The following is a 252,499-nucleotide window of genomic DNA, read 5'->3' as shown; positions in this document are numbered from 1 at the left end:
AGCTGGCCCAAGGATTTATACTAGGGAAAACAGGAAATATATCCAAGTGTGTTTGTGTCACTGGTGATGGATCTAAAGGAAGATGCTAGCCTCTTAATATGCTGCCCACTTCCCACATACGTGACCAATTGGCTGTATTTCCTGCTGACACCATCCTTTACCAAGACACCATCAGAGAATGATCTTTGATTCCTTGTGTGCAGTTATCAACTTACGCCAATTAAATACCTGCAGTGTATGCTGTCACCCCGTTTAGGAACACACCATTTTTCACATGGTCTAATGTAACACCCTTCTAAGTGGTACTTCTATATCTAGTTTCATCTCTCTTTAGTCTAGAGATTCTCACCTTGTGCTATGTAATAATACCATCTGGGAAACTTTATAAAAAATCTCATTCCCAAGGATCCTGATTTAATTGGTTTGGATTGGAGTCTGAAGATCAGCATTTTTAAAGCTTCCTAGGTAGCTCTAAAGTGCAGCCAGCTTTGAGAACCATTATTTCAGTCTGTCCTCCATATTTAGTATCAAATTATTTTATTATTATCGTGTGGCAGGCAAATCCAATAATGTCGGTCCACAACCCAAAATTCCTCAGCGGTTATCCTTATCAACCATGTATCCAACTGGCATGCTCCTGGTGCCTGGTCCATACCTCTCCAACTCCTGTTAATTCTTCTTCCTAACATTCTCACTGAACTGTAAACTTCTCACTTTATTTTCCAACAGCACTGAGCCAATTGCAATTTCTAACATGAGATATTCTTTCACTTATCCATGTATGTGCATAATTTATTCCCTACAGGAAAGGAACCTCATTCAAACCACAGCAAGTTTTAATCACATGGTTAAAAACACATAATGTAACTTTAATATTTTAAAGTATCCCTCAAAATAGATTACTTTCTGTGATGTCAATTATATGAAAAATTGTGAATGCATAGAAAAGGACTTGAACAAAAGTAATTAAAATGTTGAATATGATTGTCTCTAGATGGTAAGGTTATAGACTTTTCTTCCTTCGCTATAATTTTCCATAGTTTAGAAATTTTCTATGTTGGCATATAGTACACTGTTAAACAGAAAAAAAATTATCAGCAAAATCATTTATATATTTAAAAATACAAGATATATTTATTTATCTGAACATCTTTAACTCCTAAAGATAAAAGTGTTTGATTAATAAAAATGTGATAATGGGGAAATACTGATGTTTGTTTTAACAAGTTTTTACCCCCATCTTACACAAAAATAATATTTTTTCTTTAGCCACCAGATGGCAGTCCCTTCACACGTGTTGGCCCATTTATAACCTTGATGCGCCTTTGTAGGGATTGTGCGGGTTTACAAAAAGATTTTTATTTTTCAACTAACAAATTATACTTATATTTAGAAGATACTGCAATACATGCTAAGAAAATTGTGGGTTTTGTGATCTAAAATTTAAGTCTATTTCTTTTTAAACACCTCACATTTATTGGTATCCTCACAATCAATTGTAGTCTGATAACCCCATCTCACTACTTAAAAGAAGGCAGAAATTCCTTTCATGCTTGAATTTCCTTTTGCTTTTATTCTTGACTTAGACCTTTAGACTTAAGGATGATACCCACAGGAATTACTTAGTCTAGCTAATGCTACTCAGGGCTAGGAGACTATCAGCTCCTTGTGAGCAGAGACCTAAGAATCCAGTCAAGCTTCCCAAAGTCAGAGAGCAGTAGGAGAAAGGATATTCGGTGAAGAATGTCCTAATGACACATAACTACGGCAGAATGATTTAAAATCTTTCCTGAGATAATATAGTCAGGGGTATTGATAATATTTATTTCTAAGATGTTAGAGGATACCAGAACTTTAGGCATGATTTTAAAAATTAGGGACACCTGGATGGCTCAGTTGGTTGAGTGGCTGCCTTTGGCTCGGGTCGTGATCCCGGTGTCCTGTGATCGAGTCCCACATCCTGCTCCTTGCCCGGCGGGAAGCCTGCTTCTCCCTCTACCTCTGCCTGCCATTCTGTCTGCCTGTGCTTGCTCTCTCTCTCTCTCTCTCTCTCTGACAAATAAATAAATAAAATCTTTTAAAAAATTAATTATTGCCCATTTCTCACTGCTGTTTGCATATAGGAGACTGCAGGCATCAAAGAAACCCCAAGTTCTCTCCAGTTGTTTTCACTTACTCTGTCCCTTTCCTTCCATGTCCAGTTGCTTGTTCAAAAGGATTCCTGTCCATGCTTCACTTTAGTTAGATGGTGACTTATCTGCCTGGCATTCCATTTTTAATTTACAATAAACAGTATTCAGGGAATAAGTCAAATTTGGAAGACTTGGAACCAATTTTCAGATCGACTGAGAAGAAAAATTAAAATCACTCTTAATTTCCCTACCCAGGGAAAGTATCCCAAAATATAAACTCAATTATAAGGGCTTGTATTTTGAGAAGTAAATCTGTATCTCTGCATTCTCATCATTTTGCCCAGTGACATTTTTCCTATCTGGAGTTTCATTGCTGTTGTGAATGATTTTAAAGACCGTAGCAAAACATACAGTGCCTCTTGGTCTCAAAGTAGAGGTCAACCTATATTCAAGAACAAACCAGTTTTGTAAATTATTTACAGCTTATTTTCTTTGCATTAGGTGTGAGGTTCAATTTTTTTTCTCAGTTTATATTAACACTTGAGGCTACCAAGGAACTCTGTGACATGAACTGGAGCTATTGGATAGAATCTTTCCTAGGCTAACAGGAACTCTGCATGCTGTTCTTGCTATTCCATGATTTTCTGTGGGGCCTCAGCAAGTTAATTATCTTCTTTGTGTGTTTAATCCTCTTAGAGAGCAGCCCTCATCTCTTTTGCTTGCTGTACCACTCGATGAGGATGAATGTTTTTCTTTATCCTCTGCATATAGCAATGGGGAAAAGGAGAATTAAAATAAGAGAAACGGGGAGCCCAAGTTTTACATCAGCCTAAGAAATACGGCTTCAGTATCTAGAGAATTAAAAATGTCTGCTTCAGTCCTTCTGTGCGTGGCAGAGCATACTTTGAATTTTAAAATAAGAAGATGAGAAGTCAATATTCAAAATGAATATGGGTGGCTTTTCAGTTATTTTTCTCATCTTTTCAAACAGACAAACTTAAAAATAACACCATCTGTGCCTATTAATTGTGATTTGGTGTGAATGTAAAGAGATTTTTCGAAATCAGTGCAGTTCTTTTAAAAACCTTTCATATTAATTCATCCAAAGAACACTGTAGATCATAGAGATAGATGAATAAGACATAGCTTTACATAGAATCTAGTGAAGGAGTCAAGAAAAATGTAGAATTATAGTGTATGAAAAATACTGATTTACAGTGCTGCTGTGTTCCAGGCAATGTCTTTAAGACCAGGCTAGAGCAGTGAACAAAACACACAAATAATTCTGGGTTGTTTTGTTTGTTTGTTTGTTTGTTTGTTTAAGTAGTCTCTATGCCCAACGTGGGGCTTGAGCTCATGACCCTGAGATCAAGAGTTGCATGCTATACTGACCGAGCCAGTTGGGCACCCCATTCTGCTTTCATGGAACTTACATTTTAGTGGGGACAGAGAGAGTAGATACATAATCATGTAACATACACAGTGTGGCCCATGGTGATGAGAGCTGAGGCGAAAAATAATGGGCTACAGGGAGTATCATTGATAAAATCACATTTTGTCAAAGTCATTTCAAATCAAAGTCACATTTTATCAAAGGAAATAACCTGCATGAGAAAATTTCAGGGAAGAGAGGAGCAAGGAGGCCACCAAAGTTTGAGTGTAGTCATCGAGTTGGAGGTTGGTAGGAGATGAAGTAAGAGAGATGGAGGCGGCCAAAGGGAAGGTCATGCAGGTCTCTCAGAATGTTGCAAAGACTTTGGCTATTACTTAGAGTGAGGTAGGAAGCCAACTGGAAAGTTTTGAACAAAAGAGTGAGATGATCTGAGGTTAACAAAGGGACACAAATTAGGAGCATATTGCAATAATCCCCTGGAGAGATGATGGAAACTTCTATCACTGTGGTACAGTGGAGGTGGTAATACGGTGGTCAGGTTCGAGGGTGTTTTGAAGGAAAAGGAGACAAAATATGCTGATGGATTGGATGGAGGCTGTGAGAGAAAGAGTCAAGGTTTATTTTAGTGAAAACATTTACATTTATTAAGTGCTTATATTATGCTGTATCAAATACAGCTTCTCTTCTGCTTTGACTACTGTTTATTCCAGCAACTTCCTGAGGTTGGTTTTTATTTTTATTTTATTGTTTTATGTAGGTATGTTTTTGTCATCTATTTTATCATTTATTTGTCCAGCTAAGTCCTTATCCTACATCAAAATTTGCAATTCCAATAGAATGCAGTTGAGAATATGGAGATGTAGTTTTTGTCAGAAAAGGCAATATACTTTAAAATCCTGACTTGCTAGATTATCTCTGGAAAGCAATTAAACCAATTATATTCTCATCTTACATCCGATATTGCATAATAAACTTTGAAGGGCCTTCTTTTCATGTTTCTCTCTTTCTTTTTGACTGAAAAAAGTTAAAGCAGTTTTATTACGTGTTATAACAGAGCCTGTGATATTCTGATTCACACATGACAAAAGACCAGTACAATGTGTACATTTTCCACCACATACGTTTGCTCGTGGACTTCCCTTTTTTCCCCACAACCTTCTTGTAGAACTAATGTTTGCAAAACATACTTAGAAAAATTTTAATTTCTAGGAAGCCACCTGGTTCCCCAATTTCTAGTGTCATTTTCAATGTACTAACTCTGAAATTGTAATACATCATAACTACAGTGTTGGTTAAAAGTGCAAATGAAAGCAGAAACAAAATTGCAGTAAAGATATTTTTTCTTTTGTTATTAAAAATTCAAAGTAAAGTATAGTTAAATAGTTCACTTTGTTTTTAAAGTTTTTATTTAAATTTGAGTTAGTTAATATATAGTGTAATACTGATTTGGGGAGTAGAATTTAGTGATCCATTATTTACATATAACCCCCAGCACTCATCATAACAAGTGCTTTCCTTAATGCCTGTCACCCATCTAGCCCATCCCCCACCTACCTCCCTCTATCAACCCTCAGTTTGTTCTCTGTAGTTAAGTCTCATATGGTTGGCCTCCCTCTCTCTTTTTTTCCGCTTTCGCTATATTCAACTGTTTTGTTTCTTAAATTCCACGTATGAGTTAAATCATATGGTATTCATATTTCCCTGACTTATTTCACTTGGCATAATACACTCTAGCTCCACCCACATCATTGCAAATGGCAAGATTCCATGGTTATTTCTATAATGTTCACAGAAAAGAACATGCCCCAGTGCACCTTTCTTTAATCTTATCTCAGGAACCCATCACACCTACAAATGCACTGAATCCTTCAATAAGGGATAACCCCGCCACTACAATAAATTCTCCAAGAACCAAACCATCTTTATGCCTCTTTTACCATGAAGTGAATGCCGTGCTCGTAGGAAAATTTTGTTATGATGTGGTTGATTTACACATGGGGGCAGCAGCACGTAAAGGAACCAGTGTTCGTTTCTTTGGGCCGCCGTAGCAAAGTACCATACACTAAGTGGCTGAAAACAACAGAAATCTATTCCTGCATAGTTCTGGATGCTAGAAATACAAAGATCATGGTGTTGGCAGGGCTGTGCACTCTCTGAAGTTTCTAGAGAAGAATCTGTTTCATGCCTTTGTCTTCACTTCTGGTATTGCCAGCAATCCTTGGCATTCCTTGGCTGTAAATGCATCACTTCAGTCTGCCTCTGTCTTTGTGTGGTGTCCTCTCTGTGTTTAAAACCGCTGGTTTATTAAAAAGCAGGAACAGCCAGATAGAAGAGATGCTTAGGGCAAGGTATGTGAGAAAGGATGGTAGTTTCCACACCCTCTCTGGGTGTCCTACTCTCCCAGCTTCTCTACATCTTCACCACCCTGGGAATTCCAGAGTCAAGATTTGTGGTCCAAGTGATAACATTCTTAGTTGACGAGACTTGGCATTGATAATTTTATACTATGACATAGTCCATGTAATTTCTTTAACACTACGGTCATAGATTTCTGCCAAAAAGATTTATTTCTTTTCCATGCCCTAATAGACACCATATAATAACTGTATAATCGGTTAGGCGTCCTGTAATCTGCAGTCAGAAAAAAAATAAGAAAACCTTGTTCTGTAATGACTCTCAGGCTTCAACACTATTTCTACCAAAGATCCTGCCAGATCTTTTGGATCAGTTTTCACCAGGTTATTGACCAGACCCTGGGAATGAGCCAAGTGGAAGACACATCTCCATTCACTATCTTTAATAATAGTGACTCAAAACTTTGTTTTCATCATTCAAATGGTGTCACGTCCTTGCTCTTTTCTGGTGAACCAGACTCTTTCATTATCTATGGTAAGAGGCAGTACTTGCCTGGGGAGCATTATCTGGCTGGTCCTTCCGTATAAGGAAAGTTTGTCTAACCCATTCAGGTATAACCAAGGCCTTAGGAACTCTGTTCCAGTCATGGCTCCAACAGCTGCTTATGGCTCTCCTTCTTCATGCTAAGATTGGTTTGAGAATTCATTTGAGTTTAAACTTGCAGGTGGGGCTCTCTGTGAGCAGAAGCAACTGGCAATGACAAAGGCAAAGGAGGTGAGGCAGGGACTGACACAGTTGTTCCTGAGTATCGTCTTTTTCATGTTCAAAAGTCATCACCAACTTTACTAGTTATTTAAATAACGGTCCCCGGGACACATCACTTCTGGCTGCCATTGTCATACCTGGCCCCTAGAAGGTGTAATGATTCTTTTTTTTTTTTTTTAAGATTTTATTTATTTATTTGACAGAGAGAGAGATCACAAGTAGACAGAGAGACAGACAGGGTGGTGGTGGGGGGGGCAGAGAGGGAAAGCAGGCTCCCTGCTGAACAGAGATCCCAATGCAGGACTCGATCCCAGGACCCTGGGATTATGACCTGAGCTGAAAGCATTTAAAGTCTAAGATGTAGGGGTTCCTGGATGGCTCAGTCGGTTAAGCCTCCAACTCTTGACGATTTTGGTTCAGGCGAGCTCTGCATCAGGTTCTGTGCTCAGCAGGGAGTCTGATTAAGATTCCCTCTCTCTCCCTCCCTCTGCACTCCCCCCTCCATGCATTCTCACTGCATTCTCTCAAATAAATAAATAAATAAATAAATATATTTTAAAAGTCATATATATATATATATATATATGCCTGGTATCAGGTATTGGAAAAGGTGTACGGAGAGAAAAATGTAAAGGTGAAGACAACATAGCCCTTGCCCTTTGGAACCTGATATCTAATGAGGAAGATAAACATCTATGTTAATATACGCAGTGGAGAGGAGTATAAGAGAGATGTAAGCAAAATGCCGAAGGAGTACAGAAGGAGAGGGATAGTTCTCACTGGAGTATTTGGGAAGGTTCGAGAGATGAGCTTCACAGATGAGGTGACAGCTGAGCTTGGCAATGATCATAATGGCTCAGAGTCATCAAGTCCCATCTCTGTGTCAGCCACTATGCTAATGAGATTTACAGGGAATTTCTCATTTAATCCTGCTAACCCTAAAAGGCAAAGACTATTAATCATTCTCATTTCATAATAAATATATGAACCCAGCCTTGAACCCGGTTAATCTAAATATAAACTCATTCTGGTACAGATACTACACAACTAAATAGAATCAGTTGATTCACTATGTTTTTCTCTTTTTAGCTTATTCCTTTGGTGTTGTGTATCCTTTAAACAACTCTTACCACATAATTCTGACTCTTAGCATCATTCCCAAAATCTGTGTACGTAATAAAACATTTAAGACTATGAAGAAGATGTTATAGCTCCTGTACTTAAGAACACATAAGTTATTAAGATAAAGTGCATCCCATGTGTCTTGGTTTGTTGTTTCTTTTTTTTTTCTTTAATATTCTTAATTAATTTGTTTGACAGAGCTCACAAGTAGGCAGAGAGGCAGGCAGAGAGGGGGAAGCAGGCTCCCTGCTGAGCAGAAAGCCCAATGTGGAGCTTGATCCCAGGACCCTGAGATCATGACCTGAGCCAAAGACAGAGTTTTAACCCACTGAGCCACCCAGGCACCCCTTGGTTTGCTGTTTCTAAATAGAATTTTATTCATTTCACATGAAACTGATAAAGTAATTTTTCCCTAGACCGTCAGTCTAAGAACGGCAAGTCTGGAAACCCATAAAACCAATAAAAGATCCATACTCTGCATAGGGTTAATGAACAGAATCAAGACTTTTACTGAAAACCTAATAATATATGAGTTTTAGATTCAGGCAAGTGTTTTCTTTGGAAAACAAGATGTTAGCTTGCATAATCTGTATTTGGAAAGAAATAACAAAATAAAACATCTCTTCCTCCCTCACTTTTGTCTTTTATGAAAGAGTAATAGTTTGGTGACCCTGGAGATGTAGGAATGTCGCATGTTGGTTTATTTGTTATTTTCTGCCTGTGATAGATGATAGATGATCCTAAAAGTTACATTCTGCTGTGTGTTAAGCAGTGAAACTGAGTTAAATATAAGACTACATCAAATTTTTTAAATGAGACATTAAGTATTAATTCTGAAGTTCTCTAGTTTATGTTTGCAAAGGTGCCGACTACAATTTTTTCAGTCTTTTAAAAATTATGTTCCAGGAGAAATAAATTAAGGAGACAGTTCATATTCTAGGAAATTAATGCTTCTTCTAAAAATTGGCCATCTGGCAGAAAGGACATAAATTGAATTTGATTGTCTATTTGACTATCTCACTTTTGTAGGACTTATTCTTTGATGACATGTTCAAAGGGCTGTTTTTATTTGCTTGTTTTACTTTCTAACCTCCAAAAGTTGGGAAAAAGAAAGATGACACATGACGAGTATAGACTTATCAATCAGCATTTAACTTAGATGCTACTGTGCAATCTAATTTGATATTGTAATGCATGAAATTATTTACATGACCTGCATTACATAATGATTGCATTATACAATCATTATATAATCCATATGTATTATGTATAATACATATATGTAATACATATATAGTGTATGTTATATATTATATACATAGAATAGGTTAATAGATGATATTATAATGTGTAACAATTTGGTAACGTAATGTATGAAAGCAATTTCCTACTATCTTTAAACACTTGGGGGGAGCTAGACAAAAAGTTGTACTGATTAGAATTAGAGAAGCAGGGCGCCTGGGTGGCTCAGTGGGTTAAAGCCTCTGCCTTCGGCTCAGGTCATGGTCCCGGGGTCCTGGGATCGAGCCCCGCATGGGGCTCTCTCTGCTCTGCAGGGAGCCTGCTTCCCCCTCCTCTGCCTGCCTCTCTGCCTACTTGTGGTCTCTCTCTGTCAAATAAACAAATAAAATCTTAAAAAAAAAAGAATTAGAGAAGCATATGGGTTAGCATTTGAATTATGTGTATAATCCAGAAGTAACCTAAAGAGACTGACTTGGCACTTTAGTCAGTGTAGCAGACTGTAATTTTATCTTATCTTTTATTTATTTTTAATTTTTTAAAAAGATTTTGTTTATCTATTTGACAGACAGAGATCACAAGTAGGCAGAGAGGCAGGCAGAGAGCCGGGGGAAACAGGGTCCCCACTGAGCAGAGAGCCTGATGCGGGGCTCGATCTCAGGACCCTGAGATCACAACCCGAGCTGAAGGCAGAGTCTTAAACCACTGAGCCACCTAGGCACCCTTTATTTTATTTTTAAAATTTTTAAAATTTATTTACTTTTAAATTTTATTTTATTAAACTCAATTAATTAAAATATAGTGCATTTTGGTTTCAGAGGTAGCGTTCAGTGATTCATCAGTTGCATATAACGCCCAGTGCTCATGTTAACACATATATCATGTGCCCTCCGTAATGCCCATTGCCCCAGACTGTGATTTAAAAAAAAACAGTTGCAGTGTTTTCTCCTACCCATGTGCTCTTCAAGACCCATGTCCCCACCAAAAAACTGGAGTCTAGGTCCTTCACTTTGAGTTTGGGAAGGCCATTGTGACTGCTTCAAATAAAGCAAAGTCATGAAAATGTCACCCACATCCCCTTGTTTTCTTGGGATACTCACTATCAGAACAATCACCATGCTGTAAAGAAACACAAGAAATCCATGGAAGGACCCATGTAAAGGGAAACTGAGGCTCCCGGCCACAGCCACAGTTGACTCCCAGCTGACAGCCCTCTCCAACTTGCTAAGCATGTGACTGAGCCATACTGAAACTGGATCCTCCAGACCCCTAGTCAAGGCATTCCAGCTGACTGGCACTACAGAGAGCAGAGATGAACCACCCAGCCGAGCCCTTTGAATTTGTAAGCCAAATAATTGCCTTGGTTTTTTGTGTGTGTGTGTGTGTGTCTTCTATTTTCTTTATATTTTAATTTCAATTGTCTTGTTTTAAGCCACCATGTGGTGTGGTTTGCCATGAGGCAATAGACAACTGATACGTAATCTGAAAGTCACATGAGAAGATGAATCTGGAAAGGAGCTCTGTTTTAGTCCCTAAAAATGGTAGCCAGTGAGTAGCAAAGAATTAACTGTCTCCTGTGTAGATAATATTGTTTGGATCTTAATATTTTGGCAATGATAAATTGTTCAAGAATTTGCAGCCATATTTTAAAACCTTCACATCCATGGAGAAGACAAGGGAAGCTACTGAAAAAGAGAAATCACCTGAAGTGACAGGAATTTGTAAGAAAGGAATACCTAGAAAAAGTCACAAGCAGCTTGGGTTTTTGAGGGCTGGGTAGAGGAGAAGGAATCAGCAAAGTTGGCAGAAAAGAAACTGCCTGGGGAGTAGCAGGATGAGCAGACTCTGGGGTCATGAAGAAGCCAATGTGAGAGTGTTTTACAGTGAAACATCTGTCCGTGTTGATCATGTTTTATTTTTGTTAGAAGTGAGAATTAAAAATCAAGAGGTTGTGAAGAAAATGTTATATGTTACCAGGATCGAGGTAAAATCAAATGTTACCTATGAGAGATATTAAAAAAAAAGTAGTGTATAAGCATATGTAACTTTTGAACGTTTGCAAGCATAGTTGAGAGATGAAATATACAGATAATGGCGAACAAATAAGAGGAAAATATAATTAGATTTGGGGATATATGATAGTTCAAAGACCATTAAAAATTATCTTAGTAAGTTTGGTTAGAGGTGGGACTCGAGATGTAGTAGTTAGAATGGCAGAGAGCAAGATAGGGATAGGAGGATGGATGTGGGCAGGAAATGCATGTAGACAAATAGCAATTGGGGGCAAGGGAGTTAAATTATCACCAAAGACAAGTGTAAGAGTACAAGGAATAAAGATTTGCAGGGAATTGAAGAGCCTGTAGGATAACACCTAAGGGAAGACTTGAAGACAAGGTAGTCTACTGCATGGTAGTCTATTGAGTAATTAGAGAATGTAAAAACAAAAACAAAAACAAAACCCTAAAAAGAATTGAAACCTGAAATTTTACAGAGAGGTCGTCCACAATATCCAAAGGTAGTGTACACTAGTGAGAGATGCCTTATTTCCAAAAACAGTTATTTTAAGCATTTCAGTACCCAATACAATAATTCTGTTAATGAACCATCAAGTTTGAGCAGCACAAGACCAAATATTTGGGTTTTTTCATGGCAGTTTTATATGATCCAAATTTTCCATGAATCATTCAACCCTTTAATTGTGCATATATAAAACTTTACAGCCTTTTCTAGCAGGCGCTAATCTTAACTTTCCATTCATTTTAACTGTGAAAAAAATCAAAGGATATTAATTTTTCTAAGTCTAGCCTTTTCCCATGTGTTCCATTCCTTTTCTAGATGTCAGAACTAATCTTATTGTCCTTAAGTTTAGCTCAAGACTGGGCTGTGATCCCACAATTTGTCTGGCCGAGGAAACTCCAAATTCATTGGCTACTTTTCAAAAGATCAACAGATGTTCCTGCTAAGATTGTTTGTTAGTCTCCTGAGTCAAAAGGCATCCAATAGAGACAGAACTAACAACATACTAGATTTCTAAACCGCAACCTAATGCAAAAGAGAAAGTAAGCAATTCCTAAGAAAGTAAAGAAACCCAAGTCCTTTGAGTAAAGGCTTACCCATACACTGTTTTCCTTAAAGTTAAATTCTAACATCTGAAGAGATACACTACCCATATCTGTAGCAACCAAAGCAACAATTTTCAATTTACATTGGCCTTTGGAATTCTCACATAAATAATCCTGAAAATTATAATAGCTTAAATAATTCAGATACTAGCCTAATTATTATATTGACTAAGCCATTTGATTTTGATTGATTCTAAACCACATGTTTTTAGAGAACATGGATTTTAACATTGGTATAAGAGAACCCTTAAAATTATTTGCTGTCTACAGTCCAAAAAGCACTTCGGTGTCTGCTAAACTTATTGTAATATGCTATAGTGGTGATCAGTTAGATAATTTTTAAATGTATTTATTCATCTCATCTATCAAATACATATATTATCAGAATTTATTTTTTAGTATTAGAAGCAGTAATGTTGCTCAAAATCTTTAAAAAATAGCAGTAGAGTACTGAAGAACAACGTAAATGGATGTACATCTTTCTGAATACCTGGAAAACAATAAATATCAATTGCCTAAGGTTTTGCTTGCTAAAAAGTCACTCTTGGGGTATCTGGGTGGCTCAGTGGGTTAAGCCTCTGCCTTTGGCTCAGGTCATGATCTCAGGGTCCTGGGATCGAGCCCCGCATAAGGCTCTCTGCTCAGTAGGGAGCCTTCTTCCCCCTCTGGCTCTGCCTGCCTCTCTGCCTACTTGTGGTCGGTCTCTCTGTCAAATAAATAAATAAGTCTTTTACATAAACAAATAAATAAATCGTCACTCTTATTTATGATTCCAATTCCATGATTCATAACTGGGGATATTTGTTGAAGGTTAATACATCCAACAACTAGAAGGTTAATACATCCAACAACTAGAAGGTTAATACATCCAACAACCTTTCCATTTAAAGTAACCTCTTAAAATATAAAGAACATCCTCACCTAAAGCTATAAACTACTAAGCATAATTTTATGGTTTATGAGTTAAATTTAATAATTTAATATTGCTTTAATGATTCAGGAGTTTAGAAAATTTTAGCATCAGTATTTTGAACATTAATTCTAATTATGCAAAGTAACATATGGAATATTTATAATTTCTTTTCAAATAAAAATTGTGTTAATCTAGGTGCTTTAAGAAGCAGATACTGAGACAGCATTAAATGGGGAAAAAGTTTATGTGGGTGTGAAACGGGAAGAGTCCAGAGAGGCTGAGAGACAAGTGAAGGAGAGAGAAAGAGAAGATTGGGAAGAAGGAAGTTTGGGTAGGAGCCCTGTAGACTGTACCACAGCAGAAAGAAGGTTCAGTAAAGCCCTTGGTGAGTCCTTGAGCTCAAGTTGGTCAACAAAGAAATCCTTTGTTTTCTTAGGCTGATCTGCCTTGGTACTCTGCCGCACCTGCTCATTGGCTGGAGCCTCCGGTGACATGCATGCCCTCAGCTCAAACAGCGAGGGGAGTTTAAAGTCTAACAGCTGGAGCCTTCAGTTAACTACTTTCCCTGTAGTGGGAAGTTTGTCAGACACATTCACACCGCTGGCTGCCACAACCATGAAAGCAGCATCTCCAGACCTGGAGATTTTTGCCTCTAAATTGTGAACCGCCTACTGGAAAGCTCCTTGGAAATGATCTGGTGACATGTCAGATTCAGTGATTCAGTGCTTTCTAAAATGAGTGCATTCGTTCTGTCCCAACTCATACCACCATTCCCTCAAGTACCAAGGGCAACCTTTGTCTCTTCTCTCCTTTGCCTTCCAGATCCAAATAACTAATGAAATTTGTTGATTGACTCTCTACCCCATTTTTTTCTTTCTGCTCCTTCTATGGGCTCCCTATGTTACTGCTATAGTGTATATTCTCATTACTTTTATGCTACATTTTCAGTATTGTGATCCCCTCTGCAGGAGTCACCCATCTCCCTGCTCTCCTTTCTAATATTCTTAAAGCGCTGCTGCCAGGTTAATCTTTTCGGAAGGGCACCCTTCACTGTATTATCAACGTACATAAAATACCAACAAACAAGACACCTGGGTGGCTCAGTTAAGTGTCTGCTTTCACCTCAGGTCATGATAACAGGGTCCTGGGATCAAGTCCGATGTCAGACTCCTTGCTTAGCAGGGAGCCTGCTTCTCCCTCTGCCTGCCATTCCCCCTGCTTGTGCTCTCTCTCTTTCTGACAAATAAATAAAATAAATCTTTAAACAAACAACACCTCCAATGGCTCCCAGTTTCTCACAACATGAACATGTATATCTATAACCTGTCATTCAGGGGCTTTGGTGATCTGGCTCCAATCAGGCTTTTCAGTTTTACCTCCTAAAATTCCTTTTACACACACTGATTTAGTCTTCTTGAGTTACAGCAATACCACAATTATGCTCTCAACTTTCCTACCTTCATGAAATTTCCTCACAGAGTTGGTTTCATTTTCTGTCAGTCTTGCTTATCACAACAAACCATCACAACCCTGCTTAAATGTTATTTCATCTATAGATCTTTCCCCAAATCCCTTGACTGGAAGCACTCCATTTGCTGACATTTATTGGTAGGTAAAATATACTACCAGTTTATAATAAAATTTGTGTTATGGTAATGAGTGGATTTTAGCAAACATATATTAAAATTGGTTTTGTGAGGAAACATGTATTATTTGTTTTATGTAAATACCAATTACTATAATCCAACAGGAAGTCATAAATTCTGGGTAGGCAGAACTTTTAACCTTTAACCCTGAAAAACGGAAATCACTCATTTCAAAAGAAATGTTTTGATGTCATGGAATACTGGCGTGTGTCAGGCAGGTACACAGTAAATTTCCTGACAATTGGAAATCACACAATACAGGAAAGCAATGCTACTGCAGTATTTTAGTGAGTGTTTTAACTAAATATGAAGCCACAATGAACATAAACTGTGGCTGAATTACTGTATAGATAGCTTAAGTATATGTAGAAAAAGATATTTCGTTAAGAACCAGAACAAAATATAAAGCACAATAGCAAACTTGAACAAAGTTCAGTATCATGTTTATTTTTTTAACATCTTAATTTTACTTTTTTCAGTGTTCCAAGATTCATTGTTTATGCACCACACCCAGTGCTCCATGCAATACGTGCCCTCCTCAATACCCACCACCAGGCTCACCCATTTCCCCAACCCCCTCCCTTCAAAAACCCTCAGTTTGTTTCTCAGAGTCCACAGTCTCTCATGGTTCATCTTCCCCTCCAATTTCCTCCAGTTCACTTTCCCTTTCTCTCCTAATGTCCTCCGTGTTATTCCTTATGCTCCACAAATAAGTGAAACCATACGATAATTGATTCTCTCTGCTTGACTTATTTCACTCAGCATAATCTGCTCCAGTCCCTTCCATGTTGATACAAAAGTTGGGTATTCATCCTTTCTGATAGAGGCGTAATATTCCATTGTATGGACCATATCTTCTTTATCCATTCAAGTCCATTGAAGAGCATCTTGGCTCTTTCCACAGTTTGTTGATTTTGGCCATTGTTGCTATGAACACTGAGATATAGATGGCCCTTCTTTTCACTGCATCTGTAACTTTGGGGTAAATACCCAGTAGTCCAATTGCAGGGTCATAGGGAAGCTCTATTTTTAATTTCTTGAGGAATCTCCACACTGTTTTCCAAAGTGGCTGCACCAGCTTGCATTCCCACCAACAGTGTAAGTGGGTTTCCCTTTCTCCACATCCTCTCCAACACTTGTTGTTTACTGTCTTGTTAATTTCGTTTATTCTAACTGGTGTAAGGTGGTATCTCAGTGTGGTTTTGATTTGAATCTCCCTGATGTCTCTCAGTGATGATGAACATTTTTTTATGTGTCTGTTAATCATTTGAATGTCTTATTTGGAGAAGTGTCTTTTTATAATGAAGCTAGTATTTGTCGGGGCGCCTGGGTGGCTCAGTCAGTTGAGCATCAGGCTCCTGATTTCAGCTCAGGTCACAGTCTCAGGGGTTGTGAGATTCCCTGGAACTGCGCTCTGAGCTCAGTGGGGAGTCTGCCTGTCCCTCTCCCTCTGCCCCTCCCCTGGTTTATGCTCTCTATCTGGCTCACTCAAATAAATAAATAAATAAAATCTTTAAAAACAAATAAGTAAATGAAGCAAGTATTTGTTGAATATTAGCACCTAGCGAAAAGCAGTAAAGAGAACTAAGTAAATACATTAGTTTTTGTATGATGTTATAGTAATGCCTTTGCTGCATTTAGTAATGGTTTATGCTGGCAATAAATTTAAATATGAAATGTTTGGGGAATAAATGAAACTCTACATTGGATCAGTCTATGGTCTGTGGTTTTTATGTTTGCTAAGGAAGATGTCAAAAGGTTGCAAAAGCAAAAACTGCCATTTTATTTACTTTTTTTATAAAGATTTTATTTATTTATTTGACAGAGATCACAAGTAGGCAGAGAGGCAGGCAGAAAGAGAGGGGGAAGCAGGCTCCCCGCTGAGCAGAGAGCCCGATTCGGGGCTTGATCCCAGGACCCTGAGATCATGACCTGAGCCGAAGGCAGAGGCTTAACCCACTGAGCCACCCAGGTGCCCCAAAACTGCCATTTTATTTCCTTTTCTGAACACTCACTGTCCCAAACATCTTGCTACTTCTACCCACCTCACCCTATTATAGCTCCACTGAACTCCACTAGACTACAAGATTCTTATTTTTTTAAAGATTTTAAAAATTTATTTAGTTGACAGAGAAACACACAGCAAGAGAGGGAACAGAAGCAGGGGAGGAGCAGAGGGAGAAGCAGGCTTCCTACTGAGCAGGGAACCCTATGTGGGGCTCGATCCCAGGACCCTGGAATCGTGACCTGAGCCGAAGGCAAATGCTTAACAACTGAACCACTGGGGTGCCCCTAGATTATAAGATTCTTGAGAGGCTATATGTTGATTCAGCTTTACATCTTCATAATTACTTGCACATGGACAAATAAAGGAGCTGAGGTCTGCCGAAAAGACAATTGGGACAAATGGAAGGAAACGTAAAGGCTGATCATATGGACCAGGGGAAAAAGGGAACTGAGGGTAGGCTGAGACAAGAGCGTGTGAGAAAGGCATCAAGTGTGAGAAGCACATTCTGTCTATGGAGAAACTGTGAGGGAAAAAAGCTGAACTGTTCAAAGCCAAATCATGAAAAACCCATATATCATGCTGAAGAGTTTGGACTTTATTCTTTAGGTAATGGGAAATCATTCAAGGAAGTGAAAAGACAAGACTTGTATTTTAGGAAGATCGTTCTGGCGCTGTAGAAATTGGCTCCTGGTGTGAAGGGGGGTAGCCATGTGACAGTGGGGACAGGGAAACCAATTAGAAGGAGGAAGTTACAGTGTTTCAGACAAGAAGTGACTGGGGTTGGTCTTAAAGCCAAAACAATGGGAATGAAGCAAAGGGGAGGGATCTGAAAAATATCTGGAAATTTTAAGCAATAGAAGCTGGTGATTGTACACAGGCCGTGAAAGAGAGAGTCTAGGACAACTCTTAGATATTTGACTGGTGGTGCCATCCACGATGGCAGTGCTGTAGGAAAGATAATGAATTCTGTTGGGGGACTCAAGAAGTGGGAGAGTAATGGGGCTTGTAAACCAAATAGAAGAAATTCGATTCAAGAGGTAGCTGGAGAACTGAAAGAGTTGTTTATAATACTGTGCTTTCACTGGGCTTTATCTTTTCATAGCTAGGGCCATGATTCTTTCCTTCTCATCATTTGTTCAGGCTTTCAGAACCTCTCAATATACTGTGTGTGTGGAAGAGCCCTAACAGAATCCTCTCTTTTCCCTTATATATAAGGACCCCTTGATCTAGTGTATGTATGTTCCCTGTGTTTTACTGATCCTACTGTAGTACTCCAAGGGTAAAATTTAGGAAGAGGGCTAATAAGCCCCTAGGTCATTCTAATTGGAAATTACTTTACAACATATAATAAGAACGTCTTAGACATTCCAGAACCCTCAAAGAATGATACTTCCCTTATATTTTTTTGTATCAGATTGTGAGTAAGACTTTTTGGTGAGCAGCAGTATTAAATTTATAAAATTGAAGCAATAAATTCTTAAATACTAGTAGAATCCCTGAAGATAGTATTTTCATAGGCAAAAGACGTCACGTTCCTTTGAAAAAAAAATGAAATCTACTTTTCTACAGCAGTACATTGTCTTTCAAAACAAGCAGAGTGGGGTGCCTGGGTGGCTCAGCTGGTTAAGTGTCTGCCTTAGGTCATGATCTTGGGGTCCTGGGATGGAGCCCCAAATCAGGCTCCCTGCTCAGCAGGGACTTTGCTTCTCCCTCTTTCTCTACCCTTCCCTCCCTTACTTCCCTCTCCACTCGTGCTCTCTCTCTCTCTCTCAAATAAATAAATAAAATCTTTTTTAAAAAAATAGTTATTCCTAAGGGCAGGACTACAAAGGTAGCAAAGTTAGTTGATCTTTAAAAATTTAAAAAGGAGGGGAGCCTGAGTGGCTGGGTGGGTTGAGCCTCTGCCTTCCGCTTGGGTCATGATCTCAAAGTCCTGGGACCAAGCCCTGCATCAGGCTCTTCGCTCAGCGGGGAGCCTGCTTCTCCCTCTCTCTCTGCCTGCCTCTCTGCCTACTTGTGATCTTCTGTGTCAAATAAATAAATAAAATCTTTTAAAAAAAAGTTAAAGGGCACCTGGGTGGCTCAGTGTGTTAAGCCGCTGCCTTCGGCTCAGGTCATGATCTCGAGGTCCTGGGATGGAGTCCTGCATGGGGCTCTCCGCTCGGTGGCAAGCCTGCTTCCCTCTCTCTCTCTCTGCCTGCCTCTGTCTACTTGTGATCTCTCTCTGTCAAATAAATAAATAAAATCTTAAAAATAAATAAATAAATAAAAGTTAAAAAGGAGAGAGGAAAAAACATTCTTTTTTAACTGAGTATCGAACCATTTCTCCATTCAAAAGCAAAAGGGTCTGCTTTAAAAAATGAAATAAATATGATAAACTCACAACCAACATAGAACAGCTCATTGTCTTCAAATACTTTACTTTTTCTTATTGAGAATACATTTATATCCAAGTGGGCCATAAGTAAATTTTTTTACGTAAGTAAATATTTGGAGACATCTCATCCCATACTTCCCTTTATCAGCACAACCTTGAAAAGTAACTTTGTTCATTGTTCAAATGTGTTTCTAACAAAAAAGAGCTCTTTTCTTTATAAGGTACCTTCTTGTAGTGCTCAGATGTCGATTGTAACCTTCTGAAATCAGCATGTTAGATGCTGACTCTCTCTACACTGTCAGAGTGATTTTTAAAGGAACTCATTTCAATCATCGTTCTTGGAATCTTGAAACAGTCAGGATCACTTACAAATTTCAAAACCCAAGGGACTGAAATGGCTAATAGACACATACATGAGAATCATTTATTTTTAACAGTGATATGAAACCCCCCCTGGGGCCACACAAGTCATCTCAAATTGTACCAACTTGATGCATAACATCTCTTAAAGCAGAAAGTGCAAAGCTTTAAACTATAGGAGAACTGCTCAATTTCAGACAACACATATTTACCCTGGAATCGATCCCCGACCCCTGGAACTGATATTCAAGTTATCTATGACACACGGGCCAGAATTTAAGCATTTGAATTCTCAGCACGGAGATCTTCTTACATAGACAACAAACAAATTCACAGCTGCCAAGTTTTATGATTCAGTCAGAACATGATTTGTTGAAATTTTTTTCCATGATCTCAACATCTTCAGACTTTAGAGAGTGAGTGGCTGGAAGTTGGAGAAATAATAAGTAGTGTAATAACTAAAATATGAAATACTTCAAAGTCTACTTTCCAGAACCAGCCCAGTAACTTGGATTCTCTGTACTCGAGTTCTGAGATGTGCAGGTACAGTTTATGGACTTTTATTTTGTTTGTTTGTTTTGGTTCCTGAGAAATTGTAATGTCCACAGGATAGTTTGGCTGTGCTGTGTTTCCATAGACGGTTGTATAATATTTTTCACTTGTTCTTCATGGTGAGTCTTTTTTCTTGCAAACGTTACTGGGGATCACTGACAATGAAGGAAGAAATTCTGTATTTCAAAGGCTCACGAGGGAAAAAAAAAATCCTACATATATTTACTATTTTCTGTATTTCAGGCACTGTACTGGGTGTTTTCACTTTTATTTACTCAAAATGCCTCAATTTATGTCAGTTTCAAAATGTACAGTGTATTCGTTTTCTACTGGTATGTAAAAAATTAAACAAATTACCACAGATTAGCAGTTTAAGACACCTAGCATTTATTAGATCACTGTTCTGTAGGTGAAAAGTTTAGTCATGGTGTGACTGGATTTTCTGCTTAGATTCTTAAGTTGCTAAAATGAAGGTGTTGGTCAGGCTGCATTCTCGTCTGGACCTCAGGGTCCTCTTCCAAGCCGAATTCAGTTCCTGCGACTATAGGAATGAGGCATGCATGGCCTTGCTGGCTGTCAGCGAGGAGCTACTCTCAGTTCATGGAGACCTCCTGCATTCTTTGCCATATGACCCCCTCCATCTTCAGAGCCAGTGGTGGAGAATCTACTTTGGGTTGAGCACTCTCCACACTTCAGATCTCTCACGGAAGGTCCTAGTCCCTTTTATAGACTCACCTGATTAGATTAGGATGTCTGATTATCTAGGATAATCTCCCTGTTTTAAAGTTAACTGATTTGAGATCTTAGTCACATCTGCAACAACCCTTCACAGCAGCACTTAGGTTAATGTTTGAATAACTGGGAGAAGAGTGGGGAGGGAGAGTCTTGGGGACAATCTTAGAATCCAGCTTATCACTCTTATAAGAATGTAATCAGGGGTGCATTGGGGGGCTCAGTGGATCAAAGCCTCTGCCTTTGGCTCAGGTCATGATCCTGGAGTCCTGGGATCGAGCCCCACATCGGGCTCTCTGCTCAGCAGGGAGCCTGCTTCCCTTCCTCTCTCTCTGCCTGCCTTTCTGTCTACTTGTGGTCTCTGTCAAATAAAAAATAATAATAATAAAAATAAAGAATGTAATCAAAGCGTCCACTTGGCTGTATTCTCATCTGGAAGTTTGACTGGGGAAGAATGTGCTTCCAAGCTGATTCAGGTTGTTAGGATTCATTTCCTTGTGGCTGGCTGTATGATTGAGAACCTTGGATTTTTGTTGGCTGTTGGCTGTTGGCTGTTGGCTAGGTGACACTCACCAATATTAGAGGGTAACATTGCTCCCTGCCATGTAACCTCCACAGGCCGTTCACAACATAGATGTTTGCTTCTTGAACACCAGTAGAATACCTTTCTCCAGTCTGCTGAAACAGTCTTCTATGATGTAATCTAATCATGGGAGTGACATTACCTTTCCCATATGCTTAGCTTTTATCCAACACTCAAGGAAATTATGCAAAGGTGTGACTCACTGAGAGTCACATTATGGTGAGTCTGCCAGAAAAAGTACACTCAGAGTGACTGTGGAAGAAGTTCAAATCAAAGTGGTTTTCAGTTTTTTTGTTGTTGTTGTTGTTTTGTTTTGTTTTTGTGTGTGTGTTTTTTTTTTAGTTCAGTGAACAGGGCCTGGGTGGGGAGGGGGAGCAACTTTAGGTATGCTGAGTATGCAGTAGTTACCACTAGAATGTCAATCCAAGTGGATAAAAGGATGTCCTATCTTCAGACCCCAGATCTTATGTCAAACTGTGTGGGTTTGAATCCCAGCTCTGTCGTGGGTTAACTGTGCAACGTTACCTCTGTGCCTGTTTTCTTCTCTAAAAAATGAAGATGATAGTACCCCCACTTAAGTATCATTATGAGGATTAAGAAGACACCTTTTAAATGGAACCTGTCACAGAGTAAGTGCTTAGTAAATACTGGACATCATTTTATATTCTATATTCCCCTCTTTGTGATTTGTAGTACATCTGTCATTCATGAATTTATCTAAATCTAAATTCTTTTTTTTTTTTTTAGATTTTATTTATTTATTTGAAAGACAGAAATTACAAGTAGGCGGAGAGGCAGGCAGAGAGAGAGAGGAGGAAGCAGGCTCCCTGCTGAGCAGAGAGCCCGATGCGGGGCTCGATCCCAGGACCCTGGGATCATGACCTGTGCGGAAGGCAGAGGCTTTAACCCACTGAGCCACCCAGGTGCCCCTAAATCTAAATTCTTAATCCCATGTATTTTTGTGGAGGAATTTGGTATACCCTGTCCAGTCTCCTCAACTTTAAGAGCTCCTCCTTACTCCTTTTCATGGAGTTGATGAGGTCATCCACATTGATTCTCTGTTCACATATTATGGTGCTGATTATACTTTAACAAACATGTTTCATTTCCAAACTATTAGTAAGTCTCTAGAGAGAAGGAAATCTTAATGAAAAATTCATTTAACATATTTGGATTATATGTGTTGTGTTCTTCAGTTGAGGTTGAATGGTAGACTACAGGTAAGAGCTGATAAAATCTCGTGAGTGTTGATAGTTAAAAAAAGAGAAAAATATACACAGTTTGTTGTGGTGGGTAAAGAGCTGTGTGTGGAGATGCTCATACACATAGCCAAACATCCTGGGAATTTACACAGTCTGTATTTTGGGGGAAGCTGACTCGAATTTACTGAACTAAACTGAGTAGCATCAATTCTGTGCTCAGCTCTATACCAAACTCTCTACAGGAAAAAAAACGGGATAAGCCTCATTTCCTATTCTGGGGCTTATAGTGTTGCTAAGGAAACAAATCTCATACATATTAGACAGACATAATATAAGATTGCATGGGATTGCATTAAAATGAGATAAATGAATATATGGGTATGAGTGATAGAGGATCTCAAAGGAGGGGGGATGGATCGAGGAGGGTTTCCTACAGAGGCTTGAGATTGGTTTGGATTACAAGTAGAATTTGGATTATTGAAATGAGAGGTTATCATTGTTCTCATTTTGTCACAGCAGACCTTAAAGTAACAGGGATTAAAACACCCATTTGAAACATGGAAAATAAAATGCCAAAATATGAAGTGACATGACCCATGTCATCCTGCAGAGTGCTAACATAGGATCCTGTTGTCTAAGTTTTTTGTTTGTTTTAAACAGAAAACCCTATTAATTTTTTCAGTACCTCACAACTTGAAAAAACATGAGTAGCCTTACATGTAATTGCATATCGGATACAACAAAACAGGATATTAATTCCTCATCTAATTAAAAGATGTCATAAAGTATAAAATGCTCCATCTTGTCTTATAGTTATGTAAGTTGAAAAAGTACTTCCGGGTCCACACTTTCTTTAGATTCCCACAAATCTTTGACTAGAAAACATGGTTTATAGTTGTGTACATTCTGTGTAATAACCTATCTACAGAGTTATATTTCACTTATGTAATGGGACAATATATTTTAAATGGATATTTATAAATTGCATTAAATCATGCTAGGAACATTATTAGTTGAGAAAGCTAGTAATTGAATGTTATTATCCAATTGTTTATGACCTTATCATTTTTCAGAGTCTCTCAGAAACCAATTTTCTACAGTGAGCACTATTGGAGTAAGTAGAAAGATAGAAAATCTTATAAGCTGAAGTCTACTTCTCCCAGCCATAAATTCTTTGTCTAGTAAATACAAGTTCATCTTGTGCTCGTAAAGCAGGGCACTACACTTCTTTTCAGCTATTTTAGTACATCTTGAATGTGTTTCCTTTTTAACTGAACAAAGAATCGTGCTCGTAAATTCTCCCTGAACTCCTGAAAGTCACAGTGAGCACTGCCTACAGTGCTATCTACATTCAAGTAGATAGCCCTGGGATCAATATTGATAGTGACATTGAATAAATGGATTGGATCTTCCCTTTTAAACACACAAGGCTACAAGTAATGCAACCTCAAGGAAACAGATGAAGGAAAAATAGGCATGGGGGTGGGAAATCCAGGCTTATGTCTTACTGCACCAGAAAATAAATTGTCATTTGAAACCTCTATCTATTTTCAAGTCAAACAGGAGAGAGGGATAGGGACTCCCACATTCACTTTAAAATAGCGAGAGCCTGAGGATTTCCTATTTTGTTTGTTTGTTTTACTGCAGGGTGTGTGCTACCCAAGGGCATCTGGCTAAGGGGGCAAGTGGGATTAAATTCAGTTCTCACTTAGCTTGCCAATCTATGTGTCTACATGGGAATATATATGCTTGGATGAAGTTGGCATTCTTATAGTAGATGGCCCTACTGAAGGTCACCCTATTGGTACCCAAGCAAATGTATCAATTGTACCTGGAGAACTTGACTCTTCCTATTCAAGTTTAAAGTGTGTGCCTTCCTTTCTCTGTGTGAAGACCATGTGAAGAAAAAGAACATTTTCAACTCATAAAGACAGCTTTCAACTCTCTTCATTAGAGAAAGAGAGAAAAATATTCCAGCTTCGCTAGTTCTACTTTCCTGTCATGACAGCTCAAAGAAAATATTTAGCTCTGAGATAAAATATAATGTCACCAGTCCCTTATGTGAATTCTTATCACCTGCTAAACAGTTCTGCGGTGTGACTCAAACATACGTAATTCTGTAGGTGATATTTTACCTCAATCTCAGAAAACTCTTTATCTTCTCTGCCCTTCAAAATTCCCCTTCGTCCATGTTTCATAGCTCAGGACAAGGTCTACCTTTTCCAAGAACCATTTTACTTTTCTCTCTTCTATGCTAGAATATTCCTCTATTCTATCTGTTCATCTCCATAAAATACAGTTGGGTTGACACAGCCCAGACTCCAGGCTGTAGCAAAAGACCTCCTAACTCCTAAGCAGAATGGTTTGGGTTTATTGGGGTGGGGGGGGGGAAGCAGCAGCTACAGTGGGAAGACAGATTTGGAGGAAAGACAAAGTTGGTGGCAGTAATGGTACTGGGCGGTGCCATAGAACTGATGAGAGGAGGCATTCATCAAAAAGAACAGCACCGCTTCCATCTTTAGACTCCCAGCAGAGACTACTGTCATTAGCATACTCATGCGCCAACATGGAGAGCTCTTGATCCCTCTGATACTGCCTGGGAAAAGAAAGGAAATCTGGGTAGCTAGGATAGATTTCACCCAGTGAGTACTCATCCAGAGACTCTGTGGAGTATCTCCTATTTTATAATTCTGATACTCAAAATCCCTTGACTCTCTTCCCTTAGGCCAATGAATGGGAAATCCTAGTACGCACAAGCTCCAACAAGCCCAATTTGCCTTTGGGCAACTCTGCTACCCCCCTGAGCTATTTCCTGCTTTATTTTACTGTGCATTCTCTTCCTTTCCCATCTCCATATTGCCTTTTCTAGCATATTAGTTTTTTCCCTAATATAAGAATTAGTCTTTGAGTATTAGAATAATGTGGTCAAATAGTTCTTGTGAGCAGAGGAGTAAATAAGTAGCTCAGAACCTAATAGACAGAAGCACACCAAATTAACCTGTCCACATTTTCTGAAATGTGCCCTTATGTTTCTTCTGATGTCTTAGCTCATACCGTCTCTCAATCTTAATTTTCTCACTTTCTCGACCTATTAAAAATCAAATCCATCCTTTCATATTTAAGTCAACTAGCACTTCTTAAAGTATTTCCTGAAATACAATGGATATTACTTCCTCCTGATATATACCTTACAGATTTAGAAGCAACCTGAGGCAGGATGAGAGTCAGGATGCCAATGGTTCTGGACAGCAAGTAGGGGTTTAGGGTTGGAGAGGTAACATAAACCACTTCTAGCATGTTAATGATAAAAATGGGGAGCAAAGGGGAAAGCCGATCAGGATCCAAAAGTTGTAGCCAAAATTTTGGATGTCTTAGAGCATTGACACCAATGTGAAGAATCAGTGGATGATCTGGGGGTCAACATGGAGCAAAGAATGTTGGAAAATATTTTGAAGTTCATATATAGCTCTCAATTAATCTTTTTTTTCTTAAAGATTTTATTTAGTTAGTTATTATTATTATTTTCTAATGCAAGCAGGGGAGGGGCAAAGGGAGAGGGAGAGGATCTCAAGCAGACTCCGTGTTGAGTGCAGAGCCTGTCCTGGGGCTCGATCTCACATCGGTGAGATCATGACCTGATCCGAGACCTAAACCAAAATAAAGAGTGGGCCACTTAAACAACTGAGCCACCCAGGCACCACTCTAGATGAATCTTTCTTCCTTCCCGAAGGGTTAGTGCTTGTGAGGTAGTTCCAAAATTTTCAGTCCTTAGTTTTTACTTCTCTTATGCTATATTTTGAAATGCTCATCCCCCTTACTATCTTATAAGCTTCTTGAAGGCAGACACTGACTTACTCTAAAGCATCTCATCTGCAATGTCTAGTGCAATGCACTTTACACAGGCTGACAACAAATAACTTTTGAATTGTAATTTCGAAGATGAGTTGAATTAGTGGAAACTATTAAGAATTTAATACATGTTGAGATTACAGACTTCCAGGACATCCAATGGGAAATATCCTGCCATGATTTGGAGTTGAAAGACTCAAAGTTCAGAGGGAATGGATGGAGGAACAGATATATTTAGATGATTTCCGTATAAAGGTGAAAACCAAAGAAGTATGTGTAGAGATTAAAAAAACCTCTAAGTTGAGGACTAATTAGAGGGGATACAAATTCATTTATTCAGTCAATATTTATTAATTATTTAGAATGTTACAAACACTTAGCTGTGTTTAATTGTACAAATATACTTAAAGGAATAAGAAGTAGTCTCTCCAATCAAAGATTTTCAGTCCTCCAGTGGGGGTGACAGCCTGATAAGGAGATGGTTGTGATATACATTAAGCAGAGAAAGAGTATTCAAAAAGGTAGGTGTGACTAGCGATGGCTTCAAAAAAATGAAGACTAAAAAGTACACGTGGGTGGCTCAGTCAGTTAAGCATCTCCCTTGGCTTAGGTCATGATCGCAGAGCCTGGGATCAAGCTCCACATCAGGCTCCCTGATCAGTGGGGAGCATGCTTCTCCCTCTGCCCCTCTACCCACTCATGTGTTCACACTCACACACTCTTTCTCTCTCTCAAATAAATAAAATCTTTTTAAAAAGTGAAAACAATTTTATTTGCCCATAACGAGATCAACTGATCATTGCAAATTCTGTTTCTAGGCAGATGTGAAGCAAATCTGCTTCATGTTTGTCATACTGGTTATGTGATGACATAGAAAATACATATACATTTTATAAAGTCTTGCATTATTATTTCGTACAACACCTGGTAGAAAATTTACCTATCTCCACGTTTCTTTCTCTTTCAGTTTCTTCTTTTTCAGCCAGATGTGATGCTCTGAATAATTTAAATGTTTCCTTTGACATTCATTCTTAAAGATGGGATTTTAATGGTCATGTTACTCTAAATCTTATGGCTCCCGAATCCTATATAAGTGAATTGCTTAGAGAAAGAGTGGTGGCGAAAAAATATAATGAGGTTATCTTCAAAGTCCGATTTTATTCTCTCTACATAATAAAGTACTTTGCATCTTCAACATAATTTTAGGCATCTAGAGAAGATTACTCAGGAAGATCATTTCAAGGCAATCACCATATTTAAAGATTTGGATTAAATATTGATGATCCATTTTGCTCACTGAAGTTTTGTTCCAGTGTTATTTATGCCTCTGTTGGTGGCTTACAGTTTCACATTATTTGAAATGAAAAAGAAGTTCTTTTCAGCTAAAACAAATTCTACAACATCTCACCAGGAAAAAAAAAAAAAAAGTTGACTTTCCTGTAAATTACCAAGTACTTAGAGAGGTGTGGAGCCCACATGCAAAAAGGATTGCAACATAGTGAAGAAAATACAATGAACCTGTTATGGAGACTTAACACTGGCCCTGTGTTGCAAAGAGATTATGCATCACTGTGGATATGAAAGTACATAACACAGAGACCAGTACACAACACATGCGCCACAAATGTTAGTTCAATTCTAAACTGTTTTATTCTCTGGTATATCAGGGAATAAAGACTCAGTTGAAAGGTATCATTAATCAATGGTTATTCATTTTATTGACAAGTCAATTAAAGACACAAGTGAGAGGATTATCCCTGAGGTCTTAAATGGAAAATAGCCTCAGAGAATCTGAGAACAAAGCTTTCCTTGGGAGGGGAAAATGAAGTTGTTTATTTATCTAAAGCATCCTATTCTGGATTCTGGTCTGGATACAACGAAAAATTAGTGGTGAGAGGACTTTTTTCATTCCTTTATTAGTCATTACTCATGGTCTTCATAAAATGCATTTTTATATTAAATACATGAATTTAAAATGTGATACATAATTAAGATTTTGATACTTTTTCTCAAATATCTACAGTAACTAATTAACACATGATTTGACAAATATTCAGAAATTATTGGCAGCATTTCTTCTCTTTCTTCCGTTCTTTTGCTCTTTTGTTCTTTCTTTCTAATTCCAGTGTAGTTAACATACAAGGTTATATTAGTTTCAGGTGTACAATACAGTGATTCAAAATTCCATACATTACTCAGTGCTTATTAAGATAAGTGTACTCTTAATTCCCATCACCTTACTTCACCCATCTCCCTCCCTCCTTCCAGTAACCATGTTTGTTCTCTATGGTTAAGCATCTGTTTTTTGGTTTGTTTCCCACCCCCTCCCCTTTACTCACTGTTTTGTTTCTCAGATTCCACATATGAGTGAAAACGTATGGTATTTGTCTTTCTCTGACTGACTTATTTCACTTAGCATTAGACTCTATAGATCCATCTATATTCTTGCAAATGGCAAGATTTCATTCTTTTTTATGGCTGAATAATATTCTGTTGCATATATATATACCACCTCTTCTTTACCCGTTCATCTAACAGCACTCAGTTGGCTTCCAAAGTTTGGCTTTTGCAAATAGTGCTGCTTAAACATAGGGGTACATATATCTCTTCGAATTAGTGTTTTTGTATTCTTTGGGGAAACACCTAGTAGTGCATTAACTGGATCTTAGGGTAGTTCTATTTTTACCTTTTTGAGAAACTTCCATACTGCCTTCTACAGGGGCTGCACCAGTTTGCATTCCCATCAGCAGTGCATGAGGCTTCCTCTCTCTCCACTTCCTTGCCAGCACTTGTTTCTTGTGTTCTTGATTTTAGCCATACTGACAGGTGTGAGGTGATAGTTCATTGTGGGTTTGATTTGTATTTTCTTTTTTTAAGATTTTATTTATTTATTTGAGAGAGAGTGAGAGAGCTAAAGAGCACAAGCAGAGGGGAGGGGCAGAGGGAGAGGAAGAAGCAGACTTCCTACTGAAGGGAGCCCGACATGGGGCTCCATCCCAAGACCCTAAGATCAGGACCTGACCTGAAGGCAGATGCTTAACCAACTGAGCCATACAGTTACCCCTGATTTGTATTTTTTTGATGATGAGTGATGTTGAGCGTCTTTTCACATGTCTGGTGGCCATCTGAATGTCTTCCTTGGAAAAATGTCTGTTCATGTCTTCTGCCCATTTTTAAATTGTTTTTTTTTTTCAGGTATTGAGTTTTATAAGTTCTTAATACATTTTGAGTACTAACTATTTATGGGATATGTCATTTACAAATGCCTTTTCTCTTTCAGTAGGTTGTCTTTTAGTTTTGTTGGTTTTTCCTTTGCATTTGATGTAGTCCCAATAATTTGTTTTTGCTTTTATTTATCTTGCCTCAGGAGATATATCTAAAAAGATGTTGCAATGGCCAATGTCAGAGAAATTACTGCCTGCCCTCTCTTCTAGGATTTTTATGATTTCAGGTCTCACATTTAGGCCCTTAATCCATTTTGATTTTTTTGGTGTGTGTATTTGGAAAAGGAAAGTGAACCAGTTTCATTCTTTTGCATGTAGCTGTCCAGTGTTCCCAGCACCATTTGTCAAAGACATAGTGCCTATCCTTGCCTCCTTTATTGAAGGTTAATGGACTGTGTAATTATGGGTTTAATTCTGGGCTCTCTATTCTGTTCCATTGATCTATGTCTTGTGTGTGTGTGTGTGTGTGTGTGTGTGTGTGTGTGTGCGCGCGCGTGTGCACGCACCAATACCATGCTGTTTTGATTACTACAGCTTTGTAGTATAACTTGAAGTCTGGAATTGTGATGCCTCATTTTCTTTTTCTTTTCTTTTCTTTTTTAAATATTTACTTATTTATTTGACACAGAAAGAGAGAGCGATCACAAGTAGGCAGAGAGGCAGGAAGAGAGAGGGGGAGAGGCAGGCTCCCTGCTGAGCAGAGAGCCCGATGCGGGGCTTGATCCCAGGACCCTGAGATCATGACCTGAGCTGAAGGCAGAGGCTTAACCCACTGAGTCACCCTGACACCCCTCATTTTGTTTTTCTTTTTCAAGATTGTTTTGGGGGGCGCCTGGGTGGCTCAGTGGGTTAAGCTGCTGCCTTTGGCTCAGGTCGTGATCTCAGGGTCCTGGGATCGAGCCCCGCATCGGGCTCTCTGCTCCGCGGGGAGCCTGCTTCCTCCTCTCTCTCTCTGCCTGCCTCTCTGCCTACTTGTGATCTCTCTCTCTGTCAAATAAATAAATAAAATCTTAAAAAAAAAAAAAGATTGTTTTGGCTATTTGGGCTCTTTTGTAGTTCCATTCAAATTTTAGTATTGTTTGTTCTAGTTCTGTGAAAAATGGTGCTGGTATTTTGATATGGATTGCATTAAATCTGTAGATTGTCTTATGTAGCATAGACATTTTAACAATATTTGTTCTTCCAGTCCATGAGCATGGAATGTCTTTCCATTTCTTTGTGTCATCTTCAATTTCTTTTATCAAAGTTTTGTAGCTTTTGGGGTACATGTATTCCACCTTCTTGGTTATGTTTATTCCCAGGTATTTTATTGTTTTTGGTGCAGTTGTAAATAGAATTGTTTTCTCAATATCTTTTTCTGCTGCTTCATTATTGGTATATAGAAATTATTAGCAGCATTTCTTTTTCTTTTTTTTATTAATTTATTGATTTGACAGACAGAAATGATGAGTAGGCAGAGAGGCAGGCAGAGAGAGAGGGGGAAGCAGGCTCCCAGCCAAGCATGGGGCCTGATGTGGGGCTCGATCCCAGGACCCTGGGATCATGACCCGAGCTGAAGGCAGAGGCTTTAACCCACTGAGCCACCCAGGCGCCCCTAGCAGCATTTCTTAATAGAAGTTCCACTAGCTCCATTTGATTTGAATTTGAGCAGCAAACACCTAGCATGATCTTTTAACCAGGAATAAATTATACGCCATGGGATTTCACAAGAATTTATTGACTAACTTAGTGCTCATAAATGAGGTTAATAGTGAGATAAACCAAATTTAAATCTTCATTAAGTAAGGGACTCATTTAACAAATAGAATGACCCCTCTTTGCTGGGTATTATTCTGGGTGCTGGGACTAGAGCCATGAGGAACTGTGTGTGAAGGGTCTAGCATTTTACTCTACTGTCAAGCTAGTAAGCTAGCCTTTCACTGTGCTGTGTCATGATGCTGGCAAAAGAGAGGAGACTCTTGAGTCAGAGAAGCAGGACTTTATTGCTCATAGCACAGCAGGCAGAATAAGCTTCATGTTTACTTGTATCTATTTCTCACTCCCCCCAAATGCTACTGGGTGACACGGGGGAAATATGTAGGTGCCCACGCACCCATTGGATTACATGACATGTGAAGAACATTGCCCTTGGAGAATCTATCAATTTCAGAGTGAATGGTAACAAGCCTGCCTGTCCTTTGTCTGGGAGATGTTGCTTCTTCCCTTCCAAGGTGCCTGATACTAATGTAATCCTGAAAAATGGACCAGGTAAAGAGCACTGAGGGTCTTGTATTCTTGTCATATCTAGCCAGACTGTGCAGGGATTCTCAGGGCCCACAAACAGATTGCTCCTCCCCACAAAAGCCCTAGATCCTTGCCCTTATAGAGCTTACATTCTGAGGTTAGGATTCTTACCGGTTTAAGGGATTTCATCCTATGCGGTTTCACTCAAGAACTACTGTCAACATTACCTTAAGCTTGCACTGGTCTCTTCCTCATTTTCAGTTTTCACACTCCCCGTTGCTCCACTCTCTGTGGATATTTACGTCTTAAGTCTCACGCATTTGTCAGATTTTGCATGTGCCTATACCTCAGAAGCCACACTGCTGTCATCAAGACTGGATTGAGTTCCTCCAGGTATAACCCCAGGCGATCTCCTCAAAGCTTCACTACCCATTCAAAGTAATTTTTTTGCGTAAAGCAATTGTTCCTTTTAGGCCTGAAGACCAGGTCAGTCAGAGTTTTGCCCAGGCCAGTGCTGAATAGCCCTGAGCTGGGCCTCAAGACTGTGGGTCTATGTATCGGGTATGCTCAGCTAGCTGTTACACGTTTGTGGTAGGAGAGGGCTGCCTGTTCTTTGCCCCTTCTTCCTAGCCTCAGCTCTCATTCTTTATAACGTGATTGTGCACTGAAATTTTGTTTTGAATAAAGACCAGTATTAGAAAGAGAAGGATTTGTTTATGTTATAGTTGTTCTGCTCTGGAAAATCTAGAGAATCTGGAACACCTAAGTCCACTTTTTTTTTTTTTTAAGATTTTATTTAATTATTTATTTAGTGAGGGGAGGGGCAGAGAGCAAGGGAGAGAGAGAGAATCTCAAGCAGACTCTGTGTTGAGCACAGAGCCTGACACATGTTTCATTCTCCTACCTGAACTCCCAACTGATCATGGCCTGAGCTGAAATCAAGAGTTGGGCATTTAATCAACAGAGCCATCCAGGCATCCCCTAGGTCTACTTCCATAAGTCCTTCATAAAGGACTATACACAATCATAAATGCATCTTTGGTCTCCCAAGATAGAACCAGAGTTATGGAGTGACAACAACAATGCTGAGAAATAGAAAAGAAATGTGATTTCTTAGAAGAGATGGTAACTTGATGATGCCCACAGAAGGTTAATTGTGTGTTCTCAAATGAGATGATGTGATTCAAGTAAAGAAATATTTTGCACTACCCTGCAAAGTCTAATTGTGCTTATTCCAGTAAAGCACTTCATCTGAATGCTCTTCCAAATAGTTTTGGACACAGTAATTGGGTTACCTGTCAGTAGGCCATGGTCCTGGTGGTGACAAATAAGGTTAAGGAGAAAATGGAAGTGTTAGAGATTACAGCTGTATGGGTAGGCCCGTGTTGTATGTCTAGATCAGCAACAGTTAATGTAGATGTATGACATGTATGTCAATGAGTCTGTATATAATACATCGTTTAAATGTAGTTGTGTATTATAAGTGTATCTATATACACACACACTTATGTATGACTGAACTCTTATGTACGACTTATGAACTGAACTAACTAGCTCATAGCATGTTAGGTCCAAGATATTATCATAGTTTTAAAAGACCGAAGTAGTCATCTCCTTATGAGTTTCATTATGTCTTATGGAAATACATGTTCTGCATAAGAAAGAAATGTTGTATAGGTGAGGGAATTTGTATGAAAAAGATACAGAATGTTTGAAAAAGACTCAAAATCTGTGACTAAATGAGAGAAGGAAATGATATTTCAAATACAATGCCCTTGCCAGGATATATTAGAGAAAATTTATGTCGTTGACTAGCCAAAGAAAGAGGCATTTGGATTCTACTGACAGTTGATAAAATACGTATGTAGAAATGAATTTTAGTGTGGGGAAAAAAGGAAAGAGAAAACTGAAAGAGAACAGACTACAGGGAGAGAACACCAATACAAAAAATAAAATGCTTAGCCATATGTAATGATTTTAAATATCATCACATTAGATACGCAGTGATGGATCTGTGCTGACATGGTGTCTAAGATTTTCAACCTAGTACTCTGTTCTCTTTGGATTAAAATCATTACCCCAGACTTGAGCCAAGAGCTTCCTCTGTCATGGAGGCTCAGCTGTCAGTACGGTGGAGTATAGGAGTGTAAGTTGATCAGGCAGAAGTCCTTCTGGTTTCAGAATAAAATGAGAAAGTCACGGCACCCCCGTGAAGAAGATGCTGTGTTCAGAATTGCAAATATGGGCTTAGGATGCTTTCAACACAGAGTTTTAAGCAAAGAACCTAAGTGCTATTATGAGTTAAATAAATTAAGGAAATCTACAAATGTTTCATGAAGTTACAGGATGGGAATATATTTTTTTATATTACCCTCCACAGATGGCTTGTTTCTTAAGAAATTGTCCTCTTTTTGGAAAATGAGACACCTTTTGGATTCATTCAAGCCATTGCCTTGCCTGCTGGCTGCCCCTGAGTGCTCCGGGATATGGTTGTGACTGTATCTTGCCATGAAGTAGGCTTTGGACCATTGGTAGGAAGAACTCCCTCCCAGAAACCAGAGAAATTCCAGAGGGATCTAAGAACTATGAGTCATGTTTGGACATACCAAAAAGTGCTGCTAAAAAGGTAGACTCTGGAAGCCAAGAAATGAAGGAGATTAAGTGAGAGTCTGTATTGTCCAGCATTGGGGATTATTTGAATAAAATACACTGAGCTCAAGTGAGCTTTTGATATATACTTGATTGATGAACTCATTGATTAAATCTTCTCTAAGTATTTCCTATCCCTCATGAATTGTGGAGGCTAAAACCGGATTTGGTGTGTTGATATCATTATCATATACGTATTCCAATACTGAGCAAACAATTAAGTAACTTTTGTTGGTAAAACATAAAACTTTTTCTGGGTGGTGGGAATAAAAAGAAATATCAGAAATGACCCTGTGGGGCGCCTGGGTGGCTCAGTGGATTGGGCCGCTGCCTTCGGCTCGGGTCGTGATCTCAGGGTCCTGGGGTCAAGCCCCGCGTCGGGCTCTCTGCTCCGCGGGGAGCCTGCTTCCTCCTCTCTCTCTGCCTGCCTCTCTGCCTACTTGTGATCTCTCTCTCTGACAAATGAATAAAATAAAATCTTTAAAAAAAAAAAAAAAAGAAATGACCCTGTTATTAAGGGCTTATATCTTGGGAGACAAGAAGGATCCATAAAAAGAGAAATAATAATGCAAGATTGCACCAGATTAGTTTTGAACATATTTGTTTCCTCTCTCTCCAGAAACCTCAGAAGCATAGCTTTACTCCTTTGAACTAGTTTCTCTTTTCCTTTCTTCCTCTTCAATCATCCTTTCACCATCATCCTCCGTCGTGAGAAGCTGGAAGATTTAGATCATTTATAAGTTCTCATCCTAGCTTAATTTGAGAAGCAGTACAGGCAGTAATTGAGGAAGAGGAGTAAATGTGGCAGTAAGTGTGGGGCATGGTGGTTGCTGGGCCTCTTACAGAAGGAGCGGGGACTAGGAGATGTGGACTAGGTATCTCGGGAGGGAGAAGAGCTCAAGCAGCCCATGTTTGAGGAATAAGTGATTAGATATGTTTTGCTGAAATAGGTAGGATAAGTACTCTGGGAAAGAAAAAGATGTTGGAGAGATATGGGGCAGTATGCAAATTGTGACAGATCCTTTAAAAAAATTTTTTTATTTGCTTAAGAGAGAAAGCATGAGCAGGGGGAGGGAGCAAAGGAAGAGGGAGAAGCAGACTCCTCACTGAGCAGGGACCCTGATGAGAGACTCGATCCCAGGACCCTGAGATCATGACCTGAGCCAAAAGCAGACACTTAACCAACTGAGCCACCCCTGTGAAAAATCTTTAATAGGGACTTGTTTAACTTGGAAGCAATGAAAAGTCAACATAAACTGACATAAGTGTGTAATAAATTCAAAGCAGATTTTTAAGAATTCTGAATTGATATATCAGATAGATTAAAGATGTCAGGAGCTAAAATTTATACAGAATAACATAACAAGAGCTTGAAATGAATTAAATAATCACCTTACTCAACTCCCCCCTTTTCTGATAAGGGGAGTGTGTGTGTGTGTGTGTGTGTGTGTGTGTGTGTGTAAGGGTGGAGGATAAGAACGTTTGGAACAAAGGTTTTCTCAGGTCACAAGCTATGGTAAGAATCTGTCAAGAGACAGACTGGGACTTAGGTATCCTCACTCACAACTTAGGACTATTTCCCCTATATCATGATTAGGAATCTACTGCAACATCTGACGCTCACAGATGAAGGCCTGAACTAGATACTGCCGTTTGAAATTGAGATGAAAAAGACATTTGAGAGGAAGTGTAAAGTAAGAACTAATGAAGGCGTGAGTGGTGATTGGATAGCATCTTCATTTCTTATTCTGCACTAACAAATTATCACAAATTTGAGGGTTGGCCTAGACCAACACAAATTTATCATCTTACCATTCTGAAAGGTCAGAGGTCCAAAATGGGTTCCACCGGGCTAAAATCAAGGTGTTGGCAGGGCTGCATTCCTTCCAGGGGCTCTGGTGGGGGGGTCTGTTTCCTTGTCTTTTCCAGCTTCTAGAGGTTGCCAGCCTTTCTTGACTGGTGGCTCAACTTCTGTCTTCAAAGCCAAACTGGCCTGTTGAGTGTTTCTGAAGCCAAGTCACTCTAACACGGACTCCTCCATCTCCCTCGTCGCCACTTACAGCATTGTGATTACATTGGGGTTCACCCATACAAACAGGATGATTTCCTTATTTTAATGTCAGATTAGCATCTTTAATTCCATTTGCAATCTTAATTTCCCTTTGCGAAATGAACATAACATATTCACAAGTTCTAGGGATCCAGACACGAACATTTTTTTGAAGGGTCTTTTCTGCCTACTGTGTGTAGATTATATGGAGGTAAAATAAATCAAGGGTAGCTCCAAGATTTTGAATCTGGAAAAAAAGAAAATGTTACCAATGTCAGAAATAAGGCAGTTGAGAGTGGTGACTGGCATATGGGCAAATCATCTTAAGAAATGTTGAATTTTAAATAATGCTATTATTCAGATGAAATTTCCTAATAGGCTTTATCGAGGATTTTTTTTATCAGGATTAGAAAAGTTCCTGTTTGACACTGCTAATTACTACTATGGTAAGACTTTTTCCATGTTCTTAATTTTTCTACCTGTATGTTTAAGTATACTCCATAATTTTGCAGTAATACTTCAATATAAAGTATATACGGATATTTGTTATGCACCATAAAACTCATAATGATTACTATGTCTTACTATTCCAGAATCTGGTTCTTTTGCTTTTAAAATAATTTTCCCATCCACAGTTTTATATTATATATGAAAAATGGGTGGGGCGCCTGGGTGGCTCAGTGGGTTAAGTCTCTGCCTTCAGCTCATGTCATGATCTCAGGGTCCTGGGATCGAGCCCCGCATCAGGCTCTCTGATCAACAGGGAGCCTGCTTCCTCCTCTCTCTCTGCCTGCCTCTCTGCCTACTTGTGATCTCTCTCTCTCTCTGTGTCAAAGAAATAAAATCTTTAAAAAAAAAAAAAGAAAAATCGAAAACAAGTCTCTAATGTATTTCTCATAGATCCAGTGGTTTAACAGAGTTCTGTGCATCTTCAGATGAAAATCCTTTGCCATAGTAGATACAATATTCAAAGTCCAGAGGCAGCTGGCCATGAATCAAAACATGTTCCAACCGTTGCACATATCACTAACAGGTACGCCGTGAATTATTCCAAACAACATTCTAGAATCAATGCCAACATCTTATCATTTTGAGAAATTTATTTCCCCAGATATTTTGCTTTACAAGTTTATAAGTTTATTATGTAATTGGTCAAAGCAATGCTGACAAGGTACAAGAAAAAATAGCAAGACAGCAAGATTTAGGAGGTAGAATAATTAAAACGGCCTTGTATTAACACAAGAAAAGACAAATAGACCAAGGGGAAAGAATCAATAATCCAGAAATAGACAAAAATCTATATAGGGATCTTTGTGTATAACAGTTATTAATCAGAAAGAAAAGGGTTCTAGCATAAGTGGCCTTTAAAGAAAAAAGAAAGAGTATCTTTCTACTTCACACAATACAAAATAAAAATTTCAGGGGGATTAAGATTCATATATGAAAAGTGAAACCTTAAAACATTTAGAAGAACATATAACACAGTACATTCATGTCACTAAAAGCACCCGCCATAAGGAAATGGATTGTTAAATTTAATAACATAAAAATTTTAAAATTGCATTTGACAAAGACGTTATTTAAAAACTTAAAATGCAAGCCAACATTGAGAAAAATGTTTGAAATAGATCTAACGTACAAAGAATTACAGGCCAGAATACTTGAAGAGTCCCTGCAAGTCAGTAAGACTAAGACAAATAACCCAAGGGGAAAATAAGCAATGGATAGAGAAAAAATACAGAAACAACATCCAAAAAATAACAAAGACAGAGTTGTTCAATCACACCCAAATTCAAGAAAAGAATTAAAATGCGGGGTGCCTGGGTGGCTCAGTCGTTAAGCATCTGCCTTTGGCTCAGGTCATGATCCCAGGGTCCTGAGATCAAGCATTATATCGGGCTCCCTGCTTGGTGGGAAACCTGCTTCTCCTTCTCCCACTCCCCGTGCTTGTGTTCCCTCTCTTGCTGTCTCTGTCAAATAAATAAAATCTTTAAATAAAAATTAAAATACAATGATACATATTTTTTTAAAGACGTTATTTATTTGAGAGAGGGAGAGAGTACATGCAAATATGAGCCAGCAGTGAAGGAGGGAGGGGCAGAAGGAGAGAAGCTCCAGCAGACTCTCCACTGAACTTGGTGCCTGATGGAGCTCTCGGTCTCACAACCCCGTGATCATGACCCAAGCTGAAACCAAGAGTAGGATGCTCAACCAGCTGAGCCACCCAGGTGCCCCAAAATATAATGGTATATTATTTTAACACAATCACGCTGGCAATAATTTTTTTAAAGATTTTATCCATTTATTTGACAGACAGAGATCACAGTAGGCAGAAAGGCAGGCAGAGAGAGAGAGGGAGAAGCAGGCTCCCCACTGAGCAGAAAGCCCAATGTGGGGCTGGATCCCAGGACCCTGGGATCATGACCTGAGCTGAAGGCCGAGGCTTTAACCCACTGAGCCACCCAGGTGTCCCACGCTGGCAATAATTTGAAATGATGATAATACCAAGTAATGGCCAGGGTGGGAGGAATTCATATTCTCAAATTCTGTCAGCAAGGATGAAAACTGATACAAATGTTTTGGAAATTAGCCTAGACATTGTTTAAAGTGATCATAACCTTTAACCCAGAGACTTGTGACATTAAATATATACTTCTTGATAAATATTTGTAAACACGTCTATTAGAAGCATGTTCAAAGAATGTTTGTTCCAGTATTTTCTACAGTAGCAAATGTTTGGAAACAGCTTAAATTTGTATCGTTGAAACAATGGATAAATTAATTGTGCTATTTTAGCACAGTGGAAGATTATCTAGAATTTAAATGGATGAACTGTTTACATATGTATACATGGATACAGTTTTACATTTCAAACACCATGCTAATTGTAAAAATGCAGGCTTTGAACGCTATTTTTATTATACCATGCATGTAAAATGTCCCAGCATTCAAAACAGATACATATGTAATTTATGGATATACACATAAGTAGAAAAGGATCAAATATGCATGGGAATAATACACACCAACTTTATGAAACTGATTATTTTTCAGGTGACAAATGTGAAGGCCAGGGATTTCAACTTCTTTTGTAGCCTTCTGTTTCTTAAAAAAAATTTGGTACAGGGGTGCCTGGGTGGCTCAGTCGGTTGTGTCTCCCTTCAGCTCAGGTCATAATCTCAAGGTCCTGGGATCGAGTCCCGCATCAGGCAGCCTGTTTCTCCCTCTCCCTCTGCCTGCTGCTCCCCCTGCTTGTGCTCTCTCTCTCTCTCTCACAAACAAATAAATAAAATCTTTTTTAAAAAAATTGGTGCAAAAATGGCCAAACAACATATTTTGAAATCTTGAACATATGTTTATGGGTCTACTACGTATTATGTGTTTAATACACAGGGTTTTTTTTCATTCTATGTATTTTCTATCAGTTTTACTGAAATGTAATTTGCATACCATATATATTCACCCATTGAAATTATACAATTCAATGATTTTTAGTATAGTCACAGACTTGCGCAACAATCACTACAATAAATTCTAGAATATTTTCACCACTCCAAAATGAAACTGCATACCCATTAGCAGTCATTCTTCACTTCCTCCAAACCCCCCATTGCCCAAGGCAAGCACTAATTTCCATCCTCTCTCTGTAGATAAGTTGCCTATGCTGTACCTTTCACATAAGTGGAACTATACAATATGGATCTTTTGTGGTTAATTTCTCTCATTTAGTGTCATGTTTTCAAGGTTCACCTGTGTTGTGGCATGTATCAGTACTGCATTTCTTTTTAGGGCCAAATACTATTCTATTGTTTGCGTATATCATATTTGTTTATTCATTCACGGACTGTGGACATTTGTAACATTTCCACTTTTTGACCAATGTGAGTAATGCTGCCATGAACGTTTGTGTACAAGTTCTTCTGTGGACATGGGTTCACATTACCAGGGAATGGAATGGCTGGGTCATCTGTTAATTCTGTATGCCACGTTTTGAGGACCTGCCAAACTGTTTCCAGAGCAGCTGCACCATTGTATAGTCTCACGAGTAATGTGTGAGGATTCTGATTTCTCCACAGCCTCACCAACATTTGCTATCCTCTTTAGTTTTGCATATAGCCATTCTACGGAGCGTGGAGTGGAACGTCACTATGGTTCCAATTTGCGTTTCTCTAATGGCTAATGATATCGAGCATCTTTTTATGTGTTTTATCGTTTCTCCTCCTTTTTGAATGTATGAAATATCTTGTAACTAAAAAAATTGACAATAATCCTTGCAAATTAAATCTTGATAGGGAGGCTGATGGCCTATGAAGCCTGTTAACATTTATTTGGGTAAGTGTTGAAAAAGAATAATGCTTTAAGTATTTTTTCAGATACATATTTGGGACAAACCTGTACAGAACGTAAAGCAAGAGCAATATTCAACCAGTGGTGGAGAGAAAAGCTATTCATTGAATATTAATGTAATTATATTAAAAATATAAAACCTCCACTTCACAACCAGAAGAAAAGGGTGTAAAAGGGTGTCAACGTGATTGATGAGTCATTATCTGTATCCATTTTTATGCAATAAAATACTAACAAAATAATTTGGAACTAGTGGGTGCTCTTCCTTGATAATTTAAATTAGAAAGATCGTAAAATCTGGGACTGAAACTTTTAGTGAAAACCGTCTGTTCTGTAAAAATATATTAAGTTAAAAAGCAAATGCTCTCTGTTACAGACTGTTGAAATTCAGATTCATTTAAAATTTGATGAAATTTATTATTAGGTCAAGGATCAGAGCAATACATTCTTCTATTCCATGCATAGGATGACAGTGCCAGAAAAATGACAGGATGGTGAAAAACTTCTTTACAAAGACCTGTGAAATCATAGTTGGTGTGGATTGGGAGAATTAATTGAATCTTTGCTTCCTGAACTACTCTCATTCATTTCAAATACTGTGCCTTGTTAAGGGGAAAGTATATCTTTCTTCTTCCCCTCCTCCTCCTTCTCCTTCTTCTTCTTCATAGTGAGAAAGGAGCATTAAAAGTGTTCATTGTGAGAAAATCTACTTCGTGAGCACATAAAAAGAAACATAGACCTCTTTTAGCAGCCCTTTTGGAAGCAATAAATGATATATCCTTATTTTAAACATTTGGGGACATTCTAAGTATCATCAATGTAATTCATATAATACATGAAAAAATCAGTAATAACCTTTAGTGGATATAACTAAGAAAGGAAAAGAAAATATTGTCAATGTTTTCTTCTTAAGTCCTTTTCTGCTCTCCTCACTAATTTCAATCTTGGTCAAACTTATTTGCACATTAAATGAAGAACCAGCCTCCAGCTCACATGACTTACAAAGAAGTAAAGGTACATGCAAATTTCCCAGGACCAGAGCAGGAACTACATCGTACCAAGAGGATTACTGACCATTCATTCACTCAACAAATATGACTGCATCCTACCTATATCGGCCAGGCACTCCAGGAACACCTGGTGTAAAAAGGAAGCAGATAAGTAAACATCCTAACAATGCAGGGTGATGATATATAAGGCTTTGTAGGGTTCTGAGAAGGAATAGAGGAAGCTAGGTACCTAAGCTGAATTCTAGTCAGGAAAGCCTTCTTAGAAAAGATAACTCTTGAGCTGTGCCCCAAATACTGAGTTTCAGAGACACAACCAGGTGAAGGGTTTGGGAAAGTAAATTACACACAGAGACAGTATCATGTGTCCTGAGGTAAAAGAAAGAAGAGCATATTTGGAGAAGTGCTCATAATTCAATATATTTGAGTTTGAGGGCCTGTTGTGTGGAGGCAGAAGGCTGATAGGATAGGACGTTAGCAGAAGGGCTGTTCATGATTTGCCTGGTTTCTGCCATGCTAAGGAACTTGAGCTTCCTCTTGAAAAGAGCAGGGAGGTACTAAAGGTCTTAAAGCAGAGCATTAATACGATTAATGTGATTTTAGAGGTCTCAGCCTTAACAGCTTATGGCTAAAAATAAGATCATACTTACTTTCAGTGATCAAATTATGTTGATCATAATGACAAATATTTATATAATGTTGTCCATGTGGCAGCTGCTCTTATTGGTACATGTTGCTGTTTATTTGTTTGTTAAACCCAGCTTTCTCTGTTTTGTATCCGTAGGACGGCTTCTGTTGCCTCTGACCCTCATGAAATATCCACCTTCCTGGGCACAGCTGCCTTCTGTCCACTGTGTCTGCAACTCTCAGAATTAAATACAACTTCTGTACAAATCCCTCTTCTTGGCCCCCTCTTCTGATCAGGCAGACCCCCTGATTAAGTCTATGTGTGGGGACCAGCCCATCAATGTCCACCAAAGCCATTCATATATTTCCTTGATTGGGAGACAAAAATTATCTGCTTTCTAATTTAAGAAATAAGAAACTTCTCTTCCCTCTCAGGCCATCACCTGCTGTCTGATTCTCAGATATGCACAATGGATTTATGTAGTGGGCAGAAGCTATAATAAACATATATCCCCTTTAGAGAAAGCACCATTCTCAACTGTTGCTCTCACGATCCCAAGACCTTGATCACAACATGTCATCTAATCCAACTACTACAATTAAAACGAAGTTTGGTTCTGATGTGATTCCTAATTTATCCCCACTATGGGACTAGAAAAACATGGGCAAACATGGGAAAGGAATTCTATTTTAGTGCACTAAATAAGATCTTGGCTTTAGAGTAAGATTTTAAGACCTGACTGTGTCTCTGCACTAGGTGACTTTGCTAATTTAAGTCTCATAACCCCTGTAAGACAGCGGTTTTTCATCTGTAAAGTGAAATAACTAGTAATATCTATATCAAAGATGGTTGTGAGGGTACAATGAGGTAAGATACATGAAGTTCTAGAATAGTGCCTGACATGTAATAAGCAATAAATAGTAGAGATTATTATTTTGATTATAATTCTTTTTTATAATTCTTCCTTTCCTACTGTTTTGTTTCACATTGTTCTTTTTCTTATTTTCCTAATATCAAAGTGTTCATTTTATAGTAAACAATTTTCTGTCCTTTCTGCCTCTACAATTGTTTGGAATGTCAATTATTTTCATTTTTTTCCCCAATCATGTCTCCTTCTAAATTCTGACTTTGTTATATAGAAAAGCATCGGATACTACTTATTGAAAACCTCACAGACTGAATTTTTTTTGTTGTTGTGACTGGATTTCAAAGTGTTATTCTTCTGGATATTTGATTTTTATTCCTTTTCTCTCCTACAGTAGAATGTGGTTCTTAGTCTCTCAACATAATTTCAGGAACTAGTAAGCATTCCATATTTAGTGCAGTTTATCTCTACATTTTTCCTTCATTCCTACTACCCAGTTTACTGGATGGATTTTGTGGAGGGTCCTGCAACTAGATGCTGCTGGTAAAAAGCCATGGTTCCTACTCTTAAAGAACTCAGGCTTTTCTACAGAAGATGGAGATGCAAAAGTTAGTGGAAATACAATATCTTAAGTGTAATAATAAGAGTTAGGTGTGGTTTATGCAAAACTGGTAACATAATGCATTTAATAATAAACCACCTGCAGCAGAGAAGGAGGGGTGAGGGAAAGCTTCAAAGAGAAGGCCCTGTTTACACAAGATCTTGGCAAACAGAGACACTATACCCACTAAGAGAGGGAAGGCATTCTCCTTAGGAGGGGTGTGTGTGTGTGTGTGTGTGTTTGCACCCATGTGTGCACACAAAGGCATAGGGGCATGAAACAACATGATGGCTTTTTCAGGAAACTAAATAGTTTGGAGAATCAGTGCAGGAAGAAGTTAATAGAGAAGAAGGCAAGGGTCATATAGTATATTTGATGACAGAGATTAACTGGACTGTGAAAGCAGTGAAAATAGATATTTTAAGTCACATGTTCTTATTTGTATTTTGGGGACAGTCAGTCTGCAGCAGTTTGTAGGATGGCTTGGAGTGAAGCTGGGGCTACTTTGACCTAGAAGGAGAACTTTGTAATGACCTAGGAAAGAAACGAGGGCCTGAAATATGTTAGTAGTCATGATAATGAAAAGGATCTGGTGAAGGTGAGTCTGTGTGTGTGTGTGTGTGTGTGTGTGTTTAAAGATCTATTTATTTATTTGACAGAGAAAGAGAGACAGGAAGAGAGGGAACACAAGCTGGGAGAGTGGGAGACAGAGAAGCAGGCTTCCTTCTGAGCAGGAAGCCCAATGTGGGGCTCGATCCCAGGACCCTGGGATCATGACCTGAGCCGAAGGCAGACGCTGAAGGACTGAGCCACCCAGGTGCCCCAAGGTAAGTGTATCTTTAAGAAGAAACTGACCCAAGTACCTATTGAGCTAATGGATATGGGTGAAGGGGAGAAACTCAACTATTTAGGGAGATGGATGATTCTAATTTGGGACTGATGAGTAGAGAGTCCTGTAAAATGTACAGATAGAAATGTTGGCTTATAGGTGTGGAATTCAGTAGAGCAGTTTGGGCTAGAGATATAAATATTGGGAGCTGTGGTCAGGAAATACAGAATTATAATAGGAGAGGACCAGCAGCAACACTGCAGATAACAACACTCTTCAGGTAGAAAGAGGGACTATCAGAGACTGAGAAGAAGCCATAGAGCTGGGGGGTGGGGTGAGGTGGGAGCAACTATCGTCAAAATGTTCAAGAAGGAAGTGGTCTTCTGACTAACAGTACTAGAAACTCTGAATAGCTTATCCTAGGAAGGAAAGACATTACCAGTTCAAATACATACTCTTTTTTTTTTTTTTTTTTTTAGTTTCTCATTTTATTGCTATGACTGCTCATGCCTAACCTGGCACACTGTTGTTGAGGAATAACTGACAAGCAATATTAATGATGCCTGTAAAACGATGGAACAGAGTTTTCCCACAAATCAAAAAAAAAAGAAAAGCCATTCTCTTCAGCAGCAAAATAATAAATAGAAGAAATACCTATAAGATTTGTCATTTACTGTATCATGAAATCTTTCAATTTCTATAAACTCCAACTCTATCATCCTCATAAAAATAAAAAGTTAATTGAAAACTACCTAAGTGTGCCTTCTATTGAGTTAATACTATTCTCTCACTATAAAATAATAATTTTCATTTATTTATCATCAGAAGTTATCTGCTATGTTCTACATAACTCCATATAGATAAACTTCCCATTCTAGTTCACTTTCTTATAATTACATATTATATATTATATATATTACATATCAAAATACAGTTTTAGAATATTTAACAGATTCCATAATTATAATATTTCTTTTTAAAAGGAAAAAATATCCAATTAAGAAGTATTGAATTAAAACAAAGACATATAAGCAAGGAATATTTTTTTAGTCATGATCACCATATTAAATAGTGCTTCATGGTGAAAATTTGATCAGTTTTTGAGTAGAGTAAAAAAGCATTGGTTGGATACTAAAGTTGAGTCCTGATTATTGCTAGTATTTTTAATAATCTTGAAAAAATTAATTCACATAAGTAGGATTTTTTTTTGTCTAAAAAGTGTGATAAGCATAATTTTCCCAGCATATGTTATAAGGGTAAAGGTGACATCACCAAAAAAGACTTAGAAAAAAATTGGAGTTCTATAATTAGAAATTTTTCTTAATCTCAGTTCTGAATGAGAAAATATTTCCAAATACCTCAAAAAAAAAACAACAAAAACCAACCAAGCTATGACTCTGTAATACTCAAACCCCAAAATAATTATCTAAAATAATACCTACCGTTAGCATAATTTATAAAATATAAAGTACACAATTTAATTTTAGATATCAGAAAATATTCCAGTTAAAACTTTAATAGAGAATTTTTTTAATGCCCCAAATTATGGTATTTTCTATCCTTAAACTCTGTTCTATTTTCATTGTGTTTTTATTTACAACTCTGGGAATCTTTAAGGTTTGTCTTTACTATATTGTAAAGAATAGAGAATTTCCATAGGAATGAACCTTGAAAAGAGAACCAGATTCTCCTTCTAGTCTATGGCAATTAAAAATGGCCACTTTTTCTTCTCTTTCTTTCTTTTTCTTATTTTGTGGGGGGTGTGGGGGGAAGGACATTCCTCTCATTAGAAGGAGGAATTTATGTTTGCTGGCTTTAAATTTGGGTCAGGTTTGTGTGACTAATAGAATACAGCAGAAGTAAAAATGTGACACTTTTTAAACCTAAGCCATAAGATACCAAGAGTTCAACTTCCTTTTGAAATAGTAGCTTCTGGAAATATTAGTTTCTGGAATCAGTTTGCCATGCCACGAGGAAGCACAAGCAGTCTTGTGGAGAGGCTCACACAGAGAAGCTCATCTTTAGAAGACCCACTGCACCCAGCCAAAAGCCCCAGCTGAGTCTGTGTTAAGCAAGAGCAACTAGCTAGCTGTGTAAGTGAACCCTCACGGAAGTACATTCTACCCCAGGAAGCTACCTCAGTGGATGCTGGAGTGAACAAAACATGCCATTCTGACAAAGACCTGCCCAAATTGCAGACTCATGAGCAAAATAAATGATTATTTTGTTTTAAGTTACTAAGTTTTGGGTAGCTTGTTATGCAGTAATAGATGACTGGAATATAGTCTTGAAAATATCACAGTGTAAGTGAAAAAGAATCCTTAAATAAAATTAATATATTGAAGCTTCAAAGTTACATAATGTTTAAAAAAGGTTTTATGTATTTTTAAAGATTGTTTATTTATCTGACAGAGACAGTGAGAGAGGGAACACAAGCAGTGGGGGAGAGAGAGGGAGAAGCAGGCTTCCCGCGGAGCAGGGACCCCGATTCGGGGCTCGATTCCAGGACCCTGAGCAGAAGGCAGAGGCTTAACAACTGAGCCACGCAGGCGCCCCTGTATTTTTTTTTTTTTTAAATGGCTGAAATGTTCTGTCATTCTACACATAGATGATAGCAGAGTTGCCACCTTCCATGTTTGGACCGAGTGAAGTGAGAAGTTGGAACTCTGGGTAAATATAAGAAGTATAAGAAACTAGCACAATAAATTCAAACCGAGTACTACACTGACAGACACAATGTTTTCATGTATGTTAGCGATGCACTTTTCTCTGACATTCCTGTAATAGCTACACATGGACCCATTTTTATTACCTAGTTGCCAGTAGGAAGGCGCTCAGTAAAATTTTCAGTTCCCAGTTTGGACCAAATGACAGAAGAATTAATTAAAACTTTACCTAAATCACTATTCCCATCTATACAATACTTATTGTTTCTTGCTACTAAAATAAAACTGATATACACTTGTGGGACTAGACTGTGGCCATGGTTGACAAATAGCAAACTAGTGTAATAATTCTATTAAGAGCAGTCCTTATAAATTCTATTATCAGTGCAAATATACTGCTTATTTCCACTGCGGTCTTGGGAGATAATGAGGAGGAAGTTCATCGGTGGCGGGGTGGGGCGGGGTGCGGTTTACTGCGTCATAGCAATCCTGTTGTCCCTTCACCATTGATTGCTGGGGAGAGCATGTGAATCAAGTCAGGCCAAAGAGAAATGGGGGATGTTATCCGGGGCCTCTTGGAAAAGATTTCCTCCTCTGTAACAGAAAGTCCCTTAAGGATAATACCTCCTTTCTTACTGCTTTTGCAGCTTTTGGGGGACTGCATGATACTAAAGAAGATTCTCCAATCATTGTGCAATCACATAATTGGCAGAGGGGAAAGATGGTAAAAACCTGAGTCTTTCGTGCTACTGAGACTCTCATCCTATTTTCAAATTGCCTACCTCCAGACTTTGTTTTTGAGTGAAATAATGAAATGCCTCACTATTGTTTAATCAGATTGTAATAGGATATTTTACTCCATAGAGCCAAAAGCAATCCTAATTCAATAAGGCTATAAACGGTCTACAAAGTAGCTGAAAAATAGCATGTGTTTAAAAACTTTGGTTATTACTCCTGTAAGTAAAGCTATTTGTGTTCAATGAATTAATAATTAAGTCAATGTATTTAAATTATGTAAGTATGAAGAAAAGCAGGCATCTTAATTTCCAGGGAGAACTAGAACTGTACCTTTAAGGTGTGTGTGTATGTAATTCAACAAAATAACACAATAATTACTAAACTTCCTGGTGGTTTATTTCTGTTTTTACTTTTGGACCTTATCATTGAATATAATTTTAATCCTGACTTCAAGATGGAAATTACATAAAGAAATTTAAAACCATTTGTATGTCTCAAGTAGGATTCCTCTCAGGAAGTAAAGGATAGGTCAGCCTAGTTTCCTGAAGTTTCACTGGGGGTAGAAACCGGGTTCCTGCCAAGGAGTTGCCCTAAACTTTTATTCAGCTCAGTTTAAGTTCATTTCTTTTTTCTTTTTTAAAAAAAATTATTTACGAGAGAGAGAGAGAGAGGGAGATCAGGAAAAGAGGGAGAGGAAGGGGCAGGCTTCCCACTGAACAGCCTAACTAGGGACTTGATCCCAGGACTCCGGAATCATGACCTGAGCCAAAGGCAGATGCCTAACCCATTGAGCCACATAGGTCCCCTATCCCACCCCCACCACTACCACCACCAAGTTCACTTCTTTTGATTCCAATAACTACAGTGATGTTTTGGCCATAAAAATTATGACGAGGTAATTCTAGACACTTCTAGCTTTCAACGTTAGGGAGGAATAGTTACCTACTAGGCAAGAAGCAATGAGATACCAGATTTGATGAAGGGTAATTGGACATTAGCATGGCTGAGGATAGCTGAGGAAACAGATCAAGGCACATAGGCTCAGAGTGAGGGGGGGAGTGTCCACAGTAGAAGCTTCTTGGAGTTGGTTGGGATGGATAAATCAAAAAGTTTGAGCACCAAAACCTAGGTCTTGAGGGGAAAGAAAAATTGAAGATTGATTCTATTTTTAAAGTTTTCCTTAGGATCAGCCACTATAGAGAGAAATGGGAAATAAAGGAGTTTGTCTGGGTCATGTTTATTTTTTATGTTATCCAAAGAGACTATCTTTGGATTTTAATAACTAGCAACTTTCTGCCTGTGTGAATTTGGATAAAGTATTTCCTTCCCTTCCTGAGTTTCTGTTTCCTTGATTATAAAATGGGGGTAATAATATGTCCTCCACAGAGTTTTGATATTATTACATGAGATACATACGGTGTGTGTGTGTGTATTATATATATATATATATATATATATATGTAAAATTACTTAACATAGTGCCGTGGACATAATGCCACCCCATCTCCCCTCCAGAAATGTCAGATTTATTTAACCAATGGTAATTTCATGCCTATCAGCTGTTCTTCTCTAGGCACTGGTCATACAAAGGTGAACAAGATGAAGTCTACATCTAGGGGATAAATTTAAAAAGTGTTAATTAGAAATGACTGACTAACTTTAGTGTTTAAAAGATACTGAGCCTGGGTGGCTCAGTGGGTTAAGTGTCTGTCTTTGGCTCAGGTCATGATCCCAGGGTCCTTGCTCAGTAGGGAGCCTGCTTCTCCCTTTGCCCCTCTCTCCATCTCGGGCTCTCTCTCTCTCTCTCTCCCTCTCTCAAAAATAAATAAATAAAATCTTTTTTTTTTAATTTTTTTTATTTGACAGACAGAGATCACAAATAGGCAGAGAGGCAGGCAGAGATTGAGAAGGAAGCAGGCTCCCCACCGAGCAGAGAGTCCGATGTGGGACTCGATCCCAGGACCCCAGGATCATGACCTGAGCCGAAGGCAGAGGCCTCAACCCACTGAGACACCCAGGAGCCCCAATAAATAAAATCTTTTAAAAATAAAATAAAAGATACCCAAAACAGATTCTTGATGTTTGGAAATTTACGTATAACATGAAATAAAGAGACATATAAAAGGTTAGCAAATCTTCAGAAAGGGAAATACATATTGAATTTTAATACAAAATAGATTTGTTCTGTTTTATTTAGAATTTCCTTTTTAAACATTTGCATTTCTGGATTATAGTGGACATGAGAGTATCATCTCCTGGAGGATTTTGTAAAGAAGGAAGGAGAAAAGTTGAGTAGAACTCATAAATGAAACTAAAACATAGAGGATTTAGATTCAAAAGGGTTTGGAAAAATAGCCCAGAGTGAAGTCAGTAGGTACTAATGAGGCAGAAAAAAGGAGTATTGTTTGACAGTGGATCATAGAAGAATAGGATAAAAATAGTCTATTTAAATTATGCAAATATTAAACAACAAATCACACTAACACAACATAGCTGGAGGCTAACTACAAAGAATGGCCAGGGTAGAAGCTTCCTAGTGCATAAAATAGTTTTCATGCATTAGAAGCCCTTAAAGAAACGCACATCAAATATGTGCTGGACATACTCATAGGTTACCAGGATATCATTTACACAAAGTCAACAAAAAAGCTGGGGAAATGACAATGGCGCATAGTCTAGCAGTAACAATTACTTGCTTTGAGAAAAATAGGAATGATTTTCTATTCACACTATAATCCTTTCAAAGAGATTACATGGATAAATGCCTGTGTACATGTCTTAGGAAAAAAATCTATAGAATGCTCTTGATCTGAGGCCACATCTAAAATATCTGGGTTTTATGAAGTAGTTAAGAGAAACATTTTTGTTTTCATTTATGTCACAGACCCACACGTTTTCTTAGTAAACCAATTTTTGGACCAGAGAAGATCAGAAAGTCTGCAGATGTTTCAGGCTTTTAAAACATCTGGAAAGTTATTCCGGCAACTAGAGCCAAATCTATGAGCAAAACAGATGTTTTCCACTGTGGCGGGAAAACACAACTTTGTTGTATGTACTGCATATGGTCCAAATCCATTTCAGAAATAAGATTCTAGCTCTCAAAGGGTCTTAGAACCACAGTACTCTCCTAGGCTCTGCCGATAAAAGCATAGCCGGGGCCATTTAGGTGTTCGAAAGTCAGTATCTTAGGATAATCTTTTAATCTCATGTTTTATAAAACAAGAGGAACAAGTTATAAAAATCTACGTTGTTTTTCCAAGACTGCAGTTACAAAGTTGGAATTGGATTAAAATCAATTGGCAGGACCCCTGGGAGCTAAGAGTGGGGAAGGACAGCAGGTCACTAGAAAAGAACAGAGGGGAGTTGCGCTGGCCTTTACCCCAGAGAAAGCAAAGAGAAGCTTCTTCCCACTGACCACTAGGACAGATTATCAGAAGCTCTAGGAGCTTGGTCTTGTCAAAAAGTCAGAAACTATTTTGTCCCAGGAATACAGGAAATGGATCCATGCAGAAATGCACTTAGGGGAAATTGTTCTTTCCACAGGTGAATCTCACATATGGATGAATCTTCATTATTGAAGGGCATAAAACACATATTCTAGGGTTTGTTTGTTTGTTTGTTTTAGCCTTTTAAAAATAGACATAACATTTTAATAAACAGAAAACATCAGTCCTGGTTATTTGCCATTTAATTGTTTTAACCTAAAAAGTTCCTTATTCCTAGCCGACGTAACATTTTCCTTGTTTAGCACTTGGTTTCTGCTTTTTTTCCCCCCATCAAGAAAAATAAGAAATAAGGAAAAATAGAATGAAGGAATTAGTTTTTATTGTATCAGATAATATAAAAAAATCTTTTTTACCAAGAGTAAAATGAAGGCTCTTACAAGATCTTTGTAAGAAGGAAAACTTGCCCAATCAAGCTGATCAAATTGGTTTAAAATCATCAGTTGTCGATATTCGAAAATGTTGCTTACTGTATTAAAAAAGTACTTGGGTTACCCCAGATTATTGCTGACTATTCTAAAATCTTTTATAGTTGCAAAACATAGCCTATAAAGATAAAGAGTGAAATCATTATTTGGATTCAGAGCTACAAGATTTTTTCTATATCTAAAGTATTGCCTGCTATCACAAGATGTTGTAGGTCTTTTTATAATGAGGTGCTATCATGGGACAGGCTACAGTACTGACAGAGATTCTTTATCTATGTTCCGTTCATCTTTGCCAGGTGCAGAAGCCTGCCAAAATAACTACTATTGCGAATGATGGGATTTGGATTCACATGTGTCAAGGAAGATGTGAATAGTCAATCACCGATACTAGACAGATATTTCTTATTTTCAATTTCTTATTAACATTATAACCTGATTCACTTATGATATCATTGCCATTTCTGTTTACCCCCAGTCCTGTCTGAAGCTAGCTCATCAGGAATTTTTGAGAGAATGCCTTTGAACCTGAAACACTTGAATTATCAAGTGCTCTAGGGAATTGTGAGCTAGAAAGATGCCATGTTTTAGAGAGGAAAATGAAGATCTCTCTAGGAAGATTATTTGCAATTGTCTAGGAGACAACCTTATTCACCCACTGTATGGAGAGGTGCCCAGAATAGAAATGAGGAAGGAGCAAAGATTTGCTAAGTGGACAACTTCCTAATTCCTTTTGAGACATGCCTTCCAAGGATAGCTTTACTTTTTTTGAAGTGTTGTGATTTTTCCAAAAGTGGGTATATACCAATTTTGGTAAGTGTGAAGACACATCGGAGAGCCAGAAAAGAAATGAGTTCTATATTTTTTTTTATAGCCAATCTCTCCCCCATCGTACAGCCCTACTGGTGGATAATGGAAAACTGACATTGTGTGGATAGGACAAGGAGCAACCGGAGATAGAAAGGTTGTACGGAGGTATGAAAAAATTAAGAATATGTATAGACTGAGGGTGTGTGCTGAGAAAGGGCTTTGTGCAAATGAGGATAGAGAAAAAAGAAAGTGCTAGTAGAATTTCCAGAATGGGCATATGTCTGCTGTAGTCAGGTACAGCAGGAGAAGGAAAAGAGAAGTTTAGCGTAAGAGCTGAGGCGTTTCAAGGAATACAGTAGAGGGAATGGCAGGAAACCACACTCACGATGACATGAGGACAAATTGTGAAAGAAAAATTACGGTTTTTCTATAACTTCTTGCACTTCATATTTAGAAGGAATATGTAGAAGGAAGTATACATCACAAAAGTGAAAAGCAATGGAGGAAAAGAATATGAGCCCAGATGACCTTGACTCCTTATTTCCTGAGCTTCGGAAAGAACGCCAAAAAAAATGTCATCAGGCCAAATCCAAGGACAGAAAAAACTTCAAGTCTCTCTCATCAGGACAAGAAGTGTCACAGACCAGGATGGTAAAAAAACTAAAAAGCTCATGACTTATAAGGAAACGCAAATAAAGAGGCAGTTAGGTTTCTATTTCAATCTTTCGAAGTGTATGAGATTATTTTTCCAACTAATTTTATTGAGTGAAATCTTCCATCTGGCTGCACTGAGAGAGAATTTCAGAGTTGTGGAATCGTAGAATCAGAGCGGGAAGTAATCTGCCTGTCTTTTCTTTTCCTCCAACCCCCTCATTTTTCTTCTAGCAATTCTGGAGTGTGATGTAAACAGAATTGATCAAGTCCACATGATCCAGACTTGCTCATTAAGCACAAAACAGCTTCTGCCACTCCAGTGTTCCCTTCCAGCTCTTACTCCATCCCTCTTCCAAGCTAAGCTTCTTGCAAACAGCAGTCTGCCTGCATTTGCTCTCCCTGCTCCCTCACCTTCCTTTCACCTCCCCAGGCCACAGAGCTGCCACTGTGTGGGAACTGGCCTCACAAAGTGTGTTCATAAAGCCCCCTCCTCCATCTGTGCAAACGTGGGCTCTGGAGCAGGAGGGCTGAGCTTTAAATCTTGTCTTTGTCACTTGCTTCCCGTGTCAGCCTGGGCAGCACGTTCACTTCTCTCTGCTTCATTTTCTCATCCGTAAAGCGGGAATGATCATCATAATCTCTACCGCACAAGGGTGTTGTGAGAGTTGAAGGTATCAAGTCATGCAAATTGCCAAAAATGTCCCTGGCATGTTACAGTTCCTTAAGAAAATAAATCGGAATTCTTAGCTATCGTTATCTTTCTCGATATTTTGGAGTATTATTGTTAACCAAGTCTCTCCTTCCAAGCTTCCTTCCATCCCTCCCTTTTTGCTTACTTCCCACGGGTTCATCTCCTAATTGTCCTCTTTCACTCTGTTACTTGCTTCTGTGTTTTCAGTGGAGTCTCCTTTGCCTCTCTCTGCCTCTTGACCTCCTAAACTATCCTTAACGTTTGTCTTCTTACTCTAATACATTTTCCTAAGGAGAAAGGCATCCTTGTTATTCTAAACATGTCTTCTGCCTTGACTTCCCTCATAGTTCTACACTTGTAACTACTTATTAGTTGTCGCCACCTGTTACAAAGATACTTCAGTCCCAAGATGTACAACACAGAATGGATTATCTTTTCACCAGACCTGGTTTTACCTTAGAGTCAATGGCACCCCTCCCCCCCCCCAATCTGGTTACCCACATCAGAATCCTCTTCCTTCCTTGGCTTCTTCTACATTCAATCATATGATGATTCTACTTGCGTCCCAAGTGTGGTCTCTCTTCTCTATTCTTCTTTCTTAGTTCAGGCCTTCATTATTTTTTTCTCTACAGAAGACCAGCCTTCTAACTTGTCTCCATTTCCTACCTTCTATTCCACCAACTCCTGCTCACATATTTCCTCAGATAAAAACCAGATCATTAATTCAATCACATATTTGCTCACTCATTCACTACTCACTTACGTATTTACTTAATAATAACATTTAATGAAAACCCACCTGTGCTGAGTACAGATCATTGCACCCCATAACACATGCATGCTCGTGCATGAGCCTGAACACACACACACATACGCACACACAGGCACATTGTTTCTCTCTTAACCCCCTCCACAATTGCCTTGCATGGCCTTTTTTTCATAGCACTTAACACAGCCTGAAATCATCTTGTCCAATTCTTTATTGTCTGTTTCCCTTATGTAAATTCTGTGAGAGCAGGGATTTGTAAGTTGTATTTATTACAGCCTCCCCAGTGCCTGACCAAAACTGAATGAATTAATGAGGAAAATTTGAGCTGAGTTATGAAAAACATGCAGCCGTTTGTCAAGGGAACTTGGAGTGGGAGGCTGGGAGAGTGGACACAGAACATACATAGACACAAGGATAATAGAAAGGAGTCAAGGCACTTTGAGGAATTTAGCGGAAAATAAAATGATCTGTACTTGGCACACAGTGGGTTTTCATTACGTGTTATTAAGCAAAAATAAGTGAGCGAGCCCATAAATTGGTGAATGAATGCACGACTGAATTAATGATAGGTTTTCATCTTAGAGAAAATGTGAGCATTGATTGGTTGAATAGAAGATAAGGATTGGAGACAAGTTAGGATTTAAATTGGGTAACTGGTCAGAGAGATCTTTTCTGATGAGGTAACATTTGAGCTGAGCCCTGAATGAGATGAAAGAGTGAACCATGTAGATATCTGGAAGGAGAGCTTTAGAGGGGATGGGAACAGCAGGTGCAAAGGCACAGTGGTGGAAGTGTGTCAGAGTGCTCAAGCAAGGAAGATGGAAAGGGGTCAGGGAAAGGCCATAGAACAAGTCTCTATGATGCCAGCCTGATTTTCCAGTTTTTGTCGGGCATCCATTTCTCTGTGCTCAGATAGTACTTGGTATTACATTGTGCTGTTATGGCAAGGCATATGGTGGTTACATTATGTCTATTTAATTGCCAAAACTGCAAGCCTTCAAGGGTGGGGACCATTTTGTACTCCTTGTTGTATCCCCAGGGCCTACTCCTGTGCTTGGTAGGTGTTGGGACCTTTGCTGAAAAGATGAGTCAGAGGCCCTTAAGATGCTTTCTCATGTCTGAGTCACATGACTGAGTTTCTGGGTTCCCTTTGTTTTCAACACCCTTCTTTTCATCACCTCGTTCTCTTAGCATCTGGTCGTAAGCTACCAGCTTTGGCTACTTCCTTCCTGGCACCTTGCATCATGGACATTCCTCTATTGATTTCTAGTCACGACTTTCTACTCCTCCCCAGGTTTCCGACATATTGCAGTTATAAGTGTGGCATGTGTGGCCAAAGAGCTCTGATTATTGGAGCTGTGGGAAGGCTCACCAGGGCAGTGGGTAGGCTCACCAGGGCACTGATAAATGAATAGAATAACATGATAAATGAAAAGAATAACATGGTTTCATAAGATATCAGTCCCTGTAAACAGGTGACATCTATAAAATGAAACTTTTTTTTTTAGAGCAAGAAGTTGGAGCTAATTTTTAAAGGATAAGAATTTTGAAGATTGTGAATATGAGTAATAATCATCAGCAAACAAAACAGCCTCCAAATTGTCAAAATACGTGTCATCAAGAACATGAGCAAAATGTATACATCTTATCATAAAGTAACTTTTGATTTCCCTATGTAAAACCTACTTAGTCTAATTTCATACACAATTATAATAATTTGGTTGCCCATTGTTTTGAGTAATAGTGGACTAAACGTAGTAAGTCACCAGGGCAGAAGATGGTGGAGGAAGTCACAGCCACAAAGTGGTTGAGGGATGCCCAACTGCCCAGAAAAGACAGAAAGACTTAAAGAAGCCAACATCAAGGACTCAAAGTTATAGCTATTGAGGACAACAATGCAGTTATCCTTTGCGGCACCCACATACAGGTGCGTAAGACTTAATCTGCAATGTTGAGTTCAAAGATTCCAATTTTTTAAAAAAAGATTTTATTTGTTTATTTGACAGAGAGAGACACAGTGAGAGAGGGAACATAAGCAGGGGGAGTGGGAGAGAGAGAAGCAACTCCCTGCTGAGCAGGCAGCTGGATGTGGGGCTCAGTCCCAGAACCCTGGGATCATGACCTGAGCTGAAGGCAGACACTTAATGACTGAGCCACCCAGGTGTCCCGAAATATTCCAATTTTTTTTTTTTAAAGATTTTATTTATTTATTTGACAGAGAGAAATCACAAGAGAGGCAGGCAGAGAGAGAGGAAGGGAAGCAGGCTCTCTGCTGAGCAGAGAGCCTGATGCGGGACTCGATCCCAGGACCCTGAGATCATGACCTGAGCTGAAGGCAGCGGCTTAATCCACTGAGCCACCCAGGCGCCCCAAGATTCCAATTTTTTAAAATAACTACTTGTTTATTTGCTTTTCAAATCTCATCTGCTGACAGAGCCTTCCTTGACTTGCACTTATTTGACCCCAAATCTGATATGAACTGATAGATTACTTACAAACTCTAATTCCTGTAAATATGTTTTCTGCAGAAACAATGTGTTAATTACAGACCCTGCTGGGGTTGTTAAGAGTATAAGAAATAAGCCCCACGCAAGATCCTATAAAGGTTACCTGTATCTTCAGAGTGCCTTCCTACGATTTAAACGTCTTAGTTGCAAGAGCTTTGCATAAGGAGGGGTTGTGCACCTGTGTAGTAAATTCATGAATGTGCGCAATGATACCTATGGTTAATAAGATCAGAAATGCTGTGCTTAGCGTGGTAAGAGAGTGTGGGAAATGCTTTGAAAGCTTTGTATTTGTAAGTGTTCATTAGAGGAAAGTAAAGTTGCAAGTGTATTTGGAAAGTCAACAAGTCTTAATAGTACATTTTAGAGGTTTTCCTCTGTGTGTGTGTGTATTTCCAAGTCTTTTAAGAAGAAATTAGACATGGAATCTAGGGGATATACTTGCACTGATGAAACATGGACTTATACACTTATCAGAGAAATTATCCTTAAGGTTGTCGGAGTTTTCTTGAGCACCAGGGATATCTGAGTGAGAAAGTTATTCAGAGATGTGAATTTGCTTTTTAAAACCTTCCAAATTTGTAATAGGAGTTTTCATTTGTTGTGTTTTATGCCCTCCACTCCCAGATTCTACTGCTAATGAAGAACAAATTTTTGGGTGCCAACTTAAGGAAACAGAGTCTGTGTTTGCAATGCCAATGAGCATACCCAAAGGGAATTGTTAAATAGCTTGAGGGTTACTATAGCTCAGTAACCTAAAGACATAAAAAACACAATTTAAGACATTAGGCCTGAAAATTGAAAAAAATCTAGCTGAGTTATAGAAGGAGTAAAGAATTCAGAAATACCCAAAGTTCACAATAGATAATAATGTATTATTATGCTATTTTCTCTGCTCCCAAATAATATAGGTCTGTGGTTAGAAATTCAATATTATAGAAATATGGTAGCTGGAAGAGTGGAACTAGCTCCTAGCTACAGTGTCACCTGTCTCCCCATAAAAATGCTATTCAAATGTTGACTAGTATTGGGGCACCTGGGTGGCTCAGTGGATTAAGCTGCTGCCATCAGCTCAGGTCATGACCTCAGGGTCCTGGGATCGAGCCCCGCATTGGGCTGTCTGCTCCCCAGGGAGCCTGCTTCCTCCTCTCTCTCTGCCTGCCTCTCTGCCTCCTTGTGATCTCTCTCTCTGTCAAATAAATAAATAAAATCTTAAAAAAAAAATGTTGACTAGTATTTCTCTTACTTTTTTTAATATGAATTAATTCATACTGTATAGGACATTGCAACTTGCCCCCCCAACTAAACAACTATATATCTTTTTTTAAAAATTTTTTATTTGAGAGAGAACGAGCTAGCACACGAGAAGGGGGAGGGGAAGAAGGAGAGGGAGAGAGAATCTCAAGCAGACTGTGCTGAGCACAGAGCCTAACTCAGGGCTTGACCCCTGGATCCTGAGATCATGACCCCAGTGGAAACTAAGATTTGAATGCTCAATGCACTGAGCCACCCAGGCGCCCCAACAACTATATATCTTGATATCCACCCAAATTAGTAGTTAATTACCACCTCACTCCTTTCAATCATAAGATAGAATTCCATTTAAAGGCTATACTGTAATTTAAAATTGACGATTGGGGCAGCTGGGTGGCTCAGTTGTTAAACGTCTGCCTTCGGCTCAGGTCATGATCCTAGGATCCTGGGATCCAGCCTTGCATGGGTTTGGCAGTGTGGGTGGTCCCTGCTCAGCAGGGAGTCTGCTTCTCCCTCTGACACTTCCTCCCCCAGGCTCCCACTTATGTTCCCTCTCTCTCGCTGTCAGATAAATAAATGAAAACTTAAAAAAAAATAAAATCGATAATTATTTACTTTTTCCCCTGGTTATTTTATTTTTCCCTTTGGAATCTCTTCTGTTTAGACACACATAGGAAAATAAAAAGCCTAGTTTGACTTTCTAGTTTGACTAGAAAAAGTGGCAAATAGTGAAACAAGTGCTATTTTTGAATGGCATATTTCCATTCTGTGGAACAAGCATACAATAATCTCAAAAAGATAAAACAAACGATGTCTGCTTTGCGTTTTAAAGAAGATTCAGAAATAAATAAAAATAAGAAATATTCAGGTGTTACTAGTAAATGGATCAATCTCTCTCAGATTCAAAAATTAAATTTCTCTCAATTGTTAGAAGCAGAATTTCTGGGCAAAATCAATTGTACTGTAAAAATCAACTTTCACATTTAAAATTAGGAGCAGAGTATCTGTGATCCTGCTCGGAAGGAGAGCTCTATCTGCAGAGCTCATCATTGAATGAGTCATTGAAAGGTCGGGGGTAATAAGGAATGAGGGATTCTGACCATCTGTGTCCAGGTAAATAAAAGAACAGTAACCGGATCACTTGCATCACAAATCAGACAATTGTCTTATCCTTCTGTCGTTCTGTCTCAACTCTCTCAGCCTTTCCAGAGCTATAGCTGTCTTTGTGCATTAATGTCCTCCCTGCTGTATGCAATTCAACAATATTTTCCTCTTGCAGGAGCAAGGACAGTGAGTAAGGTGAACACCGATGACTCACTGTTGCAATTTATCTATGTTAGCCTTGCTGTTCTATCTCCCTTCTTGTCCCTCAGAGGTAACCACTGTCTTGAATGTTACGATTAACATTTATTTATTTACACACTAGTTTTAAACAAATGCATATGTGTTCCTAGATAACATATCATTTAGTTTTGCTTGTTTGTAAGCTTTGTCAAAGGGCAACTTGAACAAAATCTGTGAACTCCAGTCAGTGTTATGCCTCCAAGAGTTAGCTAGGCTGTTGAACATACTTGCAGTTTCCTCATGTTCCTCATTATAGAATATTTCATGATCTGGATATATCAAAATTTATTTCTCTTTCATTCACTTAAATTTTCATTCTTGATTTCTTCTTTTTTTTTTTTAAGACTTTATTTATTTATTTTAGAGAGAGAGAGTGAGAGAGAACATGAGAGGGGAGAAGGTCGAAGGGAGAAGCAGACTCCCCATGGAGCTGGGGACCCAATGTGGGACTCAATCCTTGGACTGGGGGGTGGGTCATGACCTAAGCTGAAAGCCGTTGCTTAACCAACTGAGCCACCCAGGTGCCCCTTGATTTCTTCTTTGATCCATAAGTTATGTAGAGATCTATTTAAAAATCCCCTTTATTTAAGTTAATCTTTAGAAATTAAAATGTACTGTTACTTGAATTTTAACTTAAATATTTTAAAAAATTAGCCTATTTCTAAATCTATTGGGAGATTTTAATAGAGATTACAGGATCGAAATCAGTGATCAGCAAACCCAGTCTCCAACCTATTTTTCTACACTAGTGAACTAAGAATGGTTGGCATATTTTAATTGGTTGAAAAACACAGAAGAAGGATAATAGTTTGAGGCAGGTAAAATTACATAAAATTCAAACTCGGGGGGCACCTGGATGTCTCAGTTGTTGATCTGTTGATCTGTTGATTTGATTTCGGCTCAGGTCATTATCTCGGGGTGGTAGGATTGAGCACCACGTCTGGCTCTGTGCTCAGCACAGTCTGTTTGTCCCTCTCCCTCTGCTCCGGTCCCCCCACCTGTTCTTCTACACGCTGTCTTTCTCTCAAATAAATAAATAAATATCTTTTAAAAAATTCAGATTTAGTGCACATAAATAAAGTTTTATTGGAAAACTCAGTCATGGTCATTCACTTAATGACTATCCTTGCTCCTGCAGGAAGATAGGTGAATTGCACAAGCATATTTTCTATGGCAGCTTTCATGCTACAGTAGCAGAGTTGAGTAGTTGCAACAGAGACCTGCAAAGTCAATGTACTTACTGTCTAGCCCTTTACAGGAAAAGTTTTTCAACCCCTGGTCTAGATAACACAAATTCTTTGAAATGTATTAAGTATGCTGGTTAATTTATGTAAATATTTCTCTCTCTCTCTCTTTTTTAAGATTCATTTATTTGAGAGTGTGTGTCTGCATGTGGGGGAGTGGAGGAGGGACAGAGGGAGAAGAAGAGAATCCCAAGTAGACTCCCTGTTGAGCACAGAGCCCAACAAGGGGCTGGATATCATGACCCTGAGACCACCCCAGCAGAAACCAAGATTTGGAAACTTGACTGACTGAGCCACCCAGGTGCCCCAATTTTTGGAAATATTTCTTATGGATTTGATATATACATGGAATTATGAATAATTTATCAATAAGTGGGAGGCTGTTGAAATAACCCCCCATAATGATGGATTCATCAATTTCGCCTCATAGATTTATCATTCAGTGGTAACCCTGTCCATTTCCAATAATTTTTTTTTATCTGAAGTCCACTGTGTGTGATATCAATATAGCTACACCAATCTTCTTTTCAATGTTTTATACCTGATATAGTGTATGTTTTTAGTTCCTAGAGCATCAAAACAATAACAATAGAAACATTAAAGATCACTGGTTACAGATCAGCATGCCAAATATAATAACAATAATGAAAAAGTTGTAAGTATTGCAAGGATTACCAAAATGACACACAGAGATATTAAATGAACAAATGTTGTTGGAAAAAGAAACTGACAGACTTGCTGGATGCAAGATTGCCACAAACCTTCAATTTATAAAAAACAAAACAAAACAAAACAAAAAACAAAAAAGCAAACACCCACCCAGTATCTTTGAAGTGCAATAAAGTGAAATGCAGTAAAAGGTGATGCCTGTATACCTTTTCTCATTTATCTACAGATATGTTTTGCATTATTTGCTTTTAAGACTGCCCATAAAGCTGTACACAGCAGTCCCTAAATGATATTCAGGGGTTAGATTGGGGGACTGGAATGGGGAGGGTATTTGAAGGATGTATTTGACTTTTCAGTACTTTAGATATAGCACCTAGTATTCAGATTACATACATTCAGCCGCTATAATTCTTTACATTTTCCGTGTCTAGCTTTTATGCCCAGCAGTAGACTTGATCTGTTCCTCAAGTTTTGTAACTTCACTCCACATCTGAAAGACCCATTTATTCCATACTTCTTCATTTTGTCTTGCATTATTTTCAACGCCTATTCCAACATTAACATGAGATTTTTAGAAAGGAGAAACTTGTATATGGTGGCACTATAAGCAGGCAAGTTTGCCCAATTCTCAGCAAAAGTACAGAAGAGATTATTAGCACTGGTTCTAAACCCTTAGAAAAGGTAACAGGGATCACTGGTGCCAGAATGGGTGATTTTGAAAATGGATCCTGTTTAACTAGCTTTGGATTTTTTTTTTCTTCCTTTCTTTAATAGATACTTGCACTGGTGTATTTAGGGATGCTAGAGGCAGCAAATTTTCGTTTCAGTAAAGTATTTAGGAAAGCATTCATGAAATTCTTGTTGGTTATAGTATGATTGTATGAACTAAAGTGCTTGATCACAAAAAGTGTTCATTCATAAATTATTATTAACTTGGAGATTATTTTTGGTTGTGGGCTACAAGACTCTTTTCTAAGCCTGTTTTATATAACTTTATTAGACTTCAGTGGAAACAAAGAAGCCATGTTCATTAACTTTACAGATACCGTAAGTTTAAAATTATCACTAATAAGATTTTAAAATCTGAAATTCTGTCTTAAAACAAAAAAGATGAAATTTAATATGGATTAAAGGCAAAAATTGGGCTTAAATGTGTAGAATTATAGAAACATAGACTACGTAAGGTGGAAGCTATGGTTTAATTATAGTCCATGTAAAATAGACTTGGATATTTTATTCAACTCTATGTAATATGTTTGCTAAAAGAAAAACCTAACATAAGTTTGGGATGCCCTATTGACAGGGTATGCTTGGATCAAGGGGCTACTGATTACTTTGTAACAAAGTTCTTGGCCCCACTGTATTTGCGTGTTGTGTTCTCCTTGAGTGCATGATTTAAGAAGGAAAAGGAAAAGCTGAAGGAAATGCAAAGCAGGGTATAAATTGTGGTTAGGAGGGCTCACCATTCCATTTGACAAATAAAAGGATCTAAAAATTTTGAAAAATATTACCAATTCTGATAGTTACTTAAGTAGTTCGCTTCAAATATTTCAAGGCTTGCAGTGTCTGTAAAGAGTGAGATTAATTCCCGGGGTCAGAATCAGCAGAGTGGTGCTAAGGGAAGTTGAATTGATGTTTACAAAGCAAATGAATATAGATCTTTTAAGCAGAGCTGAGTTTTAATTCTGGCATCAGTATTGGCTGTGGCAAAAGAGATGCTACTTCTGAGAAATACCCTGTTGACTAGGAATAATAAGGCCTATCTCATTTTAAGGATTAGAAATAATATATAAAAATTGCGTAGGTAAAAATTGAATAAACATGATTATACATAACAATAAATATAAAGATTTCCAACATAGTAAAAGTTTAAGTAGATGATGGTATGATGGAAATACTGCAGAGACGATTTGTACTTAAGATAGGGGACTGGACTTAAGTTCTATTTGAACGTGTAGCATAATGGTTTTAATTTCCACCTTGGTGTGAAACCTTGCTTTCCCCTGACTGCGCTGTCCTTTTCCTTGTCTCACAAAGCAAGCATGTCCACTGTTTTAACCAAGTTTATCTTTGTTGATTTCTGAGAGTCACTTGCCTTTAAAGAAGTTGGAACAGGAAGGGGGCGTAGCTATGACAAATGAGTGTTTTAAGACGAAGACTACTACAGGGCTTCTCATTTAGTGGCTCAGTCAGCTACTCATGGAGGAGGCAACGATCAGGAGGTTTAAGTTGCGAGAGGGATTAAGTGAAAGAAGTCTCCACTACAAACCACATCAGGCTCTTGGCAAGAACTACGTAAAGAATGGGATCTAAGGCAGGCTTGCGAAGCGGGTCTGGGCTTGCTGGCTGGAGCTAAGGACTGCATGGAGGCCCTTGGGTGCCACCAGTTGATGGCATGAATTGAAACAAAAAAGCGCAGAGCGACAAAAGGGGGAAAATAGGCGGCAGGGCCGAGAGAAGGAAGACGAAAGCTATTGGGTCGTTGGGCGCGGCGAGCTTTGTGCCCAGGAGTTGTGCTCCAGGACCCGGGGCGCTGTAACTGGACGCTCCCATGGCCAGGGGCATCAACCTTGCCCGGGGGTGAACCTTTCCACATGCTCTGTTCCCCTTCCCGCGTCTCCCAGCTGCTAGTCCGTCCTGCTAGGGCACTTCTTGAAACCTGTCCGTAGCTAGGAATCCTGGCCCGACTTTGATGGCCTTGATAACTTAGCCCGGCGCCTTGACCTCTTTTCTCCCGCCACACTCCCGCCCACCTAGCCCCACCGCCCGGTTTGCCTGCAGCGCTGGGGTCGACCAGATACTCCGCGGCTCGGCTGCCGCCAAGACCCGGAGAGTGGAGCCAGCTCCGGCCGCGCCGGGGGCGCGCGCGCGCGTTCTCGCTCGCTGCTAGCAGGGGCAGTGGGCATGCGCGGCGCGCGGCTGGCTTTGGCGGCGAGCGGGTGAGCGGGCGGGCAGCTCCAGACTTCACAGGCGGCGGCGGGCGCGGCGGTCTTGCCCAGCGCGAGACCCGCGCTGTGCTCGCCCGGGAGATCGCTCCTCTCCAGCCCGGCGCCGACTGCCGCTTTGAAGCTCGCGGGGGATTGGAAGGGCGTGGTCCCGGTCGGGGGCTTTCTCCCGGCCGCCTCCTGCCTCGTCCCGCCTGGAGGCGCCTCCGGGGAAAGCCACGGCCCCGAGGGCGGATCCGAGGTAAGAGCCCCTCGGGCGAAAGGCGCCGGCCGGGGGTCCAGCTGTTTGAACTCAGACTGGATTTTAAAAATCCGCCTTTGTGTGCTCGGGCGGAGCGGTGCCAGGCGCCGCGTCCGCTTCCATTCACTTTGACTGCTTTCAACTGGTGTCGGGAGCCAGGTGTGCCAGGGCGCTACTGCCGGAGCGCGTCGGTGCGCCCCACCGTGGAGCGCCGCCAAGCGGGTGCCGACCTTCGGCCGCCCGCCGTCCCGCGCCGCCCGCGGAGCCCGAGGCTCCCGGAGGGGTGGGCAGAGAAGATTCTCAGTGTCCTTGTAATATTTCCTGGTAACCTGTGCTTCCGCACATACACACCTGCGCCTGTCTGGTCCGTGGGGCGACTACGAAAGCGGTGTTCTCACGGCTTATTTTGGGCTCGGGGTTTCGAGAGCTACCCTCCCCACGCTCTCAGATGGAGGGGGTCTTTTCAGATGGATAGTTTGGGGCAAGGTCCCACCATCGCATACCCTCTCAAATTAAGATAGCTAGTTGTTTTTGAACAGTTGTCACTCCGGATTCCTGTTGACTTTCCGTTCTCAGTTTGTTCCACTTTAATCCCCATTTTACTTTTGGGAGATGGCCTTTCTGGTGTCTTTGTCAACGAATGCCTTTGGGGCTGATTTCTCCACGTATGAAGAGCCGGTTCGCTTCTCCTGTGGTCACTCTTCTTTCTTTTCGAGGATTATCTGTGTGCAGAAATCTTTGCACAGATCGTTCTCTTCCTTTGCATTGTTTCTCAAATCCCTCTTTTCCCGTAGACCCATAGTACTGCTGGAATCTCTTTGGGGGAAGGATGCCTGTGGTCTTAGGATTTGAAAACCATAGACGTCTAGGGCGGTAGAGCATTAAGAATTGGAATTCTCCTTTACAAAATGTATTTTAATGAAATGCATTACTGCTTTTCTTTTGAAGATTTCATTTTTTTGTTTCATAAGAGGAATAGTAGTATTTTAAGAGTTCAGATAAAACTTGGTTTCAGATGCATATGAACAACTTGATTTTGGCTTTGTTACTCTTTTGCGAGATAGGATAATTAGGATTCCCAGAAGACATTACACACACATGCATATGGAAATACACAGGAACAGCAAAGTAGTTGTGTTGTGTGTTGCTTCTAATTTATTTCTACCCAGAGGATACCATTCTGAAGGGACTTGGGTTTTGCAAAGGGTGCACTAAATGTAGATCGTGTGAACATTGAAATTAAAGTCAGTGTCATCCTGTCTCATAGATTTCCAGTTTGGAATCGGAGTTTTTCAGACAGATTGTTATAGTTCTTAAGTTGCTAGTATGAAAAAATTTTGGTCTTGGGTTCACACTTTGACATATAATTAGAAAAATAATGCACTTTATACAGTTGCCACTAAAGGGTATCACAAATGTAATAACATTTTATAGAAAGTCTTTAGTGCAGAATTCAGAGATTAAAGCTTTTTAAAATTCCACAAGCCATTCAATCCACAGCAGAATAAAAAAAAAAAAAAGAAAAGAAAACTTTTAATTCCACTATTCTGAAATAACCACTGTTCACAATATTTGGTACATTCTCTTTGAAATCTTTTTTCCGATGCCATTGACTATCAGTAAGTAGTAATTTTCAGCCTTTTATTAATGATGGGAGAATACTTGAAGTTGAATTTGGGGTGATTCTTCAGCATGGTTTATTCTGGATTGTTTTCTATCAGGAGTCCAATGTCTAATTTTGAACCCTTTGCTTGTTTCAGATCAAATGAAAATATTTCATTTTGTTTTCATTTCTGATATTTTCCTTTTCAATTTTTTACCGGCGCTGATACTTTTCAGTTATCAGTCCTTTTCCACGCTATAACATAGGCTTTGTATCTTTGCCTTCAGTTTTTATTTGATAGACCCCAAATCCTAGACCCTTCCTTTTCTTGAGCTATGCTACATAACATGTTCATTCACTGCTTTTTATTTTTCTGCTGACTCTTCTCTTTTCTTCATTTACCTATTTTAATTCTGCAAGAGCTCACTTAAACCATGGTTTGTATAGGAGAATATGGTATCCACAATAAAAGATGATAGTTTTTCTCAAGGTCACTCGTTAAATGCTTAAAGTTTTGCTGGGTGAGTATTTTAGCACTGATTTCATTTATGTGAAATTTAAGTTAGCTTTGGTGAGTTGTATTAAACAGATTTGGATCATCACAAAACAACCTAAGTTAATGATAGGTTACAAACTTTCAGACATCTGCAATGGTATGTGAGGGGAAAAGTGGAATTTTAGTTAAAGTGCTTTAGCTATAGTACATCCCTGCTGGGAATTACTGCATGAAATTGTTTGCAGCTGTTAGTGCTTGAAAATATTTTCTTAAGGAAAATTCTGTAACAACATAGTTGTCAACATTTTAACTTTAATGTATGCAGGAAAGGTGCTCAGTGTTTCACTACAGCCTCTGCAGTGTTTTCTAAAGATTTTATTTTTATTTATTTATTTGACAGAGAGAGGGATCACAAGTAGGCAGAGAGGCCAGGAGGGAGGGAGGGTGTGTGGAGCAGGCTCCCTGATGAGCCAAGAGCTGGACGGGATGCGATGTGGGGCTTGATCCCCAGGACCCTGAGATCATGATGTGAGGCAAAAAGCAGAGGCTTAACCCACTGAGCCACCCAGGCACCCCTCTGCAGTGTTTTCTAGATATATTCTTAGATAATATTTTAAAAAATATATTTTCCTTTTAGACCAGTCTTAGATTTACGGAAAAAGCATAAAGATAGGGCAGTGACTTCTTATATACTCTGTTACCCAACTTCCTCTCTTATTACATCTTACATTAGTATTTGTGATAATTAATGAAGCAGTATTGGTATGTCGTTACTAACTGAGATTCACACTTTATTTAGCTTTCCTCAGTGTTTATCGGATGTCCTTTTTCTGTTTCAGGACTCTACCATCTTAGATACCATATTACACTTTAGTTGTCATGTCTCCTTATGGTCCTTTTGGCTGTGACAGTTTGTTAGACCTTGTTTTTGATGACCTTCACAGTTGCAAGGAGTATTGATGAGATATTGGGTAGAATGACCTTCTACTGGAATTAGTGTGACTTTGTTGCCTTGATCAGACTGGGCTTTTAGTTTTTTGAAAGGAAAATCACAGGAGTAAAATGCTGTTTTTATTGCATCAAATAAAAGGTACGAGCTATCAACATGACTTATCACTGTTGATAATGATCTTGATCGCCTGCCTGAGTTAGTGTTTGGTAGGTTTCTACCCTGAAAAGTTACTCTTCTTTTTATGCTCTACTTTTAGAAGAAAGTCATCTTGCACAGCACACATTTAAGGAGTGGATAGTTTAATTTTCCTCCCTGAGGGTGGGATATCTATATAAATTATTTAGAATTCTTCTGCATGGCAGATTTTTCTTTTCTCCCCATTTGTGTATTTACTCCCCGTTTGTGTATTTACTCAATCATTTACTTATATTGGTCTGTAGTCATGGATATACATTATATACTTTTGGTTATAATCCAGTACTACTTTATTTTGTTGCTCAAGTTGTTTCAGCTTTGGCCGTTGGGTTGGCTTCAGTTGGCTCTTGTGTCACTTTGACATGTCTCCATCAATGTGAGTTTTTTTTTTTTTTAATAATTTCCTTACTTTCTGGCATTAAAAGATGTTTCAGGCTCATTTTTTATATTTCCATTACCTGTCCCAGTCCCAGAATCAGCCAGAAAGAATCTGTTTCATCTTCTTGGGTAATAGGATTAGAAGCCAAGATTTGGGTGCTGGGTTCTTATTGCTACTGGGGTGTCATTGCCTCTAGATCCTCTTATCTACAGAGCAGGAAACATATGTATGTATGCAAAGCCTGTATATACACCTCTCTACACATATTTCTCTACATAATCATATGTATCCATATTAAGCAAAATATGAGTTCATATGGATATCTACAACCCCACCCACCCTATTACCACTTGCTTAGTTCTGGCCTTCTCTTGTTTATCTGTAAACTCATCCCAACCATGAAAAGAAACCTGGCACCCACCACCTGTCATCCATTTACTTAATTGTCAATCCTTTTATATACTTATACCAGTATTGAAATTGCTAACTTGTGTTCTCTTTATGGAGAGTGGGAAACAACTTTATCAACTAGAGTACAGTTCTTATGTACAGTTCCTTTTGCTTTTAGTTTAGATTCCATTCCTTTTTCCCCATCCCACTTAGTGAGATAGTTGCATGCATTAATAATAGTGTCAGATCCTTTTGTCACAATTTTTGTTCTATCCTGGGATCCTTCTGACCTTCTAAATGATTTTTTAAAAGTTTGCATACACTGAAGTTCTCTCTTTGTCCTGTAAAGGTCTCTGGGTTTTGAAAAATGCTTCATTTCATGTACCCCTTATTATCGTATCAAAGTACCATACATTAAAAAAAAAGAAAACAATCCGTGCTTCATTTATCACTCCCTTAATCCCCCCTCTCCCCCCCCCAACAACCACTGATTTTTTTCTTTTTTTAAATTGTCCCTATAGTTTTGCCTTTTCCAGACATCATATAATGGGAATCATACAGCCTTGTCAGACTGGCTTCTTTCACTTATGAATATGCATTTAAGGCTTGTTATGTCTTCTTGTGATTTGATAGCTCATTTCTTTTTATTACTTGGTAATTTTGCAATTTATGGGTGTTATCACAGTTTGTGTATCTCTTCATTTATCGATGGACATCTTTGTTGCTTCCAGTTTTGGGCAACTATAAACAAAGCTGCTACAAATATTCACGGGCAAGTTTTTGTGTAGACACAAGATTTCACATTATTTGGGTAAATACCTAGGAACATGATTACTGGATCATATGATAAGATTATTGTTAGCTTTATATGATATTGCCAAACTGTTTTCCAGAGTGGCTGTGCCATTCTCATTCCCATCAGCAATTAATGCAAGCTCCTGTTTCTTCTTCTTATCAATTTTTGATATTGTCAGTTTTATGGATTTTATGTATTCTAGTAGGTATAGTAATATCTCATTGTTGCTTTAATTCTCCATTCCCTAATGACATTTAATGTTAAACATCTTTTCATATGCTGTTGTATTCTGTGTATTTTCCTTGGGGAGTTATGTGTTCTGAACTTTTGCCCATTTTTTAATAGGGTTGTCAGTTTTCTTATTGTTTTAAGAATTCTTTATATCTTTTTCATACCATCATTTTATCAGATATGTATTTTGCTGATATCTTCTTCTAGTCTGGCTTTTCTTTTTATTCTCTTAACAGTGTCTTTTCAGGGCAAATGTTTTTAATTTTAATAAAATCCAATTTTCAATTTCATGGATAAAGTTTTGGTGTTGCATTTTAAAAACTCATTGCCAAATTCAAGGCCATCTAGATTTTATCTTTTTTTTTTTAGGAGTTTTATAATTTTACTTTTAGGTCTTTGATCCATTTTTAGTTAATTTTTATGAAAAGTGTAAAGTCTGTGTCTAGATTCTCTTTTTTCAGTTGTACCAGTACCAAGTAAATGAGATTTTTAAGTCAACTAGATTATAAATTGGGATTAGGATTGAAAAGTAAGTGTTTTTATTTGATTTTTAAAAGCCTTCTGCAAAATTGCTTAAAAAAACAGTTGAGAAATGACTTGGAACCTAAAATGTAGTAATAGGTATAGACTGCATGTTGAGATTAGTTCCTGGGCATTTGTGGAAGATGGAATTTTTTTTTTTTAATAAAAGATTTTATTTTTTTATTTTAAAAATATTTTATTTATTTATTTGATAGCACAAGGAGGAGGAAGAGAGGGAGAAGCAGGCTCCCCACTGAGTAGGGAGCCTGATGCTGGGCTCTATCCCAGGACCCTGGGATCATGACGTGAGCCAAAGGTAGATAACCGACTGAGCCACCCAGGTGCCCAGAAGATGGAATTGTTAATACAGAGTGATATCTACCAATTCTTTCAGATCTAACCATAAGAAATAATTATTAAGGTTTTCTTTTTCACAAAGAGGATCTGAAATAAGGGTATTGCCAGGTGTATGCTGAGAAGAGGCAGATGATGTATTTACCATCTAGAAACTTGATATATAACTCTATGGTCTTGACTCTTATCCCATGCCACTTTTCTTGCCAGAAAGAAGTAGCTTTTTTTAAAAGTACTTTTCTTTTGATATGTTAGTAACACAGTTAATGATATTGGGACCAGTTTTTAATTTTGTTATGCTACAGATAGAACCATTAGCTTCCAAAAAGAATCTAGTGAGATTTGACATAGTCAAAGTAGCAGCTCTGGTGTGGCAGGTGATATATACATTATCTTTTTAAACTCTTACAAAAGCTCTTTAAGGCAGTTCTCCTTATTTCCATATTACAGGAAAGAAATGTGTTCAGAAAGATAGAGTGACTTGTCGGTGATCCATATGGGGAGGAAGGGACAGAGTTTGGATGGGAACTTCGATCTTTTTGATTCCAAAACTTTCCAGTTGGTTGTGTGATCTCTCATAAAAGAAAAAGTGCAAGGATAGTTAGTATCAGGTGTCTTTGATTTTATTCTTTTCTTTAAAATTTGTATATGTCTTAAATGACTACTGGGTTAAATGAGAATGGCTCAAAAATTTTGTTTTTGAGATACATGGAGTTTCTTTTAAACTTTTTCTTTTTTTCTTGTTGACTGATCTGCATCTTAGTGGCCCAGAGGTGTGAATTATTGGAAAATGGTTATAAAGAATGAAGTTCCTTTAAAGAGAGGAACTTGGGCACCTTGGTGGCTCAAACTCAACTGCTTTTGGCTCAGGTCATGATCCTGGAGTGTTGGGATCGAGTCCTGCTTCAGGCTCCCAGCTTCATGGGGAGTCTGCTTCTCTCTCTGACCTTGTTCCCTCTCATGCTCTCTCTCAAATAAATAAATAAAATCTTTTAAAAAAATAAAAAAGAGAGGAACTAGTGGGGCTTAGGAAAAAGAAAACACATAATAGTAAAAGTAGCTAATTTTTTATACCTTTCCCCCACTGAATTGTAAGTTTTTTGAGGGCAGGGAACTAAACTCAGTTATCTTTAAGCACAGCTTAAATGTGTTGTATATGTCATATATGATACACACAAAATGTTTTCTGAATGAAATAAGCACTTACTAGCATACTCTTTATGGAAGAACATTTAGAAGGGGAGGAATTTTCCTCCCAGAGTAAGTTGAACATTGCTACCTTTCATTTTTTCATTCATTCATCATTTATTGAGCATTTTTGGAATATCTGTTCTGTGCCCGACCCTGGGAATACAAAGATGAATGAGACAGGATCTCTGCTTTCTGTCTTCAGGGAACCCAAAGAATGGGATAACCATTTTCATAGAGTATAGAACTCATGAATTTATGCATTAAATGAACAAGCAAGCAAGCAATGGAGTTTGAAATCAGAAAGACTTTACCCGCCTTAGTTTTCTTACCTAGGAAGTGGAAACAATAATAGTACCTATTTGACACACTTGTTGGGGGTAGGTTAAATGAACAAAAATTATATTTATATCTCATCACATAGACAAAGGGAGAGGCCTACTGTGGCTGAGGAATCAGAAAAATCTTTACTGAAGAATGTGACATTTGAGTTTTATAGGGTGAATTTTTGAGGCCAAGAATAAGAGTATGAGGAGGGACTCTGGGGCATTCCAGGCAGAAAGATGAATATGTTTGATGTGAAGAATGGTAGACATAACAGGAGTAATGGGAAATTCTGCACATTCTCACAGAGCCTATAGGGATATTAGAAAGAACTGAATAATCAGTTATTTTTCATTTTTGTAGTAACAATACAATACAGTATTCATTGCATCATAGTAGGAGAGGATAAAGATCCCAAACCTGTTTTGATTGCATGAATCTCCTCTTCTAATCCTATGACTTTCTAAATATAGTCCTTTATATAGTAGACAAATTCTTGTTTTTTGTTTTTTGTTTTTTCCCCCAGTCCTGTGATACTCAAGTGATTTTTATTAAGAAAGAGGACTTGTGTGTTTTGGGGTAAAATCAGAGGTTCTATCTCAAGCCATGCTTATATTTAGTAGCATAGCAACATTAGAAATGTAACATCCTGTAAAGGCACCATCTAGTCCTGTTTGAGCCAATCCAGAATTCTAAGAGCCATGAATGGTTTCTGAATAGAACCTGAACATAATACTTAGCAATATGCTAAAATAATTTCTTAATTGTATAAATTATGTGCTTGTTGGGGGTTAGAGTTCTACAGCTGAAAAATCACGTTTTTAATATAAGGGGAGAAGAAAAAAAGGAAAGACAAAATAGAAAATAAATGAACATTAATAGAGAGAAGAGAAGTTTATATTTAAAGAGAGTGGTAAAAGTCCAGAACCAGACTATTTCACAGTTACATTTTACCAAACATTTAAAGAGGAGTTAATACCTATCCTTCTCAAACTGTTCCAAAAAGTTTTAAGAGGAAGAAGTGTTTCCAAATACAGTCTCTTAAGTTCAGCCTTAGTCTGATATGAAAACCTGATAAAGACACTACAAAAAAAGAAAATTACAGACCAATATCCCTGATGAACATAAATGCAGAAATCCTCAACAAAAACTTAGCAATCCGAATTTGATAATACATTGAAAGGATCCTATACTAGGATAAAGTGGGATTTATTCTGGGGATACAAAGATATTTCAATATCTGCAAATTAGTGTGACAAACCACATTAACAAAATGAAGAGTAAGAATTAATGTGATCAACTCATTAGATGCAGTAAAAGCATTTGACAAAATTCCACGTACATTTATGATAAACACTTTATTAGGAGGGAACATACCTCAACCTTATAAAGGCCCTATATGACAAACCCACAGCTAACATGATACCGAACTGTGAAAAACTGAAAGCATTTCTTCTAAGATCAGGAATAAGACAAGCCTATTTTCACCACTTTTATTAAACATAGTACTGGAAGTCTGGCCATAATATTCAGACAAGAAAATTGGAAAAGAAGAAGTAAAATTCACTATTTGTAGACAGCATGCTACTATACTATGTATGGAAAAACCCGAAGACTCCATAAAAAAAACTGTTAGAACTAGTAAACAAGTTCAGTAAGATTGCAGGATACAAAATCAATAGACAAAAATCAGTTCCATTTCCATATACTAACATCAAGCTGGTGAAAAGGAAATTAGAAAAGCAATTCCATTTACAATAGCAACAAAAAGAACAAAGTACTTAGTAATGAACTAAGGAGGTGAAAGACTTGCATAATGAAAACTACAAAGCACTGATAAAAGAAGTTAAAGAAACAAACAAATGGAAAGACATCCCATATTCATGGATTAGAAGATTAATGCCCATTAAGTGTCCATTTACTGTCCATTAAAATGTCCATACCACTCAGAACAATCTTAAGATTCACTGCAGTTCTCATCAAAACACCAATAGCATTTTCCACAGAACTAGAATAAATAAACCTTAAAATTTGTATGGATCCACAATAGATCCTTAATGACCAAAGCAACTTTGAGAAAGAACAAAGCTGAAGGTATCACACTCACTGATTTCAAACTGTACTGCAAAGCTGTCATACTCAAAGTAGTGTGGTATTAGCACAAAAAGAGACCAGTGGAACAGAAAAGACAGCCCAGAAATCAACCCAGACTCATATTGTTTATTTATTTATTTATTTATTAAAAGATATTATTTATTTATTTGACAGAGAGAGAGATCACAAGCAGGCAGAGAGGCAGGCAGAGAGAGAGGAGGAAGCAGGCTCCCTGCAGAGCAGAGAGCCCGATGCGGGGCTCGATCCCAGGACCCTGAGATCATGACCTGAGCCGAAGGCAGCGGCTTAATCCACTGAGCCACCCAGGCGCCCCTCATATTGTTAATCTATAACAGGGAGGCAAGGATATACAGTTGGGAAAAGACAGTCTCTTCAGTAGGTGGTGTTCAATTGGACAGCTACCTGCAAAAGAATGGAACTGGACCATCTTTTTATACCATATGCAAAAATAAACTCAAAATGGACTAAAGAGCTAAATGTAAGACCTGAAACTATAAAACTTTTAAAAGAAAACCTAGGCGGTAAGCTCTTGGACCTCAGTCGTAGCAACATTTTTTTTTTTTAATTTGTCTCTTCTCAAGGAAGGGCGACAAAAGCAAAATAAACAGGTGGTACTACATCAAACTAAAAAGCTTTTGCATAGTAAAGGAAACCAATAAAATGGAAGGGCAACCTACTGAATGGGAAGGGATATTTGCAAATGCTATGTTCGATAAAGGATTAATATCCGAAAACATAAAGAACTTAGTACAATTCAGCCCTGCGTGCCTGGGTGGGTCAGTCTGTTAAAAATCTGCCTTCAGCTCAGGTCATGATCCCGGGGTCCTGGGATTGAGCTCTGAATCAGGCTCCTTGCTCAGTGGGAAGTCTGCTTCTCCCTCTGCTCCCCCAACACCTGGCCCCTGGCTCATGCACGCTCTCTTTCTCTGTCTCTCAAGTAAATAAAGTTTTTTTTTTTAAATACAACTCAACAGCAGAACCCCCCCCAAAATCCAAGTAAATAAAGGGCAGAGGACCTGTATAGACATTTTTCCAAAGAAGACATGTCCAACAGACACATAAAACAGTGCTCTACATCATCACTCATACACTCATCATCAGGGAAATGCAAATTAAAACCTCACACCTGTCAGATGGCTATTATCAAAAAGATTATTATTATTATTTTATATTTAAAATTATATTTATATTTTAAAAATATTTAAATTTTTAAATAATTATTATTATCAACACCCCAAAATGTTGGCAAGGATGTGTTGAAAGGGAATCAATCCTCAAACACTGTGGAAGGAATTTAAATTGGTTCAGCATCTATGGAAAACAGTATGGAGCTTCCTAAAATAATTAAAAATAGAAATACCTTATGATCCAGGAATTCTATTTTATTTGAAGAAAATGAAAACATGAGTATATACTCATATGTTCTTTGCAGCTTTGCTTACTGTAGCCAAGATATGGAAGCAACCTAAGTGGCCGTCAATAGATGAACGAGGAATGGATAGATGAATGAATAAAGATGATACAATGTGCGCACACACACATGCACACACAGACACACACACACACACACACACACACACAATGAAATATTAATCAGCCATAAAAGAGAATGAAATCTTGACATTTGTGTCATTGTGGATAGACCTAAAGGGTATTCTATAAGTGTTATAAAGCAGAGAAAGACAAATACTGTATGATTTCCCTTAAATGTGGAATCTAGAGAACAAAGGAACAAACAAAACAGAAACAGTCTCCTAAGTACAGAAAACAAACTGGTGGTTGCCAGAGGGGAGTAGGGAATGGGAGTATGGGCAAAAAGATGAAGGGGATTAAGAGGTATAAATTTCCAGTTATAAAAGAAGTAAGTCATGAGGATAAAAGGTACAGCATAGGAAATAGTAATATTGTAATAACTGGATGTGGTAACGGATAGTAACCAGGCTTAGTATGGTGATTATTTCATAATGTATGTAAATATTGAATCACTATGTTGTATACCTGAAACTAATAAAATATTGTATATCAACTATTCTTGGGCAATAACCAAAAAACTTTAAAAAAAGGGAAAACATATTTTTTAAATCCCTCTTAAAGGCTATTGATATGAATTTCATTTTATTTAGAAGGTCTTTGATTAGCACCACTAAAATGTTATATTTCTTTTAGAATATTACCATTAGAATATTATTCCTTATTCTAGAAATACATGTGTATTATTGGTATATTATTTATATGCTTAGTGCAACAATTGAATGTTTCCAGTGTCTGAAATATAAAGTGTGATCATTAAACACTGTAATTTTTTTTTTGCTGATTCTAGTTTTGTAATATTTTGTAATATTGTAATTGTTTCTATTTTTCACTAGAAAATAAAATATTTTACAAGTGCAATTAGTGAAACACATCAGTAATGAAAAGTATATGTGAAATTTGTCATTGAAGTCCTTGAATACAATGTTTAGTCTTCTATAGTAATTTTGACATTTGAAGTTAATGCTATCTTTAGATAGGAACATACAGTAAGGTGATTTTGAATATGTTGACTTTTAAATTTGAAGAAAGATATACTTGTGATGTTAGAGAATGTACATTTAGCTTTGATAAACGGAGGAAAATAGAACATTACTATGTCTCTATATAGTTGCCCCCCCTCCCCTCCAATAACATGCTCAGCTTGTGTTTGTACATATGTGTGTAGGTAATTTCCAATTTCCTTTCCAGCGTATTTTCAAAACTTTAACTGTTTTATGACCAACCATATATTGGGATTTTAAAATATTAATTTTTAATATAGAAAAATATTGATTAGAAACCCTATCTTTAGGTTCAGTTGTTTATTTTAGCATGTTTATCTTCACTGTTAAAACTTGTGGTGTATAATCTTATTGTCAGGACTGTATACCACAACTCATGTTATTTATTTATTTATTTTTACATCTCAGGATCATTTTAGTCAAGAGAAGACATTAATTTTATTGGTAGTACTTTTTTTTCGTTCTTTTTGGGGGCCTTGTTAGGTTCTGAATAATTTAAAAGCAACGGAATTCTTTCTGTGATAAAAATCTAGTCATTGGGACAAATCTTGTAGCATTTTTCACATGATGCTCATGCTTGTAAAGGTGTGGAATGAATATGTATGTCTAAAGCATTTATATGAAAGAGGTATGGTTAATTATTGAGGAAAGGAGCCCTCTAAAGATTTTAAATAGATTTACATTAATTCACAGATTTGTTTAATGTCTCCTCTCTTCTTTTATTTTTGAAGACTTTATTTATTTTGCAGTGCGAGAGCACAAGCAGGGGGTAGGGCAGGGAGGGCGGGGTCAGAGAGGGACAAGCAGACTCTGTGCTGAATGAGGAGCCCTGTGTAGGGCTTGATCTAATGACCCTGAGATCCTGACCTGAATGGAAATTAGGAGTTGGGTGCTTAACTGCTGAGCCACCCAGGCACCCCTCATCTCTTCAATTTTTAAATGATTGATCCATGATAGCCAAGCTTGAATAATAATGTGTAAAGAATAATAAAACAAAATTGTGTAAAAAATTAAAACCTCATTTAAATTTAGGAATGATCAGTTCTATGTTGTCTGTATATTGGTATATTTGCTATAGAATATATTTGCTATAGAATTACAGCATAAAATGTTTAAAGCTTCAACTTTTTTTTTCATATTATTTAATTTTTTTTAATGTTTCTTATCCATATAATTGAAACAAAAAGTTTTAGCATCATTTACTATAAGATCTATGCCCTTGGCCATGTTTCACATTTTTCAAAGCTATCTTAAGGCTCGTTTCCTTCTATGGTCTCATGAAGAAAATAGTCATAAAAATTCTGAAGCAGATAAATGACCTTGTGGGTTTTCCCTTGATAGGCCTTCTCCATCTTGCTTCTCTCATCCTTGTTTTACCCCATCCTCTAGCCCCAGTGTCTGATAGCTTTTGTTTTTAATCCTCAGATGACTTAGTTGAAACATGTATCTTTCATTACTTTGCTATCTTTCCAGTTACTGTTGTAACTTTTTCTCACTGCCTGGTGAGATCTCAGTCATGGAGACTGAAGTCTGAATAAAAGGGGCATTCATGGTGGTTATGACAGTGAAGGTTAAGTTTAGGCTGCTAGAGAGTTTGAAACAAAGGAGTGATTGAAGGCCTCATCACCTTCATCTTATTTGGGTAGTAAATAAATTATTTTGGAAGTAGTAAGTCTCATTATAAAGATAATGAAATCCTGTCCAGACTGAATACATTAACAGTGATTAACTTCAGCTGGAATACATTTTAACACCAGTTTTTATAGTAATTAGGAAAGACCCACTATGGTTTTGTTTGTATATTAGAATGTATGGTACTGGCTCTCCCCTCCCTCTCTCTCTCTCTCTCTTTCTTTCTTTTTGTCTTCCTTTTTTATATTTTGTTTTGTAGGAGCTCCTTAACACTGTAGGGAATTTTAGATTTGAATTCAAATATATCTCAAGTAAAGTCATGTAATACAAAAAATAATTTTACAATGGAATACTCCATGGCTTTCTAAAGAGTCTTCAAACTGGAATAAAATCTCTATCTTTTCTCCAAGACTTCCTGCCCTTCACCTAGATCTGTTACTAGTAGTTATTTCCATTTTCTCACTCTGCATGTAGTTAATGGAAATAATTGAAGTATGAATTTGGGTGATATTTATTATAGAATAGAAGACCTGACAATAGGGGATAATTTAACCTAATGGTTACCAGTTATATTTTGTTTTGTATTTGTGGTTTTCAAAAGTACTTATATGATCAAACTGAGAGGAAGATTCCGTACTAATGGATAAAGTAGTAAAACGATTGGGAAAACTAGTGATGGTGGTATCTGATCATAGAGATAGTTTGGTGTGACAAAAAACTAAAATTTCACAGGAACATATAAACCATTTTAATCGTCACTGTGCTGTTGATGAGCTACGTCTGGGGAACTCTTTATATATATTGTAACAATGTATTATGTAATAGAAATGTATATTAAATATTTACTCAAACACAAAATAAAAGACAGACATTCTTAATGTTGCAAGATTTGACAGCTAGATCTTTCTAGCTAGCATTGATTCTGTTAGGCTAATGTGAACATTAATTGGATCTTAGACATTAGGTGTAACAAACGCTTACTATATGTGGAGGCTGATCTAGTTACATATTCTCGAAAGAACGGACATAAATGTGAGGGAAAGCTTTTTATTTTTTATTATTTCTTTTTAAAAAGATTTTATTTATATATTTGACAGACAGAGATCACAAGTAGGCAGAGAGAGAGAGAGAGAGGAGGAAGCAGGCTGTCCGCAGAGCAGAGAACCCGATGCGGGGCTCGATCCCAGAACCCTGGGATCATGACCTGAGCCTCAGGCAGAGGCTTTAACCCACTGAGCCACCCAGGCACCCCGAGGGAAAGCTTTTTAGATTAGGTAGCTGATGCAAGCCTGCTGAGTTTTTCTTTTTTCCAATGGAGGACAAGAGCCTGTAGATTTTTTGCAAGGGACTGATTTGAGAACATAGCTTAATTTTTAAGGTCAAAGAAACTAATTTAGCTCAGAGTGTTTTTGGTTTTGTTTCTGAAAGAACTTCTAAAAACTTCTAGCTGTGATCTTTCAGCTTCCTATTCCTCCCTCTCTAATTACTCTTAGCAAGGTTTTGCTGTCAACCCTAGCAATTGTTGGGAAGGATAATACTGGGGTGAAATTTCTTTCTTTTATTTTTTATTTTTGAAATTTCTTTTAAAAGAAAATTGTGCAAGAGGAACATGTACACAAATGAATACTTAATACAACAAAATGCATATGGAACTGTCCTTTGTATGTGATGGTGAGTTTTGTTTGTTGTACTGGTGATAGAGCTTGTTTGATCCATTTCTACTTTCTCCGGTAATTCTTCTTGTGATATGTATATATGAGTTAGTTATATGAGATTAGGGATTTGGCTAAACTGTTAGCAGAGTCATTGGTTTAATTCAACTCACTTTAATTTCTTGATCTAATAGTCTTGGACATATATACAGCTTTATTTAATAGAAAATAGCTTGTTTCAGTGGAATTTATATCTCAATAAAGAAGTACAAAAAAAAAAGAAATACTAAGTGCCTATTAAGTGTTAGATGTATTACTAAATAATGAAGATGCTGCAATTGAGACAGATAAGATTTATATCCTTACTGAATTTATAAATGTCAGAAGCCTAAATTAAAAGAACCATAAAAACTTAAGCAATCAGATTCTAGGTAACTGGTCAAAAATATGGAAAATAAAGAATAATTTTTCTCACCGTCTCTCCCTCCTTCCTTCTCTCTAACTTCTAAGAGAGTGAAGATAGTCACATTTTGTATTATAATTTTTACATGTAGTGATATTGTAGATTTATAAGTACTTTGAAATTATGAGTCATTTTACAGTAATTCCACTACAGGAAGACTTATTTATGAAGAGCTTTGGTAAAAATTATAATAACAACAGTACTCCCTTTGAAAGATACGCAGCAGTTAAGGTTAATTTAAGATCAGATCAGACAAGCATGGTTTGTGTTATTTTTATAGACACTATTCAATATTTTGTTCTTGGAAACTTTTAGGAATGAAGAAATTGTTATTCATAAAATGAAGTCATGCTGAAGACTTAAGGCTGGTTGTAAAGTGTTAATCTTTGGATATGGGGAAATATTTCTTATCTTGAATTTGGAATGTGGGTAACTTTAAGGCTGCTGTATGAAGCAACATTGCCTTTGTATTTTACTTACAAGAGAAAAATGTGTACTCCTTTAGTGGAGCAAAGCATTTTCTGACACACCTCTCAAATTACACGCCATTGAAATGATCCCCACAATGTGTTTGGCTCATGTGGTTCTAGTTAGCTACTAAGAATGAAAGATTCATAACGATCTATTTCAAAAAACATCTTTATTTGCATTGCAAAGAGCTTAATTGTTTGGAAACAGGATCAAGAATTGCTTTCAAGTTGTAAGTTGGCATGTATAGGTTGGGCCATGATTGGCATTGAACTTTAAAAGACAGAATTTCTGTGCAAAGAAGGTTCTCAATAAATATTTATCAAAGCACTGATTGCTATGTTGACTGTAGAAGGATAAAAGTGCCTGAGTTTTCCCACATTGTTAGTGATGTGGACCAAATCTTTTTGTAGCTATTATAGAAAGTCCTGATAACCTTTCCCTTATCTTGCCTTTTGGGCAGTGTATAACAGAATCCCAGGGAGGAGGAAGTCATACAGACTTGCCAGACAGATGATTGGAGTCCCGGTGGCAAGCTTGTGACCTAATTTTCCAAGCTCCGTCCATGCAACTGTAGCGTTATGGCTATATGTTGTTATCTTGAATAACACTAGGTTTGTATACAAGTTTGAGGGTTGGGAAGAGAAGGAAGGAGGAATAGATATATAAATCTCTCTCTAGTTTTGCCAGATCCCATAACATAGAAGCCCTTTTGTTAAAAAAGAAAACTTAATTCATTATTTCCTCATTTTGGTTATTCCTTCTTCTATGGGTCTCAAACAAATAATTAATAGAGGATATTGTTCATTTTTTAAAGATCGATGGCAGTATTACTCAGTTATTTTTAAAGTTTGTTTTGAACACTTTTTTTTAAAGAAAAATGCAGTATGAGAGTGTGTTGGTTAAAGATGGAATTGTTTCTATGTTCTTCTTGTGCAGTAGATTAGTATGTGCATTTCTGGTAGCAGTTCCTTGATGGTCCCAAGAGGATAAGACTGTTTTCCTCTCTTTAAGCAAATATTTATGAGAACATGTAGTTATTATGTTTAGTAAAATTACATAAGAAATCCAACCTTTGTTTAAGTTTTACAAATTGCTACTACAAAAATGAGAATTTTAGACACCAGTATGAGGTAGTTTTATTAGATTATACACTTCTTTCTGCTTGCCATCTTGCCTCTATAATGTTAGCTAGACATGGATAAGATCTTTCCTTTTCTCCTGGTATGGATATAGTTCATGTCATATGCTATTTTGAAATACGTTGAACCAGCTGGGATGATAAAACTGACACAGACTTATGTCAACTGGGCCTACATAAATCCACTATTTTTTCTAGTAAGTACTTAGAATACTTATTTGCTTCTATGACATCACTCCCCACGCCCAACACTTTCTGACCTCTCTCTAACATCTCTTGAAGGGGCCAGTAAACCCAGTACTAAAATATTCTATGCATCTCCCTTTACCAGGTAACTGGTCCCATACATGTCTTTAATACCCAATTGCATCAAAGTATCTCATTCATTTTCCTTCTTTCTCTGATGGAGGGGAGGTGATTGAATTTCTTTGACCTCAGGATTGTCTTCTGATTTCAACTTGACTTAAACCAAATTGTGATAAGAGAATCATTATTAATCAAAATGAATAACATAGGAATGTAATTTTAATAATTTAGACCTCTGTCTCTTGTAGAATGTATTATGGAATCAAATGTTATTTGATTATGGAATTAAAATGTTATTCTTCTCTGTCTTATGTGTATTTGTCTATGTCAAACTGTTTATACTGTAAGCTCCTAGAGTCCATGTATCTTTTAATTCTCTTGATATGGTGTTATGCATCTTTGAAATTTATTTTCGTAATGCCCTCTTTCTGCTGCCTTATTTCTGTCTTGCTCCCTGGTGAGATTCCTGAGGAGAACTTTATTACCTGTTGTTTCCTCTTCCTCACTCTTCTGCAGTTGTCTACCCACTGTAGTCTAGTGCCTGAGCTCATCATGCCTCTAGGTCATTTGTAGTCTTGTAAAAAGCCAAGCCAAAAGGCAAATGTTTAGTTTTTATCTTGATTTTGCTGAGCATTTGCTGCAAGCTCTTAGAGGATATGGGCTGTGTTTTGTCACTACTGAATTTTTTATTGCTTAGAATTTGTACTACTTTGTAGATTGTCCATTTACTGAATGGATGTATGCTTGTAATGATCACTTTTTTCTTTTAAAGAATGTTGTCTTCTTTTGGCTCTCATGGTGCTTTGCAGTTCTTTTCTGCTTTATGTCCTACCTCTCTTTTGTTACTTATTTGCACTTTAGATGTTCCTTCAGAATCTCTGCTTCTAGGAGTTTAATATGTAACTAAAAGTTACTCGGGAGAGTTGCGAAGTGGTAATCTCAAGAAAGTTGTAACTCCATCTGTTGGTAGCAGAGAAAGCCAGTGTGGTTTTTTTGGCTCTGTTTATGGTTTTGTTCATAATCAGAACACTTACAACTTGAGAAGTTTCAGAGTTTTCCAGAATTCTTTTCTCAACTCTCATCTCATTTCATGATTCATTGTTTTCCAAGATGACTTCAGCACTTCACATTGTTTTCATTAGAACAATGACTTTCAATTTTTTATCTCCTGCTGGTAACATTCCCCTAAACTCTAATCCTTTGTTTCTGACTATACCTGAAGTTTGCACAGGCCTCCAAGACTCCACATTTACCAAAATATATTTGTTGCATTTTCCCTAAACCTGCTCCCCTCTTTTCTTTTCCCATTCCTCTAAATGGAGCCACTATTACTGAAATGGTAACATTAATGGTATGTGCATCTTTCTGGATTCTTTTTTGCCTAATGCACCACTCTGTCCCAACTTTAAGTGATCAGTCACCAAATCCTGTTGATTCCTGTTACAGAATGGCTGACAGAGCATTCTCTTCTTCTCTTGATCATATTATTACCTTGCTTAGAATTCTTCAGTGTTCCCCATATGCTCGTTAGGAAGTCCAGTTCCTCTTTATAGTGGCACGAAATGAAAGCCCTCTGTGACACAGTCTCCCTAGTTTACTTTCAGGTCTCATTCTTTGACTCTTTTACTCCACAAATGCTTTAATAATTGAAGTGATTGAATACACTTAGCTTCATGCTTCCATGACTTCACACAAGCTGTTCCCTCGGCCTGGAGTTTGCTCTCTGTCAACCTCATCATTTTGTCTATATTATTTTCCACTTGGCTTAAAGGTTACTTTCCTGGAAAAAATTAGTCAGTTCCTTCTTTGTGCCCAAGTGGTATCTTATACTCACTTTAAAGTAATAATTAAGTTGCATTTTATGGTTTATTTACTTGTTTTTCCATTTAACTAGTCTCAATACTTGGAGGTAGAAAATGTGTCTGAGTAATCTTGGTCTTTCATGTGCCTTAGCACAATGCTAAGTGTACAGTGTGTACTCAGTTTTTGTTTTAATACACATTTAAGGAATAAATGTTTAAAATGCTTTTTGATGTTAGTGAGATTTCAATATCTGTTCTACATGTAAACAAAGTATTATAGAAAAACCAAGCAGGTTTCATTTGTTCACTGACTGTTTCACCTGTTCTCTCTACCGGAGTGTTCTGGAGGTGAAGTTGAAAGATAGAGTTTATCAGCAATATCATCCCATTTCTTTATCTCTTGTCATTCTTCCATATTTTACCATAGATGTCACAAGGTTGTCCTCCAGCTGCCCAAGACACGTCACTTCCCACCCCTCTACCTTTATGAAATTTAACATTCAGTTTATATCCAGCTGGAGAACCTGTGATTTATAGGTAAAATGAGGGGATTGGGCCAGTATGGGAAACTTTAAAACTGAACCTTTGCTTCTTGCCGTCACCCTTTATAACCCTCCTTTCCAGTAAAAGTGGACCTACAGTATTTGCCAGTAGATCAGGATTTAATCAAAATGCCTCTCTGGAGGTGACTTATTTTATAATCTTACTTATTTAAGAGAAAAGATTATTAGTAATCAGAATAGATGATAAAGAATCTTAAAATGTATGATACGTGAGATATGTAAAGACTGTGTGGTGTAGCTATCTTGTGTTGCTAATGAAGAAAGTAAAACCAAGGCAGGCCAAATGATTTGTCCAATGTCATATAACTAGTTCATTGCAGAGTTAGTCTTAAAATCTAAGTATTCTAAGCCTTTGTGTGACTGTACTGATGCTCTCTTGAATTTGGTCAAGAATTTGAAAATTCATTTACTCAAAATGTTTATCAGCTCTATTTTCCATCTCTCTGTATTAGGTATAGTGCTAGGCACTAAGGATGTTAAGGTATAAGGTAACCCTACATAGCTGGGACTAAATCATGGAAAGAAGCATAAATAATTACAATAATATAAATGATCGTTCATCTTCTCCACAGGTACAGTAGGTAGGCTTTTATTTAAAATTTATTTATTGAAATTTTAGAACAATTTGCTCAGCTTATTTCTAGCTTCCAGAGCAATAAAGTAATAGAAGGTTAGGATGAGTTTCAAGAGTAGTATATAAATAGCAAGGGAAGAGACAACTGAGAGGCTGGTAAGAGAGAGAGGAAAAAATGCTCAAATTATGTACTATATACTTTATATACCATATATATATTAAGTAAACCAAATCATTATAGACTAAGTATATTTTAATTAAGGGGGAAAACTATGTTTCACACCTCAGTACACTGTAAGAATGTTGTAACACATTATGGTACTTGATATTAAAAGTGTCAACCATAAAGTGACCAGTAAGAAATGATTCTAGGCTGCAACCAAGGCAGAATGCTGGTGGGAGAACTACCCTTGTGCTACTGAAGAATGATGTTATCATTATGGTGGAATAAGAGGTTTTTTGGTTTTTTTTTTTAAGTTTTTTCCATTCTTCCCTCTCCCTCCTGCGAAGAACACCAGTTTTGACATTGACAATCTCTTATGGACAGTAGTACCCTTGTGAAAGCCTGGGAATCCAGTGGAGATGCCAACAAACATATCATTGGAGGAAAAAAAAAAATCTGAGATTGAACACAGTGGAGAGGGTAACAGGGGCGATTTCATTTTACCTGTGTTGCCCCTCCCCCAAGGCAAAGCTCAGTGCCAAAAGAGAACTTCTTGGCCTGGGATTTTTCCTGTGGGGGAAAGTGGAGAGTATGTGAATGAGTGTCCAGCTTCCCTAGTATGTGGGATGCCACCAAAGAGACCTGCTTCTTTTCTGCCCCATCCACAATACCAAGTTGTGACTCGCATGACTAGGAAAACAGCAGTTAGGGCTCAGGGTAGAATGTATCAAAGGGCTGCAGATCCCACTGACAGCTTTGTAGACTGTATTAGGAAGCCCATCATGAACCGTGGGGGATGCTTCCCATGTGGATCTCTACAACTGGCCCCAGCTCCCCTCCACCCAAACACTCCATGTACCTTACCCCTGCTCTTCCCCACAGGGACCCCATAGCGGGCCAGCTCCTGTGTATGCTCCTGAAGCAGTGAGAATGAACTTTTGCAGACAGTGAGCACTTGCAGAAAGCCGGCCTGACTCTGGAGAATTGGGAGAAACTATACAAGCTTGAGCATTCAGTACTGCCCTAGGGAAAGCAAAGGAAGGTTATCAGCATTTGACCTGACTTGCAGGATCCACAGAAGGTGTACAATCTTAAGAATTCCCCCAGAGAAGGGAATAAGAAGCATGCAGTAGGGATATCCATAGAAAAGATCTGGGAAAGCCTCAGAATCTTTAACAGGGCTGAAGGAAGGTTTTCTCTCCTGAAACCAGTCAGTATAGACTGGAGAAGATGACTCTTTATTCAAATGCAAAGACAGCAACACAGAACTTAGAGGAACCTAAAAAAATCAAAGAAAAACGATACCACCAAATGAAGACAGTTTTCAAGTAACTGATACCCTTTCCCCTCTGGAGGGTGTTTTCAATTTTTCTGATAACAGAATTCAAAATAGTTACCTTAAGGAAGCACAGGGAACTACAAACAAGCAACAAAACACTGAAAGGACAATTCAATGAAATCAGGAAAACAATACACAAACAAAATGAGAAGTTTAACAGAGATAGTAATTATAAAAAAAGAACTGAAAGAATTTTGAAGGTGGGGAATATAATGAAGGAAACATTATGCACAATAGGAAAGACTTGGAAACCACCTTAAGGGTCCTCCATAGATGAATTGGTAAAGAAAACGTGGTGTGTGTATATGTGTGTGTGTATATACACACACATATATATGAATATATATATATGAATATAATTCTTATATATTATCAGCCAGTGGAAAGAAGAAAATCCTGCCATTTGTGACAATGTGTATAGACTGAGGGCATTATGCTAAGTAAGTCATAGAGAGACAAATACTCTATGATTTCACTTATATATGGAATCTGAAAAAGCTGAACTTAAAGAAACAGGAGTAGAATAGTGGTTGCCTTGGCTGGTTGGTAGCAAATGGAGAGATAGATGTTGGTCAAGGAGTACAAACTTCCAGTTATAAGGTGAATAAGTTGTAGGTATCTTATGTAAACACCACTTTGTGACTTTAGTCAATACTACAGAATTATATCGCTGAACGTTGCAAAGAGAATGGATCTTAAATGTTATCATGACACAGACAAAAATGGAATTACTTGAGGTTTTAGAGGTATTAGCTAAGGTTAATGTAATCATTTTGCCGTATACAATGTATGTATCAAATTATCACATTGCACACTTTAAACTTACATGATGTTATACATTAATTATATCTCTGTAAAGCTGGAAAAAAGAAATGGTTGTAATATTCAAAATTCTCTGTGGAAAGATTGACAAATGGAAGCATGAAGAAGATTGTTTAAATGATTAAGTAAGAAAAAAAATCCTGTAAAATATATAAATTGTTACAATAAAATATATTTTAAACTTTCATACAAATAGAAATAAAAGTAAAATAATTTAAAAATTACTTTAAGAGGTACTCTATTATCTAGAAAGTCATGTATGTGGAAAAGCTGTATGTTATAATTGAAACGAATTGAAAAGTGATCTATTATATCATTCGTGATATTGAGAGGCTATATTTGTTCACTTATATTTATACCTCATTAGAGGTGTACATATAACCTTTAGAAGAGTAGGAACTTTAAAAAAAAAACTTTCTTGTCCAGTGCCAGAGTTAGGTTGGGTTTCTTGCAGCGATTATAAATGTGTTGACTGAGTACTGAAATAAAGTCTCCAGCTTGAAATTATTTTCCCAAAACATTCTGAAAAAATGTTATATTCTCAGGTGAGATTGCAGAAATTTATTTAATCCCCAGTAGAGCTGATTTATAGGGACTACATTTTCTGTTTTCCTAATAGGAACAAGAATCATAAAATCCATCTGGGAAACTGAGAAACATATTCTATCTTTATTGTTGCCAAAACCTCTTGAATAATATTCTTTCCAGCCTTTCTCCTGTGTTTTTTTTTTTAAAGATTTTATTTATTTATTTGACACAGAGAGATACAGTCAGAGAGGGAACAGAAGCAAGGCAGTGGGAGAGGGAGGAGCAGACTTCCTGCCTGCCATCAGGAAGCCCGATGTGGGGCTCTATCCCAGGACCATGGAATTATGACCCGAGCCAAAGGCAGACGCTTAACATCTGAGCTACCCAGGCGCCCCTTTCTCATGTGTTTAACCAGTCTGTTCCACCCTGCACCCCCTGACCCACTGTCCTCGTGAGAGAGGTTTTCATCTTTCCCTTTGCTAAGCCAGGGGTAGAAGAACTTCTTTTGCCAAAAGAAGATACTATTTTCTGAATGGTAAATTGATTAAGTTGGTTTATTTCATTTCAGCTGTTTTGCTCTTAGTTTATGTTTATGCTGTTTAAATCCTCATTTTGTGAATACAGTTGGCTTTTGAACAGTATGAATTTGAACTGTACCCCACTTATATGTGGACTTATTTCTATAAATACAGTATAGTACCGTAAATGTATTTTTACTTCCTTATGGTTTTCTTAATATTTTCTGTAGCACACTTTATTGTAAGAAAACTGTATGTTTTTTATATATATGTATATATATATAATGCAAGATATGTATTGATCAACTTTTTATGTTATTGATAAGGCTTTGAGCCAACAGTAGGCTATTAGTAGTTAAGTTTTTGGAGAGTCAGAAGTTATTTGTGGATTTTTGACTCTGTAGGGGTTGGTGCTTCTAACCTGCATGTTGTTCAAAGGTCAGCTCTCTTTTGTTTAGCATCCAGACTACTCCCCAAAGTCTCTATCATCCTGATAAATTGATATTTCCCCCCAGATCATCTACTAGACTGATACAGCTGAAATTAAACTTAGTTTGAGACTGGTGGTAAAATATTCCAAAAATTAAAGCATTGAAGGTAAAAGGCTTGAGGGACAAAAATTTACTCAGTCACATTTCATGGGTAATTTTACTCCTTGTGACAATGTGTTATTTTGGGTTGCTTGGGCTAGGATTTGTCTTTGGTTGATGTCCAAAAGTTAAGCTCCCTTGTTTTGGTAGGGAGTGGATCCGACTCACGACTTTCTGGAAAACAAAGCTTTTCCACTCTGAAGTGCTAATCTTATGCTTGTTCTAACCCTCACTTGGTATTTGGTCAAAGCTTACTCTTCCATTCAGTGGCTTATTGCATAGAGGTTGAAAAGAATGTTATGATTGGTTAATACTTGTGTTTTCTGTTTCTTTGTCACTTGAATGACTTGTATATGATGGGTATGTTTTCTCTAATTCATTTCCAAAGGTATAAAAATATAAGGCAGAGTGAAGCAAATGTGGACAATGTATTTACAGTATCTCATTTGAGTTCATGATGAAATTGTACAAAATAAATCCCCTTCCTTTCTTTGTATTTTGAAATTCACTCTCACTATTGGCATAAATAATCCTTACAGTGAGTTAGCTCCAGGAATAGTTCAATTTTCGGGAGAATTTCTAGTCCATTAGAAGAACGTATCTTTGACCACTTCTTTCTTTGCCATATCCAATTGGTTGCCAAGTACTGCTATTTTCACTTGAAGTTTACCCTTGCCTTTGCCTTATTTGCCCTACTTTCACTATTTTAGAGCCACATGACTATTTTCTTAAACTATTACCTTCTAAGTGGTCTCTACATCTGTCACCATCCGACTTCAATTTATTCTTAAGTACTACTTCTAAATCAGCTTTGCTAAAGCTGAGTTTAGGTCATGTCAGTCCATTACTTCAAACACTGCCAACAGAAGCAGGTTCAGTTTCGGCCCTCCATAACCTGGTGACTTCCCTTCATTTTAAGTTTAGCCCTGCTACTCTCTTTTCTATGAATTGCTGATTAGCCAAGGTGAAGTACTGAGCACTTCTCCCCGTCCACCTCAGTCTTTCCAGTTTCTCTGTGTTTAGTATCTTTCCTCCCTCTTTTAACTGGAATATGTTTGACTTTATCTTCATATGCAAATCGAATCTGTCAGTAGGCAAATTTATTCTGAGCCATGATGGGATAATCTTTATGTTCTCTGATTGTTCTCCTCATATGTTTTCTCAGGATCCTTTGTCGTTTCTTTTTAACATGTACTGTATATATATATGTCTTACCTTCTAGCAGATATTAAGCTTCTCCAAGGGAGGTTCTATATCTAATTTCTACTGTGAGACAACCAAGGCCTAGAGTGGTGATTTTGTGTGTGATAGTAACTCAATATACATGTGTTAATATAACAATATACATGTGTTAAATGATGAAATAAATGATTTCCTGTCTTGTATATTCCATTGTGAATTTTGTATATTCCATTTTATATATTCCATTGTGAGTTTAACACATCAACTCTCAGTCTGAAAAGGAAAAATGTAATAGTGGCCATAATATTTAGTGAGCCTAAATTGAAATACTCTGAAAAAGTTTAATCATGGAGACAATCAGAATGTACTCTGTTATTTAGAATAAAACCTCTGGCAAACATGCCTGTTTTTCAAGTTCTTATAAGGTCTTTTAAATGTAGGCTATGATTATTCCCTTTAAACATCTTACAGATTTAATAAGTTAAACCATTTGTTGTCTTAAGGTAGTTTATAACTTACTCCCCGGGGAAACAGAACTGAAATAAAAGGCCAGCAAAGGTGAGAGTGTTTCAATTTTACACCTTCCTTTCCTATCCATTCCTGTCATTAGAGTAGTTTTCGAGGTGTGTGTAAAGTAACAACCTATGAGTAAGACAATGAGATCTTTCTATTTTCATTAAAAAAAAAAAAAGTCCTCAAAAGCCATGCTTTAGCACATTGTTTTTATCAAACTCCCTAGTAATTATGGATTTTTTAATAGTATGAATAATGCTATCCATTTTTTTTTCTGTTCTTTTTAAATTCCTTTTGTACATTCTCTGTGGTAAAGTGAATTAGATTCACTGTTGTCTATTAGGGTATTATTAAGTGATTCTTTTTTTTTTAATATTTTATTTATTTGACAGAGAGAAATCACAACTAGGCAGAAAGGCAGGCAGAGAGAGAGGAGGAAGCAGGCTCCCAGTAGAGCAGAGAGCCTGATGCGGGGCTTGATCCCTGGAATCATGACCTGAGCCGAAGGCAGAGGCTTTAACCCACTGAGCCACCCAGGCGCCCCTATTAAGTGATTCTTAATCCAGGTTTTTATAATGAATCAAATCCAATTAAAAATATGAAAATTACAAATAATTATGGCAGTGGAACTATTTTGGATATTATTCAGCTGCTCAGAGTAAAACAAATAAAACCGGAAAAGCCTTTGAAAAATAATGAAATACAGCTTTGGTCAGCATGTTCAGGAAATTTTTTTGTACTGTGTTCAGTTCATTTTGCTGTGTTCTCAGATTCTGGAGAATGCTAGCATTAGACAAAGGACAGAAAATATGGTTACTATTTAGAGATGTTCATTGTTTAAGGAGAAATGCAACAGAATCTTGAATATTCTCATAACATGTATGGAATAATTTTATAGAGACTATTTTAAATCATAAGTGCCTTTTATATGTTAATGTCTTAAAATGTGTCTTGCTTTCAAGATATGATACTTAAGATATTTCTGTGGGAATGTTTTGTTTTAATTTTTGCCAACAATAATGTCTTATACCATATTTATTTGAACTTTTGAAAGTTGATTGATAACCATAAAGTTAATTTGCTTATTTCACCTGATTTTTTTTTTTTTTTTTGAGAGAAAGAGCATGAGCCAGGTGGGTAGGGGGCAGAGAGAGAGAGAGAGAGAATCTTAAGCAGGCTCCACATCTAGCATGGAGCTGGACGCAGGGCTCAGTCTCACGACCCTGAGATCATGACTTGAGTTGAAATCAAGATTTGGGTGCTTAACCAACTGAGCCTCCCCCATTGACCTTTTTAGCTGAAATTTTGAATGATTCCCTTAAATAGTTCCACAAAAATACATTTTTCATTTATCTCTTCCTTGTTGTATGTATTTTAATGAGAGTCTCTGGATAAAATTTACAGAAGTAGAATTGCTATTTTGTCTTAATGATGGAGGAATGACTTATAACATGTACCTGATTATATCTCTTATTTTGTGTACTTTTTGATAAGTACACACCAATTTATTTTACCAACATTATTCTATAGAAAGATCACTCCTGTCCTTCTCTTTGTGGTTCTTGGAACATAAAGTAAATGTTTGGTTTAATTTGAGGGCATATGGTAAAGGAAATGGGCTATTTCTTCACAAAGAATTTAAGAATCTTCCAGAGAACTATTTGCTGCTGCAATTATGATCAGTTGTAGCTGTGTCTAAATTTTCTTTTTTTTTTTTAAAGATTTTATTTATTTATTTGACAGAGAGAGAGATCACAAGTAGGTAGAGAGGCAGGCAGAGAGAGGAGGAAGCAGGCTCCCCGCGGAGCAGAGAGCCCAATGTGGGGCTCGATCCCAGGACCCTGAGATCATGACCTGAGCCGAAGGCAGAGGCTTAATCCACTGAGCCACCCAGGCGCCCCTAATTTTTATTTTCTACTTTAAATGCTCAGGTGATTTTAATTTCATCTAAAATGTTTGAAGTGTACTCTGATTAAAATAGTATGTGTCTAAGAAATGGTTTTGGTCCATTTAGTTTCTTTTTCCGTTTTCTTTTTCGACTTAATCAAGAGGTCCGTGAACCTAGAAAACCTGCAGAGTGCCAGGCCTTCCCTCTTGTCTTTTTTCACCATTGTATCACATTTTCCTGGGTATCATTGTTAAGATGACTTCATGAGACAACTGTCAGTATTGTTTAATGTTAGCTATCTACCTATACAGATAGGAAAAAAGTTTTTTCCTATATACGTGTGTGTGGATAGACAAACCACTGCTATGATAGAAAGAGATTATATTTGATTGATATTAACATGAAAAATTTTTTCTCCCCTTTTAGGAAATTGGTTTCTGATAATTTTGTGACTTAAAGTATCAAGAATCCATCTTTTAAAGTGGTATTTTTTAATTACTATTTGGTAACTACTACATATCTGACTTGGTGTATTTTGCAGGGAAGCTGCTGTAATCTCTTTTAAAATTCACAGATCCCAATCTTTCCCCATTCCCCCAGGATTTTATTCAGTAATTAATTGTATAACCCAGAACAGTCTTTAAAAAGTTGGGTATCTCCAAGATTCCTTCCCAGCCCTAATATTCTACAAGTCCTTCATTTTAATCTATGTCACTTCTCAAATACAGTGGAAGGATAGTACCATTCTAATTTTTTGGATAATGTTTATCATTTCTTAACATTATTCTAAATGTAATGGAAAACTTTTTTTTTTTTTTTTGTAAAAAAACAACCCTAAAATATCTAGCTTTTATTCTCTGGGGAAAGGTAATTCTGTAATATATTTTTCTACTTGATATGTTTTTACTTTGGGAGATCCTATGGTGAAAATACACTTCTAAACAGCTTGAAACTGACAAATGGACATTTTCCAGCATTCCTGGAAAGAGAGCTATAGCCACCAATCTTCTCAATTTCCTTATTACAACAACTATGTTTTGTAGAGACTAAGACATACCACAGTTTGAAACAAGTATTTGGTGTTGGGGGGTGCGTGAATATAAAACTTTCTTAATGTGTTAGAAAAATAGAGCATTTAGTGTGCTCTTATGAAGACTAGCGAAACTCACAGTGTTGGTACAAAGTACTTTTTTATGGACTGAACCCAACTGTTATTGTGAACATTTGGGTTTTCCATTCACTAAGATGTTCCTCAAGAAGGGTTTTGTTTGTATCACTCTTCTCTGTCATTTAATGACCTTGTCCTGTGTACAACATGTGGCTTTAGAACAGAAATCTTCAAAGTAAATTTTATAGCAGAAACAAATTTTGTGTTTTTGTTTTTTTCCCATAAAATACCACTGGTAAGCAGTATTCTCCAGATCTCAGTGAACTAGAAATAGAACTAGTCTATTTCTACAAATTAATTTGTGAAAAAAGTAGCGTGAACTCTCTTGGTTCTATTTATATCTCATTCTCTTTCCATTTTGTAAGCTCATTAGTATGGATATATATTTTAAATTACAGTCTTTAAGTGTTCCTTAACTGTATAAACGCACTGTTATTTTTTGAGTGGGATACAAAAAGCAATCATGCAGTCTCTTGTTCTTCACTGAACACAGACCTTAGCTGCTGCTGTTTCTCCACCACCATCACCACCATTGGCATCGTCCCCTTTGTCAAAAACCAGGGACTGCTGTTTTGTCTGTAGGATTTGAAAAGTATAAATCTGGGAATCTTAAAATGTGACCTGGTCTTTTAAAGTTAGGGGAAATTTTATGAATAGCTACAACTTAAGATAAATTCCTTTTGGTAATAATAATTGAATGATTTTCCCTGTTTCAGAGAATCAAGTCAGATGTATATATGAATGACCCTATGGAGTCTTATTTTGTATGTTTGAGCCTAGATGAAAATCAATTTCACTTAGCTTTTTTTAAAAGATTTTATTTATTTATTTGACAGACAAAGATCACAAGCAGGCAGAGAGGCAGGCAGAGAGAGAGGAAGAAGCAGGCTCCCCGCTGAGCAGAGAACCTGGTGTGGGTCTTGATCCCAGGACCCTGGGATTGTGACCCGAGCAGCTGAAGGCAGAGGCTCTAACCCACTGAGCCATCTAGGCACCTCTGACTTAGCTTTTAACTTTGACAAGGGTCTCATGGTCAGTATCACATTCTTTCTTTCTTCAACTTATTTTCTTTTCTTTTCTTTTTTTTTTTAAAGATTTTATTTATTTATTTGACAGAGAGAGATCACAAGCAGGCAGAGAGGCAGCCAGAGAGAGAGAGGAGGAAGCAGGCTCCCCGCCGAGCAGAGAGCCCGATGCGGGACTCGATCCCAGGACCCTGAGATCATGACCTGAGCCGAAGGCAGAGGCTTAACCCACTGAGCCACCCCGGCGCCCCTCTTCAACTTATTTTCTAAATGCCAAAACAAATCACTATAGAGTATTCACTCCTCTGTTAACAAACTTTTCTCCAAGTGTAAGCATGTATTTAAAACAAAAATACTTTATGAGATTTATCTTATTTATATGAGATATTTGTAATTTCTCTAACTCCCTATAAACAGTTTGAAAAGCACTTCTTTGTAATGTTACTGATCACACTTCCTATTTTTTAAAAAAAAATTATTTATTTTTAGAGAGAGAGAGAGAGGAACGGAGGGGCAGTTGGAGAGGGAGAGATTCCCAAGCAGATTCTATGCTGAGCTTGGAGCCTGATGCAGGGCTTTGTCTCGTGACCCTGAGATCAGGACCTGAGCCGAAGTCAAGAGTCAGTGCTTAACCACTCAGGCACCCAGATCAGACTTCTTTTCTGAAGAAATTGTTTCTTCAGTTTTTATTTTTGTTGGCCTCCTGTTTATTTCATCCTTTCCCCTCCCCAATAATTTCAGCATCTACTACTGTTTTCCTGCTTTGTCACATAGAAGCTTTACCGAGTCCACAAAATACAACTTTTATGACTTACAGAGTCATAGACTTGAGAGAATAGGTCTTCAAAGGCCTTCCTAAAGTTTTCATACAATCAGTCAGTCCTTGGTCCTGGTAGCTTTTATATGATACTCATCCTCTTTCCTACTGATCCTGGCAGGTTTCTTAATTTGCTTTTGCCTAGAACCATGTTGATTTGAATAGATTGTCTCTTGACTCTCGTCTAGCTACAGCAAACTTTTCTGACAAAATATCTTTTATACTCTGGCATTGTACAAATACTGTGCTGAGTATTCTTCTGGATTAAAAAAACAAGTAAGTCATTATTTCACAGTAACAGGGAAGCTACTTGGAAGAGAAATAATTTTGTATACTTCAACAAAAAACTGTAGAGACATAAATAAAGAGAGGAGCCATGGGATAGGTATGTCCTGAGTGTGGAATGTGTCTGGAATTTGTGACTCTAAAGTCTAAACTAGATCAGTGGCTTTATTGGTAGAGCCACTTGGAAGTATTAGAAGAGCCTCACTAAAATTTAATGCCAGGCTAAAATGGGACAGAGGAAGGAGGGTGCCATGTAACATGTGCCTGTGTAGTCTTGTGAATTTATCTTTTTTGTTTGTTTGTTTTAGCATCTAGTTGAGAGGAGCATCATTACCTTTACAAAGTCACTTTAGAGTTTATAATCTCTGAGTGTTTTCCATTGAGAACAGAGGCCCCTTGTTGTAAATCCAGCACTGTCACTGGGGCGCAACTTGGTAGGTGGCCTTGCATGTCAGGTCTGTTCCTGCCTCTTATTCTCATGCCCTAAAGATCCATTGTTGGAAGACTAAGGCAACCGTCGGGCTATTTCTGTATTCTCTATTGGCTCAGTCTCTCATTTAGTTTGAAACTGATCCAGATGTGCCATCCTTCCGGGTTGTTAAATATTAAGTTCCGCATTTCATTGCCTTCCTCGTTTTTATAACCAACTTGTAAAGTCGGGTGATTGAACCCGGTCAGATGTCATTATCTGATGTCATTAGCATATGTAACTTTCTTCTTATTACCCAGCTATGATTTTGACTTCTTCCTCAAAAAAAAAAAACCAAAAAACAAAAACCAAAACTCTATTTTTAAAATATAATTCTATATCAGAAACATCTAATTATAATTTCATAGTGAAAACACAACCTGAGATTTAAAAGAGGTTGAGAGCTTTTTTAGTATATGGAGATTTAATTTGCTGATGCTCATATCTTTTTTTTATATATTTTTCATTTCAATATAATTTTTTTTGTATTATCTTAATTGACTTGTATTAAATACTTTGGGTCTTTAGTATTTCATTTATTGTGTAAAATTATTTCTGTATTGAATCAGATCAACATTCTGAAAATATACTAATTGTGACATTAAAAACATGACATAACTAGGATGTTAACTAGGCTTAGCGTGGTGATCATTTTGTAACACATAAAATATTGAATCGTAATGTTGTACACCTGAGACCAATATAATGTTATATGTCAATGATACCTCCATTAAAAAAAAAATCTGGAAATAGTAAAAAAAAATTTTTAGAAAGCATGATGTATCTTTATTTGGCAGGGAGTAATGCTGCTTTTCAATTGAATTCACAAATGTTCCTTTTTCATTTTTTTTTAAGTGATCTTTACACCCAATATGGGGCTTGCATTTACAACTTTGAGATAAAGAGTTGCATACTCTACCTACTGAGCCAGCCAAGGGCCCCCCTGCAAATGTTCTTTTTAAAACTTAGTCAATCAAAATACATAAATATTTTTAAAGAAAACGTACTTATTTATTTAAGAGAGAGAGAAAAAGAGTGTGCATGTGTGCATGAGCTGGGGAGGGGCAGAGGGAAAGGGAGAGAGAAAAGTCTCAAGCAGACTCCCTGCTCAGCACAGAGCCCAACTTGGGGCTCGATCCCAGGACCCTGAGACCATGACCTGAGTGGAAACCAAGAGTTGGATGCTTAACCAACAGAGCCACCCAGACACCCCTCAAAACACATTTACTAGGACATTTTTGGTGTATCATAGCACTCTGTTGGTTACTATTGAAATCCATTGAAAATGTAGGAGTTATACAGTACCAAGTCATAAAACATGAAACCATAGCTAATTTTGATAATACAATTTATATAAGAAGTGTAATAGGTATTACAGAAGAAAGAAAACTTAATTCCCCTAAATCTTTCTGTTAAAAACTTTTTAAACCAATGGAAAAGTTGAATGAATAGTACAGTAAGCACCTACCCATACGCTTCATTTAAATTCCCCAATTGTCAGCATTTTACCAACATTCGAATTCATTCTTTCCTTTCTCCCCCCATATGTATGATATATGTGTCTTTCTGTGTATAGATATGTATACATGTATGCTCCCCCCAGTCATTTCATTGTAAGCTGTAGATGTCAAGGTGCTTGATCACTGACTATATTATATTATCTTTGAAGAACAAGGATATTCTCCTACATACCCACTATACCACTTTTATTATAAAAATTGTAACAGTGATTAGGGACTATCATCAATTGTATAGTCCATTTTCTGATTTCTCCAGTTGTACTAAAATTGCCTTTCTTGATTTTCCTTGTTTGTTTGGGCTAGGATCTATCAAGGCAAATGCAGTATAGTTGGTTATCCTGTCTCTTCAGGACAGGCCTCCTCTGGTAGCCATTAGCTATATGTGACTAAATAGATTACAATTTAATAAAATAAAAAATTTATTTCCTTAGTCACACTAAGGAATTCAGGTGCTGAGTAGCCATATGTGGCTAGTGGCCACTCCCTTGGACAGTACAAATAGAGAATTTTTCCATCATCACAGAAAGTTGTATTGGACATATCAAGGACAAGCCCACCTCATTTATCTTTCATGAAATTTATTTTTTGAAGCATTAAGGCTGGTTGTCTTGTTGAATATTCCACACTATAAATTTGCCTTATTTGCTTCTTAGTGATTAGATTTGGTTGTAGCAGATTATTTCTTTTCGCATTGTTTTCTTCCTTCCCTCCCTCCTTCCTTCCTTCCTTCCTTCTCCTTCTCCTTCTTCTAGAGAGAGTGAGACTTGTGTGTCCCCACAAGGTGGGATGGATGGGCAGAGGGAGAGGGAGAGAGAGAATCTTAAGCAAACTTCACGCCTAGTGTGGAGCCTAATAGGGGCACAGTCTCACAATCCTTAGATCATGACCTGAGCTGAAATCAAGATTCAGATGCTTAACCCACTGAGCCACCCAGGTGCCCCCTCACATCCTTTTCTTAAAATGTGACTGACATTATTCACCTGAAAGCTGGAGTCTTTGTTCCCTCCTTTGGGTGTGGGCAAGGACTTGTGACAGCTGACCACTGAAGTGAGGTGGAAGTCATGCTCTGTCCCTTAAGTCTCACTCACTCAACCTTGGGATGCTTACCCTTGGAACCCAGTCAGCACATTGTGAGGAAGCCTAGGTCGTCTGATAGTTACAGTTAAGGTCTCAGCTGACAGCCTGACGTGTGAGTGAATGGGCCTTCTGATGATTTAATTCTGCTAGCTGAGGTCCTACATGTAGTAAAGATACAGTCCCAGTGGGGTCTGTCTGAATAACTGATGCATAGAAACAGAGAGCACTAATAAATTACTATTTTTTTTTAAAGTGTTGGAGAATTTTCACACAGCAGTAGATAACTTCACAGGTTAGATGATTTCGTAAGGTACTTCATGAGTGATGGTGTGAATTTCCCATTGCGTCACATCAGGAGGTATGTCAGTGTGACTGACTGGTGATATTTCATCACTTGGTTAAGATGGTGGTCCTGTCTCTCCATCATAAATACCTTTTTTCCTCTTGTAAGTAGTAAGTAGCCTGAGAGAAGGTTTAACTTGGCAAATAATATAAGCTTTCACCAAGTTCCTTATCAACATGTCATGCTACGCTACTATTTTGAGTGGATCTAAAAATGGAAACGATCTTAGAAATCATTTTACTTTTGTCATTTTGCATCCTGATTTAATAAACATAATTAAGTTTCCATGGGAGATACTGCCTTGTAACGTGGGACATAGAAGTATAGGAAATTTGATTTTACTGCCTTGAAACATGTGGAGGAAAGCTAACATATTCAAAAGGGTCTGACTGGGTGATACTACATTTGTGTTCCAAGATGATTTAACTAAGACATTTTCTTTTCTAAAAGAGTAAGATGATGTCATTATGGTAACTGTATATTGTAGTTTAAGACTAGGGGCACCTGGGTGGTTCAGTCTATTAAGCTTCTGATTCTTGATTTTGGCTCAGGTCGTGATCCCTGGGTTGTGAGATTCAGCACGGAGTCTGCTTGGGATTCTCTCTCCCTCTCCCGCTGTCCCTCCCACTCATGCTTTCTCTTTCTCTCTCTCTCTCTAAAATAAATAAATCTTAAAAAAAAAAAAAAAGACTGGTCAGTGGTGCTGTCTGAATTATACTTTTATCAGACAGAATTGAAATTAAAAAGGCTTTTTTTTGGCTTCTGTTTTGGTTTTTTGAGAGAGAGCATGTGGGGGGAGGGGCAGCAGGAGAGAGAGAGAGAGAATTTTTTTTTCTTCTAAGATATAATTTGTTTGAGAGAGAGAAAAAACTAAGTAGGGGGAGCAGCAGAGGGAGAGGGAGAAGCAGACCCTGGCTGAGCAGGGAGTCTTGTGTAGGGCTTGGTCCCAGGACCCTGGGGTTATGATCTGAGCTGAAGGCAGAGCTTAACCAACTGAGCCACCCAGGTGCCCAGAGAGAATCAAGCAGGTTGCATGCCAGCATGGAGACCAATAGGGGGCTCCCTCTCATGACCCTGGGATCATGACATGAGCCACAATCAGGAGTTGGTTGCTCACCTGACTGAGTCACCCAAGTGCCCTACAGACTTTTTAAGTGCACTTTTATATTAGAATATCTGAGTCCTGTATTTTAGGGATTTGAATGTGTCTTTTTTAGGGATTTGAATGTGTATGTGTTTTAGAACATCCATCATAGCTAAAACTTATTATTAAATACTTAGTAAATAATAATTATTAATTCAAGACTGTAAGGGTAGTGTTGTATGATATTTAAAAAAATATGGGGAACAATGGATTAAGGAACCATGGTAGTATCTAATATAGTGCCCCAAATAATTTTTGAGTGAATTCTATACAGAGGAACCATACTTTACAATCCCTGTTACTTCATTTTTTTTTTTCTCATTTTATTTATTTTTTCAGCGTAACAGTATTCATTCTTTTTGCACAACACCCAGTGCTCCATGCAAAACGTGCCCTCCCCATTACCCACCACCTGTTCCCCCAACCTCATTTTGACTAGAATACATATAAATTAGCTCTGTGGGGATTTAAAAGTTTGTTCTGCCTGTAAGAACCCATAATTTTCTTTTTATTTTCTTTTTTTTCTTCTGGGACACAAGAATGATAGAAGCACTTTTCGTTTTGGTTTGATAATGGTAAATTTGCAGATCTATGTGTTTTGAATTCTATTTAAAGTTCTTGTTAGGATATATAATTTAATACAAACGAAAAGGAATAAATCCCACACTTTAGAATCCTGGGATCCTAACTGGGTTTTTGATAGGTAAGTAATATTAAAAAGTACGAAATGTGCCACATAATGTCTTATGTAATCAAACAGTTTTACATGTGTTTATTGAAATTGTGTTAAACTTTCCCTAAAGGATGACTTCATCCCTGTATATACGGTGAACACTAAATATATATCCTTCTGTTGTGTATAGATTGTGAAAGCTCATGGATTTGAGATGTTGGGATTTTCTGAGTCTAAAAACACTTCTCGAAGTCCTGCAATAAGTTTTGATTTCAGCTACTTACTGTTTTCATCATTTTAATGTATCATTATAGGTTTACTTAGAGTATTTCATTGTTGTCTTTTTCTGGTGAAACTCTGTTGGTTAGACTATGTTGCTAATGTTATGAGGTTCACAATATTTAATTCCTCTGTGAACTATACAGTTTCACTTGCTACTTGCTCTAGGTCTGAATATTTAGCAACATTTTCTTCCTTGTAACTTTGCTTACAGGAAAAATTCCATGAGAGAGTGAACTGATCAATCAACAATTTAGAGAAGGATATGAGAGTACAACTCTTGCTAAGTAAAAATGGTATATCTTTAATAGAGGGGAAATGTGATTGGAGCTAGTTCAGAATCATCTAAAATATACGAGTAATGGTATTTAGCTGGGGAAAGAGCAATCAAATAGAATCTTGCCTGGAAGTATAAAATTCTAAGAGGCATGTGGTGATAGGAAGTCCTCACTCTGAGAGAGTGAGATAAATGTGCAAGAACATGGGACTTTTTAAGAAATGGAGGAAAACTGCAATGTAAAGAGTCAGCGGAGGGACAGGGACAGATCATTAGGTTAAGTGTGGATGTTGGCAGACAGGAGGGGAGGAGAGGGGAGAGTAAGCCTATTTAATTTTGAAGTAGAGGTGTGGGTTCGGGTGCTTAGGAAACAGACAGTTGCCTTAGGATTTGCTGAGCAGGAAACCCATAGAACAAGACACTTCAGGTGGTGGCAAGGTGAATCCTTTTAAGTGTCTGGGAGGAAGAGCTGGTTTTCCCAAATCTCGAGACAGAAAGTATTGGCCATTGGCTGACAGACTTAAAAGGCTCTGAAAGTGCGCCTATATATGAGTGATGGCCTCTCCATGAATCTTTGATAGATGCCATCCATAAACATTACTCTCCATGACAGCTTTAACCAGTAGGAACAAGCAGATCTGATCTAGCACACACCCTTTCTGGGTAGGTACACGCAGGGCCAGTGAGGTACTGTGGTGGAGAGGGTATCAAAGTAAGGAACTTCGGTCTCAGGGGCTTCGGCTTTAGGCAGGGAGCACTCTTTCCCTTCAGGTGGAGAGGTGGAGAGGAGAGTGATGGCCCTGGCCTCTTCATGTCACAGGATCCCATTACACATTGCTGAGCCAGCCTGCATCCCTGTCTCCAACACACGGGGAGAAATTAAAGCTAGTATTGTTGCTCATTGAGATATTTTTGGGAGGGGGTGTGGTTCTTTCACATACTTCATACACATTTTAAGCTAAATCTTGTCTACAGTTTGCTTGGAATATAGGGAGTTGGGTGTTCAGGGACAGGAGTCATCATTTCCAGTTGTGGAAAAGAGTTTGAGAGTTATTCAGGGATGTCTCTGTCTCTGTTAGCACACATGACTGGTACTCTGTTCACCCGGGACCTAGACCTGAACACCTGTCTTTACTACCAAGCCATACCAACCACTAGATCCTCAGATGAGCTACTGGATAAAACAGGAATCTGTTATTATGTGACTCATCCTTTTCTTTCTCCCCTGTCTTTTAGATTTATAATGATGTGGTGTGGAGAGATTCAGGATTTCCATTCGTGTTTTCCCTTTCCTGCCAAGCTCATGACCCCTGCTAACTCCATCCTTTCCCTCATTTGCCTGCAATTTTGTTTTGGATTCTGGACTCTTGGGGATAGAACAGGAGCCATTTAAACTCCTTTTTTCCAAATGGGACAAGTATCTTAATTGATACTTGATAATTGATACAGGCTAACACTTACTGTGACAGAATCTTCTCTTCATCCACCTGGCACAGGGGGAGAATTGATATAGTAGAAGAATGGCATGAAACTGTGCCTCCTAACAGTGTCCATTGGGATAAAGCTAATGCCCAGTTGGGAGACACAACACAGTGACTTCTTTTGCTAGGCTTGATTGTTCTGCTTGGTCCCAAGCCAGATGGCAACCTGGTGGGGGAACCATGGGCTCTGGCCTTTCCCCAACCCCCTCATGTCTAAGATAAAATGCCCAGCTGTCCCTTTGCAGCCCTTACCCTGTGGAAACAGTAATTGCTCTCACTGTTACATGGTATTTACATAATTTTGTTTAAATTTGTAACTATAGTACTACCAGTATGGCTTTATTAGTAATATGAAAGCTTCAGATTGCTTGCCAGAATTCAAGAATGGAATCCATTTAACACCAGGCTGTTTTAAGTATTGAAAGAGCTTCTGGAGTGAGCGTGGGAGAGGAAGTGTGAAGATTGGAATTATGGAACTAGTGTAGTTCATGTGCTATATATAGTTATTTTGATCACTAGAAATACTTGTAGCAAGGTTTGGATTAGTTTTAGTACCTTTTATCTTTTTGTCACTCTTGACATATGTAAGACAGAAATGAGCATCCAAGGTCTCCTTCAAGTGGATGTGTATCTGCTGAATCAGATGGTACTTATGCTTTTGTGCCTGAGTTGCAGTATAATATGAAGTATGCCTCATTTGAGTAGTGGTAATAGAATGCATATCTGTTATGATTTGTTTTAAAGTTTCAAATGGAGTTGGAGATATATGAAGAGATCAAGAGAGAATTCTGAAAAAGAAACAAAGACCTGGTCATTTCATAGAGATTCATCTGCATGGATCTTCCATTTTAACTCTAGCTTTGCTTCCTGAAATTATGATGCATTCCTAATAGCATTCTTAAATTACATTTTATTTAATTAAAAAAAATCTTTTTGACAGTAACAGAGAAAACCCAGGAATTTTATTGATATTTCTAAGACATGTAAATGTTTCTAAACAAGCCTAAGTAATTTGGTAGGTTTAGGGGAAAAACACTTATTCCTGTTGGCCTGCACTTAGGTCTCTTGTTCACCACTGGGTTTGTAGCTCTAGGAAATGTCCTGATTTCATAAGGATCCAATTACAGCCTGAAGCACATTTCTGTTAGACATGTTACAAATGAATGATGCTTATCCTACAAATTCTTTTTCTAACATAACATCACTAAAATGATGTAGCTAATATTGTTGATGTCATTAGAATAATAATCATTGCCTTGCCTTCCTTGTAGGATTTGATGAAATGAAATACAGTAGTAGCTTCAAGAGTCTTTTTTAAGATTTTAGGTGACCAATAACTATAAAGAGACATTATTATTATTATTATTATTATTACTACTACAATTTAACTTTTCTACTATTACTTTTATCACAACCAACATCACTGTTTACATCTTCACCATTGGAGTATAATTTCTCTGACTCATCTTCTCTATTTACTGACTAAATTTACCAGAAAAGAGAAGACACATCATGCCAACTGGTAATCTGGAATTTCTAATTAGAGACTTTTTAATTGTTTTTCTTGAAGAATCTGAGGCCTCACTGTAATAGTAATCTTGACTGTGGACCCCTAAATTTCTTTCCCCCCTCTGCTGAATTTAATTGAGGTATAATTGATAAATAAAAATTGTATGTATTTAAAATATACGATGTGGTGGTTTGATTACATTGTGAAATTATTACCATAATAAATTAACACACCCATCACCTCACATAGTAAACTTTTTTTTGTTTTTTGTTTTTGTTTTGATGTGGCAAGAGCAATTAAGATCTCTACTCTCTTAGAAAATTTCAAGTATAGAAAACAGTGAAATCAGAGGGGAAGATGTACCATGAGAGATTATGGACTCCTGGAAAGAAACTGAGGATTTCAGAGGGGAGAGGGTGGGGGAAGGGTTAATCTGGTGACAGGTATTAAGGAGGACATGTATTGACTGGAGCACTGGGTGTTATATGCAAACAATGAATCATAGAACATTACATCAAAACTAATGATGTACTGTATGGTGACTAACATAACATAGTACAAAAAAAAAAAAGGAAAAAAAAAAGAAAACACTATTACTGAGTCTAGTCTCCATGCTATACATTAGATCCCCAGAACTTATTTGTCTTTCAACTGGAAGCTTATATCCTTTGATCAACATCTCCCCTTTCTCCCTCACTCCCCAAGCCCCTGGCAAACACCTTTCTATTTGCTGATTCTATGAGTCTATCTTTTTTTAGATTTCACATATAAGTGAGATCATACAATATTTGTCTTGTTTTGCCTGGCTTATTTCACTTAGCATAATGTCCTCCAAGTTCATTTATGTTGTCATAAATGACAGGATTTCCTTCTTTCCATTGGCTGAATAATACTCCAGTGTGTATATATGTAGCACATTTTCTTTATCCATTCATCCCTTGACTGACACTTAGGTTGTTTCCATATGTGGACTATTGGAAATAATGATACAATGAAAATGGGATTGTATCTCTTTGAGATACTGTTTTTATTTCCTTTGTATATATGCCCAGAAGAGATTGCTTCTTCTCTTCATCACATGGTAGTTCCATTTTTAATTTTTTGAGGAACCTTCGTACTGTTTTCCATAATGGCTGTACCAATTTACATTCCCACCAACAGTGAATAAGGGTTTTCTTTTCTCTATCCACTTGCCAACACTTGTTATCTCTTATTGATGATAGCTATCCTAACAGGTGTGAGGTGATATCACACTGTGGTTTTGATTTACATTTCCCTGATGATTAGTGATGTTAAGCATCTTTTATGTATTTGTTTGCCATTTGTGTGTCTTATTGGGCAAAATGTTTATTCAGGTCTCTTGCTCATTTAAAAATCATTAGTTTTTGCTATTAAATTGTGTTCTTATATATTTTGGACATTGACCTCTTATCAGATAATACGGTTTGCAAAGACGCATTCCCTTTAATTTCATTCCTGAGAGTATTTGGTTTCTGTTTTAAGGCTTTGTCTAGTCATGAAGAGCCAGTTCTGTCCTTTGGAGACTTTTAAGAAGGCTGATTCATTAGCTTCTGACTTGATAGCAAATATTGTTGCTGTTGATTCTGTTAACTTTGTGCTACAGTTGGTAATTGGATTTCTGTCTTGCTTGTATGGTAATTATCCCAGACCTAGTCACAGTTTTCCTATATTGACTCTTTGTCTCAGCCTTAAGAACCTGCCCAGAATCCCTTAATTCTCTTTAATTTCCTAAATTTAGCTGACCACCCTTCCCAGCCTTCCCATACCCACACACAGATTTAAGTCTTGCTTGAGTCTCCCGTTTCTTCACCAGCAATCCAGTTCACATGTTATCTGAACTATGGTATACATGGGATTTGGTAGGACTGGTGCTAAGGAGAAGGGAAGGTGTCCACAGGTACAAAGAAGGGGAAAGTGACATAAATATAGCAGAAAAGTACAAAAAGACAGGTATATTTCTTCACAAGGTTGTGAACTTTGTAAAGGGAAGAAATCTCGTCTCCTTGTTTACTGCTCTATCTCTATAAAACTGTCTAAAACTGCCCTGCATTTAACCTGTCCAGTAAAGACTTGCTGAATGACTGGGAGATACACTGAATTGACTGGTTTGCCTGGAGGGCACTTTAATGTGAACTTTTAGGGACTGGGATCATTTTAACCTTGTTCATCACTAGAACGCCAGCTATTTTTGTTGAATGAGTAAGTAATGGGATTACTGGAGTAGAGGCTAGAATGCTGAAGTTGATGATGCAAAATCTTGAATGTCATGCCAAGGATCTGGTAGTTCTCATGACAAGAAAAAGGTCAGAGTTCAGGATCTTACTGTCTACATCTACTGTCTAATGTAGTAAGAGTTTTATTCTCTAAGTATACTCTTGAGCCAAAGGGTTCAGAAAGCAAATCCTTTTGATGCTGAGGAAAGAAGAGTTATTTTTACATAGGATATTCCTTTCTGAGTTAAGTCTAATATCTAAATAGGTAGATATGTTTCCAAAACATGCTTTTAAAAATTGCTTGTATGAATAGTTAACACTTTTATATACATCAGTTCCAGAAATAGTTTCTTTTTAATGTCATGTGAATAAAGCTGTGCTTTCAGGGACTCAACAAGGTGATGAAAGGCATCCACTGTTTTCATTCTTTCTGGTCTCTTGGCATTCTGTGGTGTTAAGCAAGTATTCACTGCTTCAGGCTCCTTGAATCCGGGTGCTGGAGTGAGTGTTTCTAGGTGTCAAAATACACCTCTTCATCTGCCTTTATCTCTGGACACTCTCATGAGCCATTTTACACCATAAGGATGTATACTTTCCCAATACTATTACTCTGGAAAAGTGAAACCTATCCAACATACAAACTAAAGGCTTTTATTGAGGAGGAGGGCTTATCTTGATAGATGCACTTAAAGGAATTTCTTCTCAATTGTTTTATCTTCACTGAGTGCTTGTGCTGCTTAGGGGATGATAAATATTAGTCTTATATATAAATAGGAGTATTTTTTTCCCTCTTTTTTTCTTTTTGTGCATGTGTGTCTGCCATAGGATAGTGTGTAAAGCTAGGCTTGCTAAATGAAGAGTAATTGTTTCTGCCAGGTAAATCTAAAACGAGTTGGAATTAGGGCAGGGCCATGGCAAATGCACACTGAGCACCAGAATGGCAGGTGTGTCCTCTACAGGGTAGGGGATCACTGTCACTCTTGGCTCAGTGCTTTCTCCTTATCATTATCCAAGCACCCAGCAGGTTCAGAAAGATAGAGTCCAACTCTCTGGGCAGTTTTCCTTAGCAGGAGGGAACCAGGGAAAGTTATCATCTGAAATCATGGCCTTAGGGGACAAAAGGCAGGAAGCTTGAGGTTTTTGAAATGTAAATATTCTATGGCAGGTGATGAATTTTTCTTTGATGAATTATTCAGTCCATCTAGATTCTTGAGGATGGATTTTTTTTTAGGCTTATTGTTGTAGGATATCACAAGTAAAATCTCCTAACCAATGTTGGAAAACCTAGAAAATAGGAAAATAATGATCTATAATTTTAATATACAAGGACAGTTGCTTACTATTTCTGTATTTGATTTTAATGATGAACAAAGTGCTTGCTCCGTGTTATTTTGATGAGGATAATTTGTTTTTCCATCACTACTACTGGCATAATTGTTCTTGTCTTTGTCCTCCTCCTCATCAGATATTTATTTATTTATTTATTTATTTATTTATTTTTTAAAAAGATTTTATTTATTTATTTGACAGAGATCACAAGCAGGCAGAGAGGCAGGCAGAGAGAGAGGAAGAAGTAGGCTCCCTGCCGAGCAGAGAGCCCGATGTGGGTCTCAATCCCAGGACCCTGGGATCATGACCTGAGCCGAAGACAGAGGCTTTACCCCACTGAGCCACCCAGGCGCCCCTCATCAGATATTTATTAAGCAAGGAAAGTTCTAGGAAGAGGTGGAGAGGATAAATAAGTGGAAGATGTGACTTTTTTTTTAAAGATTTTATTTATTTATTTGGCAGACAGAGATCACAAGTAGGCAGAGAGGCAGGCAGAGAGAGGAAGGGAAACAGGCTCCCCGCTGAGCAGAAAGTCCGATGTGGGGCCCGACCCCAGGACCCCGAGATCATGACCTGAGCTGAAGGCAGAGGCTTTAACCCACTGAGCCACCCAGGCGCCCCGTGACTTTTTTTTTTAAAGGAGATGATTATTTTCTATTTTGGACTGAACATATGTCCTAGGAAAGTAAAATTAAGATGTATGATTTACTCATTACGTAAATGATCATTAATCTCCCTTATATGGTAGGCACTGCCCTGAGTATTTGCGAAATAATGTTGAATAAAATAGAGTTTCTGTCCTTAAATTTAATGTCCAGGGGAGGTGATGATGGACAAGCAAGTAAGAATTTCAATAAATTGTAACATGTGAATTGTCAGTGAAATGCCACAGAGAGTGCTTGCTATAGGAAGATATTATATTAAAAGATGTATGAAATAGCATATTGGACAGTTTGGAAGCCAGAATAAAAACATTTTTTTGGCCTGGGAAGTTCAGTTAGTTAAGTGTCTGCCTCCAGCTCAGGTCATGATCCCAGGGTCCTGGGCTCAAGCCCCAGGGTAGGGCACCCTTCTAGGTAGGGAGTCTGCTTCTCCCTGTGCCTCTCCTCCCACTTGTTCTCTCAACCTTTCTCTGTCTCTCAAATAAATAAACTCTTAAAAAAAAAAAACCCTCTTTTAAGTCTTTATTTCTTACATTGCCCCTTAGTAAGAGCCAAGGCATAACCTTAAATAGTCCGGTAATAAAACATTCTGCTAACAATGAAAGTACTGTAGTTAAGGTACATTACATTCAGCTCTTCCAAAGGAACACAGGCATGGATCTTGTGAAATTTGGTTGAATGGGCCTTAAATTCTTTCTAGCATCAATTGTCTTAGTATTGCTTTTGTCAGGAGTTTAATGATAACATCTGAGAAAGTGTGTGAAGTACTGATGTTCTGTGGTATGGATTGAAAAGAAGAGCTTGTTTTATATACTAGGTAGGAAAGTGTCAAGGTTAGTATTCCATTATGAAATTTAAGAAACCTGATCTGCATTTTTTTTTCTTTTGTTTAGGCAGTGTATGTTTTCACCTCTGCAAGGAGGGATTTGTTGAAAGAGAGAAAGCTTAGGTCCATTATACCTTGGATATTTTGTCTCTATCTGCCATAAAACTTATTGTAGAATAGATTTTTTCTTAGCCAATTACTGTTTTACATCACCTTGGTGTGTTTTACTTTCTTTATGTCAGATAAAAGAAATCAGAACTTTTTTATACATTGAGTTGTTCAGTTCCAGAGAGAAAAACACCAAGAAAGCTATGGAATTTCTCTCCCTAGAGATCTTTAAGAAAAGGTGTTCAGATACTTAACTGTCTGAAATTATTTATGTGGAGTTATGTGTGTCCTACTTTAAAAAGCAAGATATATAAAAACCCAGACTTAGAAAATTGGTATCATTAAGGCTGATTCTTCTCTTATCATTTTAGTTTTCCTGCTAGGTAAATTTATTTGATAATAAATACTTACAATTGGTGAATATTTGATTTATGAATATTACTTATATAATATCTTAATTTGCATTGTGAAGCATTTTTTCTGTTATGGAAACACTTTTACATAATTGTGTTATTTGAGTCTCAAAGGTCTTTTTTTTTTAAGATTTTACTTTATTTATTTGACAGAGAGAGAGATCACAAGTAGGCAAAGAGGCAGGCAGAGAGAGGTGGGAAGCAAGCTCCCTGCTGAGCAGAGAGCCCCATGCCCCAGTTCACTAACTATTGAGTCCTTTAATGGGGGCCACAGCTTAAAGGTTAAATTTTAGAGTTAACGGGGCCGGATGTGTACAAAGAATAAAATCTCTAGGAAGAAAAAGGACATATTATTGATAATTACTAGGTAATTATCACTAGGCTTTGTGAGTTAAGATATTTTTTCCTTATAGCTCTGGTTTGGGAACCCCCTCCCCCCGAACATTTAGTGCATACATAATACAGAGTGTAAAAAAATTTGCAAATGTCAGAAAGGGACAAAGAGGAACATAATTCCTTATAACCTTTCTGTTTGAGAATGTTTTTGCTAAGAGAAGGGTGAGGTCATTTTAGAAGAAGGATTAAGTATGGCACAAGCATGACTGACATATTCAGGAGCGTATAGACAGTAGCTAAGGGTAGGAGAGTACTTGCTGGGGGACAGTTGGAGATGAGTTCAATTAGCTCCGTTACATTGGACCACGAATTCCAGGACAAGAGATTTGTTACTCTCAAAGTAAGTGATCGCAGAGTTCTTATAGCCTAGGACTCATGTTTTCCAGGTAAGGAAACCAGAATAAATCATTCAAATAAGGAAGTGGAGAAATTGGGTCTAGAACCCAGCCTTCTTGATTACCAAAGTGAATATTGCTTCTATTAGGTGATCTTGTATGCTGCCATCTTTGGTTCTGGGATAGAAGAAAGCAAAGTAAAAGCATTGCTTTTTAAGAGTGAATTTTCAGTCTTAGAAAAAGGATGGGAAGGAGAAGTTAGTTGAAATAGAAGACGAGTTAAGTGTATTTTAATAATCCTGGCGTGAGGAGATCCAGAGTGGAAAAGATGGAAAAGTCAGTAACAACGAGAGTTTCAAGCCGAGTGATCAGATAGAAAGTTGCATTAAAATAAGTGAGTAAATCTGGAGAGTAAACTTGTTTTGTGGGGAAGATCCAGTTCTATGTTGAATAAATTAGGAAATCAGGGAGAAATGTTTTATTGGACAAAAATATGGGGCTAATATTGTAAATGTTACATTACACTTTGCAGATAATGAGGATTGACTAGTAGGATAGCATGTATTATAGGACTAATCTCTTCACATGGTAAAACTGAGGGCAGTTTAATCCCAGAAAATCTCCCTAAGACTGTTGCTTCAAGAAAGAATAACTTATCTGGGGGCACCTGGGTGGCTCAGTGGGTTAAAGCCTCTGCCTTCAGCTCAGGTCATGATCCCAGGGTCCTGGGATCGAGCCCCGCGTTGGGCTCTCTGCTCAGGGGGGGCCTGCTTCCTCCTCTCTCTCTCTCTGCCTGCCTCTCTGCCTACTTGTAATCTCTGCCTGTCAAATAAATAAATAAAATCTTAAAAAAAAAAGAATAACTTATCTGTTAGATGTGTCACTGAATGAAACATCTGGTTAATTAACTGGTGTGGGCAGGCTCACCTCAAAAAGACCTTTACTGGCTTGATTGTGTGATGCTTCTTCTTCTCTAATAAAGGTATCAGGTAGATGTGCAACCCCATGTAAAACCTATGTGTTACAGAAAATGGCCTAACCTTTTAGCCATTCCTTGCCAGAGTGGTTCATGATATTTTATGATGTGATCATTTTTTTTTTTGTCCTGATTGTAAATCAGTTTAATAATGCCAACTGGTTTCATTTGGGCAATGCATTGCCCTAATCACTCACCATTTATTGTTTTTAAACTTCTTTGTATGAGCAAAACCAAATGTAACAACTGTTGATGTTTCTGCTAAAAGGTAGTGAACGTGAGCTGTTATCTATATGGCCAATTATAGGGCCCATGTCTTTGATTACCTTCTCTTTGTGTATTTCTAAGGATTTCTAAGACTTTAAACCATATTTATTTATTTGTTTATTTTAAAGATTTAAAAATTTTTTTTGACAGAGATCACAAGTAGGCAGAGAGAGAGAGAGAGAGAGAGAGAGAGGAGGAAGCAGGCTCCCTGCTGAGCAGAGAACCTGATGTGGGACTCGATCCCAGAACTTCGAGATCATGACCTGAGCTGAAGGTAGAGGCTTAATTAACCCACTGAGCCACCCAGGCACCCTATTTTAAAGATTTTTATAAAAATTTATTTTAGAGCATGAGTGTGTTGGGGAGGAACAGAAGGAGAGGGCAGGGTCTGCTGTGGGTCTCGATCTCCCAACCCTGAGATCAAGACTTGAGCCAAAAATCAAGAGACAGACGCTTAACCGACTGAGCTACCCAGGTGCCCCTAAAATATATGTGTTAACTGGATCTATACCTAACCGATTTACTTAAATTTTGGGGCCTTGATGTTCTCATAACTGGCGTTCCAGCATTTATCAAATTATGTTATCTATCTGGGTTTGAGTCCAACTTCACTGTTTAGTGGCTGAATGGATTTGCAAGTTATTACAGTTCTCCATGCTTTTTATTTTATTTTTTTTAAAATCTAACAGTATTACTGCCTAACAAGGCTACCTGTGGCCTTGCTGTGAGAATTAAATTATTAAACATGTCAGGCACTTGAAGAGCCTGGCACACAGCAAACTCTCAGATCCTGGCTCTTGTTACTGGTACTGATCTGTTGCCCTCAACTCTCCTGTAAACCTTTATGGTTCATCCTTGTGTACCTTGGACCTCCTCAACTCTCCTGTAAACCTTTATGGTTCATCCTTGTGTACCTTGGACCTTGACTAAGGAGGGAGGCAGAGGGAGGTGTCCCAGGGTTTCTCATAGGATGAAACAGGAAGAGGCCTGCCTTTTTGTTACAAGAGCTATTTCCATTCTTGCTCGCCGATGCTCTAGGTGAAAACGTTTCCTCACTTGTTAACAATGACTATACTGATCCTAACTTGGTGTTATCAGGAAAGCAGTTTGGTTAATCTAAGTTGGGAGTGGTTAATAGTTTTCCAGTGGCTTTTACCCTTTAGAAGGTATGTGCTAACCAGGGTGCCTGGCTGGCTCAGTGGGTACAGCATGAGACTCTTGATCTTGGGGCCATGAGTTCAGACCCCACGTTAGGCATAGAACTCAGTTAAAAAAAAAAAAAAAAAAAGTATGTGCTAACCATTTTTTTTTTTTTTAAGATTTTATTTATTTGACAGACAGAGATCACAAGCAGGCGAAGAGGCAGGCAGAGAGAGGGGGAAGAAAGTTCCTCGCTGAGCAGAGAGTCTGATGCAGGGCTGGGGGCTCAATCCCAGGACCCTGAGATCATGACCTGAACGGAAGGCAGAGGCTTAACCCACCGAGCCACCCAGGTGTCCCTGTGCTAATTATTCTTATTGCTTGTTCTTGAAGCCTGCTCTGGTGAAGAACAGTATTTTTAGATATACCTATATGGGTGGGGAGCCCCATATAGGCAGTCTGGTTCTACTTGGGAATCTAAGCCCGAGATCCATAATAGTTTCTTTTGCTGCTGCTGCTTTTGAACAAATGTACTTAGGTTAATGGCTTTGGACAACATGATGTATTAATGGTTTTTCTCATGTTTTTGCTGTACAGGAAGTACTATTTCTATTTTACATACCTGGAAACTGAGTCTCAGTGTGGTTGATAAATACCTTTCTTAAAGCCATGCAGTGATTCTCAAAGCTGAGATGTAAACTTGGGAAGAATTGTCTTACTCATTAGCCTTTACTATTTTTACTGGCTCTAATGAAAGTTTCACTGTCAAATCTACATTACACCATGTACCTTAGGAAATCCCTGTTTAGTGGATTAGTGTGTGTATTTTTTTAAAAGATTTTATTTATTTATTTGATAGACAGAGATCACAAGTAGGCAGAGAGGCAGGCAGAGAGGGGAGGGGGAAACAGGCTCCTTGCTGAGCAGAGAACCCGATAAGGGACTGGATCCCAGGACCCTGAGATCATGACCTGAGCCAAAGGCAGAGGCTTCAAACCACTGAGCCACTCAGGCACCCCTAGTGTGTGTATTTTTATGGGCTTTGTAGCTTTTAAGTTCCGTACAGATGTTAGTTGTTAATAGCGATCTAGTCTTTTGTACAATTAGATTCTGCATCTCTCCTTTTCATTATTTTTCTAGTCTTGTTCACAGGATTTCTAGACTGCTCAGATTTTTTTCTTTAAGCATGGTTTCTATCCTAAACTCTGTCTGCTGCTGTCTTAGAGTAGCTTCTGTTGATTAGGGTCCCTGTGTGTCAGAAAATGTAAGAGGAAAAAATGAAGGACTCCCCAAAGGAAACTAATGTTGCTTTCTAAAGCTTATTAAAATCTCAAGGGACTGTCAGAGTCTATTTCGAAAAGGTTTGTTTAATAGTAGTCTTCTGTTCAGGGGAGTTAGTGATTGAGAATGTGGACCACATTCAGACAGCCCTGGCTCAAATCCTTCCTCTGCTCTATGACCTTGGGACTTTGGATGTATTTCATAACCTCTTTAAGCCTTAGCCTTCACCTGTAAGAGAGGAATAATACTAATACTTACTCCTAGGATATCATAAAGATCACATGAACTTTTGGTAGAGTACTTTCCTCAGAGAATGTTGTCAGTGAATGTTAGCTGGTGTGGCAGATTGCAGGCTAGGCTTGGAAGAGGAACCCAGGGATATGGTCTGTGCTGAATTTGAATGATCTGAAGTAGATGGCCCTCTGCAGAATAAGGGTAGGATGAGACCACAATGGAAGTCTCTCTAGGTTCTGGTCCCAGGATTGGTAGGCTCAGTCCCATCATGGAGTGTTTAACAAGGGGGTACTTAATGATTTGATCCAGAAGTCCTTAGGGAAGCAAGTCTATATACTCATATGTGAATTCAGCAAACACATATTAAGCAGCTGCTGTTGCCAGGCACTCTCTATGCTGATGATACCTCCCCCCCCACCCCCCACCCCCAAAAGTTTTCCCCTGTCTTTTTGGAGCTTATATTCCAATTATGGGACTAGTATGTAAAGCAGTGAATGATAAAATAAATTATGACAAAAGAAAGCTTTAAGGTACATGGGAGATATGCCCTAGGGCCTCAGCTGTGTTGGAAGGAAGGTCATTCTTCAAGGGTAAGAATTTTCTTACAGAACCATTAGTCCAATGAATTACTTTGGTATTTTTAGGGTAGACTTATCCTTCAAACACCAAAGATAAATTCCAGATATAACTTACATTTGGCTATGTGACTGAAAGCAGCCTATCTTGAAACATTTGTAACAACATTATTTATCCCAAATCTTTACAACTTAGGTAAATAAAAGTTACAGGCAAATTCTTATCCTGCTGATTACATAAAGGACACTTATAGCTTCAGTGTATAAAGGGGTTTCTTAGTTCATCAGAGTGGATATGTTTTCCAAGTTATCATTTATACCAGTGGAGAATATTGTTGGCATTTGGAGAGAAGTGAGTTTATTTTATTTTTAAGATCTTATTTATTTATTTGACAGACAGAGATCACAATTAGGCAGAGAGGCAAGCAGAGAGAGAGGGGGAAGCAGGCTCCTTACCGAGCAGAGGCCCCTATGCGGGGCTTGATCCCAGGACCCTGAGACCATGACCTGAGCCAAAGGCCGAGGCTTAATCCACTGAGCCACCCAGGCGCCCCGAGAAGTGAGTTTAATATCAGGTGACATAAGAGTACTGTTAGCTAACGGAATAATGATTGGATATTGACAATTAGAATATTAGTGAAACACTAACAGAACAGTGCTAGGAAATGTGTGTGTGTGTGTGGCACTTTTGTAGCTTATACGAAAGATTAAAATATATTGCATTTTTTATAATATATCAGATCTACATATCACAACATTATATGGAAGAAATTATTTTTTTCATTTTACAGATAAAGGAGCTAGAACTTGCTTGAGATGATGTAAAACTTAAGTGAGGGATCAAAAATTGTATTTCAAAGCCTTTGTTCTTTTCACCTTTTTGTGATGAATACAACTGTTTTTCACTTAACAGGATTCATCATACAATAAAAATTACATACGTATTATCCATATATGAAGAATTTGAGCCAAACTGTGCACCCCAGTAGTTCACCATGTGTCTTCCTAGTGCCAGCTGACATGAACAAAAAACTTTGGAAGTAAAACATTTAAAGTCTGGCAGTTTGCTTATATTTTTAAAATCACTACTTTTCCATTTTCAGAGAAATTGCTGTTTTCAGTGTACTAGCTGTACTTAATAAAGAGTTCAACCACTTCTCCGCCAGTCCTACCTTTCAGAAAGTGGTTGATTTTCTGTTTTTCTGTTTCTAGAGTTGCTGTTCTTCTTCTCTTCGCTCTCCCGTTGGATTTGTAGGTGTTTGCAATGTTTAGATACCTCTAAGCAAAGAGAGAGCCTAAAAGTAGTAGATCAGAAAGGTACAGAGACAATATACAGTAACAGTCACCTTACAGGCTACTAATGGCACTAAATTCATATCTCTCAATAGTTACCCTGAATGTTAATGGGCTAAATGCCCCAATCAAAAGACACAGGGTATCAGAATGGATAAAAAAACAAAACCCATCAGTATGTTGCCTACAAGAAACTCATTTTAGACGCGAAGACACCTCCAGATTTAAAGTGAGGGGGTGGAAAACAATTTACCATGCTAATGGGCATCAGAAGAAAGCTGGGGTGGCAATCCTTATATCAGATCAATTAGATTTTAAGCCAAAGACTATAATAAGAGATGAGGAAGGACACTATATCCTACTCAAAGGGTCTGTCCAACAAGAAGATCTAACAATTTTAAATATCTATGCCCCTAACGTGGGAGCAGCCAACTATATCAACCAATTAATAACAAAATCAAAGAAACACATCAATAATAATACAATAATAGTAGGGGACTTTAACACTCCCCTCACTGAAATGGACAGATCATCCAAGCAAAAGATCAACAAGGAAATAAAGGCCTTAAATGACACACTGGACCAGATGGACATCACAGATATATTCAGAACATTTCATCCCAAAGCAACAGAATACACATTCTTCTCTAGTGCACATGGAACCTTTTCCAGAATAGATCACATCCTGGGTCACAAATCAGGTCTCAACCGGTATCAAAAGATTAGGATTATTCCCTGCATATTTTCAGACCACAATGCTCTGATGCTAGAACTCAATCACAAGACGAAAGCTGGAAAGAACCCAAATACATGGAGACTAAACAGCATCCTTCTAAAGAATGAATGGGCTAACCAGGAAATTAAAGAAGAATTGAAAAAATTCATGGAAACAAATGATAATGAAAACACAACAGTTCAAAATCTGTGGGACACAGCAAAGGCAGTCCTGAGAGGAAAATATATAGCGGTACAAGCCTTTCTCAAGAAACAAGAAAGGTCTCAAGTACACAACCTAACCCTACGCGTAAAGGAGCTGGAGAAAGAACAAGAAAGAAACCCTAAACCCAGCAGGAGAAGAGAAATCATAAAGATCAGAGCAGAAATCAATGAAATAGAAACCAAAAAAACAATAGAAAAAATCAATGAAACTAGGAGCTGGTTCTTTGAAAGAATCAATAGGATTGATAAACCCCTGGCCAGACTCATCAAAAAGAAAAGAGAAAGGACCCAAATCAATAAAATCATGAATGAAAGAGGAGAGATCACAACTAACACCAAAGAAATACAGACAATTATAAGAACATACTATGAGCAACTCTACGCCAACAAATTGGACAATCTGGAAGAAATGGATGCATTCCTAGAGACATATAAACTACCACAACTGAACCAGGAAGAAATAGAAAACCTGAACAGGCCCATAACCAGTAAGGAGATTGAAACAGTCATCAAAAATCTCCAAACAAACAAAAGCCCAGGGCCAGACGGCTTCCCAGGGGAATTCTACCAAACATTTAAAGAAGAACTCATTCCTATTCTCCTGAAACTGTTCCAAAAAATAGAAATGGAAGGAAAACTTCCAAACTCATTCTATGAGGCCAGCATCACCTTGATCCCAAAACCAGACAAGGATCCCACCAAAAAAGAGAACTACAGACCAATATCCTTGATGAACACAGACGCAAAAATTCTCGCCAAAATACTAGCCAATAGGATTCAACAGTACATTAAAAGGATTATTCACCACGATCAAGTGGGATTTATTCCAGGGCTGCAGGGTTGGTTCAACATCTGCAAATCAATCAATGTGATAGAACACATTAATAAAAGAAAGAACAAGAACCATATGATACTCTCAATAGATGCTGAAAAAGCATTTGACAAAGTACAGCATCCCTTCCTGATCAAAACTCTTCAAAGTGTAGGGATAGAGGGCACATACCTCAATATTATCAAAGCCATCTATGAAAAACCCACCGCAAATATCATTCTCAATGGAGAAAAACTGAAAGCTTTTCCATTAAGGTCAGGAACACGGCAGGGATGTCCATTATCACCACTGCTATTCAACATAGTATTAGAAGTCCTAGCCTCAGCAATCAGACAACAAAAAGAAATTAAAGGCATCCAAATTGGTAAAGAAGAAGTCAAACTATCACTCTTCGCAGATGATATGATACTATATGTGGAAAACCCAAAAGACTCCACTCCAAAACTGCTAGAACTTGTACAGGAATTCAGTAAAGTGTCAGGATATAAAATCAATGCACAGAAATCAGTTGCATTTCTGTACACCAACAACAAGACTGAAGAAAGAGAAATTAAGGAGTCAATCCCATTCACAATTGTACCCAAAACTATAAGATACCTAGGAATAAACCTAACCAAAGAGACTAAGAATCTATACACAGAAAATTATAAAGTACTCATGAAAGAGTTCAACCATTACTTATATACAGAATATAACATTTAAAAATTTTTAAAAAATTTTTTTATTAACATAAAATGTATTATTAGCCCCAGGAGTACACGTCTGTGAATCGCCAGGTTTACATTTCACAGCACTCACCATAGCACATACCTTCCCCAGTGTCCATAACCTAACCACCCTCTCCCTATCCTCCCCCACCCACCCCCCGGCAACCCTCAGTTTGTTTTGTGAAGATTAAGAGTCTCTTACAGTTTGTCTCCCTCCCGATCCCACCTTGTTTTATTTATTCATTTCCTATCCCCCAAACCCCTCATGTTGCCTCTCAACTTCCTCATATCAGGGAAATCACATGATAATTGTCTCAGAACATTACATTTTAGCTAAATAGTTAAGACAAATATCTACTAGTTCAGACATTAGTTAAAATTATTATTTTGTTATAACATAGGAACATGTAGTTAAGTTTTAAATTCTTAAAAGTACTTCTGTTACAGTATGTAAAGTACCATTTATTTTGATTTATTTTATACTTCATATTTTTTTAAATTATATTTTGGAAACCTTCGAATATACAAGGTAGACAGAATAGCAGAATGAACCCCTGTGTAGCCACCATCAAGCTTTAGCAGTTATTAAGTCTGTGCTAATCTTGGTTCATCCATCTGCCCACTGCTTCCCTCTCTTGTGAAACAAAGCAGATCTCAGATACCACCATTGTGTATGTAATAATTTCAGTATGTTATTCTTTTTTTTTTTAAGATTTTATTTATTCGTTTGAGAGAGAGTGAATGAGAGAGGAAAGACAGAAAGAGATTGAGAGCATGAGCCCAGGGAGGAGGGGCAGAGGGAGAGGGAGAAGCAGACTCTCTGCTGAGCAAGCAGCCCGATGTGGGGCTCCATCTCAGGACCCTGGGATTGTGACCTGATCCAAAGGCAGATGTTTAACTGACTGAGCCACGCAGGAGCCCCTCAGTATGTCATTCTAAAAGATAAAAACCCTTTTAAAATGTTGTAACCATAATTTAATTATCATACCTGAAAATAAAGTTATTTCTGAGTATTATTAAATATTTAGTTAATATTTGATTTGCCAATGGTTTCATAAGGCTTCTTTTTATATTTTGATTCAAGGTCCAAATAATGTTCTTTATGGTTATTAATATGTATTTTGCTAGATATTGCTGATGATGTCTCTGTGATATAGTTTAACATGTACTTCTCTCCTGTGTATTTTTTATAAAATGATAGAAGGATCTAGAGGTTTAATCAAATACAGATTCCCTTCCTTCCTCCCTCTGTCACTCCCTCCCTCCCTCTCTTTGTTTCTTCCTTCCTTCTTCCCTCTCTCCCACCTCCCCCTCTCTCTTCCCATCTTTCTTTTCCTCCCTTTGTTCCCATGTTTTGTACATGAATGGTATTTCTTCTTCCCTCCGGAGATTTAAAATATATGGTGGTTTTTCTTTTTTTTTTTTTTATACCATTAGCTGTTTTGCCTAGATACTTTAATTCATTAGGAGTTGCAGAATATGGTATTTTAATTTCTACTTTATATTGATTTATTATCTGGAATTGTCTATAAAGAAAAATTCTCCCTCATCTACTACATCTACTATTTGTTTAGCCAATTGTACAGTTTATATTAAGAAGTTTGAGTTGGGGGCGCCTGGGTGGCTCAGTGGGTTAAAGCCTCTGCCTTTGGCTCAGGTCATGATCCCAGGGACCTGGGATCGAGCCCCACATCGGGCTCTCTGCTCCGCAGGGAGCCTGCTTCCTCCTCTCTCTCTACCTGCCTCTCTGCCTAGTTGTGATTTCTCTCTGTCAAAAAAAAAAAAAAAAAAGTTTGAGGTAGGACACCTGGGTGGCTCAGTCCTTAAGTGTCTGCCTTTGGCTTGGGTCATGATCCCAGGGTCCTGGGATCGAGTGCCACTTTCAGCTCCTTGCTCAGTGGGGAGTCTGCTCCCTCTGCTTTCTCTGCCTGCTGCTTCCCCTGCTTGTGCTCTCTCTGACAAATAAATAAAATATTAAAAAAAAAAAGTTTGAGTAAATGCTTGATTCTTTTTTTTTTTTAATTTTTATTTTTATTTATTTGACAGATAGAGATCACAAGTAGGGAGAGAGGCAGGCAGAGAGAGAGAGAGAGGAGGAAGCAGGCTCCCCGCCAAGCAGAGAGCCTGACACGGGACTCGATCCCAGGACCCTGAGATCATGACCTGAGCTGAAGGCAGCAGCTTAAACCACTGAGCCACCCAGGCGCCCCGAGTAAATGCTTGATTCTATATCAGTTTCTTGAGTTTTTATAATAAGTAGCTGTCATTGGGGGAAATTTTGACATTTTCATGAAAAGCATCTGGAGACATGAGCTGAGATCAAGAGTCAGATGCTTACCCAACTAAGCTGCCCAGGTACCCCGATAGTAGATCTTTTTAAAACAAACAATGTGTGATGCTTTGAGAAGAATGCATTTTTTTTTATTATTTTTATTTATTTTTTAAATTTCTTTTCAGTGTTCCAGAATTCAGTGTTTATGCACCACACCCAGTGCTCCATGCAATACGTGCCCTCCATAATACCCACCACCTGGCTTACCCAACCTCCCACTCTCCACCCCTCCAAAATCCTCAGATTGTTTTTCAGAGTCCACAGTCTCTCATGGTTCATCTTCCCCTCTGATTTCCCCCAACTCCCTCTCCTCTTCATCTCCCCATGCACTTTGTGTTATTCCTTATGCTCCACAAATAAGTGAAATCATACAATAATTGACTCTCTCTGCTTGACTTATTTCACTCAGCATAATCTCTTCCAATCCCATCCATGTTGATACAAAAGTTGGGTATTCATCCTTTCTGATGGAGGCATAATACCCCATAGTATATATGGACCACATCTTCCTTATCCATTCGTCCATTGAAGGGCATCTTGGTTCTTTCCACAGCCTGGCAACTTTGTCCATTGCTGCTATGAACATTAGGGTACAGATGGTCCTTCTTTTCATGACATCTGTATATTTGGGGTAAATACCCAGTAGTGCAATTGCAAAGTCATAGGGAAGCTCTATTTTTAATTTCTTAAGGAATCTCTCCACACTGTTTTCCAAAGTGGCTGCACCAACTTGCGTTCCCACCAACAGTTTAAGAGGGTTCCCCTTTCTCCACATTCTCTTCAACACACATTATTTACTGTCTTGTTAATTTTGGCGGTTCTAACTTGTGTAAGGTGGTATCTCAATGTGGTTTTGATTTGAATCTCCCTGATGTCTAGAGATGAAGAACATTTTTTCATGTATCTGTTAGCCATTTGTATGTCTTCATTGGAGTAGTGTCTGTTCATGTCTTCTGCCCATTTTTTGACATGATTATCTGTTTTGTGTGTGTTGAGTTTGAGAAGTTCTTTATAGATCTTGGATATCAGCCCTTTGTCTGTTTTGTCATTTGTAAATATCTTCTCCCATTCCGAGGATTGCCTTTTTGTTTTGTTGACTGTTTCCTTTGCTGTGCAGAAGCTTTTGATCTTGATGAAGTCCCAAAAATTCATTTTCACTTTTGTTTTCTTTGCCTTTGGAAACATTTCTTGAAAGAAGTTGCTGTGGCCGATGTCAAAGAGGTTCTGCCTATGTTCTTCTCTAGGATTCTTTTTTTTTTTTTAAAGATTTTATTTATTTATTTGACAGAGAGAGATCACAAGTAGGCAGAGAGGCAGGCAGAGAGAGTGAGAGGGAAGCAGGCTCCCTGCCAAGCAGAGAGCCTGATGCGGGACTCCATCCCAGGACCCTGAGATCATGACCTGAGCCGAAGGCAGTGGCTTAAACCACTGAGCCACCCAGGCGCCCCGTTCTCTAGGATTCTGATGGATTCCTCTCTCACATTGAGGTTTTTTGTTTTTTTTTTTTTAAAGATTCCACTTATTTATCTGACAGAGAGAAATCACAACAAGGCAGAGAGGCAGGCAGAGAGAGAGAGAGAGGGAAGCAGGCTCCCCGCTGAGCAGAGAGCCCAATGCGGGACTCGATCCCAGGACCCTGAGATCATGACCTGAGCCGAAGGCAGCGGCTTAACCCACTGAGCCACCCAGGCGCCCCTCACATTGAGGTTTTTTATCCATTTTGAGTTTATCTTTGTATATGGTGTAAGAGAATGGTCGAGTTTCATTCCTCTACACCTAGCTGTCCAATTTTCCCAGCACCATTTATTGAAGAGACTGTCTTTTTTCCACTGTGTATTTTTTCCTACGTTGTCAAAGATTATTTGACCATAGAGTTGAGGGTCCATATCTGGGCTCTCTACTCTGTTCCACTGGTCTATGTATCTGTTTTTATGCCAGTACCATGTTGTCTTGGTGATCACAGCTTTGTAGTAAAGCTTGAAATCAGGCAACGTGATGCCCCTAGTTTTTTCTTTTTCAACATTTCCTTAGCAATTTGGGGTCTCTTCTGATTCCATCCAAATTTTAGGCTTGTTTGCTTCAGTTCTTTGAAAAATGCCAGTGAAATTTTGATTGGAATGGCATTGAAAGTATAGATTGTTCTAGGCAGCATAGACATTTTAAGAATGTTTATTCTTCCGATCCATGAGCATGGAATGGTCTTCCATTTTTTGGTGTCTTCTTCAATTTCTTTCATGAGTGTTGTGTAGTTCCTCGAGTACAGATCCTTTACCTCTTTGGTTAAGTTTATTCCCAGGTATCTTATGGTTCTTGGTGCTATAGTAAATGGAATTGATTCTCTAATTTCCCTTTCTGTATTTTCATTGTTAGTGTATAAGAAAGCAACTGATTTCTGTGCGCTGATTTTGTATCCTGCCACATTACTGAATTGCTGAATGAGTTCTAGTAGTTTGGAGTTAGAGTCTTTTGGGTTTTCCATGTAAAGTATCATGTGATCTCCAAAGAGAGATAGTTTGACTTCTTCATTGCCAATTTGAATACATTTTATTTCTCTTTGTTGTCTGATTGCTGTTGCTAGGACTTCTAATACTATGTTGAACAAGAGTGGTGAGAGTGGGCATCCTTGTTGTGTTCCTGATCTCAAAGGGAAGGCTGTCAGCTTTTCCCTATTGAGGATGATATTTGCTGTGGTTTTTCATAGAAAGATTTTATGAAGTTGATAAATGTTCCCTCTTTCCCTATACTTTGAAGCATTTTAATCAGGAACGGATGTATATCTTGTCAAATGCATTTTCTGCATCAATTGAGAGGACCATGTGGTTCTTCTCTCTTCTCTTATTGATTTGTTTTATCACATTGATTGGTTTGCGAATGTTGAACCACCCTTGTAACCCAGGGATAAATCCCACCTGGTCATGGTGGATAATCTTTTTAATGTACTGTTGGATCCTAATAGCCAGGATCTTGTTGAGAATCTTCGCAAAACTGAATCAGGAAGAAACTGACAACCTGAATATAACGAGATTGAAGCAGTGATCCAAAACCTCCCAGGGTGCCTGGGTGGCTCAGTGGGTTAAAGCCTCTGCCCTCAGCTCTGATCATGATCCTGGGGTCCTGGGATCGAGCCCCGCATCGGGCTCTCTGCTCGGCAGGGAGCCTGCTTCCTCCTCTCTCTGTCTGCCTCTCTGCCTACTTGTGATCTCTGTCAAGTAAATAAATAAATAAATAAATAAACCTTAAAAAAACAAGAGCAACAACCAAAAAACCCCCCCAAACCTCCCTATAAACAAGAGCCCAGGTCCTGACAGATCCTCTGGGGAATTCTACCAAACTTTTAAAGAAGAAATAATACCTATTCTCCTGAAACTGTTTCTAAAAATTGAAGCAGAAAGAAAACTTCCAGACTCTTTTTATGAAGCTGGAATTACCCTGATCCCCAAACCAGGCAAAGACCCCACCAAAAAAGAGAATTTCAGATCAATCCCTGATGAATATGGATGCTAAGATTCTCAAGAAGTATACATTCTTTAAGACAGTACATCACTAGGCATTTAGTTCCCTCTTTTCTGGTGAAAAGCATGGATTCGAAAGCCAGACTTCCTGTACTTAAATTTTGTTTCTTAGCTAGTGTAACTTTGGGCAAATTACTGTCTGTATGCCTCCATTTTCTTATTTTTAAACCAGGAATATAATAGAACCTTCATCATACGGTTGTTGCTGAGGATTGAATATGTTAAAACATGTTAGGCTCTGAGAGCAGAACTTAGAACATAATAAATTCTCAATAAATGTTAACTGTTGTCAGTAGCTTTCTTTGCTATTACAGTAAAAAAGGAGGGAGGGAATTTTTGATGCTCATTTTTAATATGTGTCACAGAGTGTTACTTTTGATATATCTTTTCTTGTGTACTTTATATGTTCCAGCCTTTTTAAAGTCACACTTACAACCCTTTCTAAATTAAAGTGTCTTAAGCATTGCACATCAGCATTTGAGAGACAACCAAATACTATATGTCTCTTACTTATACCTCTATTATACAACTAAATAGTGTTAAAATTTATTTATATATATGGTGGCATTTTCTGTTGAACTGTGAACTTTTTGAGGGGAGAGACTTCACACTATTGTATCTAATATAGTGCTTGGTTTTAATTATGTGGTATAAATCCTCTGTATTTGCTCATTTAACTACATTCGCATCTCATTTATTAGGTTTTACTAGTAATACCCCTCTCAGATTCACAAACAAGTACATTTCCTAGCTATCTACTTCTTGACTTAAAGTATAATTCTTTATTTTTTATTTTTAAATTTATTTTATTTTTTATTAACATATAATGTATTATTTGTTTCAGGGGTACAAGTCTGTGATTCATTAGTCTTACACAATTCACAGCACTCACCATTGCACATACCCTCCCAATGTCTATCACCCAGCCAGCCCATCCCTCCCACCCCTCAAGTATAATTCTTTACATATTAGAATTTTTTAAATTTATTTTTAAATTATTAATATAGTAATTTTTCTTTCCAGTATCAAGTACTTTCTTGTCTTCTCAAATAGAATATGATTTATCACTGTGCATACTCTTTATTTGGATTATAATATGGGTGTAATATAGTGCATGGTCCTGTGATTCTATATCAAATATTTTCAGGATGCCTTATGAATTTTTTCTTCCCATCATATGTCATATTTCTCTTGTTATTATAATCTATCAGTTTCTCTCTGCTCTTTTCTTTATGTACCTCCAGCAACCCTAGCTCCCCAAATTCAGATTTAATGAATCTGACTAGTACTTCTAAACTGCTGTGGATTGATTTGATTTCTAACTTCATTTGAACTTTTTCTAAAATAAGATTTTAAATGATCTAAACTGAGCTGGAGGGCATTTTCTGAGTAAAATGGAGAAGTTTAACACATAGACTTTGTGGCATCTATTTAACTAGCCGTGTAACTTTTTAATTTACTCTGTGACATTGCTGAGGTTGTCACTGATGTGTGGCCTCTAGGCAGGTGAGATTAGATTATATGAGGATCTGAACAGAAGAATGAATTGCTGATCTTCAGTATTTCCATGCTGTTATAGAGTTGGGATTCAAATTCGAACTCCTGTACTCCAGAGTCCCTTTTCATTGCTCTTAGAATCATGTGACAAAGAAGTCCATGCTGCAATTATTAGTTCTTAAGCATTATACGGTATTAGTGATTGTTTTGATTTTTTAAAATTTAATTAATTTTTTTAGTGATCTTTTTTTATTTAAAGCACAAACTCTTTGTCTTGTTATTTAACTTTAAAAACATTTTCACACATACGGATTCTTTATCTAATGGATAGGTGCCTACTTATAATATATATTACAATATTGTAAGTTACACAAATATGTCATTTAAAAACAGGCAATCACAGTGTGGGTCTGCCTTGTAAATACCTAGGTTACTATGTGTGTTTGTACACCTTGAGCTGAATATACAAGTCTAATTATATATAGGAATAAATTGAATATTCCTATTCTATAAATATAGTTTGTGAAATGCTAGATAAATGTAAAAAGATGCAAAATAAAGTAACTGAGGCATGGGTATGTTCAGATCCTAGTTAAGTCTTAGAAGTTTAGTTTGTTTAGAAGTTAAGTACTTCTCAGAGTACTGCAAGGATTCATCAGATGGCATGTTAGTGTGCTCATTGCAATATTTGATCCTTTATGACTTCTTTCCTCTTTATCTTTTCCATCCATTAAATTTTTAATTTACATAAAAAGAGAACAAAAAATTTAAGTGAAAGAGAACAAATATACATATTAAACAAGAGCAGATACCATGCTTCAAAATGAGATTTTATTTTTATTCGGTTATTTTTATCCACAGGTCATTTTTAACACTGCTCTCATTGGACTGAAGTAGAAGCATAAGAATTGGAGCATATTTTCATTTTTAAGGTGGGTCCATTTGTAGAAAAATTTAGCTATTTAAAACTATCTGCTGTTTCTTAGGAAGTTTTGACATTTGCATGTATTTTGAGAACTACTACAGTTATCCGTGACATGCCGTTAGTGTGAATTTGTGGGAGAGCCCCAGGCTGAATCAGGAGCTCCCCACCTTCATGCCCAGTCCTGGTTACCTGACTTCTCTGTGCCGGTTTGCCTATTTTTTTTTTTTTTTAAGATTTTATTTATTTATTTGACAGACAGAGATCACAAGTAGGTGGAGAGGCAGGCAGAGAGAGAGAGGGAAGCAGGCTCCCTGCTGAGCGGAGAGCCCAATGCGGGACTCAATCCCAGGACCCCGAGATCATGACCTGAGCCGAAGGCAGAGGCTTTAACCCACTGAGCCACCCAGGCATCCTGGTTTGCCTATTTTTAAAATGGGAATGATGGGCTTATGGACTCTGCTTACCTTCTAGATTACATGTTATGAGAATAAATTGAGATCATGGATACGTAAGTGTCTTATTAAGAAAAATGTAAGGTGGCGATATTAGTACTATGAACTGTCAGTATGTTAAATGGGAATTAACAGTTATGTGCAGAGAATCTGTGTAAGTATGAAATTTTTGGATGTAACTGTCGCTTAGCCACCAGAACAGTAGGAAGACTGTGCTGTCTTATATATTGTTTCTGAGAGAACTGGCAAGCACAAAAGAAGAGGGGAAGTAAGAGGAGGAAGAAGTGGCAGAGGAAAGAAAGTCAAACCAATTAGATGGCTCTGAAAGTGTTGACATTTTTAGAACTAAAAATTTCTTTACTTATGAGGATGTATTTGAAAAGATTACTAATCTATGGATTACCAAAAAAATGCATTTTCTATTGAAAACCTATTACATTGGGGCACCTGGATGGCTCAGTTAAGTGTCTGCCTTCGGCTCAGGTCATGATCCCAGGGTCCAGGGACAGAGTCCCAGATGGGCTCCTTGCTCAGCGGGGAGCCTGCTTCTCCCTCTGCCTGCCGCTCCCCCTACTTGTGTCCTTTTTCTCTCTTGCTTTCTGACAAACAAATAAAATCTTAAAAAAAAAAAAAAGACAACCTGTTACATCTTTTCAATACTTTTATATTCAGTATTTTACTTTCTTGCTGTGGGAAGAACATCTAATTCTGATTTTTCTCTTCCCTGGAGTTTTAGCCATTCATCTGATGCCTTAGTATCTGAGGCCTGAATAAAACGGAATAGGTGTTTATTCTCACTCCATCAGTTTTTGTTCGTTTGTTTTGTTTGTCTTCTTAATGTCCTCCATTTGTCTTGTTTTTCTTCAGCTCACCCGGTCCACGTCATGTCTTACCTCTTTCTGGGCTTCAGTGTTGGCACATAACCTGGTATTCTGGGTCTCCCCGATTGTACCCGGAGGCTTTTCAAAGGTGCCAGGATACTATTGAGCAAATTTGATTACTGTATTTCTTTCTAGTAACTGTGTTTTTTTTTTAAAGATTTTATTTATTTGATACACAGAGAGATATCACAAGTAGGCAGAGAAGCAGGCAGAGAGTGGGGGGAAGCAGGCTCCCTGCTGACAGAGAGCCTGATGCGGGTCTCGATCCCAGGACCCTGGGATCATGACCTGAGCCGAAGGCAGAGAGAGGCTTAACCCACTGAGCCACCCAGGCGCCCCTCTAGTAACTATGTTTTGAGAGTAATTTACTTATGTCTTGGGAGAGAAAGAGAGTAGTAAATCGGGAAAATGGTAGTAAGTTTCCTGTCTTCCTGCACTCTGTCTTCGGGTGTCATGGATTCTGGTGTGATGGTCATGACTGTAGCTAGATGATTTGGTCGAACGTTGCCACTGCTATCTCTGGGTCTTGGTCTAGAAGAAAATGTGATGCTTTTCTCACACAATGGACTTACTCATTTCTTTGCAGAGTGACTGAGGAGGCGGTATTCAAGGTCCTTCCCAGCGATCAGGGATTGTCTCTTAATCTCCAGTGCCAGCTCAACAGTTTTAATTCTCCTGCTGCTACTTTCGCCTCTAATTTATTGTTTGGCTGAGTCATCTGGCAACTACTTCTGTGTTCTCTTAATACAGTTGCAAGGCATATTCTTTTGTATTTTGTTTCTTACTTAGTAAATGAGTGGTTTATTTAGTTCTACTTATAAGTCATTTTTTTGGTTTCCCAGAAGAAGCAATTGACCAGTCTAAAGAAGCGTAATTGTAGGGGGATTTTACCAGTTGCTTTTCTTTTTAGATGGTTGGTGTAGGCTGTAGGAAAAAGCCTGTTCATAGTCGTCACCTTCTGACGTTAATAAAATTTTGTAAAGTGTCCTCTTGAGCCTCAGACTTTGTGGTTGTAAAATGGGTATCCTGTTACTGACATTATAGGATGGTTAGGATTAAAGGAGATAGCATGCAGAAAGTGGTCAGGACAGCTGCTCCTGGGGCCTCATTCGGGGAAGCCTCTGACTCTTAATTTTGGCACAGGTCATGATCTCAGGGTTGTGAGATTGAGCCCTGCATCTGGTTTTTTGCTCAGTGGGGAGTCTGACTGAAATTCTCTCTCTCCCTCTCCATCTACTCCCCACTCCCGCTCCGTGATTTCTCTCTGCCTTTCTTTCTAAAATAAATAAGTAAATAAATCTTAAAAAGAAAAAAAAAAGTGCCCACTGTGGTATGGAGCACAACTATGTGCATGGGTAATTATTGTCATTGGTGATTTATCCTCTTCCCTCAATTTGTTATCATTGTCATGGTTGTGAGATAAAGCCCAAAGGGACTTATGGACAGGTTAGCTTGTAATGGAATGCAGTGTTGACAGATCAGATCTCTTGTCGAAGTTGTGTGGAGTTGTGGATTCTTCGAATCATTACAAGTGCAAGCTTAGAGATAGGTCAGCATGTCTGACTCAAGTTACTGAGATGGTTAATTGGTCACTATTGAGCTGTTTTGGAGAATAGTGTTAGAGTTTTCTGAAATGCACAGTTTAGCTTCGGATTTAATTGCTCTGAGAGAAGTACGCAGTCATTTAAACTATTTACCTTTGCAGAAACAACACACAAAAAAGTAGTAAGCACTTAAAACATTTACCTTTTCAGTGTGTATTTCTGTTTTATGGATATGATGAAAAAATTCTACAAAATCAGATTTTATTTTATATTTTTTGAAGATTTTATTTATTTGAGAGAGAGAAAACGAGAGAACACAGAGGGAGAGGGAGAAGCAGACTCCCCACTGAGCAGGGAGCCCGATGCGGGATTTGATCCCAGGGGACTCTGGGATCACAAACTGAGCTGAGGGTAGACACAACCTACTGAGCCACCCAGGTGCCCCCAAAAACACATTTTAAAGAACAGAGATATATAGTGATTAATCATTCATTTTCCTTTTGCCTACAGAGTGGCACGCTTTACTTTCTGTCTTTCATCTTAGAGTGTGAGCATACAGGCCATAGGGAGTAGAAAACAAACAGCACACCCAGTGACTTCTTGCTGTCCGTTTGAGGATGATTGAAGACAGTGATGCTTACATAGAATGCAGTGAAATCTTTTTATACAAGAAAAAAGATGTTTCTATTTGGAAAATACCCTAGCTCTTTGAATCTTCAGTGTAAAGTTTGCATGAGGTGAAAAAGACCTGAGTGAGTGAAATATGTAAAATGGTGAAAAGCGGGGTGCCTGGGTGGCTCAATGGGTTAAGCCTCTGCCTTCGGCTCAGGTCATGATCTCAGGGTCCTGGGATCAAGCCCCGCATTGGGCTCTCTGTGCAGCAGGGAGCCTGCTTCCCCCTCGCTTTCTGCCTGCCTCTCTGCCTACTTGTGATCTCTGCCTGTGAATAAATAAAGAAAAATCTTTAATTAAAAAGAAAAAATATAAAATGGTGAAAAGCTTATCTTAAAAGTTTTATATTCTGAATTTAACCCTTAAAATGTTTTGAAAAGAGAATAAATATTTCCGAGAGGACAAAGATTCTGTTTAGGGGATTTGATTAAATCAGTGGAAAAACTTGAATAACAAACATTTTGATTCTTCTATCCAAAGAAGATTTAATAACAGATGATGTAAAGATATGCCTTTAAGGTCCTATAAGACATATTGTTGACTGAACTTTCTCCTTCAGATGCATTTCTGAAATGAGTAACTGGAATATTGAGATGTCATATGGAAGCTTATCATTTGTCATCCATTTTAAAAAAAATACTTAACATCTAATAGGTCTTCTGTACTATTAAACGTTTTCTTTAAAAAAAGATTTTTTTATTTACATGTAGATAAGGAGCTCATGTGGTTTCTATTTTTTTAGTTATGTGGGAAATGTAATTATTTTCTGAGGACGGGCGACGGAAAAGTAGAGCCGTGCTGTATTATAACTTGAGAGTATGGTTACTATGGAGAATTTATTGTGGAATCAACAAGATAATAAAGTGTTGATAGCCAACAGTCAGAGACCATCTAAGACTGATAGAGATTTATAGAATGTCTGACTGTCAAGTTTATAATTCTCCTTAGTAACCCAGGAAGCATATGTGAAGAACGTTGAGTAATGACAGGCCACAGTAAAGCCTCTGCCCTCAAAAACTTCATAGTTCCATTGACCAAACAATGTTCTGTTTTAAAGCGTCTGAGTTTCTAAGCTCCCTGTAGACACCAACAGCTGAGTTCTAATTTATCTTATCGAATCTGCGTTTTTCAGATCATCTCCAAGTACCTAGCCCAGTGTTTGGAATATATATTGGTTAAGTGAAACTGTCAATATGGAATCAAGTGCCAGAGGGAAAGGCTGTGCTTTTATTCTTAAGAGTGGCTAACAGCACATGAAGTAGTTACCTATAGAGGAATTGCACTGGTTTCCTCTTCAAAAACCATGTAGGCACGAGGGGAATAGAAAGTGAAATACTTAAAGTTATGGGAAAACCACGCCTCCAACCACCAACCTAGAATTCTGTATCCCCAAATTATCTTTCAAAAATGAAGGAGACATAAAGAATTTCTGAGATAAAACAAGGACCATACCAAAACATCTTAAAAAAAAAAAAACCAAGAAAACAACAACAAAAAAAACAAGGACAGTACCTCACTGGGAATTTGTCACCAGTACACTTGCCTTGAAAGAAATGTTAAAAGACAGATGATTTGTAAATATTCCAGTCCATGGCTTGTCTCTTTATTTTTTTAATTGTGTTTTTTAGCATATTTTTATTGGCTTAAATATTTTGCTCCCAAAGCTTGATGCCAAAATATATTGTGCTTTAACTATTTCTGGAAATCTTATCTTTGAAATGACTGGCAGTATCGTAGCCAATGAGGTTTATCCGAGGCGCGATTATTGCTAATTGAAATGACTATTTTCAGTAAAGCTTATTTAAAATCTTAGATATGGCATGAGTAGGCAGGGGGAGAAATCAGGTTACATTGTAAAAATCAATGACACAGACTGCAGGCAACCACCTTGAATTTTGGAGCAAAAATGGCCTATAAAAGTTGTCCTGTTACTGGACTGAAATGGCCAAGTATCTATACCCCCACCTTGATCAGTCCTTGGTTGTGGGGCTCCCTGGGAAGGGTGTGACCTTCAGCATGGTGACTTGCTGCCCCTGAGGCAGCCCTCAAAAGGCTGATTGCTCAAGGCTGTTGTTGACTGTGCTGCCAGACTCTCAGGCAACAAATCATTCCTTTTTTTTTTTTTTTTAAAGATTTTATTTATTTATTCGAGGGCGAGAGAGAGAAAGAGAGGGAGCATGAGTGGAGGGAGGGGCAGAGTGAGAAGCAAACTTCCCACCAAGCAGGGAGCCCAGTGCAACTCGGGGCTCCATCCCAGGACCAGGAACAGTAACCTAACTGAAGTCAGATGCTTAACAGACTGAGCCACCCAGGCACCCCAACAAACCACTCCTTGAAAGGGGTATCTGGGTGACTCATCTCCAGATTCACCTCAAATCTATAAGCCTGGGGTCCATTTTGTGGTAAGAGGCCCTATAAATAGGGGGGCAGAGGGCTGTAATGAATCTGTGTATGTGGACAAACCTGAGTTTCCTTACAAGAGCCACCTGCAAAGCAAAGAGCTTGAAAGCAGAGCTCAGGGGAACAGGTACCAAAAAAAATAACAAACATATGAAGTCTTAGATTTTAAGGTTCTTTTGTATTCAAGTCACAAAGTGTAAATATCAGACTTGTATTTTCATGCAGAAGGTATATGCTGTCCTCAAGTAGATATGGTACTGTTAGGAGAAATGCCTGACCTGTTGAGTTCAGTTAATGACTCCACACCCTGGAGAATGCCCCTGATTATTATTGTGTTTTTGTAACATCTGCTATGGTTCTTTGCCTGAGAACAGATTACCTTTCTATGCATTAGCAGTCAATATTATTAAAAGGGCCACTGTTGTCTTAAGCTTCATCTCTTGGACTGTTATGAGTTTGGCACAGGGTACTGTATAAATTATATATGTATGTTCACCCCCAAATAGCTCTCTAGTTTGAAAATGGAATCTATGAATTGGCTTCTGTGTCTTTTTTAAGAGTTATTACCATGGGGATGAATAGTCTGCTTATTAGTTCTGTGGTTGGCGTAATTCTTCCAGTTTGGGTCACCTGAGTTTTCCTATTACCCGTTGCCCACACTTTAGGCAGCAGTTAAATTTTCACCACTAAAAAGCAAGTAGTTAGAATGCAAAACTAGTTGTTTAGTAGAATTAGTTACATCAGTGCTTTTAATCTGTTGATTATTTCCTTTTATGCTAACTAGCAGGAAGTTTATTCATTTCACAGTTTTAAACTTTTCCATTGCCATCAGAACTGTGGGGGATTATTATCCTGTACTGCAGTTGTTAACTTTTCATTATTTGTTGAAGCATTATGGGGGAGAGAGAAGAAAACCAACGGAAACACCATGATGAAGGAAACTAGGCTTATCCATTCTTAATTTTACGGAGGCAACATTGCATGTGCTGCGTATAGTTTTCTTTATTTACATAAGCAGGGAATCAGTTGTCAGAAACCTGTAGGTTTCTACAGACATTAAAAGAAATGTTAAGGTGTTGCAGGTAGGTTTACAATACAACACAAGAATGAGGAGGGGTGAGTACAGAGCAGAACAGTGAATGGGGGTAGTGATTTGTTGATTGGAGATGGATACATGTACACACACACACACTCTCTCTCTCTCTCTCTCTGACCATATTTTGCCAAATGTCCAAACTGGATATAATGAGGATTTCCTACTCGGGGTCAGTGCTTCTATAGCAAACCCAGCTTTAGGTGTTTAGAAGTTAAATCAGCCCAGAAAATAGAACACAGATGCCACAGGCTTTGTGAGATTTAAACAGTAAAACTACTTACTTGTGTGTAATTCAGATTTAACTATACAAATTACAAGATTTCCTGAATGGAATGATGATTTAAGAGAGCTTAGTAAATTTCAAACCCTGAGAAAAACATCACTTACTGAATTACAGTCTTTCTTATCGATTTAATAATTTAAATCTAAGGAGTCATAGATGCAACAAAGTTTAAATTAGTTCTGGTTATGATATGTCCATATGTCCTCTCTAACCCATAACTCTCAGTAATCGAAAAGGTTTTTCATTTAAGTAGTTTGAATTGAAGAGCTTTTCTTTCTTTCTTTTACTTCTACCTTATTGATCTAATTATAATAATTTCTGCTCCTAGGAGGACCGTGTGATTTCATTTATACCGAATGTAGTACACATTACATACTAGGCACTCAGTAAATATTTATTTGTTTGTTCTTTTAGGAGACAGGAGTGGCAGGATGATTAATCACCAACTTATATTAAATAAATTGAAAGATAAAGCTTTACATTGTCACTTCAAAACCTGCCTCTTATTACCATTTCACTGTTGGGAGGAATGCCTACTGTATCACTAATGTATCCAGCAAGAAAGCATCGTGTGTGTGTGTGTGTGTGTGTGTACCGATGTACATACATATGCACTTCTCTTCACTCATTGCTGTCACTCCATAGACAAACAGGCTTTTGACAAAACCTGGCACTTCCCTCTTGGCTGTTTTTCATAAATCCACCTGGCACGTATCACTGTAGAACTTTTGTTCAAGTTCTTTTCCTGGACTTTGGCACATATTTGAATTCTACTGAGCCAGTGCTGCCTTCTCCAGGTGATTTGTTTTTAAGATGTTTTTTTTTTTCCTGCCAACCACAGGGACTGAAGTTTATATCCCATAGGTGAATATGAAATTGTCAGTTCCCTCTCAGAACCCATCATTCTGTCATCCCGGGCAATAAGGATCCCTCTTGTTTCTTGCTGTTTTCTGTTTGTATTCTTTTCAACTTGTCTTTCGTGTGACAGAAACAATCCTTCTAGGTTTATCAGGCTCCTTAATTTTTATTGTGGCGTTATCTTCAGATAATCAACTTCCCACAAAGCCTTTCTGTCCTTACTGGAAAAGAAGTGGCAGTTTGCTTCCTGAAACCTTTCTTTTTATTCAGTTTTTATGACTGACTGACTCTTCACTGGCTATCATCTTAAAGGCTTCTGACCTTTTATTTATACGTATGTATGATTTTATTAAATTTATGCTGCGTTCAATGTCTATACATATACCTGTGTTACTTGTATGCTTTTACTATATGTATATGGATCTGTAATACAGATTAACTTCAAGGGCAAACTCTATTTAGTATGTGTATCTATATCTCTAATACAACCTAAAGGGAGAATTCCCTATTTTTTATGAACCAGTCAGCCTATTGAAGGGTTCAGGGCAGGCTGCCCCAAAATATGCTGCTTTGGCATATTGATTATTGTGAATTAAAGTCACTTAAGAAATAACCCATGCAAGAAGGACACTGACTCTCTTCTCTTGCTCTGAAAGCAGGAAACAAATTCCCCATGTGACTAAGGGTACCCTCCCTGCACCTGGAGGGCAAAAAGCATCCTTATTGCCAAAGAGAGGGAATTCAAGTCTGAGAAGGCTCCATAAACAAACCTTGTTACTACTTCTTTACTAATTTCCTATCCTAAGCCCAAACCCCTTTGTCTTATCACTTCCTCACAAATACATTCTTTCTTTGTCTAAAAGATATAAAAGCTGCCTGTTTCTGGTTATTTCTTTGAAACTCTTATTTCTGTGAGCTTTCTTATGTAAGAATTAATTTTGTTATTCTCCTGTTCATCTGTTTTATGCCAGTTTAATTATTAGACCAGCCAAAGAACCTGGACGGGGACAAAGCAAAAGTTTTCCTTTCCCCTTCACTACTACGTGAGGCGAACTTCCAACAAAAGTTTAAGACACTGTTGACAGAGCTTATGAATTTTTAAAATTCATAGTTTCCCCCTCATTTGTATTTTTCCCCCTCATCCATCTCTCTGTTCTTTGGTGGTGAGTCAGTGAGCTGTTGCAGTGAGATTTCTACAAATCTGATTCCAGGGTCAGTACCGATTAGTGGTTGAGGCACCCTATGACTAAGAGTCACTAGTGTAACCCCATTGAATAATTTTTGATAAGGTAACAAAAGTACAAGAATTAAGAATAATGCAAGTGAAAGTGCTATGTAAACTATAGCATGTGTGCGTACACACACTCTCTGGGAATGATTTCAGTCCTTGCAAAGCTAGTGGTAGGGATGAAACATGTTGCTGCTGTAATTACTGACAGTTCCCATAAATGAATACAAATTGGTCTAGAGATCTAACATGCAAGTAGAGGATCTGCTGGCTTATCATAATTTATTGGCATGGATCCTTGGGCTAGTGGTATCCTAACTGAATGCAGAATACTGTTTGTTCTTGAAGTGAACAAAGTATTTTTCATTTTCCCTAACAGGATACCTAAGCGATCTTTTGTTTCAATATTGAATTTTATTTCATTGTTAAATGAATCAAAATGATACAAATGGAATTAAAGACTCATTATTTTAATGCACTTTATGCTATTTTTAATTTTGGGGGGACCTTGAGGATTAGATTAATAGGTTCTAACAAGAAAGCAATATCTATGACTTGCAGATCCTGAGTTGTCCGTAAACAAGCCCCTTTACAAAATGGAGCAATGCCAGCAGAATCTGTGTGGGAGTTATGTGTATGTATGTGTCTTTCTAAAAAAACTATAAAAATCTGAAAATCCATGTAAGTGACTTTTTAATATGTACTTACTATAGCACAGCAGCCAAATTTTAAAATAGAATTATAGTTGACTTGAATTAATTTTTGTATTTAAAGATATAGAAAACTTCTGACAAAATTTATTAACAAAAAAAGTTGTCTTGTTCTTTCTGCATCTTAGCCTTCCCTACTGTTGAAGTCCATTAATGGAGACTTTTTGGTGGGATTTAAAATATATCTTGTACGTCAAGTGCACAGTTGATCCTGGGAGTCTGAGATGTGGATTAGATGTTGAAGTCAAGTTCTGAAAGTTTATAAACCTTATGGACTGATTGACTTATGGGTTATATTTTGATTTCTTATTAAGAAGCCATAGAACTGGGGCCTCTGCCTTCGGCTCAGGTCATGATCTCAGGGTCATGGGATCGAGCCCCACATTGGGCTCTCTGCTCAGCAGGGAGCCTGCTTCCCTTCCTCTCTGCCTGCCTCTCTGCCTACTTGTGATCTCTGTCAAATAAATAAATAAAAATTAAAAAAAAAGAAGCCGTAGAACTTTTCTGTTGTGTGAATGAATACTGTAATACTCAAAGTCAATAGGAAATAAAGAAAGAATGATAATAGGAATCCTTATATAAATGAATTGATGCTTTAATACTAGCATAGTCAACATATTGTCTTAAAAACTGAATTCTGTGTTTGCGGTAAAAATTAAGGTGTTCCCTCTTTAAGATGGAAAAGGTAGCATTAGGTTAATATGTAAAACGATCTTAACTTGGGAGTTACCCAATAGGTACTTTTGGTTTTGGATTAAATGTAACTAGAATAGGGGTGCTTGGGTGGTACAGTTGCTTAAGTGTCTGACTCTTGATTTTGGCCCAGGTCTTGATCTTAGGGTCCTACGATGGAGGAGTCGGGCTCTTCACTTGTCCTGGAGTCTGCTTGAGGTTCTCTCTCTCCCCCTCTTTCCTGCCCTCCCTCTCCCCACCATGCATTCTCTCTCTCTCAAATAAATAAAGCTTAAGGAAATAAGTATAATTAGAATAATCTAGGCAGGTATATAGAAAGTATTGACATGTGTATCAGATTTAAAAAAAAAACACATATGTGGTTGTTAATTTAGGGACTAATGTCTGACATTATTAAGAGTACTGACAGACCTAACCTGCTACTTTTTTTTTCTTTTAAGATATAGCTTTAGAATAGGTCTACATTATGTTTTCTAAGTTAGAACTTAACACTGACAACATAAATGCAAGGTGTATGTTTATTTTGGTCTAGAGGAAAAATGTATGTTTATGCCTTATACAAACACAATAAAAAATCTATCCTGACAACTAACAGAATGAATCCTGTTGATCTAGAAGAAAAAGGTGAAAAATCAGCAAGAAAAATTTGAAGTTGTGGGCAAAGGGTTTTAATGAGGGATCCCTGCTAAACTAAGAATTGTGTAAAAAGAATTTCTCTGTGAAACTGAGATAGATTTTTACAAGTGATATACATGCAGCCTTGGTGACAGTGAAGTGTCACATCTGTGGAGTGTAGGGGCGGAAAAAGTTTACCTGAACCTACTTAGGGTCTCTGGCTGGATCTGCAAATTAAACTGACAGAGATTAATAGGAGAAAAGGACATAGATTTACGTAAGAAGTTTTTCATGAGGTAGGAGCCTTCATAAAGAAACGAAGTAGTCCTGAGTATTTTAATCTATGTTTGGTGAAGAGTGGCAAATCATGGAGGAATATGCTAGAACAAAGCATAGGGGGTAAGTATAGTAAACTGGGGGAAACTTAGCAAAACCTGTTTGTTCTGTTTCTCAGTGTCCCTTGGTCTTCAGAGATAAGGATACTCCTATCTTTCTGGTGAATGGAGGGTATCTTTGACATGAGGATTTTGTGACTTGTTTCAGGAGAGAAGCACCAGGGAAGGTCAGAATGACCATCCTGTCTCAAACCCCTTTACCTTAAAATATTCAGTTTGCCGAGGTGCCATATTTTGGGGGTGGTATGTCCTGAACCATGTCATTTGTTCCCGTCTGAAACTTTGCCAACTTCAATCTAAAAAATGATATAGTGTATTATCCTGTAGCCCATTGAACCAGTTTCTCCATCCTGGCCCTTTCTATGGAGACACAAGAGAAAAAAAAGGTTAATGGTTAATGCTAAGAACAAACTATAAACATGGTTGAGTCCAGAGGGCAGTTAGTCATGAAGAATATTTATAGATATTTGACTCAGAGCATCTATAGATAGCATGAGGGCAGATGGTAGTAATCTGGCAGGTTTTCCTGGTTTGTAGTGTGAATGCCTCTGTGATGTTATCAGGTGCTCTGGTGAACTTTCCGAGTGGCCCATAGAGCAATAGTCAGGAAGGTTGTGATTTCTTTGTCCAGCTTCAACTTGCGGGGCTTTGGGAAAGAGGCAGTTTTAATTTTTAGTGATTCTAAGAAGGGCGGGAGAAAAATTGGAAGCATTAGTTTGGAGAATTGTCGTTAGGAAACTGGAAGAAATAAGGGTCTGACACCTTTTAGATAGATAACAAAACCTTAAAGACAGTGACGAGAACTAGAATTTAATACCTGTGGGGATGTACCCTAGTTTTCCATTGAAACTTAATTTTCATGTCTGCAGTCACCCCCATTTCAATCAAAGATAATTTAACAAGACCAGTTTGCAAAATAAGTCTCATTTCATTAACTTGACCTGGTTATTTATGTCAGTGCTCAAGAAGAATGATTTCACCATATATGCTTTTTAAAAGTCATATTTGCTGGAACTTCTAGTGAGGAATCCAAGATGATACTTTTAAGGCACGTGTTGCATGGAGTACTGAGTGTGGTGGATAAACAATGAATTTTGGAACACTGAAAAAAAAGTAAAAAAAAAAAAAAAAAAAGAGCCTCTTGAGGCTAGGAGACTAAGTCAATGACCCCTCGTCAGATTTTGCCTGCAACACTTATAGATGTGGGTGAGTTCCTCTCTTCTTGAGGTCCCCCAAATATCTTGAGGTTCCTAGATTCTGTTAGGAAGTGACCTTCCTTACTTTCCTATTAGGTAGAAATCCTATAAGTAAGCCACTGGGCAGTTTTTAGAAGGGACGCTTTACAAGCTTTGGTTCTTTAATGCCAACCTTACTTCCTTAAAGCTGTCTAGTCGTATCAGATTCTGCACATGCCATTCTCAAATATGGCATTCCGGTAAAAGTCTTTCTAATATAACCAATGTTTACAATGGTTTTCTGTTAAAAGGAGGAAAGGCTCTTATTGAACTTATGCAAACAACTATATTGCCATGAAAATAAGAATAAGATGTATCTATAAACATATAACCGGTGAGTGTTTATCACATTTCTTTTTTGACAGTCTTTCCCATGTAATTTACCATACCAAATAAACCTAATTATATTAACATCTCTCTTTTGTAAGAGGAGACATAAATCCTTTGAGATTTTCTGAGGGCCCCCTGGGAAACTTAACCATCAATTTGACCTCAAAGACTTTGGGAATTTTGTCAAAAATACCAAAAGGTTTGACTAAATGGGATCACAGATGACTGTAAAATAATACTTAGTTATCTATTTAACAAAAGTGAAAAAAGATTTTAAAAACAAATACAGAAAGTTTCTCCATTTTAAAATGGAGAAAACTCAGTTTTCAAGTAATCAAAGACCTGATAAAGACAACATGAAGCACAGGGAATTATTCTAAGACCACATACAAGATAGATTACTTAAAAGGTAAAGAAAACTCAAGAAATACTGGTGTTTTTTTAAGCTAACTGTTTATTACTTAACTGCTTTTTTATACTATGCTGTGTCCTGTACATGCGTTATTTCATTCAGTGTCTCTAAAGAAGAAACTATTATTTTCATTTCGTAGACAAGCGAACAGACTTCGTGGAGTCACTTGGCCAAAGTCGTATTGGCTGTCAGTAATAGCACTGGTATTTGTACCAGTTTTACATATGAATCTGAGTTGTTGACAACTATATTCCGTGGCCTGCATTAAGGATTTGCTTGAGGTCATGTGACTAAACTGTAGAGGGGGAGAGAAGTTAGGCTTTTAGGTTTCCAATCCGTGGCTCTTTTGACCATCACATTTAACCTCTTGACACAAGTTTATTGGCTCTGTTTTCCATGGCTCCATGTCCTGAATACAAAGGAATTAGATACTCGTGTTGGAGTTGTCACTGCAAGGTCTTGAAACTCCACACTAAACAAAGATTGACAACAGGCTTGGAAGATCAATATTTTATTCACTGAAAATAAACTTGAAAGTAAGTCTTAGTATTTTGCCCAACCAGGGTAAACTTTCATTGTATTAACTCTTCAGCCAAAGGTGCCATATCGTTACATATTCTTTTGCCTGTGCACACTCCAGTCCCGTGATATTTATCAAGTTAAATCACTTTTAAAATGGATATAGCCTCTGGCCATTTCCTATCCGTGTATCACTGAGACATTCAGCTTCGGATCCTGCTGTAGGTTTGCTGCAGTGTCTTGTCTTTCTATGACTGCCGTTCCATGTGCAGCCTGTCTGATGGAAGTGTCCTCTGCCACCCCCACTTATCGACAATATGTGAGCTTCAAGGATCACTGGATGTGCAGATTTAATTGCAGGTTTTATTTTTGAAGGATGACAGAAGCTATGTCATTCTAACAGCTATTTATACAGCTTTTTCTAAACTGCTGCTCTGAAAACATGCATTTCATTCTGTCTATTGTCTTGCTTCCCGATTTAATTTTTCAAGGCAGCTTTCTCAGTTAGCTTGCTCAAGTGTATATATGATGATTCTTCGCAGTATTTCAGTAGGTAGAAGCTTTGAAATTAAACTTGGGCATTTCTTCTGATTTTCTGATATGATAGTACCTTATGAGTGTTTGGAGTTCATGTTCTGTATTTGCTGATTTGCCCCCCACCTTCCTCCGTGACTTTCTTCCCAGTGCTGTAGCACATGATTGTACTTTTTAGGAGAGGGTAAGTCTCATTACTTAGCTAATGTGATAATTTCTTGACTGTATTACAGAGTTATGATAAAAAAAAATACTCTGGAAAGGATTAGTAGTCTTAAATGAAATGCCTTTTTCTTTCCAAATGGCACTTAAGATCGTAAATCCAGAAGCAGTCCATGATTTTAATAAAACTAAGTAGTCCTCTCATTTGTTTCTCTTTTTGTAGAGTTTGACTTTTTGTGGACAGCACAGGTTTGGAAGATGATATTTTAAAAAATGCTGTTTTACAGGGAACACCTGTCAGTTTTTTTTTTTTTAACCATGTATTTTTTTAATTTTATATTTTATTTTATTTATTTTTAACACCTTAATTTAATTTTTTTCAGTGTTCCAAGATTCATTCTTTTTTTTTTTTAATTTGTTTATTTTCAGCGTAACAGTGTTCATTGTTTTTGCACCACACCCAGTGCTCCATGTAGTACGTGCCCTCCCTATTACCCACCACCTGGTTCCTCAACCTCCCATCCCCCAGTCCCTTCAAAACCCTCTGGTTGTTTTTCAGAGTCCATAGTCTCTCATGGTTCATCTCCCCTTCCAGTTTCCCTCAACTCCCTTCTCCTCTCCATCTCCCCATGTCCTCCGTGTTCTTTGTTATGCTCCACAAATAAGTGAGACCATATGATACTTGACTCTCTCTGCTTGACTTATTTCACTCCGCATAATCTCTTCCAGTCCCGTCCATGTTGCTACAAAAGTTGGGTGTTCATCCTTTCCGATGGAGGCATAATACTCCATCGTGTATACGGACCACATCTTCCTTATCCATTCATCCGTTGAAGGGCATCTTGGTTCTTTCCACAGTTTGGCGACCATGATCATTGCTGCTATAAACATTGGGGTACAGATGGCCCTTCTTTTCACTCCATCTGTATCTTTGGGGTAAATACCCAGCAGTGCAATTGCAGGGTCATAGGGAAGCTCTATTTTTAATTTCTTGAGGAATCTCCACACTGTTTTCCAAAGTGGCTGCACTAACTTGCATTCCCACCAATAGTGTAAGAGCATTCCCCTTTCTCCACATCCTCTCCAACACACGTTGTTTCCTGTCTTGCTAATTTTGGCCATTCTAACTGGTGTCAGGTGGTATCTCAATGTAGTTTTAATTTGAATCTCCCTGATGGCTAGTGATGATGAACATTTTTTCATGTGTCTGATAGCCACTTGTATGTCTTCGTTGGAGAAGTGTCTGTTCATATCTTCTGCCCATTTTTTGATATGATTATCTGTTTTGTGTGTGTTGAGTTTGAGGAGTTCTTTATAGATTCTGGATATCAGCCTTTTATCTGTAGTCATTTGCAAATATCTTCTCCCATTCCGTGGGTTGCCTTTTTGTTTTGTTGACTGTTTCCTTTGCTGTGCAGAAGGTTTTGATCTTGATGAAGTCCCAAAAGTTCATTTTCGCTTTTGTTTCCTTGGCCTTTGGAGACATATCTTGAAAGAAGTTGCTGTGGCTGATATCGAAGAGGTTACTGCCTATGTTCTCCTCTAGGATTCTGATGGATTCCTGTCTCACGCTGAGGTCTTTTATCGATTTCGAGGTTATCTTTGTGTACGGTGTAAGAGAATGGTCGAGTTTCATTCTTCTACATATCGCTGTCCAGTTTTCCCAGCACCATTTATTGAAGAGACTGTCTTTTTTCCATTGTATATTTTTTCCTGTTTCGTCGAAGATTATTTGACCATAGAGTTGAGGGTCCATATCTGGGATCTCCACTCTGTTCCACTGGTCTATGTGTCTGTTTTTATGCCAGTACCACGCTGTCTTGGTAATCATAGCTTTGTAGTAAAGCTTAAAATTGGGTAACGTGATGCCGCCAGTTTTGTTTTTGTTTTTCAACATTTCCTTAGCAATTCGGGGTCTCTTCTGATTCCATACAAATTTTAGGATTATTTGCTCCAGCTCTTTGAAAAATACCGGTGGAATTTTGATCAGAATGGCATTAAAAGTATAGATTGCCCTAGGCAGTATAGACATTTTAACAATGTTTATTCTTCCAATCCAAGAGCATGGAACGGTCTTCCATCTTTTTGTGTCTTCTTCAATTTCTTTCATGAGTGTTCTGTAGTTCCTCGAGTACAGGTCCTTTACCTCTTTGGTTAGGTTTATTCCCAGGTATCTTATGGTTCTTGGTGTTATAGTAAATGGAATCGATTCTCTAATTTCCCTTTCTGTATTTTCATTGTTAGTGTATAAGAAAGCCACTGATTTCTGTACATTGACTTTGTATCCTGCCACGTTACTGAATTGCTGTATGAGTTCTAGTAGTTTAGGGGTGGAGTCTTTGGGGTTTTCCATATAAAGAATCATGTCATCTGCAAAGAGAGAGAGTTTGACTTCTTGCTTGCCAACTTGGATACCTTTTATTTCTCTTTGTTGTCTGATTGCCGTTGCTAGGTCTTCTAATACTATGTTGGTCAAGAGTGGTGAGAGTGGGCATCCTTGTCATGTTCCTGATCTCAACGGGAAGGCTGTAAGCTTTTTCCCATTGAGGATGATATTTGCTGTGGGTCTTTCATAGATAGATTTTATGAAGTTCTTTTGATGTGCATTCACTGAGCCAATTGGAATGCTGGCACCTTCCGAGTCAGGTGAAATGAGGAAGCTCTGAATGAAATCTTAATAATGATAGGAAATACTGGTACAATATGCTGAAAGTTTTTATTTTTCCTGCCTCCCAGAAATTCTTTTTACTTACTGTGCTTTGGCAGAGTTCGTTTAAATCAGAATTTTTCAGCATAAATCGAAGTTTCTATGAAAAGTCTTGTTTCATAATTTGTGATGTGAATTGACAATGTCCTCATAAGCAACTAATACTTTTTCCCTTTTTATCATAGATTTCCTGACTATTCGGTGATTTTGTTTTTCTGAAAATTTACCATTTTATGTTGAAAAGTGTAAAACTGCCATTTACCATGTTTTAGCCAAAATCTAATTAAGTAGATTTTCTGTTTTTAACTTTGAACTATGTAAATGTTCTAGAATAGACCTGAATGAGAGCTTACAAATTTGTCTCACTGATCTCACCTTTTTACAGGTAAGGAAATGGAGGCCAAAAGAGGTTAAATTACTTGCTCAAGGTTACAGAGCTATTAAGTGGCAGACTTGGTGCATTAAACACCAGCCTTCAATTTCTTAGTATTGAGGTCTTTAACTTTTCTACTTGTCTTTGGTTATAGGACATGAATAGAAATGAGAAATCACTTTTTTTTCACCACTAATTTTTTTTTTTTTTCTTTTTGAATGTGATTGCCAAATAAGAGTGTGAGTTACTGGAACTGTGTGGTAAATCCTGGGTTGAAAATGACATTTAAAATCCATAAACAAATGAATTTCTGTGGTGTTTCCCTGAGTATAGACCTAAATTTTGCCAGTTTAAGGTGAAACTACCATTTACCCTTATTATATCTAATTTTGCAGTTCATTTTTCTCAAAATTAGTATTTCCCTAACTTAAGAGACTTAAGCCATCTGTAGGCTTGAAAATTTAATTATGCTACCACTCTTCTAAATAACTTATGTTAAGAATGAATATTGTTGGTCCTACTGTGTATATTTATTCATTCCAAGATGTGTCCATTATATTTTTTTCCACCTTTAATCCAGATTGTGTCCAAACAGTAGCTCCAAAATGATAATGACTCATTCAGTCTTTTTTCATAAGAACAAGTTGGTTTTTCATCTCATTCACATGTCATGCATATTTGTTCTATTGCCTATAATATATTAATAATTTTATATTATTCTCACCAAATATGAATTATATTGCACTGCTACTTCATCTTTAGGCAATTTGTTAAAGCTTTTGGTTGATTGTTCTACCCACATGAATTTAGCTAGCTTAACTTGTATGTAATCAAAATTTGGCAATATGCAATTTAGAATTTAGAAACTTCTTTTGGATTCTCATATTAGTAACATACTAGTTTCTTTTTTCCATTAAAAAAGAGTTATAAAGTCAGAAGGAGTAGAAGGAGTGGTTTACAGAAGACGAAGCAGATGGTGGTTCTTAGGAGAGGAAGTAATGAAAGACAGACGAGGAACTGTGATTGAACTGAAGATGTACAGGAACTGCGAATGAAGGAACTGAGAGTGAAGTTCTGCCATATTTCCAAGGTGAATGTATTGTGACACTGTTGATCCATTCTGCTTGCCTGCCCTAATAACATATGTTAATGACTTCCTGTCATTGCGGATCCAATGGTCTTACTTGATACGTTTTGCTAAAGCTTATCTTGTCTGCCTCTGTATTTGTGGTTACAAAGTGTGGAATGTAGGACAAGGTTACCAGTAGAGAGGTGTGGGTGTCCAATTTCCAGCTTCCTTCAGTAGTTACAGGGAAACTTGCAGCAACCAAATCTACTGTGTTCCAAATATATTTCTCATAGCCACGTCTGGTAAACGGCCCTATTGTAGAAGGGTGAGACAATCAACAAACACTCGTGAGCCTTGCTTAGACTGGTCCCACGTCTTTGGCATCCTCGGTGTGCCTATGAGTGAATGTGGTTTCAGTCCATTTAGTTTTTTATTAGTATTCTTTGTAATGGTTAGTTATATACCAACCTGAACCAGATTGATCTTTTATAAAGCTGTCATTAACATCTTTACTGATGGTTTAGAACCAAAAGGTATATCAAAATTCTGTTACTTGGACCATGGGACAAATACAAACAAGGCTCTTGGATATTTGGTGATTCCCTCACCGTTCTGAGAGAGGAAATTTACCAGAAGTAGCCATAAGAAATATTATGTATTTCTTATATATAGATTTGGTCATAGATTTGGTTGCTGCACATTTTTCTAGGACGATTGAAGGAATGGAAATTGCATACATACATCTCAACTGGTAACCTTGCTCTCCAGCTGGGAATTAAATGTACCACTTAACTTATTATTAGGAAAATGATTGTCTTAGAAGTATCAATGGCCTGTGTCTAAGCAGCAACATATTTGGCATATAGCAAACCCATGGACCTAAGAAATGATATCATTAAAAAATGGGTCAGAATCGGGATACCCCATAGGATCCCTGTTGGCTTTCAAGTTCAGCGAGACAATTGAAATGTGCTAGAATTTTGTGATTATAGTGTTCATTTTGAAAAATACTTTCCCTTGTGCTGCTGATCGCACCAAACAGATATTAGCACTTTTCAGTGTTCTCCCCATTGGTTTCAAAGCTTTATTATTTTTCTCTTCTCACTCCTTTAATAGTGCTGCCCCATATCCTGTCTTTTTGTTTATGATGCTCTTCTGTTGCAGTCTGGGGTCCTCAGGATACAAACTCTGAGATGGAAACTACTGTGCTGGAAGTTTCTTAGAGAGTGCTCTTTGGGAGCACCTGGGTGGCTCAGTGGATTAAGCCGCTGCCTTCAGCTCAGGTCATAATCTCAGGGTCCTGGGATCGAGCCCAGCATCGGGCTCTCTGCTCCACAGGGAGCCTGCTTCCTCCTCTCTCTCTGCCTGCCTCTCTGTCTACTTGTGATCTCTCTCTCTGTCAAATGAAGAAATAAAATCTTTAAAAAAAAAAAAGAGAGTGCTCTTTGGATCACTCCTGTGGAGAGGAAGGGAGAAACCAGTATTGGGCAGAAGGAAAGTTAGGCTTTTGTGCAGATTTTTTTTTTTTTTTAATTTTTAAAATTTATTTGTCAGGGGGAAGAGAGAGAGAGAGAGAGAGAGTGCACAAGCATTAGGGGCAGCAGGCAGAGGGAGAAGCAGGCTCTGCATTGAGCAGGGAGCTTGATGTGGGGCTCAATCCGAGGACTCTGGGATCATGACTTGAACCAAAGGCAGACGCTTAACGGACTGAGCCACCCAGGCGCCCCTTTTGTGTTGGTCTTCATGGAGATCTAACCCAACAGAGAGTTCTGAAGCCCAGTGGCTATTCACCACTATCTCCAGTTGGGGAGACAGGGCCAAGTCTTTATAGTCCCCATGTCAACCAGTCTTTGGATGTGGGCTCCATGGGAAGGGAGCAAGGGTTTCTGTGAGGAGACTCTTTAGCCCAGACTGTTCTCAAGAGAGCTGATCGCTGAGGGCTGTCTGCTGGCAGCTGTACGGCAGGGGAATAAATCATTCAGTCCTGAAAGGGGATCTGGGTGGCACATCACAGTTTCCACTCCATCTTTTTTGCAAGGGTGCTAGAAATGGTTCACAGTGGCCTGGGGATGGGTCAGAATTTCCAGCAATAAGGAGTTGCAAGGGCAGAGTGGTCAGAAATAGCAGAGAGGGAAAGTTGGTATGGAATCGTTGCTACCATATAATTGAATTCCTGCATTGATTATTGTTTTTCTATGTAAGTCTAAAATTCTATGTATCTGTATCAACACTATTCTCTTTTTAAGTTATAAAACTTAATGAGAACTCTGGTGCTCCATGCAGAGAATGTGTATATCTTTGCACATAAGTTCTGTATGGTTTTTGTAAAACCTACTTTTTTTTAGTTTCCTATTCCTTATAGGCTTTTTTCCCTTCCTTCATTTCTTACTAATAATGCTTTGTTTTTTTGTCTTCGTATTATAAAATTAGTTGAGTGCTAAATTTTCTGTTTTGGTATACTTGTTAATGCCCAGTCACAGGAAATCATTTTCTTACATATTTTGTAATTTCTAAATTATAGGCTCATCTTTAGTGGGGATTGTTTTTCGGTTTTGGTTTGGTTTGGTTTTTCTAGCTTGTTGAGATCCCATGTGGCCTTGTTTATGGAGTGTTACTCTAAAGTGGTTTCATGTTTGTTTCTTCCAGATACTCCAGGGATATCACAAGCACAGAACCCAATTTTATCTTAATTTCTTAGCTTGAAGATTTCCATATGAATTCAGACTTCAAAACTGTTGTGACACAGACATAGGGATTTTAATTCCTGGTTGTAGCATTTCCCCTGCACTTCTATCCAGATTGTCAGAGACAAGTTCCCTTGAAGTCTTATTAAGACGGTGGGTGGATTTGTTCTGTTCTCCTCATCATTTTTTAATGTGATTGCAGCCTTTTGAAAATAGCTCTGGTTTTATGAGAGGGACCTCACCATCGACTTTATACCTTGTGTGCCTGAGATCTCTTCTTCTGTTCATACATGGCCACTGAAGTACAGTTGGGTAGGTTGTATCCCATGTTGAGAAAAAGTAGGGCCAGAAATCTAGCCTAACTCTTCTCCTGAGAGAGTACTTTCTTCTGAGCTCCTTACTTGAGGGGGCATCTCCTTACCAATCTCTGTTAGACTTGCATACTAAAGAGACAGCCATGATCCTTCCTGTAACTGGCTGTAACCAGGCTGTAACTGGCGATATTTGCTTTTGTGCATACCACTTTGGCCATTGGTTCTAGATTTGGTTTAGTACCAGCAGATTTTCTTTATTGTAAGTAAAGCTGTGTATTTATTTTAAAATTTTGTTATACTCATTTTCGTCTTTTTATGTGTCTCCCGTGGGAGGTCTTCTTCATTAGCTCATTTAACCATATTGCCGTATCTGAAATTCCTACAAGTTACTTATTAACCACGATTCCTGAGATTCCTCCTCTTTACAGTGGGCATAATAATAGTATCTGTGTATTAGTAGTATTAGTTTGGAACACCTAATAATTTTTCAGTTAGTGTTAGCCATATTATTTGCACCATTTAAAGCTTTATCACCTTAGGGAAGAGTTGGACATGCAGTAGTGGTTGCGTTTACTTAGTTAACAAGAAGAGGAAGTCTTAGTTAACGCCCTAGAGAAACCAAAGGAGAAACTTTGTTTGCTACAGTACAATGCTGAAACTGAAGCTTAGAGTCCCACCCTTTCTGTTGATATGCCGAAGGTCACTTGGCACCAAGAGGGAACTGAGAGGAATGTCCTCTCAGTATTGCCTGAAAGATCGCTTAGAGGAGTCTTGCCTGGATTGTGTGAGTAGGTAAGTTGAGTTTGTGAATATTTACTTTGCTAAGGAGGGCTCTCAAAGGCATAATTATTACAGAGGATATTTGTAGACCTTGAAACATGCAGTAATACTTTTAGTCTCAGTTAGCCTTTTGACAATATTTTAAATTCCCTTTTGGTATTCCAAATGGATTCTGAACTTGTTGAAATTGGTACCTCAGCTTCCTCAGCGTCCTGCCTCCTGCCTCCTGCCTCTTGGGGCTTTAAAGGATTTCCTTCTCTTAGGTCATGTGTTTAAGACAAAAACTCCCCTTCCCCCCTAGATTATAGGTATGAAGAAAGCTGTTGACTAATAATAGTTGGGGAAGCACAGACATAACATATCAAGTTTTCTTGAAATTACTTTTAAATTACTCTGATATGCAAAATACTGTGATTATGCTATAAATCTTAACTGCTTTGGATTACTTATACAATGTTAGTTTTACTATGAGAATTTGCTTATTAACCAAGTTCAGTTTTCTTAGGTTGTTATTGGCTTTGAGTCCACAGACTTAACACTGCCAAATTTCTGTGTAAACATTTTGCTTGGTGAATATGTGTATTTAAAGGTTTTTTTTTCTTCCCCAAACCCACGTATATTAATGGAACTTGTAAACATTTAAATAGTCAATTAATGGAAATTTTTAAGGAACAACTCTTTTAAAAAATTCAATTACATAATTATGTTGTTTTAAATATAAAATTTGAGCTTAGCGAGAAATTTACATAATTCTTATATAGAGATCTATTTTTTGTAGCCTTTATAGATTTGTTACATTTAATTTTACTCAGGAGGAGTCTTTCCTTGTTCTGTTACTGGTGATTAAATGAGAGGTTAAGATTTATCCTATTTAAAAACAAGAGTTAATATTGTATCGTAATAAACTAGATGGAGAACAAAAGTAAATAACTGGTTACATTCTGATTTGGTGCTGGGGAATGTAATGCATTCTTGAATTCACATGCCATGGTTATGCCTGCATTGATCCTTTTTGAAGTACATTCTTGGAAATGTTGATTTTCCTCTAATGTGTCTGTTATTGTATTAGGACTATACCATAAGGAACATTATTAATTCATACCAAAAACTACCCATGCAAGCATCATGTACGTAGCTGTTTGGTAGCATACATAGGTGAGGTTCCTTGGAATGTTTATGGCTTGAGTTATTCTTAACCCTGTTGCCTTGGTCAGCTTTGTAGGCAAAATTCTAAATCAAGTGTCAGTGTCGGGTTCAGTGTAAATCTCGTATGTGCTCTGGGAATGGTATGTATTTTGTCCTTTGACCTATTCTCACCTTAAGGAGGATATCCGTGCATCTCTTGTACCTGGGGTGTTTTATAAGTGGTTTCTGTTTTTCTACAGATAGGCTTGGAAACACTTTCTTCTGTTTAAGTGAATTATATATATGAGAAAATGACTTTGGAGAGGATAAGACGTTTATACTCATTTTCTATATAATTCTGAAATAAATTGTATAGAGAAGTTTCCTTTTCAATTTATTTTTCAGTGAAATCATCTTTCTTTAATTCATCAAGCTACTGCCTTGGAATTTTAAGTGGACAAAAGTTAGCTCATTGTATTTTAGATTTTAAATAATAGTTTACTTGAACTGTGTAAAATTTTTGTGCAGATGATATAACAAAGTAGATTTTTTTCTTTTTCTTTTCTTTTTTTTTTTTTTTTTTACAAAGTAGATTTTCATATAGTCTTTTGATCATTTTCCCTGTAGGATAATTCTAATTTAGTTAAACAATTATTCTTTAAAAATTCTTAACTATTTTAAGCATGCCTGGGTGGCTCAGTCATTTAAGCCTTCAACTCCTGATTTTGGCTCAGGTTCTGCCTGATCTCAGGGTCCAGAGATTGAGCCCCACTTTGGGCTTTGTGCTGGGTTTAGAGCCTCCTTAAGATTTTCTCTCTCCCTCTCCTCTGTTCCTCCCCATTTCCCTGCCTTGAATCTTAATCTCTCCCTCTCTTAAAAATTTTTTTTTCCTTAAATTTTAGATTTTAGGTTTGTGTATGTATTTTTAAATTTTTCATGAAACTTTTTTTGATTTTTCTGCTATATGAAAATATATATTTTTTAGTTTTTAAAAATTTAATTTGTGTGTGTGTTCCAAATTCACTGTTTATGTAACACACCCAGTGCTCTATGCAATACGTGCCCTCCTTAATATCCACCACCAGCCTCACCAACCCCCCATCCCCCCTTCCCTCCAAACCCCTCAGTATATTTCTTATTTTAGTTAAAATTTGTGACATTTCTGTCTTATGTATAGACTTTATTAACTAGATTTAGAAAAAAAAAACAACCAAAAAAAGTAGTTTCGGGACTATGATTAGAAGAAACTTGTGGTAGTTTTAATTCTTAATATAGTTTCTAAAAATTTTAAAGCGATATGTGAAATACTATCTCTTTGTAGTTAGCAAGGTAAAATCTGATCTGCAATGGAATGTATATTTCTTAAGCTTGCCTTAGACCTTATATGAAGATTTATCCAAGAAGGCCTTGCTTTGGGGAGCATTGGTATACGGTTTCTTTAGGGTTAACAATATGTTGTGTCAGCTATGTAGATGTAATTCATAACCAAATTATTTAACTTTCCTAATTACATGATCTTAATGATCAGATTTAAATATCTGATAATATTATTATTACTATTAGATTGCCTTCTATTCTTTTATTCCTTCATTGTTTCTAAAAATATACTTCCCTCTGATTTTGCAGGTAATTTCTTTTTGTTCCACTATTTTATATAATTTGCCAGACCAAATGACACAGTTAGGATCCATTAAGTAGAGCTGTGAATATCAATCTTGGACACAAAGCTGAGGATTGTTGTTAGGGAAAGCCCTCCTGCTGCTCTTGCTTGGCATTCCAAAGACTCTGAATGAAGTCTCTTAACTTATTCAAAGCCTGGATTTGTGAAAGCCAGTTGGGCTCCCTTTTACCCATTCATAACTGATGTTGTACTCTTCTGGTTTAAAATTGTCAGTGGCTTTCCCATTTCCCATCAGATAAAATTCAAAATGTGTTATGTAACTTATTTTTTTAATATTTATTTTTATTTTTTTAAAAGATTTTATTTATTTGACACACACAGAGAGAGATCACAAGAAGGCAGAGAGGCAGGCAGAGGGAGAGGGAGAAGCAGGCTCCCCGCCAAGCAGAGCCCAGTGTGGGACTCTATCCCAGGACCCTGAGATCATGACCTGAGCTGAAGGCAGAGGCTTAACCCACTGAGCCATCCAGGCACCCCCAAAGTATGTTATATAACTTATTATTTGTAGTTTGTAGTCGTGTATCTTAATCCCTGAGCCGCTTGATCTTCATGCTTTTATATATCTCACATTTTCTGCCTTTTTCTTTATTCATGCAGCAATTAGAAAGTCTTTCCTTCATAATCAAAATTCACATCATCCTTTAGGTCTGCTAATCACCTCTGTTAAATTTCTCCTGGTTCCTTCTGACAACATTGAAAGTAATCTGTTTTTTTTTTCTACATTTTCTTAAGGTGCTTCGTATTATATCTTTTGGAAGTTATTTTTACATATGTTACTATATATATTTAAAGATTTTTATTTATTTATTTGTCAGAGAGAGAGAGAGAGATAGAACAATCAGGCAGAGGGAGAAGCAGGCTCCCCACTGAGCAAGGAGCCCAATGCGGGACTCAATCCCAGGACCCTGGGATCATGACCTGAGCCAAATGCAGTGGCTTAACAGAATGAGCCACCCAGGCGTCCCTGTTATATTTTTTAAAGATTTTATTTATTTGAGAAAGAATGAGAGAGAGAGCGAGAGCATGAGGGGGAGGGAGAGAGAATCTCAAGCAGACTCCCCGCTGAGCTCAGAGCCTGATGTGATGCTTGCTCTCCCAACAGTGAAATCGTGACATGAGCAGAAACCAAGTGTTGGACGTTTAACCAGCTGTGTCACCCAGGTGCCCCAACACATGTTATAATATTTTACAACTCCTGTATAACACTGCCTGACTTTAAATGTTCCACTGAGTAAAGGCTCTTACTCTGTTACTAAGATGGGTGTAGCTGGTTTCGTCACATTTCTCCTATTTTTCCTTGTATCCAGTAATGCTCGTAAATATTTGGTGACTGAATAAGTGGAATGACATGACAGTGAGTTATTGACCACCAGACATTTTATTGCTCTGTTGGTATGGACATGTGGGGAACAGGGAGAGCAGTTAGGGGACTAAACAATTATGGCAAGGCTGTCTGAATCTGAGCTGTCCCCGGAGCAAAAGCTGATAAACCTCAAAGATGCAGTTAAGAAAAAATTTAGATCATGTTTAATGGCTCACTACTGATAAAACATTGAAAAAACAATCTTTTGTAGATAAAGACTTTGGGTTGATAGGAAACTGAAGAGTAACACTGACCTTGTAGACCATGACTACAGTTCTGAGTCAGAGAACATCTGTCACGAGTTTGTAGTTTGGGAATGCATACAGTCAGTTCAACTTTAATGCTTGTTTTGAAAATGGGAGTTTCTTCCTACGTTCTGGGTACTGGGGAACAATTTGAGGATAATGTAAATTACACGTTTGTTATATGTGATTTTATTTGAGAAAGAGGAGGTGACAGAGAGTGCTCCCTGGTTGGACTGAACCTCATAGGAATACATAAAATGCGTATGCACAGACCTCAGACATCCTCCAGCCACCTAACTTCATTTCACATTGTGAGCCACAAAGACCTCTATCTTGTTTTATAATTTTTCCTCCACTTTCAGATAACCCTTTATCTACCCTTTCACAATAACTAACAAGCTTTAACCCTTGGACAGCCAATTCCACAGGCAAACTTCAGATCTTTTTCAAGGTCAGATGCCATGTTTATTGTAGTTTTTACTGATTGTCTAACTACTTAACACATGTAAAACTGTGTTGTGATATTTATTAGGTTCTTTTCTTTTTTATGAAGTGTACTGATAAGAGTTTTTGAGTGTTGTGCTTGTAACCCCATTTTGTCCATAAGCCCTGTGATTTTTAATGATGTGATTTTTGTATAGCACCATAATCTTTAGGAATATGTATGTTCATTAAAAGAGAACTGGCTTTACTAATTATTAACATACAGAATGTGAACTGATGGCTCTCTCTGTCTCTCGTCATTTCCACTCTTCCTCTTCCCTCTTTTTTGATTGTGGAAGACACTAAATTGTCCCTGTAAGGAGAAACACAGCACAACAGAGCAAAATGCCAAAGGACTTAAAAAAAAAAATGGACATAAATTTACTGGTGGAAATAACTGGATAGCTTCAGAAGCATGTAGAGACTAAGAAGTAAACATAAAACGCCTGTGGGTTCTGGGTGAAAATATATCTTTACTTTAAATAATAATAATTATGTTTAACATTTTTTGAGTCTTTACTGTGTGCTGGGCACTATGATAAGTACTTGACATGGATTATGCCATGTAATCCTCATAAAACCCTATAAAGTATGTTATTACTGTATTTTACAGATGAGGAAAATGAAACTTAAAAGGGTTAATTATCTTGCCCAAGGTCGATAACTCATAAATAAATATGACAGAGCCAGTTCTACAAGCAGGTCTGACTTCTGAGACTTACGTTTTAGTGGTCTTTCAGAGTGCTTTATAGATGATAAATTAATAACTTCTACAAGTGTTATTTCCTCGACACTTAACTGTGTCTGATTGGCATCCCAGGCTATTTCAACCCCTGTAATAAATGAAGAAACAAATGTACCCAGGCTAAAAAATGCACAGATTGTCAGAGGCAGAACAATAACAGAAATTAATTCCAATAACTAATTCAGGGTTTTTTTTCTGGAACTTATACATAAAAAGGAGAAAATTTTGATAATTAACAGCAAGGTGAACTGAGCTGAATAGGAGAAATGATTGTGTTGGAAACTGGAATAAAAGGGGGTGAGTTTATAACATTATGTCAGAATTGCAAGGAGGGAACCTCTAACTGTGGTACAGAGACCTCTAACTCTGTGGTACAGAGACCTCTAGCTCTGTGGTACAGAGATCTCTAACTGTGGTACAGAGACCTCTAACTCTGTGGTACAGAGACCTCTAGCTCTGTGGTACAGAGATCTCTAACTCTGTGGTACAGAGACCTCTAGCTCTGTGGTACAGAGCTCTCTAACTCTGTGGTACAGAGACCTCTAACTCTGTGATACAGAGACCTCTGACTCTGGTACAGAGACCTCTAACTGTGGTACAGAGACCTCTAGCTCTGTGGTACAGAGATCTCTAACTGTGGTACAGAGACCTCTAACTCTGTGATACAGAGACCTCTGACTCTGGTACAGGAAGCCCAATCAGATTCTCATAAAGGAGCTAAAACTAGCACCAATTACAGTACAGGGTTATAGTATGAGAAATCTGAGGTCATGAGCATAAACGGGTTATACTGTAAATCCTGATTAGTAGTATGCTCAGAAAAAAAAATAAAACAAGAGGGAAGAGAGAGGTGACACTAGAGGAGGAATTCCAAAGGCTTTATTCTGGAGGGGGTGGGAGGAGAGGCTTTATTTGTACTTCTTTTATTGCATGTCCTGAATCACTTTTTGTTTAGATGGCCAGTCACCTCATAGGGCTTTACATAAAAACAACTAAGTAAGTGTTTAATTGATATTTGTTAAACAGAAATGTTGATCAATAGTAGAGAGAGTAGTTTTTCAGTTGAGTGTTGATTAAAAGCTAAATATCATACCAGGTAATAGGATAAATAAGGGTGGAACTGATGAGTATTTATGTATTTAGAGCAAGGGATTAGCAAATTCTGGCCAGTGGGCTGTTTTCTTTCTACAAGCCAAGAATGATTTTTACATTTTTAGTAGGTTATTAAAAACAAAAACAAAAATGAAGAATATCAGCAGAGACCATATGGGACCCACAAACCTCAAATATTTACCACTTGACCCTTTACAGAAATTTTGTCAACACCTGACCTGAAATACTGTCCAAAAAAAAGTTAGACTTGTTCTCTGAGGAAATCAGATTTGGTCATGAAAACTGGTATTATATTTCATAGAGGGCTACATTTTTCAACTTGTGCTTTTCTTTCCTTCCACATGTGGGAAGGAATTGATATTTACTTTATATATTTTGCTAGGGGTTTGTATACTTTATATTTATTTCTCATACCCTTGAAAGATATTACAACTGCTTTAAAATGAAGAAATGAGGCTCATAGAGGCTTAAGTAATCAAAAGTTTCACAGTTAATAAATAGTGAGATTCATATATATATTTGTCTGGGTCTCCCAGATAAGAAAATGGTAAAAGTTGTGTATATATCATTCAGAATTCTGGCTTGAAAATATCTAAACACATATCATATGTAGACATTTGTAGTAACTTAAGTTAGTATCTAAAAATATAAACAAAACATTTAAATTTTGCATACAAAATTAGAATTGGTTGGAGAATTATAATTACAAAATTTTCATATGAAGGAAGATGTTTGGATAAACTGTGGAGTTACAAAGATAAAGTATAAAGAAAAAATTCAGGACTCTTGTTAAAAACTAAAAATAATATTCACCTAAAAGAAAGAGGAGACTTAAAATGTTTTGAATAGAAAGTAAAAAATAGGAGAGTTTATTCTGCTTCTGTAGAAAGTGCACCAGGCAACAATTTCTTTTTGAAAAGCCCATGTTAGACAAATATTAGCCCATATGTTAATTATAAAGGCTTAAGAAGAAGAAGATTTCAAGGTTCTGTGAAATCATATAATGAGGGATCTAATAGTATAGATTGCAAGGTCAGGACAAGACTTCCCAGGAGGGGTCATTTAAGCTGAAATATAGGAGTTAGGCAAAGACAAAGAGGATAATTATTCCAGACAGATAATGATAGGCCTTGAGGATGGTAAGAGCTTGGGATATTCAAAGAAATATCAAAGAAGGTCATTGTATCCCCTAAGAACTCTGAGGACGAGAATTGTATCTGCTTTGTTCATCCTTGTATATCCAGCCTCATGCATATAGTATCTCTGGCACATAGAAAACCCTTGGCAAGATTTATTGAACGGACAAAGAATGAATGGAAACTTCACTGGGAAATTCATGGTATAATTGTGAGTACAGGGATTGCCCAGATGAAGGCTGCTACCCTCTCTGAAGCCTACCTAATTACATTAAACTACTCAGATTGTTGGTAATTCAAATTACCCTAGGTCACTTGCAGCTGAGGTGTCCCAAACCTTGGTAACCACTGCAAAATATCTGACTGGAGCTTTGATCTAGAGACAGTCTGCACAGAAAAGGCAGGAAAAAAGAACATGGACTGTTCAAGCTGGATGTGATCCTGAGAAGGAAAGTGAATTTGTGTTATTACAATGCCAGGAATGAATCTGAGGTGGAATGAACATAGCCACTTTTTAAAAAAATAACCACCTGAAGGGAAGGGTGTTTTGTCCTAGAACATACAATCCCTGGTTCATGAGTGGTCACTGGTGCCCAAATAGCACATGAGCCTCAGGCTTTTAGGTTTAAATTAAGAAGTTAAGTACTCAAATACTTACTATTTGTGGAGAGTATTTCTTCAAACTCATATTTGGACTTTTAGATAATTTCACTTATCGGTTTGAGCACATTGAGGAATTTATGAAATAAAAAGAATGAGGAGAGGATTGCATATTTGCCAAGTCTGTGAAATAAAGTTATAGCAGCTATGGAAGGACTATTTTTACAAAGTATTGACTCTACAATGGAAGTGAAATAGAGGCTTGCAACAGTCAAGGGAAGAGAGAATAACTTTAGGTGGGAAGGTAAATGAGAATTGGACAACAAAGAAAGAAAACATTTCAGGGTTTTTCATGAATTATGGTCTTTGAGTTAAAAAAACAAAGTAGTCTAAGTGGTAAAAACAACATACATAGAATTGATTATACAAGAATTTAATAGTGATACTTGTATATGCTTTACTTAAGCTTACACTTCAGAGGACTTCCATCTAATGGTGTCACATTGTTGGAGATTTCCTGTGAAGTTTGAGGAATTCCTTACTGGATGTCATAAATCTATTTCCTTATAAAAAGAGTAATACTGGCCAGCAGATGAGGTAAGTATTTACCAAGGGCTCTAAGTTTTGTTTCTGTCATTGAGAAAAAACAAAACAAAACAAAAACCTTCTCCTTGCCCCCCTGCAGTAATATATGGTTTTCCAAGGGTGTGTTTGTAGGGGGGGTTGGTGGTCCTGGCATGTGAAAAACTCTTAGGTGTTTATTTTATTTTATTTATGTACTTATTTATTTTAAGATTTTATTTATTTGAGAGAGAGAGAGAGTGTGTGTGTGTATGTGCAATCAAGGGTAGGGGCTGAGGGAGCAACAGATTCTCCACTGAGCAGGGACCCTGATGCAGGGCTCAGTCCTAGGACCCTGAGATCATGACCTGAACTGAAGGCAGACACTTAACCGACTGAGCCACCCAGGTTCCCCCTCTTAGGTGTTTATTTTAAACAGATTCTTTCTTGAGTATTGAAATTAGTGAGTTAGATATTTGTATATATTTACACCCTTAGGAATACTGATGTATTTTATTTTGTTCAATGCATGTTTTCCTCAAAGTTTCTTTGCTCTTCAGATTTTAAAAGCTCAATAAAAAAGTGAAAAATGCAGAGAAATTTTAAAGATTTCTTTAACCTGTTTCATAAGTCAAATGATCCTTTTGTAAGGAACATATCTATTCCAAATTATTTTAAATTTTAAAAGTAATTGTATGTATACATTGTCTTATTTTATCCCCTCTGGATACTGTGAGATTGTGTGTAGGATAAAACATAGATACTCCATTTGACTGGTGAGAAAATGAAGGATCAGTGAGAAATGGTATTTGCAAGAGAGACTGCCAAATAATGTTAGAGATGAACCTAAAATCAAGAATTGGTAAAATCTTGATCAGGGCTCTTGGTTTCCCCCCTAATTCACTGTTTTTATAAATTAGGGATTTTGTGTCTTGATCTTTACTAAAGTGGAGTATATGATCTAGTTTATTTCAAATTAAAAAATATATACACACACATTTGTACATATGGGTAGGTACATAGACACAAATATAAGACTGTAGGGATGGTTTTAATTTTAATTTTTTAACGTGTGTATTTGTTACAGAAATTCTTTATGCATCCAATACTCGTCATTGACAGCTTTCACATTGGACCAGGTGGTCATACTTGATGGGCTTGCAGACATTTAGTAGTCCATTCATGCCTCAGTTATTTTTTTTATTATCATGGTAAAATATACATGATATAAAATTTACCATTTTCATTGTCTTTAAGTGTACATTTCATGAGCTGAAACTGAATCCATTCAGTAGTAACTGCCCATTCTTCCCTCCCCATCAGCTTCTGGCAACCACTGTTCTACTTTCTATTCTTAGGAGTTAGACTACTCTAGGTCTTCATATAAGTAGAATCATACAGTATTTGTCATTTTGTGATTGGCCTGTTTGACTTAGCATAATGGCTTTAAGATCCATCCATGTTGTTGCATGCGTCTGAATTTCCTTCCTTTTGAAGGCCGAGTAATATTCCATTGTGTGTATATGCATTTTGCTTATCTATTTACCTGTCAGTGGACACTTGGATTGCTTCCAGCTTTTTCTATTGTGAATAATGCTGCTGTGAAAATGGAGTCTAGGTATCTGTTTAGGTCCCTGCTTTCAGTTCTTTTGGGTATATACCCAGGAGTGGAACTATGGGAATATATATGGTAATTCTGTGTTTAAGTTTTTGAGGAACTCTGCCATAGTTCTCCACAGCAACTGCATCATTAAAGGAATGTTTTTTCACTGACAAACAAAAAACTACCTTCAATTCTCTTACTTTCTGGATTTTTAAAATGAACTTTTCGAAAATAGGATGAATATCGCTTCAATGGATTCCTTATGTAACCTGTAACTCTAGAAAATGTGGGCTGTGTCCTTGTAAGTTATTGGTAGACACATTTTAGTTAAACTATCCTCCTGTTTCTCTTTGGAGAACTCAGAAATTATGACATAGGTGAGTCTTAGTTTTTCCAAAGAATATGTAGAGCAAAATACAATTGGGATACTTCCCATAGGAATGAAAGTAACCAATACAATTTTCTTAAAATTAATTAACTTTGATACCTTATTTAGTCTGCTTCCAGTATGCCCTCATAATTATTTTATTAAAAATTGGCAATATGACTGTTAATCCCACTGTTGGTTTACTGTTTGCATAAAAATTAAACCCAAATTTCTGTACATGTTCTATAAGACCACTCATATTCTAGCATCAAGTTTTTCTCAACCACATTATCTTTTTATATATGCTAGATTGCGGCCACACTGAGTATCTCACTATGCCCTGAAACTCATGTCCTTCCATGTACTACTCTTTGCATATGCCTAGAATGCTCTCTCACTGCCCCCCTTATACCTACTGATTGACACACTGTGTCTTTTACCTGGTTCTACTGTTACCTCTTATATGAAACCTACCAACAGTCTACCCTATGTGGATGCTTCCATAGCACATTGTTCATACCCTGACCATAACGTTTACTAAGTTGCATTGTAATTACGTCTTTGCTAAACTGAATGCTCCTAGGAGAGAGCAACCATGTTGTTTATATGTCCTTGCTGTGAAGTCCACCACCTGGTAGGTGTAGGCAAAAAACAACAACAACAACAAAAAAAACCTAGATAACTTTCTTAGATGGCTTTGCTGGCTATATAGGATGTTCTCTCGGTAACTACTCGGTTACTACTGCTCCATTTCTGTACAGATTTCTTACATTAATGGACACACTGACTTCATAGCTACTCTCATATTACTTTAAATTCCTCCTATCCTAGTAGAAAGTATCTGGTAATTCATACTTATGTCTCAATAGTACAATATATTTTTACTTCTAGTAGTGCTTGAAGTTTAAAAGTAGTTCTTTGGGGGTAAAAACACTTAATTCAAACTAAGAAATTAATTTCCAGTGGTAGAATTTCATTTACTGTGTCACTTGGGTAAATGATTCACTTTAATAAAGCAGGATGACCCTATCTTGGCCCTAAAATCACCCTGGGCAGGCCAGCTGCCAATAGCACCTCTATCTTCATAGAGTGGTGTTGACCCTGGGAATATTGTATTTCCATAGGCTGCTGCTGTAAGGACTTCACACTCTGGGATAAATTGGCCCTTCTTATACTGCTCCTTAATAATCTGAAGGGCAGTGTGGAGGAGCTTTTTTCAAAGTGCTTATTCTGCCTCATTAGCTAACTAGGAACTTTTTTTCAACTGTTTAGAACTAGAAATATGCAGCCATTTGGTATTTAAACTATGTTCTGTGAACCAGGTATAGATATGAGTGAATACATACTAGCTGAATTGGCATCTTAAAAGATGGTCTTTCTACTGAAAGCAAAATACTGCGAGAATCAGATATTTGAACTCTTTCCAGTCTAGATTACTCAAGAGGAAACAAACAGCAAGATTCAGTTTAATTGCTTGTTATTTTGAAATAGGAAATGTTATGTGTATTTTTCTTCCCCAAGGGCTGTGTCCAGGACAGTATCATTTTGGTGTTTTTGTAACTCTGTGAGATGTTTCCAATGTTTTAGAAATAAAAAACAAGTGAGAGGGACATAAATGTATCTGGACAGTGCAGTGTTTCAAAGCTTATCTAGGTAATTATTCTTCTAGGTAAAAGACTGTATCATCGATGTAATAGTTACGTTAGGCATTAAAAACCAGTGAAAGGACATAGGAAATTTTGGCACAAATTATGTAAATGAGCTGTTTATACAGGTATGTATATGTTTACTTATATGTGTGTGTTGTGTGTGTGTATGCTAGAATGCTTACCAAGCATTCTAATGGAAGACGTGTGGTCACACGCACAGACAGCAGAGAAAGAATTTGGGCTCTTGAGTTGGTCTAAAGCCTATTTGAGGCTTTCCTATGTACTAGGTGTCATGGGGCAAAGTACTTCATTGTTCTGTGTCTCAGTTTCCTCATCTGTAAAACTGAGATAATAATTGTACCTACTTCTTAGAGGGGTTGTGATTATCAGTTGAATTAATGCATGCTAAGAACCTATAACAGTGTTTGGCACATATAAGCCTTTAATAAGTATCATTTATTCTTTTTGTAAATTATTATTAAATATTGGCCACAGAGTTGATTCAGAGAGGGAAAAGAATTACCTTGAAAAAAAAATGATTGTTTTGAAGCCAAAGACATTAGTTAATTTTGTGGATTAAAATCATAAGGTTGTTTCTTTATCATTAAGAGATTATGGTATAAAGAGGGATATGTATACGTAGTCAGTGATTTATTCATTGTAATATACCTGGGATTATCCCTTTTTGACTGTGTTTAAAAGCTTCCCTTTTATGACCAGATAATATATGTTTATGGAATGGTCTACTTTGAAACTTGGTTGGCTTTGGAAAATACATGTCTTTTTGTCCATTTTGTGTTAGACTTCAATTTTGTCTAATCAGTGTTTGAATGAAATGGCGCTTGTATAGACTTCCTTCCAAGAAAAACATTGGGTGTTTCAGGAAGTGGTCTTGATGAGTCAGAGGATAATACTTTTTCCTCTGAGTCAGTTCTAAGCCTCCTTGATATAAATAGGCTTACTTTTACCAAAAGTTCTGCTTTTTAGATCATGTGTTAAAATCATTGATACATGACCACACCAACACTAGTACTTTTATTGGTATTTCCACTCTTACATAATTGTAATTATTGAAATTCTGTTAAATAATGTTTTTTTAAAAAGTTCAGTTGTTCCCATGCTTCTAAACTAGTTTTTATTTTGCATCAGTTTTACCTCAAGACTCATTTGTATCAGGTAGTCATGTGTAAATGTGTAAATGTCTTTGATCACTACAATTCCAGGTCTGTTCTTTTAGCACACATTTGACTTTAGTACAGCATTTACTTTGCAGAAGATTGTACTAATTTACCACACCCCAGAACTGTGTCAGAGATACAAAGGAACAAATAGAGTTCTTCTTCGTAACTACATTAAAAAATACTAAACATGATAAATAGTTGTCAAAGGACTAGATACTGTTAATGTCTGGTCTGGGAAGACAAAAACGTAGGTACTCAGAGTGGAATTGAGCAGTTGCTAGAAGGGGGGTATGAAGTGGCAGGAAGACCATTTAAGGTAAGAGCAGAGGCCTGAAGGTGAATCCGTGCAAGATACACTCAGAAGAGAGTGTGACGAAGTGAAGGTTTATAGGTGGGAGTGCTAGAGAATATGGAGGACTGGAGAAATTATTTAGGACAGAATGTGTTGGGCCTGGAATGGTAAGCAAAGAAAATTTCTGTGTGTGTGTGTGTGTGTGTGTGTGTGAGAGAGAGAGAGAGAGAGAGAGAGTGAGTATGTATTTGGTAACATGTTTTTGCTCTGAGGATCTTGTATTTCTCTTGAGTTGTATTTGATTGGAATTGGTTTTTACTTCAGTGAATCTCATTTTCAAAAGTACGTGTTTAAGAAAACCTCTCCATTTCTATTTCCCTCCAATATACATTTCTTCAGGAAAATAAAGAACTAAGAGATGTAGCCATAGGTAATAAATCTTAGGTGACCCACGTGTGCTTTTTCGTTTCTTCTATCTTCGTGGTATGCTCTTTTCACTGTCCCATGGTACCACAGCACAAACATTGGAGTAAGTTTTGATTGTTTCCAGTAGCTCTGAAATAGCGCCCCAAAACCATTTTTTTTCTTGGCAGAAATACTATTATTATTTTTTAGGAATTGGAACGTGGTCTTTGGATGCTGGGGAATTGCCTTATGCGCAAGCTTGCTCATGCCCTCCGAGGGTGCAGGGGAGCAGAAGTGCTTTGTTTTCTGAGTCAAGCATTGCCATTTGAGGCTTTGTAAGCTTGGCAAGGGCAGCCAAATCCATGCTGTGGATCACCTGTCCTTTGCCCACTTACCTCAGTAGATTATTAGTCCGTCATTTTTCACTTCTTCTTTCTTAAGCGTCTGGGCCTAGATCAGGTAGATTCTTTGATTTTCTGTCTTGGCACCTACAGCTGCTTCTGGAGTAGGGCCACTTAGCTTCATCCTATTTCTTTCATGGCAGGGAAGCAGCCACATGGCTCTTGGCAAAACTAGCCTTCCCCGAGGTGACAACAGTGTCAGTTAAGATTAAGTTCTACTCTTGTAAGCATATCATATCTCATAAAATTCAAACACTTGTTTCCTAGAAACATTTCCTTTTTAGTATCCCAGAATAGAGCAGCTTCGGTTCTTGGGAGAACAGGGACATTCATCTTATTCTTCCTAGCTAACTGAAGTTGGAGGAATGTGCTACTCAGTGCTGCTATGGGCTTCTTACCAGCTAAACTGTAAAAAAATATATCAATTTATCTACAGACATATAGATATACCTATATCTATATATACCACATGCTTTCTTTGTAGGCAGTGTAGGCAGGCTTTAGAGGTTGTGAGGGTAACGTATATCAAGTCCTCAAAGTTACGATGTGAACTCCCCCTCAGCTCTCCCCAACACCATGAGAAGATACGATACTTTCTTCCATTTCTGTTTTGTCAGGTGATTCTTAGAGGTGAATTTAGTTGACAAGAAGTACACTGAGCCGGTGTGCTAGTCTCTGTGACTGAATGCACTAGACTTTAGAGCTGCAGAGAACTCCTGGAAATACCCTAATTTCCAGCTTAATCAGTACTAATGAACATCCCATGAGTTTAACATGTCCAAGGGCCCAGAGTTAAGCATAGTATTGACAAAGCAAGGAATAGTATTAACTTTGGTGTTCAGTGTTTTCTAATCTCACAATAAACCTAAATCAGGTTGGCATCTAGGATGTCCCAGTGGCAAGTCTAGGAACAGAATTTCCTCACACTCGCAGAAAGTGGTTAGATTCCAGTAGGACTGATACCATCAGACAAGGGGCAGAATTGCAAAGGTGAGAGGATATGGTTAGATGAGGATTTTTTTTTCCTTTCCATTTGGGAAAAATAAGGAAGGTGGCTGGCGGTAAGTGAAGTCAAGATGGAAAGGCAAGAGGAGGGAGATGTCTATTTTACGGTGTGGACAAGGTAACTTAGAGGTATTTGCATAGTAGTGGACCATGCTTGCTGTTTTCCTTGAGTGGCTTCTGTTAGAGGCTGTTGGTGCTAAATATTGTCTGTTTTTAACTCTTGACTAACTAAAATAGTTCCTGTCAGTTTTTCTTGCTTTTAGAACACAGTTTCACTCTGTTTTTTCTTAATAAGATTTGAGATAAACATCTTAATTTGGCCAAGTAAAAAAATAATTGTTGGCATAATGTTTTTCATTCATTGGATACATTTTTACTGAGAACTTACTATGTATTAGAAACTCTGCTTCACACTTTGTGTTCAATAAAATTATTTAGCCCCTGCCCTCAAGAAACTTCCAGTCCTGTATACAAACAACAAAAGTAGGAAGTTACTGTAGTATGCTAAGTGCATCTTCATGTTAGTCTCAAATATAATGGGAACACATGAAAGAGGCATCTCTCCATCCTACTTTACAGACATCAGGGAGGACCTCTCTAGATCTGAAATTTGACTAGGAGCTGGCCAGATGAAGGTGGCAGGGAGATTTTTGGGTGAGAGAATATTCCAGATAGAAGATGTTACTTGATGGCAAGAATCTTCAAAATGATGTATAGTCTGCCTCTGCAAGTATGGGGAGGGTTCAGGGTGGAGAAGTGGTCTGGGGTGGAACAGGGTGGCAGGAAGGCAGAAATGGTGGAAAGGAAGCTTTATTTATTCATTTATTTTTAAAGACTTTATTTATTTATTTGACAGACAGAGATCACAAGTAGGCAGAGAGGCAGGCAGAGAGAGAGAGAGAGAGAGGAGGAAACAGGCTCCTTGCTGAACAGAGAGCCCGATGTGGGCCTTGATTCCAGGACTCTGGGATCATGACCCAAGCTGAAGGCAGAAGCTTAACCCACTGAGCCACCCAGGTGCCCCAAAAGGAAGCTTTAAATGTATAAAAATCCAGATCAGAAAAGAGTACTATGCTAGCTAATTGAATTGGATGCTTTCTGGAGAGCAGTGGGGAACCATTGAATAAAAATAATAAATTTAAGGGGCGCCTGGATGGCTCAGTGGGTTAAGCCACTGTCTTCGGCTCAGGTCATGATCTCAGGGTCCTGGGATTGAGCCCCGCATCGGGCTCTCTGCTCAGCGGGAGCCTGCTTCCCTCTCTCTCTCTCTCTCTGCCTGCCTCTCTGTCTACTTGTGATCTCTCTCTGTCAAATAAGTAAATAAAATCATTAAAAAAAATAATAATAAATTTAAGTTTTAGGAGGCAATAATATTACATTGATTCAAATTTTATCACAGAAGCTTCTGAAATGATTCCAGTTTAGCTCATCTAATGATCACTTAAGGGGCACCTGGGTGGCTGTCAGTTAAGCGTCCAGCTCTTGATTTTGGCTCAGGGTTGTGAGGCTGTAAAATCAGGCCAAGCCCAGCATTGGGCTCTGTGCTAGACGTGGAACCTGCTTAAGATTCTCTACCTCCCTCTGACCCTCTACCCCCTGCCCCACTAAAAAAAAAAAAAAAAAAAAAAATCACTTAATATCCTGGCAGTCCTCTTATTAATAGATTTTTACTGCTTACATGATGCAAATATATGGAGTTTGAAAACTACTTTAAGAAATAGTACCAAATATAAAAAAAAGTTTTATCAGAAATAATCATGTATTCTCTTACAGTGTAATATATTGAAATGAGTTTGCTGAGTTTAAGCTATGCTTACACTTAGTTTAGTAGCTTAAGGAAAACTTAACTCCTTTCCTCATCAAATTCAGTAAAAATATGTAAAATTATGTTAGGAAAATCAGCAAATGTTTTTAAGTTGATTTGTTGAAATTTCTGAGAAAATATATTTTCCAAAGAAGTTGGAGGAAAATCACCCACTGTATATACTTCTGCTTAATAGAGATAAAATGGATTATTTCTATATTTTCATAGAGCCCTTTTATTACCTTATTGCTTTATTTCTATTATAATAATTCATATGTTACCATGTTTGTAAAAACATATGCTATCCTAAAGTTGAATATAAAAGTCAATTCTAGTTTTATTGATTGCTATTACACAATTGGAAATGTGTTCCCATAGAAAAATATTCTTTTATAGGCAGGGATTTTGCTGATCAAAAGTCAAGGTGATGCCATGACCTTTTGGAATTTTGTAATCATTTGAAACTCTAGGTTGCATTCCTGATTTTGTCTTGCCTTTACTTCATAAGCATTCAAAGCCATTCCTTTTCTTTCTTCTTTGTAAGTAAAGTTACACTGTTAGTTCTTTTCTCTACAAATGTATGTACTCTTATTATAATAAATTTATAGCAACACAAAAAATTCTTTTAGTTCTGTTCAGATGCTATGTGATCATGTGATTTTGGGCAAAAACCAACTCTCTGAGCATTGCTTTCTTCTGTGTGGTAAAGTGGTTAGATTTTATTCCCTATCTACTCCCTATTAGCTTTGACATTGGGAATTTTTTTTTTAATTAATTTCTTTTCAGCGTAATAGAATTCATTGTTTATGCACCACACCACACCACACCACACCACACTCCATGCCATATGTGCCCTCCATAATACCACCAGGCTCACTCAACCTCCCAACCCCCACCCCTTCAAAACCCTCAGATTGTTTTTCAGAGTCCATAGTCTCTCCTGGTTCATCTCCCCTTCCAATTTCCCTCAACTCCCTTCTTCTCTCCATCTCTCTATGTCCTCCATGTTATTTGTTATGCTCCACAAATAAGTGAAACCATATGATACTTGACTCTCTCTGCTCGACTTATTTCACTGAGCATAATCTCTTCCAGTCCCGTCCATGTTGCTACAAAAGTTGGGTATTCATCCTTTCTGATGGAGGCATAGTACTCCAAACTGTATATGGACCACATCTTCCTTATCCATTCGTCCGTTGAAGGGCATCTTGGTTCTTTCCACAGTTTGGCGACTGTGGCCATTGCTGCTATAAACATTGGGGTACAGATGGCCCTTCTTTTCACAGCATCTGTATCTTTGGGGTAAATACCCAGCAGTGCAATTGCAGGGTCATAGGGAAGCTCTGTTTTTAATTTCTTGAGGAATCTCCACACTGTTCTCCAAAATGGTTGCACCAACTTGCATTCCCACCGACAGTGTAGGAGGGTTCCCCATTCTCCACATCCTCTCCAACACACGTTGTTTCCTGTCTTGCTAATTTTGGCCATTCTAACTGGTGTCAGGTGGTATCTCAATGTAGTTTTAATTTGAATCTCCCTGATGGCTAGTGATGATGAACATTTTTTCATGTGTCTGATAGCCATTTGTATTGGAGAAGCGTCTGTTCATATCTTCTGCCCATTTTTTGACATGATTATCTGTTTTGTGTGTGTTGAGTTTGAGAAGTTCTTTATAGATCCTGGATATCAGCCTTTTGTCTGTATTGTCGTTTGAAAATATCTTCTCCCATTCCGTGGGTTGCCTCTTAAGCTAGGGACTGACATTGGGAATTTGATTAAAGTCAGTCCCTAGCTTAGTTCATCTGTAAAGTGAGGATAGTAATGGTCTTTACCTCATGAGGTGGTTGTGACAAATATATTTAAAACACTTTGAACTGTGCCTGGCATATAGTGCTATCCAAATGGCAGCTCCTGCTTCTCCTCCTCCCATTGCTGTTAGCACTTATAGTGGTAGTTCAGTTCTCTTAGTGCATTGATTTTATAAAACAGTTGGTTTAAAATGGTAGACAGCAATTATGCCAGCTAAATTACACCTAGTTTATTTTATACAGAGCTGGAATTAATTGGGGAATTATTTAGAATTGCTAAACTTGTTCTTCTTATGAACAACACATTTCAACTAAATCAGGTCATGCTTCTCCCCCAGTTTTACTTATCTCAGTCTATAGACTATTCTAGTAGCTTAGAGATGGGAAAGATGGGAAAGGAAGAAAATGCAAATGTGGCATTACTTTTTTTTTTTAATATTTTATTTATTTGACAGAGAGAAATCACAACTAGGCAGAGAGGCAGGCAGAGAGAGAGGAGGAAGCAGGCTCCCCGCGGAGCAGAGAGCCCGATGCGGGGCTCGATCCCAGGACCCTGAGATCATGACCTGAGCCGAAGGCAGAGGCTTTAACCCACTGAGCCACCCAGGCGCCCCAAATGTGGCATTACTAGTGCTTGTGCTAATACCCTCTTCAAATTTCCTCTTCCCTTTGACTTGAAATAGCCTACTTACCCAAACAAATCTATCTTAACTTCCCAAACAAAAATCCATACAATATGATCCAGGAACATGAAGGTATTTGGTGATTTTCCCTTCCTCTGCTGATCCAAGCACCTCTTTTTATCTTATTAATTTAATAGAGTTCTGTTTGCTCTATTACATTTCCAGGTGCTCAAATCTAGGAATGTAATTTCCAGAAAAACTTTTCTTTCTTTCTTTCTTTCTTTCATTCATTCTTTCTTTCTTATTGACACTGGCCCAAAAAAGAACTTGTTGCCATAAAAAAGTTCCATTTCTTTCCAAGTGGAATAGTACTTCACTTGTTTTTCTCTCACTTCCTGCTCCCTCAAATTCAGATTCTCAAACTTGGAGTATCTAAAGTTGGCATTTTATAGGTTTTACTGTTTTATTTTTTGATTTCTCTTTCCTACTTTCTTTCAGTTTATTTTGTTTAAATTCAGGTTGTTAATAGGATAAAAAGAAATTATCTTTACTGAGAATTATTTGTACATAGATTTCTTTACTCACAGAACACTGTTTCTGTGCATCAGTCTTAAAACATTGAAGGCACTTTCAAAAAAAGGATCAGCTCTTTGTTTCAGTGGTTCACTAATTATCCTGGACTTTATTTATTTATTTAAAAAATTTTATTTATTTATTTTACAGACAGAGATCACAAGTAGGCAGAGAGGCAGGCAGAGAGAAAGGGAAGCAGGCTCGCCACTGAGCAGAGAGCCTGATGCGGGGCTCGATCCCAGGACCCTGGGATCATGACCTGAGCCAAAGGCAGAGGCTTTAACCCACTGAGCCACCCAGGTGCCCCTCTCCTGGATTTTAAATGAGGAAACCCTGAAATAACATTTTCAGCACGAATCTCTTAATCCTACAGTTTTTAGACGTTCATTGCTAGATGTAACTGAGTCTGACTTTATATCGTTATAAATACACCCTTTCTATTCTTTTTCTTCCAAGCCATTAACAGGAACTGTAATATTTATAATCATTCATGTTGGCTTTCTCACTAGACTGTGAGCTCCATGAAAGTGGGAACCATGTCTGCCAACTGGGCACTCAGTATCTAGAGCTCTCCTGTCTAGTATGATAGCCATTGGCCAAATGTGGCTATTTATATTTAAATATAAATTAATTTAAGTTTAATTTAAAAAAAACCCCAACAATTCCATGCCCAGTGTGGAGCCCAACATGGGGTGAGAACTCACGACCCTGAAATCAAGACCTGAGATGAGATCGAGTTGGGTGCTTAACCAACTGAGCCACCTTGGTACCCCTAAGCTAATTTAAACTTAATAAGTTAAAAATTACAGTTTTTCAATGGTACTAGCCACACTTCAAGTATTCAATACTTGTGCTCAGCTACTGTATTGGATAGTGACGATGTCACATATGTTCAGCATCACAGGAAGTTTTATTTAATAGTGCTCATCAAGATCACTGATGGACACATAATGGTTACAAAGTAAATGTTTGTTGAATGAGTGAATGATTGATAAATTAGTACCGGTATTGGCTGGTGACGATTACTATTGAATGGATCTTATTTGAATTTACAAAGGTCATTTTGGCTTTTAATTAATCAGTGTTGACATATCCCTGACCAATTTTAAAATACTGGATTTAACAATAGTTAAAGGGAAGTATGCGATAGTTAAAAGCATGACTTGGTAAACCTTAGCCATGGTACGTGGATGTCATGGCCAAGTTATCTTTACTTATAACTTTTGTAAGTCCCAGATTCCTCATTAACACCGGATAATGATGAGGCAGGAGGGAAGGGAGACTAAAGAGACAAGCTGACCAAAGTAAAGCCATTTTGGTTTTAGGCTGACCCTTAACCTAAAAGTAAGTATCGTAAACAGAATTACAAGATTCAACTCATGGAAAACTATGAGAGCCCATTCCCTCCAGGAATAAAAGCTACAAAAGGTGGACATTCTTAAAAATGCTCACTGTGGGTAATTCCATAATCCTAAGACAGTGGAATAACTAGGCGCCTGGGTGGCTCAATGGGTTAAGCTGCTGCCTTCGGCTCAGGTCATGATCTCGGGGTCCTGGGATCGAGTCCCGCATCGGACTCTCAGCGGGGAGCCTGCTTCCCTCTCTCTCTCTCTCTCTGCCTGCCTGTCTATCTACTTGTGATCTCTCTCTGTCAAATAAATAAATAAATTATTTTTAAAAAAAAAGACAGTGGAATAACTAACCACCTAACATAAGTGCTAAACCCAAAGTTAGAGTAAGCCCCTCCCTGTAGGCTAGCTAATTTAAAAAAAATAAAAAAACGAAAACCTAATAAAATCCTTCATTAGAAGTGAAGTGGAGGTCCTCTTTCTTATGTGGGTGGAGAGACCGCTCTTTTGTGAGGTAGCTCCATTCTTCTGAACTTAATAAATCTTTGACCTTTTTCTCTAAAATACTTCCTCTTGAATTCTTCTTCCCACAAAGCCAGGAACCCTCTTGGTGAGGAGTCTTGGCCTGTCTGATATCAGTAAGCCCTTACAACCTCATAAGGTAGATAAGAATTACGTAAGATAATGTATATTAAGTGCTTGCACAGTAACTCACACACTAAAATGCTTAATAAATTATCTTTTTTTTTTTTACAGTAGCAAACAGAAATATGTCTAGATTTATCCCAGTTCATGGGTAATTTGAGGCTTATGAAGAACTGTGCTCCTATTTTTGAGTGCTTCTGTTTTTAGAATATAGTAGACATTTTTCAAGGTTAGTATTATCCATAGCCAAAGCTTATATTTACTGCCTTTAAGTATGAAATTTAGTAGTGTCATTTATAATTTTTTTCCCATTGGACTTAAAGTTTTTTCTTCTTTAATTTTTATTTATTTATTTATTTATTTATATTTTATTATTATTTTTTAAAGATTTTATTTATTTATTTGACAGAGATCACAAGTAAGCAGAGAGGCAGGCAGAGAGAGTGGGGGAAGCAGGCTCCCCACTGAGCAGAGAGTCCGACATGGGGTTCGATCCCAGGACCTTGAGATCATGACCTGAACAGAAGGCAAAGGCTTAACCTACTGAGCCACCCAGGGGCCCTCTTCTTTAATTTTTATGACTATGTAAATATCTAACCTCCTAATAAAAGAGTTTCACACTACATTTATGGGCAACTTGATTTTAAAACTAATGCACAGATATCTCTGATTTCTCTTTTGGGGAACTGACAAAGAATTCATTCCCACCTATATTCACTAAATAAGGCTTCTTGGGGTGCCTGGGTGGCTCAGTTGGTTGGGCATCTGGCTCTTGCTCTTGATTTTGTCTCAGGTCATAAACTCAGGGTCATGGGCTTGAGCCCCATGTCTGGCTTTGTGGTCAGCAAGGAGTCTGCTTGAGATTCTCTCCCTCTGCTCCTTCTCCCACACACTCTCTCTTTCTCATAGATAACTAAATCTTTAAAAAATAAATAAATAGGACTTCTCTTTGGAAGAAAAATCTGAATAATTTAAGTCACCGATTATTTATCTAAGTTTCACTGAGTCATCTAACTATTGTGCATTTAAAGGTATGACTTAGTTTCTAGAAAAACAATTAAGGCATTTTTTAAATTAACAATAATCCCTGATTTAGTTGGGGATATTGCCTTACTTTTAAACACTATAATTGTTGTTTCTTTCCTGGGATTTGAAAATAGCATTTGTTGTTACATATAACAACAGGTAGTTAAACATACACTACCAAAATATCAGCTGACTTTATGTTAGGTAAAATTTCTTCATTTTTGTGTTGCTTTCCCTCTGGCTCTCCTAGTCTTTTTGTTTTTAGTATAAACTTGTGCTCATATTTCATAGTCCATCTTAACCTCTCAAGTTCATAGTGGAGGTGACTTGAATTTTTCTCCTAAGGTTTTCATTAATACATATTTGCCAGTGTTTTGACACTGAAAATATGTTACAGGAAAAGACAGATCAAACACAGATTTATTCCACTCCTTCCAAAAACAGTGACAGCAAGGGGATTCAAAACCTGTAGAAACCCAGTGAGATAAAGTGACTCTGGAAAGCCCATGGGTGATGGTAACTGACCTACAAGTACTAAGAAGCTGGAACCTGAGCTGCTAGGGAGAGACACTTTCAGAATCTTAGAAAGGCTTGACAATGAGAGTGACATGGAAACAGTAGTAAGTGTGTTTAAAGTGAACTTAGACCTCAGATGCCTCCCCACACTCAAGCAATACTGGAAGTCAATTCTCTGGAGAATGTGAGCTAGAGAACTCTTAAGTGGGGGATACCAAGGTACAGAAGGAGGACAGGAAATTAAATGAAACACTAAATAGTGAGATGCCCCCAGTGCACATTCTCCTATTCATCTCTAAAAATTTGGCAGTCAGTTTTATATTCTCCAGATATTCAGTTGGAAGATGCTTCTTTGAAGAATCTGATGCTTCTGTGCAAAAGACATGTGGATACCAAGGGTTGGTGGTCTCCCAGTGGAATAGCCCAAGGAGACTGTTCCACAGTGAAGCCTACCTTTTGGCAAGCCCCACTCACCTACACAGACTTTCTAATTGGCCTTTTAGTGTTTCATCTTCAGTGTGAGTGGTAACCAATGATCGCTAGACATTTAAAGAAATTTGGAGACCAAAACAAGCCTGGAGAAAACATAGAAATTGGGAACAATAGACACAAAGGAAAAAGGAGAATATTATCTTCAATATTTTCAGGACGATCAAAGAATATACTGTAATCTGGAAGTAAGAACAAGTATTATTTTTTAAGAAAGGCATAAAAATGTGCTCTTGGAAATTGAAAATTGATAGAAGATTTGAAAAATTGGAAATGAATTTTTGGAGATAAAGTTAAGGAAACCACTCAGAAAGTAGAACAGAAATACCAGGAAATGACAAACAAATGTGAAAAGGCAATAAGATTAGAGACTCAGTCCTCAGAATAGAACAGTAGAATTCTTTAGAAAGGCAGAGTTTTAGAAAGTGTCGTGAAGAAATGCTCAAAGAAATAATTCAAGAAAACTTCTTAGAATTTAAGGACAGTGATTTTCAAATTTGAAAAGACCTCTTGAGTTTCTAATATATTGAATTTTTAAAAAACAGCTATAGTAGTATATTCATGAGATTTCAGAAAAATCAGGGGGAGAAAAGTGAAGATTCCCAAACTTCAGAACTGCAGAAAGAAAAAAAAAAACAGGTCACTGAGAAACAGAATGGCACCTAACATCTCAGCAGCAACACTGAAGACAGATCAATGGCTTCAAAATTCTGGGGCAAAAATAATTTGCAATATAGACCTGGAAACCAGGACAAACTACTGGTCCTCTGTGAAGGTTAAATTAAACATGTTTCAGTCATGTAAAGCTTTAGAAATTAGCTTTCTTACACTCTGAACTATGTGCCCTCCCAAAAGAGAAAAGTAAAAGTAAAGAAGAGGGACTTATGGGATCCAGGAAACAAGGATCTGAGACAGGAGGAAGTGAAAGTAATGGGTAGGATAGTGTTGATTTGGATACCACACTGAACACTGTGCATGAGGCAATGCATAGAGGTCAGGGAGAGATGCCTGCAGAAAGACAGAAATGAAAGTGGAATAGATTGTGTTTAAATGCATTGAAAGGAAACTTCACTCCTGGTGCAGAGTGAAGGGATGACATTAATGGAAAGGAAAGAAAACTAAGGTTTGAAGGTAAGATGATTATTCTAAAGATAAGCGATTATACAAAGAAAGAAATGTAATCTTAATATTTATTGTGAATAGCAGTTACACAGACAATGGTTAGTAAACATGGATTTTTGGTCTAACAAAATTTGATGTAAATTAAGTTTGCCCCCTGTGAAAGGCAGTGCTGTTTTAGCTCCCTCATTATTTTCTACCTCTTAAATTATTCTTCAGTGACCCTGAACTGCTGGTGGTTTCCTAAATGTACCATGCTGACTCTTTATCTTTGCTCTTCCCAGCTTACTCAGCCCATGCATCACAGCCTGAAGAAAGGCTTTTATTAACTGAATGCTCTCCCATTCCGCCCCAAGCATAAGGTACCCACTTTGCATTTCTGTCTTTCTCCTTGCCATATAGTACTAAATGATCCTGATGATGGCTGCCTCCCCTCCTCTTTTATACATTTCTAAAGATCTTTATGTTGCTTTCTTTGATTCAACCCTTCTCTGGGGGAGATTTTCTTTTCTAGACCCACTCCTAGTCTAACTTCCCTTAAACTTGATACTATGCTGTCCTACCACTGCCTGTAATGTGCTGTTTTCCTAAATATAGCTTTTCTTTCTTTCTTTTTTAACCTAAAATTTACAAGTAAGATGGGAAAGTTTTCAAGGAAGATTTTGTTAGGATTTGTTTTCTTGGAGCAGTACTGACTGACGATCAGTTATTTTTATATTCAGCCAAATGTAGATAATTACTGGAATTGATCTTTGTTTTGTTTTGACTGTACTTTGTCAAATCACTTTCTAACAGCATATTGGGACTGCCTCTGTTTTTGAAGATAAGTGAAGAATAGTATTTTGAAAGGAACCCATTTTTATCTTTGTCAACAAAATGTTAAGCAGTGTGGAATAATAGGAAAAAAGGTTAGTTAAGAATGATTGAAGAATTTTACCTTCTTAGCCGAAGTCATCAACTTTCTGTTGACTTATAAAGTTATGGATGTTAAACCTGATACACCTGCCCCCATATAACCATTATGCTCACATTTGGATGTCTAAAACCATATCTTGAGAAAAAAAGAACAAATTGAAATAATGAGTAATTATTGGTATGATACCTCTATGTCCTCTTACCAGAATAACCAATGTTTGAGTAGTATGTCAGACAAAAAGAAATGAGCTTGAGATGAAAAGTAGCATCTTTTAATAAAAATATCTGGGAAACAATTTGAGGGTGATATATATTATAATACAGTAGAAAGCTTTATTTAACCTTCATTTAAACAGAATTGCATTGCCTAATGTCCTGTATAGTTTAGAAATTAAGCATTTATTACTTATAACCATGAGGGGATGTATTTATGATTTGGAAATGCAGGATGAATTGAGTATAATCATTTCTTTAAGGTGACATTCGCCACTGTGTAGGTTGTAACCATTTACTATAACAATATGTTGTACAGTTTGTAAAACCGTAGATTGCCTTGAGGAGCTGTACTAAAATGCAGAGTAAAGCACCAGCAGTGTTTTGTTTACCTCTTCATGTCCTTTGCTCGAGGTAAGACAGAGAAAGGTAATCATGTGGCAAGAGGGTAGTTAAATATTAAAATGTTATATCTCATCCGTGGGTTAAAACTCTTCTCACTGTACCTGTAAGGTTTTATGATTTACTATTTTTAGAGGCCATTTAATACATCATAATAAAATTTGAATTCAAGAGTTTCCATTTCATAAAGATGATTTCAGAACATAGTTTTCCTTCTACCAGGTTGGGTCATGTCTGGCCCACATACTCTATCTGTTTGCCTCTGTAAGATATGTTGAAATGTGCAAATTTAGCTTGTGGCACTACTATGGAAAAACACTGTCTCACAATAAAAATACTCCTATGAGATCCTCAGTAGCTTTTGTTTTGCACTAGTCAGTGACACAAACTTTCATTTTGGAACCTTTCCAAAGGGTTCATAGAATGTCAATGAATACTAACCCTTAAGGCTAATTTTCAAAAAATAGAGATTTGAAAAAAAAAAATTACTAGGGGGGAGGGAAGAGGTGAGGTAAGTGAGAGGTTGTCTTTACTTCTTAGTCCCAAATGTTCCCTGATATGTGTTTGTTTGAGAACTGATCTGGCAGGAAAAGCTGTACTTTTATTCTTATTTTGGAAGAAAATGCCCACAGGAGATATTCTTCTACCTCTTCGGAGAATCTGCACTCAACAGCTTTTTGCTTCTGGGAAGATCTGAACTTCTTAGATAATGTCTACTTTTTAAAATTCCCATTGTCTTTTGGTGGTGTTAGCCAAGGTTTTGTGTTAAAGGCTATGATCTCTGTCATGCCTCAATTTCTCTCTTTCTTTCTCTCACTCAACACTGTGCTGTACCCAGTGCAGAATGGAAGCCTAACTCAGATCTCATCTGAACCACCTGAAATAGGATGAACAATCAAGAGTTTCTATTTGAGAGTCAAGTATCATATGGTCTCACTTATTTGTGGAGCATAACAAAGAACACGGAGGACATGGGGAGATGGAGAGGAGAAGGGAGTTGAGGGAAATTGGAAGGGGAGGTGAACCATGAGAGACTATGGACTCTGAAAAACAACCTGAGGGTTTTGAAGGGGCAGGGGTGGGAGGTTGGGGAACCAGGTGGTGGGTAATAGGGAGGGCACGTATTGCATGGAGCACTGGGTGTTGTGCAAAAACAATGAATACTGTTATGCTGTAAATAAACAAATAAAAAATTTAAAAAAAAATTTAAAAAAGTTTCTATTTGATGAATCAGATCCTCTTTTGTACAGTTTTCTATCATTTCTGTTAACTAAAAAATAGAATAAATAGGTAAATAGTGGAAAATACACAAAACTCCCATACAGAAGAGTTCTAAATAATTCATGCGGACATTCCCTCTCTAAGAGGTGGAGCTTAACTCTCCACCATGTAAGTGTGGGCTACCTATAGTGACTTCTTCCAAACAGGTTTGTAGATTGGTGGGGAGGGAGGTCCCTTGATAATGGGGAGACATGACACATGCTGCTGTAGTCAGTGAGCAAGGCTAGCATAAGCAGTGTTGTCATAGCTAACAGCATGGACTTTGGATATGATATGGTGAGAGTGGCACATATCTTTATGGTCTTCCTCCTCCAAAGCTGTAACTCCAGCTTAATCATGAGAAAAACATCAAACAAATCCCAGTTGCGAGACATCCTATAGAATATCAAAATACAGTACTCCTCAAAAGGCAATCAAGGTCATTACTGCAGGTTGAATTGTGTCCCCCAAAAAGATATGCTCAAGTCCTCCCACTCTGTACTTAACAATGTGACCGCATTTGGACAGGGTCTTTGCCAGTGAATCATAATGCGGTGGCCTTATGAGAAGAAGGAAATTTGGAGATAGGTAGACTCCCAAGGGAGGCCATATGAAGACAGAGCAGAGATTTGAGTGATCCGTCTACAAGCCAAGGAAAGCCAGAGATTACCAGCAACCATCGGAAGTTCGAAGAGACAAAGAAGGATTCCTTCCCTACAGCCTTCAGAGAGAGCTTAGCTTCATTTAGGACTTCTAGCCTCCACAACTATGAGAGAATAAGTTTCTGTTGTTCGAAGCCACCCAGTTTGTGACACTTTGTTAGGGAAGCCCTAGAAAACTAATACAGTCTTCAAAAACAAGGGGCATATGAGAAATGATCACAGTGGAGAGGAGCCTAATGAGACGTGAGGACTAAATGCAATGTGGTATTTTGGACAGGATTCTGGACCAGAAAAAAAGCATTACATAAAAAAGTGAAGGAAGTCTGAATAAAGTGTTGATTTTAGTTAATAATAAAATATTGATATTCTCCATTAATTGTCACAAATACATCATGCTATTGCGAGATGCTAACAATAAGGAGATAGGGTGCAGGCTATGCAAGAACTTTGTGTTCTATTTTCACAACTTTTCTGTAAATATGAAGTGCTTCAAAAATAGAAAAGTTGATTACAAGAAAATGTAAAAACCCCAAATTTAGCTGCAGTTTTAATGAGCCCTCCATGACATGTGATGGAGTAGATGACAGTCTGTTTAGGGGTGTGGCCATGGTGACCAGGCTCTGAGGGCTGTGTTTGCTGATTAATTATGTCACAGAGTGATTAAATCAGGAACTTCCACTGATCAAGTATATACTCCTTTAAATGTCAGTTTATTGCAGCAGTCATTATATAAGGCTAAGTGTAAGTCCATTATGAATTGTGGAAATAATACAATCAGGGAGATAAACATTTTGATAAAAGATTTTTTTCAAGCCTATGTAGACAAGGTATATATAAAAAAGGAAAACTCATACATAAATAAGTATGTGGAGATTTCAGTTAAAATTCCTCATGTCACTTATGAAATTTAATGGACACTTTGCTGAGAAACAGTTCAACAGTTAATCCTACCACCATTTCTCCCAGAACTCAACCCCAAGGTATGCTTCAGTGGGATGGGGATAGGGAGCCTGGTAATAAAGAAGGGTTAAGACAGTTTCCTCTCTCTCTGAATTTTGTTCCCTGTCCTACTGTATTTTTATTTTTGTTGGAGGATTCCAGCTAAATTGGAGACTTATTTCTCCCTTCCCTTAATATGTGTTTAATTATAATGGAAGAAATGCAAATGATACCGGTAAATATATGGGTATCACGTGCTATTTACATGTGAGTAAAGCACTCAGAAGACCTATTTTTATACACTTGACCCATGAACAACATGAAGTAATTAGGGGCACCGGACCCCTCGCAGTCAAAAACTATCACATAGCACTTTTGACTTCCTATTAATAGCTGATTGTAGCTTTGACTTACCTGTTAATAGCTGATTGTTGACCGGAAGTGTCAGCGATAACATAAACAATTGATAAATATGTATTTTATATATGTATTATATACTCTATGCAGTACAATAGATTAAGCTAGAAAAAAAATGTTACTAAGAACATCATAGGGGAGAGAAAATGCATTTACTGTACTGTACTGTATCTGCATCTAAGTGAACCCGTGCATTTCTGGTTCTAGCTTCTTGTGTTCCCACCTGCGCAGGTGTCTTAACTTATTTGAGACCAACATCTCACCTAAAAATGGAGCTAATAACTATCTCAAAAGGCTGTTCTAAGGATGCAATGAGATGAGGTTTCTAAAATGTCCTATGAAGTGGGGCTCATCAAATGTCATTTTCTTTCCCCCTTTTTGTTCTCTGCTTATGATTATATCTGATAAAGAAACTTTTTTTTTAATGATTTTATTTATTTGAGAGAGAAGAGTGAGTGAGTGAGCAAGAGTGGGGACATTAGGGGGGAGCTGGCGCTATGAGGCAGAGGGAGAAGCAGAACCCCCCACCCACTGGAATTACAGCAGGGGGCCCCATTCTGGGTGATCCCAGGACCCTGGGATGATGTCCTGAGCCAAAGACAGATGCTTAACTGACTTAGCCACCCAGGCACCCAGAAAGCACGTTCCTCTCTAGTCATTCATGGATCTACATGATTTTTTAAAATTTCAAAGTCACATGCAAATGGCCTGTACTCTCTTGAGATCAATGTCTTCATCTATAAAATGAGAATGGAAAATAGTACTTCATCAAAAATTAATGTGAATATTAAACAGGATAAGGGCTAGAAAACAATACTTGGTACAGGTTAAAGTGTCAATAAATAACAGTAGCTGTTTTTTAAAATCAGCATATTTTCCCAGATCAGTAAAGTATCGACCATGTTCTTGAACTGAGATATTAGTCATTTCCCATGTATAAAATCAAGCAGTACATGTGCTCTGATGATGGCCGCCACAGCAGCTAGAGTTGGAGGGAAATACTCAGAAAGCAGTGATAAGGTGTATATATATATGGCTTGTCTGTATATTAGGCGTTCTTATGAAATCTATCACAATAGCGTACATACAGTTAGTACTAATGTGCTTTTTAGTTGCTTATTAAATTTCTGCAACAGGTATTTTTCTTCATCTAGTTGTTAAGCCAACAACATTCTGGATTGAATATAGACTGGCTGCCAAATCGTCCTAATTTGTAAGCAGCCTAAGAATTTTCTCTGCACTATTAAAGAAAAAAAGAAATCAAAATAATTATTTTAAGTGATTACAATGTATTGGTTTAAAGGTACAGAATTACTCTTGATTGATATTGAGAAAATACTGTGCTTCTATTTTAGTAAGACTTGAAGTTTCCTCTAAACTATATATATGGGCTACATAGCTATAATTTGGATCTGTCTTTTAAAAGCCTGAGGAAAAACCAGGCATTCGTAATTGTTCTCTTTGCAAGGTGTGCACTCTAATTGCTATACTTAAATATTTGAAAACTCCATATTGCTACATGAGCATGTGACAGGTGACACTGTGATTGCCAAATAGGAAAAGTTTCTATATTTAAAATTCAATTTAGCAAATTGACATTTTCTATTCCCTTTTCTAATATTCTCTTATTCTGACAGATCACTGTTTTAAAACAAAACACAAACCACGCATTTATTTGACTGTCATGAAGAATTAAATATGAAAAGGATGAGATGTGTGGCTATCACTTTTCATTAAAACCAGCTGTTGTGGTTTTAAAATGCAAACCAGATCAAAACCAGTACAAACCCTGGGGGTTTAATTTATATACTGAACGAACCAGCTTGTTTTGAAAGAGTGCTTTAAAAAAAACTTGAGAGGAAACTTACACATCCATCTTTTGATTTTTCACTAGCCCTGTGAGTTAGAAAGACCCAAGGATTATCTCTGTTTTACTGTGAGAAAATTGAGACAGAGGCTTAATTGACTTGTGTAGCTAGTTAGTGCCAGAAGCAGACTTCCAGGCTTCTGTGAATGACTGTATCTAGCCATGGGCTCTAGATCCAGATTGCAGTGATTGCAGGCCTCTGTCCTAGCCCAAATTCTAGAATAGAACAATGATGTGTTCTGTTTGGATCTTAACAGGTGAATGAGAACCATTGTGAGATATTTAGGAAATTTGTAAGCCGCTGTAGAAGTGTTGCTAGCTTGAGATGAGCCATAGTGGAAATATTTATACTATAGAAGTCAGTAAGCACTACAAATCAGGATTTAATTTTTCCCCAGAGAACTGGTTTACCTGCCTATAACTGATCATATCCAAGTATAAACTGAAGAACAAACAACAATAAAAACAATATAACAATGTAATATAAGTGTAATGTAATTTTGTAAATGTAGTAATTTGTGAATTAATGTAATACTTGTAATTTGTAAATCAAGGGGAGAGGTATTTCTTTGTTCCTTAATTTAGAAATTTGCTTCTAAGCTGTGAATAAATATGGGCAGGACTATTGGGAAATCTTGAATTAAACTTGAGTGTTTTGAGGACCTTTATAAATCTTCAACTATTCTTTAAGAACTAGGTCAGGTCTCACCCCTTCCAAAAATTATGGCAGTCAGCCTGGCTTTTCCCTTTGAATTTCTAGTTGATTTAAAATCACGCCACACACACTGGGACTTATCTACTATGTGTTCCATTTGAATTAATTTTGTATTGTTAAGAATGCAGTAAAGTTTTTCAAAGGTGGGATCTGGACTTCCTTCTCTCTCTCTCTCTCTTTTTTTTCCTTTCTTTGAATAAATATTTAATTAATACCTATTCTATGCCCTGTACTGTTCTTACTGCTTGAGAAACAGCATTAAACAAAAGTCTCTGCCCTTCTAGAAATTCTAGTCCAATGAAGAGTCAGGAATTAAACAAATGAAAAATTATAACTGTGATAAGTACTTTGAAAAATTGTTCGTAGTTGGGAAAAGTACTTCGAAAAAACTAAAAATGTTTATAGTCTGAGAATGTCTGATAGTGGGCTTTTCCCTACTCAGGTCAGTTAAAGCTTCCCAGAGGACATTGTGATTGAATTGAAAGCTGACAAATGAGAAAGAATTAACTTGAAGTTACTGGCTTTGAATATAATTTCTTTCTGTAGGCTTTCTATGGCCTTCTAATCTGAATGAAGTTCCCTTTCAAAATGGCCCCCCATATCACCTTTCGTAATAGAAACAATTTTTAATTTCATATTTATTCACTGAGTGACTGTTTTTCACGGTAGACTATTGGCCCAAAGCTGGGACTGTGTTTTGTTCACCGTGGAAGTATCCGTCGTATTACTGACACATAATAGTCACTCAGTAGTTACTAAATCTCCTGCTCCCTCTGCCTTTGTCTTCTAATAGCGCTGGCATGTGCCGTACCAACCTTTTCGTTACTGAAAAGACATAGTAATGTAATGTATACAAAGAGAAGATAAGATCCAGAATTGTGTCACAGAACACAAGAAGGAGGAAATGTCCAAGAGTAAACAGAAATAAATCAGGTGTGGGGCTCCTGAGCGGTTCAGTCAGTTAAGGGTCTGCCTTCAGCTCAGGTCATGATTTCAGGATCTTGGGATCAAGTCCAGTCTGACTCCATGCTCAACGGGGAGCCTGCTTCTCCCTCTCACTGCCTGCTACTCCCCCTGCTTGTGCTAGCTCATGAGCCTGCTGATTCTCTCTTTGTCAAATAAATAAATAAAATCTTAAAAAAAAAAAATCAGGTATAAGCGTATTGTCTCGGAGAACAAGGAAGGAAAAGGCCATTGGATATAACAAGAAGGAAGTTTTGCTTATCATCTTGTTTGAAAGAATTTGTTCAGTTTGTGAAACATTAAAAATGTTTTCTGAAGTGAAATATCTGGTGGTAACTTTTGAAATTGCTTTCTCACAAAAGGTAAAAAGAATGTGTAAATGGATACCTTCTTGGAAAAAAGGTGTATCTAGGTGTGTGTATACACAATGTTGTCAAATGTGCTTTGAAGGAGGGAGAAAGAATAAAAGTAGATGCAAGAAAAAGACTGGAGGGAACTAACAGGATTGATAAATGATAGTGCTCTGGGTACTGCTTTTCCCCTTTGTTCTTTTCTGTATTTTGCACTTTTCTCAAGTTTTTAAAGTTAATAAACCTATAGTACTTTCATAATGAAGCAGTAAACAAAGTAACATTTCATAAAACTGAGAATTGTTTAAGGGTTTAAGCAGAATATACAATTATGCCTTCTATATGTAGAGGACTCAGAACTATATTTTAGATTTTTTTTTTACTTGCCTCAGTTTGCTTACTGCTCTAATACATTAATGTTAAAGGCCAGTTGAATCTTTGTTTATATGTCCATCTGCACTTCTGGCGCTAGAGCTCTTTAAGGATGGAGATCTTTATCTTTGTGTTTCTGTCATCCCGGCAGTGACATGTGTATGTTGAATGCATAACTTGAAACTGAAATGTCTTGACCTTTTTATTACCTTTAATCTATGTGCCTTTCTTTTTTCAGAACCCAGGACTGGAAACCACAATGAATGGTCATATTTCTAATCATCCCAGTGGTTTTGGAATGTATCCAGGTCAAATGAAGTAAGTTGGAAGGTTTATATTTAATTTGTTGGGGTTCTTTTTTTATGATTTATATATATATATATTTTTAGAGAGAGAGGGAGAGACAGACAGTGCATGAGCCGGGGCTCTTGGTCAGGGGTGGGGGTGGTTGAGGGCGAGGGTGAGGGCGAGGGAGAGAACCTTAAGCAGACTCTGCTCTGAGTACAGAGCTCAGCGTGGGATTCCATCCCCAACCCTGAAATCATGACCTAAGCCAAAATCAAGAGTTGGAAGCGCAACTGACTGAGCCACCCAGGTGCCCCTGTTTGGGTTCTTTTTGGATTTGATTTGGTGGTTTTGTTTTATGTTTTGGCTGAAAAGATTAACTGCCAGTTCTTTATGTAGTTTATTCTTCATTAATATAAAATTTCTTTCTAATTCTAAGCTATGATTGTATTTAAAAGTTTACTGTGTCTGGAAAGAAAAAGATGGTTAAGTAATATCCACCTCAAGGACAACGACCTACTAGAAGGCAGTTTCTTCTGTTATTTTATGTATTACTGCTTTCCATGGTGGAATGTGTACTTCTGAGATTTCCGTTTCTCTGGAGTATGCTATTACTTTTATTTATAAAACACTGGCATTTGAGGAGAGTTAAATGTCTTTCAGTCCAGTCTGTCGAGATACTTTTCACTGTGTAAAACAAATAAAAAGTCAGGCAAGCAAACAAAGCAATCCCTGTGGCTCCAGGTGGAACTTGAAATCAGGTCCCTGACGTAAGTGGCCGTCTGCTTATACATTGTGGGTAATATTGTAGTTACTTTATGTTGGCCATGGTAGTCTGGAGTTCACTCATCATTTTTCAGAATTCATAGATTATTCACAATGTAAATTGTGTCTTGTCCTTAAGTTATTCAAGCCAGAAAGTTTGGCCACACCCTCAATCTTCCTCCCTTTTCTTAAAATAAATATCCATTTAGTCATGAATGTGTAACATTTTCTTCTATAAAGGAACTCTTGTTTCTGTCTCTTCCTTCTTTCTGTTCTAATTCTATGTAGGGCCTTTTTCCTACCATAATTTTTGCAGTACCCTCTACCTGGCTACCTTGCCATTTGGATTATTTTCTTTAAAGATGTTTTTGATCATGGCATGTCTTTGTGTACAATTATTTGCTGCATCTAGAGAATAAAAATTCAAAATTCTTATACCCTCTATTTGCCTTCCCTATGTCTGAAGCCATTCCTCTCTTCTAGGCATGCCCCATCAGATGCTTCGTTCCCTTGGACAACGTGCTAGTCACTGAGCCAGTTCTGCACACCTTTTCTTTGCTTAATTCTCCACCTGTCTGTAGAACTTCTTCCCAGTCTTTTCTGTTCTGTGGAAATGCCAACTTGGCAGTGAAGTCTTTCTACACATCCTGATAAAAATAGAATCCTTCTTTGATCTTACATGTTAATCTGTTAGTTTTATCCAGATATCACCTTCTGTTGTAACAATTTTACTTACTTGTTTTATTAACAGGATCATTTCCCCTACCATATTCCTTATTCTCACAGATTTTTGGGTTTAATAAATGTTTACTGAATAATTTCTTTTTTAAATTCAAGTGATATGTTTACTCCACCTCCCATTATTAGTAGCAGGAGGCTAGAAATAGGGTAAAGCGGGTCAAATTAATGATAAAGTGTTATTTTACCTTTTAAGTTTTTGTGAAAATAATGTCTATTCCATGATAGGTTCAGTCATCGAGTACTTTTTATGACTGGATCACTGCTCTCAACTCAATTTAGTATGGCAAACTTAGACTCTTCTGAGATAGTTTGAGCCTTATTGACTTCCTTCTTATGAAGGTTCTGACTTGGAGTTTGAGAGGAGGCTGTGATTTGCACCTACCTCAGTCCACACAGGGGGTAGTGTGGTTTATATTCTGTTTCTTGACCAGAGCAGGATCTGTCTCATTTTGACAAACCTAGGTTATGTTTTTTAAAAACACATGGTGATTGTGGTACATTGGAATTTTTATTTGTAGTTTTGAATTTTTATTGCTTACTTTGGACTTTAACCGAGCATAATGACCTTTATTTATTTATTTTTTTAATTACAGTGGCTATGGAACATCACCCACCTTTTCCCAAATGGACAGAGAACACAGTTCGAAAACAAGTGCAAAGGCCCTTTATGGTATGTGTGTTTATTTGACAAGGTGTAATTCTGTGTCTAACCACATTTTACAAATTATGTATTCAGATTCGTCATTTGAACCCATGCCTTGTTTATATTATTTGGAGTGACATAGTGAGAGATGAGGATTGTTTAAAAAAGTTTTTATAAAAATCTACTAAGATAGGACTTCTGCTTACTGTTGTGTGATTTGGAACCACAGATGTATTGCAGTGTTTTCCAAGGAGTCTTTTAAATGGAGTCAATTCCTTAGGTGGATTTTCCTAGCTAATTATTTGTGATATAATTGTTGATCTTCATGAATGATCCATTTCATTGTGGGCTGACAGTTCACAGGAATTCTTCCTTATAGCTCTTGAACTTTAATAGTGTAATAGTATCATTTCTTTCTGTACTGCAAAAGTAGCAGGATTTCTCCTTGATTCTTCTTTAATTTCCCTTGTTCTCTCTAGATTGTCTCATGTGTAAATAATGTATTTTTAAACTTTAGTATAAAATAGAAGTCATTACTAAAAAGAAGTTAAGGACTCCTGAAATATACCCTATATGTCTGGAAATGCATTTTCTTCATGGGGTCTGCATGGGCTTTGATTATTGTACAGAGATTAAGAATAGTATTATGGTTAAAAGACTCAGAACAGTATTGTGGTTAAGAACAAAGACTCTGGACACAGACTTCCTGGGTTCAAATTCAGTCCTATCATTTACTGGTTGAATGATCTTGGAGAAGATTCTTACACCTAATTTTGCTTGTCTCTATAATGGGGATATTTCATAGAGTTGATATAATAATTAAATGAGTTAGTACATGTAAAATGCGTCATGTAGTGGCTAGTAGTGCCTGATAATCAGGAAGTAGTGTATACATTTGTTGTTATTGTTGGGAGTATCCTTATTATATGTCATAAGAACTAGCACCCTTTTATAAATGTGGAATTCCCCCCCCCCCACACACACACACTTTTTTTTTTTCGTTATCTGGATCTACAGTGTCTTGGCTGTGGTAAGATGGAACAATTCTAGGGTTTTGTGACTCTTTCTGCCTGTGTAGTGAGTGACAAGGCTTTAGGACTCAAATCATACCTTTATAAAATGGATTTTATACCATACACGGATAGATTTTCATATGGCTTTGTCTGTCTGATTAGTGTTAGTTTCACTTTTTTCCAGTACTATATTAAGACATCCTTACTGTGTCCTAGTAGTTGTGAATTGTAGATCCAGAGAATATATCCAACAGATGCTTATTTTGTAGATTAATATGTGCACAGAATAGAGCTATAATATGTGGTTCTTGACTGTAACGGACTTGCAGTCTAGAGAACGACTTGAAGAAACTGAAAAAGAAGAAAGTTGTTTGGTTTGATTTGGTTTTAAAAAAACAAAATGATTAATTCCTTCAGTCTTTCATTTCTAGGCAGATATTTATTAAGTACTTCTGTGTGCCAGGCCAAAGTCTTCATAGCCTCTGTTTTCATGACGATCTAGTCATTCCAAAGATAAAGAAGACATGGTCCTTGCTTATGCACTGGTTTGGTGAAGTAGACTAGTAAATGCGTTGTTATAATAAAGAGCTACATAAGCTTGGATGGCAGTTCTGAGGTGCAGTGGGGACGGTCAGTTCTGTGTGGTGGGGCTGGGAGTCAGACAGGATTTCATAGAGGAGCTGAACATTGAGCTCAACTCTGTGGCAGGCATTTGGGAGGTTGGTGGGTGCTGTAAAGAGCAGTATGAACCCTTTATAAACTAGACTGTGAGCTCTGTGAAGTTGGGCCATGTCTGCCTTGATTACTTCAGGATCCCCCAAGCATAGCACAGCACAGTGGCTAACATATAACATACGCTCAGTAAATACTTGCAGAATGAATATATAATGAATGAACGAACTGCACAGTTTGGTCTTAACTCGAGGGTGCAAGGTGGTGCTTTGGGAAAAAGATTGGAAATCTAAACATGGACCACAGTGGGAAGAATCATACTAGGGAGTTTGGATATCGTTTGCAGGAAATGCCTAGCCATTGAAGTTTTTTAGTCAGGGGTATAAAAGGTCTGTTGTTTTGGGTCACTCACAGTAGTATTGAGTTGTGATGAGTTATGATGAGTATGAATGGAAATAAGGCAGTCAGACATCTAAGTAATAGCCCCAAGACTTTTGTTAAGATGAAAGAGTGTCGATCATCTCACAAATACCATAGATCCAAAAATCTGTTTTCAGAGAGCTAAGAAAAGGGGTAAGGGATAAAAAGTAGAAGTCATTTGCAAATATTAATGTTTACTTTGTGTTAAGGGCGTTTTCAGAAAATCATAGATCTGAGGATTGAAGATCATCAGCTTATAAGCAGGAAATTTCTGTTTTCCCCTTTTTACATATAGAACAAGCTGAGGTTCCTTTCTAAGGTGAGATGATTTGCCCGAGTCACATAACTTTACAAATCTTGATTATAAGAAAATGTGACAATTTTGTATAGTCACAAAAATGAATGGTGTATTGGTAAAACAGGATACAGAGAGGGAAAGAAAGGGGCAAATCCAAGAGACATTTATTAAGAAGAAAGAAGACTTAGCAAATGTATCTGGCTGAGAAGCAAGCAGGTCTTAAGTTCCTTGAAGATGTAATAATGTTTCATTTCTCTTTGTATCTAACATCCCCCTTCCCTCCCAAAAGGAACTCTCAGTCAATGCCCATGGAATGAATGGTGTGAAAGATAGGGAAGAAATACATCCAGATTTTGAAAGAACCTTTGTAGTAAGCAAGTTGTAGTTGAAGTTCCAACTGTAGTTAGTTAACATTGAGTGTTTAGCCTCCCAAGCTTGCTTCCTTGCTTGCTTTCTTTCTTTCTTTTTCTTTTTCTTTTTTTTTTTGCTAAGGAATTGGTAGAGATTTTTAGTGTAGTTTATCACAGTATATCCATTTTCTTTAAAATTTCTCCTTTCACAATGATTAAACCAGTTGAATAAATCTTTCGAGAATGAGTTTCTTTCCTGGATGGTACACGAACTTCTTTGGTATGTGAAGATACTATTTAGTGCACTGGAACATGAGTTTTATGGTAATGACCATTGTTTTTTATACACTGGCCACAGGTTCGATACTGACTGCCTCTAGAGTTTCACGCAGTTTGTCTTTTTCATGAGAATGCTTTTCAGGTCTGACACCATCATGTCCCCCCCACATTGCTCCAGTAACTCAGTAACTTCAGTCTCGGAGAGGCAACATGGGTTCTGGGAGCCAAGCAATTTCAGGTTGAATTACGGCCCTTCTATCAGAGGACTGCCATTTTGGGCAAATGATTTTACCTCTTGGCCCCAGTTTCCTCATCTACAAAATAGAAATGATAATAATATTGTGGTGAGTTTATATGAGAAAATAGAAGTAACGAGTCTGTCATGGCATTGAGGAAGAACATAGGAGAGTCACTTTTTGTCTTTGGTCCTCAGATTAATCAAGGCCCTCAAATTTAATATTTTGATGTTACCTCCAAATGATGTTATATATGTAATCTCAGTGATGCTTAGACAGGATCAAGGGTAGTCTTCATCATATTTTTAAGCTTATATTCCAGATATTACCAGAAATATTTTTTGTACTGTGAACTCTACAATTATGATGTTCTATTTGCTTCTTTTGGGTATTTGTTCATTTATTCAAGAAAAGGAGCTAAAATATACTGCAGTTTAATAACCCTGTTTTGTCATTTCTTCATTATGATACAAGAAATTTCAAAGCCAGGATGTGAGAGGCTCTACATCACCAAAGTGCTTGACAACATAAATAAATAGAGAATAAATATTAATTTCATTTTCCTCCACATACCTCATGACAGTAACATTTCATTTGGCTACTGTTATTGAGGAGTTGAAAATTTTGTATTTTTCTCCAGCGAGCCTGCTTGTCAAAGTCTTTAAGCACTTAAATTTAATATCATTTTTAAGGAAGTACTTGTAAAATATATTAAACCCTCCCTTCCACCAGGGTGTGTTGCCTGTAGTCTCCCGTCGATGACTCAGATGGTCATCAGTGCACATGAGCACGTGTGCTGTGATGTGCTCAGAGGCTGTATTCTCTACCTTTATACCAAATCATTCAAAATCTTTTCCCTTTTGAATATTTGTGGCTACTTTTTCCATGTGGCTACGTCCCAAGCCTGTTACTTTTGCCTGTTGTCAACGTGCCTCCTTCTAGCCTTGCTTCTGATATGTACAGGCTGAAAAACTAGAAGGAAAATCTTTAGTAGAATAAGCTGTAAGTGGGGAATCAAGAGTTCCATTAAAGTCTGCATATTAAAATGTGCAAGTTTCAATGTACAGACTTGTGACATCGGTCTGCCACTCAGAGGACTTATTTAAGTGTGGGCTCTGCTGTGTTCTGAATAGCTGAATTTCCTAGAAGAGTAACTTCTCTGTAAATTTGATATTGCTGAATTTGTAATACAACCATTCATAATAATCAGCTGTTTAAAGTCATCCTCTATCCAGAAAAACTCAGGTTTCACAGACTTACCAGTTAGCTGTATATATATATATATATTTTGTCATTACTGACATTTATAGTAACTATGAGATTTGTTTTGTTGTATTGGTTAAATGTGATAGACAAGTATTCTCTTCATTCCTTAAGTTTGAACTTTTTTTAAAAAAAGATTTTATTTATTTATTTGACAGACAGCGATCACAAGTAGGCAGAGAGGCAGGCAGAGAGAAAGGAAGGGAAGTAGGCTCCCTGGATCTTGACCTGAGCCGAAGGCAGAGGCTTTAACCCACTGAGCCACCCAGGTGCCCCAAGTTTGAACTTTTTTGTGAAGCCAGGAAGGAGGAAAATATATTTGTGTTTTTCCTGTTTTTCTTTTTTCTTCTCAAGGAGGGACTAGTATGAATTGAGTATAACTAATCTGTAAACCATACAATTCATTTCTATATAATTGACTTTACAATAAACTTTTCTTTATTTTTACACAGTGCTTGACTTATCTATAGGAATAGTCCTGAATATAGCACTTTTCTTAATAGATATGGACCCCACATTTTATTTACTTATTTTATTTATTTATTTGTTTATTTTTTTTGTACCTCTCTTACTTCTCTTCCTGTCCCTTTCTCCATCTTCTGAACTTGGTTGGGAATTAATCTCTTTGTGTATTGTCAGATTTGGAGCCCAAGCAATCTCTTACACATATAGGTGGCATTCAGGAATTAAAATCCATTTCTCTTTTCTCTATCTTCATTTACAGTGAGTATTTTACTGGAGAAAACATGTAAATCTTTTTTTTTTTAAGATTTTATTTATTTATTTGAGAGAGAGAGGGAGAGAGAGAGAGACCATGAGAGGAAAGAGGTCAGTGGGAGAAGCAGACTCCCTGCCAAGGAGGGGTCCTAATGTGGGACTCGATCCTGGGACTCCAGGATCATGACCTGAGCTGAAGGCAGTTGTTTAACCAACTGAGTTGTTTAACCAACTGAGCCATCCAGGCGCCCCAAATCTTTTTTAAGAACAATTTTTTTTTAATTCTTAAGAAATAAATGGCCGATGATTATACATTATCAGGCAGTTAGGCCATGTTAGAGTCACAGTTCAGCTTCATAGAATGTGCTGGTGTTTTGTGACTCAAGAAGACTGGCGGTGTTCATACCTTACCTGAAAATTTTAAAGCTTCTTTTCTCATGGGATAAGCTGTCTTAACAATTTGTTGAACAGGCAAGTAAAATTAAGTCTTAAATAATTTAGTTTTGTAAAAATGACCTTGTTTGTTTTTAGAAACAGTATCTTGGTTTTGATACTGATTTGTCAAACTGTGATTGTGGCGGCCTAGATAATGAGAGGCTGTTCTTACCTCTCAGTGCTCCCCTGATTCCCATTAAGCACCTCACCTCTGTGGAAATTACACACTAAAACAGTGGGAAAGGAATTCTCTTTTACTGTGCTTGAAAGTCTATAGTAATAGGAGCAGTAGCCCATTGTTTTATTTAGAGAGAGAAATAAATACGCAGCAGCTGCTTTTACGTTACTTTTTCTTTTTAATTGCAACATCCTTACTTTGAAGCTATGCTTTATTTTCAGAGAAAGAGAAAATAAAATTATCTGAATGTTAGCTCTTTTTTTTTTTTAATGATTTGTTCATTTATTTGAGAGAGAGACAGAGTGTGGGGGAGAGGGAGAAGGAGAATCCTTAAGCAGACTCCCCGCCGAGCACGGAGCCCAATATGGGGCTCTGTCTCAGGACCCTGAGGTCATGACCTGAGCTGAGCTGAAATCAAGAGTCACACGCTTACCCAACTGAGCCACCCAGGAACCCCAAAACATACATTTTTTTTAAATTAAGACTTGTAGTTTTAGCTTCATAGCAAAATTGCAGGGAAGCTAAAGGGATTTCCTGTGTACCACCTTGCACACATATAGCCTTCGCTATCAACAGCCCGCACCAGAGTGGTATGTTTGCTATTACGGTCGGTGAACCTACATCGATACATCACAGTCCCCAAAGTCTTCTGAAACCTGCATTTAATGCTCCCAATCTGGAAGTGAATTATCACATTCCGCAGCATCAATCCAATAATGCGAAAATAATCTGTAAAGGATTTTCATCGTTGGTTACTGAATTCACCTTATTCCATTTCTTTGGGTTTGTATATTCTGGTCTGTGGTATAAAAGCGAGTAGGAAAAATCAATTCAGATTGAGAGAGAAAAGAAGATAGAAAATGAGGCTTTTGTCTGAGCAGTTGAGCAGTCTATAACATGAGAAATCCAGAACTCTGCTGCCAGATTTCTTCAGTGATGAGTTAATACACAATTTGACCATGATTTATGCTCTTAATTTGGAAAGAAAGATTTTCGACTTCAAGGAGTAACATGTAGTAGATGAGTTGGCGTTTGTACAAATTTTGGACCAGTGGTTTTCAGTCCTGACTGCACGATAGAATTGGCGTTTATAAATTCCAGTGCCCAGACCTCATCCTGAACCAGTTACGGTAGAGTCCTTAGCAGGGGGGAGCCAGGCACTGTTTCTCCAAGTTCACTCTAGTGTGTGGCCCAGGCTGACAACCATTGTGGAAGTAGGGAACGTCATTAGAGGCTTTATCTTGAGTATCACTGAGACTTCATTTAGATTTCTCATGCTTTTTTAAGGCTTTTGGTGAGATTTTCAGCTTAAGAGCATAATTACTATTTACAACTGTGCTTGAGAGTACATATGATTCTCATAAAAAAGAAATGTACCATAATTACCTCTTAGGAACTTTCTTTCAAAATTTTCATATTAAAATGTTAATATTAACCTTTATTTATTCATTGGCTTAAATCACTAGGACTACTAGCTTATTTATAAATCCATTTTATGGCATTTATATACTGCTAGGATCTTTAAAAGGTAATTTCTTGTAACACATGCCTCTTATTTATTGGGCAACATTGGAGAGAAAGCAGGTTAACAGTTTCTAAAATGGATTCTGCATTTGGAATATTAGAAATAACACGTATCTTCTAGGCATTCAGTGATCAGTGAATGTCATGTTCTTTACAAAGACTATCAAATAGGCAGTGTTTTTCTCTTGTACTTGTAAAATACGTTTCTATGATATTAAGAAACTGTATTAGAAAATGTGGGAAAACACATTCTTACTACTTCATAATGAGAATATTTAATTACAAAACATACAGTTGAGCTTCAGTTGTGTTTACTGGTCACTTATCTGAAAGACTCCGTGAAGCATTTGAGTGTCCTGGGGTTTCCATATCACAACTGGCTACCGTGGCAACCACGGCCATTTCTCTTGCTGTGCCAGTCAGACCACAGGAAACAACCACCTCCATGTGCTGCGTCTGCCATTGAAAGCCGTGCTGGAAAGTGATAGACCTGTGATCCCGAAATAGTGATTATTTCTCAAGGTACTTTTGTCAGATATGTTCCTCAGTTTTATATTGTGTGTCAGTGGTTCTCCTGAGAACAGTTTTCCATTTGTTACTTTCTCACACAGATTAATGCTCAGCTAATAATCAGAAAAAGTCATGGTTGTTTATGGTTTTTTTCGGTATGTAGAATACAGTCATGTAAATGAAGCTTACATACGTTTTGTTATGTTGAAATAGAAAAATTTAAGGTGAAACCAGATCTTTCTTTTTGATCACATTATTTTGGTAGGAACAGATGGATCATACTTCTTCAGGTCATCATCCAAACAAAAGAAGAAAGGTAGAAGATACTGAATTTTGTAGTGTGTCTGTTTCAGTTACAAAACTTAATGCTGCAAAAGCAAAATAGAATATATAGGAATAATATCAGACTGATAGGAGGGATATGGATATTTTTCATCTAAGTTTTAAGGTAACTATAAAAGATGATTACTACTGTATATATTGTGAAACAATACTATATCGGAGTTTTCAAAAATTCTGTTAACATTCCGAATCTGTATATATACTTTATATATATATATATATTTTTTTTTTTAAAGATTTTATTCATTTATTTGACAGAGAGAGATGACAAGTAGGCAGAGCAGCAGGCAGAGAGAGAAGGGAAAGCAGGTCCCCTGCTGAGCAGAGAGCCCAATGTGGGGCTCAATCCCAGGACCCTGGGATCATGACCTGAGCTGAAGGCAGAGGCTTTAACCCACTGAGCCACCAAAGCACCCCATACTTTATATTTTTATACTTGCTTTGCTTTCATGCTCCGGAGAATTTTCAACTTCTGAAGTTGTAAGAAGATCTGAAAGTTTCTATATTAACTGAAAGAAACATGTTTATATTTGAAAGCAGTTAGATATTAGGAAAGCTGAGGAGCATGCACACAAGTGTGCATGTGTGTCTGTGTCTGTGTGGGTCTGAATGTTCGTGCTGTGGGAGTCTTGAGGTCTGATCTTATTTCACTGTTTCATTTTACAAGCGTGCGCAGGTCCAGAGCGAAGTGTCTTGCCGTAATTTAGCATCCTCCTTAGTGACAAGCCACAGAGTAATCTTCTGGATCTGACTCAGGGTTCTTTTTCATCATACCATTCTGTTTTAGAAAGAATAGGCAGCTCTGACTAGAGAACCACAAATACAAAATACTGCCTCCATGCATTTTATATTTTGGTTTTGCAGCATTTTACGAAAGAAAATAAAGGTTTATTTTTGCTTTTTCTTCAGTGTGGTGCAGTCACTTTCTACCTGACTCTCTTATTTTCTAAAAGCCAAATCTACAATTCTGAGTATCACGTTTGTTTATTCTGTAGCTGTGTGGAAACTGTTAACATTTAATGGTAATCAGTATGATTAAATCATGTTTTGAATCTCCTCTGACACTCTCTATAGCTTGGATGTTGTGAAAGGAGATGTTCCTTGTAGTGGCCATTATCTGGATAACGTTGTCTAACTCCTAGAATACAGTATCTATGACAGTATTGGGCAATTCCATTTTGTTCTCTGCACACTAAGAGAAAAGAGTTATAAGCCAGTTTTTATCTTTTTTACCAAAGAGTAGGTATCTGATGAATAAAACCCATACACTAAATAACTCTTCTTCTGACAACATTGATAATCTAGATTTACTTTTGGGATTCTGAAAATTTGTATTGGGTCAAATTGTTCTTGCATATCATTTAAGCTTTCTGTAGGCTTTTTCATTTAATGTGAATAATGAGTGTTTTCAGATATGCCACACAATGGTGACTTGTCAGATACTGTATTTATATGTGAGATAGACTCGTTTTAGAGATGGCCACAAGACACTAATACATGAACTTCAGCCTGTTAGTGGCTAAATAATGACTTCTTCAACCTCTCTTTCAGAACAAAGGAAGAATTATGCTCGGGACAGTGTCAGCAGTGTGTCCGATATATCCCAATATCGTGTCGAAGTAAGATGTTTTGATGTTTGCTAAAATTTAAAATGAACCCTGAGGGACATAAAAATTAGGTAGTAAAATCAGAATTATGTTTTATTTTATTCCTGTGATGTGCTATGAGTTGTGTTGACCTTTTTCTTTCCGATTTTTGTAAAACTGAGATGTAAAATAACGAAGTATCTTGTTTGTCTGGGGTCCATTTTCATAGAGAATAAATTAACCACTCATTGATCATCGGCAGCCTTATTTTTGTTAAAAACAGGACAGGTGCTTCTGTTTTATATTTTAGAATCTTTTTTTGAAATAACACCTTTGATTTCACCGAGTGGTTTAGTTTTAGTTTTAGTTTTACCTAAAGTCATGATTAGACCTATTTAAACAACGGTTTTCTTGTTTGATTTTTCCTGTGTAGTTATCTTTTAAGATGTATTTGCTCTTGATTGGAATCTACGTAGGTGACTTTTGCTTCCGATAGAACATATTTAAGTAGGAAGTAATTTTTAAATTGCTCTTATTTTCTGTTTTCTACCCATAGCAAGCATGCTTCATGAAATGTGAGGTTTTGTTTCAGTACCGTGGCGAGTTTGACAGTTACTACAGTGGTAGCTGACTACCTGTTCCTGTCTACCCGTGTCTGTTTCTAGCCACAGTGCAAAGGGCCTGTTGTGGCTCAGCACCTAAGTAACCAGCATGGAATGAGGTGGGAGGGATCAGTCTTAAGAGAATGCTTTTTAAGCTGTTCAGAATTTATGTTCTGTTTATGTAGCTCAGCATGGCTCAGTATTAAACAGATTTAGCTATTTTATGACTCAAGGTACCCTCTCCTTAATTCACCAAAAACCTGCTTAACTTTCTTAATAAGAGAGCTACGAAGTTGGAGGAGACCTTGTGTCGGCTTCTCCCTGCTCCGCTCGCTGACTTTGGTTAGGTCACTGTGGCTTTCTTTCGGAAAACGTGCGCTAAGAGAATATGTGTGTTATAAATACTTTTCTCCTTCTTGTCAATCGTAAGCACTTGACTACCTTTGTTCTGGATCGGAAAGATGCTATGATAACTGTTGATGATGGAATAAGGAAGCTGAAATTGCTCGATGCCAAGGGCAAAGTGTGGACCCAGGATATGATTCTTCAAGTGGACGACAGAGCTGTGAGCCTGATTGATTTAGAATCAAAGGTAAGTCTGTCAAATTTAGATGATTTCACTTCCAGGAAAGTTCCACAGGTATTTACGTTGGCACGCAGGTCATATTGTTTAAAAGGGGATGAAAGTTTGACAAAATAAAATATTTGTCAGTGAATTTAAAGAAGAAATATACTACTGCATAGACATTATGCCCACAAAAATCAGTTCCTAAAACTAGAGATAGAAGGATACGTGTTTTTTTTTTTTTTTAAACCACTAATGATGAGATGGAGGAAGTGAGAAAAAAAAAATTCCTAACACTGAAACAAGGCCCCAGTGGAGCCTTATTCGTTATGACATATATTAATTATATACTAGGCAAACCGTATCCCAGTCGCTGAGTAACCTGGGATGAAGGGGTTGTGTGTGTGTGTGTATTAACTTTTCATCAGCCCTAAAGCAGGCACCTTTATTTTATACAACCACTGGTAGGTACTATGCTGGAGCTCTCAATACTGGACTTTTCTGAGCCCCATCATCTGATAAGCATTTGAGTTGCTAAGATAAAGAAAACAACCGTCCTTATCATCTTAGACTATTGTAAAATCTGCCCTTCGTTTTCTCGATTCCATCGTACACAGTGAGAGAACAGCAACTGAGTGCTTCTCTCATCCTCATCATTTTAAGTTATTATATGTAAAGGAAGGATAGTACTTAATTTACTTTTTCAAAGAAAGAAAATCTGTTATTTCTGGTCCTCTGATAAATTACATTTTATTTTGATGGAACTCAAATTTGCCTTTGCTGGACCTCAGGGAATCAAAAGTTAAAATAAATTCATGGTGTGCTATATGTGTGTATATGCTATCTGTAATCAAAGTTGCTGCTTTTTTCCTTTTATTTGTTCTTTATTTAACTATTTTCATTTATTGCAGATATTGTATTTTTTTTTAAAGATTTTATTTATTTATTTGACAGACAGAGATCACAAGTAGGCAGAGAGGCAGGCAGAGAGAGAGGAGGAAGCAGGGTCCCTGCCGAGCAGAGAGCCTGATGCGGGGCTCGATCCCAGGACCCTGGAATCATGACCCGAGTCGAAGGCAGAGGCTTTAACCCACTGAGCCACCCAGGCGCCCTGCAGATATTGTATTTTCTTTACTTAAAAAAATCAGTTTCTCTCATTAATTCATTATGATCCACTCACTATTTGTATAAAGGCATTAGTTTCACAATAAGCATTTGAAATATATCTCATTAAGTATAGAATTCAGAAAGCTCATTAAGTGTCTGTCAGTATTTTATTTAGGTGGCTGTTTATAGGTTAGAGAATATCCACTTTTATACTAACAAACATGTTAATTACTTCGAAGAATGTATTTTTTAATGAGAACCTTCTGGCCCAGCTGTTTAACATTTTTGGCTAGAATGAATGAATATATATAATGAATTTTTTTATCTGAGAGAGTCATTGAAATAAAAAAAAATGTGGGGCACCTGGGTGGCTTAGTCCTTAAGCGTCTGCCTTCAGCTCAGGTCATGATCCTGGGGTCCTGGGATCAAGTCCCACATGAGGCTCCCTGCTCAGTGGGGAGCCTGCTTCTCCCTCTCCTTCTGCCTGCCACTCTTCCTACTTGCGCTCTTACTCTCTGTCAAATAAATAAATAAAATCTTTTTAAAAAGTATAAATGATGTATTATTTTTAGCCTAACATTTGTGATTACTGAAGGTAGAAATTAAAAGAGTATGACTGTTCAATGTTCAAGTAAAAGGAAATTCTGACACTTTATAGCCAGAGGGGGAAAAATGCCATTTAAAATGGTGAATCATTTTGGAAAGAGGCCTCACTTTACTTCTTTTTCTCTTAAAAACATTATCTCTACTCCACAACCTGAGGAAGTCAGTAATGCTAAATTCAGTATTTCTTCTGTTTATTAAGAACATAACTTCATTCCTCTGCTAAATATTTCCTTTTTATTGCTCTTTCTCCCACTCACCTTCTAGCCCCACCTTGTTTCTCTGTTGCCACCTTATATCTACTTCTCCACATCTGCAGGGTTTACTAGTATCACCGTCAGTGTGGGCTTCAGACTTCAGAAATTATTTGTACAGTGTCTAGAGCTCTTTGTTCAGTAGATTTTAGATATACAATAAAAATTATGACAAGTTATATTTTTACTTTGTTTACAGAATGAACTAGAGAATTTTCCTTTAAGCACAATCCAGCACTGCCAAGCTGTGATGCATTCCTGTAACTATGATTCAGTTCTTGCCCTGGTGTGCAAAGAGCCAACTCAGAACAAGCCAGATCTTCATCTTTTCCAGTGTGATGAGATTAAGGTAAAAGAATGGCAAACTTTTTTCCCCTTTCAGTTAGATGTTCTGACAGCTTATTGGATTATCCACTTCAGTCACATGACCAGTGGATTTCTAGATTCTTAGGATTTTGTAAGGAAAACAAATACCTTAATATCTTTCTTGGAGTTCTAGTAAATAAAGAGGAAATAGAGTGGTATTTTTAAAAAGAAAGACGCATTCTATTAATTAAAAAAAAACAGGCGTAGGTAATATATTAAATTCTTCATTGAGTTACTTGGACTTATGTAATTAAAAATTGATTCTTCTAAAATCATGCTTTATGGACAATAAGTAATCATGCCATCCTGTTTTATTCTGCACTAATCACATAACATGGATTATTGCAATGAAACCCTTAGACATTTTCCATGATACAGATTTAAATCTCACCATTTAATTACGTGACTTGAATAATTGCTCAGGATAGGTAATCCCTAAGTAATAATGTGAAAGTAGTTAAGCACAGTTACCAGTAAAAACACGCTATATCCTGAAGACTGGTATTCAGAGTACACCGTAATTTTCAAGTGCTTATCACTTGTGGTGCTTTGTTGGATATTAGAAATTATCATCAACCTTGAATATTTTTAGGTGATGAGTTGATTTCTCCAAAAGGGAAATCATTTTGGGTTGGTTGGTGCTTTGCCAAACCAGTGACTTATCACTGTGACTATATTATAAAACATACAGGTAGCTTTTATTTTATAAAGAAAGGCTGGGAGATTAGCATGAAGTGTCATTTGATCTTTTCTGTATTTCTTTGACATTAAAATATGATAGATTAATTAAGATTGACTGTCAAGAGTCTATTTCATAATTTTCTTTTTCTTGCTTTATGTATAGATGACTTTCTAAAAATTTTACTTGAAAATAACTATGGTATTTACATAGTTTACATAGTGATGTTCATCAGAATTTTATGTAGTACATTTTGAAAGTCAGGAAAGGTATTAAGAATTTTGTAAAGGGGGCGCCTGGGTGGCTCAGTGGATTAAGCCGCTGCCTTCGGCTCAGGTCATGATCTCAGGGTCCTGGGATCGAGCCCCGCATCGGGCTCTCTGCTCCGCGCGGAGCCTGCTTCCTCCTCTCTCTCTGCCTGCCTCTCTGCCTAGTTGTGATCTCTCTCTGTCAAATAAATAAATAAAATCTTTAAAAAAAAAAAAAAAAAAAAAAAAAAAAAAAGAATTTTGTAAAGTTAGATTTGTTAAGTATTAAATAAGTATTAATGTGAATTTTTTTTCTGAAAATATATTGAAGTTTAATTAAAATATTTTTAAAACAGAGGACTAAATTAAAAGACATTTTAAATCTGGTGTTGCTTCAGTGCTCTAAAACTTACCATGAAACTAAGAGTTACTGTGCTGAGTAAAGTTTCTGGATTTCAATGTTGAGAATAAAGGGCTTGTTTTATCTGATCGGGGATGGTGGTATTGATGGGTCCGAAACAGATTTACTGAATTACTGTTTTGTCTAAAAACTCAAATAACACTGTGCAGCTCTGTGTTTTTGCTCATGAGTGCTATGTTTCACATGAGACCTTTTTTTTTTTTTTTTACCCTTGACACATTGAAAATATAAACACAATGAAATATGATGTAGTTTCTTTTATATGGGTCACATCGCAACATCACTTTTGAGTTTTGAAGTTTCTTTATTATGGGGTTTTATACAACGCTCCTGCCCACCTCTGTAGTAAAATTTTCCTTAGAAATATGAGCCCAGCAAGTTCAGCATTCCTAAGCATCTTCAGTTTCATTTAATACCGCACATAACAGAGTCTTTGACATGAAGTTCATGATGTCTTCCTGAAACTAAGACAGTTTTACAGAAGTAACTCTGAACTAGGGTGCATTAGCCCTCACATTTAATTAGGAATGTGACCTTGGCCAAGCCATTATATGAGTATTCTTTAGTTTCATTAATTATAAAGCAAAGAGGACAGATTAGAAAATCTTGACGTTTCCTTTCAGCTCTAAAATGTTATGATTATCTGTGCTTATGGTAAAAGAATATACAGTGTACATATTTGAGAAAAACATACATAATGACAGAGAACAGGCAGGAGCAAAAATAGAAAGTAAGTACATCCCAGCAGGAATTTAATATGCAATAATAATCACTGGCTATAAACTTCATACCAAACAAAATAAACTTAAGAAGCTGCTAACTTTGCATTGTTTCCCAAGAAGACCAAATCAAATATTCTTGTTGGAAAAGTATTAGAGAAGTTAATTGTTTGGAGGACGTTAGCTTTTACCTGAAATGACAAAATAAAGTCGATATCAAAGACCTAGGGTTGGGGTTCATCCCATGATTATATGTATTTGTCCCAAACTGGGAGTGTCTGCTGGGACTGAGTGATTTGTTCCAGTAGGTTAATGGGTGCCCCCTCCTGGAGCCTGAGGATGAGAAAGGGGAAGGAGCTCTGCTCTACAGATGTGCACTTCTAACCCCTCCATTTCTTTTTAGGCAGACATTTTCTCACAGTTACATTTTCCACATATACTTACATTTCCAGCATATGCAAATCCTTTTCTCTTTGGCTGTATGCAGAGATACCTTTTGTCTAAACTAATGGGATCTGGATTAAATAATCTTTGAGAATTTCTTCAGTTTTTGAAATTTGTCATTATAAAAGTCACCACCAAAAAACTGCCAAGAGTCATGTTTGGAAAGCACATTTTCAAAAAAGAACACTTTTCTTTTGCATCAAGACACTTACTGATTCAGACAGGGAACATAATCCCTTTTGTTGTTGCTGTTTGAACCTATACATCAAGACAAGAAAAATCTGTGACCTCCCAGGTAACTTGTCTTCCATTGCAGGCAAACCTCATTAGTGAAGACATTGAGAGTGCAATCAGTGACAGTAAAGGAGGGAAACAGAAGAGGCGGCCAGAAGCCCTGAGGTAAAAACATTAAGAGAAATTAAGGGGTAGAATTGTTTTAAGGTTTTTTTATTTGTGTTTTTCGGGTTTGTTTTTCTTGTTGCTGTAAGGACTTAGAAAAATTATCTTTAGTGAAGATCTGTTTTACAGAATACAGCCTGTGATTTCAGCTCATTCGCTCTTCCAAGTTTGTCCAGTACACGTGTGCACCTTTCTCTGTGTGTTTTCTGGTCTTTCTCTGAGAAGCCTTTGCTTATATGTGTAGTCAGAGTCAGGACAGATGAGTGGCAGTTTAAGGGAAGGTAGCCTGGGGGAGTACAAATAGGTATGAGGAGAACTCTCCCAGTCACGGGAGACCCAGAAAAAAATTAAACCTGATGTTCAGTTGAATTAAAAATTTTCTGTGTTTTTGTATTTCATATACATTTATAAATATACATAATATGAAATGGTTAGGAAATCCTTTTTGTCCTCCCCCTTGACATTGTTCTTAAGGTTGAAGAACTAATACCATAAACTGAGAATTGATAGACATGGAGATGGTAAAAATTCTATTTTTTTCATCTTTTTTAGGATGATTTCCAAAGCAGACCCTGGTATACCACCTCCACCAAGAGCTCCTGCCCCGGTGCCCCCTGGGACTGTTACCCAGGTGGATGTTCGAAGTCGTGTGGCAGCCTGGTCTGCATGGGCCGCTGACCAAGGGGACTGTGAGTATCTCTAGGGACTGCTACTTATTTAACATTAACTTTGGGTTGTGACATAATTCTTGCTCTCAAACTCGGATACTGATTTCTGAGCTGAAGCTTGAGGTTAGCTTTTTTTTTTTTAATAAAAAAATACCACACTTAGATGAAGGAAATTTAAGTGTTGGACACTGTAAGACTATTGTATATGAGAGTTCAGATCAGTCATTTAAATAAATATGGCATTTTTTTTATAATGCGATCAAAGATAGGAAGTTTGACTCAGCTAATAAAAAGATGGTAATACATTATATACCAAAGAAGAGACTACCAGATTTTTTTTTCGCAAAGACTGTCCTTCAAAATTCTTTCCATTGTTATTATCTTACCACTCTCCTGTTTGGAAAATTGTTGTGCTTACATGATAAAGGCTATCAGGGCAGTATTAGGACAAGAGTAAAAGCACCTTCTTCTTGCTAAACTTGTCAAAGGGGCCCTCTTTGTGCATCATTTTACTTTGACATTTTTTTTCAAAGACAAATAATCCTAGCATAGAACTTAGCATAACTTTTTACATGTAAGAATGTTGGTTTTATTAATTTTTTTTTTTACCAAATCTGATTTTTTTATGACTGAAAATGCCTTCATATATGTTTGGTCCAGTCTCTTCATTTTGAGTAAATAAACTGTGATCTAGTGAGTTTGAATTTGATGAAGACTAGAGCATCACTCTTTTGCCCTATTGTTCACTGGACTTAAATCACTTATCCTTTATCTAATAAGGCATTATTCATGCAGATAACTAACAATGTAGTTAAAAAATCGAACTTGGTGGCCATCAGTGAGTGACTCTGGACATTAAGTCTGCTGAGTCCAAGGCTGGACCCTGGAGTAAGACCAGGATCTGCTGTGTAATAACCTTGGACAGTATTTCTGTGTGTTTCAACCTCACTTATAATGATTCATGGCTTGCTGTGAATCTGAAAACAAATAATGTCTACAACAGTCTCTACTGCAGTGTAATACACACAACGTGTGTTTCGTCTCATTTTTGCCAAATCAAGTTTTTTATTTCTGAATTGCTTTCCATTTTACTTAGATTTTTTTGTATCCTTGAAGTTATTTTTAGAGATTTACACTTAAGTCCAGCTACCAATCAGATGAAAGAAAGAAATCTCTGAAACATCTCTTTATCAAAAATGAAGTAGCAGAATACTTAACTTAATAACAATTTATTTTTAGAAATCATACAAATTTCTGTTGATCCATTTGTTTTCTGTGAAATTTTGTGTTTAAGAAAATTGATTGCAGTTTATAGTGTTTCCTACTTTTTGTGTTCATATGGTACTTTTGTAGAAGAGATGTGGGTTTGGGGAGGGATCAAAATAGTCTTCCTTGAAGCTGAGGAAATACTTTAAGAGGAGTTTATAAATATTCTGAATAAATTTGTGAAAACATCTGTAAAACCTAATTTACAAGAAAGAGAAAATTTTGTTTCTGGACTGTAATTAGATTTTGTCTAAAAAATGCTGTGCAACCTTACCTGCTTAAATGAGAGTAAGAATTTTCAGAAATTCTTATTTTCTACTAGGCCAAATATAACGTAACACTTATCATGTGAGGCTCTGTCTGGATCCAAGCCAGTTTTTGGTTGGAAATCCCCCCAAAAGGAGTATCTTTTTGGTCCCCCTGAAGACTCCGGCTAACTCAGACTAAACATTTCCTTTGAATCCTTGACATACCCTTACCCTGACTTCCAACAGTGAACTCTGTAGAGTAGTGGCAGTGGGTTCCTAGTGGTGCCACAGACTGTGAGAAGGTCTTCGAGATACTGCATCTTCCATTACCTCACCCTCCAAATGATATTTTGGGGCTAATCTGGAATTCTTACTAGCTGTATTTCAAGTTCAACATGTTGCTTTCTGTAGTATACTATACCCAAGGAAGCCGCTAACTCCATGTAAAGCAGCATTTAACTGGCAAGATTTCATAAATATAAATTCTAATTATCTTAAAGTACTTAAGAACCACTAATTAAGTTTCATAAGACTCCATGATTTCTTCTTTTGGGGGCCTGTATTCCATTTGTAGGGAAAGGCATAGAAGAGGTAGAGCAATACAGAATTCTCACTATTTTTTTTGTAGTTTTCTGTATTGAACATCATGAGTCATGATGATGTAGTATGAGTTTTTCCATTATTGATCTTACATTTTTCCTGTTTCATCTGTACAATTTTTCTTTTATTTAATCTACTGTGAAATATTTGTAGAAGTATCTGTTTAATGGTAGTATTAACCAGAAGGGAGTTCATTATAATAACTTTATGATTAACATCATGCTTTAGCTGAGCTAACTTAACATCTTGAATGCTCTTAAGATATGTGTTACTTAATTTGCAAATCCTGTAGGTATTTATACTTAGAAAGTGTAAATCAGTGAGCCCAAAACTGTGGGTTTTAAGCTTAATGACAACTAGAATTTTTAAAAAGTACTTTAATGTCAGAACCCCCAAAGCTTTGTTGTAATCACAATGGTGGAATGTATAAAATTGGGAGGTTGCATTAGAAGTTAGTTGACCACTTTTCGGGGAGCAGGTGCTTAAATGTGAGTTTATATTTCTTTCTTGTGTGGGAATTATAGGGTGAGAAATTAGGGTTTGTTCTACAGGCAGCTGTCATTGAGAAGAGGGAGAATAGGGAGGGAAGTTACAGGGTAAATAGACATCATAAAGGTTGAAGGCAAGCATATCAGCCTGGCCAAGCGCTTCTTAGTGAGGGCAAGGATGCATGTCATTCATAGATGATGAGCAGTTTTGATTTTGTGTCCAGTGAAGGTGTTCCCTTTTGCAAATGGCACTCTTTTCTAGCTACTTTTCATGTTTCATTACCTGGATTGATCTTGCTTAGGTAACAGGTTGAAAGACTTGTGATTCTTCTTTCTTCAGTTGAGAAACCAAGGCAGTATCACGAGCAGGAGGAACCACCTGAGATGATGGCGGCCCGAATTGACAGAGACGTGGTAGGTCCAACATTCCTCTTTAGGCCGTTGCCTTTTTTTTTGAAGAGGAAAAAAATACCAGCAGAGAAAACAAAGTTGATTTAAATAAAGATGTTTTGTGGATACTGTATTTTCTCTTTCCATTGGTGGTTATGCCCTTTGAACTGTTTTTTTCTTAATGATTTTTGCCTTTAGGCCAATATTTAGTAGGATAGGGCTCTGGTAGAAGAACTAGCATATTAATTAGTTTACAAAGGAATTTAAGCTAAATTATTAGATTTGGGGAATTTTAACTTTTTTCGTAGTTTGTAATTCATAATTGAAATGTCTGCTAAATATCTCTTCATGACATTTATTAAAAAATGTTTATAATGCCTGAAACATAAAAGTTAAGTGGAATTTTTAAAAAGTAGATATGCAGATTTTAACTCTTTATAAAAGATAAAGCTGTATTTATTTTTATTAGCAATAAAATAGTAATTTACTTAACAGAATGACAGTACCCTGTGATGTAATAATAAAATATGATCTCAGTATAATTCCCATTTATGTTATACACATTCCTAGCTTGTTTGGAAACAAATACAGGAATTTGAAGTTTGGGATTTAATTTTTATATTACGCCGTTATTTATTATACTTAAAAGTTTATTTAATCCCAGTCTCTAGTCTTTTAAATTAGAAGAATGTCAGGTTTCATACATACTTGAGAAAGTCACCTAAATATGTCACCTGAGTCACCTAAGAAAGTCACCTATAGTATGTGAGATAATCAAAACTGATCCAAGATTCAAATCAAAACCACATTGAGATACCACCTTACACCAGTCAGAATGGCCAAAATTAACAAGTAGTAAACAACATGTGTTGATAGGATATGGAGAAAGGGGAACCTTCTTACACTGTTGCATGTTGCATGTAGTACATGTAGTGCATGTTGGTGTAGCCAGTTCGGAAAGCAGTGTGGATTCCTTAAGAAATTAAAAATAGAGCTTCCCTATGACCCTGCAATTGCACTACTGGGTGTTTACCCCAAAGATACAGATGTAGTGAAAAGAAGGACCATCTGTACCCCAGTGTTCATAACAGCAATGGCCACAGTTGCCAAACTGTGGAAAGAACCAAGATGCCCTTCAACAGACGAATGGATAAAGATGTGGTCCATATACACTATGGAGTATTATGCCTCCATCAGAAAGGATGAATACCCAACTTTTGTAGCAACACGGACGGGACTGGAGGAGATTATGCTGAGTGAAATAAGTGAACACAAGGAATAACACGGAGGACATGGGAAGATGGAGAGGAGAAGGGAGTTGGAAGAAATTGGAGGGGGAGACAAACCATGAGAGACTATGGACTCTGGAACTAACTGAGGGTTTTGGAGGGGAGGGGAGTGGGAGGTTGGGTGAGCCTAGTGGTGGGTATTATGGAGGGCACGTATTGCATGGAGCACTGGGTGTGGTGCATAAACACTGAATTCTGGAACACTGAAAAGAAATTTAAAAAATAAATAAAAATTAAAAATAAAACCATTTAAGGAGAACAAAAACTGATCCAATAATCCCTGAAAACAATTCACCATGAATTCTATTTTACCACACGGAAACTCTTATTAATAATGATTCTAGATTATCTGTGTGTTTATTTGGTTATCACAACATTCTATAAACCTTTAATTCCATGAAATAATATTGTTGGCACATTTATTAGAAAAACAAAATTTCTCATTGCTCTTTTAACAAGGTGTTTCTTCAGATTTTTCCCCCTAAGTTTATGTGGGAGAACACCATGAGAGAATTAAAGTAGTTGAAAATAATAATCTGAATAGATATTGTGAATGCTTTCTTTATGGTATTGAAAATAGAACAAAATTAAGCTAAAAAAATGTCAGACTTTAGCTGCACATATAGGTATATTTAGTTCATTTCTTTTTCTTAGAATTAGTGATAAACTTGAGATTTGCATGTGGGAGGTATTTCTTTCTTTCTTTCTTTCTTTTTTTTTTTTTTTAAAGCTTTCTGATTTTCCTTTACTGACTAACAGTATACAGTCAAGGCAAAAATGGTTTTATTTTGGCTATATTTTATTCTATGATTTCTAATTCCAGCAAATATTAAACCATATTTTGGATGACATTGAATTTTTTATCACAAAACTCCAAAAAGCAGCTGAAGCATTTTCTGAGCTTTCTAAAAGAAAGAAAAGTAAGAAAGGTAAAAAGAAAGGACCAGGAGGTGAGTTGGATTTTCTTGATCTTCTAAAAACCATTCAGAAGTCCAGTGTTAGGCAGAATTTCTGCCCTTGGGAACTGCTTAGCAAAACTCCATTGAGAGTGGACCAAAAAATACCTTTTCTAGTGTTGGGATTGCTCCTGAGATTTAGGCAGAGACTAAGCAGAGTCCAGGGAATGGTCGGCTTTGGTTCCAAGTTGGCTACAGTAAGAAAAGACTCTAGGATACTTAACCTAAATCACAGAGACTCTGAGATTGAGCCAGTGACTCTCTCGTTAATGTCTGTTAAAATCATAGCTCTGTTCCTACCATATTTTGATTTATTTTATTATAGAGAACCTCATTATTTTGTTAAAAGGATTGATTTTTCTCATTAAAATAGTTAACAAATATCAAAAGATTTGAATTTTTTAATCACATAACTCCCAAACAATATATCAGGTCATGTGCAAGCAGTTTTGGGGTATGCTATAGGTAGCTATTTAAAAGGCCTCAAAATGTATAAACTTATAATTGTGGAGCAAATAAATTACATCAAAGAATAGTAAGTAGATATCCCTTTCATGACACATGACCTCCCAGTCTTTCTCTAGCTCATGTCTACATCCTCAGCATGTGACCTGTAAACTTTTCTTCCAGATGTGTATATCTGGATATACCTCACCTCCCTATAGTCTGAAATTAAGTATTATTGCTTCCTTATGTCTCAAATACTTATTCCTGCTGTATTCTGTGTACTATCTGTGTACTATATTCAGTGTACTATCCTCTTGGTCATCCAGATTCAAGACCACAGATTCTTGCATGATTTCATTCTCCAGTGTACAGCCAAAATTGATTTTAGTTTTTCAGTGTGGTTTTTTTTTTTTTAAGATTTTTTTTTTTTTACTTGACAGAGATCACAAGTAGGAGAAAGGCAGGGAGAGAGAGAGAGGGGGAAGCAGGCTCCCCGTGGAGCAGAGAGCCCGATGTGGGGCTCGATCCCAGGACCCTGGGATCATGACCTGAGCCGAAGACAGAGGCTTTAACGCACTGAGCCAGCCACCCAGGCGCCCGTTCAGTGTGTTTTATATCCAGTTGTTTCCCTTTTCATTTTCATAGCTAACGTCTGCTTCAAGCTGTCATCATTTTTTTACCAGCTCTCTGAGAGTCTTCAAGCCTCCAGTCTTTTATTCTGGGAGGACAGTTGTCTTCAGGCTCTAATGTAGTCACTTCATTCTTCTGAACAGCATGTTAATTCCATGTTCTATTGATTTAAGTCTACTCCAACCCCCTGATTGTCATGGTCACCCCACAATCCAACCTTGGTCTACTTTCCCGTTCTCAGGTTTCTGTGCTTTGGTTTTTTGTTTCACATACATGCAGTTTTCTTTCCCCATGTTTTTTTTTTTAACTGATGCTGTTATATCCAACTATGACATTTTCTTACCAAATTGCCATGCAACATACCTTTCAGATACCCTTTTAAAAGCTACTTACCCCTTGAAACATCTTTTAGGTATCCATTTTTTCATCTACCAGCCTGGTGCATCTCTTTCTACAGCACTTCCTTGGTATATCTTTTTACGTACCAATTCCTGTCTTCTAAAGTTTTTAAGGCCCTTCAGAGCGGGGTTTATAACTCACACATTTTTATAGTCTTTGTGATGATAAGCATAGACATTGGGACATAAAAAGGATACAGCATACATCTATGGAAATGGTGAAGAATTAGTAGTGCCTAAGGGGAGAAGGTTCCTTTTGAAATGTTGGATTGTCTTAGTTTGTTACAGTGAGTCAACAAGATGCAGTAGAGTAGCTAAGAAGCGCGGTATCTAGAATCATCAAATTTTACAGACACAAATGTGGCTTTTTACTTTTTCATTTAATAGATTTTCTGACAACTTTGCTTTCATCTGTCCCGCTTCCCGTTTATTTCTTTTAGAGGGTGTTTTAACGCTGCGAGCAAAACCTCCCCCTCCTGATGAGTTCGTTGACTGTTTACAAAAGTTTAAACATGGATTCAACCTTCTGGTAAGTGAAATTTGTTTGTATATAATTAAAAGAAACAAATGAAAGAGATCGAATTCTAGCCAGGCTTTTCCTGATTAAATGAAGAGATAAAGTTGTTGTAGATTTTTGCGGTATATGTGTCTCAATTTGCTTTTAATTAGGACAACAGATAATACAACCTGTGTATCCAAGTGAATTATCAAAAAAGAACAACTCCTGGGGTGCCTGGGTGGCTCAGTGGGTTAAGCCTCTGCCTTGGGCTCAGGTCATGATCTCAGGGTCCTGGGAACGAGCCTTGCATCGGGCTCTCTGCTCTGCGGGGAGCCTGCTCCTCCCTCTCTCTCTGCCTGCCTCTCTGCCTACTTGTGATCTTTGTCTGTCAAATAAATAAATAAAATCTTTAAAAAATTTTTTTTTAAAAAAGAACAACTCCTAACTTTTTTTGAAACTAAATTCTTTTAATCTGATTTACCTAGGCTGATTTGTATCTCACAAGTGAAACTAGTAGTAAAGAACTCTTGCTTTGAGTCTATGTTGGACCTTTATGAGCATCTGTTTTTTGCTTGATGACATCATAGTAATCTGTTCATCTGTTTTCTTAATGCTACAGTCCAAACTGAAGTCTCACATCCAGAATCCGAGTGCTGCAGATTTGGTTCATTTTTTATTTACTCCATTAAATATGGTAAGATTGTTATTTTAAGAAATTGTCACTCTTAGTATGATTTTCAACCCCAAGTGTCTGTCTGACGTATCTCGACGGTTTTCCTTCATTACCTTGCATGGTTATGATTTCCCTTGGCATCTATGTAAGCATCGAGAATATCCAGTTTGAGAGTTTGAAAGAACCTTAGAAATCATCCTGTTCAAGTGCCTTACTTTATAGCTGAGGAAACCGATAGCTGTGACAGAGCAAGGAAGATGAAAAGAAACATTTATCAGATGCTTGTGTTTCAAAATATACTAGGATATAATACAAATGGCTATAATAATATAGAAGTTTTTCTCTTTCTCCCCAAATAGGCTAGGCATGAGGGGGTACTGGTACTGTATGGAGGGCTTTGATCATTTATTTATTCATTCAGAAATATTCATTTAGAGACTATTATTATGTGCTTAGCATTATTAGTAGCTTATCAGGAATAAAACAGACATAAGTTTTTACCCTCTGGGAACCTCTTATAGTATGGCGGGGCAATCAGTAACCTGAATATATGCATAAATAGTACCTTTTGCTAAAAAGAAGTGTTATTTGACAAAATACAGCAGGGACACAGAATAGGGAAGATTTCCGGTGTCTGCTCATGCAAGCATACACACACGTGTGTGAGGTGGAGTATTAGCCTTTTTGAATAGGGTTAGTTAAGGTGAGAAGGTGTCATTTCAGCAAATGAAGTGAGGAATGAGTCATGCAGATTTCTGAAAGAAGAGAATTCCAGACAGAGAACAACTATTGTGAGTGCTCTGGGATGGTAATTGCAAATCGTGTTCTTGGAATAAATAAGTATTGTGACTTGAATAGAATGAGGGAGATCTTAATTAGGAGATGAAGTCAGCAAAGCAACAGGAGATCATATTTTGTTGGTCTTTATAAGTGATAATGAAATCTTTTAAACTTTTGGAATATTTTCAGCAGGAAAGGATTGCTCTGGCTAGAATACTTAGAAATTTGGGGGGAAAAGGGACTAGGGTGGTTACTAAAATAATCCAGATCGGGGATGATGGTGTTTGGACATGGTGGCATTAGAAATTGTACAAAGAAGTCAGATTTTGATTATAAAACATAGAGCAACATTTGCTGGTCGATTAGATGTGCTATGCAAGAGCCAAGGGTATCTCCAAAGGTTTTGGCCTAAGAGTGGAGCGACGGACTAATTACTAATTGAGATGGGGGAAGACAATAGATAAAACAGATTTTTTTGGAGGAAGATAAGGAATTCAGTTTAAGACATGTCAAAACTTTGTTACATCTAGATGGAAAAGTTTGATTTGGTAGTTGAATAGATTAATTTGGAGTTAGTGAAGAAATCAAAGCTAGAGATACATATTTGAGGATCATCTGTATATAGAAAGCATTTAAAGCCATGAAATTATCACCAAAGTAGTAATTATAATTAAGAAGAGGAACAAGGACTGGTTGAGCCCTGGGCAATTTCAGTGTTAGGAGAACAGAAAGAACCAACAAAGAAAATTGAGAAGAAGCAGTTAAGTCAGGAGAGGAAACATAAGAATACTATAGTATTCTGGAAACCAAATGAAGAAAATGTGACCAAGAGAAGGATTGAGCAACTGTGTCAGCTATCTCTATGGAGGAAGCTGATTTACCTCTGTGGCCTTGTCATAGCTGTACAAGGGCAAAGAAAGGTGATTTATCTTTCAGGAGGTGACTCTGAATTTAGATAATTTCTACCTTTGCCCATTTGGCCTGAATGCTTTCATGGGGCCATACTGAACACCAGAGGAATATAGTCTTTAACTGTTCGGCTGTAGGTTCATCTAAAATGTAGGGTCTTCTCTTTCTAGAAGGAAGAAGAAGAGAGTGGACACTAGGGAACAATTCGTAGTCTTTAGCATGCTCACTCTATGCCAGATCGAGTGATATACATATAATACATTTTTTCCCCAGAAAACTCCCTTCTCATACATGTGTATTTTTACCTAAGGTATAATTTTGAAACTAACAAAAGGGTGTGTTGAGAACAATTCCCTTTGTGAAGGAGTTGGAGGTTCCTATGAGTTTATCCAGCCAAAGTTTATACCTCTTGTGCCATAGGCCAGGATCCAAGATACACATCTTCATTTTCTAAATTTTCAATATGCGGCTATGTTCTTTCCTTATATAGTATGGTAATATACTTCCCTTCCCATTATATATTTCTTATATCTGCAGATGGTGTAATAGCAACTTTTCTCGGCTGACATTATGAACAACCATCTTGTCCTACAGGGCAGTTGGGAGAATTTACTGGAATATTTAAGAGAACACAACAAAAGAGTACAGGGGTTTGGGAAAAGTGTGCGCAGAAGGTAGATGGAACAATTGTTGCCCTCACATACAGACAGATCTGAGAAGAGAGTAGGTGACAAATCACCCTTTTCTACAATTCCACCAATTAGGTCATTCTGGTTTTTGTGGGAGGACGAGTGAGTGAAGAGTGGGAAGAGTGGAATCTCTTTTGAAAACTTCAAGGAGGGGGCGCCTGTGTGGCTCAGTGGATTAAGCTGCTGCCTTCGGCTCAGGTCGTGATCTCAGGGTCCTGGGATCGAGTCCCACGTCGGGCTCTCTGCTCTGCAGGGAGCCTGCTTCCTCCTCTCTCTCTGCCTGCCTCTCTGCCTAGTTGTGATCTCTCTCTCTGTCAAATAAATAAAATAAAATCTTTAAAAACAAAAAAAAAAACTTAAAGGAGGACAGAATTTCCTACCTTCTGGGCGAAAGCAGGCATGGGTGGAGTGGTTGTGAATGGCTCTCCCTGTCAGAAGAGCAAATGATTGCTTTGTAGGATGACAATAGCAGCGATGATAATTGTTAGTAAAGTGTGATTATCCAGTGTATTATTTCTGTGTTTTTTTTTTTAAAGAGTAAGAACTGTATGAAACAGATAAATTTCATTAATTTTGGTTTAGGGCATAGGAACACTATGGTTTAAGTACTCTAATATTTATCAAAAATGGAGCAAATTCAAATGCATTTCCCATAGGTTTTACTTGATTATCAAAAAAAAAAAAAAAAAAAAGAGAGAAAGAAAGTCCAAGTAACAAAAGGGATAATAAGTCTCCTTCTTTTCCCAAGGGCAACTAGACAAGACCTGAAGTAGAATATAAAATGAATATTACCTTACCAGCATAGGAAAGTAACAGCAGCATAAATGTCAGAACTGGGCAATAAGAGATTAGAAGATGAAAGTCCAAGACTACATCAATAATTTATGAATGCTTCCATATGTTGTTGCTACGTATAGAACACCAGATTTCTACTTGTCTAGTTACTGTTGAATAATTCTTTCTTTATAAGCTCTTTTAAAAATTAGATCAAGGACATTCATATGCAAAGAAGCCCATAGTAGCTAATTAACAAAATTTATATTCCTTATTCTTTGACACATTTCATACTGTCTTAGTTTGAATATTAGGAAGTGTTGAGTCTAAAGCTGTTTTTGCCACCTCCTCATTCTTGGCACACTCTTTCACACATCATAAGTAGATATGTAGTCATTACATAAAGCAGAGCTATAAAATAATGGGACTGGTTTGGTTTCCTTAAAATGTAGAAATTAGCCTTAATGATCAAGCTGTGTATCTGAAAATGGGATTTTCTTTTTCCATCAGAAATGACTCCTTATTCATGGTCTCTCCAATCAGAATATATCTGTTGCTCCTTTTAATGTTCTGCCTACAGAACCCCAGACATATTACTTGGACAAGAGACATGGAAAGGAACATTTATTTAGGGCCTACGACCAGCCACACCAAATCTGTGGTTTTAAACCTTGCAAGACCCGCCCTGTGCCCTCAGCATCTCCACACACAAACTCACCCACAGTGTCTATATATGCATATGGGCTTAGCATCCATTCTCTAGGGGGAACTACATCTTAAAGCTTTTTTTTTCTTTACATTTCTATTTCATTCCCTCTTCCTGCTGTGAAGCCAAAGATTTTAAAGTTCCTCTACTCCTAGATTTTACTCCTGTACTTTTCCCTCTTAATCATCCCTGCATATTCTCCAGAAGTGCTTATAGGACTTGGACGCAAGAAACTTACTGTACCAGGGGCGCCTGGGTGGCTCAGTGGGTTAAAACCTCTGCTTTCGGCTCAGGTCATGATCCCAGGGTTCTGGGATCGAGCCCCACATCGGGCTCTCTGCTCTGCGGGGAGCCTGCTTCCTCCTTTCTCTCTGTCTTCCTGCCTACTTGTGATTTCTGTCTGTCAAATAAATAAATAAAATCTTAAAAAAAAAAACAAAAGAAACTTACTGTACCAGGCTATCAGGGTAAATTTTGTTCTCAAGTAAGACTCAGCCTCCCTCCTTATTTCTCATCTTTTCTTTCACTGATTCTCAGTCATCCCCCTAACACTATGTCTTCTGCAATTGACTTGGTCCAAGTCCTCACTGGAGGGAAACATATGAATAATAAGCCATAAGTTAAAATGTAACATGTTACTTATATGCATAAATTGTTCCGAGGATACTGAGGTGCCTTAGAGCTATGGTTTGGGATTAAGGAGGGCTTCTTGGAAGAGGTGGTACTGGAGTAGAGTTCGGAGTGATAAAGGAAGGGCCTTCTGGGGAACTGGGAAGCAGCACATGCAGATACACAAAGGCATACAACAGCACAGTGTGCTCATAACACTTGGATGACCGGGGAGAAACTGAGAAACTGATTCTTGGTCTGGAGCCATTCAAAAAAAAGAAAAAAATCCCTTTTTTCTTGTGCCATATCTCTGGGAAGGTGAGATTTTTATAAAAGGGCTCTGGTTTCTGCTCTAGGAGATAACTACCATTCTTTAGCCAGGAAATAGCCTCTGAGAAGTCCATTTGGAGCAGTTTCCAGACATGCACTTATCATCATTTTGTTTATCAGAGAGTTGCACCTGCTTATTTGTTTCTGCTAATCATTAAATTACCCATTTTAAATCAGGACAATTTCCTAGAATTAAATTCTGGAGAAAAATATTATAGATTCAGAGTACCAGTTCTTATTCATCGCTCACTTTTCTCTGTGGATCCTTTTATTTTTGTATGTCTTTATAGGCACAGCCATAGACCATTAAGTTGAGCTTTATTTCTCTCTGTAGTATTCATTTATAGAACCATATTTTTCAAGCTTGGGATAATAGATTTGCCAGGAAAAATACGTGTAATTTTTTAAGCAAAAAGCAGAGATAGTTAAACCACCTGACTGAGAATTCTCTGGATAGCCATTAGTATTTTCCAGGGAAAATACAGTTCTGTGCAGCCAATAGACAGATCCTGTGAAAGTTGTTAAACTACTGACTTTACATTGTAGGTTTTTAGTCATGATTGGGCTGGGCAGGTTGACTTAATAAGCTGTTTTTCATTCAGGAGTACACCGCACCACATCCAGATTTGAGTCTATAAAATATACATTAATCATTATCTTCTTGCTAAAAAATGATTTATCGTCATTTTAGGTGGTGCAGGCAACAGGAGGTCCTGAACTAGCCAGTTCAGTACTCAGCCCTCTACTGACTAAGGACACAATTGATTTCTTAAATTATACTGTCAACAATGATGAAAGACAGCTGTGGATGTCCCTGGGAGAAACTTGGATGAAAGCCAGGTAAACGTGTAGGAGTTTAATACCTGTAATACTTCAAGTATTGTTCTTTGTTATTACTTGAATCTTACGAGACATTTATTTAGCCTTCTGCTTATAAAAGACTAGGCATTACAGATGAAAAAGCCTAAACTCTTGAAAAGCTAGTCTAGTGGAGAAGATATAAAGTATAAGGGATATTAAGTACCAGGAGTAACTCATAAACTGCTAATGTTTGGCAACGGGGAGCCATGAGGAAGAAGATTTGATGAGGGGGTTGGGGGGTAGTTACCTTTCAAAGAAGAGCTGGCATTTAAAATCAATAGATAATAATACTAGTCTATTATGTAATATATATATACAGACTATACAGATAGTGTTTGCCAGGCACTCTTCCATGGTTTACATAAGTACTGCTGTTATCCCTATTTTACAGATAACAAAACTGAGGCCTTAGAGTGGTTAAGTAATTTACTCAAAGCCATGTAAGTCTTTAATGGCAGATCTGCGATTTTTACCTGGCAGTCTGGCTCTGGAGTTGATGTTCTTAATTATTTCGCTGTACTGCCTTTCAGCAGGATGAGTAAGATTTCCACAAATACATAGTTGGGAAGGGGCCTTCCTAGTAGAAAGAAAAGCATGAATGAGAGCATGAAGCAGGAAGTCAAGAGAATGGAGAGTAAAAAATGGGTTTAGCTGGTATATCGACTTTGGGTAGCAGGCGCTGGTGGGGAACGGGGCAAGGAGGGATGGTGTTAAATGAGGTACATGAAAATAAGCAGGTGGACTCTGGAGAACCAATAGCTTTGTGATGAGGGGATCATTTCAAAAATTCATATTTTTCAGTAAAGTGATTGTGGAAGACAAATCATTTACATTGATGGCCTCATTTAACATTGCAGTGTTAAAGTTTCCTGAGCAATGCAAAAAAGAAAATATTTCCCATTTTATGATATGTGAATAAATAATTTTGCCTTCCTAACTTACCCCGATCATTTTATTTCTCTCACTAGTTAGAGTGGGTCATTCAGTGTGGTCACTTAGAAGCTTTTCTTCCTAATGCTTTTGAATGGGCTAGCCTGAAAGTAATGGATCAATTCACAATTTTTTTTTCTCCTCCGTTTCTTCTGTTGAAACACATATAAACTGTGTTTATATACAAAATATAAAACTTATATTTTGGACTTAGGCAACAGCTTGTGTTGGAATACGATTTACATATTGAATGATTTACCAAGCAAAAAATTATTTAAAAGCACTATAGTTGCTTTTATATTGAAAACAAGATTTAAATTTATTTACATATTAATATAACCTACTGTATCATGCTATTTGTATATTATACTTGGCTAAATAGATTTCTTAAATCTATTGGACCTTCATAGTTTATAATCTAATGATAAGCCTAGGGAGGATCTTTTTGTATTTTCCCATGAAACTTACTAAGTTAATCAGATCTCCTACTATAAAAAAAGCTCAGACTTTCTAATTTCTTAATTTTGGGTCATACCTCAAAATGAGAAAATAAATGACTATTGGAAAAACTGCATCAAAAGGAAATATATTGTTAGCTCTTGACAAGAGAGAAAGTAATTTTAAAATCCTAATTGTTAAGAGCATTAGGAAATGGATATATTGATTTAAAAATTCATAAAGATAAAAAGATCATGAAGGTACATAATAATCTGAATAAAATGGCTCATTTCATCATAGTAGAAATATAACCTGAAGAATTAATCTTTCACTTGTGAAAGATAAAACAACACAATATAGCAGAAATGAAGCTATAATTTCTGTCCCATTTATTTTTGTGGTTCATGAGTGATTAGGAGCTTGTACAAATAAGCCTCACTTAGAGTCATTAAATAATGAATGGGTAATGATTGCGATTTCAGATTAGTCCTAACTTGATTTTACTGATTAATGGCTCGCTGATAAATTTAATTTATAAAATTGGTAATGTTTCACTTAGGGGACTTTATAACTTAAAAAATCATAAATGTTAAGAACATTCTCTGTTGTTTTCTCTTTTGAAAGATATATCTTGATACCAGGAGCATTCATACAGTTGGGAGGGAGGGAAGAGAAAGATGAGAATCTGAAACTACTTTAGATACAAGAGAAGTTCATGTTCTAAATACTTTTAACACTTCTAGCCTCATGCTCCCTTTCCAAATGTTCAAAACCTGTATCCATGTTACGAAACTGAGTTAATGGAGAATTGAGGCAGTGTACTGAAAACAGGTCATGAAGCAGAATTCAATCTCTCTTTCCTTTCGTTGGCATTACAGACTATTATAAGCATGTCCATTTTCCGTTTTTGAGTGGAGAGAGGGCAGATTAGGTATGCTTTGTTTTTGTTTCTTGCCATGTTTTTGTTTTCTGTGGCTAACCTTGTTGAAGGTAATTTTGAAAATGGATACATTTCTTAATTTTGTGCCTTCATGTCCCTCTACAGAGCAGAGTGGCCAAAAGAGCAGTTCATCCCACCATATGTCCCACGGTTCCGCAATGGTTGGGAGCCCCCCATGCTGAACTTCATGGGAGCCCCGATGGAACAAGATCTTTATCAGCTGGCCGAGTCTGTGGCAAATGTAGCAGAACATCAGCGCAAACAGGAGACAAAAAGATTATCCACAGAGGTAGTTTTTTAGCACCACTTTTTGTAGAGCGTGCAATAACCTGTGCGTTCTCTTGTAATTCTGATTGTGAGTTATCATTTTATTGATCTGAAGATTGTTCTGGAACTAATGAATAATCTGTCTTGCTGCCATTGGTTACCTCTCACTTCTCTGTCATTGCCATGACAGTTGTTTTGTTTCCGTGTGAAGCCTAATGCCAGCCTTAGAATCCTGTTAGCTCTCACCCCTACCCACCTGCTGGTGTTCCCTGAGCCCTGGTGATTTCGTCTCAATTTTTGAGTGCCTGCGTTCTCCCCTTGTAGAGAATTGTCAGACCCTTAAGACAGCTCCCTGAACCGAGGTCCCTGAAGCATGCCCCAAGCAGCTCTTTCCCAAATGTCCCATTTCTTCCCTCCTTCTTCCTTCCTTCCTGACTTACCTCTTTCCCTCCTTCCTTCCACCTAGTTCTAAATTCTGAAACCTTCTGCCTGGCCCTAGAAGGCCAGAGTTTCTTCTGGACTTAATCCCCAGGCTCAAATATTCATTTATAACACTAACACAACCTGAGGAGATCACAAAATTTATTTTGCCTTTTAGGTATTTTAGTAAGCTTTAGAGTATAACCTACATGGGGAGCAAATTGAGGCATTGAAATTAGGTAAGTTTTCTCTGCACATTTCTTAAAAACGATTTTCCTGTGACTCTTCTTGTCCTGTCAGAAAAGAAAATTGAACATTGCTTAAAGCCGAATGAAACCAAATAGAAGGGTCAGAACCCAAGGAATTAGATGAATGAGGTCTAGTTTGGAAAAGAAACAGTAAATGATGACTAGATCCTCCTTGAAGTCCGGTTCATTTCCTTTATTTAATTCCATAGATTAATTTTTCTCAGCATGCTGTGGGTATTTGTAATAAGGCAAACATGATATGAAGGAATGATTAACAAACCAGAGTAAATCTTCACTTTTAAGGAAAAGCACATAAATTAATTTTTTAAAAATCAGTCCCTTGGATAGTAACCATAATATTATAGAAGATTGGTTAGATTTTGAAACTTTAGAGATAAAACAAATGTACTGCTTTGAAGATACATATTTTTTCTAATGTAATTGCTTTTTCCTCTGGCTCATTGAAGGGTAGAGTCTCTAACTGCTGTTTCTTCCAAGTGATTAAGAAGATGACCTCACAGCCTTTGCAGTCGTTGGCAGTCCCTCTCTGGACCTTAGCACTGTGGATTTTATAGTTCAGACCTCATCACTGTGGATTTCCTTTCCTCATAAGAGGGCAGCTTTACTAGAGGAAAAAAAGATGTAATTGAACATGAAATTATGACACACTTGTTGCTATAGTTACAGCCAACTATTTTGAAATCACAGAAATTTCTAGCTTACAGTCCTATATCTTAATGGGAAAATACATTCACTTAATAATGTATTGCCTCAGAAATTCACTTTCATACATTCTTTTTAAAAAACTTATGTATTTAAAGAGTGAGTAATGTTTCTGGGCTTTCTAGTGTAGAAGTTGTCTACCCTCATCAAAGAAGTAATTTTAAAGGAAGAATTATTGAGAATCTTTCCTAGAAATGAGTTGTCACTTTCCTGTTGTAAACTGTTTTCCATTTTATGGCCTAAGTACTTATTCAGAGGTTTAAAAAAATGAAATGAAAAGCGCCTGCTAGCTGTTTTAGGGGATTTTTATGCCTTAAGAATTTGTTGGAAGAGAGGCCAACTAATGGTGATTTAAAACACATAAAAAAATGCAATCATCCCCAGAAGAGGAGCTTTATTATACTTTATTGCTACTAAAATAAATACACTCAGGATAAGACCTGGATGATTCAGGATCTGGTGGTTTTGTGTAGAATTGAAAGACATAGGTGACATGGTGTGTCAAACATTAGTGGCAATACTCAACTTCTTTCCTTCCTCTGAACGAGCAGCAGACCTAAACAAGCTTATGTAGTCATCACAGTTAGTCACTCGTCATCACTCCTCTCCTCCCTTGCAATAATTCCGGTCACTGTCAGGACCCGGTGATCTCATGCTGACTGACCACATTCTCTTCTGTTCAGAGTTAGCCAAAGGTGAGGGTGATTCTTGACAGGTTCTTGCACTCCCACCATCTATAAAACATTGCTAACCATCTAGGGCCTCTCTTCTCAACTAGGAAAGTGAGAAACTGAATTAATTAAGCTACTTATTTGTCATTCTTAATTTCAGCTTTATTGAGGTATAATTGACAAAATCATGAGATATTTAAGGTGTTCGTCTGGTGATTTGTAAGGCATTGTGAAGGAATCCCCCCCCACCCCCCGCCATCTCGTTAGTTAGCGCATTGACACATCTGTCGCCTCACATATTTATCTGTTTTTCTTTTGGTGAGAACACTGAAGTCCTGCTAGCAAATTGTAATTACACAATATAGTGTTATCAGCTATATTCACCATTTCACATTAGATCCTCGACCTTATTCATTTATAGCTGAAAGTTTGTACCTTTTTACCAACTGCTCCCAATTTCCCCCAGCCCTTGGCAACTGCTTTTCTACTCTCTGTTTCTATGAGTTCAGCTCTTTAACTTTTTTTTTTAATTTCACATATATGATACTATGCAGTATTTTCCTTTTCCTGATTGGCTTATTTCACCTAGCAGAATGCTTTCAGAGTTCATCTGTGTAGTTGCAGATAACATGATTTGGTTCTTTCTCATAGCTGAATAATATTCCATTATATATTAACCATATCTTTACCCGTTCATCTGTTGATGGGCAGTTAGGTTGTTTCCGTATTGTGAACAAAGCTGCAGTGAACATGGAGTTGGAGATATCTCTTCAAGATCCTAAATTCATTTCCTTTAGTATTTACCCACCAGCGAGTCTGTGGAATAGTATGGTAGTGCTAGTTCTGATTTTTTGAGGAACCTCCATACTGTTTTCTTTTCTTTTTTAAATTTATTATTTTTTTAATAACAGAGAATCCCAAGCAGACTCCCTGCTGAGCACAGAGTCAGACACAGGCTTGGTCTCACAATGGGGAGATCATGACCTGAGCTGAAATTAAGAGCTGGTTGCTTTAACTGACTGAGTCCCCAGGCACCGCCCCCCTCCAGACTGATTTCCACAGCAGCTATACCAGTTTACATTCCTACCAACAGTGTACATGCGTTTTCTTTCCCCCCCACATCCTCACCCACACTTGTTTTATCTTGTCTTTTAGATGATAGCCATCCCAACAGGTGTGAGGTGACATCTCATTGTGACTTTGATTTACAGTTCCTTGATGATTAGTTATGTTGAGCACTTTTTCATGAACCCTCTTGTCCATTTGTATGTCTTCTCTGGAAAGATGGCTGTTCAGTTGCTCTTCCCATTTTTTGACTGGATTGGGTTTTTTGTTTGTTTTCTCTTGAGCTATATGAGTTCTTTATATATTTTGGATTTTTAGTCCTTATCAGATTCATGATTTGCAAATATTTTCTCCCATTCCATAGTTGCTTTTTCATTTTGTTGATGGTTTAAGCCAAGATATTTAAATGGTGGAAATTGTTTCTTTGTATTTATGTGTTAAGCCTATTCTAAAGGAGTAATAGAGTGTGGGTATTTTGACATCCACACTAGCCCATTGGAGAAACCTTACCTACACATCTGTGTTTAAACACATCCATACCCCTGCCAACTCTGTCATTAGGATGAACTATGGTAAACATGTATCTAAAACTTTTCTAAAACATTTCTGGTTTCAGATATTTTGCCCCAATGAGTTCATAAGCAATTTAAATAGCCAAGGACTTCCAGTACTTCATGGTCTGTTGTGCCTTCTCCATACTTCATTTAACATAAAGAAACAGTTATAGTCTTTACATGATTCTTTTTTTTTTTTTTTTTTTTTTTGTCTCTGTTTCTTTGTTTTTTTCCCCATAGCTTTGAAACCATGGTGCTCACTGAGGCCCATAGACCTCAGTTCCCCCTCCTGGTAGCTCCCAGTGGGCTCATGTTGAAATTAGGTTAACTACAAAAATGAATTACTTCAGCATTGTCTGATCCTGTATTAACTGTTAAGATCAATGTGTTTCTGTCTTTCTGTATTTTCTTCTTTCTGTATTTCCCTCAATAGTAATCTGATAATAGTGGCTGCCATTTTTTTAAAAGTAAAAAAAAAAAAAAAAAAGATCTGTGTACCTTTAAAAAATGAGATTGTAGATTGTAGTATGATTTTAATGCACAGAGGTTAAATGATTTTCATGTGATATTATTTACTTTTCCAGAGTGGTAAGGGTCTGTTTCTTAAACACAGAGAGCAAGTGGGCAGAGTTTTATTGTTGTTTTTAAACCAGTTTTATTTTATGTAAACTGTTAAAGTCTACGTACTACCAAAACCACCTATTACTGAAGTTCCCGAGGAGAGAATTTATTGCTTGTATACCCACTTATTTTCAGAATTATAATTTAGCTTTTGTACTAATGACTTTTCCTGTTATAAATAGGTCTTTGACAAAAGTGTATCACCCCCATTTCATAACTTGTTAATAATGGTGAAATACTTGAAAATGAGAAACATCAGAATCTGGTGGAGGATTTTGTTGACTAATATTAGTTGTCATTCCAATAGTCTTAGCAACTTTTTAATCTCTCTTCCTTCGTCTTTCAGCAGTCTGGTGTGTCAGAGTATCCTCCAGCAGATGGGTATGCGTTCAATAACATGTACACAAGAGGGCCCCATCTGGACCAAGGGGAAGCAGCTGTGGCTTTTAAGCCAACTCCTAATCGCCACGTAGATAGGTAACATTTCATGGTCACCACGTGAAGAGCGGCCGATACCTGTCTCTCATTTAGACCTCAAATAGAGGTCCCACCATCCTCATTGTTCACTACTTCTTTAAACTTTCCATCTGTTAATTGTTTAATGAAGTTTCAGTTGTTCCTTTATAGAATTATCTTTGATAAACACAGCCTCTAGTCTATAATTCTTACTGGAAAACCTCCAGCCTATAACTCTAATTTAGTGCAATGCCTTTGGATGACTTCCCCTTTTTAAAAAGATGCTCTGACAAAACCTGTGAATTAAGAAGAAAAAAGAATTGTTTTGAAACTCTCCATTAGTTTATACCAGATGGTCTCTAAGGATCCTTCTAGCTCTGTAACTTTTAAAGGAAATGATTTCCATCTTTCTCTCCCCCCCAACAAAAACAAACCTTCCTGTAGACAGAGCTGTTTCTAAGTATAAACTAAATATTTAGAAGGAGTCAGTGCCTTATTGGCCATTCTTGCTATTTCATCTTATTATATTGTATTTTCACTTTCCAGTTTTATATTTCACTTATTTTCCCATAGTTTCACTCTTGAAAAAAATTCAGTGTGGGCAGAGGTGGAGATTGGAGATGGGGGAGAAATAAAGGCACTTTGGAGTAGCTTTTTCTCTTCAGTCTTGTTTTCCAACCTGTGAATGAAGTTGACCAACCCCTCTACATAAAGGGAAGAAAATGAAGTGAAAAACATGCAGGAGACTGGCCATTCAGATGAAGCAGGATAGAGAACTTGCCCGGCTACCTTCCTACCTCAAAGCCTCACTCACCATGAGTGTTGTAATCCCTTTCCTTCTTCTCACTATACTTTTTTCTTAATAGAATCTAAAAAAGATGGGATCTAAAATGTGTGATTTTTGTTAGGAATGATAACAGGTAATATTAAGTAACTGGTGTGGAAATTTCACAGATATTACTCTAAGGACACCTGTAACATATTTTATTGAGTATAAAGTCAGCAATGAGTATCAGCAATGAATAATACATTTTGAAAATGCCAACATACGAAATAAGTTTTAATTGTAGATTCAACTTTTAGTAGATAATACATGAACATTATTTTCAGAAGTTTGAAAATTATTTCATTGAAATTCTTCTTGACTAACCTATTACTCATCCTAATATTTTCTTTTTCCTTTTTTGGAATTTGCTTTTATAATTATTTTTATTACCCTAAATTCTGTCACATGCCTGGAATGCAGTAAATGCCACATGAAGTATAGTCACTCTGCTGTGAAACTTCCCATGCCATTAGGTAAACCGCCTATTGAATATAGAGCCCTCACCACTGAGGGATTATAGTTTACTGCTATCCAAAAGCAGTTTCCGTTTTAGAGATGTCTCTGATCATTGCCAACTCCACGTCTGCTCTCTATCAAGTGCATTTTTAAAAAATTTTATTTTTTTTTTCAGTGTTCCAAAATTCATTGTTTATGCACCACACCTGGTACTCCATGCAATCCGTGCTCCTTAAGACCCACCACCAGGCTCAAGTGCATATTTATTACTTCAAAACCATGCGTTTTGATACAGTATAAATCTCTTAAGAAATTTCATGTATCTGAAAAATTACAAAATATGATTTTCACATTGATTACTGTGGTCCATATCATAGCTGCATTTAATCTGTGAAGGACGAGAAATTGAACCATGAAGACTTGTACATTCTAAAGCAATTTACAAGACAAACCATAAATGACTCTTAATCTCACAAAACAAACTGGGGGTTGCTGGGGGGAGGTGGGATTGGGAGAGGGGGAGCGGGCTATGGACATTGGGGAGGGGAGGCGAACCATAAGAGACTATGGACTCTGAAAAACAACCTGAGGGTTTTGAAGGGTCAGGGGTGGGAGGTTGGGGCAACCTGAGGGTTTTGAAGGGTCAGGGGTGGGAGGTTGAGGGAACAGGTGGTGGGTAATGGGGAGGGCACGTTTTGCATGGAGCACTGGGTGTTGTGCAAAAAGAATGAATACTGTTACGCTGAAAAAATAAATAAAAAAAAATAATAAAATAAAAAAAAAATAAAGCAATTTACAAAGTGCAGTCACCTCTGAGATACTCAGGATCACAAAGACGTCAAGAACTACAGCAAACTTTTCTTTTTAACTGGCTGGTTCAGATACACAGTGGCAGCGAGTTACTCTACCTTTGTTACAGTATATTCAACTCTATTATTAACAGCGATTGTTTTCTAGATCATGGAAGGGCAGAACTTGAGGAAAGAGAGATAGGAGACTGAAATTACTGCTTTTCTGACTTTTGAAGTAGTTGAATTCTTTATTCCCCAAATTAAATCTAAGTAGAATGTAAACATATAAACTAGGGAATAGGGATGGAAAGCCCATGGAACAGTTTTTAAGTTATTATTATTATACAGTAATTATTTGGCTGTAATGTTACTTTTCTCCCTTTTTCCTATTTTTTTAATATATCAAAAATGGCCAATTGGTAGCATAACATAGGGACCATCTTTTTCATTGTCCCTTAGCTCTTCTGGAGTTGCTAAGAGGTTGCAGATCACCTGTGACCACATGATACATTTTGTCCACAATTGTAATGCTGACCATGCGGTGATTCCAGAGGACCTGGTAGGCCACTTGACAGGGGACGATGAACAAACATCTTTAGTTCCTTTCTGCTTTTTCTCTTGTAGAAACGAGTAAGGAAATGTGGAAAGATAAGTGAAGGAGAAGAGGGAGTAAAATTAATTTTAAAAAAAACCCAGTTATTTGATTATTGAAATGAATAAAGTATAATAGCCAAGTTTTATTGTATTATGTGTAGAAGTATTTCTTAAATTATGTTAAGTCTATTTATGGTCATTTAATGATTGAAGGAACTATTTGGTTCTTTAAGGAAGTTTTCTTTTTTAAAAAAACAAATGATTCTTGGACCTGTTCTTACTATTAAAATAAGTTTATAAGGAATTAATTAACTAGGATGTGTTATTAGTCTTATACTTAATCTATACCTTCCCTTGCAATTTAGGAACTGGACAAAGCTTTCCTAAAAATTGACACTTAGTCATAATTTTTTAATATGAATTGAAGATATGGCTTGAATTAGTGAAATCAACATATAATTTAAATTATCACTATGGAAATTATGTTCTGTCTCCTTTAATTTTATAAAAAATCCTAACATTGATCTTTGTCCTAGTTCTTCCATGGTAGAGATGCTAATTAACAAAGCAATACCCCAGTATATTTAATGGACAAAGAATTCATAGATTTGCATTCTAAATTCGCCTTAGTACCCACTAACCTTGTGATTTTGCATTATTAATTTTTGCCCTAGGCATAGTATGCTCATTTTAATAGAAGGACTCCAAAGTTGTTGTTTTTTATTTCTTAGTTCTCATATTCTATGTAATGTGATAAACTAAACTACTATAGAAATAATTTGTCAGGATGTTTTCTGATAGGAATTAGCTTGCCTGGATATTTTACTTCTGTTTTCAGCCTATAGGAAGAGCTAGCTGAATGATATTTTCTCTTTCTTTTTATAGAAATTATGAACCACTCAAAGCACAACCCAAGAAATATGCCAAATCCAAGTATGACTTTGTGGCAAGGAACAACAGTGAGCTCTCTGTTCTAAAGGATGATATTTTAGAGGTAATAGAATTTTACTTTTTTAATACTCTTAATAAAATGGATTTATTGTATTTGGTATATATCTAAACCTTCCTCAAAGAAATGAGGAGATCAAGAAATTATTCTTCAGTGTTATTTTATCAAGGATATAGGTATATTATAGATGCCTATATCTAACTAGGAGGGGAGCTGCTTTTTCTTATTTTCTGTTCGTTGGGTTTTTCTGGGGGAGGGGGTGGAGGACAGAAATGGGGATGTGGAAGACAGAGGCTGGATTTCTTGGCTTACTTTGTCCTCTTTCTTCTTCTGGGCTTTATGCATTTTGTAATCAATGCTAGTTATGTAGATGCATCATAATATTTTAATAAGAACACTTTTTTTTTTCTTCCTGTCCTAGTACCCTTGAACAAATATACCCATCAGTGAGTAAGCTAATGATCCTGGGAGTAATTTACTATGATTCCCAAATCTCTTTCTTAGGTCATAATGGAGAGTTCCTCTTCTATGGTAAATAATGTCAGATAGTCACATAGTTTTTGTGAAAAGTAATGGTTTTCATACTGTTCCTTCCTATTCAAAGGATACAGACCTCTCCAAGCAAGTCATCTTAGTCATCTATAAGTACTTCTGGTAATGCCAATAGTTAAAAATTCTTGGCAGGTAATGAGAACCTCAGGTATATTCATGAGAGTGGTGGTTCAGTGCCTGTCCTATACTAGTGATCATAATTATTAGTGTAACTCCTGGGAATCATTCAAGCCACAATATGTTGATAGTAAGCCAGTTTATTGTAAGTGAAAAGAGCATCTTGGTCTAAGGAATAAAAATTGAATTTCTTTCATAGATTGGTTTTGGTATGGAATGATGTCTCTATCTTTTTGCATGATGACAGATCCTTGATGATAGAAAGCAGTGGTGGAAAGTTCGAAATGCAAGTGGAGACTCTGGATTTGTGCCAAATAACATTTTGGATATTGTGAAACCTCCAGAATCAGGATTAGGGCGTGCTGATCCACCTTACACACATACCATACAGGTATTTATGACATTTTGGCAATATTTAATCTTTATAAACTTTCAAATTCATCACTTTTCCCTGGGGTTTAAATACCTTTTGTGTAGTAATTATTTTGAGATTTAATTTGTTGTACAATTTGTATAGATTTTTTTCCTAGGGTAATTGGGGAGCAATGGTTACAGATATAGGGAAGAATTATATATATTTTTTTCCTGATGTATTTCTTCAGAAAGTTGCTCAAAATGTTTACCGGTAAATGTTTCTCTGAATGCTATTTTTCCCCATCCTACAATGCCTCTGACATGTGGAGAAGTAGTATTTCTGCCTCTTCACTCTTGCCCAGAGCCTTCCTATCCAGTGGCTTCCTCTTGATAGAGGGTGGCACTGTGACAGTGGCTGGAGTGTCCAGCAAGTCATCTTCACCATCTTTTGCCCTCATTCTCTTAAATGTTCCATCCCTGACTAACCTTGAACTTGTACTCTTCTCACCTTACACTAGTGCATGAGTATTCCTTTGAACTATAATATTTTTCCTGTCTTGATTTTATGATTAAAATATACTTATGATATAGGGTAGCAGGTTGTCTCTCCTTGATCATAATTGAGTTTTGAGTGATATGCCACATTTTCAGGACTTTGGTGACCCTGGTAATCCCATTAACCCTGATATCTGAACTCACTCACTATTAAACCCTTGGGAATTTTGACCTTTGGCAGGACCTGCTAGCAGAGGCAGAATGGAGGGAACATCTCGTATATAGCCTTGAACCTATGGTAGCTTCTATACTGTGCCCTCAGGAAAATTTTAGTTTTCAGAATCTTGAGCAAAAGACCACAAATGACCCCATAATAATGTCATAAGTTTGAGTAGAAGCAACATAGAATAAATATGCGGTGAAATAGTTCATTTTCGTGCCAGGTCTCGGGTTAGTAAGATACAGATTGACCAAACCTAGAATTGTGATCATACTCCTACTGCCATGACCATTCATTAAGTTACTTTAGGCTCCTCATAGCATTTGAGTTGAGTCCCAGTCCTCTACTTACCTAGAGTGATCCTCAGCCTTATTAGAATCCAAGAGTCAAGCAAATTTTAAAAAAGAATTCCTGTACGATTTATGTTTCTTGATAGCTTACAGTGATGGCAGTGGGAATTCTGTTTGCTTATTTTAGCTGGTCTGATGTGTGTATGTATTATGTACTTAATTTATGTTCATCATTTGTCATTAGCTGTTGATGCCAAAGAAGGAGTTTGAGTTATTCAAGGTATGGTCTACTCCATTCCCTGTGGATTTTTGAAGTGAATTTTCTAACTCAGCCTGAATACCTTTTTGTTTCCTAACTTCTTTTCTGATTTTGAGATGTGGTTACCTGACATAACATAGGCTCCTGCCTGGTTTATAAATGCTGTTATTTACATTCTTTCCTGTAGAGATTTAGACCAAATGCCTTCAACAGTATTAAAGAATATATGCTTGAAATATATGCCTTAAACGGTATAGAGTATATATCCTTTGAACTTATGGAATATTTTTAACAATTAACTTGTGAGAAGCAATAAGAAACACTGTTCACAGAGGCTACCCCTAGATGCTGCATATGAGCAGGAGCCAAGATTTATATTTTAGAGTTAAAAACAGTTACTCAAGTTTGGGGTGTGTGTGTGTGTCTGTGTGTGTGTGTGTGTGTGTGTGTGTGTGTGTGCACCGTTGCTAAGAATAAGCAAATCCAATACAGACCTAAAACTTGCAAATAATATCAGTTCTAAGGATTTTCTCCCACCTGAGATTTCCTAATGAATTTAACCTCTTCTCCTTCATCTATTTATGTACAGTCTTATCTTTATCTTCAATTCTGACCCTTGGCCTGAGCCATCAGTTGACATTTCTGTTTTTTTTTGTTTTTTTTTTTTTCTCATTTTATTTATTTTTTCAGCGTAACAGTATTCGTTCTTTTTGCACAACACCCAGTGCTCCATGCAAAACGTGCCCTCTCCATTACCCACCACCTGTTCCCCCAATTTGTTCATTTGACAGAGAGAGAGATCACAAGTAGGCAGAGAGGCAGGCAGAGAGAGAGGAGGAAGCAGGCTCCCTGCAGAGCAGAGAGCCCGATGCGGGGCTCGATCCCAGGACCCTGAGATCATGACCTGAGCCGAAGGCAATGGCTTAATCCACTGAGCCACCCAGGCGCCCCGACATTTCTGTTTAATGATTGCTTCTGTTTAAAACTGAAGCAAAACTATTAATACACATCCAAGGTAAGGAGAGTACTTTCTGAGAACATGAACTCTATCCCTCCTTCCTTGAACAGAGCCTCATCTTATATTTTCGTCAACCTTGGCACAACCAAGAAATTTTTTAAGTGCTCACAAGTTTCAGGAGTTTGTTTTGCTACTTTATGTAAATAGAAATGTGTGGGTATTGCCTGTTTGGGCTGTTTTCTTTTAAACTTTTCAACACTATTTGACTGTCTCCTAAAAATTTCTGGATGCAACTCTTCATGAATACAGTGGAATGCATGTGGAAACATTATAGAAGCTGTGTGTGTATGTGTGTGTTTAGGGTAAGAGCCCTACTTTTAAAGGTTTTATTAAAAACAGTTTATTTTTTAACAGCTCCTGAAAACTTTGGGCTGAGCCCAACAAAACTGCCAAAATCTTGTAAAATTTTAATAAGTAGGTTTGACAATCTGCTATCTGGCATAAATCCTACTCTAAAAGAATTCCTGTTTTTCAAAGCATTTGTAACAAGCACACAATGACTAGATTAAGGAAGCTGGAAAAGAAGGACATCCTTGGAAATACATGCCAATCTGTTACCTTTATCTACACTATCTAAAGGAAAACTCTGTGGCTTATTTCGAAATGATAATAAAGGTCCCACAATATCTATGTCGATTCCAGTGATCTAACTCCCTGGCCTTTGAGAACTCCACTGGATTACAAACAAAACAAAAGCAATTCTGTGTCTTACTCATCTTTTCATTCATTCACCTCCCAAATATTTATTGAGCACCAGGATCTTGCATTTGATGAAAAGGAAGACAGAAAGCCTAGCACTGAAAAGCTTACTGTCTGGAATCAGAACCTCCAACCCATCTGTCACAGCTTTGCTCCTTTGTGCTTGGAGTTATGACGAGCAGTGACTCTCTCCTTAGAAATGGATGACATACTTTCCCCCTGGTATCTTCTATTCATTGAGATCAAAATTTGGAAGGAATTTAAAGAAACTACTTCTTGCAAAAACATTTTAGATCCCTGGACTGGGCTGCAGAAAGATATGTAGTGGTTAATTGCTTCATTTCAGGAGGTAATGGTATTACCTCCAAAGTAGAGCGTGCCAGGGGCCAGTGTTCGTGCTGTGGGCGAGGCATTGTTTAAGGACTTCACAAATACTCATTCATTGAATTCCCACCACACATCTAATGAAGTTAGGTACATTTTATGGATGAAGAAACCGAGGTATGGAAAAGTAAGTCACCCACAGTTACACAGCTGCGTGAAGCCAGGACTGGGACCCAGAACTCTGGATTCAGAGCCCATGGGGAATCAGGCTTGGAAAAGATTATTTTCTCATTTTATATATACATATGGTTCTCACTACATGAATGCTTCAGGGACATTTCCTCAGAATAGTTTTACCATACATTGTACTGTTACAAAAGTTAATCTGATAGTTACCATCCTCAGAATGGGATTTCTGCCTTACCCATCAATTCCTTGGATTTCATCAATTCTTCCTTTTTTTTTTTTTCCCATCATTTAGGAAAATAATCCAAGTTACACAGTTTACTTAGAAACTAGACATTTTTTGAGTGGTGGGAATAAGGGAATTAGCTGTAAATTGTTCCATGTAGCATCGACAAGTCACCAGCATTTTGGAAATTCACAGTTGTGACTCTTCCTTTTTCATACCCGCGTGTGTCCTGTGAAGGTTCATGGCTGTCCCCGGGGTGGCGGTGGGAGGCCACAAGAGCAGCACTTGTCTTTGTTCACACACTTTGGGTTGGAGATTCTCTCCTGATAGCAGGGATGCTAGTCCTGGCAACAGAAGCCAATAGGTGTTGAATTGCCACCTGAGGTCCCCGAGCTTCTAGGTTATTTAATATCCTCACATTTGGAGTGATTTTTAACAGCTCTGTAAAGACTGCCATTCCCACTGAATGTGTTTCCCCCATGGGTTCCACAAAATTTTAAAAATGAAAAGGAGGAGGTAATGAAGAATTTATGAAAGATATGGAACATTAAAAAAGATTTAGTGAAACCACAGGGAAAGGGAAGTAGGTGCTTATGAGAGATTATGGAGAAATGGAGATAAATGACATACCTGCTGATAACATTTTTGTTGTAGAGCATTCTAGGACTTTGTTGTATTTTAGCTGGGCAACAGATCGATATCCAGGGTGCTTTCTCCCCATCTGGAGTCTAGTTGCCACATAAAGTTTCCTGATAATTCTTTTGACTTGACTCCCAGATCTCTGGCACTGTGACTGTTGAGCTGCTAGAGTTACCTTTTCGCCCATGCAGGTTCTCCGCTGTATGGAAGCAGAAACTGACCCCTCCCTGCTATTATTGCTGGTGTATTCAACGCCTGGACTAAAGAAGTCTTTCATTTATTATTATTAAGTCTGTATGCTTATTATTATTGTAGATACTCTTACTCTACTAAGGGGCAAATAATTACGATTATCTGGTCATTACGGTCCTGTGAATTAACAGAAAGCTTCTTGTCTTCTCTGTTTTCTAGCAAGAGATACTGTGATAATATGGAAAAAGACCTAATCTAGGTATTGATAGTCCAGGATTCTGGTCCTAGGTTCTGTCACTGGCGAGCTTTGTGGCTTTAAAGAAAACACTTTATTTTTCTGTGCTCCGGTTTGCTCAGCTGTGACATGGAGGGGGTCAACAACTTTCAATCTCCACAATCCAGTCTAGATATAAACCTTCGGTATTTTTCTCTATGCATGTTTTAAGTAGCCCTAACTTAGAAATGGAAATATTTTCTGTGGGTGAATTTTAAACCACTAGCGGCACTTAACTTCACCCCATGTTATGAATGCTCTGTTTTTCAAGCTCAGTCTGGAAATTCAGACGTTGCTGGACAGACAGGGACCATTTTACTAAAGATGTTTCCGTGTTCATTCCAGCAGACCAATTTCCTGATAATATTCATTCAGTTCTTTAAAATGTGTTTATAAAAATTAGGTCATGTAAAAAAATTTACCTTCTCAGTGATCCATACCAAAATACATACAGCTGAAATTAATTGATGTCAAAGATTTTGTTTTTAATTTGACAGAGAGAGACACAGTGAGAGAGGGAATACGAGCAGGGGGAGTGGAAGAAGAGAAGCGGGCTTCCCACCAAGCTGGGAGCCTGATGCGGGGCTCTGTCTCTGGACCCTGAAATCAGGACCTGAGCTGAAGGCAGACGCTTAGTTGACTGAGCCACCCAGGTGCCCCTCAAAGATTTTCTTTAAAATAGCCTAGCAATAAAAGAAAAGGAGGGGAATAGATAAAAACAGATTGACAAAATGTTGGCAATGAGTATTCATCACAATATATGGTGTACTATACTATATGATGTACTATATATTTTATATTAGTATATTTTTAAAATTTTTCATAGTAAAAAGGTTTTTTTTAACCCCCCAAAATGTGTTTTTAAAAATTAATGTCAGAACATTCTATTCATCTATTAATTAGAAGCGCAGTTTTTAGATAAGGATGCTTACTCTTCTTCTGCCTTACGTGTTGACATTTTCCCAAGTATTTCTTGTAACAGTTTGAATAGTCTTCTCCCTCTCTGTCTGTTGCGTGCTCTCTACAGCTCTGTATGTGTTATTAGGTACAGATGACCCTATATGGTTACTATTTGTATATAGTAATGCCTGAACCACATGCACATGTACAAAATTATAAAATCTTATTTATACCGCTTACAAGCTTAAACCTAAAGCTCACTAAAACACACCATCATGTATATTTCCTTTTGTAAAGTCAGCTTTTAAAGAGGAATTAGCCTTATATTTAATCGGCTTTAATTGTATTCTTTTTAAGTTGTAAGAGTAAGATGAACCCATCTTAATATTTTAAAAATACTCTAATATACAAATAGTTACTGAAATACTCTATAGTGTTTATACTGTAGCATGATTCTATGTAATTAGTTTCCATGGCTAGATAGGAATGATGGAAATTAATTATATATTTACAAGCATCTTCACTGGTTGATTTGCAGGCAGGTAATTTTACTGTCAAAAACTAATTGGCTCATATGTTCTGATATCTCATATGAACTGTAATTGATATTATTTTAGTTCCATCTCCTATGCTAATTTTCTCATTTGATGTGATTTGCTCCATTTTCCTAATAGCAGTTACTTGGCGAGCTGTCAGAGGTAACCCACATTTGTTCCCTGATGGCACTTCTTTTTAATATCATATTTTGGATTCAATTTCTGGACTTAACACCCTCCAAATGTTCCAGCTGTGCCTTTTTTTTTTTTTCCCACTGCAGAGTTCCAAAGAAACCAAATTTAGAGGAAAAATGTTAGGTTAAATTTTTAAGAACAGTTCCATTTCAATGGCTTTGTTGGGCTTGCTTGCATAACTCCCCTCTGAAGCAGTATCTTGAATGAATCAAGAGCTTATCTCTTAATAACTTTCTTTAATCCTTGAGAATTTCAGCTTCAGTGGCTAAAGAAAAGTGACTCATTCTACCTTAATTATCAATAAGAAAGTACATTTGCCATGAGGTCTAGTAATTCTGACTCCTTTCAGAGAAACAGAAGACAAAGAGAGATTTTATTTTAAACAGAACTTTAAATATATTTCCAGGAAATAAAAGGCAAGAGTTCAGAGGGTAACAGTCCCTGTACAGAAGTTGGTCCCCGTCAAGGTGACAAGTCATGCCAGTTTGTTTACAGCTGAGGGCTTTTAAGGATGTGGAATTTTCAGTGTAATACTTGGAAAGTCCTGGGCAAACCAGGAAGAGTTCAGTCAAGATTTGGGGGGATCAGGATTTAGAGCTTCAGCACTCGGTTCAGGAGAAGAAAGTTCAGGGTGTAATTCTGCTCTCCAAGACTTCCCATATATTGAGGAGCCATCGATTTGGATCTACCTCCAACCAAAAATAACCAAGAGACACATAATGAAGGGGGGGAGCAGTAACTGGGTGGAAGGCAAAGGGGAGTGAAGGATTGGGAGGGACACAGAAAAGTGATTTCAAGAGTCCACACTGACCTGCTTCCTCCGTGCCGAGAATGAGGAATCAGTTTCCACAGAAAAGCCTTGGTTGCTGTTTCAGGGCAGGTTCTAATGATTTGAGGAAACACTTGCCTCCCCCTTTCATTCCATGGGCTGGAAACATGAGGCAGGAAGAAAGGACCAAGAAAAGGGGAAAATATGCAAGTAAATTTGTGACAAGTTTTCATATGGTTTCTCTTTAATCAAATATGTATGTTTTAAGCCTCTTCTTCTCTTGGGTTACACAGCTAAAATTGCATGATACAGCAATGCCCAAGGAATGAGGCACAAGATTTGGTGAGCCTGTCTCGGGGCTCAGTGGTGACAGTCACACACAGCATACCCCATTTTTCACAGTTTTATTGATGGATGGCAGAACACTAGCGGCTCTTGTTTTTATGAATGCAGGAAAATTGGAATCCTATCATGGAGTGCGGAGCTGCTGGCATTGTTTGCTTAAGCTCTAAAAACAATAACTTAAACGGACCCTTTTGAGATCCTAATGTGAGAATTCACTAACCTTTTATGAAATTACATATGCAAAGGATATTCTTGTCAAGGGAACATTGCATATACATTAATCAGATGACTTTGGTGTGTGCTAAGTATGATATTTTGGTGATCTTTGCTGTATTTTGGTTGTTTTTAAATATCTTATTGGCCCAAATATAGGAAAGTTGTTTTATGGGAAGTAATAATAATAAAAGTCTATTATTGAATATATTAGAAGTGTTTGTAGGCCTCCAGTGCTGTGGGGGTCAGTAGTCTCTGTTTCTATCCCATCTAACTTCATGGAGAACGCTTAGGAATCTTACCCTGTATTACTTCCCTGCCTCTTCCCTTCCCCCTCCTGTCCTCCTCTCTTCAATATCTAACATCATTAGAAACCCTTCTTTCACTTCTCCTCGTGCCTGCGTCTTACCTTTCCGACTTTCTTCATCCACTGGCTGGCGAGTGGTATTTTTTAAAGAAACAGCAGAGAAGAACCAGGATTTCTTCCCATACCGGTTTCCACAGGTGTTACTCATTTGCTGTGAAGACAGCTACAATGATGGTGTGATTTTTGGTTGTTTTTGTTTGTTTGTTCTGTTTTTGAGTAATGATTTAATTTTAAAATGGTGTGTGTGTTGTGTATTTTTATATTTTTCATCTCTGTGGAAATTGGGGAGGCATCTTCTAAAATCAGTGTTACCTTATATTTGGGCCAATTTAGGAATTAGAAGAAAATACTGTTCTAACGAAAGGACCAGATTACCAAAAGGCCTGTTAATTTTGAATATTAGCATAACTAAAATTGTACTAGTGCTGCATCTAAATTTCACCTAAATTATAAGTCATTGTTCTGTATATTTGATACTACCAAAAAAAAACCACCAAAAACAAAAAATAACCAAAAGCTGCCTTTTGGGAATTTGGAACTTGTTACAATGCAATTATCTATCAGTTAAAATTATTTTGTTTGAAGTTTTAACTTTTCTGTGGAGTTTAATAGGGAATATACAAAGATACAGTTTTCTAATACCCTAACAATTGTGATTTAAAAATTACTGAAAGTTACTGTGTATTTTGACAAATTCACCTTTCAGAAAGTGTTATGACTTGAAAAAATTAATAGCATTTAAAAATTACTTATTTATATTAAAACATAGTCCTTTTATCTACTGAGATATTATCCTTTTCCTTAACAAACTACGTGGAAATAGCATAATTAAACATTACTTAATCTAGCATACTTTAAAACTAAGGAGTAAGTAATGCTTTGTTAGTGACATTCAAACTTCCAGTGCAATTAGAGGTTAATATTGATGGAAACTATAAAATAATCATAATCTTTTGACCTACCCTGGTCTTATGTGATTCCAAGTTCAGATTTTTTTTTTTTACATTTATTACTATTACTAATACTACTATTTGCTATTGATATATCTTTTGACTTCTTTTTTTTTTTTTTAAGATTTTATTTATTTATTTGACACACAGAGAGAGATCACAAGCAGGCAGAGAGGCAGGCAGAGAGAGAGAGAGGAGGAAGCAGGTTTCCTGCTGAACAGAGAGCCCGATGCGGGGCTCGATCCCAGGACCCTGAGATCATGACCTGAGCAGAAGGCAGTGGCTTAACCCACTGAGCCACCCAGGCGCCCCTCTTTTGACTTCTTAATTTACATTTTGAATTTGAACAAATATGTAGAATATTTAAAAGATGATTTTTAATGATCATTGTATCATAAAAGATCAGAGGGTGTGTGTGCACACACACACAAATTATTATGGGTTTGCAGGTGAGTTTACAAATAAATAGCCAGCAATGTCCTGTCAAGTATATACTGTTTCCTAGCCTAGGTTTTATAATTTTGCAATTTCAAATTAATGATTTGTCTTTATAGAAACAAAGGATGGAGTATGGTCCCAGACCAACTGACACTCCCTCTGCTCCATCACCTCCTCCAACACCGGCTCCTGTTCCTGTCCCGCTTCCTCCTTCCACTCCAGCACCTGTTTCTGTGCCAAAGATCTCGGCAAATGTCACCCGTCAGAATAGCAGTTCCAGCGACAGCGGCGGCAGCATCGTGCGAGATAACCAGAGACACAAACAACTTCCCGTGGACCGTAAGTTTCCCAGGGAGGCAACAATATGCAGTTTCTCCCGTGAATGAAAAGCACCGCTAAGTAAAATATTGTTGGTTCTATGGGTACTAAACATTATTAAATATAAATACTGGTCCTTTATACCTGCACTCTACTTCATAGATTGCAAACACTTTCATCTAGTTTCTTGTCCTTCAGGTAATTCTAAGAAGCAGGAAGTTCTCTCCACTGTTTAATTGTGTATATTCCTACACATATTCCAATCTATTGTGGTGGTTGAATATAGATTCTGGAGCCAAACATACTTGAGTTTGTAGAGTGAAACACCACTTAGGGCCACTGACCTTCAACAATTTAATAATCCTCTCTCCACTTCCATGTTCGAACAGTGAGGGCAAATGATGGCATCTTCTTCATAGGATGATTGTGAGGATTTAGTGAGGTATAGTACATATAAATCATTTAGATCAGTCGTTCTCACCCAGAGATGGTCATACTGCCTTCCCGGAGGGAACATTCGGCATTGTCTGGAGGAATGTTCTGTTCACAGCCGGGTGAATGCTGCTGGCATCTAACAGGTAGAAGCCAGGGCTGTTTAGCAACATCCTACAAAGAACAGATCAGCCCCCCACAACAGAATTATCTGCTCCAAAATGTCAATGATGCTGAGGTTGAAAAACTCTGATTTTTGACCAATATGACCAATAATGAGCAGTTCAAATATTTGCTGCTATCATCATCAGAATCATCATCATGGTTTTCCTGCTCCTCTTCCTCATATTTGTGACACACACACACACACACACACACACACTCACACTCAACACAATCAGCCTGCCAGTACCAATTTCAAATTTTCCCTCCAAATTCAGGTTTTATTTGATTTAGACTTCAACTTCGTATGTTCATAACATTAAGTTTGATGTGTTACATAAATGATTTCTGTGAAAACCAGATTTTAGAAAGCTGAAAGAAATGACACTGTGGCAAACTTTGGAGTATCCTTGTTTATACTGTTGAACAGCAGTGTAGGAAATTTGAAATTTGAAGGGAATTCCAAGACAATTTTTCTTATTTAATCTTCAAATTATGTTTGTATATATATTATAAAATTACCTTGCTTTACCTATCCTGGACTTGTAAACATTGTTGGAAAATTAGAGCCAGGAAGATAACTTCTTCAATACGTGTGTATGCACGTGAACGTGAGCGTATGCATATGTATAAAGCATGTCTTTCTTTCGGTCTTTCAGTGTGGCGTCTCCTAGGGCTCATTTCTGGGTTCTTCCCTCCATGTAAACTTACTTTTACTGTCAGTGATCAATCTATTTCCATCTCTTTTAATATTGTCCATATTGGTAGAGAAGGAATGACTCCCAGATTTGTCTTCTTATCAAATCCCATCTCTGCCATTCAAATACAAGTATTGAACTATTTTTTTTAAAGGTTTATTTATTATTTTAGTGAGGGGAGGGGTAGAGGAAGAGGGAGAGAAAAATCTCCAGCAGACTCCCCCTGAGTGCAGAGCCTGAGGTGGGGGTCGATCTCCTGACTCAGAGGTCATGACCTGAGCTAAAACCAAGAGTGAGCTGCTTAGCAACACACTTAGCTACCAGGCACCCCTGAACTATTAACTTTAAAGCTGACATTGGATGGTTAGATTTAAAAGTAAATACCGAATCTTTTACTTCCATTTTCATCTGACGTTTTTCTCATCTCAATAAGTCATAACTGCATCTATTCAGTTGTGGTCATTTTTTGATAAATTTTTAAATTTTAGAAGAAGATACATCTATTACTGTTTAGTTGTAGAAGTTCTGGCTAAATGCAATAAGCATTAGTCTACTTTTATACCTTATTTTCTTCTCTGAAATAGAGCTGATTTACCATCTTCTTATCCATATCCTAACCTTGCCAGAAAGTAATGGAAAAGTGAAGCTTTAGAGAAATGATAAATTGTGCAGCAAAAACAACTGTGTGTGTGAGAATGTGTAAGTGTGTAGAAGTATGCTGTGCTACTAAATTTTCTTAAATGTTTGTGTATTTTTTTAAAAGATGTTTTGTTTTTTTCAAAGACACTTAAAGACATAGTTTTGAGATGAGAAGGTTCTATAAATATTTTTATTGATTTCCCTAAGGAAAATTTCCCTCTCAGAAATGACTGTTCTTTTTTTCATTTTTACCACAAGTTTATAACATCTCTCTTCCTTGATACGTCAGCGCAGTAATCTTTGACACTGCAGTACTCTTTCAAGGCCTAGATCAGAGTTCATAGGCATCTAGTCCCCCTTTGGAACAGTCTGTGGGTTGGGACAGTTTGTTCTTTGTCCTAGTCTAAGAAACTAAGAATAACCTAATGGGAAAGGGACATAGTTTGAATACTTCAAAGATAGAGAACTCTCCTGATAATTGTGACTCATCATTTTTGAATCTGTTTTTCATAAGTAAAAGGGTATCATTGGTATATAAAAATATACATCTCTCCCTGAATTAAATCTATACTTGTTTCTTTGTAACAAAAAATTTTACATTTCCCTACACAAAGTTCCCTTTTAAAGATAACTCAGAAGCATAGTTTCATATTAACTAAAGTATTTCTTTTTATAAAATGCTTATTTTCATGATAGCTTTTTCCTGAGCAAGCACGTTTTTGGAGAACAGTTTTTCTAAATGAACATAGGGGCTTCTTGACAGTCTTTTAGAACCAAACAGACATTTAAATGTATATTTGTCAATTGCCAGATTTCTCTCAAAATAAGCCTTTTAGACTTCTTACATTCTCTGCTTACTACCTAGACTTCTGGTTAAAATAAAATGGAAGGAACTGGAAAGTGATACTTACTCAAAAAAAAAAAAAAAAAAGTGATACTCCCAAGAAAAGAGTTACCAAATAGCCTTAAGAAGGGAAAAAAGGCAACATGCCTGTTTTTTAAAAGGTAGCAGGTAGGGAGAGAGACAGGCCTATTCAAACTGGCTGCTTGGAGCCATGAGTCATATAAGCTATTCAAATTGGTTTATCACAGGATTCAAAAAGGTTCTCATCACTTTTGAAGATACCAATGCTTCAGGTATTTTGCATTTCTTCCACTTCCTTTGAAATGTTAGTCCTTTTATTTGGGTTTAATCTTTTGTAATCAGAAGTGTTATTTCAGAAAGAGGTGTAAAGTCAGTCTGATTTGTTATTGTGTGCTAGAACATTGCAAATGGAAACCAGAAGCCCAGAGCACAGCGGAGGAGGGTTTTTTACTCTTTGGAAAGTTATGCTGTGAACTAGAGGTGATCATGCAGTGTCTAAGTTAATAGATAAGAAAATAAATCTTTTAGTGTGGTGATACTCTGTCCATTTTACACCTTTGAGACATCCTTGTATTCTGTGTGGCAGTTTGAAGTGAATTAAAAAAGCGAACTAGTGGAATGCATGCTGTGTATTACGTAAATGAACCAATCGGCAACGTTCCCTCTCAAGGTCTCTCGCCCCTTTGCTCGTCCTCCCTCTCACCCTTCATTTCTCCTCTTGCTGTCTTTTGACTTCTCCAGGTTTCCTGAATACCTAAGGCTTTAAAAAATTAGACTGAAAGAACTATTTGGTTATTTCACATTTTTATTTATTTCTCAAGGACACCAAACACTCAGAAATATTCTCCCTGAAAAAGAAAAGAAGGAAAGAATGAAAAGAAAAAAGACAAAAAAGATCATAAAAGCGTAGTCACAAAAAGCTCCCTTAGTGGCCTGGTCATTGCCACTTGCCAAATTAATTAGTTAACTGAATTACTGTATCAGTTTTCTACTTAATCCTTAAAGATTATATACAAATAATGTATCTATATGTGTGTGTGCATATATGTAATAAGTATATTACATATGTAATTATATATAATGTGTATGTGTGTATATGTTTTTAAATACACAAGTACATTATTCTTTTTCCCCTACATTAATTTCTTCCCCATTTTTCTCATAAAGATATTTGCATATACACATCTTTCCCATAAGCATAAAATGGGTTGGGGAGAGCAATAACGTGTAAGTTGATTGAAGGTAGTTTCAGTCATAAAGCAGCCATGAACTGAGAGTCAGGAAATTGAGTTCTAACTAAATTCTGCTAATTAATACTGTGATTTCAACAGATCCCTTGTGGCCTCCATTCTCTTAGCTCTTTCTTTTAGGGTTTTGTATATGATGCTTTGCAAAGTCTCTCTCACTGAAAACGTCAGCAGAATGCCTTAGTCATTCATTTATTCAGTGAGTATTTATTGAGTACCTACTCTGTTCTAGGTACTTCAGGTAAAGCAAACAAAGCAGCCACAAATCTGTTTTCTCTTCAGGTATATATTTTGATGCAAGGAGAGAGGTACATGATTGAGTTGATAGAGAATATTATAAGTGATTTTGGAGAAAAATAAAGCCATGTGGATAGGAAAGTGCTGATGGGGAGGGGGTTGCAATTTTAAATGTGGAAAGTCAAAGGAGGGGAAGAGTGAGTCAAGTGGATTCGTAAGGGGGAAAGCATTCTAGGTACAGGCCCTTAATTTTGAAGAGCACCAAGGAAGCCGTTAGCTAGAGCAGAGGTCTTCAAGAGCAGTAGAGTTACCTCAGAAAATGGTCATCTAAGGCCTTTTATTGGGAGTACTTTGTATGACTTGGAAGGGCTTAGAGCCGGAGAGTTGCAATATCTGACATACATCTTAAAAAGATCACGTTAGCTTTTCTATTGAAAACAGAAGACAAGGGCTGCTGTGGTCGAGAGTAGAAGGAATACCACCTGTGACTAGGCCAGTGGCTCAGACTGAGCTAGTCACAGAAAAAATGGAGTAAAGTGGCTGGGTTTTTGGTATGTTTTGATGATAGGCCTAATAGAGTTTGCTGATGATTGGGTGTAATAGAGGCCAAAGAAGTCTAGCAGAGCTCCGTGACATTTTTCCAGAGGAACTGAAGAAATGGAATTACTATCAACCGAGTTGGGAAATATAGCTTAAAAGCAAGCTTCAGGAAGTGGTTCAGATTTGGACACGTTCTGTTTGAGCTATCTAATAGACACCCGAATGAATTTATCAAGTAGACGGCTGGCATATATGGGTTAGAGTCCTGAGGAACAGTCTGGACTGGAGAAATAATTTGGGGAGTCATCAGCTTTTAAACGGCAGAGTGATCATTAATGGAGTGAGTGCTGGCAGAGGGGAGGTCCAAGGATTGTGCCCTTACTGGGCAGAAGAGAAGAATCAGAGAAGAATACTGAGGAGAGGCCAGTGAGACAGGAAGAAAATCAGGTGAGCATGGTGTCCTAGAGGCCACAGGAAGAAGGGATTTTAAGGAACGATCACCTTCGTCGTATGTTGCCAGTAGGTTAAATGAGATGGTGACTGGGAACTGACCATAGGAATTTAGCAAAATGTGGTGGAGGATGGGGCCCAAAGCCCATTTTTTTAGCCACGAATTCAAGAGAAAATTGGAGAACAAGAATGGGAGTTAGCTGGTATAAACAACTTTTCATGGAGTTTAACAAGAAGGGGAGCAGAGAAAGGAGCAGTAGCTGAGAAGGACACGGGGTCAAGAAAGGGCTTAAAGGGGAGAGGAAAGATATCAAAATAATACAAAATATGTTTGCATGCTGATGAAATGATTCAGTAAAAGAGGAAGATGGATACCCGAGATAAGTAGAGAAATTACTGTTGAAGTATTTAAATAGGCAGAGGAGATGGGAAATATGCACATGTAGAGGGGTGGGCCTTAGGAGTGTAGAAACAGTTGATTCATAATGTAGTAGGAAGAGAGGGAAGGAAGGAAGAGGAGGGAGGCAGAGTGCGTGGAGAAAGTGCCAGTAGTCGAGGAAAACCGCTAAGGGAACTTAATGGAGGTTCTCTTCTAACTTCTTTATTTTGTTCGACATTAGGAAAGTGAGATCATCAGTTCCAGGTGGGAATTGGAGAATGAGTGTTGGAGGTTGGCAGACAAAGAAGAGAGTACATGCGCATCTAACAGTGGGCAGCTATGTGGTCTAGGGCTGATTCTCGACCTGAGTCTTGCGGACACAGGGCGGTATAATTCTCTGTGGTAGGAGACTGGCGTGTACCTCATAGAATGTTTTATGCAGCCCCAGCTTCTACCTACAACATGATAGTTGCATCCCTTCTCCTCCTCCCCTCTACTTGTACCATCCAAAAGTGTGTCCTGCCATTGGCAGATGTCCCTGGGGTCAAAATTACCCCCACTTGTTACCATGGACCTAAGGAAATGCAGTCTGATTGTCAGGAAACAGCAGCCTGGTTGAGGTTCATATTCATGAATTTAACATGAGATCATTCAGCATTGTTGTGTTATACTCACTGTGCAGGTGCAGGCACAGAATAAGCAGAAAGTTCGATTTAACAAGGGTTGGCATTTTGCCAGGTGAGTACAATGAAGAGAGAGGAGAAGAGCCAAGGAGTGATTTTAATAATTGATCATGGAATTTGTTCTGGGTGAGGTTGACAGTGAGGCAAGATGGTAGGAACACTAGATTATAAGTTCTTTTGGGGTCAAAGGATTTGGGGCATTGGGATTCTAGCAAGTGTGACACATGCTACCGGTTTTTGAAAATAACCACCCCGTGCTGGTGTGCAGGAAGGAAATCTCAGATGGAGGAAGTGCAGGACGAGCTCATCCACAGACTGACCATTGGTCGGAGCGCCGCCCAGAAGAAGTTCCACGTGCCACGGCAGAATGTGCCAGTTGTCAATATCACGTATGACTCCACACCAGAAGATGTGAAGACGTGGTTACAGTCGAAGGGGTTCAGCCCTGTGTAAGTCTCTCTGGGAGGGCTTCGCATTTCTGTATGTAACATATGCTTTACTTTCAGTTTGGTGGCTAAGATGTCACACATGACTCTTTAAAAATCTGGGGAGCCCAGACTGCATTTGTTCCATGCTCAGGAAATAACTATACGTATTTGTAGCTTAAAAAAAAATGGGGGGCGCCTGGGTGGCTCAGTGGGTTGAGCCACTGCCTTCAGCTCAGGTCATGATCTCGGGGTCCTGGGATCGAGTCCCACATTAGGCTCTCTCTCAGCGGAGAGCCTGCTTCCTTTCCTCTCTCTCTGCCTGCCTCTCTTGTGATTTCTCTCTGTCAAATAAATAAATAAAATCTTTAAAAAAAAATGGAAGAAGCAGATGTAACTATAATTTGGTGTTACCCTGTTTTCTAGTTAATAATGACTACTTACTGGTGGTCCCTTAAGCAAACCATCAGGAGCTTTGAGGCAATAGTGTTCTTTCCCCCTCATCTGGTCACTCAGGGTAGGACTAAGGTATTAGCTGGACTCCCCAGATGTTAGAGGGCATATAGCAGAATGTTCTGCTGCAGGATATAGATTCTCAGCCAAATAAAGAATAGATAAATTACCTATCATATATAATAATGTAATAGAGCTTTTCCCTTAGTAAGCCCATGGCAACAATTCAATTTATTTATAATCTAAAAATCTGAAAATACTTTATTTGTATTTGATACAAGGAACTATTTCAATCATACATATTTAAGAGAATTTGATAAACTCATATACCCACATGACTGAAAAATTAGATATATTGATTAGTCAGTTGCCTGGTTACTAGAAAGTTATGTGTTCCCCCTATGAAACACCATATTTCAGGGAATTGGTACTCCACAATAATGATACTAAATACAATTGGCTCCTTTTGATACTTCATAATCATCTTCTATAGCCTCAGGGTCATCATCATGAAAGTCCTTTGTCACTGCTCTGAATAAGCCCTGTAGTACCATTTTATAAGAGTTTTGTTATTTGGAACACTTAGAAAAGAGAGATTATGGCAGGACCAGAAACTTTCTTCCTTTGTTTTATATATATATATATATATATATATATATATATATAAAACTTTTATTTTGCGAGAGAGAGCATGAGCTGGGGGCAGGGAGGGGCAAAGGCAGGCTCAGTGCCCAGTGCAGAGCCTGCTGCCGGACTCAGTCCCCTGACCCCGAGATCATGACCCGAGCCAAAATCAAGAGCGGGACACTTAACTGACTGAGCCACCCAGGCACCCCTATCTAGATAATATTTTTAATGTTGTATTTCTCTTTCTTTCTCCTGTGCTTTTTAGGACTGTCAATAGTCTTGGAGTATTAAACGGTGCACAACTTTTCTCTCTCAACAAAGAGGAATTGAGGACAGTCTGCCCTGAAGGGTCCAGAGTTTTTAGCCAAATCACTGTACAAAAAGCTGCATTAGAGGTATGACTTGTCAACCTAAGTTGGTGTTTGCATTAATCAAGAGTGTGGACTGCAAATTGAAAGCTCTGAAATCAGCTGTTTATGTCCATAGTTGTCAATTTCCCTTTCATACAGAACTGAATTAAATTTGACTCCACTTTTGTAATTGATCACTGGAGACCATCCATGACCATTTGCAGTAGATTAATTTATCATAAATGTTCCTGTAACATGAAGCTTGGAGCATATGCTTTTGGACATTTAATGAAAAGTCCAATGTTCTCATTTTATATGCATTAACTACTTCTGTAGGAATTTAAATTTTGACACAGTAGTGAACATTTACTTCTGAATGAGTAAATGCCTTAAGAGGTCAGAATTTTTGCCTGTTCTTAATCTTAGTTTGGAGATTCTAGTAGGCCAGTGGTTACAAGGTCTTAAAACCCTGGCTGTGGGTTTTAGGTCTTGTTATATATCTAAACAATCAGAGGGAAAATATTAGGTAATATTCATTGAAAAGAGAGAGTGCTGAAGAATAATTATTTAGTCATAGTTGTCGGTGGTGGGAAAGGAGGAGAGGCAATGTTTTCTAAATGGAATATCCTTAAACTTCCTCTTCCTACTCTTCTTAAAATGGGCTCTGTAAGGGTAGTAGTTTTACTGTTATATCTCATAGCTCTTAATAGCTTTCATGAAATTATACTTCTACTCAACTGAAAGGATATTGGCTTCAGCGTAAAATTGATACATAATTTCCCCTAGCCAGTATATCCTCTAAATTCAACAGTGAAATAACTCACAGTGAAATAGCTTCATGCATGTAACCTTGTAACCACTCTCAGGAGAAAGTTTATTTCCTTGGAAATTTGTCCTACAACATTGATCTTGGGAGTTCTATGTTAGGTGGATCTTGGACATGTCCTCGATCAGGCTTTCCATATTTTGAATATGAATAAGGATTGTATCTTTTCGGAGACAGTTTTTTTTTAACCATTATACATTTTAACTTTATTGAGAGTATATAAATTTCCTTCTCGAGGGTATGAGAGAAAGTTCCAAATCTCCTGAATTCTTTGTGTCAGATTGCATATAATTTGCCCTCACCGCCCACTTCCTCTTGGTCTCTTCCTTCAGTTTTTCTGGATATGAACCAGGGTTCATCATCTTCCTCAACTGCCCTCCCGCCACACCCTTCTCTTGCATCTAGTCCATCTTTTAGATGACTCACCTGGCTTGCCAGAAACTTCCACTGATGCGAGCAGAATAACCAAGGTGCACAGGTTTAGTAGGTAGAGTGTGGCAAAGAGAAAAGCTGACATGAGAGTCAGAGCCTTCCTGTATTCTGGAGGGAGCTTGCTGTACCCTGAGCCCAGTCTTTGAGCCTAATTTAGAACCCCCTAAGGGCAGATGAGTATCTTGCTCGACTTCAGAAGGTTCTTTGATAATTCACCATCATAGTATGCTTATTGTACACATACCTTATTTCTCCCAGGGAGTCTGGAGCATTCCACATACATTATTGATTTATTTTTATCATGGCCGAGTGAAAGGTGTGGTGAATGAATTGCCTAAAGACACAATTCATAAATGAAAAACGATTACTGTGATGTATTAGTGAAGTCCAGAAGCATCACTTTATAGGAAGGGCAGCCTTCTTCTCCCCAAGAGATAGTTGGAGAAAAACAAAGGACTCGTACCCTGACCCATTTCATCACATGACCCTCAGCCTGCACAATCCCATAACCGTCTTGTCTGAACCTTGTCTGTTTTTCAGGATAATAGTGGCAGCTCCGAGTTGCAAGAGATCATGCGAAGACGGCAGGAGAAAATCAGTGCCGCGGCCAGTGACTCAGGAGTGGAGTCTTTTGATGAGGGAAGCAGTCACTAATTTGTCTTTAAACTCCATTTAAATCTGTGGCATTATTCCAATGTGCTTTGTTTTAAGAAGCCATGAAGGGAATGTCAGATTCTTACTTCTCGGAATTCCTAAGTTATCGCCATAAAGACAATGCAAGCATAAGTAAGCAGAGGCCCATTATTTTTATTAAAGCTGAATAATTTTAAATAGCTGTTTTGCCCTTGGGGAATATTTTTGCCTGCTTTATTTACCAAGGTGAGGGTTCGTTTATTGGATTAATTATTTCAACCCCCATCTCAGTGTGTAAGCGGGCTCCTTCTGACAGTGGTGAATTTATTTACTGCAACAAAACAAAGATATTTCCCGTGATTAAAATCTAAATAATTTCAATTTTGCCCATGACCCTGGTGTCTGTCATTCAGAGCATAGCTTACTTTAGAGTAGCCTCTACTTACTGAGGTCTCTTCTTTGACATACTCAATGATAGAATATTTAGATTTATTTAAAGTTCTTCATGCCAACCATTTTTTAAAAAAAAAATCAAAACATTTAATGAACTGTAGAATACAACAAGGCCTTGGACATGCAAATACAGATTTATGGAGCATTCCCAAGACAATTCACTTGTCATGGCTCTGTTGATCACAATTCCTTGTATGGCCTGTCTTTTGATTTAGTTTATGTTCTGCTTATTATCTATACTGTGTTCTTATATATGAGAAAGCACAAGTGGAAAAGAGGTCAGATGCAGTCAAAATGTGTCCCAGAAAGTAGCCTGCATTGGTGTGCGTTACAGTATTTTGCTTAATGAAGGCCTCAGTTCTGAATATTGATAAGAGTAGTTAAATGGATATTGGGGCCACTTCGTGTGTTTATCTGTGTCAAGTTTTTCTGGTAATAAGAAACACTTAATTTACACATATTTTAATCCTGTGAAAGATTCTAGATAGAGAAAAGAAAGATACTTAACCTTCAACAAATGTTATTTTTGGAAACACAATTTTTGTCTTTAAATGTTATATTATTTCACATATATAAAACAGATGTTATGTAAGAATGTTGTATATTTTAACATAAATCCATTTAGAGAGATTATCTAGATTCATTAATTTTCATAGTGCCTTTTTCACATGAGTCAGCTGGAAAGTCTGCAATAAACAGTATTTGCTGTATGGTAATAAATGGCTTCTGTCTCATTGGCAAAAGGGATCTTTGGTATGTAGACTATGGACCAGGGTTGCGCGGAATGGGGAAAAACAGAGGCCCACTCTTTTTTTGTTTTTTTTAGCTGATTTCTAGTACAGTTCAACATCTAGTAAGAGCTGGTCTCGGGGTAAAAACAAATGTATGACAGCACTTAGGATTACTAAGTGCTTCCACAGAAATCCTTCCTTAGGTAACTGTAGTAACTCCGTGAGCTATATTTTATAGACAAGGAAATGGGTTCCTAGGGTCTCAGTTCCCCCCAA

At 37.5% G+C, this 252,499-nt stretch overlaps 1 protein-coding gene and 1 pseudogene across 10 annotated transcripts; both read left to right on the top strand.

The window, feature by feature from the left end:
- Positions 1-64,986: 64,986 nt before the first annotated feature.
- EPS8 (epidermal growth factor receptor pathway substrate 8) lies at positions 64,987-252,208 on the top strand. 10 transcript variants are annotated; one of them, XM_046011271.1, is made up of 24 exons: positions 64,988-65,230; positions 128,271-128,341; positions 147,356-147,523; positions 160,238-160,368; positions 186,501-186,580; positions 188,647-188,723; positions 198,485-198,552; positions 199,552-199,713; positions 201,850-201,999; positions 204,844-204,926; positions 205,479-205,615; positions 208,537-208,610; positions 210,699-210,825; positions 212,747-212,835; positions 213,425-213,499; positions 218,967-219,115; positions 221,550-221,733; positions 226,360-226,490; positions 230,022-230,130; positions 231,002-231,145; positions 240,760-240,982; positions 247,562-247,742; positions 249,064-249,193; positions 250,947-252,208. In XM_046011271.1, exons 5-24 carry the CDS (start codon positions 186,522-186,524, stop codon positions 251,058-251,060), a joined length of 2,466 nt encoding a protein of 821 aa, XP_045867227.1. In that variant the 5' UTR covers positions 64,988-65,230; positions 128,271-128,341; positions 147,356-147,523; positions 160,238-160,368; positions 186,501-186,521; the 3' UTR covers positions 251,061-252,208. The 10 variants fall into 10 exon arrangements, with proteins under 10 accessions (XP_045867225.1, XP_045867227.1, XP_045867228.1 ...); XM_046011269.1 differs by lacking the exon at positions 160,238-160,368 and having other exon boundaries at positions 64,987-65,230; positions 226,363-226,490; XM_046011272.1 differs by lacking the exon at positions 147,356-147,523.
- Positions 133,593-133,713, top strand: LOC123947744 (annotated as a pseudogene).
- Positions 252,209-252,499: the final 291 nt, after the last annotated feature.

This window comes from Meles meles, chromosome 7, assembly GCF_922984935.1.
Source record: "Meles meles chromosome 7, mMelMel3.1 paternal haplotype, whole genome shotgun sequence".
NCBI lineage: Eukaryota > Metazoa > Chordata > Mammalia > Carnivora > Mustelidae > Meles > Meles meles.
The sequence above is the reverse complement of the archived record's forward strand: the minus strand, read 5'-3'. Positions and strand labels throughout refer to the sequence as shown.

What these genes read in the sequence shown, in the direction of transcription:
- EPS8 (XM_046011268.1), top strand. Translation starts at nt 147,485, where the DNA reads ATGAAGGAACTGAGAGTGAAGTTCTGCCATATTTCCAAG. An exon ending in TGATTGATTTAGAATCAAAG is followed by an intron (nt 199,714 to 201,849) that starts GTAAGTCTGTCA and finishes CTTTGTTTACAG; the next exon opens with AATGAACTAGAGAATTTTCC. An exon ending in CCTAATCGCCACGTAGATAG is followed by an intron (nt 226,491 to 230,021) that starts GTAACATTTCAT and finishes TTCTTTTTATAG; the next exon opens with AAATTATGAACCACTCAAAG.